Raw genomic sequence first — 288,358 nt, forward strand, 5'->3', positions numbered from 1 at the left:
TAGATATTAATTTTTTTTAAGTTATGTTAAATGGCTTCAAGCAAAATTCACCTCCTCATCTGTTAATTATTGTTTAATTTTATTTAATAAAGACCCTTTATTATTATTATTTTCTAAAAACATTTATTCATTAAGCTGGTACGATAGGGGTTAAAATTCCAATCAAACATGTTTGGAACCTCTGCACTGTTATAGTGGAGCCTTGAGAAGTCAAAACTGCGTGTTTAATGCCACTCGAAAGTGATCCTATAGAAATAATCACATAACCGTTCGTCAACTGCCCTCTATAGTAGATACGTTGATAATAATTTATTGTTAGATTATTTTTATAAGTATGCTAATTTATTTACTGTGGCCAAGTCGCCTATATGTAATTGTTAGTAGGAGGTGTTTCCATTAATAAAATTGGTTATTATGTATCTAACGGTTATTAACAATGTCTGGCTTTAATGGGACGCTAATGTCTCCTCTGTCGATTGAACTCAGTGTTGCAAGATTATAAAGAGTATTGTCTGTTCTTTGGGATGCACGTAGTGGATAAAATCAGGCGTATATGAAAGGCTTCCAGTAGTGCGATATTAAGAATTATGGTTTTATTCATTGAAAGGAGGGTTCTGACAAATTACCCATCAATTGGTACAATTCCATTCTGTGTGATTCATTAATTCCGTCTGTTCAAAAAAAGCATCACATGGTACCTCTTTTTGCTTTTTGGCAAATTTTAGAGAGATTACTTAATATAAATCTAGAAAAAATGTGCTGTAGTAGAAAAAAATCTAAAATTTAGAGGGCTTACAAGTCGATAAGTCGAAAACAAAAGCCGATAGCGAGAACTGTACAGCAGATGACATTAATTTTTACATAATTAAATCAGTACATATGAATTACACAGTTTATGTAGCGTTACATGAAAATGAAATTTTACAGTATTTAACGTGCGATATTAAGAATTATGGTTTTATTTATTGAAAAGAGGGTTCTGACAAATTACCCATCAATTGCTGCAAGAATACACGCCTCGATATTTCTATTTTGTGTGATTAATTAACTCCATCTGTTCGAAAAAAGCATGGCATGGAATAAGGGTCTATCGGTGTCAGATCAAAACATTAAAAACATTCCAAAGGTGTTGGGGTCATCCGCATTTGTGCATTCTATTCTCAGATAACCCCTAATAATTTCTATAGTGTGTTTAATGACAAAAGGATTAGGTGCGTGCTCCGAATATATCAGGTGAGAGCAATACAAAAGCCAAATTTCATGGCCTTTAGTACACTAACCCTTTCCTCTTCATCTCATGTTTTGCCATTCTTCGGGCTTATGGTTACACAGATTAGGTATTTAAACTTATTATTCCAGCTTGGCCGGGATGGAGATAAGCCAGAAGAGCCTGAAACGGATCCCTGGCACACGACATGCCTCTTTTATTTATGTCGAAGTATGTAAAAAAATTAACACCGCAAGCTATTAGTTATTACTAGACTGGCATTATCTTTATCACACTCTTATTGGAACGCATTCTAAACTAAACAATCGACCGACATAGTTTATTATCGCATCTTTTCACAACAAAAATCTTATCGCAAATAGAACAGTTAATTATTATGAGAATCAGCTGAGCACTTTGAAATTTGCTTCCATCCAACTCATTGGCATTCAATAGGATTCTTGGCATTTTGAGCCAAATTAAAGTAACAATTTAAGATTTGAAGCATTTTAATTACTCTTGTTACCTATTTTTACTAATTCAACTGTGTTCAAGCTAATTTAGTGTAACAACATAGGTATGACTAAAGAGACAGTTTGTATACACCTATAATTAACCTTGAAGTATTTTAATGCGAATGAAATTATTTTAAAAGCACGTACGCTTTAATGACCATTAAAACCAATTAATCTTTTTGTTAATCTTTTTGTTAGCGTTCTGGACGTTTTTCTTTATTTATAATGATGGTATAATTACTCGCTAAAATAGAAAACAATTGTGCCCTTTTTTGATTTACAATTGTTAGAAAAGGTAAACCACCCAGTCTATAGGCCAGACAGGAATCCACACCTTATATAAGCAGATAAAATAGATATTAAAAAATTGTATCTGATAATAGTGATAGGTGGATTTATTGGCAAATAAAAATTGTTTGAAGTTAACGCTTTACCCCTAGTTTGTGTTTAAAAGATCCAAAGTTAAGACAATTACTTTTAATGCTTTTTCAACTAAAAAACCAAATAAGTCGTTTCTTCCGTCAATTATTCAGTAAAATACAAATAAATACTTTGTACAATTTTTTTAAAATTCGAATTTAACGGAAGAAGACAAAATGACTGTTTTTTTTAATCACAGAATTGGAGTGTTTTAAATATTTTTGATCCAAAAACGCAGTTATTTTCCAAAATTTTCAAAAAAATTGACCGACATTCACCGGAATGGGTCAAAAGTGTCGGTTTTAAAAAGTTCCTCAAAAAATATCAAAAACTGATTGAAAATGTACCTATGCCTTTGGAAAAACTGCATTTCTAAATCAATTTTGAATGTTGCTGTCTTAGCAAATAACGCATTTTAGCCAAAATTTTGAAATTGTTTTCATGACAAGCATTTTATAAATTTATTTTATAATTAAGTGACGCTATGAAAATATTACTTTTTGCTTAAATCTTAAGCCCATCCGTGTATTACGAGTTATGATTTCGCACATCGCACATTTCGCACATGATGACGTTGCATTTGTTGTTAATATGTCTGTTAAAGTTAAGTTAAAAAGTTAATAAAACAATGTAACAAAATTACTTATATTAGAATTAATTGAACCCAAAATCTGCAGTCCAGATTTGTTATAAAGTACGTAATAATCATTTTTCGAATAGTAGCTTAGAAAAAATATTTTTCGTAGACTCACCTGTTTAATAAAACAATACAACATTGTATTATCCTATTAGGTAAATGATGAGATAAAAAAAATTAGTAATTGTTAATTTTTTTCGTTTTTTCGTTGCAGTTTACTAATTAGGAATTATTCTGTAGCATCAATAATGTTTTTTACCTAAGTGTTCGATTTAATAAATTATTAATTTTAAAAATCAAATTTTGATTACAAAACTCAAAACAAATTTCGTCGAGAATATTCTTAAAGAAATTTCAAGTTACAATGCGATAATGATTTATGATTTATTGCTGGTCAGAGCAAGAACCGGGACTCGTTTTACCTCGGTTGAGTGCAATTTTTTAAAATGTAGGTCATCTCTCGTTGAATTACCCTAAACCGCTGACCTAAACTATCTTTCTTTGAAATCCTTCTGTATTTCCCTTGTTTGTGCATCCACTGAAAATTTGAAAAGTCGCACAAATGACTGTATTCACATATATTTTCGAATCAAACTTGGTAAAAATATCGTCTCTATAGTGCCAAAAACACATTTTTTGTATTTTTTTAAATGTGGGTCATCTCTCGCTTCTCTTCTGCATTTCTCTGATGTTTGTCCACCCATTGAAAATTTAAATACTTAGAGTTTGCCGCACAAATGACCGTAATCACATATTAAGTAATTTCGAATCAAACTTGGTATTAAGTAACATCAAGTAATGTTTTGTACAAGCGTGTGTAAATTGCGTTTGAGCACCACATCCACTGACGATAGTTCCAGTAGATAAATATTGTATGTAATCACTGAAGTGCACTTGGAGGATTTCAACATCACAAGAAGAGGTCGGGTCATGCACTACTGCGAGTCGATGTCTGATGTCTTCGGCAGAAGCAGCAGCAAATACATACGTATAACGTAGTTTCGTTTGTTGGAGCATTGTGGTATAGGCGAGTAAATGTGTGAGCACTATCCCCCCCCTCACCGGCGCCCCCACCACGGCCTCGGAACGCCCCTTGGCCTATCGTGACCCGGCTGTGAACCAAGGACCTCCCCGGACCGCCCAGGCCAAGTCGGTGTCGGGCCCGAGACCGAAAGGTCACTAGTAGAGGCTAGAGTGTGCCGTGGGGTTGACCTATCACCTCCAACGCGAGATACGTGCTCAGCTCGCAGCCGCGAACGTCAAGTGCAAGTCCGTGAACGCACACCCAGGAGTCCGCGATCTGGTGAACTGGTGAACTGTGAACTCGACGGTCATGAGTGCGTGAGTGACGTGGAACCGCCGACGTCGCCATGGCTCTGGTGGCCAGCTCCTGGCGCGAGTCCTCGCTTGTGAACCCCATTCCCACCAGCTTGAACTCGCTGCCCAACGGCCTCAACCCGCTCCCGCCGACCGCCAACCTGACCGCGCTGCCCGCCAACATCAACCCCATCACGCTGGAAAACCCAGATCTTGCGCTTGTTAACCGGCAAACTCCCTCGCAGAACTCCCAGAACAGCGCCACCAGTGCCGACAAGAACCAGAACATCGAGTGCGTTGTTTGCGGGGATAAAAGCTCGGGGAAGCACTACGGACAATTCACGTGTGAAGGTGAGTGGGAACGCGACACCCTCCACAACATTTTACAAAACATCACCAGCCCACACGCATCATCTCATGCATATTCTCTGTGCTATGCTAATTTCGAGAATTCTTAATCTCTTTCTCCACCACAGTCAAAAGCACTAACCACTCGAAAGTGCACGGAAATTAAAAAAAAATATCTTCTAATGTGACTTATCTCGAAAATCACATATTTTGATATGAATACCTAAAAATTAAGTAGATGATGATAATACGTATGTACTTCAAAACAAAATAAATTTTTCAACTAAAATCTACTATTCACTGAAGAACCTACTTTTTACTCAAAATATTTACCAAAGTTGGCAAATATCATGATATTTATATAAATGTAAAAATATCATATGTTTACTTCATAAAAAAGATCGTTAATAATAAGTAAGCAAATGTAAAAATATAAAAAATAAAACATGATTTCTTAAGAAATTTCCACAATGAAATGTGGAATTTCGAATTGGTTGATTGTCAGAGCCAATTCAAATCCGAATCAGAATTCACCCTCATGCGCTCATTTTCTTATATGAAAACTTGAAATGAAATAAGAGTTTATACGAAATGAACATTTCATTTTGATATTACCTTAATCAAGAAAAAAAAATGTGCTTCTATAAAAAAGATCCACACTTTGGAAGACTTACACTACACTGCTAAGGAAAAACAACGTCACTACTTTTAAGTATTTTTGGAGTTATTTCATGTTTCTTAAATTTTCCATCGCACCTTATTTGTATGTTATGGCTACTTATGTAAATTTGAGCTTTAATGAGCGCTGTTTTTCGATATAATTAAAAAATTCTTAAAATTATTTAGCAAAAAAATCGCTACAAAAAAACATTTATTAGTGAAATTTGAATAATTGAGAGCTATGTATTAAGTACACGAAGCAAATGAGACAAATTTTAGATCTGTCTTATCATCATTGTTAGAATCAGTTTTTTTCAACATTTTACTTTTGCCTTTGCTCTTATTTTTACTTATTTTTTCATACTATTCCTATTACACTTTATCGAGTAACATCGTACCCCGAGAAAATTTTGTTAGGTTAAAATTTATTTTTAGAGAATGAGTTGGTGGTATAACAAAAATATTCCATACTCATTGCTTGCAATAGCAAGTGTTGAGGATGTAAATAGTTGAATTGGATTCCTCACCGTTTCGCTAATAAACCAAAATTTGGGATATTGAATATCGAATGAAATACTACAGTTGCACAAGCAATATAACAACGTACCCCACGTAACAACCTGCCCCACCCTCCATAATATCTAATAATAATACTTAATAATGAATTCTTAATTAAATAGACATTTTTAATTTTATTTTTGGGGCAAGAGTTACTGTTTTTTTCGGTTTGTCTTTAAGCGGGTTACTGAAATTTTGAAGTTGAAAAATTTAATTTGATTGTAAATGAGATTGTAAGTGTATTTCAGATAATTTAAATTTCCTTCTAGAGTTTGATATCCTAAGTTCAAAACAATATTTAGAAAAATCCATCACCTCACGTTTCCGAAGTATTTAATTGATACTACCCACCTAATTACTTATTTCTACAATTTTTGTACCTCGACTGAAAGTTAAATATATTTTCTTAAAGTTTCCAGTTTCTTACTTTATTCCAAAAAAACTATCAAATATTTTGCTCTTTAAACTGTTGACTAAAACTAAAAGTAGGTAACTACTCTTTACAGTAATAAATAATGGGCAAAATTACAAAAAAATGTGAACCCAATTTGAGATCAGTGCTTAACGGCAATTTATAATCTTCCTAATTAAATCAGTGTTAACTTCATTGCAAAGTAGTGTTAGTATTACATTTAAGTAATCTTTGTGAAATAACATTTTATTCCTGCCAGTTTTACAATTGCTTAATGCTTACCTACATAGAAATTATTGTAATGTAGTAAGTAGAAATCCATTTCACTAAACTAAAGTATGAAAATAATCATTCCTTAGTGTAACTGAACCTTTTGTACATTGTATGTAATAAACCATTACAAGTCTTCAAAATTCATTTTACACATATTGCGAAATATCGTTTATCAAACCCAGTGATGCATGGGGTTAGTATCTTTTGTAAAGAAAAAGATTATTATTTTAACATCTAAACCCCAATAATGAACTTTTTCAAATCGCTGGGACATTCTGTAGGGGTAGGTAAACATTTTAATTTAATTCTCCGAAACAGCCATTGGGTTCAAAATGCAAAGTAGAAATTTTAATAATTTTTTATCTCCATGTATTTCGCATGAGAATGTGGTTAATAATTATTGCACTGGGTGAGTCATAATCAATTGTAAAAGTGCTTACCAGAGTTTCTTTAATTATCTCTAAAAAAGAAGTGTTTAAGAGTTAACCACGTAATTTGGTAATGTATTATAATAAAGTTTGTCAAAAATCATGCCGAAATTTTTGCTTCTAAAAGCGAAGATTATGGTTAAAACACAAAAAGTGTAAGGGATGAAGTTGTAGAATTACCTCTATCTTTTTAATATAATAATCCAAGTACTAAAAACAGTTAAAGATGCTTTAGTGACAAAAACGTTTCGTTTAGAATGCAATTTTTTTTTTTGGTAAAATGTATGCTACAATTTTTTCTCCAATTTTGTTTTATTTAAATTGATTTATTTTTTCATTTCGTACCTTCTAAAACGCAAATAGGAATTGAAATAGTACTATGTAAACATAATATAAAAAACTCACTGTTTATTTCTACAATATCGAGAATCTCAAATAGAAGGGCAACAATTATGTATGTTGTACTAAATTTAAAAAAAATAAACATATTTAATAAATCATCAATGCGTCCAGTCGCAGTTACGCCAACTTTCACGCCTGAAATCGAAAAACAATTCTTCTCAACATTCGCCACATATTTGACCCGACCTGACCCACATCCGACATACCGATCTGAGAAAAAAATCTAAACTTAACCAGCGACAAAACACATTTTTTATAAATTTACATAGAATATTTTCTACATTGCGGATGTAAATTTTATCATTTTTGCTAGTAGTTTAAAGATGTCGCAGGTGAAAAGTATAATTTGTGTCGCTCTTCCAACTTACGTAATCAAATTGACGCGTTAAAATTAATTCGAATTATATTTAACTTTCACTCTTAATATTCTCGCAACTACGACCGAGGGAATAGGTTAAATTTTGTTCATGTGTGATGATATTTAATATTTAAACCTTCACGTGACACTATACTTAACAATCACACAATCGGTATTTTATTATAAGCTGCTTATGTCATATTATTGAAGTGTAGCTGTACTTATCTTTCGTCAACCAGAACATATTACATCCAAAAGGTTTTTGCAATTTGCAAAAACTGAACGTCGCAGTTTCAAACTTTCTTTTGCAGTACTCCAGAGAAAGTATGGATAAACAATCGGGAAATACCTATCAACTGTCCTCACTTAAAGTCCATAATTAATTTAAACACGTTTTTTCGGAATAAAATTTATATATTTTCTAGATAAAACCATCACATGTAATTCACATGCGTAATTATAGCAGAGGTAATTAACTCAAGTGAAAAAACTCAAAAAAAACATTTAAACATTTTAAAGAAAAAAGAAAAATTGTGATTAAAAGATAAGTAAAAGTGGGAGGTAATAGGAAACAACAGAAAATGAAGTGAAAGTGAAGCATTAATTGCAAGCTTCTCGTTTTTTGATGACGAACTCGAAAGCAGTGAGAAACAAAAATGTTTCAAAAATACAAGGTGCTATTTGAAAATTTAAATTAAAAGTGGTTAACAATTGCAGAATGGAACTTAAAATATAACTAACGTTGCTTTAGAACTTCCCTCTCGCGATCCTAATCGACCTGCTTTTGTTTGAAGATATACAGGATGAGCATGTAAAGTATATTTTTACTATAGGTATCCCAAAAAAAAGATCAGCATTTATTATTGAATTACTTTATGTTTTTCATTCAGAATAGTAAAGGCGTATTAAAATTTAATTAATTTAGTTTATTAAAATTTAAAATTATTCACGATTAATTTGAGTTTTACAACCGAAATTTAACTGAACACAAAAATTAAATTAATTACTAATTAAACTAATATTAATTAAGTTGCAATTTTCTTGGGAAAGATCAAATAAATCGCGAATTAGAGTTTGGTTACAATTAAACTAATAAACGTTTTTTAAACTAGCTACAGTTCCGTAATTCGCGCAGAAAACAAAACTCAAGCATTTCAGAATGTCAATATAGATATTAAAAAATATTTTTTTTTGCAGTCACTCAATATTAATTAATTAATAATAAAAAATGAAAAGTTTTAGTTTCACCTTTATTTGTGTTTTGTTTCGAACTTAGTGTTAATTTTATTGTTCACAGAAAATATAAAGTCGATTGATGTCTTTTGCATTGTTTTTGTGCATTTTTTTTAATCAGTTAAGTTATTGGACATTTAAACTTTTAGGATGTAGTACAATGTGTAGTACCTACTGCTTTTTATTATGACTCTTTGCGGTAAGCAGTATAAAACAATATTTGAGAATACTAAATAATGTAGCTTGTCATCAGAACTATTTGTTATAATTAACATTTAACACACTTCACTTAAAAATTGAGGCATTTGTTATTTATTTCTGTGAATTCCGTAAAATTAAGCCGACGCTCAAGAAAGTTGTTAAGTTGATGATGGTATGTAAATGAATTCAAATAAGCATATACCTATTATTACGCAGTATGGTTACAAGCTCCAACAAAATACCTCAGGTAGAGTGTTTACCATATACGTAGTAGGTATTATATCATCGTGTATTTTTTTAATAAAAGAATTTCATGATTCAGAGAGAAAAGAAGCTAAATAAAAATGGCAAAATGTGAAGTGTAAATTTCCCTTTTACCGATATATTGTTCTGAATATACGCTCAACGTTTCCTGAGTCGAACAGCTTCGCTGAGTATACATACGATCTTATCAGGAGCAATTATAATAGTAATTAAAGTAATTACAAGTCTGTCAGTTCATTCACTTGGGCAAGACGGGCCTCCACAGTCATTTTGAGTCTTGTTATTATTACAAGCAATCTTCAATACGATTAGGTAATTAATTGCAGCAAATGGACAAATGCGTCCGATATTAACTCACATTTAAATCATTCTGAATGCAAAAAAGGGAGAACCACCTGGTCCTAGCCCTCGATAAATTCACACTGGAGTGAAACGGGCATTTTACGCCCCAAAATGCATGTAATTATGCCCTTTCCGGGATTCCGATTCGTTCCGGATAAAGCCACTCAAATAATTTCAACGAAATTTGATTGTATTATTGTAATGAAATACGCTAGAAGTCGTACAATACTTAAGAAACCTTTCTTATTGGGATTAAAATAAAAGTAAATGGTGGCGTTAATCTAAGGGCTTCCATTAATACACTAAAGCGCATGTCTATTATAATAACAATTAAACCGGCGAAAATACTTTGCTTTATTTTTATTATCTGATGTAAAGACAAAACGTGAAAAATCTAGACATCGTTATGGCCCCTCTGTTGAGGATTTGACAGCTCTTTGGGGAATACGAAAGAAAAATGAACCTTTATAAAAACATTTCGGTCATAAAACTATAAAAGACTTTGAAGGAGACACACGTATGACAGGCGAATTATTGCCCCAATTATTTCACTCCATTTTTCAACAATTCATTCAAACTTTCAGTTTTAACTGAACATCACAAATAAACGACCAAACTTCCATACCTAGTAAAGATTATTTTGGTAAAAACATGTAAATAATGTAAAATTACACATAGCATAACGTAAAATTCCATTTTCATGTAATGTTACAAAAATTGTGTAATTCATACGTAACTGATTTAATTATGTAAAAATCAATGACATCTGCTGTGCAACTCACACTATAAATATCGGATTTTTTACATGACTGCCTTGTAGAATAAATATAAAGGTTAAATTGAAAAAGTCCGGACATTCATTTTAACAATTAAATATTTATATCGAATTTGCAAGGGCCATTTTGTAACCGCCCTTTAATTTTAAGTCACTTGAAATAAATAATAACTGTCCGGACTTCTTCAGTTTAACCTTTACATTTAGTTACACTTATTTACTGACAAAAAATTATATTTCGAATTATGTAAAATATTGTTTCACTATTAAAATTTATCAAACATTCTCCTCATACCTAATAGATGTAGAATAATATTACACCAATGCATCACAGATTTATTCTTTTTCTTCTAATAACCTGTTATTTTAATTAAATATCCATTACATTTTATTTATTAATCAAGTAATATTTCCTCAATTTTTTACATTTAGAAATAAATAATCAAACCGACAAAGTTTTCAATTTCAAATTTATTCTGTTAAATTACAAATCAAAATTCTTTTTGTAACGATACATAAAAAAAACTTATTTTCTTACAAAATGTGGAGGAACGCACTAGAAACCATCTTCAACTTTCTTAACTTCAAATTGTTGAAACGTCAGTTACTGAACGATGGCGCGGAATTTCGATTACATTATATACTTCGTAATAATAGTTTTTTAAATGAAAAATGTAATATGTAATTTTACAATACTTATCAAAATGTAGATTTACGTGATAAAAGATACTTTTTAAATGTAGGACACTACTAATTTTTGTAATACAAAGCGTCCTGTAAAAATAAAAAAAAATAGATGTGTACACATGATGTAATTTTGCTGTGCAACACTACATTTTTTGGCCTTCATTCTATAAAATATTGTTCTTCAAACGTCTCTTGCATAAAATGTAATACTGCTTCGTCAGCTCGCATGATAGGTGAGTAACTGTTTTTGATGTTACAGGTTGCAAGTCATTTTTCAAGAGGAGTGTTCGAAGGAATCTAACATATTCGTGTCGAGGAAGCAGGAATTGCCCTATCGACCAACACCACAGGAATCAATGTCAATATTGTCGCTTAAAAAAATGCATGAAGATGGGAATGAGGAGAGAAGGTAAGGAAATAAAATTTTTGCAAAAAATTGGACAAGCGTTTTGGATATTGTTAAAAGCCCTAAACGCTTGCTTGTGTGATAAATCATCGATCCAACCAATTTCATTTTTGCCCAGAAAGTAGTTATATATATATTGGCTTCTACTTTTTGGATTTAGTCGTGTTAAGCCAAAAAATTGACCAACATAATTTCAAGTCTTGTGTCAATACAATATACAGTGGAAACTCTATAAGTCGAACTTCTATAGATATCAAAATTATATAACATTGGCCACCAAATATTGAATTTGTCTTAGCAAGACTTAATCAATCAAACAATTGTTGCTTCAGATCTGTAAAGTTTACCTAATTGTTTACCTAATGTTAAACGAAATTTTGCAAAACTTTTGTTTCAGGTTGAAAAAGTGCTGAAACGCTTTAAAAAGACAACAAACCTGAGTTTCTTGACCCAATTTTGTATTTTTTTTTTTCGAATTTCGCGAAATAAGTAAGATTCTGGCTGAAAAATGCACTGAAACCTTTCAAACGTTCAAAAATAATGCAATGGTGGGCTTAATCTAGTAGATTTCTAGCAAAAAGATTTCTGACCGAAAAATGCAACTAAACTTTGAAAAAGTTAAAAAATTGTATGGTGAAATTAATTTAGTAGTTTTGGTGCAAAAATTTGACGATAGTTTGAATATATTTTATTATTTTGAACAAAAAGTACACAAATTTAGTGATTTTTAGGAAATTTATGATGAAATTCGGTTTTTGAGTCAAAATACCATACAGTATTACAATATTTTACAAAATTTTCAAGAAAAAATACTATATCTCGCATTTTTTGTGGCAACAGGTACTTTGCCTTATGGAGGTTCCACTGTAAATGGTATGATGTTTATTTAACAGTACACTGAAGAAGGAAAGCAAACACTGTTGCAATAAGCATAACAATTTAATTCACATCATTACAAATTTAAAAATGTCTTTATTATAACCTCAAAATAGAATAGTACCTGTTGAATTTTCATAAATCACACTCAGGTGTAGGTATACTGAATCTTCGACACTTTTCGAGATTGCAGTTGTAATTGGCTTGTCTGTTTCAGTAAATGTCCCAGATGTGTAGATGTGTTTTGGGGTTTATTAATAGAAGTGAAGTTAAGGAACAATGTATGAAAAAGAATGTGAGAATTTTGTGTTGCGTGGAGAGTGATTTACATTTCAATAAGGTTTTTCAAATAATGGATAGCGGTTGAAATTACTCGCAAAGTTAATATTTCCACGGGTTTCCATCTCGGTCAAGCAAAGATCGTATGAAAATATTTAGGCTTATGTATGTATAAGCGAGTAGCCGCCTAGCAAACCAACGTTCCCTATTCTTGCAGATGATTGATCGATTTAATATACAAATACTTGACCGTAAGGTCCAACAAAGGGCCTTTCTCGTACCTAAAAGATCGTTTACCGCTTGCATACATTAACGACTGACTTGAGATTAATGGTCGTATTGGTGGTCAGTATATGGGAAAATATTCCGATCCATCGCTCCGTCATTACCTGAGTTTCTGAATTCGCAATCCCTGCAAACTCACCCCATTTAAATACAGTGGAACTTAGATTATCCGTTTCAGGTCGTTTTAATTTTTTTATTTTTGTAATTTGTACAAAAACAAAACAAAAAAAATGGAAATCTGCTTCTACAAAAAACGACAAACAATAAAAATATACATATACAGGATGAGCCAGGAAAGGTGTAATCGGTCTATAACTCTTTTCCTATTTAATATATTGCAATACCGTTTTAATTATCTAATAGATCTACTTAAGTCCACAAACTAAAAATATTTTTATTATGCACAGGGTGTTGTATACTTCGTGGTGAACCAAAGATATATTTTTAATGTAACACCCTATAATTTTTTACAAAATTAGATTCCACGTAAAAAATAATGGAATTTGAATAAACTAGTAGGTATAGGTCTACCTTTTTTCGTTTCGGAATTACATATTCAACTTTTCACCTTTGACCACCTTTTGAAAAATCACTTTGAAGTCGTCTATGAATATTTTCCGACAACTTTTATAAAATAATATTACTTTTTTAGATATTTAAAGCTCAGTAATAGACTTTTTCAAATATTTGGGACACTCTGTATGAAAAATGCGTTATTGGAAATCTTGCCAAAACAATGAAAACGAGCTTTACCAAATTCAAATTTTAATTATCAAAATTGTTACTAGGTATTATTAAAAGGATTAAAATATTTAAATTTCAATTATCCGTGTTTTTCAATTATCCGGCTCGGCTTTGCGTTTGAAGGGGCCGGATAATAGAGGTTCCACTGTATCCGAATAAAATTAATTTCGAGCAAATCCACAGGAAAGATCGATTTCTGGTCGACATCTTCAGGGCAACGTCGTCGGCCGAGAGCGAGTAAGAAACTTTTAATATTTTTGTAATTTAGTTTTGGTTGCTCTGAGGATGTCTATACCTAAGTATAATATGCAAAATTTGCTGCGGCTCGCCAAACCGGAAAAGACGGCTGAGGATTACTGACATATCCTTTTAATAATAGCGTTTGACAAAACCATATATAACGAGTCAGGTAGAAGAACTGGAACCAGTTCTGAAGGGTTCGCAAAGACACCTTGCAATAAGGGTAACGGATAGATGACCAGTGTCCAGTAAACATTATGTAAATTAAGCGAAAGAAGGGAAGGGACTTATTCAAATCACCCTGGGTTATTTCTTTCGTGGGAACCAAAACCTTCAAGGATTACATGAATCACTACCATAAGAAATATGGTTAAAGCGATTGCCAAATCTATTCATTCGAAACGATTTTCGTTACTCTGCATATCATACTGACCCTCAAAACAATATTTCCAATATTTACAAGCAAAAAGTCGTCCCTTTTTTATCTTTTGTTATGTTCGCGTGTGCCCATTGAGATAAACCTTAACCCAGTAACACACCTGCACCTACCTGAAGCTGTGCTGGACCCTAATAAGACTAAAAGGTGTTAAAAAGGTATTAACACTGGCGTTGACACAAAATCACTCAACATAAACAATCTGATTGTTGTATTACGTCGTTTGTTAAGCGAATATTATAAACACACGAGACATGCTTGAAATGAATTTCCTAGAGTTGTGACATTAGTAGAGACCGGATTTTTGAAAGGTTAAAAACTTGTACTTTAACATAATTATTATTGCAATAAATTTTATTACAAAAACAAACAAAACGAAATATGTATTGTAAAAACCTTTTCTAATGTACAAAAGGCTATAAAGCAGTTAATTAATCATTGAACCTAAACATTGTTCTAAATTTGCTGGTGTAAGATTAGTTCGTTTTTCTGGAGCACTCATCACAACCTAGAAAATGAACTGACTATGTGACTGACTAATTTTTCCACAACTACCTACTGGAGTACAACCTTTAAGAAAATACAGTACTTTGTTCACGAGTACATTAGCTTCAACAAGTGACAGACCTACTGTTTCTAATTTTGTTATCTTATTTACTGTCATTTTTCAAAGTGACATAACTAAAAAAATGCAAAAGCTTGTGAATCTCCAGAATTAAAAGAGAGTGCAACATTAAAAAAATGCAATAGATATCCCCAGCAGTCAAATTTATATAAAATAATTACAACCCCACCAACACGGTATAAAAAGCTGAAATGTTGTGAGAAAATTAAAAACTGTGTGATTGAAACATGTAGTAAGAAACTATGAGATTGAAAGACTATTAAATTAAAAATCTGATATATTGTTTTACTACCTAATACCAAGATTGAAAAAATATCTTCTTTAAAACGATGGTATTTAGGATAAAAGTCAGTTTAGGAATTTAGCAAAAATGTAAGTTGTGTCAAATATTCACATTTTTAATAAAAAAGATTTATTTACGGTTTCAGAAAAGCTGTAAAAAATTGCGGGTTGGGAAGTTTCCTAAGATCCGGTCTCTAGACATTAATTTTCTGAAGGAAGACCGTGGGACACAGAAGACAGCAATCTTGTCCACACTACATTAATTTAATTATAGCTACTACTCGGGAAATGTGTTTTCTTGTTATTCTTTGTAATATTTTACTGGAACGAGCTTCATAAACGAGAAATTTGAGCTGTAGGGCGACACCATGATTTTACGTTTTGTAACGAGGGGTCAACTCATATTCCAAGCCGAGCTATAAAATACTCAGACGACCTCGACTTTAAATGACATCGCACCGACGAAGATTGGTCCAGCTCAGGTTCACTCCCAAACATAAATTACTCGACTTTGAAAACTTCCCCACAACCAGGGAGGTGTCTGAATAGAAGGTCTCCAAAACTAAGAGGTTTAGAAAAACGAGTAACGCATTCTTGAGTCCGTTTTTTGAGAAAACAATTTTGGTCAAAACCGCCTCTCGCTATCGTCTTTTGTTTTCGACTTATAAAGAAATGTTAAAATTTTAGGGAAATAAAAAATTCATATCTCCCTCATTATAAAAGATACACATTTGTAACAAAAAGACTTTATAAGACACTTTCTTTACGCAGAATTTATTAATGTTATCAGTGATTTTTTTTAACTATTTGTTTCTCTGCAAAAACATAAAGTTGTATTTTTTAAATAGGAATTATAGTTGGCTACGACTTTTTCGAAAAGCCTATTTTTTTCTGATCTGAAAAATATGTACATATTTTTATATACTTTTGATATAAAGTATACTATCTAAAATATTTGATAGTCGTTGGCCAAGGAAAAAATATGTCACATAAAAGTTGTAAATAATCTACAAAAAATTTCTAATGTAAGCCTTAAAAGGATCAGCCTATATAATTTTGAAGACTATTTCTACTGCAATCATTTATTTAACAAACTACATGTTGCCTCTCAGTAGGTATGTTTTTATTTTATTGATCAAATAGTTATAAATTTATGTAGGTACCTACATACCTACATACATAAAGTATTGTTTTGTGTATTTATTTATTATTTGTATTTGCTTTATTTTTTATTTGCTTGTAAATACGAACAGACAAATTGCTAAATTATCTGATTATAATTTTTTTGTTAGAATAGAATAGAATATCAAAGAATTGAAAACAAATTTATTTTTTGAAAAAACATTCGAGTTTTACTCTAAGCCTTCTCAATAAGAACATTTATTTATTGTTACTGCTGTTAAGTGCAACAAAATATGAAACCGTTTTTTAATATCAATCTAGTCTTAAATATATTTGTTTCATGAAACAAAAAGAGAAACGAAAATGAAAAAAAAATCTAGATAAATAAAAAGTAAGCAAAAGTAAATAAAAAATTCCTAAAGGTCTATGGAAACTTTGTTGACGAATTTAAATCATTATTAAAACCCAGTTTTTCTAGTTTTGATCTTATAAAATCGAAATAGTGACTGGTTTGATAATTGTACTTGCAACAATTAGCCGTTTAATTTTTATTTTGTTGATAAAATTATATATATTTTTTTAATTCCTATTACTACATTTCTGAAGTGAAACTTGTACGACCTTTAAAGTATCATGCAAAAGTCGTCAAGTCCAAGTCCACCAAAGCTCTGCTTGTTTTTAATTTTCATGTTAATTTTACAGGATGTTCGTAAATACCCGCATAAATTATCCAAGATATGAACACAGTGTTAAAATATGAAAGTAAAAATCGAAATAAAAATTTGCATTGATTACACGGAAGTGATCTAATTTTTGTGAAGATTTGAATGAGTTATTCAACAAGATATGAAATTTTCTATTACGAGTAGTTTGTATTGGCGATATAAATCATCATCAAGTAATTTAAAACTCTTTTTGAGTGGAATAATCGTGGATATAGAAGAATTCGATGCACGTGTCGAGTATTCCAGATCCCATTGATGTATCGTGTGCCAGCACGCATTGCTGAAGTTTCATTGTTGATGCCTTTGGCGTTGTTTGTCCGGTTAAGTTATTTGTAGATGCCGGATCTTAGAAAACTTCCCTAACCCGCAATGTTTTAGGGTTTTTCTTGAAAATGGAAATCTGTTTTGTTAAAAATGTGAATATTTGACACAAATTTTATTTTTCCTAAATTCCTAAATAGATATGTTCTAAATATCCTAAAGTAGTGTTTAAACTTTAAACTTTAAAATAGAATATTTTTTTCAATTTTTGTATACATCGAATTATTCAATTTAATAGTCTTTCAGTCTCATAGTTTCTTACTATTTCCTTAGTTTCCTAAATTTTCCAGTTCTTCGTGTTTTTATTTTTATGTAATTTCAGTCTTCCACTTTGTTAATGTTCTTACATTGTATTTCTATAGTTTTTTAATTTCAAATTAGTGTATTGGTTTTTTATTTAGAATGTGAGTTTTAATTATTAGTGTTTCCCTTCTCTAGTTGGATAGTTTGTATAGTTTCTTAGTTTTTCACAGTTTTTTAGTTACTCAGTAGTGAAAATTTTTGCAAAAAGTACGCCAGTAGGTAGTGGTGGAAAAATTAGTGACAAACTAAGACATACAGTTAGTTCATTTTCTAGGTTGGGATGAATTCTTACAGAAAAACGAACAAATTTCACATCAGGAAATTTAGATCGTTATTTTAGGTTCAACGATTAATTAGCTTCTTTGTACAATACAATATTTCAAGTCATTTCGCTTTGTTTGTATTTGTAACAGTGTTTTTATTATTCTTGCCTAATTTTTATTTTATTTTTTTTAAGAAACATTTGAATAGGGTTAGTAAATTAGTTTAAACAAAAGAGGTTTTTCTTTGAAAACTGTATATGGCGCGTAAAAATGTTTTTGCGTGGAAGTTGGATTATAATTCAGATTCTGAAGTCTTAGGTTGCTATGCTGAATGTGGTTATCGTGGGAAATGACCTTACCTGACCCTGACCCTGTAGCCTTACCAGCGAGCAGCGACCAGAGACCAACACCGAACAACGATGGTACTCTACTACGAACCCAGCGTACCATCAAAATTGAAAAATTCAGAAAATTTTTACTCGGAGGTTTTGATGCGAGAAAGTTGCATGATTGTGACTTTGTGACATTTGGGACTATTAATAGCAATACAATAACGTACACGTCGTAAAAAAATTTAAAAAGTTGAACAGCAATCAATGTTAATTCAAACGTCACGGTTTATATAAATGATCTTGGACAGCCGTGGAGCTTGATTAATGGTGTGTTATTCGTTATACGTTATGGTTCTTGAGATGCTGATGGACTTTGATATCGACCAAGAACCACTATCTCGACTTATACCTGCCCATCGCCTCCAATACTTTTCTCAATTGCGTCAATATAACCTTTGTAACGCTCAGACTTTAACTGTACAGTGTCGTGCATTTTGAATGTCGAAAACCTGCAAAACTTTTTTGTGGAACAATTGAGCGACAGATTCTCGATTTCCATTTTGCGTAAATAATTTTGGCCAAAACTGCATCTCCCTATCGTCTTTTATTTTCGGCTTATAAACAAAAATGGACATTTTAGAGAGAATTTAATAACGTTGTTAACGATTTTTTTAACCGTTCGCTTAGCCGACATTTTCGAAAAGTTTATTTTTCTGATCTAAAAAATGTATAAATACAGTTTTGATATTTTTATATACTTTTGATAAAAAATATCTTTAAAAATTATTTAATATGGAAAAATGATTTCACATAAATGGTGTGAATACTAACATTAGATAACACTACCATTAAATAACACTTTTTTATAATTTAGTAAACTGCAATGAAGGTGACTTTGATACTATGTTTTTACCACAGATGGGGTTTGATTTGGGTGTTTGATGGATTGACATTTAATAATTGAAAGGGAGTTGTCAAATGGCACGAACGAAGTGAGTGCCATGAGAAAGCCCTTAGGCAGTTTCCCAGTTTAATAAACACCCACCCACTTAATAATTTTTAGTACCTTAAAAAACAGTGCTCCCTTGATAACATTATAACTAGGTACGTGTTGAGCAGGGTCCAGCAGACCTATTAATTATATTTGATTGATATAAATTACCATTACTAAATTACTTCCAATTTTTTTAAACTATAGAGCTATTTAGTTTGTTTATTCCTAATGATAACCCCTGATTATTTTTACATCATTCGATGCGGAATTAGAAACCAACATTTTTTCTTATTGCAATCCTAACGTAAATCCTAACACATTAATTAATAAGTCTTTTCAACACGTACCTATTGATAATGCACTGTATTAATTTTTAAAACTAAAGGTGTAACACTGATTCTTTTTTGTTTTTAATGTTTATAACAGTAATCCCCGAATCAATTTGAAAAAAAAAATAGAAACATGTAAGAAGCGAAAAAGGTATCCTAATTTGCACAAACACATAAAAAAAATTGCGAGTTTTATTAGACGCATTTTGTCGCACGTACGGATTTAGGACAAGACGAGCGCAGCGAGGAGTGCCATAATGAAGTAAGTGCGACAAAATGCTTTATAAACGAGATATCATGAAGTATTTTTTCTACTTTGCACCAACAAAACAAATAATTTCGAAATTTAGGGAATGTTGCAGTTGACAGCATTTGCGCGCTGGCCGTGAAATTAAATTAATAATTTGGATCATTCGTAAAATGTATTATAAAAGTGTCCAAGGTATTTTTCAATGTGGCAATTACGCGGAATTTTAAAATTGGTTTAAGGAAAATGGGATTTCAAATTATTTACTTGCACCGGCTTTTAAAGTACATTACTCGAAAGGTGTTTGAAGGGTTACATGTCAGGGATGGTAAAAGAGTCTCTTAAGGTTCGTATTTGATTTATTTGATCAAATTATATACTTGTAACAGGTGCCGATTGATACAGTTCTCCCAGATAATTGTCAAAAAACTAGGTATACCCTGGTTTTTAGTGGAAATCTTATCGCACCTTGGATATTACGATACGCAAATCGCGTATTGTATTGACCTCAGTACGAAACCATTATTATCATTAGTCATACTTTTTTGGAACACTCCGTATAATTAAAAATATTTTCCTGAAATGCATCGTAGAGTATAAATAACGTCTACAAAATATCAAGAGTCCATTTTTACTAATAACTGAGCTACAGAAGACGGGAGCTGGGCTGGACCACTTGGACAGTAACTCTCAATATTTGCTTCATTTCATTGCCATTTTCTTTTAACAACTGAAATGAGATATAATATGTTTGATATTAAGAAAAAAACAAAAGGCCATCCAATTGTTTACTTCTAATAAAAGTTTGTCTTGCAAATTCTTATATAACTATAACGTAATTTTTTATCTTATGAAATCATCTTAATAACAAACTAGCCAAACTCTTCACCACTGCTCCATTCAAGCAAAACATTATAAACAGAATTACTCTTCAGGCTCGAGTCTAAACTGACGTCAGTCACCGTTCTATTGTCCTATGAGGTTCTTAAATTAGTTGCGATCGTCAACGGTATAGTATATTATAAAGAAGACAAGGTAAATTTCGCTTGAAAGGATCGACCATATAATACTGCCTTTGGGTCGTATCTGTGCCATCGAGCAAACTTGGCCTTTGTGCATCATAGTCATAGACCATAGATTAAGATCGTTCGTTTTGGGTGCTTTTAAAAGGTGTAAAGTAGAAATTTCCAGCGTAAAAGCATTGATGAATCAAACTAAAGCCATCCTTAATGTGGCTTGAAGTGTGTCAAAACAAAAAAACTGCATTCCAAACAACTAGACATATATAATTTTGCACCGAGAACCTGTTTTTCAATTTGTTTTCATGTCTTCTTTACTGCAAATTAACATTGACAGCGAAACGAAAAAACTTTTATCATTATCAAAGTGTTATTAATTGCTCTTAAGACAACATGCTTGACAAACTTGTTGTTTTAACACTGGATTAGTCACTCCTTGTTAATGTTTTCGATCGGTTATGTGTGTCGATATCACCTCTACTACTTGTATCAATAACCGACTGAACGCTCGATTAATCATCCAACAAAGCGTCACACAAATCGATCAACCGATTAATTAATTGCCCAGTAAATTATTGATTGATCGATTGACAATCATCGCAGCTTTCAAACGTATTTAGCAAATAAAGCATTTTAGACAAAATTTTGAAATTGTTTTCATTGTTCTGACAAGCGTTTTTCAAATTATTATCCACACAGTCAACACAAAATCAGTTTTTGAACTTCGCGCTTATTCAATTTCTTTAAATTTATTACACAAAAACTAAGAACCCTAGAAAAGTAGGACTTTTACCACCTTAAAAGGAAAAGAACAAACTTAAATCTGTACCAACAGATCAACAGATTGCAATAGGAAAGTAAAAAAAATAAAAAGTTTGTTAAAAGTTGAATAACTTGAAAAAGTTAAGTAAAACACCCTATTTTTGTATTTTCTTTTCAAACATTATCAAACTGTGTATCTAAAAACTTAAAGTTTCAAATGCTTAAAGTTATTAACTAAAAAAATATTTACTTTTAAATTTAATTTCAACAGTATAAAGTGCCCAATAAAAAAATCGTACATGCACAATATCTAATTTCAGTTTGCACAGTTTAAATAATAAACGCTCAGTAGCTACGAGTAGGAAACATACCCCTCGAACGAATAAACTCGAAAATGTAGAACTCGAAATGTGGGATTCTAGACTCTCCAGTTTTGGAACACTAGTATTTACTGCACATTTATTATTTCTACTGTGCGTTTATTATTTTACAGTGCATTTATTATTTTTACTGTGCATTTATCATTTTTACTGAACAAAAATACTTGTCGTTTACATAAAATACTGTCCATTTAATTTGTACCCAAAAATAAATACATGAAGTTCCATTCGAAAAAAATGCGTTTCGGCACACCTGTACATTAGATGCGTGTTTCATCTAAATTTGAAAACCACAAAGTATGCTAAGTTTTTCTTATGCAAATTTGTCGGAAAATATTCATAGGCGACTTCGCAGTGATTTTTCAAACGTTGGTCTTTTTTATGTTAACCTTAAATAATTCCAAATCGAAAAAAAGCTAGTCCCCTACTAGTTTATACAAAGTTCCATTATTTTTTTACGTTGAATCTAATTATCCAAAAATATATAGGTTGTTCCATTTAAAAAATATAACTTTGGTTCACCACCCTGTAAAAACATTCTGTGTATAAAACTATTTTTAGTTTGCGAATTTCAAGTAGATATGGCGGTATGGCAATATTCTAAACAGCAGTATAGCTGTATAGTACTCGAAAGTAATTTTAGGTGAGGCAAGGGGTTAGTACTACGACTTTCGTAAAAAAATATGTTTTTTAAAATTTACAGATCACTGTAGGCATTAAATTAAAACAATAACAGAAAAAATAAAAAAGAAAAATTGAAACAGATAATCGAGGTTGTACTGTAATAACTAATAAATCCACCTGTGTAGCTCTGACCCTCCCTTATTACCTCTTTGTTTTTCTCGTTTAAGACTCATTGTCAGAGGCTTAGAATTCCTTCGTTTATAATAAATTCATCCGGTATGAAAACCTAACTGTACTAACTATTCTTGTCGAGTAAACGTTAGTAAAAGCTATTAGGAAATTATTGCCAAATATGGAGTTGGCAAGATTCGATTAGACATGAGAAATCACCTAAAAACCAGTTTTAATATTTTCACAAAACAATCGCAACAACTATGAAATTTATGCGCAGACAAATGCCTAAATTGAATAAAATTGGTTAGGGGCCAGCAAACTAATCTTGGCATCCATCGGGGAAAGTTGGCGGCTTTTCCTTACGATTCATAGTCTTGTTTACTTCCTCCCGTAGGTTAGACAAGGTCAAAGATTATTGTTTAATGTGGAATAAATTAATTTCATGCAACTAGAGTGGAATTCCTTAAAATTCCAGTTGAAAATCTAGTTTTAACGGAATTTTCAGTTGATTTGACCAAACTGAAGTCATAATGTAACTAGAAAATCTAATAAAATTCGCGTCTAGAAGTTGTGCAAATTACCAAAAATTCTAGTTAAGTTAAATGACATTCATTTAAATATAACAATGCTTTTAGTTAATTTACCCTTATTTCCAATTACCATTAAAGTAGAATTTCAGTTCTGATTGTACTGGTTTTGAGATTACATTAAAAAAAATTATTACAAATTAGAATAAAAATATTTTTTATTTATTTACGTTTTTAAATTAAAACACATTATATCGAACAGAAAACTATCAGAGTAAGTTATTAGTGAGTGAATTACAATTTTGCCAAATTTTAGTAGAAACTTGAAACAACTTCTAATGGACAAACATTTTTTATTTTATATAAAAACACTTTCAATTTTAAATTGAACTCATAACAAATTTTTAAAAAAACATTAAACGCTTTGATAAAATTGTTTGTAACCTTAGTTATTGTTTCTTCTAAGTAAACTGAAAATTGATTACACGATCCTCGTCCCTGACGAGGCAATGGCTGGCAAAATTTTCTTCTTGAAAATGTTTGAAATACATCCTCTCATATCCACTAAGTTTTTAACTTACCAAAATCCATAGGACTAAAATGTAAAAAAATCTACTTATTTCTGAAGCATTGTCGGAAGTTGTTACATGTTTTTTAATTTTGGAAGTAATTCATTCGAAGTGTCCTTGACATATTTCTAATTTCTAGAAGTCTGCCTCTATGTGAAAATAGCTCATTAGTAAAAAATACAAACAGTGCTTTTTTGATAACATCATTACATTAATAACAGACTTATTAATTAAGTCTGATTGGTCTGAATTACTGTTCTCAATTTACTTCTAATCTTTTTAAACTTTAGATTTTTTATTTTGCTTATTTTAAATGGAGACCATTGTTTTTTTTACATTATTCCATCCGGAATTAGAAAACGAATATTTTTTTCTTATTACCCTCTAACGTAAGTCCTATCACATTCGAAAAACTTGTTTTATCAAATATTTTAATGACTAGAGACCGGATCTTAAGAAATTGGAAATAAATCTGGTTTGTTAAAAGTGTGAATATTTGACAAAATTTTTATTTTTCCTAAATTCTTATATTGATTTGTTGTATCCTAAATACATATGTTTTTAACATCCTAAAGTTGTGTTTATTCTTTTTAATTTAAACAGATTATTTTTCCAGATTAATAGTCTTTTAATCTCATAGCATATAACTATTTCAATCAGACAGTTTTTAAGTTTCTCAGTATAATTCCTAAATTTTTCAATTCTTCGGTTTCATTATCTTATAATTTCATTTTCCAGTTAATTAAAGTTCTTACTTTACAGTTCTATAATTTTGTAATGTTTCAATCTTTCAATCACTTCGTTCTATAGAATTAGATCCCACTGTTTTTTTGTATAATAGCTATTCAGCTTTTGGGCTTTTTAGCTTTTCAGTCTCTTGGTTTATTGTTTTTTATTTTGAATGTATCTGTTTTAATTACTGATGTCTCTCTTTTCCATTTGTATAGTTTTTTTAGTTTCTTAATCCTTCACAATTTTTTAGTTTATATGTGTTTCAGCTTTTTGGTTTCTCAGCGTTAAAGTTATTTAGTTAGAACGTCAGTTTTTGACTTTTCAATTTTTCTACTTTCTGCTTTCACACGCCGTTACAAAAGCACAGCATTATTTTTGTCAAGCTGCTTTAAAAAATGACTTACTTTCACTTTAAAATTGTAGTAAATAGCATAACAAAATTAGAAACAGTAAGCCTGTCATTGGTTAAAGCTATTGAACTTGTAAATAAAATAGCGTAATTTTTAGTAAAAAAATACTCAAATAAGTAGTTGTAGAAAAATTAGTTAGTAACAAACTAAGACATACAGTGAGTTTATTTACTAGGTTAAGATGATTTCTTACAGAAAAACGAACTAATTTTACACCAGCAAAGGGTTCAACTTCTTTGTTGCTGTTTTTATGCAATTGAAAATTTTAAGTTTTTTACAAAACATATTTCGTTTGGCTTGTTTTGTAATATATTTTTATTAAATAAAGTTTTTAACCTCCTCAAAATCCGGTCTCTACATATAAAATAAATAACAAACAACAGGGGTATTTAGTTAATTTTAACTGTTTAAATTTCTGGTGTGTGCCAAAATGCAAAACCACCTGTCAGGTGGATTACATCCTTTCATAAATTATCATAATAGTGACTTTTTTGAATTTTTGCAGCCGTCCAGCGAGGTCGAGTGCCCCCATCTCAGCCAGCTCTTCCAGGTTTACCAAATCAATTTCTCAACTCCACTGATTCAGTAACCTCCTCTCTAAGTAACCACACTTACCTTAGTAGTTACATTTCGTTATTACTAAGGGCAGAGCCTTACCCCACAAGTCGGTATGGCCAATGCATACAAGCTAATAATATCATGGGTATCGACAATATCTGCGAATTGGCAGCGCGTCTCCTTTTTTCGGCAGTCGAATGGGCCAGAAATATTCCATTTTTTCCCGACTTACAAGTCACAGATCAGGTAATAAATAGTTATTTACGTAATCAGACCGATTTTGTTTAACGAGCAAAATGTTTGCCAAACGTGCAAATTATGCACGTTAGACAATAAGAGGAGTTTCATTTGACCTAATTTCGTCGGGGAAATTTTTATTAAAATAATAAGTGACACTACATCAAATAAAAAATCTGACATTTGGTAACGGAATTAGGAAAAATGTTGCAAGTCAGACAAATTTTGGCTTATGCTAGTTCTGTTTTTTTTACAGGTTGCGTTACTTCGATTAGTATGGTCAGAACTGTTTGTTTTAAATGCTAGTCAGTGTTCTATGCCACTTCATGTGGCACCACTGATAGCAGCAGCCGGTTTACATGCATCACCCATGTGTGCAGACCGAGTTGTTCAATTTATGGATCACATTAGGATATTTCAGGTAATCCAAAGTGAAAAGAAAATTTCTTGTCTGATCTCGATGTTTCTTCCACAGGAACAAGTAGAAAAATTAAAAGCGCTTCATGTCGATTCAGCTGAATATTCATGCCTTAAAGCTATAGTCCTATTTACGACTGGTAAGTTTTTTTTTATTTGGTTATTTTAATATTAGCTACATGAGACTACATGTATTGTTCGGTTTTCGCACTTCATTGAGATATAGTAGTGATAGTTGCAACAGCTCTGATAAGCAATGCATTGTTGAAATAGTCTCTGTCGTGGTCACCATTGTGGACTCTTGCATTATCAGTTCTTCCTGCGTTACCCCTTCAGACAAGCTTGTATTCTCTTGTACTCTCTAATACCGGGTGTTTCTGTGTAGTACCCGCACCCTTGTAACTTTTAAAAAAAAGTGTAATCTTAACAGTTAATTTCAAGACTTAGTTCCCTATGAAAACTATTTTATTCCACTTTAAAGTGTCTAAAATATATCTCGACTTGTCAGCCAAAAATGGCTAGTTATTCAAATCAAGAAAGGTAACACATGATTTTAATCAACGAGGAGTGCCAAAAAATTGTATTTTTGTTTAAACTGGTAAATAAAATAATTGTTTTCGTTGTAATCTAGCTCTGTTTAATCCAAAATAATCTATGTTTTTCTAATTCTTTTGTAATTATTTACAATTATTTTGTCATATTGTGACACATGTATAAATTACAAGTAAATTATCAACAAACTTATACAGAGTACCATAAAAAAAGTTTACAGTCACCGTTTTGACAAATGTCATGATAAAGCTAAATTGTATTACTTTAGTATTACTTTTTTACAAAAACAATGCTCGGTATCGCAATCAATAAAAGACGAAAAAATTACACCAGGCCAGCCTACAGCTGAAAACTTTTTATGATCACCTTAAATGGTTTAAACAATAATAATGAGAGACAAAAAAAAACAAAAAGGAACGCACTTTTGAGCATTCGTTTTTATTTTTTTTTAATAGTGCATTTCTTTATCTTGATATAATAATAATAATGTTATAATATATAATATAATTAAACAAAAAATTGTTGACAAAGCGTTTTTTATATATTTTTTTAAATAATTAGCATGAACAGACAATATGAAACCTAAACATATAAAAATCAACAAAAAACAATATTTTTTTATCATTTTTATTTTATTTTCTACTTTATTTTCATCATTTACTCAAAAACTCAACAAAATTTAAAGGACCTGTTAGGTCAAAATACATGTTTGTCTCAGATGAAAGTCCTATTTTTTCTAAGAATTTTAGCGAAAACCGCACATTTGTACGACGACAAATAAGCTCGAAATTAAATAGAAACGTAAAGGTGATGACGTCACTCAGTCCCAAGCCGAGCGGCGGATTGCATTGTGGCAGAGCATGAACGCTTATTATGACCCAAGTTTGTGGTCGTTTTTAACCGAAAAAAATCCTAGTTATCCACGGTACAGTGTGTAATAAGATTATTCTCAATTATTTAAATATAGTTAATCATTATATTAGTTATTTACTTGTTATTGTAAAAAGAATAAATATTTTCGACAAGCCAGCTCGAAACATAATTTTGTTGTGAATCACTGTAACTTCAAATTATAACTTTGTTATCAATGCTCACTTATCTTCGCCCTACTATATATAGTTAACATCATTGTGATTCGTTCGGATCATTCTGTGTTGTAGTGCGTTTAGCTTACACTACAATGATCTGATTAGGAATTATTTTCGTGACGATCTGTCAGTAACTAAGTAAAATCCAGAACTAACATTATTTGAAACTCATTACGAGTATAAAATATAGCCGATTGCCCCTCCAATTTTTATGTGAAAATACCATAAACAAATTTGCAATTTTCTTAGAGCAGGCATGTTCCGAAGCATTGGAAAAAAGCGAGTCAAATAACCGGGTAATTGTGATAATTCATTAATCATTATCGACCCTTAAAATTAGGATAAAACTTGCAATCTCAAACTAATATTGCTGGCTGAAACCTAAATAATGAGTAATAAGACTAATAAGCGTATAATAACTTAATAAGACATTCGGGACGGATAGACAGACACCGGTGTGACGTCACTATCAGCGCGCAACGCTGATCTAAGACATCGAAAAACGGTTTTTGAGAATTATTTTCAATCACAATGATCTATTAAAATCAGATTTAACCTGATATGGTCCCAACGACCTCACAGGGCCTTTACCCAACGACCTCACAGAGCCTTTAAAATGTTTCACTTTTTGTTTTTCGATAATGAGGTCATCGAAATTTTTCTGACATTTTGGTAGATCTTTTTGTCGAAATGATAATACGAAAATATTACATGTTACGTAACAAAAAACAAACATACTATTTTGTTATTTTGCGAAGTAAGTTCCAAACAAAATCTTTTTGAACTTTTTATGCACAAAGTATTTTTGTGATGGAGCAATCGGAGGTTTGTTCAGTTTAAAATAAAAACCAGTGTTTTCGTTTTTCTCTTAAATGGACAGTCAAATTTAGAGTATTCAAAATACATCAGGGTGATTCTTTTAGAAACTACAAGAAACTAGCCCCAACTTCGCAATTTTAAATGATAACAACCTGTTTTTATTGCAATTTTTAAATTCGCCTTCTCAAACTGGGTAAAACTTATTATCCAAGTGGGTGGTAGGTACCTACTTATATGTTATAGTTTTTGATATGTCCACTTTACGTCTTTTGTTTTCGACTTATAAACAAAAGTTCATAAAAATTCATACCTTTCTTGTTATTGTTATAACAGATACACCACATTTGAAACAAAAACAAGTCATTTTTTACGCAGAATTTAATAATGTTACCAATGATTTTTTTAACTATTTGTTAATTCAATAACATAAAAGGTTTATTTTTTTAAAATATTTCCACCTTTTATATGAAATAATTTTTCCATGGCCAACTACAATCAAATATTTTAAATATGTTTTTATCAGAAGTATATAAAAATATCCAACTGTATTTATATATTTTTCAGATCAGAACAAATAGGCTTTTCGAAAATGTCAAAGCCTATTCAATTTCTATTCAATAAAATACAACTTTATGTTATTACAGTTTAATTAAGTTTGGCGGATAGCACGTGACCCTTTTTTCCTAAATATTTAATTTTTGTTTGTTTTTTATTGATATTAAAATTTACGGTTTCAATTTTTTTTAATATCGTGTAACATTTAGAAACAAATTGACCTATGTGGCCATTTTTGTCACAACAAAAATTTTTCATTTTAATAGAATTATTCCATAATCTAGTCGCATTGTAACGCGGTGAGAAAAACAATAAAGTGTTTACTTTCCCCCAATTTTCCCAATGGACAATGTGTCATAAAAAGAGAACAGCTAAGAATTGCGCTGATGCTATTAGATGAACACCTGCGTCAACTTTGACCTATTCCATCGTGGTCAATGTTCTTATAGTGTTGCTCAGCATTTGTAATAGACCGCTGAGAGGCTTGTATTTGGACGAAAACATTTTTTAAATATTAAATATTGAAATTTGGTAAAGAATTTAGTTTTTGATTGATCAAGCGCGAATCCGTTAATTTTGGCCAAGTTCGAGCGGAGAAAAGCAAAGATTCAAAGAGCAGTGTTGTACTATGTGAGCAGGACTTCTTGTGTGTGAAGTTGGTAAGCAGGTTAGGTTACGAAAGGTCGTGACTCGTTGGTACGCCCGAGGCCTGGGGCCATCAGAGTCCATGAGCCACAAGCCGCGAATGCACTCCCCTCTGCATACTCCAGTCCATAGGCGCCGACTTTTTACAGTTTTTACACCAAGGAGGAAAAGGTTTCCGCAGTAACTCCATCAGTAATCAATTCAATTTTGATCTGTACTTATAAAATGATGAATGATTAGTATTTAATTCATTTTTGCACACTAAACATCTAGAAATAATCTGCATAATAACGGGTGTTTCAGTTTGGTATTCGCACCTTTGTAACTTTTTTATTTTTTGTAACAGCAATACAAACCATATCAGGGTGACCCAGAGGTATGTAATCGGTATATAACTTTTTTGCTATTTGAAATATTGCTATATTTTATTAAACCTACGCAAGGTGTTGTATACATAATGAAAAACTGCATAATTAGATTCTACGTGAAAAAGTAATGGAATTTTGTGTAAACTATTATAAGTTTATCTCTTTTCGTTTCGGAATTATTCAACTTTTCGTTATAAACAAAGACATTTTTTTTAAATCATTGCGAAGTCGCCTGTGAGTATTTTCCGCAAAATTTGCAACAGAAAAACTTAGAATACCTTGTAGTTTTATCAAATAATTGACTTTTGTCAATGCGCAAAAAGTTGAATAACTCGTTTTTTCAAATGGAACACCATGTATTTTTTTACAAGTATGTGTAGCATTTTTGATAAGCTTTCTAATAATGTGGGGTTTCTGTTGAAAAAAAAGTATTTTTTGGCACTCCTCGTAGATTAAAATCATGTCTAACCCTTCTAGATTATGTAACTTGCCATTTTTAATCAAATTTCAACTAACTTACAAGCCGCGATATTTTTTGACATTCTAAAGTGATAGGTAACTAAGTTTTTCTTGTCATTTGAAAAAGGAAAGTTGATAGTCACAGTTTTGACATATGTCAACCTAAAGGTGAATTAGATATCTTTTATTCAATAGATTTCGTCAACTCATTTAAGAAGATATAGGTATGTTTGGTTATACTTTTATAAAAAGTAAAAAAAGTTACAGGAGTGCGAATACCAAACTGAAACATCCGGTATCATACTCTGAACAGTAAAAAAATTAAATAAGTAAGGGTAGCTAGCGGCAAGGAAATCATACCTAAAAATGTAACTAATGTTAGTTTTGAACTTCTCCTTGGCATACTAATAGGCCTGTTTCTATTTAATAATAGTTTTACTTGAAATAAAAACGTATTTAGACTGTCCCTTTTGAAATGCAATACTATACGAAACGATACTTAAATTAAAAATGCACATTACTTGACATTGCTAGAAATACTTCACAATAAATGGATATTCCTCTCTATAAATTATACTAGCCACATGAAAACTTTTAGATAAAGCCAAATATGATGAACACAATGATGTCAGAAAAACAAGTATCTACTTATAAATTTAAAAATTCAAAATTTTTAGAACTTCGATGAAAAAAGGCAATCGTAAGTTCGGATACTTCAGCAGAAGATGATTTAATTGAAGTTTCAATAAATTTTGAGCAGCAAATTGAAGCGTTGCCAACATTTTCAAAAAATAAAAGGTTGTAGATCTGGAGCGTTTAGGAAAATTTGACATTTTTAATATGAAACATTGCGCTTTACAGGAAGGTCAGAAACATTTAAATATTGAAATTTTAGAAACATTAGCTAAAATAACAAAAATAATGATGAGTAGAAATTGAAGATAATGAAGAAACAACAGAAAAGAAATGCAAGTGAAAGCAAAATATTAACTCAAAGCTATTCGTTTTTAATGATGAACATGAAAGAAATGAGAAACAAAAATGTTTAAAAAAATAGAGGGTGCTATTTAAAATTTTAATTTAAAAGTGATAGCAACTTGTGAATTAATTGAACCTAAAGAGTAACTAACTTTGGTTTTGAACTTTCTTCTCGCGATCCTAATCGACCCAATCACTGTTGTTTGAAAATATGCAGGGTGAGACTGTGAAAGTATATTTTAGTACATTTTAGCTTCTCAAAACTAATAATTATACGATAATCAGCATTTATTATTTAATTACTTTATGTTTTTTGTTGTATTTTTTTAGAATTATTCATAAATTCCTTATAATTAAAATTAATAAATTATTATTAAGGCCCGGTTTATAGGAGGTGAATTAAAATTTGTTCCAGAATTACGCTAATTCAAATGAATTTACATAGCATTGCATCAAGTTAGTCACGAATCAAAATTTGACTGCATTTCGTAAAATGTTCTGTAAACCGAGCCTAAATCAATTATACCTGATTATCATTAATTTTTTTATTTTAATACTAGTTACGCTGTTTTATGCAAAAAATACTTTAAAAAAATTGTCACTAGCCCAAAAAATTATTAAAAGTTAAGTTTATTCAATACATTGAATACATTGAATCGTAATAAAATTTTAAAGTATTCGCGATTAATTTGAGTTTTGCTAAGTCAAGTTATTGAAACTAGCTAGTTTTGAAAAGGGGGCACTGTATAAAAAAAATGGAAAATTAAACGTTTTATTTTCAAATTTGTTTTTGTTTGGTCACCTATGTTATAGGCTATAACATAGTTACAGCAATACTTATACAAAAAAAAAACAAATACTTGTGCATTTAATTTGTAGCGATAGTTTCGAACTGGGTAGCCAGTAACGACAGGATCGCCCAGTTCCAACTCTAAGTGCTTTTTAAGTGATTTATTATTCGGCATGTTCTGTGTCAGCATTGAGAATATAGCTTTTTGGAGATTTGTGTTCAGATGCAATAAAGACGAGACGCCTATGGACAACAGAAAACAGAAAATCATCACTGGTCGGCACCCACAAGTCGATAAATTCAGACGCGGAATAAGTTGACAGGGGGCACCTGGACACTATCACCCTAAAAAACTTTGAGAATTTATTTTAAAAAATTTTAAAAAAGAAAGTTGAATATAAATAAAAAAATTTAAAATTGTCGGCTTATTCCATAAAAAAATTTCTACACCGCCTGTCGTTTTTAAAAGTTTTTATTACTTACTTTGCTCTCTGTCTGTTTCAGATAAGCTGCAATTTTGCATACATACATAATCTCTGTGACAATGCAATACTGTTAGTTAATCACTCCTTAAACATTGATGGTTAAAGTTTTAGGTTTAAAAAGGGATTTTCCATTTATACATACCGCATGTTATATAAACATACCTACACGGTATATTGGGCATTACAACGTCACAATATGTGTGTAAAAAGAGCATTGTTTATTCGCTTATAGAAATACATAAATACGAAATCATTTTCATTACGTTTTGTGTTACAAACAAATGTCGCTTTTTTTAATTCACTTAACATGGATGATAAACACAGAACACAGGCTAGGATGTGCTGTCAAATGCTAACAGCTGTTTTATACCACATATACCGCTAAGCAAGTTTGCCAAAATCATAAAAATAATTGCATTACAATGCAGTGAAACTACAACTCAGAGAAAATGATTATTGGAATAAGTAAAGACTAAAAAGCAAAATATTTAAAAAATATAAACGACGTTTTAAAAAAATCTTTTTTCCACTTTGTCATAATATCCAAGGGAGTGCTATAACAATTAAACTAAAAACCAGGGTAATGTTGACATCCTAGTTTGTTGACAATTATCTGAGAGAACCTGACCTGATCTGACCTGACCTATCTCAAGTGCATAATTTAATGAAATGAATCAAATACGAATCTTTAAAGGCTCTTGTACCATCCCTGCTATGTAGTTCCTTCGAACACCTTTCGAGTAATATATATAAAAACATAACTTCAAAAGCCAGTGCAAGTAATCTGAAATCTCATTCCCGTTAGGCCAATTTTCAAATTCCGCGTAATTGCCACAAAAGTCCGTAATTGTTAAAAGGTTCATTTGCAAAACGAATATACTAATGACGATCCAAGTTATTAATTTAATTGCACGGCCAGCGCGCAAATGCTTTCAACTTCTACAAAATTCCCCAAATTTCGAAATCCATTCTTTTGGTAAAAAAGGTGCAAAGCAGAAAAAATTACTGTATGATATCTCGTTTATAAGGCATTTTGTCGCTCTTACACCTCTCGCTGCGCTCGTCGTGCCCTAAATCCGCGCATGCGACAAAATGCCTCTTATAAAACTCGTATCACAATGTACTCTTAAACGAGTGGTATAATTTGGAATATCTTTTACATACCTACCTATAGCTTTTTTAACAGGTTTGCCAGGCGCTTGAATCCGCCTCTGGGTAAATCTGACTGTTCGGTTCCTCTCGCTTCCGAATTGAACCCATTGCTGAAGTAGATTAGTAGCCGCCCGCTGGCCCAAACAACCAAAGGTCAAGCCCTACAGATAAGATTTCAATTTAAATTATATACACGCTGCCGCTGAATAACTAAACACTATTCTTGTTGCGTACCCTCAGCGGAACCCCTCGTGTTCGTCAGATAGGGTGCTGACACGAATAACTCACTTCTATCTCACATCAGGGGTTTTACGATATTTTTACGTTTTAATAAATATTCCCACAATCACCTCTCTTTAAATGCTATTCTCAGTGGCGTATTTACATATGAACTAAATGGGCTTTTAGCCCTTGGCGACAGAATTAAAAAAATAACTAGTAAATTGATTGCATTTTCAGTTTTTGTCGTATTTTTTTTACTTAAGTTCTCAATTGTTTTGTTCTACGGTAATACTATTAAAAAATGAGCATTACTTTAGTGCAAATCTGGACTGCAGGTTTAGGTTCCAATTTTTCTTTTTCTATTTCTTTATATTTCACAATTACATATTCTATTTTAATTTTTTGTTAACTTTTTTAACCTCAATTTTTCTTTCAAACATGATAGAATAAATCAATTATTTCGAGTTTGTGGTAATATTTTGGAACAAAAAGAAACGAAAAATATAGTTTTAACAATTTCAAAAAACTTATTTTGATTTTAAACGATAACTCGCGAAATGTTAAAGGTTGCCTCGAAAATGCACTATTTTCACTGAATTTGTGATGTTTTACCCAACGAAATTGCAAAATTGAATCTAGCAATGCGTTATCTACATCTACTTTTGTGTTTTCCACCAAAAATTTTATAGAATTATTATTTTTCCCAAAATACAGATGAAAATTCCAAAATTTCATCTAAAATGGATTATCTTTTATGAATCTGGAAAAGTTTTGAGCTATGGTTTTGACTAAGAATATTACAAAATTCGGATGTTGACATGTGACATGTTTTTGGAAATGTGTTATATCTACTTATGCCTTTATAGAGGAAGATTTCATGAAAACAAAGTTGAAAATTGTAAAGCCACAACGAAAATGTGTTGTTTTCTCTAAAGTTAAGTGATTTTCGATAAATTCTAGTAATTGTGCCAAACCAACATAATTGCAATTAAATCAGGAAATGCCTTATATTGGTTTAAGATTTAATGCATTTAAATCGTTCCTTATGAAAAAACAGCGTAGCAAAATTTCGCGAATTTTTTCGATAACATTAAATTACCGTGAAGTTAAAAAACTAATTTTTATGACATTTGCTTAAAACTTTAAGACTGTATGGAAAATGCCTCGTTTTTAACAAAAACTTGCAAATTCGAAAAAATGTGCCAAACGAACATAGAAAATTGAAAAACGTTAATTTCGCCTTGTTTAGTTAATTTTTATTACTGTATTATACCCAAGATGTTAAATGGGGTATTAAGATTTGAATAAAAAATGCGTCATTTGTAAAGTTATAAAAAGCTATACCTATCCTCGAAAATTAGTATTTGGGCTTTCAGTTAAAAATAGACTGGTGATCCATGACTTTTTACAAATTCCACCCCCAAGACATTGTAACCAATGTCCATTAAAATTGGTATTTGAGCTTTCGGTTAAAAATGAGAAAGACGTGTTTCTGGATTTTTGGAAGATCCTACCCTTATTGGATATAAATATTAAATATAAAAATTTGGCATTTTCGAAATTATAACCACAACCATAACCATAGCCATGTTGAAGTTATAGGTAGTTATAGTTATAGTTATACTTATAGGGAGATGAAAATCGGAAATAATCAATGCTAAAAATTGTTTTGTTTTGTTAAACTGTGTTTGCTGATTAATTGTAGTCTCATTTGATGACACTGAGAATGACCACTTAGTTGGGATTTATGGGTCGATGGCAGTTGACAGTAGGAAGAAGAATTGGAAGATGGAAGTTGTGTCACGGATTGGGTCGTATAGGGTTGATTGGTTTCGTAAAAATGTAATGAGGAGCTAAATAATTTGGTGGTTGTAGTGAATGTGTGGCCAACGACAGTGAAAAGGCGTAGCGCCGGATTCCCGACGACTAGCGTTGGCATTGTAGTCGAGCTATTAGCAGGGATTTATAGCATTCGTAACATAGTCGTCTATCGTCCAAGATCTAATATGTGACTAAGAGATCGAATCACCTATAATTGCGCTAAGTGGCCTCAGAAGCTTACGCCTGAATGACAATCTGTTCCATCCCCAAAACGCAATATGTTACACATGACTAATATCTCGATTTTTTAGGGAGATTTCCCTTTTGAAATTCGCATAACGGAAGAATCAGGAAGGGGCGTCCGACTTACTAATTCGATTGTTTTGCTCGTTTATGTCGTTCAAAGGGCATTTAAAAAAAGACACGTTTACTCGATGACTTTTTACCTTTGAGGCCCAAAGGTCATTGGGGGTTAATTCATGGAATTTATGGCCCAAAAGGGACAATTTATCTGCTAATATAGTAAAATATAACCTTTCCATAGGTCAAACGCTATTTCCGAACGCGCTTTACGACCTAAACTTTAAAATTAGCGAAAAAATAATGAGATCACTTTGCCAGCCATTGATTTAATAATCCTCGAAATCAGGGATCATCGAATTATTGGGATTATCCATGTCAGCAGTAAGCGATTAGACCCCAAAATCTATAACACTTCATGCGGAAGTTCTAAACAGCATCACCACACCACTGCTTTTTCCAAAATCCACATCTGGTCAGTTTTTCGTAATTGCTCCAGGCCTTTCTGGATTCATTTCATATTCAGATTATTGTTTGCGCTGGCCTAATGCTAAGCAAGCAACTCGTTAAATATGATAAAGGGCAACACTCTCCTAATTAATTCGCGAATATTCACGAATAAATCAACCACCAGGAATAAAAATAGTTTCATTAAACATAACTTTACGTATGGAAACACTTTCGGGCTTCCTGTTTTGCAACCGCTGAATATTGACACGTTATTCGCTCCCTGCAAATTAAATTATACGTTTAAAACGGTCTTTTGGAATTTGTGTGAATACTGCTGGAAATGATCCAGCTGATGGCCATTCCACATTTGTTAACGCTTTTATCATGCACATGAATTAGTTAACGTGTTATAATCTGTTAATTAGTACACACATACAATAAATAAAGTTTAAAATGATAAAATCTCATTAAAATTGGGTGAAACCGAAAAAAAATTCGTTCCTGGTTGTAAAAACAATTCTACAATATTATTTGCTTTGATCAGATGCCGCTTCTTGAGTTACGCCTGTTCCAACTTTGATTTATTTTTTTCCACTTAATAATTATGTAATTATTGATTTAAGAAATACACGTGTGGCTTTGACGTGCTGAAATATTAGTTTAGAAAAGTGAATTGGCAATTAAATAAAAATATGAAGTCTGGAGCTATAAAACTTAGCGGCAATAAAATAAATATGACAGAATTTTTTATTTTTTTATTATTTATAATTTATCCGATGGTTGAAACCCAGAAAATTTATGGTTTAGATATCAGCTATGTTGTTTTGTGTAAAAATTACATTATAATACATTGTCGCTAGCCCCAAAAAATTATTAAGTTTATTCACTTAAAATTTTCATTCATTCGCAATTAATTTTAGTTTTGCAAAATGTAATTGAACTCTAAGTATGAATTTATTACTAATCGAACTAATAAGAATTAAGTTGCTATTTACTTGGGAAAACTCAGATTTATCACTAATTAGAATTTGGTTACATTTGAACTGAGCTACAAAATCAGTAACAAAATTTTCAAAAAATTTACATGCATAGAAGAAAAAATAGGTATTTAATAGCTAACGATCGTTCTGTGAGATTTTTTTTGACACAGTGAAAACATTCTTTTAACGGATTCACTCTGTATTTACTCAATTTTAAAAGTTATTGAGATTGGCCAGGTCAGAACTCTTTACAATGAGTGAATAAATATTTTTAGATTACATAACCAAAGTTTTGAAGGGTCTTCCAAAATATTCAGAACTGTTAACTGTCCCATTATAAGGCCACTACAATTTTTTGAAAATGGTGGTCAAAAAACTAAGTTATAAGCAAAGAAGTGAAAAAATCGTACTATCCTTGAATTTTTATAGTTGACCATTTTGAAAATTTTAACAAAAAAATCGCCACATGACAAAAACTATGACAGATAGGTACCAACAACTTGGTAAATTTTACTCAGTTTGAGAAGGTGAATTACAAAAATGCAATAAAAATATGTAGTTATTATTTAAAATTTCAAAATTGGCGCCAATTTCTCGTAGTTTCGGACTTCCAGACGCACGATTACTATAGAAAGATAATTTTGATTTAGGAAATTGACAATCGGTAAAAATTTTTGCTTATCTCGTTTAATTTATGTTAATTTGTGCTTGTATATATTACACCTGTCGTAAAATTTATGAGTGCCTTTTGTGCAAGTTCCTAACGCAGAATTTTGTATACAAAGTATAGTTTTATGCCTTTCTCCAATCATCGCCAAATGCGCCTATAAAGTCTTATCACTGTAGATTACACTTATGTTCTAACACGCCGCGAGTAATAAATATTTGCGCGCATAATTCGTAGAAATTGAAACTCATTATTGCTACAAAAAAACGCAAACAGTTGGAAATAAAGAAAAAGATTTATGCATTTCACTTGGCGCATTATACGTTGGAATTGTGTCTATAATTGGCACGCATTAATCCCCAATATCTGTAGCCTGGAGCAGTTCCCCTTTTGTACAGGGCAAATGTTTGTACCTCGACTATTTCGCAACATCCCTCCTGCGGTTAACAATAGATTTATGCAGATTGTCCAATTGCAACATGATGCTCCTGTTCTTTACGTTTCATATAAAAAGGTCTCGTATATCACTCGTTGTGATGCTTATCTTTATGATAGTCTGACCATGGAACCGGCGAACCCTTGAGCACGTCCCCTTACTATTGTCAAGCACACTTAACCTCCTTGGAACGCTGCTAATCGATTGTTTAGTCATTTACAGATTACCGATTTCTTGCCCTTACTCGCCAAAACAACAAATTAAGAGTTTTGTACAAGAAAAGCATCATTTAGTTTTAACAGAATTTTTCTTTTTTCTTTCTTCCTTATAGTAATAATTATAAAATTAAATAATGAATATTAAATCGCGAATTTTTTTGGTATTATTCCGAATGACAGTCTAAAATGAACTCGTTTAATGTGCACAATACGTCAAAAAAGTTTATTTGTTGTGTATCTCACATTTTGTGACCTGACCTGACCTGACTGACTGCTTTATATTTTTCTGTAAGTATCAGATGTCTAAATATTTAGTTCCAACACATAGAAAACTAACTATCTAAGGTAAAATTTGATGAATAACGATCGAAGCAAATGCCATCGTCATGTTTTTTCAGAGAAAATTATGTAAAAAATATTGGAATAATTAGATTTGTAAATTGAGGCACTTGCGGCGCTTAGTCCGCCTCTGAGTTTACCATATCAGCATTTGAAAGCGTCATGAACCATGAGCTTAGCTGAAACAATGACATTGGCTTGGACTGCATGCATTGTATTTATTGTTAGTATTTATCGGCTCATTTGACCTGTCACCTTTTGACACGTGCCTTGTGGCGTCAGTTTGATTTGCATACAGCCTTAAGTGTATCACAAGGCATTTTCCGCTGAAATTTCAATTGACCTTAAAACGAACAAAGGGATGGGGTGTGATGTATTCGTATGTGTGATGTGGTGCGAGTGTGTATATTGAATCTTTTCAGAGATGACACATTTGTGGGATGATTATTGATTTTTCAACTTCTTCACCCGCAGATTGTCGCGAAAGTAGGGCTGTGAGGCGTATGAATGGTGTGGGGTAGTTTTGTTATAACAGCATAGTGCAAATCTGTGGCTTTTAATTTTTAGGGATGTCGCCCCAAGCAAGTGCGTTTTAGAAGGGTGAATAATCTGTTGTGTTGGCGGGGGCCTTATTCCCTCAATAGTCCAGTCGAAAAAGCCTTTAAATCAAAATGTTGGGAATAAATTTAGTCTGTTTAGTAAAAAAAAAAATTTGACTCAACCCCAAAGGAGTTGAAAAAACGAAAATAAATTGTTTTTTAAAGATTATTCAAAATCGGTAAGAGCTAAAAAAACTTTAAATAAAAATTGTAAGGCAGAAAATTTTACATAAATTACATAAAATATAACATAATTTTTATGTTCTTTTGTTTTTTTATTACTCAAATTAATAGAGTTTCGAGTGGTTAAATGCTAAGGGATGATGTGTTTAAAAAAATCATAAATTTCAAGGTTTTTATGTTTTTCCTTATCATTACTTTTTCTTTTTATCTTCATATTTATCAGTTTATAAGTTGGTATCACTCACAATATCTAACACATTCTCATGACACTCACTTCGTTCGTGCCATTTTGCAACCTCCCCTCAATTATTGGATCAATTTTTTTTTACGATTAATAAAAATTGTTTGTTTTTAAATTTAAAATGGCAAGCTTGCATTATTCTTTTTAAACAAAATAGTGGTAAAAGAAAAGTTTTAGTAATTGTATGGTTGCCTGTCAATAAAATTTTATTTTACAAACAATGTCATTCCATCAAACACACAAATCAAATCCCATCTGTGGTAAAAATATTAACATTGTCAACGTCCTAAACTATTTTCACAAAAAACGAACTGGAGAATGTCCGTGTCACTCGTTTTCTCTTAGTTTCGGAGATGTTCTATTCGGACACCACCCTCCACACATCAACCCTTTACATTTAAACTCTGTTAATTTGCATAATATGAAAAAAGTCAAGAGACCATTTTTATGCTTTATAATTTTTATTTAAAACTTGCTTTCTAGCTCTTACCGATTTTGAATAATCTTTAAAAAACACTTTATTACAATAGTTATATCAAAAATGCAAGCTTAAGATCCTCAACCTTTTGATTTAAAGGCTTATTTGAGTAGACTACAAGCCGCCTTTTCCATTTAGGTGAAATAGTGAGCCTTCAGCAAGAACTAGCGACTGATATTAGCGAGATGCAGATGGTCGAGCAGAGGTTGTGGCTTGGAATGACACTGACCTCTCTTTGACCTCTCTCCTATATCTTCCGCAGGTCTCCATCTGAAGTAATGGTTGATTGATTCAGATTCGTTTTTTCGATTCTTTTACCGAAGTGCAAATAAATCACAATGAAATAGTGGCGTGCTTAGCTTGGGGTGCATAACAAAGCAGCTCGTGGTTTTTGCGATCTGATTTTTGCCCTGACGGCACAAGTTTTTTACTAAATTCTAAAATTAACGCCACTTAAAAACTGCGCTATTAAAACATGCTTACTTTGAATTGTAAATACTATTTTAATATTTATTAATTTAATGATTCGCTTCAAACTTTCGAATTTGCATCTGCCAAAAAGTTCTTGAATCATTTAACGGTCACATAGCGCGCCGCTATAGATCATCAGGTGGCAATTATAAAATCTCCCAGAATTCAGTGATAAACGACAAACAGCAATTAAATTATCCCTGAATCGATACAGTGGTGACTGTTCCCCGGTGGTTGAAACTGTTAAATGAATTAAAGACAGACGCCCTCATCCAGTTCGGTTTAGTTTTGATATTCAGATAATGAAGAGTTTTCTTTATGTTCAGTTATTTTTAGTCTTAACAAGTTCTTAATGAACGGTTACGCAATTTCGCGGTTATATTTATTATTATTTGTCACGCAGCTGGTGTTTTTCAACAATTAAAGTTTGCTACATTAGTAATTACCGAGGAGTTGTAAGTAACACTTGTCCTTAATTGTCTCTGGTACGACGAACATTTTATTATTTATTCCTAGTCGTGCGTTTCGTCTGCTTCGAGCCGATGGAAGGCTTGCTCTTAATTGACTAATTACAGCTTTTGTCACGATTAATATGTTACAAAAATCAAATTCTTATCCGCCACTGTTTCCCCAATTATATTACCTTTACTACCCTTTCTTCGTGTCAACGAGGGTAATACTGAAAGGCTCCTCAACTTTATTTCATTACTCGAGATTGTTTTTAAATTGAAATGACTTTGGTTCAAAGATAAAGATAATAGCATCCTAGTTGTATTACTTCGTTTTTAAACTGCGGACTTCTTATCACAAATCGATAAACAAGAACATCCTCAGCATCTATACACTAACGCAATTGTTAGTTTTCATATTCAGCAATCAAACTTTTAAAGAAAAACAAATTCTATTTTAAGCGCACAATGACGCACTCACATTTGCGAAAGGTAATTCCTTTATGAAAGAAGAAGTGTTGTAGTTCAGAGGAAATATATTAATATTTGTCTTTATAAAAGGAAATACTAACTGTATTCGTTTTTGTTGTCCAATGAACGTCTTTTGCCTAATAATAATAAGAGGATATTCCTTTCTAAAATATCAAAACTTTTAGATATGATGATGTTAGAATCGAAAAGTTGGATATTTCAACAGAAGATGATTTAGTTGAAAGTTCAAGAAATTTGGAGCAGTAATTTGAAGCTGACATTTAAATATGGAATTTTTAGAAACATTAAATGGAAGCTAAAATTTCTAAGAAAGAAACGTAATAATTAAAAGATAAGTAAACGTTAGAGATAACAGAACAAACAAACAACAAAAAAAGTGAAAGTGAAAGCGAAACATTAACTGAACGCTGAAACTGAAGCAGTGAGAAACAAAATTGTTTAAAAAAATAGCTATTATTATTATTTTAAATTTTAAATTAAAAATGGATAACAACTATAACTAACATTGCTTTTGAACTTCGCTTTCGCGGCCCTAATCGACCTGCTTTTGTTCGAAATATGTAGGGTGAGTCTGTTAAAGTATATTTATACTGTAGCTATTCCATTTGTTATTAAATTATATTATACTACACTAAAACATGATGAAGGGATATTGAAGGAGGCAGCGAAATGTCACGAACGAAGTGAGTGTTATATATATTTAAAAATGTTTTTTCAGTCACTCAATATTAATTAATTACTGTGTGTGCAAGCCCCATAACTTGAAAGATATTTTGTTCAAAATAGTATGAAGGTGTTAAATGTTACTGCCTACTGGATTCTTTTCTTTTTTCCGAAAAAAACATCAATATTTTTTATTTTACAAAATTTATAAAGTAGATCCCACAAACCCTAATCGAGAAAAAGCTCATTAGCTACTTATTACTAATACTAATGAAAGTCTCATTTTCATAACACCCAAGTGTGTTACTACTATTTTAATTTTAGAATTCACAATTTAAAAACAGGGGAGAATGTTATACCATGATGTAAGATAATTTGATTTGTTTGTTTTTTTTTTTGGTTTAGCAGTTGAAAAACGTTATAGCATTAAATGGAAATGCATGGCTGGGGCTGGAAAATCTATTTCGGTGTTAATCCCCTAAAAACTATTTAGAAAATGTGTTCATGACCTAGTTCAGTATGCAAATATAGGCTGACCTTTCTGATTTTAATTTGGGACTCATATTTTTTTCATAATTTAGAAGATAGCTTGTTTGGTACAAACATGAGCAGTAGTTCTACTTTTACTAAATAAAACCAATTGTTCAAAAAAAAATATTAAATTTAGATAGAAATTTCAATTTTTCTTAATTGGTTGTATAAACCGTATTTTCCTTGAAACTAAATGCAAAAAATGCCCGTTAACATAGCATTTGTCGTCTAATTACATTTCACGTTTAAAAATAGGGTTTTAAATTCTTGACCTGTGCTTATGTTTGACATCTGTCTATAAATAAGCGCTTAATTGCAATTGTCTCGTGCTTGAGACTTTTTGATCTAAGCTGACGCATTTGATAGCTTCTCGTGGAATTAATAGCGCACTCACCGTCAACCACAAATGCTAATTCAAATTTGTGCTCATCAATTTTAAATGACAATCCAGACAATTAAAACTTGTTAATATCAAGTATTTCATGTTCAGGACGACTTTATGTTGTCGCGGAAGGATTGCAAAGTTTCTCTAATCCTTTCAATTGTTCATTTAGAAAGTTTCCCTGGAAGAAGGCAGAATATTAAGACGATCTTTCCCAAAACTCCCTCATTATTACTTAGTCTTACACTTTTAAAATCATTCCGCAACAATTATAAAACGTCTTCTATAACATAACATACATCTGTTTATCTCATACATCATTCGGTTTCTATTGTATGCTAGATCGCACGCACCCCTCACAAAATTATTTGCTTTTCATCTTTTTCTTACTTTTTCGTCCGTATTTAGCAAAATGCTTCAAACATCTGGGCCTTTATCCATTCACTCCAAATTTGTTGCGACCATTGTAACCTTATATTCACAACCAAGGAGGCGGAGAAGACATTTATGCAATTCCTAAAATACCCTTAGTTTCTTCCGCCAACGGCAAAACTAACAAGAACAATTTCACACCCTTCAAACCATTATATCTCTATTTATAAAAATATTTAATTGCTTTCACGGATTATTTTAGCTAAAGAGGCGCATTAGCAACACATTTCTTTTCGATTCAACCTTTTGTTTTTATTTTTTTTCAGTTTTTTGAACTGCAATAAAAATAATAAATAAGTAAGCTATAAATAATATCAATCACAAATAAATAAAATTCTGCAAAGGGTAGTAACAAAACGATCAGCAATTATTCGATTTTGATCAGTATAAAATCATGAATCACAGTGTGGTTCAGTTTGGATGTTTTTTTAACTATATGTTTACTTGCAATAACATTGTTGTATTTTTTCTAATGAAAATCATAGGCGGTTGACATTTTTAGAAATCTTACTTTTTTCTGATTTGATATGTCTATTTGTGTACTAAATTATTTTTAAATATTTAAGAAAAACATAATATTTTGCTTTGTATTTATAAATAAATAAAATAAATAAATACCTACTTGCCATGAAAAATTTTCGGATCATCAGTTAAAACTATGATAAATATATTACCTAACAAGTATTTATAATTTGATCATGTTTTAAACACTAATCCAAAACCAGCATAGTCAATTATAAAAACAACTTTTTCGCGACTAATAAAAATTAATTAATTTCAGATTTAAAATTGCAAGCTTGCATTTCCGTTCTATTTTCTAATTAAACATGATCGGAAAAAGAAAATCTTAATAATTGCATGACTGCCTGTCAATAAAATTTTATTTTACAAAAAAATGTCAATCAAACATATAAAAATATGAACATAATCACCTCCAATCCAATTCACTCAATTATAAAAAAGTGTTATTTCATGATAGTGATCCTTGTTTTTTAATGTTAATATGCGACGATCGTATATTTGTTCAAAAATTTCTAGCTTATTCACATATTTTACGTGAAATACTTTTTTCATGGCCAACTACTATAAAAAAATTTAAATAATCAAAAAAATCTAATTGTATTTATAATTTTTTCAGATTAGAAAAAATTTGCTTTTCGAAAATATCATAGCCAACAATAATCCTTATTTAAAAAAATGCAACTGCGTAAAAAGTGTCTTTATTCCAAATGTGTGTCTCCTATAATAAGGTACATATAACATCGCGTGTGGGTTTTTAAATTTACTGCATATTTGTGAAACAGAAAGTTCAAATGAACTTTATTTGTAAATATTTGCAACGAGTTGTTAGCATTGGCATTATTGTATTTAAAACGTTTCAAAAACTATGTCATTTTTGACATTGGTATGCACACATTTTTTCTTTTATAGTTGTGTAGTTTTTTATTAATACGGGTCATAGGTCGGCGGACAGATTCTTTTGTTTCATATATCCACTAGCCTACTTATTCAAATTACAATAATTTTCAGTTTTGTTGAAATTTCTTGACCCATTTGTTGGCTACTTTCTTTTAATAGCAAAGTCTATGAGCTGATTGTGATTAATTAATACTTTTTTTATAAAATTTTTAAAAATAAAATGAGTATTTTCTCTGAAATGGCATGTCTATTGTTTGTACCTATTGTTCGAATTCCGAGACAGTGTGGTGTAATTTTCTTTGCTGGCATGAGGAATGAAGTTTGTTGGTCTCCTGACCTGTGTAGTCGTGTCATAAAAATTGAACAAGACTTCCTAGTACAACCTGCACGTGCTTCATCATACCTACTTCAATACACGAATCAATCATTTATAACGTAATAAACTAATAAACATTGTAGGTATAGGTACATACTTTCAGTTGGATTATTGCCCATGGCTATATCCGGAATCCGGATGGAATGAGAATCTTGATTTTTGTCATGAATTGCGCCTTGTAATATAGCAAGTTTAACAGAGGCGGATTAAGTTGACTGGGACCCAAAAAAAATTGGTTTTTAGAAAACAGTTTGCAGTTTTTGTAACAAACAACGATTTACATATTTATTTATTTAGTAATTTACCTACATAATCAGTTATGAAAAAACTTTGTTTAACGAGCAAAATGTTTGCCAAAACGAGTGAGTGTCAGTACATCACGTCAAAATTAGAAGTAAGATCTGACACTTGGTACATATATCGTCTGCGAAAAATATAAAACAATTGTTGTCATTTATTTTGGGTTTAAAAAACACGATCAAGTGTCAGAAAAAACTAAGCTTTCGTACATCAGTTGTCTGTATTTTTTTCTTTTCTACTTGAAAAGTTGTTTTTTTTTGTTTTTAGTTATTAAGTAATTTACCAATTTATTTCTATTTAATATACCAACCTACTTATACATTTTATTATTATTATATAATAAATTCTATTGTGTAATTTTATTTAATAAAGGCTATTTACGCTTAATCCGCCTCTGTTTTTGCTTGCAAGATCGTTGATCTCGCATTTCTCTAGGTAAATCGAAGGGAGACTTCGAGATAAATTAGTTCATCAGAGGGCCAGTGGGGAGCCCTTGTGTATCGACCAGTGTTGTTAAAGCTACCTATTTAATTAAAATATTACTTAAGTTCAATTGCAACTACTTTTTTGACTCTGTAACTAAATACAACTTAAATTATTCAACTAGATTAGAGAGATGTGGGATATAATAAGAGAAAATAATTTTTATATATGCAAATATTTATTAGGTATACTATACGAGTATATGAAAAATTTGTATTCGTATGAAAAAATTGTTTGTTGATTTAAATTTTTTCGGAAATATGTATCTTTATCCTTTTTATAGCGAAAAACTTTATCAAATGAAAGTTGAAAATTGTAAGGTTACATAGAGAATGTTTATTTTCCCTGCTTTTCGGTAAATTCTAGTAATTGTGTCAAACGAACATAGAAAATTGCAATTAAATCAGAAAAGGCCTTATGTTCGCTTGTTGTACATTTGAAGATGTTTTGCACACGTAAAAATCTTTTGAATTCGAATTTTTTTACTAAACAAAATGAAAAAATCCTTCTAGAATCCGTTATTTTATGAATTTTATATGTTTTATACGTCAGAAAACATCTTGGCAAAATAGGGCAGTGTCCAAGTTGTTTGAAAATGCGGTGATTCTTGTGCTTATTTTATTGGATTTTAATGTTTTTGATTGAAAAACGAAGTAGAAAATCTCCCCGAGGTTTTTCAAAAAAATTCCCAAATATTCACTCCACCCTACTGTCCCTACTCCTTAGTCAGGTCAGGTCAGGCTCTCTTCTACTCTTAATTATATAATCTACTATAACGAATTTAATTTTTTATTGAAATAGATTCTAGTTTCTAATTAATTTTGGATTTTTCATTTGTTCACTCTACCCTACTGTCCCTACCTTTCATTCAGGCCAGATCAAGTCAGGTCAGGTCACTTCTGACAAATAATATTAATGATATAATCTGTCTATTATTACGGATTTGCATTTTTGTATACGAAGACAATTTTTAGTAACAACGCCATGACCAATTTTCGTGTTCTCAAATATTCACCCCGCCCTACTGTCCCTAATACTCCTCAGTCAGGTCAGACTTTCTTCTACACTTAATGATGTAATCTACTATTACGAATTTTCATTTTTGTATATTGTTTCAGATGCCTGTGGTTTGAGTGACGTGGCCCACATCGAGTCCATCCAGGAGAAATCTCAATGCGCTCTGGAGGAGTATTGTCGATCGCAATACCCCAACCAACCAACGAGATTCGGCAAGTTACTCCTGCGACTCCCCAGTTTACGGACAGTCAGTTCTGCGGTTATAGAACAGTTGTTTTTTGTAAGGTTGGTAGGAAAAACTCCTATTGAGACCTTGATAAGAGACATGTTACTCTCTGGAAGCTCGTTTTCGTGGCCGTACATGTGATACTTGAAACTATACTAGGTGTACTAGTCAACAGTCGTACGTAGGTATATTTTTTGGAAGCGGCTCAACACAAAGACTTCCTAGTGATAACCTATGATAAGTGTTTCCGGTGGCAGTGATACTCCACGATATTTCTTTCAAGGGACAATGCTGATCACTGATCACTTGATCAGGCAATAAGCGAATCACATATCAAAGAAGTAATCAACCTGATATCACATTGCCAAAAAACTGAGTTAATGCTCGGATCAATACATGTTCCTTTTTATATAACGAATCAGTTAAAGTGGAAATATAATTACTTTACCACGTATATAAATGTGTATTAGTAATACAGGGTGATTCTTTTAGGGCCTACATTAGAAAATTTTTAACTTCCAATGTAGTTATGGCTTTGAAATTTTGTATACGATCCAAATCGACAATTTTGAGCTCAACTGAATTATTTTCAAATTCAGTTGAACTCAGAATGGCCGATTTGGATCGTAAACAAAATTTCAAAGCTCTAGCTGCATTAGAAGAATCAGCCTGTATATTTTACTGGAATTTGTATCATATGTAAATACGTAGGTTTTCTCATGAGAGCGTTATTATTGTTTTGATTTCCCCAATTTAGTCAGTGTTCACATTTGTTTTTTATGGTTTAAGTAGTTGTTTGTTATTAGTTGTTATCACGATTGTTGTTATGACTTTTCACTTATTTTTTATATTTATCTTCTCTTAATACGATAGATGGCCAGTTTTTGTAAAGTATTTTACTTAATTCAAAAAATTCGTACTTAGACTGTCAATCTTAAACAAATCAAAAGATCAAAAGCCATACGTTGATTTAAGTTAAGTTTCTAAATATAACTGTCTCCTGTTTTAGTTCCCCAAATAGAATAGTTTTTAGTGCAATTTTACTTTTTAAATACAAATGTTTTACTCACTTATTTATTGATATTTCTTATAAAACGTTATGTTTATAGTCCTAGAAATATAAAAAACGTGAATTAGAATATATTTGGCTTTCAACAAAGGCCAGTGCCAATATCGATTATTAGTCGATTTTAATCATAGTACATTTATTCGGGATTTCTTTATGTTTGTAAGAAACCGTGTATATAATGAATAGTAAAATAAATATGACTGTATTTATATCCCTGATTTTTATTTTCCCTACCACCAACCAACAAGATTCTATTTAAAACATTTTTAACTACTAAAAATTATCGAGTTGGTGGTTTATCTGAATTGGGACCACACGACACTCGCAATATCTGACACATTCACATGACACTCACTTCGTTCGTGCGATATTCACATTATACTTATTTCGTTTGTGCCATTTTGCAACACCCATTTGCTGATTTGACAGCACATCTCTAACCTTTGTTCTGTCTGTATCATCCAAGATTAATTAATTTAAAAAATAGCGATATATGGTTGTAACAAAACGTAATGAAAATGATTAGGTTTTAATAGATTTCTATAAGTGAGTGAACAGTGCGCTGTTTACACACATGCCGATTCGAAAATCTCTTTTTAACATAACTTTGAATTTTAACAGCACATCTAACTCCGTTAGTGGGTGATTAATTAAACAGTATTGCATTTCAAAAAGATTACGTATGTATGCAAAATTTCAGCTCATTTGGAACCCTCCCAAATGTGACTCGAAATATATGAAACAGACAGACAGACAACAAAGCAAGTTAAATAAAAAAAAATAAAAATATGAGTTTAAACGATAAAAAACATAAGCATAAACCCTGTGACAATAAAGCTCGTTATACTGAAGAAGCTTTCGGCTTATTTTAGGTTGATTATGCAATCAACTTCGATGGCTCAGGTGGTACTTGGCGCAGTTAACGAGGGCAAAGATAAGAGAAAAGGGAAAAGAATTAGCGCCCAGCTGCATGCAGCCGCAAAGTGCAAAGTTTCAGAATAATAAACACTGCTTAATTACGCTAAAATATCATTACCTGTGACTTGTTGGTGGCCTAAAATTTGAAAAAATCAAGAGCATTGTTGAATAATAAACATGTTTATAAAAGGAAATGAACTTTTTATCTGTTCAACCTTTGACACCGTATACAAAGACCAGTGTGGTTGATTGACACTTTTCATTTGGTCTTGTTTTCAATTGAAAGACATCTCGCGTCAAAATTTTAAATGAAAAAAGCATTGTCAACCGAGATGACAAGTGAGATAGTGGCGCCCTTCGCGTTTTTTCCATAACCAATTAAGCTATCGATTCGGAGTCGATGCGTGACATGAACACCGTAGTGCACCTGTTGACTTGTAATTAGTTCGGCGATCTCTGAACAGTTAGTTACCTGCAAGGGAGGGATCCTGTCACATAGGAACGTGGGCGTATCTATTGACAGTTTTCTAGTAGCCAATCGCAGCAGGTCAACCGTTACCGTGGTTACCATCTTTGTCCTTACTTGCGATAAAGCAATCTGCTCTTTCTACTTAGATCTCCACAAAAACCCGACAAGACTCCCGATTATTACAGATTAATGTCCTTGGACGAGTCGATATGGGTTGCAAGGCAACGGACCGCCATTATTACAAAATTCTCCAACACTTCAAAAAAATCACTTCGTATAACATTACAAGATAACAAGCGATATACACAGCTCCGTAATTAGCAAATTGATAGGAATTTTTAGACACACATCAGCAAAACAACTATGTATTTTTAGACTGATCAACGACAAATTGAAGCCCCATCAAACCGAATAATGTACGCGGTAAAAGTTTTCTTACACTTAGTGAAAATTTCTGTATCTCTAAAAATTAAAAAATATAAGTGTTAAATTTTGAATTGAGAGGAATGATTTAGGTTTTTATGTCAAGAAAAGTAATTTCTTGTATCGTTTCTTTATATTATTTTTTTTTATTTAATGAAACATTTACTATATGTAGGATTTCCAAAGTTAAAGTTGAGGTTACGTATTAACAAAATTTGAATTAAACATGCATTCTTGAAATTAAAGATAAGATTTTTTTTATGAAATTATATTGTTGTTATTTTAAGTTTAAGTAATTTACCCACGACGCCTGCGCAGTGCATCACTTTTGAACCTTAACGGTTTCAAGTTTGGTTTGTGACAGTAGACAATAATGTTAAACTTCGTGAAAAATATCTTAAAGTTTAGAGTCAAAATAGTAGTGATTTTTACTTGTTGTCTTGTCTTTATTTTTGTTTTGTGTGTATATAAACCCATATACGTATTAATAAACGAATAAGTTTACATATTGTATGTGTTTTTTTAGGTCTTTATGTGTAAAGACAGTAGATTAGTGAAAAGAAGGATAAAAGATGAAATGAATGCTATAGTCGGTTAAATTTTAGAATTTTAAAACTTACTAAGGTGTCGTATTCGTATAAACTTATACAAGGTGTATCAGGAATACATGTGCCGTGCATCATTGCTTAGCAACGGTCACTACCTGGCTGTTATTCCTTTTTCATCAGTTAAAAGGTGCATTTCGAGCCGAAATAAAATTAAATGAAGGTGGCAAAATGGCACGAACGAAGTGAGTGTCATAAGAATGTATTAGATATTGAAGAGAGCGGCGTTTAGACAAGTGTCATTATAAAGCTAAATTGATGACTCTACCCAATAGATTTAGTCATTTCATCCAAAAAATTAATGTGGCTTGTTATTACTTTTTCAAAAATAAAAAAGTTACAAGGATGCCCCAATACCAAACTGAAACATACAATATTTCCAATAGGTACAAGTGGGTGTTCAGAAGTACAAGCTTGGTTAAAAAAAGGATAACGAGGGTGCGTATTAGGGGATTAAATCATACGGACACCTATGGCTTGGCCTTTGTTGACCTGAGTGTAGAGTACAAATGCAAGAGTCATCAATCTCTCAAACTAATTACTTTTAATGAAGCACGCCTTATGAAACTACAGCGGAACGGTATGTGAGGATGAGGGCATTCTTTGAACGACCTAATATTTTATATTTCTTGATAACCTACAATCAAGTGCTTACAGAAAAAAAGGATACTTCCGCAAAATTCTTGCTGCACATAAATTATCTCAGATCCCCCTACTGGAACTGGCTAATAGCTCTGGCATATTTTATTCGAAATTCCTTAGAAACTTCGTTTTATATTTCCATGATATCATTTCGTGCTTACCGTACTAGATTTTTTTGCATATTTTCTCAACTAATTCAAAACCGTACACTAATTTTTACTACAGACGGATAATTAATTAAATACAAGTGTATTAATTAAATAGACTAAAAGAGAGTTACTAGAAACAAATTACGTATACCGGGTATTTCAGTTTGAATTTCGCACCCTTGTCACTTTTTGTAAAAAAGTAATGCAAACCATAAATATTTTTAAATAAAATGACAAAATCTATTAGATTTAAATCATTTAAATCATCAACCATCCATTAGCTTTATGATGATATTTGTAAAAACGGTGACTGTCAACTTTTTTTAATGGCACCCTGTATAATTTTTGCAATTTTTTTTGTACTTCTCGTAGATTAAAATCATGTCTAACCTTTTCTGACTTGAATAACTAGCCATTTTTTAATAAAATTTCAAATGTCGTAAAGGTAACTTGATAATTGCATGGATAATCGAGATTCTGTATATTAATAACATTATTGGGGAAAAACTAACAACGAACTAAAATTGTTTTTTAGTGTGGCTATAATTTTCTGGAAACTCTAGCACAGACGATTTTCAAAAGTCATGCCATAATAGTTCAATAGGTGATTTAAGTTGTTTGTTTAAACTTTGTTTTTGCATTATTTTAGACGTATTATAATTTCCATAGATTTTATCACAATTTTTATTATACCGTCTTGCAAAATAGAAAACACATAGTTGTTTTGCTTTAGATAATACTAATTAAAATATATGTTATTCTGATACTTGCCTTGTTGAGCGTCACAATAATAAAAATGATGCTGTAATCACTTATTTTAAGTTGTTTTTGGTTACTAAGCAGTGGAAAAATTAGGATAAAAATAAAACATTTACGAGAAGGTACAGATAGCATAACGGAATTTCTGTAATGATAGTATAAATAATCAGAATGAATTTTAAGCGACTGTTTTATTTATTTGACAAGTATAAGGGTCAGTTCCAGTCATGTGTAAAGTGTTTGTTGTTTAATTAATAGTCCTTAAGAACTCGAAAGTGATTATTATTGAAACAGAAGTTTCGTAACCGTTAAAACTTTTCTGTATGGGGCAAAACAATTTATCTGAATTAAACGGTGTGAACTTTTGGGGTGATTTTGTAAAAGTTGGCCTTTTTATATAACGAAAAATTGAATAATTCCGAAACAGAAAGAGACAGAACTGCAACAGTTTATACAGAGTTTTTATTATTTTTTTACCTAAAATCTAATTATGCAAAAATATATAAAATGTTCCAAGTAAAAAAAATACAACAATACAACAATAAAAATATTTTTAGTTTGTGGACTTTAAGTAGATCTATCGGTATGACAATATTTCAAATAGCAAATAAGTTTTAGACCCATGGGTCACTCTGTATGCTGCTAAATATTGACTTAACGTAGTTTAATAAATTGCCAAATTTGGGGTGTCTTAATCGTTATGTGCTAATGGTTTTTCTTTGAAATTTCACATACCTGAAAGAATTTGTCATTTTGTCCGTTTAAAGACGACAAATGATTCTTGTAATAAATGAATCAGGACAAATGTGTGACATTCGAATGTTTGTTCATCGGAACGAATCATTAATTTTCTGGCAACGTTTTTCGGATAAACCATTGACCTCTTTAATTAAAAGCAATTAATGAATAACGAATTAAAATGTAAGTATGCCGCCCAGTTGAACGTCACTTCAATTTTCTTGTTTGTGTTGTATTAAGATTTGTCTCAATTAAGTTCGAGGGCGCCAGCTCGTTGCTTGCCAGGACCGTATTGTATTTAGCTTGGCTTGTTTCAACAACTCTTTATTGGTGTCAATCAAAGGTCAATTCTTATTAGGGATTGGGGATACGACAACACTGGGTTACGTCATTTCGTTCTAGATATTTTCAGATTTGTTTACATAGATGTACAGGGTGGTGCATTTTGGTTGCCCGAAACTATGAGGGTTAGAAAAAAACGAAAACCATTTTAGAGTCCCGTTTTTTGAAACATTAATTTTGGTCAAACCGCATCCCGCTAGCGTCATTTGTTTTCGACTTATAAACAAAAGCTCATAAAAATTCATAGCATCCATATAATAAAAAATACACATTTAAAACAAAGACGCTATATCGACATTTTATACGCAGAATTTAATAATGATATCAATGATTTTTTAACTATTTGTTTGGCTGCAATAACATAAAGTTGTATTTTTTAAACGAAAACAATAAGCGGCTGTGACATTATTGAAATAGTCTTACAATGTGTTTTATTCGAGCAAAGGTTTGGATAAAACGTATCGTTGTATTGCATCAATGATACATTTTATTTACAGCCAGACAATATAGACCAAAACCGAGACCTAAAAATAGACTGGTTGTGGATAAAACTAATTTTTTGATTTCTGCTGTTTAATACATTATTTTTAAATGTTAAAAAACACAATATTTTGCTTTTTCTTTATAGTATACCAAAAAACAGCATAACAAACAAGTGGACAAGCGCAAATCCTGTAGGATCCGCGGAGCCATAATTTTTTTTAAAAATGTTTTTTAAGACTATTCCACCTATTATGTAATAAATATTATTAAGTTGGTGGTTTTGTTTAAATGGCACTTTGTTAGTGCCGTTTTGCGGCACCCTTCATTATCTAACACATTTTTATAACACTCACTTCGTTCGTGCCTTTTCGCAACCCCCCCTTCAATTAACATATCAACTTTGTTACGATTAATAAAAAATTTCATTGCCATTCTATTTTCTAATAAAGCATGAAATGTGGATAAAAGATAGGGTTATTTATTCTATAAGTATTTTAGAAAGCATTTTATCCCCGCAAGAATATTTAATATTCGTAAGTAGATAAAATGCGACGAAAACACAAATGCAATACAACGTTTTGTCCACAATCGCCACATTACCAAACTGGAATTAATCGAAGTTGAAGAATTGCACACTTCAAGTGGTTAAAATTTTTTATCACAACGAAAATAGTTCGTTACATTTATTTTTGAACACGTTTCAATATTTTATCATTCCCAAATTTTAAGAAAATTATCGAAACTTTTCTTGAAAAATTACAAATACAAAAAAGTAGTATTTGTTGAGCAGTATTACCTGTTAAAATTAACATACGTATTTCTGATACACCCTGTATATAAGAAACACTGGAAACACTAAAAGACATGAACTTTTATTTTTTAGGGAGTACATATTACCAAATTTCTATTTTTTTACAATATTTTAGAACAAAATTTTGGCTAATGGTAGATAATGGTCTAACTCAAACATCTAATATAAAACTGGCCACCAGATATCCAACTTTTGTGTTTGCGTGCATGGTTAACTCAGTCAAAAACGTATATTGCTTCAGAACTGTAAATTCCATACAGAATTTGAGATTTTTCAACGTTTTTTGACAAAATTCAGTAAAATAAATGAGTTTCTACCTTAAAAATAAACGATTCGCTAAGTTTTGGACGAAATTTTGCAAAGCACTTGTGATTTAGGTTGAAACTGTTTGAAAAGAAGAAGAAATTGTCCTTTTCAATCTAATTTGGTATATTTTGAATTTGGCGAAATAGGTAAGTTGCTGATCGAAAAATCCAATAAAATTTTGAATAAATTAAAAAACAGTATAATGATGAACTTAATTTAGTAGTCTTTGTGCAAAAATGCTTGAAAAAACGGTGCAAATTTTATGATAGTTGTATATTTGCTATTACTTTTGAGAAGAAATACAAAAATTTGGTAATTTTTTAGAATTATGACGAAAGTCGGTAAAAATTTTGAGGTTTTAAACTTTTCTTTAGAATGTCTAAAAATTTTGTTGTGGCAACAGGTACTTCGACTTATAGAGGTTCCACTGTAATTTTTAATGATTCATTATTATTGTACTGCTACCCTGAAGTATAAGATGTGATACATATTTGGAATTAGAAATTATCCAATGAAACAAAAAAATATGCAGGATGCCGTTTAAAAAAATATGATAATCGCAATTTTGACATATCACATCGTAAAAATAAATTGATAAGATTATCCAATAGAATTTGTCATTTCATTTAAGAATATATATGGTTTATTATACCTTTTTATAAAATATCAAACTAAAACACTCGGTATACTTAGATTTTAATTTGGTCCATCTATTAATCGTGACCTGTCCAAAGCTAAATTGTTTCATTCCTTTGCGGCTTTTTTGAAAAGAAATCGGCAATTAAAAAGCTCATCTTGAAATAACGGTAAAGCATAGTACCTACAATAACTTTCTCATTGTCAACAAATATAAAGCAGTTTAATTTATCCCATCAAATATTTTATTAAAAAACATGCGGGCTTTTGTAGTACACCTAAATCAATCGTCTGAAGTCACTAACCCGCTTTATTGGGTGTGGGTTATTTAATCATTGTAAAAAATCAAAAGATTTATTTTTACAAAAGGGGAATTTTCATCGGTACCTAAGCCAGAAATTAGAAGTGACAGCCACTTAGTCCGGCTTCAGACGCTCGGCAAATTGTCACATGTCACAGCAACGAATCTTTTCCTTCTACCAATTTATACGAATTGAAGAAGTGTGTATTCTTTAGAACCCCTAAATGCGTCGAAAAAAATGTGACAATCGAAATTACAATATTTTAACCCTCGAGCTTTTTAGAACTTTCGGCTTAGAACAAAGTATAAATGGATGTTGTGGGGTGTATTATAAATGATCTATACTACTTAACCATTCCATAAGATTGCCATAACAGAGGAACTCTAATGACTCTACTTAACAAGTTATTAGCCCAAGTCCTTAAAATCGCATCAATTATTCAGATTTTAAAAGCAATTCCTATTGAGTGTATAATGGTATTAAAAATGGCGCCCACCAAATAATTATTAATAAAACGCTCTTTTGTATCATCTGACTGGGATCAAGTGTGAAAAGTGAATAATGCCCTCAAAAAAATCATCCAAAATTCTAATTTTCAGATATTATTTATCTATTTTCAATTGCAATTTTTGGCGAGTAATATATAGGGTGTATAAGAAATACGTGTCTTAATTTAGCCAGGTAACACTGGCTCAACAAATAAAACATCTTTTCTATATGTAATTTTTCAATAAAAAATCCGTAAATTTACTTAAAATTTGAAAAAAAGATAACATACTGAAACGTGTACCCGCCTACGGGTACAAAAATAAGAGAGCCAAACTATTTTCGTTGGAACAATGAAAATTGTTGCTATGAATACATACTAATTATTAAACACTGACCTGCTCGTTTGCACAAAAGGAAGAAGGAAAACAGTGGAAATTATAAAGAAGAATTTTGCAAAATGTTATATAGAAAAGTCGGTATTTCGCAACACACGAATTTCTGATACACCCTGCATTTTATAAACAGCATAATTAGTTAAAATACTTTCATAAACACTTTCCGATTAACAATGTAAGGCATATCTTTGTTATGAATCATTTTTCAAAAAAATATTTTGCCACCAAAATGACATTTATGGCGTAATTTAATTTTTACATAAATGAGTTTTTTTTATTACGGATCTGGATAGTACACATCGTTCTGGCATGTAAGTATAAAAAAATAAGGATACATAAAATAATAAAAAATTGAAACGAAAAAGTTATTGGAAGTTTTATAAAAACAATTTTATCTTTCTGTTTTCTTTTATAGGAAATGTTTGTTTTTTGTTTATTTTTGTGTATTTAGGTTTCATATTATTGTTCAACTATAGAAATTAAATGATGGGCTTACAAAAAATCATCAAAAATTCCAAATTTCATCCATTTTCAGCAAGCTGTTTGTAATACATACTACAACCTGAAAAAATTAAATTCTGAAGTAACAAATCAGTCATTATTTATGTATTTCCAATGTGTTGCGTTTTTTGACGAGTAATGAATTTCATAAACAGCATAATTAATTAAAACCAATTCGAACAGAATCAGTTCATTTGTTCATTTCACAAACATTTTCCAATTAACATTGTAAAGTATATAATTTTTCAAAAAAAACTTTCTCACTTCAATTTATTGATCAACAAAACTGACCCGATTCGAGTCTATTATACAGGCTGTTTCACATAATTTTACGAGGTCTGCGCCTATTGTACGCACCCAATTATAGTTAATTTCCTATAATTTTTTTCAGGTTGTGTCTAAACTCCCGGCACCGGTATCCAGTGCAATCCCGGCAGTTTCATGAACATTTAAAGAGACGTCAACAACAACCAGAATTTGTCTTTAATTTCGGCTTTCTGCACATCAGGCGCGACAAACAATAACATTAACCGGTGCGCAAAACTATTTTTTTATGTAAATAATTAATTTTCACTAAAAGTTGTGCTGTGAAATCGTATCTTTGCTAAAGTAGCTACTGTAACAAATTTTTGTACTGAATGTAGAAGTAAATAAATCTTGACCTAAACTTATAGGTGAGGCCTAGATTATTGTTCGACCTGTTACATGATGTCGTTGATGACATCAGTTTCAATTAAGACGTGCATTACGTTTCCAGAACTTCGCAAAGGTTTGTTTCTCGTAATAATTCAGGAACTTTTCCATTTCCGAATAACTATGAAACTTTTGTCCAATTTTGAATAGGTATGTCCGACATAATGTAACAGGCCAAGCGATAATCTCGTCCTGAACTTGGATCACGATCCAAGATATATTTACGCCCTAAATTCACTATAAAAAATTTGAAAAAAAAAACAATTCTAGTCATTGCACCGCACCTTCTTTAGCAAAGACACGATTTCACAGCAAAATCTTTAGTGAAAATAAATTATTTACATAAAAAATAGTCTTTGGCACCGGTTGACATTGTTGTTTGTCGCGCCTGATGTGAAGAAAGTCGAGATTGAACAAATCCCGGTCCACGGTTACGTCACTTTCAATGTTCATGACGCTGCCGGGATTGGAGTGGATACCTGTGCCGGGAGTTTAGACACAGCTTTTTTTGATTAAAAATGTTAATTGACTAAAAAATATAGAAATACTTTAACGTATACAACAATCAAAAGCTACCACTGCATACTTACGTAATTATTTCATTATCGTTTTAAAAATGTAAGGACTTATCACCTTTACAGTTCGCTACTTCCAGTGGCGTCTTCTAACGTTCCAGGAGTCAAATTCAAACAAATCAATAACATATTCGAATAATTTATTTACTCAGATAAATAGGCTTACAATAATTAAAACTATGACCAGACTAATCAATTCAACTAAATATATTGCTATTAAGTTTGTTAGATCCCTAGAAGCACCATTTGACTAAATTATATTGTTATAGTTATAATCGTAGATTTTTTAATTCATAGCCGTATTTCGAAAATTAGAAAAACGTAGTATAAGATGATGCTTTTAAAAGTTTTCTAAATGTCACTGTCCCAAAATTTTCTTTTATAATTTAAAACATATTAAATTTTTTGGTACAAAAATGTATATTACTAAAAATTTAATAAAAATCAAAAAAACTAGTTTCAAGGTGACAATAAAAAATAACGACGTTAAAAACATTCTGATTACAAGTTATCGTTCTACAAGTAAACAAATATTTTTTTAATAAACAGAAATATTGCAAGTATCAATATTTGAAAAAATATTGGCAGTATTGTTTTCTAATTAATAAAGCTTATTGACATAATAATAATGGCATTGTCTCACCCGAACAATTGCAGATGTTTGTACAGAAAAATAATACCTCCTAAAATTACAAAAAGAAAAAGAAGCTGGGTTCAAAGAATTTGTTCAGAAGAGAAGAAAGGTTAAAATTTTAGAAGCTATGCTATGCTATATTTTACAGCAATTGAGAATAAGAATGTGTTAAATTTTGAAGAGGAGCAAAATGCCACGAACGAAGTGAGTGTCGTGACACATGACAATGAGTCAAATATTGCGGATGTCGCTAGACACGAGCCTTTCGGCACAGTTTTAGTGAAACAGTGATAAAATAATAAGTTAAAAAAATGCACTTCAGTTTCTGATAGCTGTAATTTGTTTAGAGATGACCAACTCTTACTTTTTAGAGAAAAAAATCAAAAACTGCGACTTAATTTTTTAACATTACATTAAACAAATGTATAACTGGTAAGTTTTTTACTACATAGCCATATAATAAGCTATTTAACTTGTTTATTAACGTTCGCGGAACCGTTAATTTTTCACCTTTTGGTAGCTGAGTGATGATGTCAACAACATTTTTTTAAATGGAAACCCCTATTTTTTTTAGCCATTTCGATATACCTTAATTGTCGAAATAGCAATACCAAAAAATAAAATGTTATATAATATTATTTTCGAAAAAAATCTTCAAAAAATGAAACACGTAAACTTTAATATCAATAAAAACAATTAATATTAATAAATTAATTGTTTTGCCATAAAAAAATTAAAAAAAAATATTAGGATTTTGTTTGAAACTTGCTTCTACGATCTTTAGGCGAAACAAGAAAATGTTAAATGAAATTTACGTCGTTACGTAACATGTAATATTTTGCAATTAACAATCTATCGAAATGGGCAAAAAATTTCAGGATTTCCATTTAAATTACTTCAAAACCAAAAATTGTAAATTTTATTGAAAATGGTGAAGTGTTTAATTTAAAAAAACATTGACCTGTACGAACAATTTCGCTAAAACAAAATACTTTCAGTTTTAATAAAATTATTCCATAATTTTGCCGCTCCCTGTATAACCTGTTCGGCAAAAGTTTAATTTTTTAAGCCATCTTAACATTGTGAGATTGTCGGATAAAATTATTTTTTGGAATAATTTGCTTTTACATAGTAATATTTAAAAACCGGCAGGTGCTGTAGAATTTTTACTTAAGGCCCGATTTCAACAATAAAAAATATAATGAAATGGCTTTTAATATAGTATAAGGTGATGTGTTTAAAACTTTTCCAACTTTCGACTTTCTTATTTAATTTAAACTAGAACATAGACTGTTCTTTTTATAATTTAGAAGTCATTAGTTTTTTGGTACAAACATGTGCAATATGTTCAAATTTGACAAAAAATAATTGTTAATATAATCTACTCGTTTGGTATCAAATATATAGGATAATTGTTATGTCAATAAGCATTAAACATATTTACATATTTTTCAAATATACTTGCAATATATGTTACGTTACATTATTTTTTATTGACACCATCCAACTTTTTTTAACTTTTATTAATTTTTCTAAACAATTTTTAGTTTAAAAACCTGTCACATTTGAAAGCTTCAGCTTGAGATTACATATTGAATGGTTATGTGTGCTGCTAGGAACCAGTAAAAAATTATTACTAACTTGTCACATCACTTTTATACCTAATAACAGTCGGTCGATACTTCTGACCTAAATTAACCGTATTTGTGACAGGTGGGGCATGAAGATATGGCATTATAGAAAATCGAGTGCCCGCAATATCGATTTCATACTTAGCCTCTTTCGACAGTATATATTCGGAAGTAATCGTTTTAACGCTTGACGATTTTGGTCTGCGAATAAAACCCAAACAAATCAACTTATCGGCTGAAAATCCATAACCAGCGGATGTAACAGTTCCAACAAATTCATTGTTTCGGTACAACGGTTCTCCACCCCACGGCCAAATATCTTTATCGGGGTCTATATCATTCAAATGGAAGAAGACAAGTTGTTTAGTTACTCCGTTTTCTTTCTGTTGCTGGAGAGCTGGTTTTCCGATAAAATTTTCCCTTTTGTCCAGTCGTACACTGTAACCGTTTCCTGCCTCAAAAGGTGTCGTAAAACTGCTCAATTCTTCCGCCCAAAAAGGGATAAAACGCTCAATTCGCATAAAACGTTGAGTTAAAGTCCCAACATCTCGCACACCATAGTCGCGACCCACTGTCATTAATTTGTAGTATATGTGTAAAGCGTATTCTGAAGGGACGTACAAACAGTATCCTGGTTCTCCAGTGTGTGTAAATGACATAACCATGACGTCGGAAGCATAGCCCATGTTTACTTTTTTGTAAGAGAAAGGTGTTAGTCGCATATCACTGTTGGACAATTCGTTGAGCAATTCGTGTGCTTTAGGACCCACAACATTGATTACTGTGTACATTGATGTAACATCGTTTAAATCAATTGATGATTTTTTCGGTAAATTACGCGAGATCCATTCGTAGATTCGCGTTTGTTGACTAGTTGGTGATACCATAAAGTACCTAAAAAATACATATTTAATAGTAAGTAAAGGGGGCGTGGTTGCACCAAAAAAATGCGTCGGTAAAACACTAGGCAAAAGTTAGAAGCGCGCACTTTTAGAGCATAAAAATTCTACGATTATTACAGTTAACAAAATTTTTACTAAAATGTATTTAACTTTGTGTAGTAGAGTGGAAAAACTGGTCATTAAAGAGGGACTGCGAAATGGCACGAACGAAGTGAGTGTGACGAGAATGTGTGAAATATTGCGAGTGTTGTTAGACACGAGCCCTTAGACATTTTCCCAATTCAGTTAAAACACCAACTTGATAATTTTTGATTACTCACGTCCATTGCTAAAAGCTGTTTTAATACAGTGGAACCGCGATTATCCGGCCCCTTCATGACCAAAGCCAAGACAAAATAATTAATTAAAATGTATAAAATCGGAAATAATAATTCTAAAAAATTAATACAAATAGAGATGTATTTTATGAAATACTACCAACAGAAAGCAAGTTGCAATTGCAAAAACTTGTTTCCGCTTAGTATTTGCAAAAAATATACAAGACACTATTAAAAATGTCATAAAGATAAATTGATGATTTTGTACATTCAAAAATATACAGAGTGAGTTTAAAGTAACGCATAAAATTCAGTTCTTTTATTTTCCAAAAATAAAAATTGCAAAAACTGGATCAGTCATGGCGGCCACTATGGCAGCATCATAGCGTCATCACAAAATTTTTAAATAAAACAATATAGTTTTTCTTGTATAATTAGAAGCCATACTAACAGACCTTTGCAACTGTAACTAAGTTTTTTTGGAATTAACTATTAAGATCACGACATTTTTAAAAATTTATTATTATTATAACGCTACCCTGAAGTGAAAGTGAAGTGAAAAAATTAAAACATATATTAAAAACGCTAAGTAAAAACTAGTAAAGATTATTTACTCGTATATAAAGAAAATGTGTCAAAACAAATTCCTTTGTTTAATACTGCTGTATCAGAATAAATTCGTTAAAAATAAAATACACATGAATTGTTTTTTTTTTCGGTATTTCGATAGCATGTGGCGACATCTGTGACATGGAAAAATCCTGTTTTATCATGTTAGTTTGCATGGTTGTAATTCTGCGCGCTTACGAGTACAATTAAACAACTTTAAGAAGTGCGCAATATAAGCTTTTAACTTTTGCACTGTTTTACGTTAGGACGTTTTTTGATGCATACTGTAATTAGTTAATTACTTGTTATCCGCTTGTCTCACTAACATGCAGTCATTTTCATAGCCGCCTCTCTCATTTTGCATCCCTGTATGTACTATTCCTCCCACGGCAATATCAATGTCATTGGAACACAACCGTTGGAGATAATTTACGACTTCAAGATGGTCTGACTGTTGAAAACACTAATTAGAATTTGATTTCTTGATTAACATATTACGAGAGGAAAGTCACTCTTAAAAATTTGTACACCTATTTATAAATACAGGGTGAGCCTGGGGTATAAAATCGGTCTATAACTTTTTTTGCTACTTCGAATATTGGGAGGCCGTTTTAATTATCCGATAGATCTACTTAAAGTTCGCAAACTAGACCTCGGGAACTGTAAGAACGTCCACGACAGGCGTAGCTAATACGTACTTCGTTGAGTGGGGAAAATGAGCAGTGGCTATTCTGCGGTTAAAAAGAGGTTTGAGTTTAATTTTAATTATTTATTCTTAATTCTTTAATTTTCAACCCCAAAAATCTCCAAAGACACGAAAATAGGAGACAAAACCGCTTTCATTGACTGCACAAGAACTAAAAACCCTTAGTCGAGTCCGAAAACCGTTTGGACTGAATCTGAACCGATCCGAGACGACAGTAGACTATTACTAAAAGTTCGGGATTTTTTCACTGCCAACGCTCTCAGACGCACTGCGCAAGCGTTTGATGCCTGAACTAGTTCAGAATTGCTACCGCGAACATAGCTAGTGATACCAAATATTTCCATATTTTTCTAAAGTGAAGTTAGAATAGTTATTTACATTATAAGTGCGGTAAGTATAATTTTACAGCGTCAAGTTATTATATTGAAGCTCGAAGCGAAGCTGATGAGACTGAACGCGCATATTATGTACAAAACTTCTTGACTGGAAGCCGTTTTCTATTAATTCAAGTTTTAAAAAATAAATTTTACAATTTAACGACTTTTATAAATACTATTTATAAATAGATTAATATCAATTTGTGACTTTCCCCTCAAGCCATTGTTACCTTAATTTCAATTTTTGAAAATGAAGACATATCAATAATTCCTACGCCTTCCCGACATGCCAAATACTCTTCTTTCATGTAATCGAAAAACTTCGGTTTAAAAAAACTACCCGGAGGCATAATTGGTTTAGAGTCACCATCTGTAATGTTAAGCGCCATCTGTTAATAAATTAGCATATTCAAAAGCGTAAGCCCTACTCATGTATCTTGAATCAAAGTAAAGAGCCCTTTCATATGCCATCTTAATTCCAAACACTGCCCCTTTTGTTTCTAGCACACTGTACAGGGGAGAGCAGCGAAGTTTCCTCGCATATTTATATTCACACTGAAAGGGATATAGAATTGAGTAATGCCTAAAATAAAAAATACAGAATCTTGTAGCCAAAGTAATGGTCAGTACCTGCCCACAATTTCTTTAATTCTTTGTTGTAAGTACTGTCTACTGTTATGAACATCTAAAAATCTTTGTACATTGAAAGGTAAAAGATCTTGAGTGGGCTCTCCCTCGATAATCCATTCAGCTACAGCTTTACCTATCCCTCCCGCACCCTAAATTGGACAGGACAATAGGTTTGGCAATAGGTTTTACTACAGTTACCTGTAAAGAATTACCGTTCATGCCACAGGCAACAAAATAATTAGTCACTTCAGCAGTTTCACCCAGAATCCATCTACCATCCGGAGTGAAATTATCAGGAGAGTTAACGATTTCCGGTTTTTTGCAGTTGGATAGTTCGGGGATCCGACGGATGGCTTGTTCCCATAAAGGAACTAAAACAGCATAAAATAAGCTGCAGAAAACGTTAATGTATCAGGTGTCCATTATTGCCCCTTCAATAATTGAAAACTATTTTTTTTGCAAAAACCGTGAATACTAACCCCCTGTTTGTTTGTTTGTTTTAGAAATAAACTACAATACAAACCATGTTTTATTAAATGGAACACCCTACATTTTATGGCAATTTTGGACGTAGTTTTTAATACTGATCATTTTTATCTAAACTTCCAAACTTGTATTGGTCGATTCAACTTAATTTTTAAAATAATTTGTTTTTTTGACGAAAACTTGCTTTTTTAAATAATTACACATATACTAAAAAGTCTAGAAAAACTATACTAAAAAAAAACTTTCACTTATTTAAAGAGGAAAGATCAAACTTAAATCTGCACCAAATGTTTAGCGCATTGCACTCACTGCAATTAAGAATACAAAAAAAAATAAAAAGTTTGTTAAAACTGAATAACTTAAAAAAGTTAAATAGAACGCCCTATTTTTAGTTTTTGCTTCTGGAATATTCATAAATTGTCTATTTAAAAATATGAAGTTTCAAATCCATAAAGTTAATATAATATCTGGTTGCACTGCATTCTTGCATTGAGCTAAAAAATAATATGCCGACAGTTGAAACTCCCAATTTGGTAAAAAATTATTTTTTTCATAACTTACAAAAGTGATTAAAATCCTTTTTAACGTGTCTCAACCAATCTCTAGGCACTTGGCTATCCTCGAATGCGGGCTTAGCTTCCTCTTCAAACCATCCTATCATAAAACCCCCTTCGTGTTCGCGTGCGTAGGTGAAAGCGTCATAATCTCTTATTATTGGTGTTGATTCGTCAATAACTAAAAAAATATATTATTGTTACTGATCCCCCAAATCTCAAATTTTACGTTTAACTTTGACGGTCACCTATTACTACTAGATACTTTACTATTAATGTAATGGAATTCAATACGCTGCGCTTACTCGTTTTGGCTTGACTCGTTTGACTTGAAACAGGTGCCGATTGAGACTAGCAGTTCTCTCAGATGATTGTCAAAAAACTAGGTTGTCAACATTATCCAACTAAATACCCTGGTTTTTAGTGTAATTATTATAGCACTCCATTAGATATTACGATACGCAAAACGCGTTAATCAACTGAAATACCGGCGTTACGTTAAGAAACTTTAACGCAAATGAAACTTAAAATTTAAACACAAATAAACTAATTTATGAAGAACTAAGAAACTTAAAAAAACTATACAACTAAAAAAGAAAAATACTAATACTTAAAACACATTTTAAATAAAAAAGCGATATCCTAAATGACTGAAAAGTTAAAAAACTTCGAAAATGAAACAGTGAGATTGAATTCTATACAACAAAATAACTATAGAACTGCAAAATAAGAACATTAAGTATTTTAAAAACCGAAATTATAAGATAATGAAACCACGAAAAATTTAAAAATTTAGGAAACCAAAAAACTAAAAAGCTGAAATATTCTGAGAAACTTGATTGAAACAGTACGAAACTATAAGAATGTTAAATTTAAAAATTTAAACTATTGTTTTTTTAACAAAATAGGTACTAATAGCAATAAATTGAAGAAATATTCTATTTTAAATTATAAAGTTTAAAACAACTTTAGAATGTTTAAAACATATTTAGGATACAAGCTAATTTAGAAATTTAAAATAAATAAAAATTGTGTCAATTTTCACATTTTTAACAGAAGAGATATTTATTTTCAATTTCAAGAGAAGTCCTAAAAAAATTTTCAATTTAGGACATAATTTAGAACAATTTTGTACGTTGTGAAAAGCCTATCATTGTTTAACTGCGCCGCGCTGCGCTCACTCGTTTCGGCAAACACTATACTCGTTAAACAAAATAGGTCTTCATAACTGATTACACAATTTCCAAAATTGTGCTCACTTACTTTTGGTGAGACGCCCCGTGGTTGCATAGAAGTGTTGTGCCGGATAAGCAGGGATGCGCACTTGTGGCGAACACTGCAGCCCCAATTCCCGAGCCCACATCCCAGCACAGTTCACAAAATATTCACATTTGATAACCCCTTTCGGAGTCTCCACGCCATAAACAGTTGAGTTTTGGGTAAGTACTTTGTCTACAGGTGTATGTTCGAAGTATTGCGCGCCCCCTTGTTGGGCTAATATTGCCAGGACATCACAGATAGCTCTGGGGTTAGCTACTGCGTCTTCAGGGACCCAAACAGCTCCCTTTAAGTCATCTACTCGTAAGTAAGGGTGCAAGTCTTTAAGTTCATTTGGACTAAGCAATTCACAGTATAACCCTGTGGGAATATTATAAGCCAATCGTCTTTTTAAAGCTATCAGTCTATCATTAGTTTGGGCTAAATTAATGCTCCCGCACTGCCTCATCTGGATGTCATAGCCCATGTCTTGCAATTGTTGGTATAATTTAATACTGTACCAGATCAGATTTCTGTGAGCGATTGGTTTGAACAAACCCAAGGTCCCGGAACCGAAATGAGACGTTCCACTGCCGATTTTGCCCTGTTCTAGGACAATAATATCGCTCCAACCATTCTGAACCAAATGATAGGCCACAGAGTTTGCGACAACTCCAGCCCCTGCGATCACTATTCTTGCTTGAGTTGGTGGTGCATTTGAGTTGTTTCTGATACATTTCCACGGGTTTGTAACACTTAAAATATCAGTGCCAAATTTTGCTCTATACAGGAGTGACATTTTTAATTGGAAGCGTCATGTAAATGTTGGTCTTGTAACAGTGACCATTTTACTTAATATTTACGAAAAAATATACACAAACATAACCTCAAACTGAATCTGACAATCTAGGATACCAGCAACAATACTTCATTTGAATTTATTATTTTTGCTGTTGGGAATCAGTAATGCAAAAAATATTAATTTTTAGTGCTGAGGTGTACGTTACATCTTATATCTGAAATTACTATTTTTCAAATTGTTTTATAAAAATTTGGTGGCTAGGCAAGTCGGCAACCAACAACACACTGCCACACCACAGATTAAGGCAACCTCTAATCTGTGGCCACACGTTAACATCCAAAGAAAATAATGACAAAAAATAGAAAATAATATTTTTTAAAACAATATGCCCGCAATAATCTTGAAGAGAATTAAAAAAAACATACGGTTTACTAGAACAATTGCGAAAGTAGGTATTTTAACTATATTTGTTTTTAATAAATTTACTGGCTTTCATGTCAAATGGTTTGCGATATTATTATTATAAAGGCAGTGCCTCCGCTGCCGGCAACGGTGTCCGGGATAGCTGTCGGCAGAGAATTTTTAGGATCAGCTGTTAATTTCTACCAAAGCTGTATTTTTTAGTATAAAATGTTTTTTTAGCGAATAAAACGCTCTAAAATATTCATATCTTAAAAATTAGGTGAACGTGTACACAAATTTTCGGGCATAAAATTAAGTCGCTAACAGTCAAAAGATAATTTTGTTTTTAAAAAAGAACGTTTCAAGTAGCATGACGGTATTGAGCCAAATAATTTAGATCATAATTCGTATAAACTGAACTAAAGTCGTTTCAATTTCTTTACCACGATTTGTTTCCATTATAAATTTTGTGAACAGTCAATTCCTCCACAATTTTAATTGAATTCTTTATTTAAACGAAGTCTAGGTTACATTTCGTACAGCTTCTATATAGACTATCAAAACACTTTCGCAAATTGCTCTTTGTTAATAAAATTTCACAAAAAATATTTGAAAATATGAGTTACCAATTTGACGGATCTAAAACGGTCCGCCACAAGGGATCTGAAGCAAAATGCGTGGGTAAGTGACGCCAGCAATCATCCCTTTATTTTTTGGGCACCGTTGCCGTCAGCGGAGGCACTATTATAAATGGCAACCGCATTTTTACGGTGCACAAAACTCTGTTTACGACAGACAAAACAGATTGAACCACAACAGCAATCAAATATTGAAAATAATAAGAATCAAGTTTTAGCCAGTTTATTTCTTTTTAATTCTAAAAGAAATATGATCATAATTTCCAAGACTGAAAATAAATCTACATTTATTTTAATTTTTTTGTAAGCAATTTTTTTAACTAGAGCGACAAAGGAAAACAGAGTTATACAATAGTTTATAAAATAGGTAATACAAGTGTTTCAGAGTTTGTTTCTTAATTTGAAATTAATTAAACTATATAATTTTTGAAACGTAATTCTTAATCATAGACAACGCCCAGTAATTTTATACTTTCGACAAGTTTTGGTATAGATTTTTTAAAATGCATGATGAGATCAATGACATTTAATTTAGGTCCGAAAGCACATAAAAAATATGATAAGGGCCCTAAGACAGAGGGGTACCCCTGATATTGCACTCCGACGACAGTGTGACAACAAATTATTAAGTTGAACCATTTGGCTACGCTCATTTGAATAGTGAGAAAAAAATTTACACGGCTTTCCTCAAAACCTACGAATTTTAACTTAATGATTTATTTTAACAAAAGTTTTAAAAAAGTTCGGTATAATATAGGTATATGCCAACAGCACATATTTTAAATTTGATAAAAAAATTAACTGAAAAAAAATGCTTTACAAAAAAACGACGATTTCGAAAGGTTTCTTGCTTAAAAACAAAAATAATTGTTTTAGAAGTGTACACTAGTTTAGTTAAAAAAAAACTCGATAATGAACGATTTCTTTTAATGAAAAATAAAAAAATGGCTTTAAGAACGCTGAAATCGCCTTATTCTGACCGAAAACGACAATTTACGCACTAGTTTAGACTAAAACGATTACACCAGTTTAAACGAAAACACTTGATTTCAAATGGTTTCTTGCTTAAAAACGAAAAAAAAAACTCGTTTTAGAAAAGAGGAAATCGCCTTATTCTTGCCTAAAATGACGATTTCCGTGTTAAAAATTAAAAAAATTGCTTTAGAAAAGCTAAAATCTTATGCTAGCCAAAAATGACGATTTTATGCACTAATTTGGATGAAAATATTTGATTTCAGCCAATTCCTTGCTTAAAACGCAAAAATTGCTTTAGAATGGCTAATATCGACTTGTCCTAGCCAAAAGTGACGATTTTTGCACTAGTTCAGATAAAAATACTTGATTTCGGACGATTTCTTGTTTAAAAACTAAAAATATCACTTTAGAAAGGCTAAATCATCTCATTCTGGTCAAAAACGACAATATATGCAGCAGTTAGATGAAAACACTTGATTTCTGACGAAGGGTCGGTTGGGTGCTGCTTTTAAGCAGTAAATTAATTTAGACACTTTATTTGCAGAAATACAAAGTTGGTGTAATGGTATGAATTGTTCTTTATTACAAGAGCTATCGTTTAATACCAAAAAATCTGAATTTGAGTAGTTATTAGGTTTCCATAAAATAAGAACCTTCTTATTTGTTCAACAGCATTTATATTAAACTTTTATTTCTCTTGAAACAAAAATGTTGGATGCAGATGGTCGGTTTTGGAACTAGATGACTCATTTAACATTACTACATTGTAAGCACTTTGTTATTAAAAATAGTCTTAAACCATGTAGAAGATTCATATTTCATCGAATACAAAAACCACTTTATATCATTGTTATTTTTGAGAGTTTTGTTTTTTTAAATACTACATACTAGTAATGTAATTAACAGTAAACTTATTTTAAGTAAGTACTTGTGTCAAGTACGGAATTTTATTTGTTCTGTTTCTGCTTTAGGAGAGAGGATTGAGTAGGGTAAAAACATTATATAGCATATGTTACAATTTACTGAAAACATATAAAACAAATAATAACAAAAAATATATTAAGATTAAAAAAAGTTAACTTGTGGACGCATACAAAATTGTCCAAAGTAAAATAATCCAATGTAAAAACGTTAAACGATCTAGGATCATGGCAGCATTGACGGAGGACTGGATATCGTAAATAGCTTTGTAGAAAAAAAATATAAGCCATTTATGCTTGTGGTCGGAAAATAGTGATACAGTGTGTTACTAGAGACACTTACAAAATTTAAATTTTACTTTAGACAGTTTTGTTACCATGTTGGTATTGAAAATAACACTAGAAATTTTGGATACTTTTATGGTCCACAAAAATACGGATGCTCATTTTACGTTCGACAAAAATACTTCGGATGCTTTTACGTTGGATAAAATTACATTCTGCTATTTTGGACATTTTTATGGTGGACAAAAGTACGGATGATCATTTTACTTTGGACAAAATTTAGCACTCCCTAACTAGTAACTTGAATAATCAAGATTAAAAGTTTTAGGAAACCTACAGTCTGGTTGATGCCTATAAAAGCTTACAAGGAAATAGCATCAAGCAATTGTTAAATCTCGGAACATTTTTATCGCCACAAAAATTTTGAGGTGAACTTCTTGAGACTCTACAGAAAAACCGTTGTGAAAAGTGGCGATAGCTGTATCCTTTACTACACAAGTACAACATTTTATCCAACAAAAAACCAACACTTGGTGTTAATTTTGACTGTTATGATCTATATCGCGTTGATTTGTTTGATTTTTTGCTGCATGAAACAACGGACTTTCAGTGTGAACTTATAAAACCTATCAAGTTTAAAAAAATACATAAATAGAGAAATTCCCTGTCTTATATAGATATACAAAAATAGCAATATTTATATATTGAAAAATACAATGGGCTAAAATATACAAAACAAACCAAGCCTTACATTAGATCGTATCAGTTGAAAAATAAAATCGCCAAACAAAAATACTAGGGAATTTTCTTGTATTCACAATCTGAAGTCACAGTAGTCTCCCTACCACATTACGCTAGTTTATAAAAAAAATGCGAATTTTATGACGGATCAACTCAATCGATCCAATTTTGTACATTTGTTTCTATCTCTGGCCTAAAATTAGAAATTACTTTTTGTTTTGTATAGCCGGAAAAATAGGTTCTTCTTTAATAATTTGCGGTGTATTAACAGTTGAAGATGTAGCTTCAGTTGTCTGTACATTCCCTTCATTAATGGTATCATCAAATAGTTCAGTAAAATCAAAATTACCACCATATGGGGTTAATTCAGACCCAGAAACCAACGGATCAGCTGGAAAAACACGATTTAATCAGCTACTTAATGAGCTACTTTTTCCCACAAAAACTTACAAGGATCGATCAAGTTTTCATTTTTATTATCATCATTAACATTCAGATCATAAACGGGAGAATCGCCATTAAAGAGCTGAAACAAAACAAATTACAACACAAAAAATTGGAACAATTTTGATCGACATTCTCTCGACTTATTATTGTAAAAAATTCTTACATAGACATCTTTGAAGTTTTGAGGGATCTTGTTTAATTCCTTAAAATAAAAAATACTATATAATTACAACACATTATAACTTAATAATTCCGAACACGACTGATTTAGCTTTTGAACAAAAAAAAAAAAAACATTAAGACAAAAGTAAAATTCAAGACAATCAAAAATAACCATGTCAGTGTTGTTAAACTACTTTTTAACACATAGTTAGCTCAATTGCAACTTGAAAATGTAACTAAATATTTAACTACAATTACAAGGAGAAGGTTCCCACCTTATGTAAATCTAATGACCACTCAAATCCAGATTGTTTGGTATCAATTGATAGCTCTAGAAATGAGGATCAATTCGTATAATTGCGCCAATTTTGTATCTTTTCAAATAAAGTGGCTAAATTAATTTAAATTTCAGGTGACTTCTGTCACAGAGTTTATAAAAGCAGCAAGCAACCGACCCTTCTGCCCGCAGGAAATATTCAAATGGAAAAAAAAATGAAATAAATTCAAATCTTATTGCACTCACTATGATGTTAAGCTTATTACGATTACAACTACCTTTAGAACCGGCTTACAGAACATTTTAACTGCAATTAAATTTTAATCGCCCTTAACTTGACATTTGTCAATGCATTTTAAATGTAATTTTCTGTAAACCAGCCCTTAATGTTTTACGGACTCCTATACTTCCTTACTTCCCAATTTCTCTAGCATCTCACTATAACCAATGCAATGCATTTCCCGTTTTTAAATTTTTCAATCTTTAATTCCGCCTTTATTTTAAAAGATACAAAGTTGGCGCAATGATACGAATTGTTCCTTATTTAAAGAGCTATCAATTGATACTTTTTTTATTTTATTCACTTATTTATTTTGATTAAAGGTGTGTACTATCAAAAACAGCAATGGAAAATATCGCTTGTTATTTAAAAAAAATTAAAAATGACATCACAACTCAAAAACCAATGACGTCATAAATGTAACTAAAATAAAATTGACTTATTCAAGCGGTGTCGGGACACTTGCGCCTTTTTACCTGAAGTGGGTCAGATGCGCCCGATCCGGAATCAAGCCTATTACCTAACTGTGATTGAGTGTCTGGTGGGTTACTTGCGCCCCCATATACTCAGTACTTATGTAAAAGCTGAACAAGAAAGACAGACATTGACAGAATTTTGAATCCTTTTTTTTATCAAATTTTGTAACAATTAATTCAATTCTCTATTATATTATTATTTCTCTATTACATATTAATTTATTTAACAACAAAAAACAATAACAAAAAATATCAAAGTGGCATCCCATAGCTGGTAGACCCTCCCATTTTCCGCTACGACAGACGGTTTGTATTTTATTTCACTCATTCGCATTGTAACAACAAAGACAAAACTAATAAGCAGATGGGAAAGTATTAATTGATACATTTATAAGACATTCGGTCAAAATTATAAAATTTTTACTATATTTATATTAATTTCTTCGAATTAATTGTGAAGGGTCGGTTTACAAAAAGCGAAATTAAGATTTATTTCAGAATTCAACTAATTCAAATTAAGTTGCCGTTTAAAATGCATTGACAAATGTCAAGTTAATCGCTATTAAGATTTAATTGCAATTAAAATGTTCTGTAAACCGGCTCTTAATCATTCAATTTAATTTCAATTAGTCGGCCTCGCTTTGACAATGAAGGGGCCAGATAATGGAGGTTCCACTGTATTATGAGTTTTTAGCAACTGCGTCATGTCATGAGCAATTTAATATGACAAAATTAAATACTGTAGTTAAAACTTTAGTCAAATGTAATTAAATTTGAAAAAGTAGTCAAACAACAATTTTAACTACTTGTAGTTAAAAACTTAACAACACTGCATGTTGTGTTTCACAGCTTACCCCTAGTAAGGCATTAGCATCAACAAATGGATTATATCCATTTAAAATATCTTTGAATTGGTCTAATTCCTGTTGAGTGGCTTCCACGTGGTTATTTAAATCCATGGTATAAGTATCGCTAGGTCCTGGCATACTATAAAAACACTGTAGGTAAAAAAAGTAAAAAATAAATAAAATTGTGTTACCTCTTAATTACATCACACAAATTCGTATCACGAGTGGCAATGGCCATATTGTTACTAGTAACAGGAGCAGATGACAGTGAAGTGGCTGCGTTTATAGGTTTTCCATTCTTAGCCCCATCTTTAGTCGTATTATTTTTTATTAAATTACTTAACAACGTGTCCTGAGTTGACGGATTCAAAAACACTTTTTGATTATCAAAACTGCCGTTATTGTCAACATTAACATCACCAACTGGTGATGCTTCATCTTTTAAACTATTAATCAAAGTTTCTTCGCTTATATCCTGATCCGGAATAATTAATTCTTCTGGTGTACTGACACACTAGAACAAATTGTTGCATTATTTGATTGGTTTTACACAAATATAATAACATGACACAAAAAATTACTCAAAAAACACGAATTGGTCAAAACACGTCCGTGTGATTTATTAGTATTACATTATGCGTGCGGTAGTTTCAGTTTTTTTAACGCTCTTAGCTTCGCTTCGAGCTTCAATATTAGAACTTCATGGTATAAAATATCTAACGCACAAATAATGTACAAAACTTTTTGGCCGAAGAACGTTCTTCGATTAATTCAAATTCCGATTTTTCAGAACATTTTCACCACGAGATAGCGTTGATTAGAATCTTGCCGAAGAAAAGTGTTTATTTTTTAATACTAAATACGTAAATGAGAGCTTAAAATTTTCGTGTTATTTTCAAAAATGTGTAAACATGTTAAGTACAATTGTTGAGGCCAAAAAGTTTATTTAAATTATACCCACCACATATTCAGGTTTGTCCCAAGTACTTTCTTCTCCATTTTCTTCAACTAATAACTGAGATTGTAGTGGTGAGTTAAGATCTGTTTGTTGGGAACCAACAGAAGCAGCAGGGCTGTCGATCTGAATGAAATTTCTATTTTTAACACAAATCTAGATTAAGCCCAAATATGACGAATAAATTACTTTTCTATCAAAAGAAATATAAAAATGTTGTCTTGTCAGCCATGACAATTTTTATAAAGTTCAAAACGATTGCTATTTTTCTATTATTAGCGGGATTTTAAGTCAAAAAAGTAATTTTTAAATAATTAGAATTTGCGTCAACCAAATACTTAAAAAAAAGTTTTCCTTTTTGAGGCACAATATTTGTTGGTAATTTTTAAATGGTCCTTTTCGTTGTTCAAAAACTTTGAAAAACGACAAAATCTACTTTTGAATATAAAAACAATATCTAGGTTTAAATTTAAAATCATTGTCATGAAAATGTCATGAAAAATACCTATCTTTTCTTAAAAAACAATTTAATTATTGTGGGTGATTTTAATATTAAATTTAATTTCGATTCTAAGCATTGTAAAAGTCTTTTTTTATCATATAATATGTATGAAATGGTTCAAGGAAACACAAGAATAACCACACGCAGTAAAACAAGAATAGACAATGTTTTTACAAATATGATCTTTAATAATTTTAAAATAGAAGTTCTTGAAACACACATATCGGATCACATCGGTATACAGCTAACTATGAGCATAAAAAGTAATACTAATAAAACTGATACAGTAAAAAACATTAGAATTTTAAATGAACAAAACAAAATAAAATTTAAAAATGCTGTAGCTAAAACGTGTTGGGAAAAAGTATATGCATATAATCGCAATGATATCGATGCCCAGTGGAGCAATTCTATAAATATTTTCAACGATAAATTTACCGAATGTTTTCCTCTAAAACAAATAAAAGAGAAAAAAACAAGAAAATATTTATAAAAATGATCCTAAAGTAAAATATTATTTTTTCTATGAAGGTACATGTGTGTGAATTTTTTTCAAAATTTTTCTACAATCTTTTTATAATTAGTAAATTATTATTTACTATTAAACCGCTGCAAAAAAAAAACTATAATTTTTTACGTATTTCAAATAAACCAAATATTGCTTAAATTTTTGTGCTAGCCCCAAAAACTGCAATTATTAAATAAAATTGGAAAATTAAATTAAACGTTTTAGGACTATCAACAATTTTTTACGTATTTTTTGCACAAAACATCATTTAAGCATCGTTTCTTCGGTTAATTAATAATTTACATATTTTCAATTTTAATAATACTATTAACATTTTCATTAAATTAATAAATAATTATTATTATAAGAAACTGTAGAAAAAAAAATTGAAAAAATGTACAAACATAAAGGAAATGAAGCATTTTAGCAAACGCAGATTTCTACGTGATTAATTCTCGAGCAAAAAATACATAGCAGAATTTTGCACAAAATCTGAAGAGGTAAAAAACAGCTTTTTAATAGTATATTTATTATGAAAAGTAATGCTACTATTCTCTAACTTCTTTAACTATGTTATTTGTCTATTACTACAAAAATTATAGCTGTTATTTAAATTTAAAAAGATTATACAAAATTCGTGTGTTGATACCTTTCCCGTCATCAAATTTTGAAAACGAAAATACACTTGTGATCAGCAAAAAATGGAGATTCGTCGTCTTACCATGTTTTTTATATTTATTACTATGACATTTTTTTCCCAAAAATAAAAGTGTTATGTTGGTGCAAATTTAGTTAAAAAGTGAAAACTTAATAAAACTTAAACCTTAAAAACAACGGACTCCTAGATTGACAATAAACTTTAACGCCTCTTGTACGGCTCGTCGCATGTGTCAAATATCTGTTTTTAGAAAAGTTCCACATGTCAGCGCTCTCATGCGGATATTTTAAGAAACATACACATGTCACTGCAAAAATGTTGAAATAATTAAACAATTTCAAATTATCAAATCGCAAGTTGACTGTTTACACTTTTTAACTTGTGCTTTAAATTGTTGCTGGTTGTTCGTTACTTGATTATAATTAGTTTCAGTTTGGCATAGGATCAAAAATTATACCTTCAAATTAGAAAGTGTTGTAACGAAAACTATTCATCTCAAGTAAAACTTTAGAAAACGAAATGATTTACATTTAAAATTGAAAATTGATTATTATATAAATAGCCTTTTATTCTTGTCATCACAAATTATATCAAACTGAAAAAAAAGCAAAAATGCCTAGTTGCAAGTGTTGAACATAAAACATGTTTCTATTATTTGCTGATCAGTAGTCCTCAACTCATCATCGACAACGCGACGGGCTGTATAAGAGACGTAAGTCTATTATCATTATCAATCTAGGAGGCCGTGTTAAAAACAGATCATGACTAACAAAACTACATTTTTTATCTGATGATACTTTGCAGATAAAGAAAGTACAAAGTCTAAGTGATTTATACCGACTCACCCTATAAATTACCAATAGCAATAAAATAAGATTTTTTTAGATCAAAGAAACAAGAAATTTTCCAAATCAAGCATACTAATTAGTTGATAGGACAAGTATTAGTATTTTAAGAAAAGAAAAGTAGTCACACAAATTCGATGACATACCAAGTCATTTTCAATTTCGATGTTGCTTCCTTCCACCTTTATTGGAATGAATGAAAAAATATGAAAAGCTTTTTAGTAATTATCCAAAACATAACAAGCGTAAAAATCGATACTTACAACTGGTACTTCCTCTTCGTATAAATTTGGTGTTAAATCCAGTTCGCTGTCCAATTCATGAATTGTGGGTCCCTCTGCATTAATGTTACTTTTTCCGTTATTACTAAGTTTGCTTTTCTTATTTGGACTTTCGTGCAACATCAATTGGTACCCCCTTTTTACACCAACTGTCATTCTAGACGGTTGAACTAACGTAACTAAGAATTGAATGAGCTAAAAAAAAATTGGTAAAAAAAAGTAACCACACATACAGCCCGTTCCAGCGATTTTATAGTCCAATATTGACTTTTAAACAATTGAAATACAAACATTTGTTTACAAAAGCCGTGGATACTACCTCCCTGCATCACCTAAAATTATTTTCAAGTATACAGGCTGTTCCAGAAATTACGTAGAATACAAATTTTGTTTTTTTTTAAACTAAACGTCCTAAATTTTACACTGACCGGCAGAAAAACTGCAACATCTACTTAAAGCGTCAATAAAAAAGAAATAAATTAAATTGGGGCGCACACAAGTTATATAAGTGTCATTTGAACTATTTTTAAAGCAATAGTACAATAAAATATCATTATAGTCAAGCTTTTAAGCTTTACTAGTAAAGCTTATTAGTATGTAATTTGGAAAAAAAAGGACAAATAAGGAACAACTAAAATTGGTTTTGTGTCAGAAGCTCTTATTATAGTCGCAAGCCTGCGTGACATACTTTGATTTAAATTCTGAATCGCTTCTTAAGGTGAGTTTTCCCAGAGCAGAGCAGCTCTCAGGTCCTGAAGTGTTAATAGCAGCTACCACGTCGCCGAATTTGTCTTCCTAGTATATCCCAAAGATATTCTATTGGACGTAGGTCCGGGCTTCGCGCTGGCCACTCCATAGCTTCGACTCCAACTGCTTGAAGGAAATTTCTCACAGTAACTGAAGCGTGTGGGCGTGTATTATCGTGTATCAAAATAAACTGTTCGCCAATAAATCCCGCAAAAACTAACACATGTTCTTCTAATACGTCCTCGATGTACCTTCTAGCTGTTAAAGTAGCTCCTTTGATGAACACAAGCTTTGCGAGCCGTGTAAGATATACAGCCCATACCATCACGGACCCTCCTCCAAAGCTCTCCCTCTTACTAAAGTTACATTGTGTTTCTAGTCCATCAGGAGACCTCCAAGCAAATCGAGATACATCTGAGAATAGAACATTGTCCATTGTTGGATATTCCAATTAAGATGTCCTCGCGCAACCTGATGATTTCTGAGAAGTTCTGGACCGGTTGCAGCCGTCTAGCAGCGAAATTTGCTTCCCTTAGTCGTCTTCTTATTGTTCTTTCGCTTACGTTAACCTTCTTGTAGTTTACTTCTAACCTGAACCGCAATTATATGCCGATGACGCAGAATTGAAACCACTATAAACCGATCGTCGCGTACACTTGTACTGCGCTGTCTGCCTGATTCCAGGTCTTCTTCGATATTCACCACTCTCTAGGAAGCGAGTGATGGCTCTGTGAACACTAGAGCGAGAAAAATCCAATTCTCTTGCAATTTGTCTTATGCTGAATCCAGTATTCGATAAAACTACAGCTCTGACGGAATCTTCTAAGGATAAAGGCATCTTTTGAGGGTTTTTGGCAACGAAGACAAAAGACACAGTATATTAAAAATCAAACACGAAATGACTACGATAAACGACTTTCAAAAGTAACTCAAATTCCTTGAACTGCGATAACTTTTTAATATGACATCTTAGAAAAAAAACGAACAAAAATATAGTACAAAAAACAAAGTCCAGATAAGAGAAAAATCCGTATATACATTTGGGGTGTCTTACCAAATGATTTTTAAAAAATTATAGAGAATTTTTAAAGTTTCCCATTTTTTGTGCCCGCCAGTTTAGCTTAAAAACATCACTGTCAAAAGCCACATCCAAAAAAACCAAGTTCGTATTATAAATGAAAATAATTTTAGGTAAATCAAAGGGTTAGTATCGACAAATTTGTAAAAAAATACTAACATGTAAAAGACAATGTAAAAGACAATAATGGACTTTTTCACATTGCTGTATATAAAACCTTACCTTATTGACGATTTTTTGTTGTTTCAAATGTTTCTGCCTAAGAATAGCCACTTCGCGCCACAAAAGCGCATTTTCTTGTTTCATTGCATTTAGTTGATTATCAACACTGACTTGACGTCCTCTGAGTTGTTTAACATCGCTTAGAACTTTAGTTAACTCGTCATGTTTATTGTTATTTTCGTTAGAAGTTTTAGAAGTGGTTGCCTGTAAATCATTACATTACATGACGAATGATCTTTCTTTGACATACCTACTTTTCTTTTAATATTGCGCAAGAGTTCAGGCTGGTCTTTAAGAAAATACGGATGTGAAAATTGAATTTCATCTTTATCTGAGTCCATTGTACCATTTTCAACCGTCGACATTTTATGGAAACCATCTAAAATTGATGGAGGAAATAATAAATAAAACTAGAATAAACATAAATGGCTCCGATCTGATAATAACAACAATATAATGGTATCCAGGTATGGCCTATAAGAAATCAACTCGCCAGAGCCCAGTTTTTGTCGTTCTGAGCAAAAAACATGACATAAACTTTAGGCCACGATTTCGTACTTTGGATTCCCAAATTTGTAGGTATTATTATTAGATTCAGTAGATTATAAATGTTGATACTTACACATGTTTAACTGCCTCACGAAACTACTCATGTTATTGTGTTTGTAATAGAGAGGAAGAAGTTCATACCAAAATTGAGCTTGATTTGGTATCACAAAGCTAGTGCCGGACTAAAAAAAGTCATTCATGAATATTTCGAATCAAAACAGTTCGGCGTGAAATAATAATAGATCATGTCCCCTTCGGCTCAATTACCCCACTTTACCCTAGACCTACCTTAATTAAACATGGCCGATGTTTTTTATCTGAGTAAAGGTAATTAAAATGCCATTCTAGGTGATAAAGGCAAACGCAATCGGCCCTATTTAACTTATTTAGAGTTAAGGTAGTATATGGGTTGTGTCTCGAGCCCCCCAGACCCCGATTTGACAACGGGTGAACAAAATGGACATTGAGCCTGAATGATGGGAAATTTATACACGGTTCACATTGTCTTGTTTTTGGCAATTTAAAACTAAATCACTCACCGGACTCCAGCAGATCAGGTGGTCGGTCGATGGGTCATTAACCATTTTCCATAATTTACCTAAAAAGGCTGGAGTGTTTGCAGCATTTTCCCCTAACGGTTGCATTGTAGGACCTTTTCTTATTGTACAATACTCCCTAACGTGTGTTTATTGACCTGAACTGATCATTAAATACCATTAAATTATTACTAATTAAAAACGAGTCGCACAAACCATTAAACAAACAGATGGTGAGTGGTGGCACTACTACATAACTTTCGACGTTACCAACCTAACAAAACCACCGACGCGCCAAATTCAAATCTGACCCAGTTCAACCGTCACTGCAAAACATCCAATTCAAATCACGCCGAGTCAAATGTAGAATATTTAATTGTATTCGTGTGCTTGGCAAACCTGCCCTTTTTTCTAAATTTGCAATTTTTCCAAATTTTGCGATGCGATAAGTAAATTTGTGAACACATACAACGTAGTAGGCTTGTGATGGTGACAGTGGATAATTTTACCTCAAAATTGTGCGCTATAATTTTAGGGAAAAATACTGAAGGTAAGTTAATTGTTCATAATCTTCGTTTCAGTAATCGTATCAACGAAAGAGCATCATTATTCTTATTAACAAAGACATAAACTGTTGACTATTTTTATTAATATCGATTTGCTTATCATGACCACAATGCGCATGTGTGGAAATTTTCATTTTATCAATAGTCAGTCTCCTAATAACGAAAATAACTTTTTAAACATACAAGACGATCACGTGGTTTGCTTAGTTTAAATTATATCACTTTGCTGCGTCATAATAATGAATGAGCTACTCGTATATCAGACTTCAGACACTATCATTTACAATAATTGATTGTAAGAAGGTTTGGCGCATGTCTTTTCCACATCTGCTTGAAAATTTAAATGTATATTGAATGCCTATACGCGCTATCAGTGTGACGTAGACATTTGAGGTAGGTCAGCACCTTAAAGCTAAACAATCGCCATTTTCAATGCTTTTCTTATGGGCATTTAAAAGTTTTTCGTATTTCTTTAATGCTAGAAGTGTAGGAACATTACTTTTACAGAGAAATGATAGCTATGAAAAATGCAATGTCGTTTCTTAAAGATTTTAGCAACTGAGCTAATATTTCTGTAAGTTGAACACATAAATCCTTTTCTAACCTAACTTTTTTCAAACTTCAAAATTCAGTTTTTCTTAATTTGGACATCATATTGATGTAAATTATTATGTGGCCTTTTAAAACTGAGGGAAAAATGGTTTGCCACACTAATGACATTGGATTTCTTCTGAATGACGAATTCATGGGGTGCAACCGGCGCAACCCCAATAAACGGGTTGTTTTCTGTCCCCCTCCCCCATCACGAGGGATGAATAGCAGGTATACGAGGGTAGAGGGTTCAGGCACATACATGGTTGAAAGTAGTACGGGTTGTGAGTTCTGTGCTTCTTTCGTGAGTGTCTTTTGTTATCGTGTTTTTTCCGATCGTTCTCCATATCTTCGTGTTCTTGAATTTTTAAAATTCTGTTTTTCCAAGACATTATCTCATTTTTGTGGTACATCATTAGGTATGATTTGTGAATAATATTTTGTTGCGATACTTTGATAGTTCATGTGTAGTAGGTTTTTACATCACAACTATGGGAATGTGTTGGGCTCCAGATTGCAAACACTATAGTACTCGCGATAAATGCCATTTTTTTAGTTTTCCTAAGTCGGGAAAAGAACGAGCACTATGGAAAAAATTGTTGAGGTAATTTTTAATAGATGTTTTGATATTAATTTTTAATTGCTTGTTTCATTGTTAAATGTAGAAGAGATGTAGAACCCGGACCAGGAGCCTACGTTTGCAGCTGCCATTTTCGGGATGGAAGAAAGGAAAATGGTCCTGAATTATTTTTGCACAATATCGCAAAAAGAGCCTATTTTCAAGTGGAATCTCCAGAAAAAAAAAAGATGAAAAAACAAGGACTCCCTTCTTGTTCTAGTTCCGCTGAATCATTAAGGTAAAAAGTGAATCCTAGTTTTAAATTGATTTACAATTTGATCATTTGAATAGTGTTGATATACCGGAAGAAACAGTACCATCGACAATGAATTTAGAGGAAGTGCCATCGACGTCTACAGCCGTAGTTGCAGCACCAGCAGATATAATTCAAGATGCTCCGTTAGAATCTATGGGTGTGCAAGCACCCTTGGTGTCACATGCGGCTCTTGAAGCAGAAATGTATTTTCTCAAAAAGGAAAATGCTGAACTTAAAGCAAAAATACAATATCTGACAGTACGATTTTGCTATGAAAATGTTCAAGGAAATGACAAACTCATTGTTTTATATACCGGTCTTCCCAATAGCCAGATTTTCGAAGCATTGTTTCACTTAATCGAAAAGTTGGACATAAAATATTACCACAAATGGACAGTCCAAAAGTTAACTAGAATTGACCAACTCTTTTTAACCCTAGTAAAATTACGACTCAATTTCCCTCAACTTGATTTGGCGCAACGCTTTGGGGTTGCCCAAAGCACAGTTTCTAATATTATTTTAACATTTGTCCATGTAATATATGAAATTTTATATAAACAGTTTATGACGACAATGCCTTCGCGCGAAAAAAATAAATCTTGCTTGCCAACATGTTTTAGCAATTTTACTAATTGTAGAGCAGTTCTAGATTGTACCGAAATTTTCACTGTGGTATCACGTAAGTCTATGTCAACACAGAAATTAACATATAGTACTTACAAACATCATAATACTTTCAAAGGGCTAATTGGAGTTGCACCCAATGGTGTCATCACATTTGTAAGTGATTTATACGTGGGATCAACTTCTGATCAAAAAGTTGTTTTAAATTGTGGAATAATCGACATGTTAAAAACTGGAGATATGATTTTAGCCGATAAGGGATTTTTGATCCAAAATATTCTGCCACCAGGGGTCACTTTGAATATTCCACCTTTTTTATCAAATGTCCAATTTACACCAGAGCAAGTTAAGTGTACCGAAAATATTGCACGTGCAAGAATACACGTCGAAAGGGCAATACGCCGATTAAAATGTTATCATATTTTAAATTTTTTGCCAGAGTCTTTGTGCCACTATGGAGATATTGTTTTTAAAGCGACTGCCGCTTTAACAAACCTCCAATTTCCATTAATTAAAGAGGTAGCAGAATTGTTTCAGGATTGTGATGATTAAAATAATGTAAAATAAAAACCATCTATTTATATACAGTTTATTATTGTGAAATAAAGGAAATATATTGGTCAAGATAAAATTCTTTTAAAATATTGATATTTTCTGACCACCCCGGATCTTTTTCAATTTGAAATATCTCTGTGCACTTTGGTGTCCACACGACAAAGTAGCAGATACTTCGACCAGTGATGTGCATTTGCCCCTGTACTTGGTGGTAATAATTGTGATTGCTGTTAAGATTAATGTCCTCATTTTCATCCCTCCAATAAAAATATTTTTTATCCTTCAGGGCTTCAGACAAACTGTCAGTGTCCCTATATTTATATGGGCATTTAATTTCGAGAATCCCATCTTCTTCCACTAATCCATCAGGACTTGCTCCCAAAAAGCCTGATTCTTCCAACCTACAAAAAAAAGTAATATTACATTATTCATCTAAGTTATACGTGTTAATTATTTTCGACCTACCAAAATCCCGTCTCTTGGACTTTAAGATTCGTCGCTTCTTCAAATTCTCTGAGCGCTGTCTTCTCGTGGGTCTTACCCCACTGCACAGCAGCAACCCTGTCAAGCGAATAGCCTTCCGCCAAATTTTTAAATAAAGAGGGTGGGAATCTTCGTCTACTGCAAGCAGATAGTACCATGCCAAACCTGCTGGCCGTTAAACGATGTTTCCTTGCTACATGCCAATTTTCGTTAACATGTTGGCCCCGAGTGCACGCCTCAACCAGTTTAATGCGTGCCTCATCTATTCTGCACTTCTCCAAAAGAAACTTTTGTTTGTCTATGGCCTGCACGTATTCTAAGCTTTGTAGAATTTCTTCGATATCTGCAATAATTTTTCTGGCTTCTTCACTTGCTTCTGGTCTTAGGAGCCAAGTGAAGCCCACCACATTCGTGACGCCTATTTCGGCACGGAACTGAATAATTTCGTCCTCAGTAGAGGACCTAGACAGTGCCGTATAGTTTGATAATTTCGGCTTGTAAACATCAGCTAACTTAATGACTTCTGTTTGTGGTGTTGTTTTTGATGGGGCACTCCACTGACACTCAATGTCAGTAGCACTTACATTATAATGAGCATAATATAATGCTGCAGCCATATGATGGCAAGCCACGTTGCCCCTTGGGCAGGTACAATGTGCCGTCTTAACCCCTTCTTCTAGGTCATATGAAATCTAAAACACACTTTGTAGAAGAAATGTCTAACAGTTAAATAAATACAAACCTCCACAGTATAATTTAGCTTTTTCATGCTCGGTAGAACTTCTGCAGAAATTCTCATCGGTTGTACTGTGCCATCAAACCTAAATTTGGTGACGTGACCGCTGGTAAAAGCATTTTCTCCCCGAACTAAAAAGCGATTACCGTCCCCAAAAAATTTCGCAATAAAGTGAAACTTAACAATGTGCTTTTCTGCCACTAAAATGCATAAATATAATAGTTTCTCAAAGTATAATTAAAGCTTACTCACTTTCTCACCGACAACGTGGTTCCCTGTATTCTTTTATAAAGTTCGTATTTTCACAAAAAGTCACTTCTAAATTAAATTAAAGTCTCTAGTGGCACAAATTACACCCGCTGCAGCTATTTGACACGTTATTAACGCACAAACACAACCAAAAAACCGAAAAACGTATTACACCACATGTAAAAGACTGGTTGTTTAGCTTTGAGCAACTGACCTACCGTAATAAGAGTGGGGAGGTGACGTCACGACTGATAGCGCGTATTGTTAAAGTGAGTGCGGCAATAGGTTTTTTTATACTTTGCCTAGTACATTGCCATCATTTTAAAACGGTACAATTTAAATGCACAGTATTTTATTTAAACGACAAGTATTTTTGATCAGTAAAATTAATAAATGCACAGTAAAATAATAAATGCACAGTAAAAATAATAAATATACAGTAAAAATAATAAATGCACAGTAAAAATAATAATTGCACAGTAAAAATGATAGATGCAAAGTAAAAATTAATAATAAATGGACAGTAAATAATAGCATCTCAAAACTAGAGAGCGTAGAATTCCACACTTCGAGTTTTACGTTTCCGAGTTTAATCGTTCGAAGGGTATGTTTCCTTTTAGATCGCTGGGGCGAAGCCCCAGCCTGCAAGCTAGCTACTGAGCGTTTATTATTTAAACTGTGCAAACTGAAACTAGATACTGTGCATATATGTTTTTTTACTGTGCAAATTTTAATAAAATACTGTGCGTGGTTTACTTGTCATTTAAATATTCTGATTGCGCACATAACTGCGCACCTTGTATGTCCCTCTCATGGCCTGTCTCCCTCGACTGTGACATCATGCCGTGCTTTTTAGCACGGCAAATTATTGAAGTTAACACAAAAAAAGCTATTAAGCCTCGTAGTTTTTTGTCCAGTATGATGATTTCTTGTGTTTTCCTAAGTATAGATATCTACTATTAGTTGCTTATTGTAATTAATTAATATTTACGATTAAAACAAGATTTTACTTGCTAAAATTAAAACAGGGATATTCTTTATGTATTGTTTTAGGATAAATAATAAATAAATAACTACTTGTGTACTCTGTTAACCACTTTAACAATAATAATTAATAATGCATCACACAAACGCTTGTTTTACGGACTAAAAGAACGGGTTGTTTGTCTTCAATGTTTATGTGTCGATATTTTCAGTTACGACAATTTGATCATCAAAACTTTTTACCAAAAATTGGTAAAAAATCCCAGTTTGTTGGTGTGTGAGGTTTTCCAGTTAGGTGTAGAGATTTATGATAATTACCATATCAATGGTAGGGTGAGTCGTTCAATCATATTTTAACTGCTGTGATGTTGACAGTTATAATTGTTGATAACGTTCATCATAAACCTGCGTGAGTATTGAGTACAGTATCAAACTGTGGTTGAATAAATGCGCTATTCATCAGTTGATAGTATTTAATTGGTTGATATTAAATTTGATGAATTGCATTGACAGTTAACGAATTATGAATAAGATTGAGTTGAGCCCCGACATGTCGAGCTAAACTTTGTTAGTCTGTCTATCCTTAATTGATCCACGGTTAAGCTTGAGGCGGGGCGGCGCTTGAAAATGCCCATTGCAAGCCGAGATTAACCCAACAGGGGACCTGGAGAACCCTTCAGGTCTGGTTTATGTTTATTTGTGGATGCGGGGGATCATTAGGCAGCTGCGCTCATTGCACCCCCAGGTCTAGGTTGCAGAATAGGTCGTGGGAAGAGCGCTGGAAAGTGCACTTGGTCGTTGGTCCGTGAGATAGCTTCGGCTATGAGGTTAAGGGACTTTTCACCACCTGCGCTATGAAAAGGGCCTCCATTGCACGCTTAGGGCTATGTGTCATTAGCGGCTGACCAGGTTGGCCAAAAAGGTTATCATTGCATTGCCCGGAACCGCCCCCTTTTTATGTTGGTCATAGCGAGTACCATGAACATAATATCCATTGCACGCTTGGTGTTGAATGACCTGCGGGTCTCGAAGTAAACGCTGGACGGATATTACCGGGGTACTCTTTGGTACCCCGAGGTACCTAAGACAAGTGGTGGACATAGAATAAGAGAGAGGGTGGTGGATGACAAGGCAGCGTTGCCTGTTGCACGCAGAACCGCGAACCGCGAGGTGGTCTCTCGATTGCTGGTGATCCAGAGACAAGCGGGCTGGATGGTATCTATGAGCAAAGGGGTAACCCTTTACCTAGACCAGGACTGCGACTGTTAAGCTTTTGAACGCTTTGGACAGAGCTCAACCGGTTCTATGCGAATTACCTGACATTTGATAAGCGTATGTTTGTAATTTACGATAATTACGCGTCTATACAAAAATCGGTTCATCAAAGGGCATTGTAATGGATTTTGCACGTGTTCAAATCAGCTTAAGTTTTGTGTTTCAAAAATGGCCCTACACAAGTGAGTTTGTTTTGTTCAGCCAGAGAAAAACGGGTTTTTTGAATTTCCTAATCTCTATATTTGTAGTGTTGTGAATTTATTTGATAATGTTATTAACAACAACAAATATTTAACTTACATTCTCATCTAAAAATTTAATCAGGACCACATGGAACTTTTTTTCCGCGATGCGATGAAGGCGAGGTAACCGTAAAAATCCTAGCGCCGGCCGCCCAGTTTGAAGGTTTACAAAAGGCTTATACTGCAACAAAGCTTACAATTGAAATTAAATTACCAAATGCCAATTGTCTAAACTTTCTTACACAGGAAAAAAACTATAAATTTTGACAATGTGTAAGAAGAAAATTACGTGGAAATAATCGCACAGCCGGAAATTAATTGCACGGCCGCAAAATAATCGCACAGTTTGATAACTACATATTTACAGTATCAATGGATAGTACAAAAGTAACAATTGGTCACATTGGTGACAATGCTCTTAGCTAAATCATGTATTTAGTAATTATTTAGAATGATCTGTTTATTCTACCATGTGATCATTTAAATTTATAATTAGAGTAGACTATATTTTTTTTTAATTTGGATGAAAAGGCCGATTGTGATATTTAATCAAACTGAAAGACCAAATGATTATCTTTTGAACGGTAATATTTTATTATAATTTTATAATACATTTTTCCCTCAATTTGTACTAGTTTATCAATCACAAAGTCACAAAACCGCCTCCTCTAATTATAAAATCAAATGATCGCATAGTACCAATATCATGATCAAACGGTACTTTTGTTTATAATAATGATAATATATATTACAATTAAAGTAATGTATGATTGTACTTAATGTAAACAAACTAAACTATTGTGGATACCCTGTTGTTTATTAAAACTAATTTTCCCACTGTCTTTCATACAAGTTCCACTGCTTTTTGCCACTAATGCGAATTGGTGGTTGCATAACAATGTTGACTACAATTTTTATACGCGTAGGTATTAAGGTTGAATTATACTGGAAGTATTGTGTTTCTGACTCACACGATGGCGCAGTATTTAGCGCCGTATTAGATAACCCATCATACACTTAATTTTGCCCATTTTTGGCCAAATAGTTTAGCTTCGTTTCTTCGTTCCTTTGTTGTTTAGAAGCCTTCACTATTTCTATTAGTTATTAGAGGGCTCTTTCTCGAGTTTGAAGTTTAGGTAAACAAATCTGGCTGACCTACTGAGTCACCGACCGCTCGCACCAGGCAAAAACATCCAAGGGTTCTTACCAACAATATGACTAAAAATTCTTATACTTAGGGACAATTGTGCAAATGAATACATTATGATTATGCTTTAACACCAATTTGTTTCGAAAATTTTAAACAAGGTGATATATGATATTACCCAACAATTTGTAATGTTCACGATTAAGATATAAGATAAGATATACGAGTACAATTGAAACAACTGTAATCCATTTGGATAAGGGGAAAATCCATTTATTCAATAAGACTATTTTCAGCTTGGCAAAAATCCTCATAAAGGTTTCATTCTAGTTTATGATTTAATCGACATTTTTTTATTATGAGACCTACCATAATTACAATGACGATTTCATTTATTAATATTTCCACCAATAGCATACTCTCATTCAACAGTTACTTCAAATTTCACATAGACTATTTCATTCATTAATATTTCGACCAATAGCACACTCTCATTCAAAAGTTACTCAAAATTTCAAAGCGACAAAATATAATCCAGCATTTTTTTTTCGGCTTTTCAGTCCAATAGAATGCTGTATTTGGTAACCATGAGTTTTTAGAAGTGAAAAAAGATTTACGATAATGTCATACGTTGGATCGTGAGGGGTTAAAATTTGCTGAGTATCCGATTTGAACCTGTTCGCAACAGGGAATTTTGATAATCCCCTGCAAGCTTATAGCGACTAATGTTGGGCATAATCGATATATTTTAATAATCGAATGATTATTCGAATGATCGATTATTGTCCAGTGCGCATACGTGTCGTCACGAGAGAATATTTTCGAAAACAGGCATCATAACTAATAACCGAAGAAATAGTATGTTTCCTTTTAGGTCGCTGGGGCGAAGCTACTGAGCGTTTATATTTAAACTGTGCAAACTGAAACTAAATACTGTGCTGTGCTGGGCAAATTTTAACAAAACACTGTGCATGGTTTACTTGTCATGTAAATTTTTTACTGTGCAAAAATTAATTAAATACTGATTTATTACTAATCGCTTTATTACTACCCATTTAAAATTAATTGCGATTAAAACTTTCTGTAAACCGTCTGTTAATTTTTAAAAACAGTTTATCAAAAAAAAAAGTATTACATTATTTTTGTTTTGTGTCAATTTTTTCTCAGTAATGCATAATTTTCTTTAAGAAATGGTTCTTGTTAAATTACTTTTTAAAAAACTAAACATTTTCACTTAATTTAAAAGTGTTACAATTATCAAAACATTTTTTTGTAGCAGAACTAAAAAATTTCAAATAATGTTGCGGTTTTTTTTTCTGGTTAAATTAAATAAATAATTTTGATTCGTTTTCAGTGATAATTGCAAAACTAATATTAAACAAAATTAGGGCCGGTTAACAAAACGTGTTAATCGCAATTAAATTTTAATTGGAGATTAACATTTGTCAATGCAACATAAATGGAAACTTAATTACATGTTTATAGTTAACTTTTGTTTTAAAATTGAATGTTCTATCACCTGTTTAAATTTGTAACAATAAAAACAGAATATTACGTGTATTCCTTTAAAAAATTATCATTTTCTCTTTTTTCTTATTATCAGTTGATATTTTTCCCTTCGCTTGTATTCTGTGTATTAGTTATTTCAGGTTTATGTTTTATAGTTTGTTTTGTTTGATTATTATTATTATTATTATTATTATTATTATTATTATTATTATTATTATTATGATTTTTGTAAATAATTCAATAATTTTTGTACAAAGATTTTGTTTTTTCAGATGTAGCAAATGAGTGGCGTTTGCTGGGCCAAGAACAAGATGAGACTTTACTCTTCAGTTGGGTACAATCGAGCAAGATTCAAAAAGACGTTACTAAAATCGGATTATACTCATTTTCGACAAATGACTTAACTGTAATACATACCTTTGAAACTGTAGTTAATTGTATTCAAGCTTCCATCGATAGTAGTAAAACTTACCTTGCCTATGTTATTAAAAGAATCGATCCAAATGATAGCAAAATTTTCACATACAATCCCTATTTATTAAAAATTGGCACAAAAAACGAAATCTGTGATTTGGACCTTGAACGGTCCAAACAAATATTGGTACAGTTTCTCTACCAAAAATATTCCGTTCTATCGGAAAATTCTCCAGTGAAATTTCTTATTTTAATCCACCAGGAATGTAAGTGTTTTCTTCGAGTGAGAAGACATTTAATTTGGTTTAATTTTATTTAGGCATTTTGCAATATCAGATAAAAAATGATAACGAGTTGAACGCAGAAAATTTCTTTTACGAATCGCTAGTGCGAAAATTTAGTTGGGCCCAGTGGGACCCAATCCATCAAACCCTTTACTACATACACAACCGGAAACCTACGAGATGTCTAGTCGAAGGCGAAGAAGAAACACCTCCAAGCCTCACAAGCAAAACATCACCGACTTTGTCGGGATTACAATTCCATGATGACCTGCCACATGAAAGTGTGGTAAGTAATTATTAATTAACTCTTAATAATAACAGGCAAAAAATCGCGACTTCCAATTACATCAAATCTATATAATAAAATTGCTTGTCTTGACTGACCACCTATCAACGCACAGCCTAAACGTTTGGGTATAGAAACTCTAAATTTTCACAATACTAAGAAAGGATTTTTGGAAAATCACCCTCTAAATGGTTAAATGGGGTGTTAAAATTTGAATGGAAATCCGTATTGACCGTGTGGTGAAATTACAATGCACCCCCGAGTTTGGTGCTCACTCACTAAGAAACCGCCCTGGTGGGACGATAAGTGCTATGACCTAATTTGTTAGAGATGAGAAAAGCTCCACGCAAATTAAAAGATTGCTGGTCGCTTGAGCACGAGACACCTGGACATTCTAAGGGATTTAGACCAATAGCACATTCATGCCTATCAAAAACTCTGGAATTAGTGACTAAATGGAGACTTGAATCCCTCCAGTGGGGTTTTCGTTTTCGTCGAAGTTATGGTGTCACAGAATGTCAAACATATGTTGTCTCTTCAATCTAAAATGCCCTTGTTCAAAAGAAGAGAATTGTGACGTGTTTTTTAGACATATCACCTATCTTAAGTTACATCTCTTTTACAAAACAACTTAGATTAGTTTTATTTCCATGTTTAAATACTTTGTTAGGCCCTTGTCAAACACAAAAGGGTTTATCACAGGGATCTCCCCTAAGCCTTTTGCTGTTTAACATCTTTTCCATTATCCCCTTAGGCCTTCTGGTACCAAACACCCAGATTGTTCAATATGCAGACAACTTTTGTATCCTTTCTGAGGGTAATAATTTTGAAGACTGCGTCGCTCTTTTTTGTACACTTTGGCTGGTTCATTGGAGTCAAACGACATGGTCATCTCCCCCTCCAACTCTATTGCAATCCACTTTACTTCCAAAGAAAGTCGGGAAAAATAGGTGTCAGTTTCCGTACGAGCGCAACCTATTGGACGTCAACATACCGATATCTTGGCCTTCTCATTGATCAGAACCTCTCGATCGAACCCGTATACTCCAAACCCTGGCGGGGAGCCCACCCCAACACTCCCTGAATGATCTACAAGGCTATGGTTTGCCCGTACCTGGAATTTGTCCTACTTATCGCAAGGCCGAATCGGGAGAATTGAAAAGTAACAACGCGGAGCCCTGCGAGTCATTCTAGGTTGCATGAAATCGACTCTTATCACCGTTCTTCTATCTGAAGCTGGAGAATCTACTTGTGCTGCACGGCTTCGCCTCTTAGGGATTAGATTCTTACTCAAAAACTTAGCCTGTCCTAACCACCCTATAATCTGTTCCACGCTGAAAATGCTTGAGCTTGACTCCCCTGTGATCGTTGCCTTACAGGTTTTCACAATAAAAACCAATCTTCTGCAAACTCAAGTTCTTCTCTGCTTTGTGTACGACGCGGTGCTTTTCTTTCAATCGATTCAATCCCTTGTTGCGCCTGTAACAAAACAGAGTTCTGGGAACAACGCCATTTTTCGCCGTTGGTTGAGAAAAAAATTTCCTTCTGGTGTTTACGTAATTTACATTGATGCCTCCGTCGACCCGATTTAAAGAAAAAGCTGGTATTGGTGTTTTTTGCGAAGACCCCTCAATTTCTTTATCTAAGCCTCTCGCGAAAAATTCTCCAACTGAAAATGGTTGAGGGGCTTGAATGCGATATAGTCATTGCTACCGATTCTAAAGCATCAAACTAGTTCCTTGTTCGTACAGGTTTTCATCGTAATTGTTCGCCGCTTCCATTACTCTTCAAGGAACTTATTCATGACACTAGGGACCTGCGCAAAATTTATTTTGTTTAGACCCCAAGCCACACTGACATAAACGGCAATGAAGATGCTTGCTCATGCTGCATTAAGCATGGAGTCTCCATTCAAACCAAAGCTTCACCATGCCGACACCTATTATTATCTTCTCCATCAGAAATGGTTTAATAGTTGGGCCCGGGACTGGGCTGAAAAATATCGCACAAGCGGTTCTGCATATGCCAGCTTGGTCTCCAACCCCTTGAAGGTTCCTTGGTTTAATAAAGGGCGCAACCTCTCCAGAAGACAAATCACCTATGCTCACCCAGCACTGTTCCACCCCTTAACTTCTTTTGCGCTTTCGTATCACCAATTTGCCCAATTGCTCTTGCGGAGCAAGATTTAGTTGCATAGATTAGTTGATTTCATAGGATCTATGAAGCTAAGCAGCACTGACCCCGGGTATTCCTTGGAATGGATGACCGGATAATGTAATGCCAAAAACATCGCTACTAACTGTGACTCGTCTTTCGGAGGAGACGCCGTCGGCGTCAGTCCCGGTCACTACTAGGTCAGGTCAGAGGCTGTAGATGCGACCTTAAAACTCTGGTACTTGGCTGATGGCATTACCACCATACGCATATTTATTTTTTATTTCTTGCGGAGCTTTGGGCAGCTTGAACCACATTCTGCTTGAATGCACACTTAGTTTTCATTCCCCCGACTAATATTTTTATTTGGCCGCTAAATTTAATGGTAACCCCTAAGACGCTTTCTCTTTGTTGCGGGATCCCCTTAATCAAGCATGACCTAAATTATTAGATCATGTGTCTCAACATGAAATGTCTTTATAACTCTTTGCAGGTATGTGATTTGATTTGCGTATTCGGCGGCTACAGGTTTCTCCAACACCATCCTCATAACCGTGGCGCCCCCTTCTTTTCCCTTTTTCTTAACTCTAACACATGTTTAAAATTATATTATTTATCAAATGGTGCAAAAAATTATGGAAAAAAGTTGACAGTCACTGTTTTGAGAACTGTTGTTATAAAGGAATAATAAATTATAAACATTTAGTAATTGTAATTAGCATTTATCTTGACCAGTAATTTTGATTTCTAATTGAGATACAAAAATAGAACCAATTTTATTTCATAGTGGCTGCGCCACTCGTTTTTAAACTTGAATTTGTCATGTTAACAAAATTTAAAACACTGACATTCATTAATTAAGTTAATTAGAAGACGCGATTTTTTGCCAGAGTTGTCTCACCCCGTACAGGGGGTGCATTTTGGACGTCCAAATTGTTTTTTGCGGAAATACTTTTGGTAAAACTCTCCTTTTATCGTCTTTTGTTTCCGACTTATAAACAAAAGTTGTTAAGCGAAAAAAATGTCTTCCTTATAATAAAAGATACACATTGGAAACAAAGATATTAGCCGCTTTTTACTGCACATTTAATAATGTTGTCAGCGATTTTTTCATACGTTTAGCTGTGATAATGGTAACATAAAGTTGTTTCTAATTTGATATGTCTATTTGTGTAATAGACTATTTTTAAATATCTTTAAAAAACAATAGTATTTTGCTTTTTCTTTTTCGTTGGTCATGAAAAAAATATTGGATCTTCAGTTAAAACTATGTGATACTATATTAAAAAACAAGTTTCATTAAGATTAGTCTTGAAGCACGAATTCAGTTTCAAAAACAAGTGGCGTTGGCCACGAGTTTTTTGAAAGAATGAGTGCTTCAAGGTATTATGAAACGAGATTTTTATACTATTTGTTGTAATTCGCTCTCATTTTGTCGTTTTTAAACAAAATTGTTATTTTAGTCGATTTAGGGATTTTTGTGACTGTTGGTAGTTTCAACTTTGAAAGTGAAAAATTGATTTAAAATTTTTGTTTTATCCATATTTTGTGAATATGGATGATAATGAAAGTAATCTTGCATGAACGCCCCCTGAAATTGTAAAATTAGCAAAAATACGGTCTTGAATTTGCTTATTGCATTGAATAAGGTACCTTATTCTTGGCAACCTTAAAATATTCTAAAATGGTATGATGCGATAACTGATATTTTTGTAAGTTATTTGCCACAACTACACAGTTTTTTTGTTCCAAGTTCTTACATAGAAAAATTGAACCAACTTTTATCGGACATACAGAAAATGTTACATGTTGAAAAAGTCTACTAATAAGTAATGAGCTTAGTAAGCTCAGCTTACACTTGGCTAGTTTGTAAACTATCCAAACCGTTGGTTATTTAACAGACAACGCAGATTCATCTAAAATAGCGGCTAGTTTGTAAACTAGCCAGAGTCTTTGGTTAATTTACTTGAAAGATAGAATAAAAATTTATATTTGCATTTTAATTATTTAAGTCCAAATTGTCAGAAAGTTGGTAAGTTAGTTAATATAAACAAGATAAAACATCATTGTATTTGTTAGTTTATAAATACGACCTGGTAATCAAAAATAAAAAGATCTCATAACCTTAGTTCATTTACTAAGTTAGTCAGCGAGTTGGTTAGTTTGTCAGCTAGTTAAAGATATTTTGTGTTACGAGAAAGTATTATTTTAATATTAGCCGCGGAGAATGCTTTACAAAAGGTATAAACTATCCAGCTGTTTTATCATTCAAGTAAATTAGCCAAGATTCTTGGCTAGTTTGTAAACTAGCCGCTATTTTAGTTGAAACTGCGTTTTCTATTAAAATAGCCTACGGTTTGGCTAATTTACAAACTAGATTTATCTTGTTTATTATAAACCAACCAACTTACCAACCTTCTGACAATTTGGACTTACAATTATTAAAATGCGAATATAACATGTATATTCTTCGTCAACTGGCCAGGAGAGGATCCATCAGTAGCGCGCAATAATTAATAATTTATTTGTCCGTCGGTTGAAGGACACACGTTTTTTTGAACTGATTCATATGCAAAAATTTTTGCTAATTTCGAATCCAAAGTTCGATTTTTTGTTTGGAATTGCCTTCATCATAAAAAAGATGTTTTTGTGGAAATTTCTGAAAAATGTAAAATTGGTCAAATTTTGTCATTTTTTGCAAAAGATTTTTCAATGAATGTGGATTTTAACGAATAGACATAAGTTTTAGTTTTGACAAAAGAAAACTGAGAAAATATCAGTTTTCTTCTAACTGTTTTTTGTGTAGTGAATTATTCGAGATGCGAGAATTTTTTGTTTTTCTCTAATTAAAAGATACATCTATACATAAGCGAGACGAAATGGAGCTAATAGGTTAAATAAGTTTTTGGTGCAAAAAACATTTCGACATCTTTAACACGAATCTACGAAATAAGCCCACACGAAAAATGCACACAAGAAAAAAGTCCACAGATAAAATCCTACAAAAAAAAATGCCCACACGGAAAAAAGCTCGACCAAAAAAAAACTCACACGGAAAAAACTTATTTTAGAAATATATTTAAGCAAAAAGAACAACTTAAATTTTAGGTTTAGGTACTATAAAATATGTAGGTATAATAAAATATGTTCATATAAATCTATCTACATATAATAAAATATAAAAGAACATAAAACAATGTAGTATAAAAATATAAAAAAACAAAATTAAATAATATGCGATATGAAAAAATACTTATTTTATAAAAATGCTACACGTCGAGCTAATTCTGCAATTTTTTTAATTATTTCATGAATATCTAAAGTGTCAAGTATTTCCGATTCTATTGATATGGTTGTAGGATTATGTAATCGCTCCTGTGTTGTTGTTGTTGTTCTTAAATGATTTTTTATTAAAGAAAGTTTCGAAAACGATTTTTCCCCCGACGCTACGGAAACTGGTATTGTTAGGATGATTCTTAAGGCAACTACTAAATTTGGAAAATGATGTTGCAATTCATTTTTTATAATATATCCTAATATTTTAACAGGTCCAGAAGCTTTTTCAATTTTGCAATTTAATAGGACATTTATTTCGTCAAGCATTTCTAAACTGTCGATGTCTTTTTCACCATTATCCGATAACACGATCTGCAAATCGTCGCAATATTTTCGTAAATCATCTTTTGCTACATTTTTCAAAGCCGAAAACGTTCACGTAATGAAGTAAGGGTGGTATCCAATATACTAAAATAAAAATTTATTTTAAAATGAGTTTTGGGATTTATTTCGATCTCATCGACATGTTCATAGTCAAACTGCGTTGTCCTCCTTCTTGATCTAATCGGTTTTGGTACGAAAAAAGTAGTATCTGTTTCCAACAATTCAGCAATATTGGTTGATTCCCCAATAAATTCATCAAAACATTTGTCAGATCTTTTATTTTCAAAATACTTCATAACTTCATGCAATATTTCTAAGCACTTTTTAATGTTATTAGAAATCTTTTAAAACATTTTACTTACGATATTAATTTGTGATAAAATATCGTACCAAATTACTACAGGAGTAATGAATTTAAAAGATTTAAGTTTCGTGCATAGACAAGTTGGCTGTTGTCGTGTTTTAATTTCTTTATTTGTATCCTCAGATATTTCATTAACGCATCCTAAACTTTTTCTAAATCATATCTTAAGGGCCGCATAGATTCTATCCTACTCTCCACGAATGTTTTTAAGTCTAAATTTAAAGATTCTAGATGATCTCGAATAACTGTAAACAAATTTTCTGCTGTTGAATTAAATATTTGGCAAAATCCTAAAAAGTGCTCATGAATTTCAACAGTTTTTGTTCCAAAATTTCAGCTGACTCGTCGTAGCGCTCTCGCGATGTTCATATTTATCCATGAAATGGTCCGTTACAGCGCGTGCATTGGCGTAGTTTACTTGGGGTTTTTACAATTGGTGTTACCGGTCGCTTACAAAAATCTAATTAAAACATAAATATTATTGTTATATTATAATTACGGAGTGTTCAAGAAAAATTGTGACAATGGAATAGTCGCTAATTTATTAAGACCGGGGTATATTTGTTGAGATTATTTTCTGAATCAATTTTAAAAATGTTGTAGTTGATTTTAGTTACTAATTAAATAAGTTAATTTGAAATAGTCGCTAATATCAGCTTCTGATTGGCTAGTTCAAACCCTAACAAGGCACCTAATTTGACAGGTGAAAAAAATAATCGTTAAAAAATAACTTCATCATTTCCTCGATCTTACATGGACACCAATGAAGATGTTTAATACAGGGGAGCGTAAGTCACTATTACATATTAAAAATGTTGCGTTTAATTCAGTGGAAATTAAAATTAACAACTAAATAAAAATATTTTAATCATTTTCTCCTGAGAAATACGCTTGAATAAGTGTGATTCTTTCTAAATTCTCCGTCGAAAAATGATTCCGTTTTGTGGTTAAAATATCTTTGAATTTCGAAAAAGATCTTTCTGCATCACAGCTGGTTACAGGAGTAAATAAAAAGTTTGGTGCTAATGCAAAATATGTGGAAGGTGGTACATTATTCGCTATTTGTTTTAAAACTAGAAAATCGGGATTTCTAGTAACAACTGCGTCAATTTTTGCATTAAATTTATCTTGTAATGATCATTCTACAGATTTTAACTCTATCAACGTAGACTCAAATTTCTCAACTGCCGTGGATAATTTTAAATTTTACGTTTCTAGAAATTTGATCGTAGTTGGAATATTTGAAAAATTGTTTTCAATAAAATTAAGTTAAGAAACTAAATTTGTGGTTGAAACTAAAGTTTTACATTGTTTCATGCTTTGTGCATCGTCGTTTAAAGCAATAAACAAATGATTTTAATTGATTAAAATTTTTAGAAAAGTAAAAAACTGCTTCGAACCAAATACCCCAGCGTGTAACTAAATTGTTGATTCGTCAGGAACGTTACGATTTGTATATTCTTTTAAAAAGGACTTTAAAGAAGGATTATTTAGTTTTTTTTTATGGGAATATTAGCAGATATAAAAGCTTTGCACAAATCTTCATAAAATTTAAATTTTGCGTTTACCTATATCCTTGTATCTTCCTTCTAGATACAGCTAGAAACTTCATATTTTTTGCAAAAGGTTTCTCAATACATGCAGGTTTTTACGTAGTTAACAACGTTGAGTTTTGATAAAGGAAAACTGAAAAAATTAAATTTTCTTGTAACTTTGCAAATTTGTGTAGTGAAATCTTCGAGATGCGACAAAGTTTTTTATTTAAATAAATAGACCTTTACATTATCAAGCCGAAATTAAACAGTCTTCAAGTAAGTTTTTGGTGCAAGAATCATTTCGATATCTGTAATTCACACCAAGTTATCTACAAAATGTGCTCGAGGTGAAATCGCAGCGTATTTCCCTTTGAAACGTGGTGTGGTTGACAACATTTCAAAGGTTAAAAATGTTAAATTTATGTCACACCAAAGAAAACTTTGGAATGAATTACAATTTCTTAATTTAGTTCTACTGGGTTACTACTTATGCTTTTTAAATAAGTACATGAGATAAAAATGTTCTTTTGACTTTTTAGATATTATTAAAATTAACAGAGAGTTAGGGCGGTTAAAAGTAAAAGTATAATATTAATAGATAAGTGACATTAATTATTTTTTAATTATTTACGATTTTTAGCCCTCGAAATGTTATCAAAGGCGGTGAACACTTTTCAGAGGGAAATACGGTGCGGTTTCACCTCAGGCGCATTTTGCAGTAATTTTAAATTGCAATAACTTAGTGAGTCTTACAGATAACGAAATGATTCTTGCACCAAAAATTTATTTCAAGTATTAGCTTTATTTCGTCTCGATTATGTGGGAGTCTACCTTTTAAAATAAAAAACTTTCTCACATCTCGAAAATTTCACTACACAATTATGCAACGTTACAAGAAAATGTAATTTTTTTGGTTTCCCTTTATTAAAACTCAACCTTGTTAAACTACGTGTAAATCTGCATTTATTGAAAATTTGTTTGCAAAAAAAACGGAGTTATTAGCTTTATCCAGAAGGAAGATACGAGTATGTAAACGCAAAATGCAAATTTTTAGCTAAAACGTCTTTTCAGCCCCTTCTCGAGGGTTGAAACAAAAAATTCTTCGACTAAACATTTTTAAATACTCTCTAATAACCTATATCAACAATGCAAGCTTTTCCACAACATTTCGATGTAAAGGTTTATCTGACTGCAAGCGCGCGCCCATGCACTAACCTTCGTCCATAAGATTTCTTGACACTGATGAGATGATAGTAGTGCCTCTCTTTTTACTGTGTTTTTGCGGCCATTCATGTTTTGATTTATCAGAACCTTCACAAGCGTCGCGTTAGGGATGGAATTAAGGAAAATTTGAATTACGCGTTTGCAGTTTTGAACTACAGTATTGGTTTCTACACATATTGAAGACATTCCAGTTTACAGATTATGAAGGAATTTAAACTCAACCTGTATAGAAAAATACCCACCTAGAAAAACAAAGTTTGATGAAAATGTTTTTTATTTAATAATGTATAGTCGTCCAAATCGGGTAAGGTTATATGGTCCCAATAAAATATTTTAACTTTAATAATGAGGGAATACTTACCACTTGAGGTCTTTTTACCAAATACCAACAGAAAGTTCATAAATCCGTTCCAAATACATTGAACAGGCAGCTTTACAGAAACGGATTCAGCCCACTTGTACCTAAGTACGAATTGTTGCAGTGGGTAAAAATTCTCACGTGCAGTAGCATGATATACAGGTACCTATTAAGAAAACAATCATATCTACGCGAATTTAAAATTGACGGATGATTTAGAGCAAATGATGTAAAACCGAACAAGAAGTAGACCTCTAGAGCCAGAACCACATTTTTTGTTTGATGCTTGACACATATCTAAGTTGTCTCAAACTTCTTTCTCGGAGCACATAGAACCCTATCTGTGAAAATTCAGTCTTTAATGTTCAACGTAATCGAGAAAAAGGAAATGCAACGGCAAACGCAAATTAGTAAACTGAGAACGGTCAGAGCAAAATGAGCTTATTTACATAACATTTTACGAAATTACAGAGCTTTGGGCTTAAAAATAACATTCTTGTTTTTTTAAATAACCAGTTAACCACGAATAAATGAAATTTGTTGTTGGATGTCGTGCCAAGAAAATAATTATTTGAACATTTCTACCAGCTTTAAATCTATAATAAAAACATATCCTTTCTATCTACCTGCTCATGTGGGAGCCAATTCGACCCTCACCCAGGAACCAATTTGACCAGGACCCAAAGTACACCACAATAATAAAATACAAATTGGCGATGGGTCTGGTAATAAACCTACTGTGAGGCGGTTAACTTCTGTACAAAGGGACCCCCAATATAACCTTATTGCGTTTGGAAAATATTAAATAGGTAAATAGTACGTAAATAAATATAACTACAGCGTGTTCAAAAACTGGCGCACCATTGGTACGTTGTTGAGAAGCATGTGTAGGTATATTACGGCAAAAATTTTAATTAATCTTAACCTCCAAACTTATTTTGTTAACTTCTTCAGTTTTCATTATTTTTTAATGTTGAATAATTATTTTTAAATTTTATCAGACCTTAGCTGTTTTTTGAATAAAAAAAATCCATAAAAAATCACAATTTGTAGACGTGCCAATACTGGGAATTATTTTCTAGGAAACCGTTTCAGAAATAATTTATATTTATTGTTAATCAAATTCTATTGCTATCACGATTGTTAGACAACGTTGCCACATATTATTTATTTAAAATTCGTTATTTTCAATAACTTTAATACAAAGAATTATTTTACCATTTTTACCTTTACATGTTGGCATTTCTCTATTACATACCATTGAGTGCGCCGGTTTTTGAGCACCCGGTATATCCCAGTTTTATAATGTTAAATACTTAAATCTCAGAAAGTAAACAAGATCTACCAAAAATAAAAATGAAGTAGTTGAAAGACTAAACTTCTGTATTTTTTTTAAATTCTTATCACTTGTCACCTCCGAGTCGCCACCCCGATCTGTTATATATTCAGAAAATTTTTGATTTGGTGCAAAAATGTTAACGTAATTTTATTTATAACATGGGAATTAATAATTACGACCATTCAACCGGGGTAAAAATTTACAATGTAGACTAGTTTCGGTTTAATGATTTAAACCATACCCAGCAATAGAGGATAAAATGGTTAAAAGTTACCTACATCATAAATTAAAAATTATTTACATTTTAAAATTTAAAAACTGGGTTTAAAAACTGGTTAACTATAGCTGATTGTTATGCTACTCTGATGTTGATTTTGGTAAATTGTAAATTGACAGGAAATCTTACTTTTAAAGTAGAGGAAGACAAAAAAAGTTAACTGTTGAATAGAAACTAGAGGGGAAACGTCATACTACCCATTTACATCAACACATCTTATACTGAGTTTCTTTATCTGTGTTTGGTAAGTGGGTATTTTTCTGTGTGAGCTTTTTTTATCGGTGTGGGTTTCTTTCGATGTGGATTTTTCTTACTGTGCGCTTTTTTCCTTGGGAACTTTTTTCCATGTGAGTTTTTTTCGACATTTTTCTTTGTGAGCAATATTCCGTGTGGACTTTAGTCTGTATGGGCATTTATGTTTGTGGGCTTTTTTGTGTGGGCTTATTTCTGGTCACCCGTTAACACTCAGCAAGTTGTTGCAGTTTAAAGTTACAACTTGACAAACAGGCTATACAGGTGCTCAAAAACTGGCGCACCAACTCAGTGGTACGTTATTGAGAAGCAAGTGCAGATTAGGGGAAAAATGTTGAAAAAATTCCTAAAGTCATATTTTAAAAAATCTGGAGCTACAAACTTATTGTGTTAACTTCTTTAGTTTTCATTATTTTTTTATGGTTTTATGTTTCATACCAGGTAATCGTTCCGTAACAAAACGATGAATAATTATTTTTAAATTTACTCTCAGACTTTAACAGTTTTTTTTAATTTAAAAAAATTAAAATTTATTCAAAAAATCACAATGTGTAGATTTGACAACACTGGGAATTATTTCCTAGGAAACCGTTTTAAAAATAATTTATTTTTATTGTTGCTCAAATTCTATTGCGATCATGACTGTTAGACAATCTAGCTATTTTGTTTCAAGTCAATTACTCAAGATTCTTGGCTAGTTTAATAACTAGCCCCTATTTTAGTTGAAACTGCGTTTTCTACTAAAATAGCCGACGGTTTGGCTAGTTTTCAAACTAGCCATGTTTACCCAACCTCGCCTTTTTGTGGGCAATTGCCACAATAAAATACTATTATTATTATTATTATTATTATCATCATTATAATTTTTATTATTAATATTATTATTTAAAGGTCAATAATGGGCATTTTCAACTCGCTGGGACGCCCTGTTTAAAAGTATCGAACTGCATTTATATCTTTTTAAAATCAGATAAAAATAAGCTTTTCGAAAATGTCATAGCCAACTATGATTTCTATTTATAAATACAACTATTACAACTACATAAGAATGGGTAATCGTAAAAAGTGTTTGTATAATGTCTTTGTTTCGGACATCCAAAATGTACCACCTTATACACTGTTCAAAAACTTGCTTTTTAGCTCAACATCCCGCTGAATTTACCCCACCTATCGACTGTCTCGGGCAATTGTGGCATTTACGAAGACGATTCTGTCCCTTTACGCATTCACGATTGTTCCCTTGATTTAATTGTTTTGACCAATTCAAACGGTTACGTTTGCGTGTGCCACCACTACTTATATCAAGTAGGAAAAAAATGTATTTACCCCAAAATTTCTATAACCTGGTTTATAGCCAATACAGCCCACAACTGAACTCAAAGATGACGATACGAGTTTAGTCCATTTTGCTTATTCTGTTACTGTGTTACACCAAAGCTGTGTCATACATTGTGTAGTTCCTGGACTTCCCTGGAGTAAAGCGAAAACAATACGCCCTCTATTTAAATACCACGGTACTAAAAAGTCGGTGCTTCTCCCAAGACGTGATTATTCATCATTTGCTTTGTTTTATAGGTGATCATATGCTGGTTTTTATACCAGAAGTGTGTACACATTTATTGGATATTGGAGCAATGCATGAGCCCTGTTGTCATGTGATAACAAAACCATTATTAACCAACTTAGAAACGCACAGACTTTGTCTTACATCACTTGTGACCGTAGGGAGCGATTATGTGATTAATTTAGCGACTTTAGATTTAATTGACATGACAATGCCAACAAATTTGCTTGTGCAAACGTTTAAAAATAATCCTCACCTCGGAAATAAATTGTCAATAATACATTATCTTATTTTGCATCGAAGTGAAATGGAGATCGTTTCGGAGGTATTTAATAATTTTACTCAATTGAGTTTGAGGAGAACGTTTTTCAGTTAATTGCATGGCAGGCTGAGAAGCCTTTGAGTTTGGGTTTGCCACAATTCTTGAGGGAATTTTTGATAGGAAGTTCGTACGCTTCAGTACAGAGGAACTTGCCGTCTGATGCCAGCCACTTAGTGAATTTATTACCAATAACTACCCAACATATGGGTAATGAATTCGAAGTAAGGATTAATGATAAGATGATATGTTTATCACAAGACGTCCTTTGGAATGCTTCTATGATGTTGCTTTCGCCACAGCAACGCATAGTTCCGTACAGAAGTGACATTTGGGTAAAACTTTGGGAACAACTCGCAAAAATTTCAAAAGGTAGGTGTAAATTAAATGCACACTATGGTGGTAAGGAAATTTTACTGATCGAAGACAATTGTCTGAAATCAGTACTTAATCCTTAACGTTCATGGCGTTTTTTGCACGATCCTTACCTACATTTTTTTAAGATGTATTAAATAATGTCAAAATAATTGTCAAGACAACAGGTTATGTTTACCGGTTGCTATGTCCAAGGCGTCGACAAAATTACTTACCGACGCCTTGGACGTAGCAATTATAGTAAACACTACGTATGTATACTGTGTTGGAAACATGTTCGCATATTTTGAGCTGCATATTTCAGGAAACAGTTGCATATTTAGCATATTTTTTGATAAAACAACTGTTTTATTAAGATTTTATGTAAATAATGGGCATTTTATTAATGGGAATTGGAAAAATGAATTTTAAAAACTTGTCTTTTATTTTAATATGATGTGTCGTGGACAGTGATTTAAAGCAAGAGACAGTGCGCGGTGGTGCCAAGAGTTCTTAAGATTTTGTATACATAGGTTAAGGCACTACCGTATAACATTGTAAAATATTTGTTTGGAAATGTCTTTTGCATATATTAGTAAAATTTGGTGTACATACAGGCTGACCCAGGGGTGCGTAATCGGTCTATAACTTTTTTGCTATTGAAAACATTGCGATTTTATTATCCGATAGATTAACTTAAAGTCCATAAACTAAAAATATTTATATTTTACACAGGATGTTGTTTCACAGGGTGATCAACCAAAGTTATGTTTTTTTTTAATGGAACACCCTATATATTTTTGCATAATTAGATTCTACGTAAAAAAATAATGGTACTTTACCATTAACTATTACAGGCCTATCTTTTTTTTGTTTCTTTTTGTGCTAAAAACAAACCACTTTTAAAAAATCACTGTGAAGCCGCCAATGAGTATTTTCCGACAAATTTTCGACAGAAAAACTTAGAATATCTTGTAGTTTTAGCAAATAGATTTTTCGTTATAACGCACAGATAATGTACAGGATGTGCGAAAACGCAAAAAGTTGAATAACTCATTTTTTTCAAATTGAACACTCTGTATTTGCTTATACCTATCAATAGAAATTTTGATACGCTTTCTAATGATGTGCGGTTTGTAAAACAAATTTAAAAGATTTTTCAAGATTTTCAAAAAAAAAGTATTTTATTACAAAAAAAATCAGTTAAATTTTTGTTTTACAAGAATTACTTTTCTTGGTACAATTGAGAATTAAAATAACACAATGTTTATAACAATATTAATATTCATCATAATTCCTATAGAAGAACAATTAACAATAACAAAAATGAACATTATTATTAAAAAATACTAAATAATAATAAAATAATAAGTAATAAAAATATTAATATTAAAAAATTTAAAGTAGATGTTCAAATAAACCACCGTTTTCCTGGATACAAAACTACAATCGCCTTTCAAAAGACAATTTGACTCTTGCTAGGGCGTCTTGGCGGATGGACTGAAATGCTTCAGAAATTCTATTCCTTATATCTTCAGCCGTCGTTGGTTTAACGCTATAAACTTTGTCCTTTACATTTCCCCATAAAAAAAAAGTCCATTGGTGTTAAATCGGGCGAGCGAGGTGGCCAAGCAATAGGCCATCCTCTTCCTATACATCTATTTGGAAAAGCTTCATTCAAATACTGCCGAACAATTCTATGATAATGCACCGGAGCACCGTCTTGTTGCAGCCATAACTCCCTTCTTGTATTCAGAGCTACATTTTCTAATAGGACAGGGAGATTTTCCTGCAGAAATTGTAGGTACTGGGCACCAGTGAGAACACCATCAAAGAAAATGGACCTATTACATGTGTGCCAATAATTCCCCCCCAAACATTTAGCGACCATCGGTTCTGATGATCGATTGTCGTAACCCAGTGTGGGTTTTCAACTGAGTAGTAGTGCATATTATATGTATCTGTTCACACTTCCATTACTTTTAAATGTCGTTTCATCGGTAAACAGAATTTTGTTTATAAAATTTCTATTTTCGCCAATCAAATTAAGCATAATTTCAGAAAAATTTATCCTTTTTCGAAAATCTTCCCCATGTAGTTCTTGATGTAATTCTAAATGATATGGATGAAATTTATGTTTTAATATAATCCTGTTGATGCTGCTTTGTGAAATGTCAGTTTGCCTAGAAATTTCCCGCGTGCTTAAATTCGAGTTTTCTTCTAACATGAGCAGAACATTTAATTGAGTGTCCTGATCAATCCTCCCTCCAAGTATTTCTTTTCGTTTCGTACTTGGTGCTACCAGAGTTCTCAAATCGTTCCTTTAGCTTTTGAAAAGAAAGAACGGGTGGTGTTCTTGCATCAGGATATTTTTGACGATAGATTCTGCTAGCTAACAAAACATTTCGATCGGCTTCACCAATACAGTAAACCATGTTGATTAATTCTTGCTGAGTAAAATCCATTGTTGCATCAAGCAATTAATAACACTAGCGAGATAAATAACTGTCTCACTTTAAAAACATTGTGGCAGCAGCCTACTTGAAAAATTGATTTTTTTGTAATAAAATACATTTTTTTTGAAAATCTCGAGAAATCTTTTAAATTTGGTTTACAAACCGCACATCGTTAGAAAGCTTATCAAAATTGCTATTGATAGGTGTAAGCAAATACAGGCTGTTCCATTTGAAAAAAAAAGAGTTATTGGCACACCCTGTACATTATCTGTGCGTTATAACGAAAAGTTGACTATATGCTAAAACTACAAGATATTCTAAGTTTTTCTGTCGAAAATTTGTCGGAAAATAGTCATTGGCGGCTTCACAGTGACTTTTTAAATGTGGGTTGTTTTTAGCACAAAAAGTTGAATAATTCCGAAACAAAAAAAGATAGGCCTATAATAGTTTATACAAAGTACAAAATATAAATATTTTTAGTTTGTGGACTTTAAGTTGATCTGTCGGATAATAAAAACGGCATCGCAATATTTTCAATAGCAAAAAAAGTTATAGACCGATTACGCACCCCTGGGTCAGCCGTATATGCGCATATTTTGACCAAACTGACGTCCATATTTTCCGCCCTCTACTATTAACATAAACATTTTCGGAAAGCTTTTTTTTGTATTCTGAAAAATATATTGTTAGTTGTGTTTCACACAACCTTACGAGGCTTGTGTCTTTTGCCTAATGTACGCACGCACCCAATTATACAAAAGTACCAAAACACTAGATACAAAAAAATCACATTTCATTATTTAATTTTTGGAAATCCATGGCAGTAGTTGTCAAACTAGTCACTGTCGCATTACTAGTCATGAATTTCTATTTTTCACAAACAGTTATCATGTGTTTTATCAAGAGACCGAATGAATGTAACTCTAATCTATCTATTTTCATCACTAACTATCCAAAAACGTTAATTTTTTGAAGGAGTGAACAAACTAGAGAAGACTATAATTTTTTTAAATTTGTTATCGAATTGGTATAGGAATATGTATTCTTGGTGGCATTTGACAGGGGCAGGCCTCGTAAAATTATGTGAAACACCATATATTAATACAGTTTGATATTTGTATGCACTTTTGATAAAAAATATACAGCGGGGTCCACAACTTACTCTCCAGCGGATAGTGATAATAGCAATGGAGGCAAAAAAGTAAGTCTTTTATTTTTCGTTTCGTAAATACATGAAAAATAATTCAAGTCCACACTTTTATAGTCCGTTCTACCTATTTTTTTGTTCCTGTAGTCCTCTGGTACAAGGCTTTTCGTGATTGGCTACTTTTATTAAACGTTCTTATCTCCCAAACGCAGAAAGTTAGAACTTCTTTATAAAGGAACTTTTGCTTCAGAATTGCCTAAACTATATGCCCTTTTCCGCTGGGGAATGAGTTGTGGACCACGCTGTATGCGTAGAATTAACTGTCGTTCATTTAAAAATAAATGTTATGACAAAAACTGATGTTTGTTGGGTCATTGGGGTCGTGGGAAATATAGTGAACTTAGGGCCCTGCAAAAAATAGTGTATAAAACTCGCTGAAAAGTGTCTATCGTTTGCTTGTGAGCTTTCCGGCTGGCGCCTCGTGCGTCAAGATTCTCACTTGCACTCATTTTCCATTCCACTATCTCTATGTAAGATACTATTATTATGTCAGGAAAGTCGCGCACCTCATTGAAGGGGAGTAATTAGGTAGACCCACAGGGTGCCGAAAAAATGTTTAAAAAAATCCACATGCTCTGTTTTTACATCAGAACCTAAACAAATTATGAAAAAAGGTAACAAATTAAAAATTATGATTAAAGTCTTGGATACCATTAAAAGATTAGTCTTTTTCTAATTCTCACTCTATTCCATCAGGCGTCCCTCAGGGTTCATTGTTAGGCCCTTTTCTATTTTCACTATACATTAATGACGTTCATGACTATCTCAGTTGTAGTTATAGACTTTTTACGGATGATTTTAGTGATATCGATTTTTTTAATTGTGCTTCATCTAACTCATCCAAAAGAGAAATTAGAAAACTATTGAAAATGTAAATCGAGTTTTTTATTGAAACAGCCTTCTGATTTTTTTTTTATGGCGTTAATAAATCAAAACCAAAATCAAGGTGTTAAACACATTTAATTTCTGGTGTTTAAATTTTTATTGTTTGTAGTTAGCCCATTATCGTAATTTTGATTTATACATATTATTGAATGCAACGGAGCGGAGAACAGCTTTATTTATTGTAATGATATTTTAAACAATTTAAAGTACGGAACTAAAAAATTATAACAAATGCTCAAAGTTTGGACACACACCATTTGTAATGTTTCTGGAGTGATCGTAGCACTAGCGGCATGAATTCGGTTTATCAACTCCCCACGAGTTTTTCTAAAATTGCTTCTTCTGCAGCAGTGGTTTTCGTACTTCTGAGCAGACCAAGTTCCCTTGGTTAAAGATCCAAACGACCAGTTGATTGCATTCTTTGGTCCAGTGTATGAAAAGAGTTTTCGTCTGGATGCCTTCGATTGGGGTATCGTACCGCAGACTGACGAGCGGCTTCACTTGCATTTCCAGCGTATTCACAGTAAATACAAGTCACAATATTCATCGTAGGAAAACATTTTAATCCTTCACTGACACTTTTTGAAATTTTAATGACATTATAACCAATCACCATAACCATGGTTTCATATAAACAACAATGGTTTGTGCCAAGTGTTGCCAGATTTATCATTGTTGACTCAAAAATTTTGTTAACATTTCTAAAAGAATTTGGAAAGGTTTCTTCAGTTTTTATGTTACTAAGTCCTTTTATGCAATATCATTATGACCACAAATGAATTTGGATCCGAAATAGTAGTGCAAACACCTTCATTTTTGGCAAATCATTTTTACTCTTTGCTTCATCATATCTTCAACAATAAAACACTTAGATTTTTTTGACATTTTTTTTGTCAGTGTCACGGAGGTGCGCGACTTTCCGGACATCATGTATATCAAAATTGTGACTATCAACTTTTTTTTATTGACACCCTGTATATTTTTGGCACCATTTAATTAAACTTCTATTTCCAAATATATGTATCACACCCCATACTTCAGAGTAGCGTTATATTAATAATAATAATATTTAATCATTAAAAATGGCGTCATCTAAATAGTTATGTTCAAGAAAAACTTAGTTACCTATGAAAACAATTTCATTTCACTTTAAATAAGTGCCAAAAAATATTGCGACTTGTCAGTCAGTTAATATTTTATTAAAAAATGGCAAGTTATTCGAGTCAAGAAAAGTTAGACATGATTTTAATTTACGAGGAGTACCAAAAAACTAGCATGTTTGCTTAAATTAGTAAATAAAAGTTTATAATAATTGTTTTCGTTGTCGCAGGCTGTTTGTGGATTGCGCTCACAAATTTTAACCACTAATAGACCTTGTCAAAAGGAACAACTTTTCTCTCTCCAATTTTTGCCGAAAACATGTAATTTCTGAGTTAAAATTAAAAATAAGTTGAGACTGAAAACCCGTCTTCGCCTATGTCTAGATACGATATTTCCATTCATTCAAGCAAAAAAAACACTATGGGACGTAAACAGCGTAAAAACAAAAACTTATCAGTGTCAATGTTAGTGGGTCAGTAGTACCATTTTAAAAATTGCTCAAAATGTTGCCCTTCGGTCGCAATGCATGCTTGAACCTTTTAGGGTAGGAAAGCTTGCGGTCTTGCACACATCCCCTCGTGATTTCTAAATGATATGTTTGATGCTTGCATAACACAAACGATCAGCTCCTTGGCGGTAGTACTTGGAACACAATTTGAACACTAGATGTTTCACGTGTTGTTTCCATAAAACAATCACACAGATTTAAATCAGGAGAGCCTGCACCTGCTGGAGATGGCAAGAGTGTAACAGGCTTATTTCCACTACCCCGTACACTAGGACCAGATCACTCAATTTGGCGTTTGAATAATTGACCATAATGATTCAATTTCAAACTGACACGTGAATTAACTCGAAAGCGTAGTCGCAACTGACTAACCGAACGTGTAAACACCTGATAATTTTTTTTGGTGCAAAAAGTTATTTCTTTTTTGTGCATAAAAACGTTCACGGTCAACGTTTAGTGCAATTTATTTTCATAGATATTTTCCTGGCACCTAACAAGAGAGACACATTGAACGGCTCGTGAAAATCATGGGAGGAAAAATGGGGAATTTTTTTTTGGATACGGAATTTGTTTTGTCTTCAAATTGACTTCATAACGCATTCTTTTAGTGGTTAAAATTTGTGAGCGCAATCTACAAACACGCTGTATAACTTTTTTATCCAAAATTATCTATATTTTTTTTTCTAATTGTGTACTTGTTATTTTATTATGACATGTACATATATTATCTGTCAAATGGTGCAAAAAATTATACAGTGTACCAAAAAACAATCACCGTTTTAACAAATGTCACAATAAAACTAAAGGGATTATTCTATCCTATTAATTGTATCGTTTCATTTCTTTCAAAAATATTTGGTTTATATTATTTTTTACAAAAATAAAATAGTTCAACGGTGCAAATATCAAACCGAAACACCCGATGTAAACTAAAATTTGACAAAGCAAGAAAAGGAAATCCGAAATATGATAAGAAGAAGAAAGAAACAACAGGAACAATCTAAGAAATTTAACAAGGAAGGATAACTTGACAATGGAATAAGAGAACTTATTGGTGAGGATGGATGTACAATTAAAACTGAGAAAACTTGCTCGAAAATTGGAAATCTGGAATATAACGAAAGCGTGGTCGCAACTGACTAACCAAACGCGTAAACACTTGATAATTTTTATGGTGCACAAAGTTATCCCTTTTTGTGCATAAAAACGTTCAAGGTCAATGATCAATGCAATAAGGTTTCTATTGCTTTTTTACAAAAATAAAAAAGTTACAAGGATGCAAATACCAAACTGAATCACGCGATATGTGGATAAGTTATGAGGAGATGCCAAACAAGTCTGAAGAAACTACATGTCGGATGCAGAAACTTAAAACCCCTGTTTATGTCATAATGCGCATATGGAAGTTTTTGAAGTGTAAACAGAATTTGGCATCAAAATAAATACAGAAAAGACAAAAGGTCCATGATATTAGCAAATGGAAAACTTCAAACATTGAGATAAATGGAAAAGTGGTAGAACAAGTAAAAAAGTTCAATACAGGAAAACAAGAAAAAATTTGAAGAGAGAAGGTGTCCTAGACAATGTTAGGTTCTTAATGATTTACAAACATCTTTTATAGCCTATTCTGAATTTTCCCCTTAAGTGTGCAATGAGTGCGCAGATCTGAAGTTGTTTCTGCAAATCATGTGATACCATAAGCGTTTCATGGACTTTATGCTCTCAGATTATTTTGGTTATTTTTGGTTTAAACAGTTTAAGGTTAATTGATAGTATTAGCCGTTAGAAGTGTATTGTGACAAAGGTGAGCTGAAAATTTTGCAAGTGTCCTAAAATTAAAATACTATATTGACTATACACCACTGCTAGTTATTTCTAGCGGGGAAGAAAGCGCGCGCAGTTTCAAAAGGATCATAAAACTCATAAAAGGTCGTGCTTTCTCCACAAGTTTCTCCCTTCACGAACTAAACGTTACGCAAAAGGATAGAAAAATACTAGTTAGTCAGTTACTCATCAACTTATTATACAAGACAATAAAAAGTTTTACCAACTCCCACGTTGGTAAATTAACCTTACATTGTCAAAAAGGCAACAATAATGGAAAGTAAAACATACGAACAGATTGTATCTAAGGACAAAAAAGACGATTTTCCGCGCTAGCTTCCATGCTTGACAGTACACCCCTCTTTAAAACTACTATAAGTTCGCTAATACCGAATCCTCGATTTTTATGATGGTAGGGATGCTCAAGCTGCATTAGCACGGACTTAATTTCAGAAACATCAATTTTGCGAACCTCAGCTCTGCTTCGGATTACAAACTACCACTGAATAAAAAAAAGCACTTACCGCCACTTGGAGCTCAAATAACTACTATCTGTTATAGAAAAAAGTAATCATAAAATTACTGTTTAGTGAACAACTTTTAATAACATTTAAATTTTTTTCCTGTGCAAAATATTATAATCATCCCGATCATGTTTTTACTGTGCAAAAATTATGTTTATATAACTATAATATATCTAATTGTAATATAAAATTATGTAATACAGGGCTGACCTAGAGGTGCGTAATCGGTCTATAACTTTTTGTTATTTGGAATATTGCCATGCCGTTTTCATTATCCGATTAAAGTACACAAACTAAAAATATTTTTGTTGTATACAGGGTGTGTGTATACAGGATGGTGAACCAAAGTTATATTTTTTCGAATGGAATATCCTATATTTTTTGCAAAATTAGATTGCACACAAAAAATAATGTAGCTTTAAATAAACTATTATGGATCTATCTCTTTTCGTTTCGGAATTTTTCAACTTTTCGTCATAAAAAAGACCAATTTTTGAAAAATCACTGCGAAGTCGACCAAAAATATATTCCGATAAATTTGCAACAGAAAAACTCATAATATCCTGTAGTTTTATCAATGGTCGAGTTTTATTTGAATCACGCGGGTAATGTATATACCCTATACCATTAGAAAGCTTATGCAAAATGCTATTGATGCGTATACAAAATACATGCTCTTCTATTTGAAAACAATGAGTTATTCAACTTTTTGTGTTTTGACACACCCTGTACATTACCTGTGTGTTTCAAGTAAAAGTCGACTATTTGCTAAAACTGCAAGGTATTACGAGTTTTTCTGTTGCAAATTTCTCGGAAAATATTAATAGACGAGTTCGGAGTGAATTTTCAAAAACTGTTTTTTTTTACAACGAAAAGAGATAGACCTATAATAGTTTATTTAAAGTTACATTATTTTTTGGCGTAGGTTCTAATTATGCAAAACTATGTAGGGTAAAATATTTTTAGTTTTTGTCCTGTAAGTCGTATAATCGGATTATGAAAACGGCATGGCAATATTTTAAATAGCAAAAAAGTTATAAACCGATTACATACCCTGAATCATTCTGTTTAATTATAAATAAATACTAACCATTTATCATTTTCTACTGATTAAAATTGGAATGCTTAACTGACCGCTTCATTACTAAAGGAAAGCAACGATTTCGGCCTACTCAAGTCGTCGAAAAATTATTAGTGTCCCTCGTGTGCTACCAGCCAGAAGCGCTGTCAAGATCTAGCACTCCAATGTCTCCGACTGGCTCATCCGCAGTCCTAAACGACTTTCTTTCAATTGGAAATCAATGCGGCCGAAAATTGCTCGATGCGTTACCGTTTTATGAAATCGAAAGCTGTACAGCGAGTAAACAAGAACACATCATCTCAGTTGTAAGTATTGTGTATTTTCTTTTCGGCTTTCTTTTAGGGTTTTGTTTTGTAGAATTTGCGTGAACTCAGTATGCATTTATTGAAACAAAGCGCTGAAAACAAAATCAGCAAATTTCAGTGGCAATCACAAACTCCAATGCACGTGCATGCCGTTGCCACAAGATACATCACAGCTCAACTCGAACAGTCGCGATATTTGTGCCAAATTTTGTGCAAAGCCGCTACTTTTGACCCGCGACAGGAGCTGGAAAAAGGATTTGTTTACATGTAAGTCCGTTTTTCCCCATACAGTGTGATTCTTCTAAAGCCTACATTAGAAACATTTCAACCGCTAATGCAGGGACAGTTTTGAAATGCTGTAGAGTGTAGACAATTTTTGGGTGTCAAAAAAGCAGAAATTAGGTGCTGAAATCTGGTAATGTTTTGAAAAAAACTTAAAATTTTCTGTTGCACAAAAAAAACTATAAAGAAGTTAATCAATCGTTGAAACTAAATATTGTTCTGAATTTGTTGGTGTAAAATTAGTTCGTTTTTCTGTAAGAATTCATTTCCACCTAGAAAATGAAGGCAATGTATGTCTTAGTTTTTCACTAACAAATTTTTTACAACTACCTACTGGAGTACTTTTTACAAAAAAATTACATTATTTGATTCACAAGTTCAATATCTTCAACAAGTGACAGGCCTACTGTGTCTCACTTATTATTTTCAACAGGTTGTTCCGGAAATGAGCTACAATACAAACTTTTGTTTTAATGTAACAACGTAGACTTCCAACCGAAATAGTGAAGACTGACTAAAGTAATATATTATATGCAACAATGCAGCTTAGGATGGGAGTCAATCAATCTACAGTAAAATACAAATTAGGATTCATTCTGTACCGGCGTATTATATTAGTATTTTCCAAACCGAATAAAGTTCTATTGGGGGTCCCTTACAATTGCTTTATTACTAGACCCGTCCACCACCGCAAATTTACATTTTATTAATGTGGTTTTAACGAGTTTAACCATAATCTAAGTTTAAGCCGGCACCGAGAGTTGCTCAGTTACGAAATATCGAAAAAGCTAATATAACGCTAACGATGTTGGCCCTTTAAGCATTGGCTTATCGCTAAACATTTCTAATAGTAAGGTTATTAATATACATAACTTTATTTCATAGAAATCGTTAACAGATGAATAAAAGAAACCGAAGTAGCAATTTAAAGCAGAAAGAAAAAAATTTGGTCAATTTTGTTCAAAATTATAAACTAACACTGGATTGTTAAAAAGTTTTGCGTTATGCTGACCAGATCCATCGCAACTTCACCCTCAATAATAGTGTATTTTTTATTTATTTACTTTTGTTATTGGGTTCAATTTTGTGAAGTCCTCTTTCAAGGTGAAGGTTGTTTACGAAATGATTAGAATCCTGACTTTTTTCTAAAATTTTTAATGTTTCATTCGACTAGTTCCGCCTGTTACAGCATTATCGAGAAATTATCATTATCATTATTTTGGATGTCTTGATATTAGATACATACCCGACCAAAATAATTTCTTGATAATGCCGTAACAGACGAAACTAGTCGAACGAAACATTAAAAAATTGGAGAAAGTCAGGATTCTAATCATTTCGTAAGCTAACCTTCATCTTGAATAGTTTATTGTTTATAATATTTCATTTAGCATTAGTGGAATGCATGATAATCATTTGATGATTTCATGATGAAAACGAGTACATTTTTTTCCAATACAACTAATTTACACTTATGAACACCCTAAGTGACACCAATTAAAGGGTACAAAATAAAACCGTAAATATGATACAGATAGTATATACTTATCCTTGGAAAGCTGTGATAAAATTTTGTCGGTCTATTTAAGAATCATCCTTTACAGTAATACAATTATAATAATGTCTGCTAAAAGTATATTTTTAATCAAAAAACACTGGTAATAATACACAGAATACAGTGTTTGCTATTAAATTTTCTAATTACTAACATTTTAAAATTTATCTAAAATATTTTGTAAGGCATTGTGATCTAAGTGATTTTTGGAATTATTACAAGTAGGTTAAAAGTATGGAGGTAGTCCTAGTGACTGAAGTTATAAATCCAAGATACCTCAATAATAAAAAGACTGTTTTATAAACAGCATTAATTACTGCAAAACTTTATAAGAGCACAAAGAAAACGTTGCTACAATGTGAATACTTTTTTTACATTCATTAGTTCTTCTAGGGTGCTTCTAGAAATTTCAAAGTTGGCGACAATTTCTCCGAAAGTACAGCCATTTTAAAAATAATTTAGTTTAATCTAGAATGTTCGATTTGGATTATGTATAAAATTTCGAATCTCTAGCGGCGTTAATATATGGTATAAAAAGTTCTAATGTAGGCCTTAAAAGAATCACGCTGTATACATATGTCCCAAATATCCCAAATCATTTTTTTTAGTGAGCAATTACAAGAAGAAAGGCGATATATTTTGTTCACAATACTCGAACGATATTACCTATCTGTAGAATCAATTGCATTTCCCCTACCTCAAGGTTTTACTTCGTTTTTTGCATATTTGGGCTACAAAACCCTAAGCTTTGATATGTTTCTGCAGTACATTCAACGAAATGTTCTTGAGTTACAGGTGGATGTTATGAAAATTATTATGGCAGGTGAGTTTGACTTAAGATTAAAAGAGAACACGTTTTAGTGTGTTCCTAAGCCAGCGGATAGTGCGGAATTTATTTTTCTATTATCTTATTATTACATATAATTTTTGGAATTTTTTTTTATTAAAATTGTTGGCTACCCGATCTCTTTTAAACACAATTGTACTTAAATATACAATGTGATTTAGATGTTCAGATACGATAATGAGCCTGACGTTCTGGCGATGCAACTCAAAAAACCAATTTCGCTTATGTTTTGATCTAATTTTAATTACGATTTGCATTTGCAATCCAAGTTATCTTATGTTGCTGACAGTGCTTGACAAGCTTTGACATCGGTGCTAGTCATTATTGTCACATTGTACCCTGCATTGCTGTTGCTGCAATGAATTTGTTTGCCCAATGTTTCCCGAACTGACATCTTAGTGGCATGATTTTTAAACGTCCTAAGAGGGAACTTAAAAGAAATTGCCCTCTTTGCAAAAGAAAAAACACACTGCTAGGACTTTGGAAAGTGAAGTTCGCGTAACAGCTTACATAATACATAACTAACAGGCCAGACTTTAGTTTGTCCTATTCTGAGGGAAAATAAATTTCATCCCTATCATAAGCTTAGAACTTAGGAAAACAAAATTTGCACACAGATTAGAGTTTTGTCTCTTTATCAGAACCCAACTTTATGCAGTCACATGAAGCCCAATTTCCAAACCATGATGGTGCACAACTGCCTTTACTGTGCTCAGTAGAATCCACTGTGGATAAGTGAAACACATTTCCAATGAATTGTTTTGGTGAACGTTTGGTGTGGCATCTCGTATCTTTGTGAACCATATAACTGGGCCTTTTTTCTACTACGAAAAAGAAGCAGAAGCCTTTTTTCCTTTTTTTTCCTAAAATAATTTTTTTGCCTCCCTGTTTATTGTTGCAATTTATGATTTTGAAAAAACTGTGTGCCTACCTTTAATGTTTTATTTTTTCATTCATTTTGGATTGGAGTTTCACCGAAAAGACTTCTCTACTTTCTCTATCATTTCGCGAGAACTGAATAAGACTAATGACCGTATTCTGCGCTGATGTCAGAGTGACATAAAATTATAGATAACGTGGATGCAACTTGCAAATCCTAATTTGAACTGGATCAAAGGCGTAAATGAAATATGTTTTCTTACTTAGAAAATAAAAATCGACATCATAATAAGTAATTAATTAATTCTATTAATTATTCTATGCAAAATTTTCAAAATTAATTAATGAACATATACGAGGTAAGTACCTTAAGAACGAATAAAAGTCATGCAGAAGTTTGCGTTTGCTTTATTATTTTGATATTTTCTCTTTGCATAAGAATTGTTTTTTTTTCACAATTTGTTATAATAAATAATAAAAATTAAGGAGTTAAATATATTGATATTGTAACAGTATTGGTGGGAGCGGGAAATATACTCCAAACGAGTTTGGTTTTTGTTAAAACGTTTATTTGTATAACATTAAGCGAACAAGGCCAAAGAAAATCCTAGATAGGCGCAAGTTGTTTTCAGTTGGACCCCGAAGGATGCTCGACTGAATCTGTTGGGTCCAGGGTAGAGGTCGTCCTTTTATTGGGTTTGCGGAAGGCGGTGCCTGCGCAAAGGGCTAGTTGGGGTAGTGGGGCTGCGGCCGCTGGTGCAAGTGGCGCTACCAAAAGGGTATTGGTGGAGCGCTTATGAACTACCCGTACTAATTATTGCTACAGTTCTCCCCCTCAGAACCATGTGAAGCGTCCCGATCACTGGTTCTGGACGTTATGTTTTCGGGGTCGTCCCCGCCGGCGAATAGGCACAACAGGGGGTGGCACTTCCTTTTCCAGGCCGTGGTATGGTGTGAGTTGAGAGCTGTGGTATGTCCCTAGTGCTTGACTTGGTTGATCCTGGGCTGCAATTTCATAACTAGTGGGGCCATGCCGTCGTAGGATTACGTAGGGACCATCCCGTTTTGGGGCCAGTTTCGAACTAAATTCTTTGGCGCTACTGCTGAGAGTATGGAGTTGGACCAAAACCAAATCTCCGGGTTGAAACTCGGGGGCTGTTCTTCGGGTGCGATCAGCGGCTTCCTTCCGATGATCTTGTTTGTCTTCATGTGTTTCTCTAGCCTTTTTCCACGTATCGCTCAACAGTAAAAGTTTCGGTGTGGCTTCGGCCACAAAGGTCTCACTTTCAACTATGTGTCGTAAATCATTAGTGACGTCGTCGATGGTTCGTAATTCTCGTCCAAACATCAGGAATGCAGGAGTGACACTAGTGCTGGAACAGGGCGTTGTATTCATAGCAAAGCGTATGGTCGGAAGCTTTTCTGGCCAAGTGGAGTGTGGATTGTCGCCTATTTGGATAGCGAGTTGCGTTTTAAGGTCCCGATTTTTCCGTTCTACTGGGTTAGCCTCCGGATGATAAACTGGAGTGAAGGATTGGCTTATTCCTAAGCAGAAGGTGAGTTTCTGCATTATGGCGCTCACAAATTGTGATCCGTTGTCACTGATTATGCGTCGAGGTAGGCCATATCGAAAGCACACGTCATTAAGAAGAGTCCAAGCGCACATCTCGGCAGTTGCATCAACAAGAGGGAATAGTTCCACCCACCTAGTGCATGTATCTTCCACTATGAAAATCCATTTTTCTCCGCAATTGGAAGGGGGTAGAGGTCCAAACAAGTCTATCGAAATAACTTCCAGGCGTTGCTGAAGTACCGGGGTTTGCAAGAGTCCTGGGGGTTTCAGGTTAGAGGCCTTGTATCGCTGGCAAGCAATACAAGTGCGCAGGTAGTCGGAAACATCTCTTCTCATACCAGGCCAGTAATAGCGGCAGGCAATCTTACTGTAGGTTTTGTCAACGCCGTAATGGCCGCCGGTAGGGGAGTCATGGTGTTGTTTCATAATATGGAGACGTTCATGATGTGGTACTACGAGTTGGGCCTCTTCATAATCATCGGCTTGGGAGTAGCGGTACAACACACCTCGATTCGTGACGTATCCACGAGAAGACCAGGGCTGAGCGATTTCAGGATTTGAGGACATTAATTCGTCGAGAATCTTCTTTACTTCTGGGTCCTTTAATTGTTCGTTGCGAATGTCGGCGTCCGAGCGAGCCGGTAAATCAATTTGGACTGTGCAGATCATACTAGATTCTTCAGTTGCTGGTCGTGACAAAAAGTCGGCAATAGTATTTGCTTTTCCCGGTGTATATTCGATTACCAGATTGTATGGCTGGAGCTGAAGAGCCCATCGAGCAAGCCGTCCCGTAGGAGTTTTTAGCGACATGAGCCATCGCAGAGGTTGATGATCGGTGATTACGGTTGTTGAGTTTTCCCCCACATATCCTCTGAATTTGCTAATGGCCCATACGATGGCGAGGGCTTCCCGTTCCGTGGTTGAATAGTTGCGTTCCGATGAAGTTAACAAGCGGCTAGCGTATTCAACGGGTCTCTCGTCGGGGCCCTCCCCCTGGAGAAGAGCCGCACCGAGTGCATAAGCACTGCTATCGGTTCGTAAGATAAACGGTTGGGTTGGATCGGCTGCTCGTAATATAGGAGCTGTTGTCAACTTTTCCTTTAAAGTGGTGAATGCCTCGTCTTGTGCGTTTCCCCATTTCCAAGAAGCGTTCTTTTTGGTTAGTTCACTTAGTGGACGTGCCACGGATGCGAACTGATCAATAAATCGGCGAAACCAAGAGCAGGTTTGTAAGAAGGACTGCAGCTGCTTCAGGTTTCGTGGAGGTGGTATTTGTTTAATAGCTTCCACCTTCTTTTCATCTGGGGCGATGCCAGAGGGAGAGATACGATGTCCAAGATATCGTACCTCCGAACATCCGATCAAGCACTTGTTCCTGTTTATGCGTAGTTGAAAGCGTCGTAACTGGTCAAAAGTACTTCTCAAGTGGCGAATATGTGTATGACCATCGGGGGAGATTATAATGAGATCATCCAGGTATGCCAGTATGGGAACGTCGGGAATGCCGGTTTTAAATTTGTCCATTAAACGTTGGAACGAAGCCGGTGCATTGCGTAGACCGAATGGCATCCGTGTGAAGCGATATAGTCCAAAAGGGCAGATAAAAGATGTTTTATCCCTATCTCCCGGTTCCACCTGGATCTGCCAATAGCCGGCCTGTAGGTCCAACGTTGTAATACAACCAATCTTTCCAGTTGCGTGTAACAGATCGTCCAGTCTAGGAAGTGGATAGACATCTGGTTTTGTTACAGCATTTAGTTTATGGTAATCCACACATAGCCTAATGGTCCCATTGGCTTTGGGTACCATTACCACGGGAGACGCCCACGCACTATCACATTCTTCGATGATACCCTGTTGAAGGAGTCGCTCTATTTCCATTTGGAGGACCTTTCGTTTCTCACATGTCAGGCGATATGGAGGTACTGCTACAGGGAGGCTGTCACCGGTATTAATTCGATGGGTGGCGTATGGGGTTGGTGGACCAAATTCCGCAAATAAGTCTCTGTATTCCTTCACTAACCGGTTGATTTCATGCTTCTCCGTGGTGGTTAAAAACTGACCTTCTGTAGGGCGAAGCTCCAATGAACAAATTTCCGTTTTGTAAGGGATCGTCGCAAATAGATCGGTCTGGTATTCATCGTGATACTGGTCGTAATGCATCAGCATCTCGTTTGCATCTTGTAGCATGTAGTCGGCGCCACCGGGAGCTTGATAAATGTTCCACGTACCTCCGGGAGTAATTACGGACGGTATGATACTTGAATTATCGGGTGGTGGAGGGCCGTATCCATTAGCAATATATTCGGGGTCCAAGGGTGACAGAAATTCTATCTTTGTTGCTTGGAACACGGTACGAATGTCTTCATCGGTGGGAGTGGCGCAATCGTTAGCGAAGGCAACCTTTTCATTTGGATTTTGTTCGAAGTAAAACTGCTGATGCTTTAGGTCGATGATCACTCCACTGTCTTCAATAAAGTCGGCTCCCAACAAAGTTTTTGTATCCTCTGAGGTTGAGAGCACGATAAAAGTGGTTTTTGTGATTTTGCCTGCCAGCTTTACATTAGTTGTTACAGTGGGGACTTCCATCAGGCGGGTTCCACCATCCGCAAGAGTTGCTTCCACTTTTTCTTTACGTGGAGTACAACCTTGTCGGAGGAGGTGTTGATACAGGCTTATGCTTGCCACACTATTGCCGGCGGCGGTGTCCAACAATGCGGTTCCCGTGATGCCCAAGATTTCTATATTAACCGTTGGCCGACGCCGAGGTTGAATGCTTGTGTTTATTGCACAGAATCCAGTTGGATCCGTGGTTGGAGCACTTACTGGAGCAGTAGGTGGATTGCAATCCGGACAATTGCGTCGGAACACCCCCGGCCTTTGGCATCCGTAACACCGAATGTCCGTACTCACTCGCGGCACTATTGCATTTGGTGCAGAAGGTGGTCCGGAAGTGGTGTTGGTCTTTAGTTTTCTACATTCACCAACATCATGTCCAAATGCTCTACAGAAACTACACCGTGCGCGATTTTTCCCGCCGTTTGCTTTAACGGTCGTGGTCCCATTCGTTTTTTGGGATTTTACCGGGCCCGCGGCCGATTCTTTTTCGTTTTCTTCGATTGCTCGCGCGCGATTCAAAAGTTCGTTAAATGATCCAATATCACTGCGCGGAATTTTGTCGCGAATTTTATGTCTTAGTAGGCCGTACACAACGTCAATTTGCCATTCTTCGTCAAGATGGCGTGTCATCTGTGCGAGGCGGTCCCGTTGGATCGTCACATATCTGTCCGTGGGCATTCCTTCTGGTTGGGGTTCACCGAAGATTTCCAGAAATAGTCGATAGTTTGGGCGACGAGGGGCGAAGGCGTTCCGGATTAGCTGCATGGCGGCATCCCAAGTGTCGACGTTATTCTTTACACCACTCCACCATTGATTGGCTTCTTTCATCAGAGGAAGACCTGCAAGTGCTTCGGCATCTTCTATGCCTTCCACTTCTTTGAATATGGTGGCCGCTGTGATGAATTCCTCAACTGCTGCGTGCGACCTGGTGCCATCGAATCTTGCCACACATTGTGTGAAATGCCTGGGGTTAGCGCGAGGTGCCCCAGGTGCTGGTGCAGGTGCTGGTGCTTGTGCCGCCATTCCTTGGATTTGCAGCAGCAATTGTTGAAATTGCTCCTGCGTCATCTGGATCGCCATCTCGTTCAAACGTGGACTTCGCCGTGGAGGTGCTTCTACTCTTTGACGTCGTCGTGGAATGTTGAAACTTCGGGCCCAGACGTTGGGCGTCAATTTGTAACAGTATTGGTGGGAGCGGGAAATATACTCCAAACGAGTTTGGTTTTTGTTAAAACGTTTATTTGTATAACATTAAGCGAACAAGGCCAAAGAAAATCCTAGATAGGCGCAAGTTGTTTTCAGTTGGACCCCGAAGGATGCTCGACTGAATCTGTTGGGTCCAGGGTAGAGGTCGTCCTTTTATTGGGTTTGCGGAAGGCGGTGCCTGCGCAAAGGGCTAGTTGGGGTAGTGGGGCTGCGGCCGCTGGTGCAAGTGGCGCTACCAAAAGGGTATTGGTGGAGCGCTTATGAACTACCCGTACTAATTATTGCTACAATATTAATTAAATCATAAACGTGATTTCTTAATTAACCGAAAATTTTACATTTCTTAAACATTGCTTTAATGGTAGGACTAAAGTTATGTTTGATTCTATTTTTTATTATTATTTTGGCACAAAAAATTAAGGAATGATTGTTTTATTGGAAAAACATAATAGTTGTTTTGCAGCAATTTAATAATAATTATTATTAAAAAATTTAGAAAAGTCATTCACACACAAAAAAAAATAAACATTTAATAGCTAACGCTGAATTCTGTGTAATTATTACGAATATTTTTTAATATACAATAGAAATATATATGTCGCAGCCACTTGCCGAAATCAAACATGAAACGCTTTATACATTTCATGAAATGTCTGTGGCTGCGAGATTTACAAAGCTTTTTTGGAAAGGGAAGCAGGTCCTTGAACTTTCCTTACAGTTTCAATATATTCTGCGAATGACTTTCTAGTTTAAACTCTTAATTCGCTTTCTGCTGAGGTTTCTCAATCTACCATTAGATATCTTCATTTTTTTACTGAAAATATCATATTACATTTAACCTATTGTTTTTGAAATTAAAAAAAATGGATTTTATTGTATTCCAAAGTTTATGATAAATGATTTTTGGTTTGTAATGGTTAGATTTGAAAATCACTAACAAATAGACTTTACCTACTACAAAAGGAAAGAAAAGCAACTGATGCTTCACTAAATTAAGTTCAAAGAATTAATAGGATTGTCGTTTTGGGGAACGCACGAAAATAATGCCTTTTAAACTCCTCGCTGATATTAACTAACGCTAACGCCACTTGTTTTTGAAACTGAATTTGTGCTTTAAGACTAGTCTTATGAAACTTGTTTTTTAATATACTATTAGTGCACTTGTTTTTATCGCACACTTGGTAACACTATCGTCCCCTTTAGTCTAACAAGGACATTTCCTTAGTTAATCATTTGTTTTAGATATCGATAATTGCAAAAGTGGCTTACACCAGAAACTAAAACTTTTAACTTTACTACCGAGATCAAGGGCCAAAAGGCTTCTAAACCAATGGAATCATCCTGTAAGTCTCATGTTGCGGGCTAGAGAACACGCTTTGAACGTGTTATCGGGAGTTGAAACTGGTACAACACGTTTACACGGAATTCAGAAAAACAAAGCTTTCAGAGGTGCTTATTGCAATAATGTTTCCTATTAAAATTCTTCTATGGGTATTTTAGGTCTAACTGCGTTTCCGTCAGGTGACAGGCTGTCACCATTAGACACATTCCTTGATTTACTTACAGCTAAAGCAAGTTTAACAGAGCTGGACTTTGGGTTGTTAATTGAAGCAACAGAAACATCTACAGAAGAATTTCTATAACTTTATTCCCAATTAATACAAATAACATTTAAATGTGATTTTCTTTGTATATTAATTGTAAAATGGATTATACGTGACCCAGTGAGCCCTATTTTGTTGTTTTTCTGATTCATGTGAGGTAAATATAGACTTGTACACATCTGACACCTTAGGATCCTTTGCAACACTGTAGGATGGTTTAATTTTTTTGACATCATGGGTATTTTCTTTAATCGAACCAGGACGTTTGGCGCCGTTAAGTGGAGGTATATATTTTTTTATTTTCTTCGAATCCGACTCAACCTGAAAAGAATTATATATTATATAAATCAACTATCAAATTGCAGCGCAGAAAAGTAACAAAATATAGGAACGCATAATTTCATCATAACGTTAAAACCGTGACCCAATGTGAACCTCAGCTAATTTTGCCTATCTTTATGATTACAAACAAGATTTCATCCCCTATTTAAGTCCCTTGGGGGTGGAAACTCTAAGAATATAACTTCAAAAAATAACGGATTTTTATATTTGATCCCCTTTGGGCGTGAAAATTTTAAATATCATAAAACAAACTGCATTTTTCCTAGAATGGCTATAAAATTTCTTCAGTAAAAGTAAACATCCAGTAAAAAAATTGTATATGCACGTAAATACCCATTTGTATCAACACAACTTATACAATACTGAGTTTCCTTCTCTGTGGGTTTTTTGTAGTATTTTTTTACTGTAACACAAAAAAAGCAAAGTTGTAGGTTTTATAAATTGTTAGATATTTGTTGTTAAATCTGACCATAAACAGCACCTTTTGTGCTTTTGCTATTTTTGTTTTTCATTCTGCAGTTTTTCCTTTTCTTCAACTTAATCACTACTATTACATACTTAAAAAATATATTATTTTCGATTTATTCTTACTATTACTTAGTATTTTTCTTTAGCATATATTTTATTTTTAGGTTTATTATTATTATTATTGATAAAGTATGAAAAACAAAAGATACCTTTTTAGAAGTTGCACTTGTTGATGGCTTTGTTGTATCAACACTCTGTAAGAAAAGTATTAATTATAAAATTACATAAAACATAACAAAAATACTTCTGCTAGTGTTGTAACCTCTTCCACCTTGACCACCTTCTTATTTTTCTCCCTATTTTTCTTAAATTTTTGTTGGCGTATTTCCATTCTTTGCTTCATAACAACAAGATCGTCGTCATTTCCGTTTAAAACAACAACATCGTCATCTGTGAACGGTTTTTGGCACTAAAAAAAAAAACAAAGTAGTAAAAATAGTTTCTGATTTAAGACTCACTTTATGGCAATTTTTCGTATCAATTTCTTTCAGCGCTCGCTCTGAGAACACACAACCACACGACCACAAAGCCACAAATCGGAATTTGCCAGACATTTCAAGCCCAATTACTGGACAAATGTAAGGAGCTGTTTTGTCACTTTCACCATGATTTTTGTCCACATTTTCATGAGCTGGATTTGGAGTCAAATTCAAATCTTTGATATCCTGAAACCCGTAATTAAATGAGGCAGATAGAGACCGCAACACTTACTTTAAGACCCTTGATATGCAGTGCACTTTGTGGCATTGTTTCGCGGTTAAGGAGTAATTCAATTAGGGACACTTTGTTGTACAGTTTGCCCAAACCGCACATAACAATCGGGGGTTGAAGCACCTGCTGTGTAACTGCACAGTATCTCCACTGGAAAACTAACTCGGAATCTTTGTCTTTCTGAAATGAGGTTAGGTAAGTTTATTGTGAAAACTGAAATATGTATATGGGAATGCTTACCGCTTCAGGCTTCTTTTTCACTCGAACTAATTCGTCTCGACGAGGAATTGTACCCCCATCACAACCCATTTTTGCAATACACTTACAAACAATTACTGCAAAATGTGACAGTTGACACTAGAATGACGATTGGATGCGTGCTGCCATCTACGATTTAGTGCAAAAATTCAAATTAATAATTTATACATGCTGCGGTTGTACATACATACCTATGAAATAAGCCCACACGAAAAATGCGCACAAAATAAATACTCACACGGAGAAAAGCTCACACCAAAAAAACTCACACGGAAAAAACCCACACAGAAAAAAGCTTACTTAGAAAAAAACGCACTGAGAAAAAATCTCACAGTGAAACCACCCCACATAGTAAAAAACCCACTCAGAAAAAAAGGTCACATGAATAAAAACTCACGGAAAAAAGCTCACAAAAAATTAACTCACAGAGAAAAAACAATCTCTGCTGTCGTGGATAAATTTATATACGATAAGTTGATAACAATGATAACTAAACAAAGTTTAGTAAAACATTTTTTTATTTAATAACATAATAACGTAAATAAATAGCAAATACTGATCAAGTGATCATATATTAGCTGTTTCAAAACTATAAAAACACCAACGTCTCATTTTTTCTCAAAATTAACTGTTATTAGCTGTTCATGCACCTCAAAAAAATAATAGCTAATATAATTTTCACTTTCAATCAGAGATCTAATTATTAATAACTATTTCACAATTTTATACGTACTATTTGAAAAAATAATTCAATAAAATGCGAAGTTGGCGTTTTTATAGTTTTGAAACAGCTAATAAACTATATCTGACGATTTATTTATCGTTGATGAAACCGAAAGTAAGTAAGATTTTGTGTTTCTCCGAGCCGGCGTCCTCAGCTTTATAATATAAAATAACAATACTTTTTCGAAAAAATTTGATTACCTAAATATCTCAGAAACTATACAATATATCTACTAAAAATAAAAGCGATTTGAAGTCGTTGAGAGACTGAACTTCTGTTTTCTTTTTTGAATTTCTTATTACTTCTCACCTCCGAGTTGCTATTTTGATTTGTTATGAATAAAAAGAAAATATTTGATTTGGTGCAAAAATTTTGTGGGTAATGTTAACTCAATTTTGTTATTGTAACATAGGAATTAATAACTACGGCGATTCAACCGGGGAAAAAAATAAAATGTGGACTAGTTTCGGTTTAATTAACAGCAACAAATTGAAAATTAATTACATTTTAAAACATAAAACCGGCTTAAAGGATAGCAGACTGAGGGTAATGCTACCCTTGTATTGTAAATACAAGACAGAAAATGTTATTTTTTTTTCTTGTGGACATTAATGTTTGTGAGCTTTTTTTCTGTGCAGATTTTTCTTGTTGGCTATTCGAATCTTTTAACACTTTTATTAAACTTTTAATTCTAAAGTAATTTTTTACTTTCGGATTTGGCCTTTGGAGTAAATAGAGTCTTATTTTATTACTCTCGGGTTCTTGGAAAAATATGTTTTCCGACAACAACAATAATATTACCTGGAATACACAGGGGATCAAATTTACTTTCGGATATTACAAAGTTCGGATGTTACAAAGTAAACTACCGTGAAACATTTTACTGTAATTTTTAGGCAAAATAATAATTAAATATATCAGAAAATGCACTCATAGATGTGAAAATATTGCACATTATAAATAAAAAACCTGATAATAGGAAACTTTTCTAACCCGCAAATATTTAGAGCTTTTTTGAATATTTCAGTCTTTCAGTAATACATATATCGTTTTTTTTATTTAGAATGTAGGTACAATATGTGTTTCAATTATTAGTGTTTTTCTGTTTCAGTTTTTGTAAGCAGCATAACAAAATTAGAAATAGTCGACCTGTTACAAGGAGGTTAGAAGGGATGATTAAATGATGATTAAAGGTCCTTGGCCTGTCACTTGTTGAAGGTATTGAACTCGTAAATAAAGTAATGTAAATTTTTATAAAAAGTATTCTAGTGGATAGTTGTGTAAGAATGAGTTAATGAGAATCTATGATACACCTACAATGAGTTTATTTTCTAGGATGAGATGAATTCTTACAGAAGAACGAACTAATTTCACACCAGCAAATTTAGAACAATATTTAGGTTCAATTCTTAACTTCTTAAGCTAACTTCTTTATACATTTTTTGTGCAATAGAAAGTTTTTTGCAAAACATATTCCGTTTTGTTTGTTTTAGTAATAGAATTTATTGCAATAAAAATTATGTTTTTATTATTCCTGCTGTAGAAATTAATAAAAAATATAGGGTGTCCCAGCGATTTGAAAAATCATTGATCTTTAAACGTAGAAAAATTAATATTTTTTTTATAGAAGTCGTAATTACTAACCCCGTAACTTACCTAAAATTATTTTCAAGTATACAGGATGTTTCCGAAATTACCTACAATGCAAACTTTTGTTTTATTAAATAGAACAGCCTATATTTTTTGTTTGCATTTTTAGATGTAGCCGTTAAGACTGATATTTTTAAGAGTGACGCTCCCGTTTGTGAGCATAGGGAAAATCTCTGTAAAATTTCAAAGCTTAACTTAAACACGCTTTATCAAAAAAGTTATTAAATAAAAACTAAGAATCCACTCCACCATGACGAGTATTTAGCAGATTTTTTTCAACAATCACCTAATGAATCTCAACTTTTTACCCCGTGTCAAAAATTTTATTTACACAATTTTTGAAAGTTTAGCTGGGTATCTAATTTTCAGTCTAACTCGATCACTTTAGAAGATAATCATACTCGTATGAGAGACCGCTTAATTATAATTTTATGTTTGAGGATTATGATAAGTATATCCGGCTCAACTCCGATGTGCTCAAAATTTGTATCGAGAACAAATAAAGTAATGATCAAAATTACAGTTTCTCAAAAAATATTTAATCTACTGTTACGTAGATGGCACTTTTATCGTGCAATGGCGTTTGCAAAATTTTCCACCTCAAGGATTTGTCGCCAGCTGCTAGTGTACGCTGAAAAAGAGGCTGTCGGGCGAATCTTCAAATGGGCAAGATTGAAAATAAAATGGTCAAAAATAGTTTTTTTTCATTTTATTTTTAAACGACACTATCAATTGTTTCAAAATTTATATATGTTGTTGCTAAGGCCATCATAATATTATGGTATTTTTTTCATAATTTTTGAACTACGAATATTTTTTTCATTCAGTACAGTTCAGCCTTAAAGAAGAAAGTTCAAACTTAAAGGATATAACTTTTTTAGCTCACTGCAATCAAGAAGATAAAAAACTGTAGAGGTTTGTTGCTAGTTGAACAATTTAAATTTTTTAAATGGAACATCCTGTTTTTTATTTTTGCATCTAAAAGACTTTAAAATTATCTCTCTAACAACATTAACATGTTTACTCAAAAGGTATTTAACTTTATACGTTAAAAAATTATTAACTAGTGTACCAGTGATCGAAAAGTGAAATGTTTAGCTACTAATAACAATAATGTTACTCTAGTTAGGCTATTAGGGTGTTCTATTTAACTTTTTTAAGTTCTTCAACACAAAATTACACATTTTAACACCTAATTTTTTTTTTTTACAAATTTTTTGACACCAACCTTCCAAAAATCGGGTCTCTCCTTACAAACTTTACCTAGGTTTGTTTTGTAATTTTTAATTAGATTTGTGTCACCTCTCTCATCAGTCATCACATCACACATTATTATTATCGTATTTATTATTCCATTTCTACAATAATATTTTCGCTCTTTTTGTATATGTCAGTAACCCACATCTTTGACAAATAAATTAGTGGCTTTACGTTTAGTAGTCTTCGCTGCAAGACAATGATTATCACATTATTTTATTAATAATTGACGGGTTACAACATAAAACAATTGTCATGTGGTGTAAACAGTGTTTGAATTTGGCGCGCTTTGTTAGCACACACGGTAAAAATTTCTGAAGCCACGATTTAAAGAAATTAATAATCACAACTACTTCTAAATTAACGCTATTGTTTTTAGTGGTAGTGGCATTGTATTTGGTTTAGTTATAATTTTGAATATGAACTCAAAGTCGTGAAACTGTTAGGTTTTCCGTTTCCGTTATCTTCCCCCTCTAGTAGTGAAATATTTGTGCTGAAGTTCGATGTCGGCCTCGGCCTCATCTTTTGTGATTTTATAATAAAACGTGTACTTTGGAAGCATTTTATTATAGAATTGTTGTTTAAATTAAACACGACATGAAAATGGAGTGGACTCCTCAACAGGAAGGACTAAGGGAAATTTTAACCTTACTCAAGGAGTCACAATCACCAGACACAGCAACTCAAAGGACTGTTCAGCAAGTATCCTTTCTATTTACCGTGTCACATGTGCCAAATAAAAATGGATTTATCAACCAAAGCCTAAACAAGCCTCTTGTACTGTAACCGCTTTTCATTTTCGCTTTCAGTTTGTTTACATAATTTACGTTTTTATTAGCGAGTTTGGAGTTTCCCTGACATGTTTTCATGTATTTTCGATTTGTGATAATTTCCTTAACGTGCCTAGAAACTGGAGGAGTTGAACAAGTACCCCGACTTCAATAATTATTTAATGTTTGTTTTGACGAAATTAACCTCAGAAGATGAACCAACCCGGTCGCTGAGTGGTTTAATATTGAAAAATAACGTCAAAACACATTACAACAGCCTCCAACCAAGTGTGACAAATTTCGTCAAAAATGAATGTTTACAAGCTGTGGGTGACCCATCCCCCTTAATCCGGGCCACTGTTGGTATTTTAATAACAACAATCGCGAGCAAAGGCGATTTATCGTCATGGCCTGAACTATTACCAGCTTTATGCACAATGTTGGACTCACAAGACTACAATGTTTGTGAAGGGGCATTTGGGGCTTTGCAGAAAATTTGCGAAGACTCTGCTGAGGCGTTGGACGCTGACACGACAAACAATCCTCTTGAGATTTTAATACCGAAGTTTTTGCAATTTTTCAACCACTCGAGTCCCAAAATTCGGTCGTATGCCATCGGATGTGTCAACCAGTTTATCACGCATCGAGCTAAGGCTCTTATGTCACACATTGATTCATTTTTAACGGTATGTACAACACTCTCTTGGGGAAAGTCACTTGAATAGGTGTACAAATAAATATCAAACTAGTAAAAAGTTATTTAGTTATTTTAATTGTAAGTATAAACGAATAAATACCGAAAAACATTAATAAAAACAGTTAAATTTGTAGTATACATTTTTTTGTGAACACTTGTTTCTTACATAAAAATATAAACGTAAGCTATAAAATGTTTTTCAAATGCAATTATTGGTTTATTTTAATGTTATACAATTTTGTTATAACACCGAAAATTTGTAAGTAGTGAGTTAACTCTATCAATCTTTTTTTCTATAAGTCTAGAAATTATTATTAAATATAAAGTGATATTAAAAAATGTAAAATAAATCTGACATTTCATTTTAAGTTTGAAGACAATATTTTTAAATGAGTGGTTTTTATTAAACGAAAAGGTTGAAATAGTGGTTCGTTCTGGCTCGTGGGTTTAAAGGTGTTTCCATTTAAAAATAACAATTAAAAAAATTATATGTTAAATGCTACTGTAAAAAAATTATTAATTTATGTTCACCTCCCGGTGGAGGAAGTATAAAACTAAAAAACTTTTAGCACTAAATTCAGGGTGTTAGGGAATGACTTAGCAATATTTTGTATGTAAATTTGTCATGATCAGACGAGTTAAAAATTCTTATATCATTTTTTCAAAAAATGCATACTTTTTTCAAAAAAATTTATTAACCTATCTGTTGAGAACCACAGTGTGGTTTATGGTAGTTTATTAGTAGTTTAAACAAAATGCACATAGTGGCGCATGGACGTCTTGAGCATTTTTGACTATTCAATAATTGATAGCATGTTCATTTGTGCGGGAGGTTCGAATCTGGGTTCTGACATATATTTCTTTTTTTTTGTAAAATGTAATAACAAAACAACTTGTAATAGAAAAATTACGGTAATTTTTATCATTCTAGTTTAGCGGTTCTCAAAATTTGGGACTTTAATTTCAGAGCGATTTTTATAAATTCATTTGTGCCATTCTCTATCTTAAAATTTTTGCTAAACCATTCCCTAACACGCTCTATAATCTATTTACAAGTTTAGAGCTTAGAGAAAACTTTTACACTTTTTTAAACCCGTACTCACGGACTACCACTACCACTTAGTGGTAGTAATGTTTTTGGAAAAAAATAAAAAACAATTTCTGAACTTTTTTGTACTTTCTTATGTTTATTTATTTTTTAAATAAAATACTACATTGTTCTAACTATGTTTTTTATAGTTCATGTTGTCTTTTAGACCTATAATGGACTAAATGGACATTAAAAAGTAAAAACTAAACATAGTGTCGTTTAAAATATTTCCAAATTATTTTTTAGGTTTGTCTGTATTTTTTAGGTTAATTTTTTCTGATTTTTTATTAAAGCCATTTCTGGATTTGAAATCTGGATTATTTTTTTTTTATAAACACTTTCCTTGAATTATCTTATAGATTCTACTTTGTCTTTTTTCAAAATTCTATCTTATACGTGGGGAAGAATGAATTTTAAGAAATTTATATAAATACAAGTATATTTATGAAATACCTACTAAAAAAAGTTGGTAACACATAACTTGAAACAAATTACATATGTACTATATAAGTAATAATTAAAATTTGGTTTTAGCAAAGTTTGATTTTATTGCCTGTCTAATCGAAATTCAATCCTTATTTATGAGTAATTGATAACATAACTTGTTTGGTGCATCGGAAGATGTAACTTTAATTTTTCAGTATAAAACTTTTTAAATGCTTGGAGAAAAGCCAAAATACAGCATTTCTGAATTATTTTTGCAAGTTTCTATGCCTCTATGAACATATTGTAAATTTACTAATACATGGAAATTATTCATTTGGTATATTCTTTTGAATTTGTATTTTTTTGTTGTTGTAAATAACGCATTTTCTATAAAGTCCTAAAGTTTTAATTGTGTTATAAAAATCAATTTTTGAATGGGAGATTTATAATAGGTGTCCAAATTTTTAAGAGTGACTTTCTTTTCTCGCTTTCCACATGTAACATGTACCGCATTTTCCGGTTTTAGAATTTGTTCCACGTTGCAACTGATGATGATCCAGAAGTTCGGAAGAACGTTTGCAGGGCATTGGTTATGCTGCTAGAAGTGCGTCTGGATCGGCTCATACCTCAAATTGAAAATATAATTGAATACATGTTGGTCAGAACACAAGATGCTGACGAGGGCGTTGCATTAGAAGCTTGTGAATTTTGGCTATCTTTGGCCGAACAACCTGTCTGTAGAAACGTCCTTGGACCCTACCTCAGTAGACTGATTCCTGTTTTAGTTAGAAGCATGAAGTATTCAGAGATTGACATTATTTTGCTCAAAGTAAGTATTACAAACATTAACACGTCTTTCTCTTGCTTGTATGTAAAAATGGTAAAAATTTACCATTAGATTCTTATTTTTGATTAAAACAATCACATTTACGATTCGTTATGCACCATTAATTTTAATGATAATTTTATTGAAAACTGATTGAGAAACCGAGAAACTGTTTTTGAATGAAGAAACGTTATCACTGGTTATTTTATTGACCGTTACGGACTATTTTGTTTCAATAACGTAGTGATTAATTCAATTCGTAATTAAATCTGTCACAATAATTCACCAAGGAAATTATTTTTACATTTTTATTTATCTAGGCCAAGTTACGAACAAAATCTATCCCTGTAATTATTTGTTAGGTTAAGGGGTGCACGTTTTAGTGTGAAATAACAGCTCTAATTTTTACAGTTACAAAGCTTCTTCTACATAATAAAGTGTTTGCTTTCATGTTATTGAGAAAGTCACTTAGATCACAGTGCTTTAGAACATATTTTAGATAAATTTTAACATATTAATAATTAGAAAATTTAATAGTAAACACTGAATTCTGTGTATTATTACGAGTGGTTTTTGATTAAAAATATACTTTTAGCAAACATGTATTATAATTGTATTACTATACAGCATGATTCTTAAATAGACCGACAAAATTTTATCACAGCTTTCCACGGATAAGTAGATACGATCTGTATCGTATTTACGGTTTTATTTTGTAGAGGTAGTAACCCCTTAATTCATGTCACTTACGGTGTTCATGAGTTGTAATGGAAAAAGATACTCATTTTCATCATGAATATCGATAATACACAATGATCACTGTTGCATTGATCAAGTACATTGCCATCAAATGATTCTCATGCTTTCCACTAACTGTGCTAAAATTACGTATCAACAGATCAGTGGCGTACGCTATATCTCCAACATAACTTAAAAAAATTATTTAAAAAATAGTTATACAAAGAATTTTTTTTACTATATTGCCTAACACGTACCCATTTGATACTACCATGGATAGAATTTTGTCTTTTTAAGTATCACGTTGTGTCCTATATTACAACTACTAATACCATTCTAAGTATTTGTTTACTAAACTTTATTTTTTGTTCAATCATTTTCAGGTTTTTTGTTAATTTTATGTAATTCAGGGAATTTAATTGCACAAAAATTCTAATTCAATGTAGTTTGACATTATTTGCTTTCTACTGAGCTACCATTAGAAATCTTGTTGGAACAAATGATTTTTTACGTCATTGTGATTAAATTAAATTATAACCAAGTTTTGTTTTTCAAATTAAAAAGTTGACTTTCTCATATTCCAAAGTTTTGATCAGTTATCTGTTTTTGCGCAATGAAAAAGGAATATTTAAAAATTACTTCTAACAAATAAACAACACTTCAAAGATTTAATGCGATGATGTGTTGAAAAATTTAAAACATTTATAATTTTAAAGTGCCCCAAATGTCGCAGAAAGACAGTGCCTCTATAGGCAGTCACAGACAACTCCAGGTGCATCATTGCTTAGCAACGGTCACTACCTAGCCACTATTCCTTCTTTAACACTTAAAAGAGAATGTGTTAGACATAGAAATGGCACGAACGAAGTGAGTGTATCAGATATTGCCAGCGTTTTTTAAAAATGTGTTACGTTGACGGTTTAAAATTGGATTACATTACAAATACCGGGGAAAATAGAAAATTCTTTTGTCGCCTTAACACAAGGTATTTTTTGTGTCGTCAGTGTTGAAACCGATGTTTTAGGGTGACGTGGAGGAGGACGAGACAGTTCCTGATCGTGACGAGGACATCCGTCCTCGTTTCCACAAATCAAAAACCACAATTAAAGCAACCTCAGCAACACAGAATGGCACAAATTCTGAAAATGGTAGTGTAGAAACCGACGAAGATTTTGACGACGGAGACGACGGTGATGACGGTTCTTTGTCCGATTGGAATCTGCGAAAATGCAGTGCTGCAGCTTTGGACGTGTTGGCAAACGTTTTCCGGGAAGATTTATTACCAATCCTTACGCCTATCTTAAAAGAGACGCTTTTCCACCAGGACTGGAACATCAAAGAATCTGGAATTTTGGCTTTAGGTTTGAGGTGAAATAAGGGGAGAAAAGTGGGTACAAGTTCAATTGTTTTAGGTGCGATAGCAGAGGGCTGTATGTCCGGAATGGTGAATTATCTTCCTGAATTGATTCCGTATCTATTCAGTTGTTTAAATGACAAAAAAGCCCTAGTTCGAGCGATAACGTGTTGGACACTTAGTAGATATTCGCATTGGGTTGTCGCTCAACCGCACGATTTATATTTGAAGCCTCTTATGACTGAATTACTTAAAAAAATTCTTGACGGTAATAAACGCGTTCAAGAAGCGGCTTGTTCAGCGTTTGCGACATTGGAAGAAGAAGCTTGCACCGAACTCGTGCCATATTTAGGTTTTATATTAGAAACTTTAGTATTCGCCTTTTCTAAGTACCAGCACAAGAATTTGTTAATTTTGTACGACGCTATTGGAACATTGGCTGATTCAGTGGGACACCATTTAAACAAACCGGATTATATTAGCATGCTTATGCCACCTTTGATCCAGAAATGGAATATCCTCAAAGATGAGGACAAGGATCTCTTTCCTTTATTGGAGGTATGTAATTGAATTGATTAAAACAAGGGGTAATCGCTTGAAAATATCTGCCCCATGTATGCAATTTCTAGTTCACTTACTATTTTTATGAAAAAATCTATTTTTGTTTAATAATGATAATATGATATATTCTGAATAATCCATTAAGCAAAAAAAAAACACAAATTTAAACGGTTACATAATAAAAAAGACTGTAATAAAAAGCTTATTAATGAATATAAGATATCAGTTTTTACTAGTTAATACAATATTTGTAGTTGGAAATTCTGACATTTTTCACACAAATATTTTTTTAATTTAAAATCAAATAAAGATCAAATAAAGTTTCTGCTATTATTTTCTCAAATATATATTGTTTACTATTTAGAATTGATATTGGTCGTTAAATGCTTATAAGATGTTTTCTACTCTTTTTTAATGGAATTACAATGGTTTAAATTTTTCAGGAAAAAACCCTTGTATTAAATTTTGGAATGTTTGCTAGAATTTTATCAGTTTCAACAGACTTAATATTTTTTATTTTTTTTATTATGGAATGGTATAATACTACAATTATTTCTTTGATTTGTGTTACTGTAACTAGTAGATTTTAGATTATGTATGTAATAGGAATTTATTTATTTATATTCTTTCTTTTTGACATAAAATCTTTATTCCTAACGTTATCCAGATGTTGTTGAAACAATTATTATATGATTCGTCAATACTACTATTTGTAATAAGCTAATAAGTTAATTACTTTTTCTTAAACATACGATTTGATTTCATTTACACATTATTCCAATGATAATGATAAAATATATAATATACAGGGTAAAGTGTTAAGGAAACTATAATAAAAAATGAAAAATGGGGACAACTTACTGTCTTCCAACCGAAATAGTGAAGATTGACTAAAATCATATATCATATCACAACAATGAAGCTTAGGATAGTCTGCAGTAAAATGCAAATTAGGGTTTCATTCAGTACCTACGTATTACAACATCTGTTTATAGAAGTGTAAGAAGTGAGCAATAAACATCTGTACCCGAGAAAACCCTAATTTACATTTTAGTGCAGACTAAAAATCTTCTTGTCCTCAGCTGTATTGTTGTATGATGTATTATTTTAGCCAATCTTCACTATTTCAGTTAGAAGAGAGTACCTCTTACTAATTGCACCCTTTAACAAGTTCAAAAATTATTTTTGTTTTGTTTTAATAACTTTTTAATGGCCCATACAAAAATTGTTTAAAATAAATGTGTAAAGTTGTTACTTTACCGTAACAAAAAAAAAAACAAAAGATAGCACCAAAACATGTGGTTTTAATAACAAATTACTTGTATCAAATTTCATAAAAATCGAGTATTCTCTATTAAGGAGTTATAAAAGAAAATCTAAAATGATTTTGAACTTTGGTGTAAAGAGTAGTGGAAAATGCTGCACAGTTGAGTTGAAGTTGAAGTGATAATGATAACACAAATAGTAAAACAAAATGTGTACCAAAGAAGCAAAAGTTCTGTAAATTTACATCGTTCTTCTAGTTTTCGATTACCTACTAAATTTACTGAAAAAATAGTTACAAATTAATAATTTAAATGAGTTGCAGAATGTAATAATTGTTATAAATCTTTGATTTTGATATGTTAGCAGTTCGGTAATGTTATTTTTTATCTGTTTTAAGTTTACATTTTTTCTTTGTAAATAATTGACTTTTCACCAAAGTAATACTAAACAAAAAATTACACTTATAGCTCCAAATAATTTTTAAGGTATAAAACACTTGTTTTAAAACACCCAGAAAGTAGTTATTTTATAAATGAAAAATTAAATCTCGAAAAAATAAATAAAATTGAACATATTTAAAATCACCAACAAAATTGGAATTTTCATCCACTTCGACAGAAAACATACAAATTATTTTTTTAGCTTTTATTCTTTTTCATCTTTTTAGATTTTTTTGTTTATATTGCACAAACTCTTGGCCCACTTATTGCCCAAGTGATTACCCTCCTATTAATACTAATTAAAAAATATTTCACTTTTAGTGTTTATCAAGTATTGCAACTGCTCTTCAATCCGGATTTTTGCCCTACTGTGAACCAGTCTATTGCAGATGTGTTTCCTTAGTCCAACACACACTTTATTTGCAGATGGTAATTTTTTTTGGGTTTTATTCAAATAATTGTTACTTTATGGTTCCGTTTTTAGGCAAATATGCAAAATCCTGACCAGTTTGATGCGCCTGATAAGGATTTTATGATTGTAGCTTTAGATCTGTTGTCAGGATTAGCTGAAGGCTTAGATGGACATATAGAAAAACTAGTGCAAAATAGTAATATCATGGACTTGCTTCATCACTGTATGCAGGATTCAATGCCTGAAGTTAGACAGTCATCTTTTGCATTGCTTGGTGATCTGACTAAAGCTTGTTTTCAACATGTTCGCCCTCGTATACCAGATTTTTTGCCAATACTCGGGCAGAATTTAAATCCCGAATATATTTCAGTCTGCAATAATGCCACTTGGGCCATTGGAGAAATTAGTATTAAATTCGGTATAGTCACGTTTTTTTATTTCAGTTTAGTTCATATAAAATTTTTAGGTGCCGATACACGACCTTATATACCTTTAGTTTTAAACCAACTTATTGAAATTATAAACAGGCCAAATACTCCCAAAACATTATCAGAAAATACTGGTAAGTTGATTGCGTTTGTTTACGTTTAATTTAACCTGCATGTTAATCATAAATGCAAGTCGTCTGCAAGTGTCTTTATTTTTATAAAGTTTTTAGGGTGGTGTAAGGTACGATATTGTTTTTGTAGTTGTTCAATTATCTTCAGAGGGCTCTAGAAACAATACATTTGTTATTTGTTTTCAATCAACTATTGACACATGTTTTCGTATTGTTTCTAGGGGACCGCATAAAAAGTGTACAACACATGTGGCGCTATTTGTGTTGATTTTTGCCGGGCACACCAAAATCCATGTTCCGAACAGTTTAGAACTGCTTCAAGTACAAGAACTTTTCGATATAACATTTTGCAAGATTCTTATTTATTATTTTCATTGTTTTTCTCTTTTCTTTTGTGTAAACGAGCCAGTCAGTATTTAATAATTAGTTTGTATTCATGACAACAATTTTCATCGTTGTTTTAAATTGTTCAAATTGTCTGTTTCGATCACAACGAAATTAGTTCGGGCCTTTTATTTTTGTGCACATAGGTGGTACACGTACACGTTTCAGTATGTTATCTTTTCTAAATTTTGTTTTATTTCTTGACTTCTGTTAAAACGAACACGTATTTCTGGAACAGCCTGTATCTAGGTATAAATACAGATTGATATTTTTATATAATTTCATAATGAACACACTTTACTTTTAGTTTAGTAGTTATCGATAATTTTTTTGACGTATTATGTACACAAGACAAGTATGGTTCATTTAATAATTTAATAACTATTCATTCATTGTCAACTGCTAATTTCTGCCAGGTAATGAAAAAATAGATTTATTTTTAGCCGATTCACCTTGTGTTAACAACGCATCTCGCTATCTTCTTTTGTTTCCGACTTATAATCGAGAGTTTAGCGAAGTTTAATAAAAATATCTTTCGTATTATCAAAATCCAAATGCAGTTTGATATTTTTATACAGCGTGAGTTTAAAGTAACGCATAAAATTTGTAATCGTTTTAATTTTTGAAAAATTAAAAAAATGCAAAAAACAGGTAACTTGACATTTTTATTGTGCTTAAATTTGACGTAACTGCATCAGTCATGGCGGCTAATATTCATAAGAATTAAGATCCAGTTAGGTCAGAATTGAGCTCCTTTAAAATACTAGGTTACCTGTTTGTGCATTTTTATTTTATTTTTGAAAAATAACAAATATAAATTTTATTATAAAAATTAAAAAATAATCCGCTTTCGGTTCACCTACATTCATAATAAGTAGCACAGTTGTGAAGGCCTATTATACAAAAAAAATTGTGTCGTTTCATTTAAAAAATTTGATGATGATATTATGGCGCCGCTATATTGGCCGCCGTGGCTAATACGCTCAATTGAAATCTTAAGTTACCAGTTTTTATTTTATGCGTTACTTTAAACACTCTGAACATACATACAGGGTGAGTTGGAAGTATATTTTTTCTGTATGTCCAAAACTAGAAATCATGCAAAAATTATGTTTGCTTTGTACATGTATTTTTTTTTGAAATTTTCTTCAGTTTCTTATAAAATTAAACAATTATCAATTAATTAATATTTAGTTGCTGAACAAAGGTATCTTTTTGAAGTATTTTTCAGGAATTCTGAGACAAAGAGTGCTTAGTTGTTGTTCCACTATGCTAAAAACACCTGAAAAAATTGTCGTTAGTCCTTAAAAAATTTTGTTTATTATGAAATACATTTTAATTCGCGATTAATTTAACCTTCGCCAACTAAATGACAACTTAATGCAGATTAGTTTAACAGTACTGAAATGAAAAATAAGTGTTTAAGTAAATTTAATTGTCATTTGCTTTGTACAAGGTATTTTATTGATACTAATAATAAATAGAATAATTTAAAAAAATCCTCTCAATTATTCTTTGCGGTATTAGGAAGTAAAGTGGAGAAATCATTTTTTTAATTTCTTAAAATATTTTTATTCGGTAATATAACCATGGGTATTGTTACATTTCCAAATTAACGAAATTGAAAATTATTGATAGTAAACGTGAAAATTGAATCTTAAAAGTTGTGATTTTTTAATCATGAAAGCAGCAGAGTAAAAAAATTACGATAGTTTCAACTGTACCTATTCAAAGTTAATTCCACAACAATTAAAATAGAGCTTCGGTAAAAACACCTAAATACTGACGATGTTGTCAATTTTACCAAACTGGTGATAAATTTGTAAAAAACTTTTTTTTGTCCAATTCTGTTTAGGGGTTAGTACTACCCTATCAAACCAATTGTTTACTTCTAAAAAAAGTGATCGTTTTGGTGTGTATCTGGCATAGCGCATTATGTACATTTTTTATGGTTTGTTTGAGGCATTGTTGCTATTAATAAGTAAGTAAGTGAAGCAAATCAATGAATTGGGATTTCACGCTAGTGTGTTGTCGAATACGCTTGTTTATAGCATTGATTTGTGGATCTTACCAAAGTTTATGTTAATGTTTAGCAACATAATTACGATGCGTTTTTGAGCATCGGAAAAATGTGCAACAGTGTTGATAAAATTGGAACTTTGTTTACAGTGAATCCTGAATTTTATAAATTGTTTTTGTTGATTGATTTGCAGTGAATCGACTTGATTTGTTTTTCAATTCTTGTGCAAAATGAGAATTGGTGTTTTTTGTTTGGTGTTTTAAAATTCCTGTTCCCAAACTGCATTTTTTAGTTAACATTGTGTGAAGTTTGTTTTATCTCCATTAGACCAGTGATTACTTATTGAAGTGAAAACGTCAATATTACGAAATGGGATCCACTGTATAAGACCGACCAAACACTGTCATTTATTTAGTATTTACGTATAATTTTTCCATTTATTTATTTACAGACAGTTCTGTTTTATCAAGCACTGATTTTGTTCATAATTTATATGTACTATCATTTCACACTTTATTATCTATAATTGATACTTATTTATAGTTATATGACTTGTAATAATTTATTTGTAAATTAAGTTGAGTTTTTTGTTGTTTTTGTTCTCGGTATAGCCATAACAATTGGTCGACTAGGTTTTGTCTGCCCCCATGATGTCGCGCCCATGTTACAACAGTTTGTACGACAGTGGTCTGTAAACCCTCTTTTTATTATTTATTTTTACCTATTAATCCAATTAGTTTTTGGTTTATTTTATTTTTATTATGAGGAAGCAAGCTTTTTTAATAGCAATTATCCTTTTGATGCTTCCTCCTTTCACTATAAGTTACATTTAAACAACTCTTTCCAATTCAATAAAATTAAACCAAAAATTGAAAAGGGTTGCTCCATTCAAAGCAAGTGTGACACAGCTGATAAACCGTTGCACCAGCTTTAATGTCGCAGGGGATTTGCGCATAATTTTTTCCACTAATGCTAATGACAAAGTGGTAGAATTATAGCAACTACCCCACTTAACAATTGGCTGTAAATGTGTCAAACACTTGCACTACATATCGAAATAAGTAAAAAAGGCTATTTACTGACTGATGATATTGCAGGTGCATATCATTGCGAAATATCAGGGATAATGAAGAGAAAGATAATGCTTTCCGTGGCATGTGTCACATGATACAGTTAAATCCGGGAGGAGTTGTGAACGATTTCATTTTCTTCTGTGATGCTGTAGCATCGTGGATCACACCAAAGGATGATTTGAAGGAAGCTTTTATTAAGGTAGCATTTGTGTTCTTTTGAAGTCTTACGAGAATACAGACCTTTTTTTTATTGATGAATGCTTTCAAATAATTGTTAAGCAAAATATTAACAAATATACACATTAAAGTGCTAATGCTATTACCACAGTCACTACTCGTTTCCAAAGTCTCGTGAAAGAAATTCGTCACTTTTGAACTTAACTTTTTACTTGTAAAACTCTCCTTATCGTCTTGTATTATAAATAACTATTATTATTCTTTGCAGTATATAATTTTTTAAACTGCATTTTTTGAAAATTCATAAAAAATTAGGTTAGCCTTATTTTTTTTATTTCAATAGATGTTAAGTATTAAGGTCAAAAAAAGCAATTTTTGATGTCATGACCGTGACGTAGTAAGCCGAGCAACTCCCCATTTCAAAGCGCGCATGCGCACTCACTGTTGACGCATTCGATTATATTAAGTATTTCGACGAATTTCGCCCTTCTTAACGATTGAATGGTTAAGAATGCCTGGGCGCTGGTTTTCATGATTTGTATAAACTGATTTTGGTTAATTTTTGTATTTCTTATGTTGTTTTTGCTGTGTTTGCTTATTGTCATCACGTAATTGCTTACACACACCACTAAATACACGCTAAACGTTATATGAACATGAACATAACCTAACTTTTGATTTGCGCTTGTGTTTTAGCTTGTATCTAGGATACGCGTCAGGTTTGTGAACCAATCAAAAAGCTAGTGGGCGGTTCTCGGCTTGTGGCGTCATGATGACTTAAAATTCAGTTTTAAGACATTCTTGAGAATTTTTGGGCATAGATCTTGTGGAAATTATGTTGTTTTTCTCTGAGGTTTCATTAGGTATAAAATTAACAAAATCTACGGTTTGCGGGACGAGCCCATTTAATCCAATGGGTTTCGATAAATTGACACTGTTTATTGAACTTTTTTTATTAATACGTGAAGGAGGATGCAGTAAAAGGAAAGGAAAGTATTGCGAGCTATTTATAATTTGTCTTTGACAATTAGTCCGAAGAAACATTAAAGAACTATTAAAGTTCCAAAAAAGCGTTTGATATTCTTTTTAAAATTTATTGTTTTCAATTTAATCACTTAAATTCAGGCATAAATAACACATTTTCTATGTAATTTTACAATTTTCAACTTTTATTTGATAAAATCTTTCGGTATAAAAAGTTTAATAAATTTTTCTATAATTAAAAAATTATAATAAAATTTAATAAATTATTATTATGGACCGGTTTACAGGAGGCGAATGTAAGTTTAATTCTAGATTAAACTAATTCAAAATTAAGTTGCCATTTAGATAGTTAATAGCGAATCAAAATTTAACTGCATTCCTAAAATGATCTGTAAACCGAGCTTAACTCTGTTATACCAAACTACGAGTATTATTAAAATTTATTATTTTGATATTAGGTATACTGTTTTGTGCAAAAATTACATTAAACAAATTCACTGTGTCACCCACATTTAATCATAAAAAGATTTAAAATTATTCACGATTAGTTTGAGTTTTGCAAAGTCAATGGCAATTAAATTTAACCACTAGGAATTAATTAATTACTAATTAAACAATTATGAATTATGTTTCAATTTACCTGGGAAAAGTCAATTAAATGCGAGGGGTAGATGCACCCACTACTACATGAGTTCAGTTCATTACTAATTTGCATTATTTTGTAATAAAAGCAGCGTTACTTTTGATTGGATTGTATGTATTCTGTGTTGTTTTTTTCTTGAAATTAATAATGAACTTAGTGTGATTCATTTAGTGAACACTGTAGTGTCTGGAAGACAAGCGAGTAGATGCACCCACGTAGTTAGGTGCACTTTTAATAATTTTAATGCCTTTATTCGGAATTTGTGATAAACCTATCGAATGGAACTAATTAATCGAGTAACGACTCATGACTTTTGTTGTGAATTTTTGGTGAAATGCTACTAAATTAGTCTTAATTTATTGCAAGTTATGTGAAGAGGCTAAAGTAAACTCTTTTATTGGATATTTTCAATTCAGAACCCTAAATTGTCCAAAGTTAAGTTGACAAGTGCCTGACAGGACTTGGCAGGAGTTTGAGTGCAGATGCACTTGCGAAGGATATTGTCTTCTCAAAATTCATGCTTTTTTATTTTGGTCAACTGCAAGTCTCTGTTTAAATCAAAATAGCTTTTAAATTGTGCATTTCAGTGGTGTAGAAGGTTTTCCTTTTTTTAATTCGTAATTGATTCCTCTATCGATTTAAGCAATAAAAAAATAGTGTTAAGAGGACAAAAAATTAGAAAAACACAGAAATGCGAAGATCCAACAATTGCTATAAAGAAAAAAGAAAAAATGTTTTTTTTATTATTTAAAAATAAGCTTTTCCTAAAATGTTAAAGCCGTCTATGATTTTCATTTAAAAAAGTGCACTTTATATTATTGCAGCTAAACAAATGTTTCAAAAAATGAAAATCAACATTAGTAAATTCTGTGAAAAAAATGTGTAACATCTTCGTTTCAAATATGTATCAAATATATATATATTAAAAGAGATATGAATTTTTAGTATGTCGCTGAAATGTTAACTGTTAAAATGTCAAAATGTTGACCACAATTATTTTTCTGAAATTCCAGAGTGTGTCAGCACCCTGTACAAAAATTCTGTACAATTTAATTTTTTACAATTTCTTTAGTAATTTACATTTTTTCGGTTCTATTCCCGTTTTTATTTCGTTTTTCGTTTTTTTTTTTAGATTCTTCACAGTTTTAAATCGCAAGTAGGACCAGAAAATTGGCGCCGATTTAGCGATCAATTTCCACCACAACTTAACGAAAGACTTTCACAACTTTATGGAATATGAAGTGTCACAGGTTAGTTTTGTCATTGTTTAACTTATCTTCTTCCTAATCGTATTTATTTTTTAGGGTAAAAGGGGCTATAGACAAACTGTAGAATCGGGGTGGGGCAACTTGGATAACTCGCGATAACTCAGCCAGGTTTTACCAGGATCAAGAGGGTGGGTTCTTTAGAAACGTTACTTAAATATCAACAAGGAGAACCTATACTCGCAAGTTGTTATTTGTTAACTATCACCTAATTTAAGAAGTATTGATTTGTTTTCGTTTTTTACATGGTAACAAAAGACTGAGTATAGGTTTAACTAATTCAAATTATTAATGTTAAAAAATTGGGATTTTCAATGAAAACAAGTGCTTAAGTGTGTAGTGTTTAACTGTTATAAGTCTAAGTAATTCTACAGTGCACTTATTTAATTAAGCATCAGTTTAATTGTTAGATAATTCAAGTTAAAAGTTATACACTTAAGTTGGATAAAATTAGACAAAGTAGTTATGCATGTGGTTTGGTATTTTAGGTTGTATTTGTTAACAAAATGTGTGAGTGCTTAAATAACTAGTTTCGCCTTCAATTTTGGAGGGGAATTAAAATCGGTATTTGTAACCTTGATCCTTAGAGGACTTCTGGCTCCTAAAACCTAGTCCTTCCCTGCTCCTAATCCACTGTGATTTGACCGCGTGTGAATGAGTTTTGTAATATATAAAGTGATGTGATAATAAGTTAGTGAACCTGAAATCCTTAAAGTTTATTTGTGATACTTTTTAGATATAACTATATTAAGACTCGCAAGTATTAGTCGATGGATTTTTTTTATAGATGTTGATCAGGTTTGTACAGTACTTGCCAAAAATATTGGTATCAAATTTGATTTAACGACGGTAAGTGAGATCTTTCAACCTTTTGTGTTTTTTTTTTGTAGATGCAATATTTACTCATCGTTGTTTTGTTCTAAGTATGTGTGAATGAGTTGTCCTTTTGGCTACAGAAGTCTTCGTTCCTTCAACACTCCGTGATCCATTCCTTTTGTATTCCTTTCTCATTTAAGTTAGATTTATTTAGGTGTGAATATTTGTTTAGCCACCACTTAGCGCAAAGGCATATGTTTTCTGTTCATTTTTTTTTAGTTTTGTATTTCATGCACAGGCTAAATGGGTATTTATCCTCGTTTTCAGTTAACAAATGTGATTGGTGTAAAATGTTAATAATTGAAATTGTCACTTTAATAAAGAATATATTTCAATTCTTTGCAGTGATCTCTGTCATAACTTCATCGAAAAAAACAATTCAAACTTATGTTCTTTGTTAAAGTTTTCACAACAATTATTTTCTGTAAGTACATGTGAAATGTATTATTTTTTATAAGTTAATATTGTTTCTGAACAAATAATTTCAATTAAAAGTTCACCAAAGTTACACTCGTTTTATTCCCTGTGTCTAATAACTAAGTACAAATAAATTGAATTGACAATTGAAAATGTCGTTAAAATTATTAAACTATATTACGTATATTTATGCAGGATACGAGAAATATGTATAAGTTACGGTTAATGTGTAAACTAGCCAGACTGTTGGCCATTTTAGTAGAAAAAGCAGTTTCAACTAAGATAGTAGCTACTTTACAAAATAGCCAAGAATGAAAAACCGTTATGAAAGAGCCAAACGTCAAAACTCGATATTTTTATTTATTGTGCGTCGAGTCATTTCCTGCCGAAAAATGAATAATTTGTCTAAAACAATAAATTATCATGTTTGTTCTATTGCGAAACGCATCACTTTAAGGTGGTTCTGAGTGAACAGGGTTATGGATTAAAATTTTTAAACCGCTACTTAGATACTCAGTTTTAGTTTTAAAACGCCTTGTAACGCGTACCGATTATATTAACGAATACACTTGTTACAAAAGAAAAGTCTTTATTTACACAAAATACTCAAATACAAAAAGAGAATATTGCATCAAAGAACTCTAGGTTTGTACACTCAGTTCTGGTTTTACTCCAGACCGGCAGCCAGTGCTTGGAGAAAGGGAGGGTTGAGTAAAAACCAACTAACTCCTGAAGGGTCCAGGGAGTGGTCTTATAGCGAGGTTGAAGGGCTTCGGCCTTCGACCATATATCGTATAATTCGTATAGAGTGGCCAAATTGAGATTTGTTGTGAAGCCAACATGTGCAAGTGGGGCAAGGGAAAATGACGGATGGTACGCGAATTTGACCCCTAGGTAAGGGGTACCTGATTGGTTCATTCAAAATATTTCGTTAATATTCGTCAAACTTCGTGCTTCACGATTGTGATTAAAGAGAAAAATTGTGAATTTTGGGCTTAAATTTACCTGTGAATGGGTAAAATTTGGTTCTTGCATCGAAATATACAGGGCTTATTCATCGGTAATGTCATCCGTAAGTAAGAAAATACACGTGTTAACCTAAATCTGGAAACACACCAGTGGCGTCGTAACGTATTCTGATTTTCCGCTTTGATACTGAATATTTTTGAATATTATAACTCTGACGACATGTCATAAGATAGAATTAGAAGTTCTTCTACTAAGGCAATTTTTTTAAACTCGAATACATAAATTGTTTCTGAAACTTGTAATGTTTTTTTAATTGTTTGCCTCTTGACTACGAGCTGCCATTGAACAAGGAGTAAGCTTCCTCTTGTCTCTCACTCCTTTCGCCCTAGGTGTTGGCTTCAAACAACCTGCCTACAAACTCGCTGTATGGCGAGTCTATACGATGTATGGTCGAAGGCTTCGGCCAATAGTGGGCAGGTCGTTACTGCAGGTCCCAGCATTATTCAATGATTTAATATTTTAGTCAGTATTCACTAATTTGGTTGCAAGACTATACGTAAAAGCTGAACAAGGATAATAAACACTGACAGAATTTTGAATACTTTATTTTTATTCAAAACTGCGTTAAGCTTTGTAAAAATTAATTCTCCAATTCCTTTTAAACTGATAATTTTCTATGGCATTTGTTTACCAAATTTATCAATTCATTCAAAAGCAGCTCTTTCACGGAAGAATTACTTCCAGCAAACACTAATTGATTTGGTATTAGTACTTTATTTTTTATTTTTCGGATTCTTTAACAGAATAGCAGTAGATTCGTCAAACAATTTTTAGTTTTTTGATACTTTTTTTTTAAATTGCGGCATTTACCCGCAGCCCACCTAGTAATTAAGTACTTGTTTCTGATATAAAAAAAACAACACCCTGCCTCGGCATTTTTGGACGTAACTTTTAATACTGATATTTTTAATTTCGACTTGTATTGGTCGATTCTGCTTAGTTTTTGAAATGATTTAATTTTTTTTCCCATAAACACGTTTTATTTAAAAATTTATTATACAAAAACGGAAAATCGTAGAAAAATAGGACTTTCACCACTTTAAAGGTAAAAGTGCAAACTTAAATCTGTTCCAGTTGTTTAGCCCATTGCAATAAGAAACATAAAAAATACGAAGTTTGTTAAAAATTAAATAATTTGAAAAACTTAAATAGAACATGACCCTATTTTTTGTTTTTGCTTCTCAAAGACTATTAAATTGTCTTTCTAAAAACATAAAGTTTCAAATGTCTAAAGTTAATAACTAAAAATATATTTCACTTTAAAAGTTATTTCAACAACAATGCAGTAATGCACACTATTCATGAGCATTGTTGTTACCATAGTAAACCATATCATAACCATAGCAACACCATTTGTTGCAGTTTATACTGGAATTTAAAAATTCGGCATTAATTAAAAGTTTAATTAATTAATGACAAATAATGGTCTAAGGGTAACATTAAAGTTATTATTAGCTGAAAATTTCACTTTTTGACTACTGAATAATCAGTATTCAATCTTTTGAATAATCAGCAAAAGACACTAAACTGTTAATGTTTTTAGAGAGACAGTTTAAGGTCTTTTAAATGCAAAAATAAAAAATGGGTGTTCCATTTAAAATTTTTAAATTCAACTTGAAACAAACCTCTATTTTTTTATCATCTTGATTGCAGTAAGGTAATAAAAATAACACATCCTTGAAGTTTGAACTTTCTTCTTTAAAGTGGTGATTCTACTTTTCTGAGATTATTAGTTTTATGTAAAGATCTTTTATGAAACATTTCAAAAACAAAGCAAAATCGACCAATAACAAATAATACAAAAACATCTGTGTTAAAAACTACATCAAACAATGCAAAAAATATTGGTTGTTGCACTTAAAAAAACATAAGTTTGTGTTGTAGGTAATTTTAGAAACAGCCTGTATACTTGAAAATAATTAATAAATAATGAGTTAGGGGGTTAGTATATGTGACTTCCGTAAAAAAAGATTAATTTTCTAACATTTAAAGGTCAATAATGGACTTTTTCACATCGCCGGAATACCCGGTTTATATGTTACGACTAATGTGTAAACTTGGCTAGTTTGTAAAATAGCCAAAGCAATTGGCAGTTTCAAAACGCAGTTTCAACTAAAATAGCGGCTAGTTTACAAACTTGTCAAGAATCATGGCTAATTTACTTAAAAAACAAAATAGGTAAACTAGCCAAGGCAGTTTGGCTACTATGAAAACCAAATTCGTAACACAAAATAACCCAACAAACATTTATTTTCCCGAAATCAATTTGTTTTATGCAAAAAATATTTTGTTATCCCCAAATTATGTCAAAAGACAGAAATATCTTTGGGAATGCAATTAGAAAACTTTAAATCTCATATGGAATTCTAGTTTTTCATTTTTTTATATTTTAGTAGCTGTTTAAAACCATAGAAATGCCAACGTCGCATTTTCTCTAAAAGTTAGTTATGAATTATTTATGCATTTCAAAAAGTTAATAGCTAAAGTAATTTAATTATAATAAGTAGATAATAATAACTATTTTACATTTTTATCATCCTAATTAAAAAAATTATTGGGTAAAATGCGTCGTTAGCATTTCTATAGTTACAATTATCTAAAAAAAAATGTTGTCATTTTTAGTTTTTGAATTATTAAGAAAAATAAAAAATTGATTTTAGTTTTAATTTTTTAAGCGAAAACCAATAGAACAAATCGTTTTTAAGTAGGACATTTTTCAGGCACTTTTTGCAAGAAATCGAAATTTCTCATCTTCTTTTCCAAGGCATTCTTGATGGCAGATTTACAACACTCAACTTTGGTTATTACAATGGTCTATCACATGATATGATCTAAACTTACATGCTAATCAAAATTAAGAAAAAAGCGTTTTTGCAAAAAGTCCTTCGGAAAAAAAACGCCAAAAATATTGTTTAACAAACTAGATTGTGACAGTTATTAAATATGCGAGCAGAATTTTCATAACTTTAAGTTTTGTTTTGCAAAGTATAAACTTCCAGCTTATCATATCATTGAGTTTTTAAAAAAGTAAGCTTGGCAAAACAGTAAACGTTCCAGATCCAAATTCAGTTAAATCTTCAAAATCTAGTTTGTTTAAAAACAAAATTGTTGCCGTTTTTTCCAAAGCACTCTTCGCAAAAATGCGTTCTTCACCATTTTGATCAGCATGTACGATTCAATCATATCATGTGATACATCGTTGTAATCAGGAATAAAAACACATTGAAAAATACAAAAAGCGAATATGGCTTCCATAAGAAAAAACAAAATTGAGTGTTGTAACTCTGACCTCTAACATCAAGATTGCCTTGGAAAATACGATGACAGATTTAGATTTCTTGTAAAAAACTGCCTTAAGAACGTCCTAGTTAAAAATTTCTAGTTCTTTTGGTTTTCGCTTGAAAAAATAAAAACGAAAATTACAAATTTCAGTTTTTTTCCAATAATTTAAAAATTAAAAATGATGCAACAAATTTTCTTTCCGATAATAAAATTGTTCAGCATAAAAATGCGCAATTTTTCCCTAATTTAACCAACCTCGTATGAAATCCCCATGATGAAGCTCGAAAAACGGACATCTGTATATACCCGAATTGATCATTCTGTTATTTGTTCTATTATTAGTTATTACTATATTATTATCCTATAGCGAGAAGGACCAATGTAGCTGATAAGTCTCCTATCGTATTAATGACTACCCTATTTAATAATGTATGTAAAGACGGTGATATCAACTATGATTCGTGGCCGAAGATTGTTTCGTCTTTATCATTAGTATAGTATTAGTGTAGTTCTAAGTTTTTGTATATATTTACTGTAAATGGGTCTCCTGTAGTAAATAAAGGCTTATTATTATTATTATTATTATTATTATTATTATTATTATTATTATTATTATTATTATTATTACGAATATATTATATTATTCGTATGGCAAAAAAGGGCAATAATATTCATACAAAGAAGAAATTACAAAATTTTGATAGTGGACAACCAAGTTTTAGCTTCTGGCGACAACAATTTCGGTGAAGCCCCCTTGAAAACTTGTAAAATGACACTCTTCAACAAGATGATGGGCAGTTTGTTCCACTTGACCACATTAGCAATATGGATTTTCTGTAGCATTCCATTTAAATAACATTGAATTACATCTGCCATGGCTAGTTCTTATGGTCTGTTCAATTTCACCCAGACCCACCTTGGTTGACGTACCCTTTTTGATGGATCTTCTATTAAATCTTTATTGAAAAGTTGGATATTGGACCACATATTGCACCATTCATTAATAACGAAAAAGTTATTTATTTATTTACCAAAATGATCTTTACATAATACTTTAAATTTGTTGATATTAACACCTAACCCACCTATATCACTAGCCGAAGTCACAACCGAGTTATACATGGAGAATTTTGATAATGCCTAGTTTAAGGCAACTCACAATAAAATGTTACATTACATCTCCCCTTTCATTCTGGGTATATAAAAATTTAATGAAGGTAGTATCTCTGAGCTGTCTATAGTATGGTTTACAATTTTATAGAAAAATAAAATTACATTAAGTTTTCTTCGATTCTCTAGCTCAACTTAGTTAAATTCGCCTAGTAAAATGAGAACCCTTGTTCCGGATAACTACTAAATTTGATGTTTATAAATTTTTTTTGTACATATTCTAGACTTTTAGAGCATTAATATGATTATATGTAAGTATAATACAATGGACACCACACGACACAACAATATTCCAAACGAAATCGTACAAACATGGCGTACGATATCTCTAAACACTTAACATTTCAGAAATCATTGGTATTTCGTATAATGAATCCTAACATCTTAGCCTCTTGAGCACAAATCGTTTTTATATGAGGAAAAAAAGAGAACGAGGTATCCATAGTGACACCGAGATCGAATTTTATCACATCTATCCAAAAACAATTCTTAATTTTATATTCAAACGTGATGTTGTAAATTTTACGAGAGAACAACATAACATGATTTTCAATATTTAATTGTAATTTATTTTTAATGCACCACTCAGTTACTGCTGTTATATGTCTTCCGGAAGTAAATCACAGTCTTCGATCGAACTTACAACTTTTACTAATTTGAGATCATCAGCGTATAATAAAGCTTTAGAATCATTTGAACAGTGTGGTAAATCGTTTATGTACCAGATGGGCCAACCTTATCGCGCACCTAAGAAAACCGCGATTTCTAATGAAATAAAAAAATATTGCATTTTACACACCTAACTGTACGTTCGAAAGGTATCTTCCTTAATTTTTTGATAATTTTTCACTTACAGATAAAGATAATAATTAAAACAAAGTAATTTTCGACCGAAAAGTCAAATTCTGAATTTTAAACTAAACCACGCGTATTTACTTCAGATAATTGTTTACGAAATTAGCGGAGAAAAATACCAATCATATTTTGACATTTTAACATCAAAAATTATTTTTATTTAGTTGCTACTTGTGGCGTCGTAAATTTAGGTGATAAAGTCAACTGTAATTGGGGTAAGACTGTAAAAGATTGCGTTGGGATATTTAAATGCAGGCATCAGTTTTATTGCAAAACTGTAAATAAGGGGCTTCAAAAAGGTCGGCTATTGGTAATTGATCCCTTTGTTGGCAATTTATACCACCTTTTAATAAATCACGCGTCTGGTTTGCGTCTAAATAAAAAAGACCGAATATTTAACCAAACAAGTAAAAATTTATAATTCTGAAACCAGCCTTTGATGGGTTAGCAGGTTATTTATTCATTTAGTTTAAAAACTTTGTAGTCAAATTAACAGTTAGTGCCAAAAACTCACAAAACTGCTACGACTTTATTTATTAACAAAAAAATTAATAAGAATTGAAAATGGCCCTTATCAACGTACAGGCTGGTGTGTAAAATTTCAGGTTTTTTATTTCATTAGAAGTTGCGATTTTCTTGGGTGCGCGATAAGGTTGCCTCACCCAGTATAAAAGGCACATAAGTTCATTTCGGTTAATAACTAACAGAACGAACATTTTTATATTCCACATATACTGCTCCCTGTCACACATCAACGATTTAAACAACAGTAGCAAGTCTATTCAGACCAAACTTGTCTAATTTATTTAACATGTTTTTTATGATCTACTTTATCAAAAGCTTTAGTTCAGGCGGTATATACGACATCTATCTAGTTTCTATTATCTAATGCTTTCAATATAAACTGAACATTTTCACATAAGTTGGTAGCAGTAAACTTGCCTTTAACAAAACCATGTTGAGCTGGATTAATTAGTCTATTTACATGAATATACAAAACGGTACATAAAATAATCTCAAAAATGTTCGAAAAAATTGAATTTAAAGATACCGTTCTATAATTACTTATATCACATTGTGACCCGGACAAATAGGACAAAATTTTCCAGTAATCAGGAATTGTACATTTTTCTATAATTAAATTGAACAAATAACAAAGAGATTGACACAATTAATTGAAGCAGTCTTTTGGGCTGATTTCAAGTTGAGTTATAACCGACGCAAATCGGTATTGCTATGGCAGCGACGGAAGTCTAGCAATGTTATTGGTTGCTGCTATGCAATTGCGACCCACGCAACTTTGCGACCAAACTTGAAATCAGGCCCTTTGACTAGTCGGGCTCCATGGTGAGATTGATTTTTTTAAGTTTTTAATCACTTTCTTCAATGCGAAATTTATGAAGTAAATGTGCTTCATTTACATTAACAGGCCATAGACACAGATTATCACAATTGGAATCACTTGTTTTATTTAGTTGTTGATTATCATAGATTGTCGACTTATTACAACCAATTGTATAAACAGAACTAAAAAATTCTGCAAATGCATTCCCAATCTTTATAATGATTTTAGTAATTGAAGTCACCGCTATTTTTAATTCCAATTTCAATTGCCATTTAATTCGCATTGCGAAACAAAATTAATTTTGAATTTTAAATTTGATTGCCTCTAAAGGCATATTTGACAATAGTGCAAATAAATGATAAATTAATTAATTACAATCAAACATCTGATTAACTGATCACGTTATCAAATTGAAGCCATCTGATTCATTTTTTAGTCGCGAATTAACTTAACAATGAATTAAAATTTAATTCAGGATAAAGCTAATTCGAATTAAGTTGCCATTTTTTGTATTGACAAAAGTCAAGTTAACCTCGAATTAAACCTGCCCATATCAGGTCTTTTAAACGTTCAGTAAACCGGCCCTTAAAGTCACCACTAATTATTTTTGTTCCACTTAATAATTGTCATTTAATTCGCTTTGTGAAACAAAATTAATCTTATTGAAAATAGTGCATAAAAAAGGATTATTCCTTTTGACGTTTCATTCAATGAATATTAATAACAAAAATTTTATTTGGTTGTTCTGTCAAAAAACAATTTAAAAAAATTCCAGAGCTAAATTTTTATAGAAAAAATATCTAAACAAATCAAGAATAAATATTTATTTATACAAAGTTTAATATTTGGTATAATAGCCATTATTATCTATGCATTCCTGCATTCTTCTTTTCATACTGCCAACCAAGTTCTGACAAATATCTGTTCTTCTCAATCGATTCCATACATTCAGAAAGTTTTCCCTCAATAATTCCACTGTCCTTACGTACGCTTCTTCCTGGGCAATCGTGTGCCATTCCCTCACCATGCCCCTCCATAAATTTTCAATCGGATTTAAATCCGGTGACCGTGCAGGCCAACGTAATAATTGGAATTGAGGGTGGTCGGCAAACCAGTCTTCTATTATGTTTGCCCTATGTAAAGGGCAATTGTCTTGGACAAAGACAATTGGTCCATCTATTTCTTCAATTGGATATAACGCAGTTACCGAGGGCAACATTACGTCTTCTAACAAATTCAAGTATTCCCTTGAATTAAAATTTGGCGGGGTAATTTGAACTATCTCGCCGGGTACCGCGTTGGACATCCACCCCCAGAGATCAATTTTATCTTACAACAAGAATGAAATAAGACCTTCATGAGATCACCTTCTTAGAGCCGGTTTACAGAAAATTTTATTTCAATCAAATTTTAATTCAGAATAAAATCTTAATTTCACTTTTTGTAAACCGGCCCTTGGTTTTAAATGCTTGCTGTTATTTGTTTAAATTTTTTATTCTATATGGGTATGGGAAGGTTTACAGAACGGTTTAATCGTAATTAAATTTTACTTCGCAGTTAACTTGACGTTTGTCAGTACAAAAAAGGCAACTTAATTCGAATTAGCTTTATTCTGAATTAAATTTTAATTTCGTTTTCTTTAAACCGACCCTACGGGCCGGTATACGTAGAGAAGGCAGAATCAGAAAATCAGACTACGTGATCAGTTAATCAGATGTTTGATTGTAATTAATTAATTTATCATTTATTTGCACTATTCTCAAATATGCCTTTAGAGGCAATCAAATTTAAAATTCAAAATTAATTTTGTTTCGCAATGCGAATTAAATGGCAATTGAAATTGGAATTAAAAATAGCGGTGACTTCAATTACTAAAATCATTATAAAGTCAAATCAAACTTTAAGCAGTTGAAAAGTAAAATTATTTCGTGTTTCAAAGTTCACGACAAAATGATTTATTGCCACAGATGGTTGCGGTCTGAGTACCTACCGATCCCTCAGCCGGGGTTTTTTGGCAAGACATTTTCAAATCACTCTGCTGTACATTATATGTACATACTTCCAAAAATCATTGGGACAGTTTGTTATGTTGTTTTAAGCTTTTGACAAAAAGTCCCTGTAAGTCGCCCTCACGTCATAATTTGTAGCGCGTCTTAAGTCCTTATATTTTGCGTTATGTAACGGATTGTTGGTAATATTTTCCAAACGGAATAAGGTTATATTAAGTTCAAAAGTTAACTGCCTCACAATGGGTTTATTACCAGACCCGTGCCACCATCGTAAATTTGCATTTTATTTATTCATACACTTAAAATGCCATTTCTGTTATCATAATACTTTATCAGGTGCTGTTACCAAACCGGCTGGTTGTTCTTGCCGGTACTTCGGCTTCTACGGGTGTTTTAAATCCCTTGGATAATAGATGGCGCTACAAACGATTTCTTTTGTTGGGTTTAGATATACTTATTTACCTAAAATATATATTTTAAGTCTTGTGTAAAATGAGTTGTTACAAACTTATGTGAGATAATGCTAAAATTATCAAAAACTGACAGTTTTTCTGTAAAAGAAAGTGAAAAAAGTTTAATTTGTTATTTTGGCAACCAGTCCAACTAAACTTGAGCTTAGAGCAGAGGACAGACCTAGCTACAAGAAATAAAGAATCTGGTAAAGTAATTTATTATTGTATTTTATAAAATGATATTTTTTTAAATTATTAGTTTTATTTTTGCGGTTCACTAAAAATCCATGTCAAATTCTAAAACGTTTATTCCTTAGTTAATAATAAAAGTTAATAATATTGTTAAAATAGCATTTTTATAGAATATAAGTAAGATGGGTGAATAAAAAGGTAAATTATGAATGGAGGCCCGCGATTGACTTTGGAATCCAGGCCCGAGCTGGTATCCTTACGCCACTGCACCGAAACATCATTGTTTGGCACTTTTGGCAGTAAAGGTGTATGCATGTTCTCAGCTGAATTATAAACACCATTATCGCCTGCCTATATCACAAAATTTGCCTGTCTTAAAAACCAGTACTGATAGAAAAAATCTGTTGGTAGTATTGAAATCAGCATCCAAAAATCATTCAACAATAGCAAAAAATCTGAAGCAACAGAGAAGTAAATCACAAAAGAAGCTGTTAACTTTTTCTAAATAAACGCTAACAAGAGTTACGTATATCTCAAAAACTGGAGCTGATTAAAAAAATCTTTTGGCAGTTTTGGAATTAGCATCGAACAATTGAGGGACCAGAGAAGTAAATGACTCAAAAAGCTGATAGATTTAAAAAATATCTGTTGGTAATTTTGCAAATCCATGTCCAACAATTACTCAAAAAAAAACTGAGATAATAGAGAAGTAAATGGGTAAAAAGGCTGTTAGCTTTTTTTAAAGAAATGCTAACACGAGATACTTATACATCTCAAAAACTAGAGCTGATTGAAAAAATCTTTTGACAGGTTTGCAACCAGCGTCTAGTTAGTGAAAAACAAAAAACAGTCTGAGGCAACACAGAAGTACGAGAATAAAAAAGCTGTTACTTTTTCTAAATAAATGCTAATATGAGTCACCTATATCTCACAAACTAGAGCTGTCTGAAAGAACATGTTGGTAATTTTGAAATCAGCGTTTAATAACAACTACTCAAGAACAACAAAACAAAAAAGTCTGAGGCAACAGATTTGTACCTACTTATATGTATACTTAAAACTAGAGAAAAACATGAGAAAATATTTGAGGCTACACAGAAGTAAATGACTGAAAGTTGTATACTTTTTCTAAAGACATACATGCAAACTTGAGTTACCATATATTGCAAAAACTAGAGTTGATAGAAAAAAACCTGTTGGCAGAAATCAGCGTCCAACAATGGATGCATACGAAATTGTCCAAAGTAAAGTTATCCAAAGTATTTTAAAAAATAATCCAACGTAAAAATTGCATCCGTAAAATTGTCCAACGTAGAAACGTCCAACGATCTAGAAACATTTGGTGTTTTGGTTTTGGTATTGGCAACATTGATGGAGGAGATGATCTCGTAAATACTTTTTAGAAAAAATATACTGAGTTTTACACTCAGACACTTTACACCTCTTAGAAGAGAGAAAAAAAATATGAGATAAATATATTCCACTGCACTGATATCCAATCTCGCTAGGAAAAAAAATATTTTTTTCTATTGATTCATTTATCCAATAAAAATGAAAAAAAAAACATTTGACCAAAAAATCACATTAGCTGTTTTTTACATCAATGGATCGGAAATACGAAATAAAATTATTCTGCAAAAATTTAACTTGAAAAAAATCGTTAGAATTGGATTAAAAGCCATTTTGATATTATTCATCGGGAATTTCAGTCTAATTTATGAGGGACAAGATTGAGTAGTTATAAATTTCCCTTACAAAAGGACCCACTACCTACCCTAATAACAGTAATGACTGCAGAAATTTTACAATTAGCGGCACGGTCCCATCGGGCGGTTTTAAAGCCAGGACCGGAATAAGCACACGAACGTGTTAAAAATGTTTTTATTAAAAAATTACATCAGATGTTCAAATTGATGACTATTTTGGTCTAAGCACAAACGAATTCTTCGTTTACAATTCGCATGAACCCTGGCCGTAAGATTTAAAGATTAACATTCCATTTACAGTACACAGATAAAATAAATGGTAATCCGGGCCTAAAAAAGTCTTACCAGCTGCCTCAATCTTCAGACCCAACAATGATCGCGTGCCAATTTTACGACAAATGCAATAAATTTTTGAAAACCACCACCCTGATGGAGACCTTTTGTGGAAGTGATTTACAATTTTACCAAAATTCATGAGAAAAAGCTGCCCCAATATCAAAACAGAAATTAAAAATCAACGACACATTTTCTCAAAAATTTAATTAGGCACTTCGATGCACTACCTCAAAATACACCTATGGACCAAAGATCGTTGACATTAGACTATAGTTAACTAAGCGAAAGTGAAAAAACACACCATACAAGTAATCATTTTTAAAAATTGGTCAAATCGTTCTTCTATACAATAAATCACATACGATTTTTTTTAGAATTTTGGATAGATTACAAAGAGGTGAAAAGTGCCTGAGTGTAGAACTTGACGAACCCGATATAGTCCATTTATACTTATGGTTGGAAAATACTGACTTACAAAATTCAAATATCATTTAGACACTTTACTTACTTGTTGCAACATAGAAAAACATTATAGTTGGTTATTTTGTTACTATGTTGGTATTGAAAAGAACACTAGAAATTTTGGATACTTTTACGGTGTACAAAAATACGGAAGCTCATTTTACGTTGTACAAAATTACTTTGGATGTTTTTACATTGGATAAAATTGTTTTGGACCTTTTTATTTTGGACAAAATTGAGCACTCCCCCAACAATCACTCAACAGTAGCAAAACAAATTGAGGCAAGAGAGAAGTAAATGCCTAAAAACGCTGTACTTTTGCTAAACAAAAACTAAAGTTTATTAAAAAAATCTGTTGTCAGCTTTGTAATCAACTTCTAATTAGGTACATACTTTAGAACTAGGCACACTTTTTATGGGAATTTAAGGACCATTTAAACCGAGTAATTTTTATACCAATCGATGCGTCTTAAAATGCTGAACAAATCATATCTTTGCGCTAAACGTGTAGCTTAATTAGGAACGCCGGAAATTGCAATCAAAGTGAAGATTTGTCCCATAAGAAAAGCATTGGGGCGGTTTTTCGGTGAGTACAAAGAGCTTGTATATCTTGGAGATTTACAACACTGTGGTGATACTACAATTACTGGACTGAGGGTCAGGTATAGGGAACAGACACTTTTATGGAAATAGGGATTTAAGCTGACAGAAGTTAATATCTCCAACAATAGGAATAATTTAAATTTAGTCGCGATTTCTATCGTTCCTAATTAAGCTACACGTTTGGCGCAATGATATGATTTGATCAGCTTTTTGAGGTGCAATGGTTGATATAAAATGTATCGAATTTGAGTGGTCCTTAAATTCCCATAAGAAGTGTGCCTAGTCCTTTGAGGCAACAGTCAACAGATATACTGTATAAACGATATCAAATGGACTTTGAATTTGAATTGATTTCCATTTAATGCAAAATGCATACTTTAGCACTATATCTCAAAAAATAATGAAAATACGGAAACTTGTGGTCTAGCCTAAAATTGGTAGTTGCATACATTGAAAATAAAATCTAGCCATTAGCCGAGCTAGAAAACTGTAATAATAATAATCGTAATGTCGTTTTTCCGGAAATAATTTTTAAACATCTGCAATTCAGCGTAAATTGTTACGTTTTTTAATTAAGTAGAATCTAAATGATGTCTAAGACTATTATTTTGTTCGTCGAATTTCCCTTTGAGAAGGGTTAATTGCTTGGCAACTAATTTGATGGCATTAAAATCCCCAAGTTTCCAACTCTCTTGCGGTAACATCTTAGACTTGCATCTCGCGCTAATTAGACAATTAATAAAGTCGCTTCTTATTTGGAACGAAATTTTTCTAATTAATTTAAGAGACAAAGACACTGTTAAGTGTTCAACTAGAAGTAGTTAAAATTATTATTTTTTATGTACTTTAAATACGTATTTAACTACATTTTCAGTTTGAGAAATCAAAAATTGGTCTTAATATACAAAGTAAAAATCCCAAAAAAACATTTTTTTGTACAGTGGCCCTATAGGTTTTCCAACTATTTTAGTTATTTATTACCTACTGATTTGTAATTAATTTCAAATAACGTAAAGTTTGTCACAAAAATAAAGCCAAAAACATTGTTTAAGATTATATATGAGTCGTCTAGTTCCAAAACCGGCCATTTCCAGGTAAAACACAAACGTTTAATACTAATGATGTTGAACAGATAAGTTTTAAATTACAATAGATACCTATAAAACTACTTAGAGAGAAGAATTCCATGACCCTATACTTTGATTACAATGAAATGAAATAAAAAACTCAAACTGAGTTTTCGGTAAAAAGAATGTGACTAAAGTTATACTTCACTTTTAAAGCTTCAGCACCTTTTTGATCTTATGGTAGATCATTAGCCATATCACCGGCCTTCAAACACATAGACTACGCGGAAATAGTTGATTTTGAAACGCATATCTAAGGCGATGGAACGAATTGGAACGAATAGAATGTTCTGAGACTCTAAATATCAGGAGAGCTCAATGTTATCCAAAGTAAAAAAGACCAAAGTATTTTTGTCCAACGTAAAATGCGCATCCGTATTTTTGCCCACCATAAAAGTATCCAAAATTTCTAGTGTTCTTTTCAATACCAACATGATAACAAAATAACCGAGTATACCTACTGTTTTTCTATGTTGCAACATGTAAATAAACTGTCTAAAGTAAAATTTAAATTTTAAAAAATATTCTTAGCAATAAACTGTACCAGTATTTTCTGATCACAAGCATAAATGAACTATTTTTTTTCTAAAAAGTTATTTACGATATTCACACCTTTGTCAATGTAGCCAACACCCAAACATGTTCCTAGATCATTAAACGTTTTTACGTTGGACCATTTTACTTTGAATTAAAATACTTTGGACAATTTTGTATGCATCCAACCGATATCATGGGTTTTAGCCAGAAGAGAGTTCAATTTTGTCCACCCTAAAAATGTGCAAAACTGCAAAACGTAATTTTATCCAACGTAAAAACACCCAATGTATTTTTGTCAAACGTAAAAGTATCCAAAGTTTCTGGGGTTCTTTTCAATACTTGAACTTTTTTACTTGGGACAAAATTGTGATCTCCCCATATGGATATATATATATATATATATATATATATATATATATATATATATATATATTTATTTTATTTATTTTATTTTTATTTTTGATTATCGGGTCAGGTTAGCGGTCAAGCTAACTATAAACTAACTAAGTGATTGGATCTTTTAGCTAGTTTATGAACCAACTAACGAACCTTCAGACTACTTGGACTTGATTGGACAATGATTAAAATGCGAATACAAGATTTTTCTTTTATTTTAATTTTTATTCGATTTTGCCATTTAAACTAACGTTTATTTGTGTCTCAGAACAACCTATTAAAGCATGACTTATTATCGAATATTATAACACTGATGGCATGGCACAAGGTAGGATTAGAAGTGTTTTTTAACTGAGGCAACACCAAAGCAATGCATTAGTATTGATGTAAATGGGTAGTATTACGTTTACTCTCTAGTCTCTGTTCAACAATAAACTCTTTTTTGTCCTCCTCTACTTTAAAGATAAAATTTCCTGTCAATTTACAATTTGCCAAAATCACGATTAGGGTAGAATAACCCTCAGTCAGCTATTCTTTTAACTTAAGTTAGTTTTCAAATTTTATAATGTAATTAATTTTCACTTTATGATGTAGAAAACTTATTAAACATTTTGTCACCTATTGCTGGATACGGTTATGGAAACTAGTCTACATTTTAATTTTTTACCCCGGTTGAATCGCCGTAGTTATTAATTCCCATGTTATAAATAAAATTACGTACACATTTTTGCAGCAAATCAAAAATTTTTTAAATATGTAACATGTCGGGGTTGATGACTCGGAGGTGACAAGTGATAAGAATTAAAAAAATACAGAAGTTCAGTCTTTCAACTATTTCATTTTAATTTTTTCGTGTGGGCTTATTTAATGGATTCTTAATGTTCGAAGGTCTAAACTTCCGGCACCGGTATCCAGTCCAAACCCGGCAGCGTTATGAACATTGATAGTGACGTTATCAACGACCGGGATTTGTCTTTCTTCAATCCCGGTGCGATAAACAACAATATCAACCGGTGCGAAAAACTATTTTTTATGTAAATAATTTATCTTCACTAAAAATTGTGCTGTGTCTTTGTTTAACTAGGTACTGTAGCTAGTGTTGTTTCATTTAAAAATAATTTGTTAAATTAAGATTCATGATTTCATGTTATAAATTTATTAACCAATGATGTTTTTGTGTTTGTGAATCACATTAGTATGTGTGTAACTATATAAAAATATAATAAACAAGTAATGACTTCAGTCTTTCAACGATATCGAGAACAAAGCCGTAATTTGGTGAGTGTGGTTTCTCACAGAGTATTTATAGTAGTTATTAGTTAATGTAGCAAAACTAGAACTTGTAATATATCATGCATCATGAACTCCGATCATGTACTGAACAATCTGGTATAGTTATTATTACACCAGGATCAGTTTGGTGGATTCCAATCTATTGCACGATCTGGTTGTAATGAGGTATGTTCCGGATGGAGTCATTTAGAGTAGTTAAGCTATAACCAACGTTACGTTATACCGTTACGGTATATACCAACGTTACGGTACGACTGCCATTCGAAGACCAGGATTAGGAAGACTGTATAGTTGACCTATTGCACAATCCGATGGAGATTATCCAATACTAATCAAGGGATGGTGGATTCCACCCTATTACACTATTGAGAATTGAAGGAGCTGCAAGATTAGGTCGGCGTGGAGGCTAACCAAGTGGGGTTTAGCGGGCTGACCATTGCACGATTTGTACATTTCAGTAAGAGAGATCTGGCTATATATGGTTCTTAAGTTAATGTTAATTTATCTTTAATGTTAAGGCTTGTAGTTGTTAACATAAATTCTTAACAACTTTTTTTACTTCATTACAGAATGTCTGAGCTATCCGCTGGAACGGCCTGACGAAAGAACTTCCTGATTTGTGATTTGAATTATTGTTGAAAATGTAATTAACGCCTCAAATAAAAATATCTATATTACAATACTGAATTTAGGGCGTGAATCAATTTTGACCTAAACTTAGGTCGAGATTGTTGTTTGACCTGGCCTGTTATATGATGTCGAAAGTATTCAAAATCGGGCAAAATTTTCGGATGTGGAAAAGCCTGAAGGACGTTAATGACATCACTTTCAAAGGTTTGTTTCTTGAAATAATTCAGGGATTTTCCCACTTCCGAATAACTATGAAACTTTTGCCTAATTTTGAATATGTGGGATATAATGTAACAGGCCAAACCATGGAGGAATAAAGACTCTGGAGGGAAGGTTAGCTATGTTCGCCATGCAGAGTAAAATTTTTAACACAAATACTTTTATGGCTCTTTTAGAGTGATGAGCAGTTCCATGCGCAACGGACTTTGCCGATTTTTTATGAATATCCTCGCTTGACCAGTGGCGTCCTTAATTGGAACCACATCGTCTAGCGTTCTCTTGGAATTTTTACTGGTTTTTGTTTAGTTGTTTTTTTGTATTAGTGTTTAGTTTAATTTTGTTGGTGTTAGTTTCAACTAATCTTCAACCAACCAGATAAATAAAATCAAATTTAATTTTATTTATGTTGCCCCCCAGAAAAATGTTAATGCTACGGCAATGGAATATGCAAGCACCTGTTACAATGCGCGAAATAACAGCTGAACTATCATCCTTACCTCCAGACTTTTTATTCCTCCATGCTTCAATGGTATTTCCATCTATAGGAGTAAATAACCATGAATGAAGGAAGGTAGTGCACGGTCAGTATTTAGCAAAATCTCAGGTAAGAACGGGGATAGGATTACGATCCCCACAGCGAATAACAGAATTTCTGACACATCTTTGGACAGAAATGTCATCAAGTCTCTCACAGACCACGAATGTTAGTGAATATTTTCACTTTTGTCAATAATTTGTTCGATTTTCAAACGACGACATACTCTTTTTCAAGTGAAAAAGTGAAGATTGACTAAAGTAATATTCCATAACAATCCAGTTGGGGACAGAAAATGATTAGTCTGCAGTAAAATGCAAATTAGGGTTTCTTCGGGCTTGCTTTGGCTTAGGCCCCATATCTATTCATGGCAACATCTGTTTTGAAAAGTGTGACGAAGTGAGCAATAAACATCTTTACCCGAAAAAACCCTAATTTGCATTTTAGTGCAGACTAATCATTTTTTGTCCCCAACTTTATTGTTATCATGAAATATTACTTAAGTCAATCTTCACTATTTCGCTTGGAAGTGTATACTCGTATGTAAAAATTCACTCAACACGTAGTTAGGTACAGAGTGTTTGTGGATTGCGCTCAGAAATTTTAACCACTAAAAGAATGCGTTATGGAAAGTCAATTTGAAGACAAAAAAATTCCGTATTAAAAAAAATTTTTACCATTCTTCCCCCCACGATTTTCACGAGCCGTTCAGTGTGTCTCTCTTTGTTAGGTGCAAATAAAATATCAATGAAAATAAATTGCATTGAACGTTGACCGTGAACGTTTTTATGTCCAAAAAGGGGTAACTTTATGCCCCCAAACAAATATCAGGTGTTTGTTTAGACGTTCGGCAATTCCGCTTTCGAGTGAATTCACGTGTCAGTTTGAAATTAAATCATTATGGCTAATTAATATATATTCAAACGCCGAATTGAGTGATCTGGTCCTAGTGCACGGGGTAGTAGAAATAATTCCGTTACACTCTTACCATTTTCAGCGGGTGCAGATTTAAATCCGGATTTACGTGAAACAATTAGTGTTCAAATTGTCTTCCAAGGAATACCGCCAAAAAGTTGACCGTTTGTGTTAGCAAGCATCAACCGTATTATTTAGAAATCACGAGGGGATGTGTACAAGACCACAAGCTTTCCTACCCTGAAGGGTTCAAGCGTGCATTGTGACCGAAGGGCAACATTTTGGGCAATTTTTATAATGGTACTACTGACTCACTAACATTGACAATGATTAGTTTTTTTTGTCTTTACGCTGTTTACATTCCATAGTTTTTTTGTCTTTACCCTGTTTACGTTCCATAGTTTTTTTTTTGTTTGAACAAATGGAAATATCGTATCTAGACATAGGCGGAGACGGGTTTTCAGCCTCAACTTATTTTTAATTTTAACTTAGAAATGACATGTTTTCGGCAAACATTGAAGAGAGAAAAGTTGTTTCTTTTAACGAGGTCTATTAGTGGTTAAAATTTGTGAGCGAACTCCACAAACAGCCTGTATATTAAAGTCACGTATTTATAACAATGACAACAAAAATGTCAACAACGTTTTTTATTACTATATTTTAAAACAAATTTTATCAATTAATGTCTTACCTATCAAAAAAATATCTTATGCTTATGCTTCGTCATTGTTTAAGTTATATTCATGAACTGGTATTTGGGCTTTTAATTAAAAATGAAGAAACATTTGTTTTCAGGCCTTTTGGTTAAATGAAGTGTCAAAATTTGTATTGGTATATTGGGGCTTTCGGTTCAAAAGAATGAAACACGTGTTTTAGGATTTTTGGAAATTCTATCCTAAAGAGTGATAAATAAATTTTTTTATAGTATATTTGTATAAATTGATATTTCTAAAGTTTTTGGAAACTTGATCTCAATGGGGCTAAGCAGGAGATAAAAGTATGTATGGCAATTTCTAAAGTTTTAAGTTTTACCGGGTGTTCGCCAGGTTGACATGTGATGCTAAGCACTGTTTTTAGAACTTTTAATCTTAAACACCTTAATAAAATGTCGATGATAAAGATACGACGACGATAATTACTTTTGTTTTAATTATTGAAGCCGACCTTAATTAAATTTGCAAATTGACAAAAAAAATCATAGGTGTTAATCAAAAAACCTGCCACAATTGCCATTTAATTAGTCACATGGATTTAGTCTTGCAGTAATAACAAGCTTACAGATATGTTTTTATATTCTGTAAAAGAATAAAAGTAACATGATTGAAAATCTGATGTCGTTTGTAATATGAGAATAGTTTTTTTAAAACGCCCATCCTAAAGGGGCACATAAACAGAAGTGGATTCCGTAATTTTTTGGTAACAATCTATTTCAACACTTACAAAACATTCAAAATATTCAATTTTTGTTAATAAGCATTTCTGAATTTGGTGGGAATGTGCCTTTTTGAGAAAAAGTGAATTATTTATTTACATAAAAAAAAAAGATTCCGAATTGGTTTGAGTTATCGAAATCATAAAAGTCATAGACAAAGAGCATAAATTCATCATCTCCAATTAAAATCAAAGTTTGTACACTGTTCAGATATATTTCTCTGTAAACATGGTTGGTGAATTCTATTAGGTAAGTATAAGAGACAATTCCATCCAAATAACGCTAAAAAGCTTTAAATTTAAAAACAACAACAAAGAAATGATTAAAAATAATAACAAAATTGATTTGTCGAAATGAAAAATTGTATGGTAATTCCAAGTATTTTCTGTGCTCAAAAATATTTACATGTTCGCGAACTCTATAATTCTAATGCGCTGAGCCGCTTTGCCCAAACGACTAGGTTGTTTGGTGTTCCTGTACTTTAAGAAAAACAACTTTACCCATTCATACAAAAAAGAAAAAAAGGTTTAATTATTAATTACAACATTCAGAAATTACACTAAGCTTTGGAACAAGGAATTCCATCATCAACTAGATGAAAAAAAACATTTATAATCAGTCTGAACTAAAATTTACGCGAACGAAGTCGCGGGTAACTGCTAGTTTTTGATATGAGGATAATGTAAAATACATTATGACGCATTAGAACAACGTTTGACTGCAGCGACATCTGTACGACAGGGGATTTACTGCGTGATCTATGCATCAATGAATGACAGCACTAGCGGAAAAATATTTTTGTCCTCCACATGAGTGTCGCCATCTACGAATCGACAGCGTTTGGCCGTCCCGCGTATTTCCTATTGATAGGATTATCTAAATATAATTAATCATTGCTGCAATTCAGATGGCAAAATGCAAAAAAGTAGGTCTTTTGTTCTTCGTTTAGAAGATACAGATGTTTTAAAGTGACCAATCCCAGAAGCTCTTTCCCAGATGTAGTGCACAGTGCATAGTGCAGATTCGTTACTAAGGAATGAAAAATAATTAAAGTGCACAGTTTTAATGTCCGTTCCACATATTTTTATTTTCCTAGCAACGTGTTTTGTTCTCGTAGTAGCCTGGAGCAAAGTCTTTAATGACTGGCTAATTGTAAACAACTTATCTCCCAAACGCAGATAGTTAGAAATTTTTTGTAAAGGAACTTTTGCTCCAGAATTGCTTAAAATATATGCACTTTTCCAGTGAGGCGCAAGTTCTGGGACAGGCTATATTAAAAGTTTCATTGTACTGTAATTAACTAATTAGTAATTATAATTTTCTCCAGATCACACAAACATGCATATATAAATACGTATAAAAATCAAAAGTGCCATTTCGGTTTTTGCGTGCTGTCTGCTGATTGGCTATAAAAGGTACGGCGTTGGATTGTTGGAATACCTCCTCTCGCTTATGCAAACCTGTTGCTGTTACTTACATACTTGTTGTTTTTGAACATTTTAGGATTTTAATTTTTAGGTTAAATTATTTTGTTATTTTATTTTGATTAAACAGTTTTTAGGAATAAACAAACAGTTTACACAAAATTATCTTTATCAAATCGACAATTCTGAGTTCAGCTAAACTTTTGGAACAATGAGAAATTGGCGCCAAGTTTGAAATTTTAAATAGTAAATCCCATTTCAGTTCATCGTAGAATTGCATCATCAATTAAATTTTTCGGAAAGAAAGATAAAGCACAATTTGAGAGTTTCTGTAAAAGAAAAGAATTATGTGTTAACCTAATCCAACGACACGTTTTGAGTTCAGAATACCCACCGGAAACCCCAATCTGTGCTTCATTTCACTCCAAAAAATTCAAATGCGCTGTTGCAAAATTCTACTATAAACTGAAGTGGGATATAACCATCTATTTTTATTTCATTCGTGAAATCGTCTTTTAAAACTGACTAAAGTGTTAAAGTGTACTCTAGTTGATAGTACTTATCTGTTATAGTTTTTGAAGTGTGGCAGTTTTTTATGAAAATTTTCATTTGAAGGGGTTCATTCAAAATATCACAGCTCTTGAACCCTTTACAATAAGTGAATAATTCTTTTTGAATTTGATAACCAAAGGTTTGAGGAGTCATCTAAAACCTTCAGGATTGTCAATTGTCAAATTTCAATATTAAAAATGATAATAAAAAACGATTATAACACAGTTTTTCCAAATGGAATAATCCTGTTTTTTCGTTGGCAATAAAAAGACCCGAATTATTGAATCGCATTGACATAAACTTCAAAATGATACTTTTTTATCTATTTTTAAATGAAAAATGTAATTTTACATTTAGTTTGTAATAAATTACTTATCAAAATGTAGATTTTCATAAAAAACAAACTTTTTAAATGTAACAAATTAACAAATTTAACTTCAGGTTTAGAGTCTAAATATTTCTTTTCTGTTTCAATGCATAGGTATTGTATTTTTTTAATCATACAGGTGTCCGTTTTTTGAGCTCCACTATCGGGATCTTCAGTTATTATAGGAGATACGAGGTCGCTTAAATTGGGGCGAAATTGCGCATTTTTATGCTAGACAATTATCTGGAGAAAATCTGTTGTGTCATTTTTAGTTTGTATTTATTGAGAAAAATCGAAAAATCAAAAATTTTTAATATTTGATCTTATTTTTTTAAGCGAAAACCAAAAGAACTAGACGTCTTTAAGTAGGACATTGTTCAGGCACTTTTTTTACAACAAATCTAAATCTGTCATCGTCTTATCCAAGGCGTTCTTGATATCGGAGTAACACGACTCAACCTTAGTTTTCTTATGGACGCCATGTTTTTGTAAAAAGTATTATATTTGTGTATTGACATTGAATTTTTTCTGACAAATGCAACACTTAAATATATTGCTAAAATATAGACAGGTTATCTTATTTTGCAAAAACTTACCCATTCTATCTTTACCAAAATTTGTAGTCTTGTGTTACAAACACATCAACTTTAAGTATTGAATTTTCTAACATTACCTAAATTATCTGGAAGCACGTTGCGAGTTGACTTATAATCAACAAAAAAATACAAACCCACGTGACCTTTGCAAAACTTTTCATTGATTTTCATTCAGAAGTATAATGTAAATTTTCATAATGCTTGCGATTTTACCAAATCTTCTAATAAATTTACATTGTAAAGTACAAATTTATTTATAATCAGTGTGTGATTTTACTACAATTACGTTGTGAATTTTTAAGTGTTTCTACATTAGTTTTGTGACATTAAGAAAATTATGTAAATTTTCATATCAATTACTGCGAAAGTTTAAATACAGGTATTAGTCCGTCAATTCTTGAGAGTTTCTAAAAGTTGTAAAATTGTGTAAATTTACTGCCACTTTTTTCATGACAGATTTAGATTCCTTGTAAAAAAGTGCCTAGAATGTCCTCATTAATTCAACAAATTTTCGTTTTTTTCCAATAATTCAAAAACTAAAAATGATGCATCAAATTTTTTCAGGTAATTGTTCAGCTTACAAATGCGCAATTTGGCCCTAATTTAACCAACCTCGTATCTCTTATAATAACTGAGATCCTCAAGGTGGAGCTCTAAAAAACGTAGAATGAATCAATAAATTTAGGTTTATGGTAATACTTTGATGCAAAAGGAAACAAAAAATATAGTTTTAACAATCTCAAAAACCAAACCAAAAATTCGACATTTTTTGTGTTATATTTCCTGATACTTTTATAGCGAAAGATTTTTTTCAATAAGTGAAGTTGAAAATTGTACGTTATATAAAAAATGTGTTGTTTTCTCTGAAAACTCTCTGAATTTCAGTGTTTTTCGGTAAATTCTAGTAACTGTAGCAAACGAACATTGAAATTGCAAAAATAGGCATGAAACAACGGCGCAAAAAGCCTTACAGACAATTGAAACAGACTTACATTGTAAGTTCAAAAATTATTCTTTCGTTGATAAAGAATAACACAGTGAATGCTTTAGCTACAGCTTTGACTGTGAAATTACTTTCTGTCAGTGTTTATTACCATCCCTAAAGGTCAGTTTGAACTACTTTCCCCTAAATATATAAACTTGATGTTGGAAATATTTCTATTTAATTTAAAAAAAGAGAAAACGAAACTATAAATAAATGCGTTCGCAGCGGAGTTGTTTTGCAAACAACAAAGTTGTTAGAATGTGTGAAGATGATTGGAATCAGGTTGAGGCATTATCATAAATATGTAATACATATTCGTTATAAAGTTGTATAAATTCGAAGTTAGTATTAAATTTTATGCGCCCGAAAATCATTATCATAAATCTGCATAATTATGGCTGTAGGAAAAACAAGTGGTAAAAAATGTCAGCCACTTAGAGAGTAAGCTATTGACTTATCTCATAGCCATAAATAAAGGGACCAACTCGTGGAGAAAATCGTAGCCCCTCCCCTCAGCAACGCCCTCCAATCCGAAACCTGACTTGTGTAATCAAGGCGGAGCTAACCCGAACCGCAACTTTATTTCCGACTCCGGGTTTCTATAGTAACCCAACTCCCAGATTTGAAATGGTGATTTCAGTTTTCATATGATCACCCAAAATATAACACAGATTATCGACCATTATCATGGAGAAATTAACACAATTCGTGTCTAAGTCTTTCGAAAATAACAACACAACGGTGAGTGAGCAGTGTCTCAACCTAACTTCAAACATCAAAACTTCACCAACTATTAAAATGGAAGAAGAGGTAATTTCGCAAGATGACGCAAAACGACCCAAAAATTGGCTCATCTCAGATTTGCAAAAAAATACTCAGTCTTTTGGCATCGATCTGAGACTCAACAATACACCGATTTTCTACAATCAAGACAAAACTGAAACACAGAGCGAACAAACAGCCGTCGTTAAGTGGTTTGAAAACAATTCTGGTGTTAAAACTCCCTCACCAAAAAACAGTTACTGTTCTTCATCATCACCCATTGATCTCGAGGACTCGAAATCGTGCCCCGAAACTGTCGCGAGTGAAAAAAATGACGACGAAAAACAGGAAGTGAATAAAAGTGTTCACACTGACGATAGGAAATTATGTGAGTGAGAAAATAATGTTTTTCTTATTGTCAATATTGATCGTGTTTGGCAAATTTTAATCCAATTACGATTTGCTCAAAGCAATGCTATAGAACAGCTACCACTTTAATCAGGTTATCTACATTTAATTAAAACGAAATACAGTTGAATTTAATTACTGTTTAAATCAAGTGGTTTTCACTAATTCAATTTTTAAACTTGATAAAATGTAACGGCCAAGTTTAAAAATATATTCAAAGTGGTTTATTGAAAGCTATAAAAATTGCCCTATCATAATCTAAATTGAATTCACTAGCTTTACGGACGACCCTTAGTCTATTTTATGGATTTTTACATTGGGGCATTTTACGAGCTCTTATTGTACAATTTTTTCTTTAGATTCTTCCTTGCGCAATTCTCTTTTTTTTATTCATTTATAAATTTTTCTCCAGATTTTTCTTTAGAATTATTTTGTAGAGTGTAGTTAAAATTATTTTATAAACACTTCTACATTTTTCAAATTCTTTCTCAGCGTCGTTTCAATATTTTCCAGCATTATTTCTCTTCAACTTTTTCTGATTATTTAAGGGATCTGTAATCGTATTAGATTACTTTATTGATCTATAAATAGATTTTTTTTTGTAAATTCTTATTTTCTAGACGTCTATAGTCAAAATTATTTTACGAACACTTTTTCTATAAATTTTCTACAGTCTCCAAATCCTCCTTTAGATATTGCTTACGTTTTTAATAGTTTTATCTTTAGACTTTAGAATCTAGAGAAGAATTACTTTCTGGACTGCACTAAATAATTATTTTAGAACCACGTCTTTTATATATTTTCCGAAATCTTGTAGATTTCACTCTTTTGTTTTTCAAAATTCTAGTAGGTACTTAGAGATTTGTTTAAAATTTTTGTTATTTATTATTGTGTAGGCTCTGTGTTCAAAATTCTTTTATATTCTCCAAATATTCTCTATTTTGAAAGTCCACTCTACATTTTTTCTAAATTCTTTGTTTTGTTGAAATTTTTTTCTAAAGCGATTTGAGGATAAATCTAAAAGCTGACTTTTTTTAGATTATAGACTCATTTAAAAATTCTTCTCCAGATTCTTTTTTAGAATTATTTTATATTCAAAATTATGTTAATTTTTCTATCATTTTTCTACAATCTCAAAATCCTTTTTTAGATTTCACTAAACCATTCGTACATAAATAACGTGGAGAGGAACCATTTTGTTAAACTGCTTGTCTGCTTTTCCAACATTTAATTACATCAAACTCAAATTAAATTAACAGACGATGAACAGTGAATCTAAAATATAATTTTGTTTATTTTTTTTAACTTTTGTTTAGTATTATTGTTTCCGTTCCCCTCTGATTGTTTCCTAAATCCGTTTTAAGATCTGACATCGGGACTCGTTTTTAGATTCTTTTAGAAATTTATCTTTAGTTTTTTTTTGTAAATTCTTTCCTGGATTTTTTTTCGATTACTTCCGACTAATTTAATCATTATAAAAACACTTCTTTTATATTTTTTTAAACTTTCAGATTCTACCCTGTTCTTTTTCAAAATTCTAGTTTAGATTTCGTTTAGAATATTTCTAGATTATTCTTTAGCACTGTTTCTGTACAAAACATAACATCCTAAAATTATTTGAAATAAAATATTTGTAAGTATTGTTAAGAGTAAATAACACCCAAAACAAGTTAGAGATAAAAACCATTCTTGTTTACGTAATGAGTTTCGAAAAGACCAATTTTATTTAACGATCATAATCTGTGCCAAACGATGAGCGCAGCCAGATCCCAAAATATAATTAACACCATCAGCTTATATTACATTAAAAGCCATTTAATTAACGAATTATTTTTTTTAATCGAGCGCTTGTCGTTTTTTAAAAATAACCCTGTAAAGGCGTATTCTCTTTTAAGCGGCATATTGAAGATTGAGTAAACTAATATTTCATGATAACAGTTGGGGGCAGAAAAAGATAAGTCTGCAGCAAAATGCAAATTAGGGTTTCTTCGAGTAAAGATGTTTATTGTTCATTTTGTCACACTTTTTAAAACATATGTTGCCATGAGCAGATATGGAACCTAAGCCGAAGCAAGCCCGAAGAAACCCTAATTTGCATTTTACTGCAGACTAATCATTTTTTATTTCCAACTGCTTTGTTGTCATGAAATATCACTTTAGTCAATCTTCACTATTTCGCTTGGAAGAGAATACTATGCATCAAATAACACTTTTGTCCAAAAATATGTACTGTTTATTAAATCTACCAGTTATTCAGTTATTTTTGATAACACGAGATTTCGACAATTTGAACTATTTTGTAAAATACATTCCATAAATCTTTTTTTTTTCAGAACAGTATTTTATGTAAATATAGAAAATTATAAAAATAAGATTTTTAATCTTAACACGATGTTTTCTCCATATTAGTTTTTCATTTCATTTCATTTTTCATTTAATTTCTGAGGTAGCAATCAATTTTTTGATTTTTTTGTGACTTTTTGATTAATACAGTAATATTTTGAAATGTCTAACAGAAGAGAATCATTTATGACAGAATAAAACAATGCACTACAATAAAATATTTATAGGTAACAAAACAAAATTAATAAAATAAGACCCAATGGATCAATTTGAAATAGCGAGTATACAGGGTGACCATTTGCTAAATAATATCAAATGGTTAAAAAAATGTTTAGTAGAAATTTTTTAGTTTCCGGGAAATAAAAAATAAAACATTTTCAATCTAACGTGGCGATTTTTGATCTACTTTTATTGAAATTTCGCAAAATACTAATTTCAAATTTTGTTGAACAACTGCGCTTTGGGATAAAAAACATACTAGTATGACAAAAATTGTAAAATCATATTATTTTCTATCTAATTTATTGACTTTTGTGCACAGGTTACAAAAATTTCGAAAAGTGCAAAAATCGCTTCGTTTTTTAAATAATTTTGAGATTTTTCAATTTCTTAATTTTTGGCAAAATTTCACTAACCACCTTCGTTTCCAAAAGACAACCCAAGAGGCAAAACAATTATTTCGCAAAATTTTTGAAAAGATTTGTGAAATAATTGCGTTTCTAAAAAACCTAATGAGTTTTTGATTTTTCCGACATATTTTGGACGAAATTCCTTAACATTAACATTTCAATTTCCTCAAAATTTTTTTTTCTTTGCGTTACAAATATGCCTTAATTGCCCTATTAGTTGTTTAGTGTCGCAGAATCGATTTCCACGATGATCTTTATCTTAAATTAGTGCATAATCTGTAGTCACTGGTCAGATACGGACTATAAGATGGGTAGTTAATTTTTCCAAATTACAATTTCGCACAACAGCCTTCGAAATACGCATCCCCTTTTTTGGGCGCGGTGAGCATTCGCGGATCCAACTTCCACTGACCTTTGTAAGATTAAGGGGGTCTTCAAAAATATCAAATCCAGTATTAACTCACAGATTATTCATTTGTGGTAAAATTTTTATTCTTATACGCCATCTTCCAATAGGTACAAAATATTTTTAACTTTTTACATACTTTCATCTGTGGTGCAAGTAAGCGGCATGGATCGTCTTCAGGGCCTTGTCTGACTTCTTAAATTCATTTTACTACTTTTGAATAGCATACACCGTGTTAGGGAATGATTTAGCAAAAATTTAAAGGTAGGTAGAGAATGGCAAGACAAATTGATTAAACAAAATTTATGTAAATAAAAAATGTATAGTTTTTCCAAAAAATCGTTTTGAAATTAAAGTCCCAAATTTTGACAAGCGCCGAAATAGAATTATAAAAAATTTGCGTAAATTTTAATATTATTGACAAAACCGCAGAGGTAAATTAACTTCTTGGTCCACTACGTTATGCTTCTATTTCAATTTGTGTTTTGTTATTAAATTGTACAAAAAAAACAATTTTTTTTGCCAGAACATGTTAACACGATTTTGTAAAATCCTCAAAACGCCCATGCACCACCTTCTCCATTTTGTTTAATAAAAAAATTAGCTACTAATAAACTACCGTATGCCACAGAGTGGCTCTCAACAGGTGGGTTAATAAAAATTTCTGAAGGAAGTAAGCACTTTTTGGAAAAATGATACAAGGGTTTTTAACTCGTCTGATCATGACAAATTCACATACGAATTATTGCTAAGCCATTCCCTAACACCCCGTATGTGCGGATGAAGAATCTTGGTAACTTGCCACCATCATTTGGTAAATCGTTTTTTGACTTTTTTCTTGTTTTCTAAAATATTCGGATTTTTGCTAATACTGGCGGGTGAGTTGTAATGCTGACCATAGAAGTTTGTAATTTTGTGTGATACCTATAATCAGTTTTTAAATTTTCAATTTTCTCACTTTGGAATTGTAGTAAATAGCATAACAAAATTAGAAACAGTAGTATCTCTGTCACTTGTAGAAGCTATTGAACTCGAAAATGAAGTAGTGCACATTTTTGTAAAAAGCACTCTAGTAGATAGTTAATTTCTTACAGATTATCGAACTAATTTTACACCAACAAATTTAATTTAAAACAATATTTAGGTTTAATTTCTTTATAGCTTTTTTGTGCAATAGAAAATTTTAAGTCTTCTACAAAAGATATTTTGTTTTGTTTGTTTTTGTAATATATATTGCATATGTTTTTTTATTATTGCTGCTGTAGGAATTAATAAATAATATATCCTTAATTACCACCTAAATAAAGTTTGTAACCTCCCAAAAACCCGGTCTCTTATCAATCTTATCATAACTTCTAAAATCAATGACGATTTCTAATATTTTTTTTGTTATAGAAGCGTTTTTATTTTGGATCGTTTGAATTTGAATTCGCACACTTGTGTTCCATATATCGATTTAAGTTGAATTGGTTGTGTGTGTAGATTTGTAGCTTTTGTAAAATTGGTCCGTTAGATGAATAATATTGTGACATTCTGTTGTGTGTGAAAGACAAAAGTCGCATTATCATTGGTGATTAAGATAGATGAGTCTTTCTCCACTGTTGCAGTCATAACAAGATTGGGAGTTTGTATTTGTTTTATTTCCAGTTCGTTTGACACGACAGAATCCCCGTATTTGCCGTTCGATGTGCAGTGTGCTATCGACGAAGAGTGGGGTCAACAAAGATAGAAAAAGGAGGTGGAGTTTATGAGCATGATTTAAATTGCTAAAATGGGCGTTTTATGTTTTTATTCAATCAAATCTAACTCAACAGAAGACAATCCAATTTAGATTTTGTTTCCAATTTTGTTAGAAAAACCTTTATTCTATTACAAGACAAATCAATGGGGGAGCAATTTAACTTGTCGGAACAACGAGCAGTCATTGCCATCGCTTTATTCAATTATCATTGATTTCTGTAACATCGATTTCTTCATAAGACGGGAACAAATATTGCACTCCACCCGCTTCATGAATTTTAATGCAACTTTCCTCAACAAATTAAACGCTATCGTTTCATCAACAAGCGCAACCTATTTTTTCTATTTTCTATTTTTTTTCTTAACTTCAGTTACTTCAATTACTGATCACATAAACCAGGTACCGTACTTATTTTTAAATCCTTCATTTGCAGACACAAAAATTTCCTTGTATGTGTAAACCAGCCAAACCATTAATAGAAAACGTAGTTTCAATTAAAATAGTGGCTAGTTTACAAACTAGTCAATAATTTTGGCTAATTTGCCTACTTGAAACACAAAATAGCTGGGTAATTTGTAAACTATACAAGGCACTTTGGCTAATATGAAAACCAAACGTTCTTGTAACAGATAACAAAACTTTTTTGATTAATTTCGCCAAGGGTAGTAGAAAAATTACTTGTACGAAATTTGATCCAGAACTTATTTTGCGCAATATCCTGTATCCTGTATCCTGAGTTCATTCTCCGTTGACTGCAGTCAAGTAGTAATTAAATCTAGTCTATCAGATCACTATTCTCAAGTTTTTATTTTTCCAATTCAATTTATGCCAGAAAAACCACTAAAAACAAAAAACGTATTTTTAACAACAACAATATTAAAAAGTTTGTGTCGTTTCTTGGCACCGGTCGGTGGTCGAATTAGTTCCCGATAATCTCTATAAGTATAATTCTGTAAAAGGTGATGGTCGAATTGGTTCCCGGGTGATGGTCGAATTAGCTCCCGCATTAGCACCACCCTGTATACAACACCTTGTGCATAATAAAAATATTTTTAGTTTGTTGTCTAAAAACGGCGTGACAATATTTCAAAAATTAAAAAAGTTATAGACCGATTACGCACCCGTGGGTCACCTGTATGTATTTGTTTTAAATAAAAAATATCGCCTCTGTAGTGTTAAAAATATTTTTTATATAAAAAACGTGGGTCGTTTCTCCCTGAATTACCCAAATGTTATTTCTGTCTTTCTTGAGCAATGAAGCGAGTTTTAGAGCTGAAATCTCATTTTATTATATTATTTTTGCCTTTTTTGAACAGGTTAGCGCTTTCGTCAAAGTAAGCCAAAAAATAACATTTGTTCAAATGTCATGTTCTTGAATTAAAATTTTAAGTTTAGAGATGTCACTAAAACAAATTAAAAAATCACAAAATTAAGTCGAAAATTATACTTACATGCACAGAGTGTCCGTTTTTCGAGCTCCACCATAGAGACCTCAGTTATTATAAGAGATACGAGAATTATTATCCTAATATCCTTTAAAATTACGTTTTGTTAAGGAGAGGCTTTAATTTAGGTATATGTTAAAAACGTTGTCAAGTTAATTAGCGTTGGATTTTGTGTAAAAGGGTGCAAACAATGTGCTAATTCGTTTGGTGTGGGGTATTATATCAGATGCGCGAGTTAGCACTCAGTACTGTCGATATTGGTAATTCCAATCAGTGCAATGCGCCCAAATCGATTGAAGCAATTACTTGAGCGTGTCGTTAAAGCCCTATCTTTTGCACACTAGCTTTCAGTTTTATTCCGACGCAAGCGTTGGTATATTTTGTATCCTCATTAAAGTAATGGAATTAAATTAATCTAGGCCCTATTTCGCTATAGCTTTATTACCCCTGGGAGGTAGCGCATTAAATTCGAGTGTTGTCTACGCTAATTCCTCTCAGGGGAAGCTTTACCGACTCGTTTCGTTTCGCTCCACCCTTCCTGCTACGCGCTTGAATTCGCACCTTAGCAGATAACCAAACAGTTCTGATCAACGTTTCAACATTGTCTCACGAACTGATTTATAGAGACCGAATCTTAGGAAACTTCCCTAACCTGCACTTTTTAGGGCTCTTCTTAAAACTGGAAATAAATTGTTTTGTTAAAAATGTGAAAATTTGACACAATTTTTATTTTTCCTAAATTCCTAAATTGACTTGTTGAATATGTTTTAAACAACCTAAAGTTGTGATTAAACTTCCTAATTTAAAATAGGATACCTTTTCAATTTTTGTATTAGTATTTTCATTTTTCAATCAAATAATTTCCTATTGTTTCAATAACACGGCTCTTTAGTTACTTTGTTTCCAAAATTTTTCAGTTATTAGTGGTTCTATTACATGTTCCATTATCTTTTCCAATTTCTTAATGTCCTTACTTTATAGTTGTATAGTTCTTTAATTTCTCACTTTTTTAGTTACTTAGCTTTATAAAATATAAAATTCATTTTAGTTTTTTTGTATTTCAGCTTTTCAGTTTCTAAGTTATATAGTTTTTTTTATTTAGAATGTATGTGTTTCAATTATTAGTGTTTGTTTTTTCCAGTTGTATATTTTTTCAGTTACTTAGTTCTTCACAATTTTTTAGTTTGTGTTTCATCTTTTTAGTTTTTCAGAGTTAAAGTTACTTACAGAGAATGTCAGGTTTTGAATTTTCAATTTTTCTGCTTTCTAGAGGGAAGTACTAGTTGCATATTAAATTATTTTTTAGTATTACACTTTTAATTCTGAAGATTCACAAGCTCATACAAAACCATTTTTTCTCACTTTGAAATTGAAATAAATAGCATAACAAAATGAGAAATAGTAGGCGTGTCACTTGTTGAAGTTATTGAATTCGTGTAAATTTTTGTAAAAGTACTCCAGTAGGTGGTTATGGAAAAATACGTTAGTGACAAGCTAAGACATGCAGTGAGTTCATTTGCTAGGATAAGATGAATTCTTACAGAAAAATGAACTAGTTTTATACTAGCAAATTTAGAACAATATTTAGGTTGAACACTTAATTCACTTCTTTTGTGCGATAGAAAATTTTAAGTTTTTTTACAAAACATACTATACATTTTGTTTTATTTGTTTTTGTAATAGAATTTACTGCAATAATAACAATTATGTTTTTATTATTGCTACTGCAGGAATTCATAAAAAATATATCCTAAATTACCAGATTTTAACAACCTTTTTTGACACTTAAATCATGTTTTAACCCTCCAAAAATCCGATCTCTACTGATTTATTAACTGCTACGAGGAGACTAGTGTAAAAAAATAAACAAAATAATTATTTAAGCATCACAGAACAAGGAAAAACCATCCCCGCTGCCGGCAATTAACTAATTATTTCTTCATTTACATTACCTTAAAGAGGGTAATAGGGAACTTCTTAATGTTAGATGCTTTAATTAAGAAAATGTAATTAATTAACGCTGGAGACAAAAAATGAGTAAGGCGGTGAAAATGTTGAAGGGTGGCGCGTTAAGTTGATTGTCCTTTTTGGTCGCACAATCTCAATAAGAACCAAGCGGATGTATTTGATTTGTTTTGTGGTTACTGAAAAACATGTTTAATGCCAACACGTATTCGCACTTTAGTTATTGCAGTTGGGAGGGGTATTAACAAAATCCCTGAATAGTATTTTAATAATTGAGCACACTTACAGTAATTATTTTAGCTCTAGTTTAGTTTACCAAACTCAACTAGAGTGGAAGGCTTGAATATTCCAGTTAAAAATCTAGTTTCATTTAAGCAACTAGATTATCAGTTTACCTTTTAACGGAATTTTTAGTTGATTTAATGAATTGAAGTCAAAATTCTCAAAATATCACTGGAGAATCTAGTAACATTCGCGTCTAGAATTTGTGTATAAACACACAACATTTTTTTAGTTGATTCATTAGTTAATAATAATAATCTTTATCCAGAATTGCCTTGAATTAGCGTTATTACACCACTCATTCGCCACTGTTTGAGTTGAATAATAAAGGTCATTACACCACTAGTGGAATAATTAAAGGCACACTTTAATCAAATAAAATTTCATTAAAATGACTATTAACAATTAAATTGACAATTAACCGATTATAAAATTTCTCGTACTTTGATTTCGTCTTATCTGGTAAAAGTGAAGACACAGCCTTTGCAGCAGCTTCTTCAATATCTGAGGCCAGATTTTACTCTTCTGAATTGCTTAACTTTAACTTGCACAGTTTGTTACAAATAATAAAATTAGTAAACCGTCGTTTATACGTTTTTAACTAAATGTCAGTTTCCTTGATTTTTAATTTTGACAAAATTTTGATTCCTTTCAAACAAATTTATAAGGCGTAAATGTGATAGTTTATGTGATGAAGATGAATGTTTATTTTGCCGACTGCAATGAGGCAAATAATTCAGCTGAGCCACATAGGCTCACATTTACTCCGAAAAGAATATTTTAATTGCAAACGTACTGGTGAAGAGTAAAAAGCAATTTTGAGCAGCACTAAATAAAATGTAAATGAATATAATAATCAGGAAGCTTTGCACGTAGTTCATTACCATAACAATGCTTATAAGCAAACGTCAGTCTAGGATTTTTGTGTTGAGATTTTCGAATGTGTAGAGTATTTTTTAATTTAATTAGTGCAGTATCTCCCGTTTCACAATGAGAGAACCTCTCCAGCAAAGCATCGAAAGACACAAGAAAGTGACAACACTGGAAAAAGTCATGATGACAGGCATAGGTAAAAAAACGCTTATCGACTTTATTTCATAAAAATCTTTAACCCCATTTTCAAAAATTAAATCTTATAACAATACATGAAGACTATTCCTGTATTAATTTTAGCAAGTAAAATCTTGTTTTAATCATAAATATTAATTAATTACAATAAGCAACTTATAGTAGATATCTATACTTAGGAAAACACAAGAAATCATTCTGGGCAAAAAACTACGAGGTTTAATAGCTTTTTTTGTGTTAACTGCAATAATTTGCCGTGCTAAAAAGCACGGCATGACGTCACAGTCGAGCGAGACAGGCGATGAGATGGAGATACAAAGTGCGCAACATCATATCTCTAGTAGTTCATAGTGTACAATATTTTTTTGATACAAATTAAATGCACAGTATTTTATTTAAACGACAAGTATTTTTTATCAGTAAAAATAATAAATGCACAGTAAAAACAGTAAATGCACAGTAAAAATAGTAACTGCACAGTAAAAATAATAAATACACAGTAAAAATAATATTTGCACAGTAAAAATAATAAATACACAGTAAAAATAATATTTGCACAATAAAAATAATAAATGCACAGTAAATAATAGCATCTCAAAACTAGAGAGTGCAGAATTCCACATTTCGAGTTTTACGTTTATGAATTTAATCGTTCGAGGGGTATTTTTCATTTTAGGTTGCTGGGGCGAAGCCCCAACCTGCAGGCTACCAATTCTACGTCGCTGTAGCTCCATAAAAACCATTAATCCACGTTTCGAGTTTTACATTTTCGAGGTGTATGTTTCCTTTTACTTTTAGTTCGCTGGGGCGAAGTCCCAGTCTGCAAGCTAGCTACTGAGCGTTTACTATTTAAACTGTGCAAACTGAAACTAGATACTGTGCATATATGATTTTTTACTGGGCAAATTTTAATAAAATACTGTGCGTGGTTTACTTGTCATTTAATTTTTTTACTGTGCAAAAATTAATTAAATACTGATCATTTATTATTTTTTACTGATTAAAATCGAATTTATTACTGATCGCTTTATAATTACCCGTATTTTTTGAAACAAACTTTAATTATTTTTCTTATTTTCTCTTATATTTACGCTTATAGGCTTGCCAAAGTGACAACTGTCAATCGAGTTATAAAAAATTTAAATAGTAATTTATTTATTTTTACGATATTTACGACATCCAAAGTGGAACGCGGGAAGTTTACGTTCGCGAAATGTCATTTTGACGGTAGTTAGTTCAAAAAGTTCAAAAAAAATTTTTTTTACTAAAGCCATAAACACTAACCCTCTGCCTTACCTAGAATTATGTATTTTCAAGTATACAGGCTGTTTCCGAAATAAGTTACAATACAAACTTATGTTTCTTTAAATAGAACACTTTGTAATTTTTACATTTTTAGATGTAGCTTTTAAAACTGATGGTTTTAAGATAAATCGTTATTTGTCAATTTTGCTAAGTTTTTGAAATAATTTGGTTTATTTGACGAAAACACGCATTTAAAAAAATATTATATACAACCTAAAAATTCTCGCTTTATAGAAAGTTCGAACTTAAATCATATATTTTTTTAGTTCAGATAAAAAAATTAAAAAGTTTGTTGCAAGTTAAATGTTCTTACTTTTATTTTTTTAAATTTTTCCAAAATTATATTGAAATCTATTTGTTCGCACATGTTGCTCTCTGTATTTAAAATTGCTAAAAAACTTAATCCCTGTGTAATTTGTGGTACCATTTTATAGATAATACTTCTAATTTTAATCATGTGTCACAATATGATAAAATAATAGAAGCTAATAATTAGAAAAAAATGTAAAAAATATGTTAGATTATTTTGGATAAAAAAGAGCTAAATGAGAACAAAAATACTTATTTTAAACTTTTATTTTCCCCATTGTTAAAGCACGAAATAAAATTTCTATTGATGTAACGATAATACTGATAATAAGAAATTACCTACCAAACGGTCCGTCATAAAAAGGAGGAAGAAGGAAGGAACATAAGAAAAATAGGGAAAAAGTAGAACCTAGAAGTAAGTGACTGCACGCCACAATTAAGTTAAAAATTAATTTTCTGCGAAATGCCACGAATGAAGTTAGTGTCATATGTATTAGATATTGAAGCAGTAAGCACTTTCCAACTTTTGCAAATTGATGTTTTTTAGTATCTACAAAAACTCTTGAAAGATATTGTTAAAAAAATGTGGCCTTCACAAATCCGATTTGGAGATTTGCGCAAGTCTACTAGTTTATTTCTAATTTTAAACATGTGTCACAATTTGACAAAATAATATATCCCATTTCAGTTCATAGTAGAATTGCAACAGCGCATTTGATTTTTTTGAAGTGAAAAATGAAGCACAAATTGAGAGTTTCTGTATAGGAAAAGAATTCGGTGTTAATCTAAATACCAGCGACATACTTTGAGCTAATAAAACCCACCAGAAACTCTCAATTTGTGCTCCATTTTATTCAAAAAAATGCAAATGCGTTGTTGCAAAATTCAACTATGATCTGAAATGGAATATAGTAAATAATTAGATTTTAATATAGATAATTAGATTTTAATAAAATTTTCGACAACCAAACTGAAACACCCGATATATAAACACTTAAAAAATTTAAAAACTCTAAAAGAGAACAATTAAACCTTAAAATTAATATAAGTACTGTAAATTTTAAAACGCTTTAATAAAACTGTTTGGAACCTTAATAGTAATTGACAATTGTCTGTTTTAAATAGGTAAATTGGTACCGACACAAATTATAAATGGCTGGCAATATTTTCTTTATGAAATTATTTGAAAAACATCCTCCCCAAACTACTAATTAAAAATAGTTATTTATTCTACGAGTACAAAATGACAAAGAAATTGTTTATCTACGATTGAAAAATTAAGTTCAAGAGTGACAAAATCATGAGTGGACTTATTTCATAAATAGATCAACAATCTTTATTGTCGTGTATCATATAACATATTTTTCTATAGCAGGAATTGTTAACCTTCCAAATTAATATGTGGAAATTTGAAATTTTTATTGAATACAATAAATTGAAAACATTTTATCTACAAGCAATTAAAATGCTATTTTATTTACTCAAAGACTTGATAAAGAAATATACTTTGAGAAAAATAGTTACATATTATACGAGACGATAAAGAGATACTGTGGTGAAAGTATTTCAAGTAAAAATAGAAAAATTGAAGATATTGAAGAGGCTGCAAGTTTTGCATGGGATTCATTGTTACCTGAAAAGTCAAAAAAAGGAAGTTATGTATGACCTGTCTCGAAAGTGGAGCGAAGGAAAAAATGTGAATAACCATACCGAAGAGTCAGTTTGTGGCGTATTTCCTAGAAAAGTCTAAAAAGTACTCATTCCCATCGAGTTTGTGGTGTGGATAAGCAATGCTGCGTTCTACGATTTCTCTTAACGATAACGTCGATATTTAAAAATATTTAAAGTTGAAAGCATTTCTCAAGAATAAAAATATTGGTTATCGTCAAAAAAAAGTGAAATATTTGGTATATGTATTTGTCAGAGAATGATGAGTTGATAACTCATTTGCAATATTATAACCAATTTTTTTTGAACCCATAGTTAAAAAACTATTATTTTTTAAAGTAAATAACAAATAGGTAAGAATACAGGGCTTACATTTCAAAAGGAGCCAGTCTATACAACTTTTGATTTTGAGCAAATAAATTTTCAAACAAAAACTGATCGATTAGTTCAAATCCAGCAATAGTTACATTTTAGGTTTCATCCCTTAGACGCTAGCCAACCTTAATTAAAAATTTTAAATTGTACCCCTTACATTTTGAAACACTTTTCAGAAAACCTAAACTAACCATAAAAAAGAGACAAAATGAAACTTTATTTTAATGGGTTGGGTTCAGTTAACTCCAATAGGAATTTGTAATAGTTTACCAAAAAACACATTTTTTATATATGTATTTTATATTTTTGAAAAGATATCAATTTTGAGGTTAAGTTTTTGGAATAAGTGGAATCTTATGATTTTCTACAATATTTATTATACATTTAAACTACTTTCGCCTGTTTTTACATGGCATATTTGAAGAAAATAATCTGTTATACCTCCCACTCTTATTTATACTTTAAAAGTATATACAAAATTTAAAAAATCGCGCTACAGAAAACATTCACGTTACCACCTTATTAGCTGTTTCAAAACTATAGAAGTGCCTGTCTCGCATTTTACAGCATTATTATTTTAAATGAGGTTGATAAAAATGTAAAATAGTTATTAAGAGATTTTTAATTGAAACTATGAATTACATTATCGATTAATTTTTTGAATTGCTTCAATAATTTATAACAACTAACTTTTACAGAAAATGCGACGTTGGCATTTTTTCTATAGTTTTGAATCAGCTAATACATTGATGTAAAACATACAAAGATATAAACAAAACTATACAAAAAAGAAAAGGTATAAACATTAAGATGTAAAACTATATATATATAAATATGATATAGCACTATAATAAATAAAATAAAATATAAACAAAAAGTACTATGCGTAATTATTTAAATCAGCCAGTTGGGTCTAAATACGCTTTGTTGTTTATATTAAAAGACTTCGATATTATTATTAGCTAAAATATAACAGAGAGTTTTTGAGTTAGGTGTAGTTTTATTTTTGGTACGTAGTACCTAGTAGCCTTTGATTTTAAGCCAATTTAATTTAAATAAAGAACATATAGATTCGTCTTGGAAGGTGAGAGTCTAAAACTAACATAATCTTCGTTTCAGGTTACATCATCCCTTAATTACAACTTTAAATTGTACCCCCCACTTTTTAAAACCACCCCTAAATCAAAAACAAATCTACAATTATGTGTTTTCTCTACAATTAGATTAGTTTATCGCAACTTTCTAATAATGTATTTTTTTCTAATAATGTTTCAAAATGTAGGAGGCGCTATTTAAAATATTAAAGGAGTGGCTAGCGACTAGGTGATGAAGCCTAAAAATAAACATATGTTAGTTTTGACTTCTATCTTCGCAAGTCAAACTGAAGTATTTTTTGTTTAAATCAAATAGGCTTAAAATCAAAGGCTTCCAATGACTAAAAATTTCAAAATCGGACCACCCCCAACCCAAAAACACATCGACAATTTATTTTACGGTTAGACAAGTTTTCTTCTTGTGTCGGGATGACTTTAAGTTTGGTCCCAAAGTTGCGCGGGTCGCAGTTGCTTAGCAGCAACAAATGGCATTACTAGATTTGCGTCGTTGCTATAACAATACCGATTTGCGTCGGTTGTAACTCAACTTGAAATCAGCCCCTCAGATCCTAATTTCAAGTTTAGTTACAACCGGCGCAAGTCACATTTGTTGTAGCAACGGCGCACAAATCTAGCTATGCAATTCCGATCCGCGTAACTTTACAACCAAACTTGAAATTAGTCCCTAATTTCTTTTTTTTTTAATTTATCTGCTATCTTATTTGAAAATATATTTTTTCTTGCTACTGGTTTAATAATAATTAATTCTGTGTTAAAATTTTTTACTGAATTATTAACGTTGATCTATCTGCGAATATAACTATTAACCATAAACTTGTTAGTTTATATGATTATTACAATGATAAGAATCTTTCGGTTAATGAGTAATAATGTGTGAGTAGATTTATGAAAAATTTGGAATTCTATGTTATTTCCTATTTTTGTAATGTAAGTAAAAGGTTAATATTATTATCTTTTCGTATTTGTATTGTAGATTATTGTAGATTATTTTAGTTTATTATCAAGAATTTTAAAATCTTCTAATTCATTTATTTTCCTTTCCCAAAATTAATAAAATATCATTAACGTAGCTATTCCGAAATTTCATTTTTGAAATAAATGAGCAATTGGTGTTATTGAATAAGTTATTTTTTTGTTGACCGTTTATTAATAACGATATTAATGATTTATTTTATTTTAAAAAAGATGTGTTAAGGCGGCCCCCGAGAACTGTCAAAATCAAATTGTCAAATAAAAAAATATGGGTTTTCACACTTTTTTTACTTTTATACATATCTCAGAATCGACAACAATTTTCAACCGGAAACCATTGTGGCGCCTCCAACCGGCAAATAAAATTTGAAGGCGGTAAATTAAAAAAAAATCTCGTTCTCAAAGAAATGTTTCTAAAGGTTGTTTTTTCCTTGATATTGCTAGTATCGGGTTCAATTTTTGCATGCATATTTACAATGATGTTGTGTATGAATGGTGTATTTTTTTCCGATCTGTGCAGTATCTTGCGTTTGGCTCCCCCAAGTCTCAGATCAGCAGACCAAGAAAACAGATTCAATACTAACTAAAAACTGTGTAGTTTAGTGGGAAATTGATTTCTAAGCATTTAGCTTTTTGTTTGGTATGGTTCCGTAGTCTATTTTTCAAGATATGTAAAAAAATATAAACACATCATTTTGACAGTTCTCTGGGGTCGCCTTAATAGATGTCATTAATACACTCTTGTGTATTGTGAATGGAAAGTGTTAAAGAATTTTAAAATGGTCTACCTTGAGGGCAAACAAAGGGTGAAGATATTTTATTAGGTTTCATCTTTATCAATGTGATGAAAAAGATGAAAGTGGTTTTGATTTGTAATTAATTTCTAATTACAAAAAAATGAGTTTACGGTCAACGAAAAAATATTGTAATAAAATCGTTTGTTAATAAGCGACTAATAAGTAATAACTCAACTATTAAACAGTTTCGTTTATTAATAGCCTAGTTTATTAACAAACTAGTTTATTAAATAACTATTAAAAGTGATCCATAAATATTTCTCTTTCTTTGTAATAGTAGTAATAACATGAGATCGAAAATAAACTGAACTAGGGCAGACCATGTCTGCGGAATTATAGCCACATGTCAAAAAATGACAGATCAGGATTTTTCGAAATGATGTTTATACCGCCCAACAAAAAGCCTAGATTGTAGAATGCTATTCTAACAAGTGAAAAAATGGGGAATGTAAATATTTAGTTGGTGAATGATGCCTAGCAGAATTTCGGGAGAAATTTCTCTAAGAATTTTTTAAACGGTTATTCGCTCTAACATAGAAATAGTTAAATGTCTGGATATCTCTTTAATCTCCCCTACTATCTTTTGCAACTCGATGTTTTGAAAAGAAATGTAGCTGAAGTTACACTTTCCTTTCAAGGCTTGCTTTAATGCAGTACATTTTCGATGTCATTGTAGTATTTCTAGTAAATTCATATTTGACTAGGTTATATGATCTGCTAAATCTGCAATTTATAAACGTTCAATAATTGTATAACTCGGCTCCTAATTGAAATGAAAAGTTGAAATCAACGAAGTTCGATAAAGCAGAAAAAATCCTAGACGCTGTTAGAAATCGTAAGGGGAAAATCAATCTCCTATCTCCCACAGGAACAAAGAAATTAACTTGTCAAAGTTTCAATCTGAAATTTTGCATGTACGCGTATAAAAACATATTTTGTGGGCACAGTCAAAAAACGTCATTTTTTTTTGTTTGATTTTGAGTCGTGAAATACCACATGTGTTTATAGTAAAATAAAGCCTTGACAACGTAAAAAAAAGACTTTTTTTACCGACCGCCAAAGGTTTTTTTAACGGGACATGATCTTGAATGAAATAAGCTTTTATTAGATAATTCGAACTCCTTTGCGGCGATTTGTAACTCCGGTGGAGTATTAAGAAAGCAATCGTCTTCACTTTCACTGCTCATTTTGCTTAAAAAGCACAAAAAACAGCACCACTTGCATTTTCAATTAAATAGGAATGACAATAATAAACAGCAACTACGCAAGCTCTAGTTACCAAACCAAAGCACACTGCTAAATTTAATTTTATGTAAAGATTCCGAAACTTTAATTTTAACAACTGACACAAAATTGCCTTGATGGCAATTTTTTTTATTAAATTAAGAAAAAAGGGGATGCAATGTATAAAAAATAGCGTAAAATACTCGTTTTATAAGGGTTTTGGCGCACTCAACCCATAGAATAGTAACTTGGGATTCGAGCGCCAAATCAACCTTTATAAAACCTGTTTTTTAATATACTATTTAAACATTTTTGCCTACAGGTTGACTTATTTACATTATGTTTAATATTTTTCTACCTTAATTTTCTTTATATCAGCTCTGACTTTAAATTATTTGCCTGAGTTTAAAATGACAAAACATTATACGAGTAAAAGAGTAAATTCAATAATATATTAATGAGGCAAACTTTTGCAGTTATCCTTGGTGAGGATCAAGAAAAGGTCAGTGAGGACAACTTGAGCAAAAGCCGGCATTCAGTTCTGGGCAGTTCTGGTAAAGCTACAACAAAACAAAGAAGATCTCGTACAAATTTTACTTTAGAACAACTCAATGAGCTGGAACGATTATTTGACGAAACACATTATCCTGATGCATTCATGAGGGAAGAGCTCAGTCAAAGGCTAGGCCTGAGTGAAGCTCGCGTCCAGGTAATTTTTTTTCGTTTGTTTAAAATTATAGTTTAATAACTTTTTTAACGTGGTAACTTAATTACAGTTAAGTAATCTTTTCTAAATAAAGATAAAATATAATTAAAAAATAAAATATAATAAATAAAAAAATAAAGTTCACGACTGTAACGTCACCTAAAATGAAAATGACGCCTTCATAAACAATATGCCTAAGTCATAAACAATAAGATTCATAAGTGACTGTAACTAGTTTTGAGAGGTTTGACATTTTTGTTTATCGTTTGAAACGATTGAAAATTTTTAATTGATTAGAACAAATGACAAATAAAACAATTTTCAAATTCGTCGCGACGTTTCGACTAAAATCAACAAATGTGTTTTAAAGTTTATAAAAAGTATAGAAATAACGTTTTTTCGGCTAAATTTTGTCATTTTTAGCTTGGGTTCAAAAACGAACTAAAATCACTAAAATAATATAAAATTCTTTTATAGAACATTGTTATAGAACATAACTTTCGACCAACTGTTAATTTTTGACTTATTTTGACGAAATTTCACCCAAAAAGAAGCTAAATCGAAAAAAGCTAACTTGCTCAAAACAGGAAAAGTACTTTTGGATTTTTCGGTCTTCTTTTGGCAAAATGTCGGGAAAAAATTAGTCTTTAACTCCAAAACTTGCTTAAGTAAATGCTCAAAAAAGCAGAAATAACAATTTAATTTTGTAAAATGAATAAATAATTGAATGGATCTCTAGTGAAAAGCTGGTTAAAATAATCTAATTTTCACTTACATTTAGCGAAATGTTTGTAAAAAAAACGCAGAACTCATACTTGGTGAAATAATGTTTTATAGTAAGACATTCTGTATTTTTCTAAACTTAAATTTTGTAATTATTAAGTTTTGTTATTTTGTATTTTAAAAAATGGACGAATCTTTTCACTGTTTTTGTAATTAATTAAGGTAAGTATTTTTAAAGGCGGTTTCGAAAAACAAAAAACACTTTTGACAAGAACGGTTAAGAAAATTATTCTACTACATGAATTTATTGTTCAAAAATGAGCTTAAATCAAGCAAAACAAGCTCAATTAAGGACCAGTTTCTGAAAACATATTTATCGGAGAAATAAATTTAAACTTAAAACATAGCAACGCCAATCAATTATGTACGCACTAACGTTAGTTAGCAACTCACGGAGAGATAAAATTTAACAGAAGTTTAATCGTACAAACACCGGGCTTAAATCAACTTCGATCTAATTTCGTGATTTTTCATCTAGGTGGCTTGAAAAGGTAAAAAAAAGGTAAAGAGTATAGTATATTAAAATATAAGTGGATATAGCCTTAGTGCTTGAAAAATCGCGCGTATTTTAAGAACCAGTTATGCACGAATACTTTGTTATTTTTTATTGGTACACTTTGAAATCATAAATATTGATATTAATATTACAAAAATTGGAAACAATGTAATGTGAGATCAGCATACCTTTCGCTGTTGTGGAACTGATTGTCATTATAATAAAAAATCATTAAAAATTTGCCATTTATCTTCACGTTTCTTGGGTTGTCGATGTTGCCATGGACACTTTAAAAAACGCGCGTTTTTTTAAAGTTGGATTTATACACGCTACTGCGTGCTTTAAACGGGCAAAATAAATTACCAATAAAAAATACGTCACAAATTTTATGTTTTGTACTTTATTTTTGATGCAGTTTTGCAAAAATGCTATTATTTTGACTTCAATAAGGAATTTACTTTTTGACCTTTTGTTTTTGGTATTTTGTTCTCATAAAAGATAAAAAATATTTTTTTATATGCTGGTCCAACACAGCTCCCGTCTTCTGTTGCTCAATTATTATTAAATTTGGACTTTAGATGTTTTGTAGATGTTATTTGTATTCTAGGATGCATTTCAGGAAAATATTTTTGATTATATAGAGTCCCAAAAAAAAGTGTGACGTTATAATAATAATACATTTTTCAAGGCATGCTATTATTTTTTGTGCTCATTGGAATTTCCTTTTACTTACTCACATTTCACTAAAACAAAAATTTAAATCGGTTTGGGGATTACTTAAAAAAAATTAAAACAAAAAATTGGTTCTACGACTCCTTTAGTTTTAAGAATTACTAAAAAATACAAACAGTTTTCCTTAGTTGATAACATTATTACTAGGTACATGTTGAAGAAGGTCTAACAGCATTATTTCATTTTAGATTTTGAATTTTAAAGCTTTTTATTTAGTTTATTTTAAATAGGAACCCCTCTATATTTTTATGTCATGTGATACGTAATTAGAAAACGATTTTTTTTTTTATTAAAACCCTAACATAAATCCTAACACATTCGGAGTTATTCGTTAAAAATTTGGTTTGTTAACTGTTTTATTTTGATTATTTTGAAGAATAAAAGTCTAAAATAGCTCCAAGCCTGTTTATTTTTATATCATTCGATGCGGAAATAAAAAAGGAACATAACCCTATTGCAAATTCTAACACATTTGTATTTAGCCAAAAACTTTAACCATCAAACTTTTAATTATTAGTCTTTTGTCGTTAACAAAACGAGTTTTTAGCAAATTAATCCGAATGTGTTAGAACTTGTTGGATTTAGACTCAGTATTGATATATGAAAAAGGTTATAAATAAAAAGAGTGTATCTTGAGATATCCATTTTATGACGTTTCAAGGGTGTAATTTCACTTTTCTTCAGATTAAACAAGACTTTGACACGCTTGCGTGGTGGAAGGAAGACTACCTCACGGGACACCTGTATATCTAAAAAAGTGAAAATATTTCTGAACAATAATAATAATTAAAGGGTTTCACATAACAAAATTTTTTGTTTAATTCTAAATTTTATAGCACAATTATTGAACAATTTATATTTAAATCTGTAGTTAAAAGCATTTAAAAAATGTATTTAAGTTGTATTTAATTACATTTTCAAAAACGTAGTTGCTCTGTTTTGTGTATAATAAGTAATAATTAATAATAATCAGTGTTGATTCGTTCTTAAAGAGTGTGGCGTTAGGGAAATGGTCAATTTATTAAGTGGTTTGTCTGATCGGAGGGACCGACAATCGGTTAGTCGGGAAACATCTCTTTCTTCTTCGTGTTATCAATCAGTCTTAATCCTCCCCTAAAGTCGTTAATCCCACACTTAATTGATGCGATTTCCATTCCCTACACATCATACGTATTCATTAGGAAATTATCTGCTAATAGTGGCATTAGTCTGAGTAAATCGTGTGGAACCAATGTCACATTAGAAAAATACTCACTCGAATGGTCAAACGAGGGCTAATGGAATATCCCTATACTGACCGGTTTACTACGTTTTTATTTATGAGGCTATTTCAGTCTACACTTTTAGCAGATTTTGTCGGATTTAGTAGGGATACAATGAAAATTACATAATTTGATTTGTTTTAGGTATGGTTCCAGAATAGAAGAGCTAAATGCAGGAAGCACGAAAGCCAAATTCAGAAAGGTAAACAACAATAGTTTCACTTACATTTTTTCATTTATTTTTATTTAAGCTTTAAATGTAAGTTTATTTAAGCGTTAATAACTTTTTTTTCACTTTATAAAGGGTGGTACATTTTCGATGTATCGGATCATTTTTTTTTTATTTTTGATGATGGCCTAGATAGCAAAAGCTGCGAAATGGTCGGTGAGAATTGTTAGAAAATTTTTTTTAACTTCTCTTTTAGGTGTCTCACTCGCCCCAAAATTTTAAAAATTAAAAAAAGCTTACAGAAGAATGCCCACACAGAAAAAAGCTCACACCGCATTGAGAAAAATCCTCATAGAAAAAATCTCACATAGAAATAAACCCACAAAGAAAAAAACAATCTCTGCCTTTGTGAATGAATTTATAATCTATAACTTGATAACTAAACAAAGTTTGGTCAAACACTTTTTTATTTATTAACGTAAATGAATAGGAGTAAACCGAAAGTAAATAATGAATAAGATTTTGTGTACCTCCAAGCCGCCGTCCTCAGCTTTATAATGCTAAATAGCACTACTTTTTCGAAAAAATTGATTATCTAAGTATCTCAGAAACTATACAACATATCTACCAAAAATAAAAAGCGATTTGAAGTAGTTGAAAGACTGAACTGTATTTTTTTATTCTTATCTTATTTTGATTTGGTGCAAAACTTTGATATTGTTTGTCGCGCCATGGTCGTGCCGGATGTGTAGAAAGCCGAGATTGAAGACAAATCCCGGTCGTTGATGACGTCACTATCAATGTTCATGGCGCTGCCGGGATTGGATTGCATACCGGTGCCGGGACTTTAGACACAACCTTTTATTTATAGCATGGGAATAATTAACTACCAGGTGTCTCAACCTGGGTGAAAAATTAAAATATGGACTACTTTCGGTTTAATTAATTAAACCATACTCAGCAACAGGTGATGATAAAAAGTTACCTACATAATAAATTGAACATTAATTACATTTTAAAATTTAAAAACTGGCTTAAAAGTAAAAAGGATAGCAGACTGAGGGTAATGCTACCCTGGTGTTGGTGTTTGGACCAACCACATTAGGTTTATTTGGGGAAGAGCAAATATGGAGATCACATTGGGTTCAACAGAAGAAATCTGGATTAGAGTTTCCAGATTCTGTATTTAAACTTTATCATAATATGATAAAGATCTATCTTTATCTTTCTTCTGTTGAATGTATTAGGTATGTACATTACCAGTTAGTGTAGTAAGCGGAGAGAAAAGTTTTTCTCCACTAAAGAAAATTGAAACATGGTTTTAAGGTCTAACATGGGTCAAGAACGATTGACGGGGTTGGCACTTTTATGCATAAATCGCCACGAAAAACTTAATATTGAAAATGTTATAAATAAATTAGCGTCATTGCCGCGAAGGATTGATTTTATTTTATAATTTACATAAATGGATGTATTTCGGTATTTTATTTTATACCTATAGGTAGGTATACCTAGGTATTTCTGATATTGATTATTTTGTTATATACAGGGTGAATTTGAATTCACTACGCATATTAAAAGACGTAACTCCCTGACATAAAAGGGTTATAAAGCTGGATTGGGAAATTTCCATTTCAATGTTATTAATGAATTAAACGTGTTTGAAATTTAGTCAAAATTCTACGGAACGCTACTGACATAAAATTGTAGAAATAAACAAGGTGACTTTCGACAAAAAAATCTTCGCAAAAAAGACGATTTACCCCTGCTTACTAATTGATAAGGTCAGCGTGTCAGTGTGTCTTTGCGGCGTTGTGTCTGAACTTGGTACCGTGCCTTGTGTCGTAAAAATGTTCCAATATCTACCAGATAAAAATAATGCAAGTGTTGTTACTGCAAGGTTTATTCCGACGTGTCACTTAGTGCAGTGCTTGGTGCAAAAATGGGGTCAATTACCAAATTTCCCGAATTGCGCAATAATCACGACACGACACAGGTAAGTCAGGAGTTATTCCAATCTGAAGTTTATTTTTTTTATGATATTTTTTTATGATATTTCTTCGTACCTCTGGGCTGATACTTGCCCACGTACCATAGGCGTCGTAATTGGGATACCTGAAAGGTATTTTGCCCCACTTGCAAAGACAACTAACATGCGGAAAATTAGGAAACACATGCTGTCAGTGTGATCACGATTAAATATGTGTAGTGAATTCAATTTCACTCTGTATATTATATTTTTGTATTAAACTTCAAAAATGTATCCTTTGAGTTTTTAATGTTTATCAATTTTTGGCATTTTTGACAGTAGTGACAATTTTTATAAATAATATATCGCTTCATAAAAATAAGTTAAAAAAGTAAAATCTCGGACGAATAGCAAAAAAAAACACTTTTAGATTTGGCTCCGGTTTCCGGCAAAGTATGAAAATAATGCACAAGATGCACTCACTAAACAGAATGAGTTGAATGACTGAAGAAAACTGGTTGGAAAGATTTAAGGATTCATAATTCCCTCTTATAGCTCTCCCAAGGGAATTATTACCACCTTTATGGTTTATTATTGTTATCTTTAAGACAATATTTCACTACAATAGCTTAGTAAGAAATAAAAGTTATTAGCTGAAAATATCACTTTCCGACTGCTAATACTAATTAATAATTAGTTTATTTATTATTACTTAATAATTTTTTTAATGTTTATTTTTTGAGTAATCAGTAAGACACTTAACTGTTATTATTAGGCAATGCCTTTGCTGCCAGCAACGGTGCCTAAAAAAATAGAGGTATAAGGATGGCTGTCGGCGTCTGTTGACCGCGCATCTTGCTTCAGATTCCTTGTTATTTTGATCTGAGCAGTGGCGGGACTTTAGGTCCGTCATTTGCATAACCTTACAATGGAAAAATGCTAAGTGGAATTTCCAAATATTGTTCAAAAATTTGATTTTTTTATAAGCTACGATTTAGTTGTTTTTATTTTGAAATACAGCGTGTTCCAAGTTTTATGGCCAAGGCAAAATTAAATATTTCCAATCGAGTAAAAAGATAAATTAACAGTCATAACGATAGGGAATTAATTACGCTACCATTTGATACTTTGATATTGTTCAAAACTTTTAAGGTATTGCTGTGAGTCATTGTTTATTAAATTTGTTTTTGTTTATTAAAAACCAATTTTGTGATTTTTTAAGTTATGGCCGTATTTTCTGTGTGGTAAAATTCCTTTAATTTTTAAAGCCGTAACTGCTAAAATAAAATTATGCAAAAGTTGATAGCTTTTGAATAATTAACGTTTTAATATTGCGGATCCAAATGCTCCAATAGTTTATGGCAGGCTTTCTGGTAATTGGTGATCAGATCAGAATTTCTTAACAATAGAAAAAGATTCGGTATGATGTTTATAATCTTTTTGGGATAAAGCGGTCTATTGTCAAGAAATTCTGATCTAATTACCACGGTTGTGGTCGAATTGGTTCCCGAGTGAGGGTCGAATTTGCTCCCGCATGAGCAGGTAGATAGAAAGGATTAAGTCAAAGATATGTTTATATTTTAGATTTAAAGCTGGTAGAAATGTTGAAATAATTATTTTCTTGGCACGATATCCAACAACAAATTTCATTTATTCGTTGTTAACTGGTTATTTAAAAAAAGGAGAATGTTATTTTTTAAGCCCAAAGCTTTCTGTAAATTTCGTAAAATGTTCTGCAAATAAGCTTATTTTGCTCTGATCGTTCTCAGTTTACTAATTTGCGTTTGCCATTGCATTAAAAATTGAACTCTCACAGAAAGGGTTTTATGTGCTCCGAGAAAAAAGTTTGAGACAACTTAGATATGTGTCAAGTATGTGGTTCTAGCTCTAGAGTTCTAGTTCTTGTTCGGTATTACATCATTTGCTTTAAATTATCCGTCAATTTTAAATTCTGTGCACCCTTATACTATTAAAGCATCAAAATGGAAACAAATTACAAAAACAATTTTAACATTTTTCAACTTAGCGAGAAGATCCAGCTATGGATTTTACATCAATATTCCATTTTTAAACTTGTGAATTTATTCATATACTTAAAATGCCATTCCTGTTATCATAATACTTTAATCCGTTTATCTGACCTACCTCACCGACGGGAACCAATTCGACCATCCCCGGGAACCAATTCGACTATAATTAAAGAGGATTACCGAATTTAGGAACCAACTCGACTCGTCCCATTACCACAATACCACAAAATCCGTTATAAATTATTCCAGCTTTTAGATCTCCAATATTAAAATGTTAATTACTCAAAATCTACCAATTCTCGCATAATTCTATTTTACCAATTGCGCCTCTAAAAATTAGAGGAATTTTGCCATATAGAAAATACGCCAACAGCTTAAAAAATACACAAAATTGATTTTTAATGTCTCACAGCAATACCTTAAAAATCAAATGATAGCGTAATTAATTCACTACCGTTTAGACTATTAATTTATTTTTTTACTCGACTAGAAAAAGTTATCTAAAAAAACTGTTCTTATAATTTTGTTTCTACGAATCACTTATTTCTGAGACATCAGGACATCACTGTTTGAAACATCGAAAATACAAAAATATATTCATAGACTACGTCGTCTATACAACCTGTATCAGAACTCGCTCCCCACTGGAAAGGTGCCTTATAGCTTAGGAAATTCTGAAGCTTAAGTTCCTTTACGAAAAAATTCTAACTTTTAGCGTTTGGGAGATAAGAACGTTTAAAAGTAGCCAATTATGAACGACCTCGCTCCGGAGGACTACTTGAACAAAATACATTGCTAGGAAAACAAAAAATAGGACAATAAAAGTGGGCACTTGAATTATTTTTCATTCCTTAGTAACGCATCTACTGTATACAATACTCCTGGGAGAGAGCTTCTGGGTTTGGTCACTTTGAAACCTCTGTATCTCGCAAACGAAGAATAAAAGACCTACTTTTTTGTATTTTTGCCATCTCCATTGCTGTTACCACTAGCACCTTTCCGATGGGGAGTGAGTTCTGATCTGATACACCCTGTATACATCATCGGAATATACGCAAAAATATTGGTTTAAGTAATTTATACAACAAATTATACGGTTCTGAGAATATCGGTTGCCACCTAAAAAAATTAAAAATGGCATCTTTACTCAGAAACCGATGACGTCACAAATGTTGGCATGATCTCAAAATGTAGTATTTACAAAAACAAAATCACCTGTTTGAGGATTTTTTTAAAGTGCCCCACGAATTTGATGCGTTACTGTAAAATCACCCTAAATAAGTAAATAAGTAGTAAATTTTTATAGTTTAAAAAAACATTTTATGTTAAGAATTTTTACTTATTTAATTTGCAACAAACCTATTCATTTTTATCTTCTTGATTGCAATGAGCTAAAAAAAATTATATTCTTTTATGTGGTGGTGGTCTTTAAAGTGGTGAAAGTCCTACTTTTTTAGAGTTCATAGTTTGTTTATGTGGTTCAGCTACGTTCAAACATGCAATAAATGTCCGAGTGTTTTATTAAAAAAAATATAAGTTTGTATTGTAGCTAATTTCGGAAACACGCTGTACCTACTACTTCAGAATAATTTTAGGTAAGTCATGGGGTTAGTATCTACGGCTTTCGTAAAAAAGATTAATTTTCCAACATTTCAAGGTCAATAATGGATTTTTTCAAATCAAAACACCCTTTTGTTTCTGAGATCTATAGAAACATCTGAAAGGCACCATCCTGTACATTATTAAAGATCAAATCTTTGATTTCTAACCAACTCTGGATTGATTTTTTCTAGTATAAAATCAATATGTATGTATGTCGTGTTTTTATTATTTTGAGTATTCAAGCAATGTTATAGTGGTGCATAAATGGGCAATATTGCCGGAGTTAGCGCCCGCTTAACCCCTGTTTGCCAGTGAAATAAATGTAATTTTATGAAATGCGGCTGGACCGACAGTAGGTTCTAGGTCGTGTCTGCGTCTGATCCGTGCGGGTGTGAGGGGTGTTGATGTGAGCGCGAGGCAGTAAGTGTAATTTACTGGCCCCAGGGGTGCATCCTCCTCGCTGGACCAGTCATCTTACGCCCGGCATTTGAATGACTGAACGTTGGAAAATTGCTCTCCCGGGGAATTATTTCATTTGATTGAAAACTTTCTCTTAGTAGTATTTTTTTAGCGCACTCTTGTATATAAATTCGATTATGTACCGCAGATTTGTTAGGGGACATAAGCCCATGATATATTCATGGCTAGCTAGAATTATGAGGGTCGAGTCTTGGTTTAAAGATGATTTCAGTAACAAATTGCTGCCTCTTCTAAATTATTTAATGCTCTAACTTGAATTTATCGTTATATAATTTCGACGAAGTTTAGGTACACGCTGCTTCAAATTAACGTCTACCCATTATTATTAATACAGCGCGTCTCGTCTAAACGCTATAAAATATCACAACTAGTTAACCAGTGAATGAGTTAGTATTCATTGTATAAGAGCAATAATGTATGTCATGGTTTGAGTAGCTGAAAATGTGTTTTCTTTTTTCATTTTTCTGAAAAGTGATCTAATAATCAAATAGATGTTTTTCGGTTTTGTACTAAAGTCATTTCATTACGATACGCGATTTACGTATCGTAATATCCAACGAGTGCTATAACAATTACACTGAAATCCCGGATAATTTAGTTGGATAATGTTATAACAACCTAATTTTTTGACATTTATCTGAGAGAACTGTCAGTGCAAATACGAACCTTTAGAGACTTTTGTACCATCTCTGATATGTAGCCCCTTCGAACAACTTTCGAATAATGTACAAACATAACATTAAAAGCCAATGCGAGTAAGTAATTAAGTAAGATCTCATTATTCTTCTTAGGCCAGATTTCAAATTCCACGTATTTGCCACAAAAGCCCGTATTTGTTGCAAAACGTCTTGGACACTTTCAGAATACATTTGTACGAAAAAACTAATGACGTAATGACGGTCCAAATTATTAATTTCATTTCACGGCCTGCGCGCAAATGTTGTCAACTGCCACAAAATTCCCTAAATTTCGAAATTATTTTTTTTTTGGTACAAAAAGTGCGAAGAAAAAAAATACTGTATGATATCTCGTTTATAAAGCATTTTGTCGCACTTACTCTATTATGGCATTCCATGTCTTATAAAACTCCTACCATAATAAATACTATAACAGTACTGTTTCAGACTTACTGGTTTCATGTGCTCTGACCTGACCTAACCCACTGTTTTCACTTTTTTTTCAATTTTATCTTCGCTACAACTATTACAGTACGCTCTTGATTATCGGTAATTAGTACAGGAAATTTTTATCGATATAGTATATATAAAAATATAAATATATCAAATGTAGATATATCAGTAATTATCGAGTAATGGGCTCGTCCAGAAAATCGTAAATTTTGTTAATTTTAAATCTAATGCAACTTCAAAAAAAAACAACACAGTTTCCACGAGATCTAGGGCCAAATATTTGCAAGAATGCCTTAAAAATGAATTTTAAATCATGACGTCACAAGCCGAGAACCGCTCACTAGCTTTTTGATTAGTGACGTAACAAAATAACGCGTATTCTAGATGCAAGCGCAAAGACAAGCGTTTTTCATGTTACAACGTTTAGCGTGTTTTTAGTAGTGTGTTTAAGCAATTAGTTATTGATCTGATGACAATAAGCAAACACAGCATAAGCAACATAAGAAATACAGAAATTAACATAAATCAGTTTTTACAAGTTATAAAAACCAGCTCCCAGGCGTTCTATTCAATCGTTGAGGAAGCTCGAAATTCGTCGAAATACTCAAAATAGTTGAATGCTTTACAGTGTGCGCATGCGAGCTTTGAAATTGGAGTAGTTATTAAAATAAACGTCTATTAAAATAAAAAAATGAGGGTAACCAAATTTTTTATAAATTTTCAAAAAATGCAGTTAAAAAATAAATATCGATTATAATTATCAATATTCCAAAAAAAAAATCGATAATACCGTTTCAGCACAAGTTACTTTGCAAACTCTGTAAATACAAATAACGTAATTTCGATTCATGATACCAAAAGCATTTGTGAGTTTAGTTACTTCATTGGAAATTAGTGTAAAGACCGGATTTTTGGGAGGTTAAAAACTTTATTTAAGTATCAAAAACGGTTGTATAAAAACAGAAATTATTTGTTAATTTCTGGTAATTTAGGATATATTTCTTATTAATTCTTACAGCAGCAGTAATAAAAACAAAATTTTTAATACAATACATTCCATTACAAGAACAATCAAGACAAAATATGTATTGTGAAAAACTTTGTTCTTTTGTCCTAAATTTGCTGGTGCAAAATCTGTTCGTTAAGAATTCATCTCAACCTAGAAATTTTTCCACACCTACCTCCTGGAGTACATTTTACAAAAAATCACCAATTCAATAGCTTCAACAAGTTTCTAATTTTGTTATGCTATTTACCAAAATTTTAAAGTGAGAATGTAAGTAATTTTTTAAAGTGGTTTGACTAAAATAATGCTGTGCTTTTTTAAGGGCTTGTAAACCTTCAGAATTAAAAGACAGTGCAACATAAAAAAATAATCTAATATACAACTAGAATCTTCCCCTTCAAGGTAGAAAAATTTAAAATTCAAAAATTCGTAGTATACTTAGACATGGAAAGAAACCCACACCGAAAACAGCCCACACCGACAAAAATTCACATGGAAAAAGCTCACAGGAGCTTCACTTACCAAAAAACACACATACAAAAAACCCACAGATAAAGAAACTCAGTACAAGCTGTGTTGATGTAAATGGTATTACTAGAGGTTTCCGTTCAACAGTAAACTCTTTTTTTTCTTCCTCTACTTTAAAGATAAGATTTCCTGTTAATTTACAATTTACAAAAATCAACATCAGGGTAGCATAACCTTCAGTCAGCTATTCTTTTAACGTTTAAGTCAGTTTTTAAATTTTATAATGTAATTAATTTTCAATCTATGATGTAGGAAACTTTTTAACTATTTTATCACCTATTGCTGGGTATGGTTTAATTGATTAAACCGAAACTAGTCTACATTTTAATTTTTTACCCCGGTTGAATCGCCGTAGTTATTAATTCCCATGTTATAAATAAAATTACGTACACCAAATTTTGCACCAAATCAAAAATTTTCTAAATATTTAACAGATCGGGGTTGACGACTCGGGACGAGTCGAATTGGTTCCTAAATTCTGTAATCCTCTCTAATTATAGTCGAATTGGTTCCCGGGGATGGTCGAATTGGTTCCCGTCGGTCAGGTAGGTCAGATGAACAGATTAAAGTATTATGATAACAGAAATGGCATTTGTAAGTGTATGAACAAGTTCCAAAACGTTAAAAAACAAATCGTATTTAACAATTTAAAGGCTATGGATAAATATTTCTTTGTGTATTCAAGTACTTCCAAAACAATGAAGAAGGTGCATAGAACTTAATGATAGTACCCATTAAATGTTAAAATTATATTTGTAATTTGTCTCCATTTTGATGCTTTTATAGTATTAATAGACACATTAACGAACGCAATGTGAGATGTCTTAATAGTCATTACTTGACGAAACATTTTACGAAATTTACAGGAGAGCATTGGGCTTAAAAAGTTACATTCTCCTTTTTTGTACATAACCAGTTAGCCATGAATAAATGAAATTTGTTGTTGGATTTTGTGCCAAGAAAATAATTATTTGAACATTTCTATCAGCTTTAAATCTAAAATATTAACATATATTTGGCTTAATCCTTTTTACCTACCTGCTCATGCGGGAGCCAATTCGACCATCACCCGGGAACCAATTCGACCACGACCGACGACTCGAAGGTGACAAGTGATAAGAATTTAAAAAATACAGAAGTTTAGTCTTACAACTACTTCGTTTTTATTTTTGGTAGATCTTGTTTAGTTTCTGAGATATTTAAGTATTTGATTTTACAATTATCTGGGGATGTCGTAGGCTAATTGTAAAATTAGGCGTATTATAAAAAACCTAGTCATATTGTAAACGACTGGGCAAATTGTAAATGAATGAATAAATGTCGGTTTTTTATAATGCGACTGAAAATTTTAGGCGTATTATAAAACGCCTTATTTATTTATTTCTGAAACGGTGTCCTAGGAAATAATTCCCAGTGTTGGCACATCTACAAATTGTGATTTTTTGATGGATTTAATTTTTTTTAATTCACAGAACTGCTAAGGTCTGATAGTAAATTTAAAAATAATTATTCAATATTCAAAAATAATAAAAACTGAAGATATTAACAAAATAAGTTTGGAGATTCAGATTTTTTAAAATACGACATTAAGAATTTTTCAAGATTTTTTCCCGTAATATGCTTCTCAACAACGTATCAATGGTGCGCCAGTTTTTGAGGACCCTGTAATTATATTTATTTACGTATTTTTACCTATTTACATTATTAAATAAAAAACATTTTTACCAAACTTTGTTTAGTTATCAAGTTATCGATTATAAATTCATCCACAACAACAGACATTGTTTTTTCTCTGTGAGGTTTTTTCCGTGGGCTTTTTGACGGTTGGGCTTTTATTCATGTGAGATTTTTTCATTGTGGCATTTTTCTTTGTGGGTTTATTTCTGTGTGGGTATTTTTCTATATTGTGTGGTTTCGATGTGAGATTTTTTTAGTGCGTTTTTTCTTTGTGGAGTGTTTTCCGTGAGAGTTTTTTTCGGTGTGAGCTTTTTTCCGTGTGGTGCATTTTTCTTGTGGGCTCTTGTCTTCATGGATTCGGTATATATCAATCGAAAATCCCTTCAAAACTTTAACACCAATGAGTCAATGAGCGACATTTGTTTATAACAAATCGTAATGAAAATGATTAGGTATTAATAATTTCTATATTAAGTGAGAGAACAGTGCGATTTTTATCACACTGTGCTCCTACTGTGACATCCTAATGACCAAGATACCGTGTATGTCACGATATGTACCATCGAAAACCCCTTTGTGAACATAACCTAAAACTTTAAAACTCCATTTAACTCCTTTAAGGGGTAATTAACTAAACAGAATTGCATTGTCACGCAGATTACGTAAGTATGTCAACTCTCTCAAATTTGGCTCGGGTGACTTGTAGTGGACTGTAGTATTAAAACTCAATTTACTTCTAAACAACTATGAACACAGACAGACAGACAGACAAAAAAGACAACAGACACCCTCACAGACCTCTGTGAGATCGTTGGGACCATATCAGGTTAAGACTGATTTTATTGGTCAATGTAATAGAAAACAATTGGCGAAAACCGTATTTCGATAGCTGTCTTAATATTAGTGGTTGAGATAAACACCGTTTTAGTGGCGTTGCGCGCTGATCGCGACGTCACTCCAGCCCCTTAACTTTGAAGCTGTGAAGCGAGCGCGTATTCGTTCCGAATGTCTTTTTAGTCTTATTAGCAATAAGACTGATAATGAGTAATATGTAATAAGTTATTACTTATTATGTTATTATATTAGTATTACGCCTATTTTATTACTCATTACTTAGGTTCCACCCAGCAATATTAGTTTAGGATTGCAAATTTTATAAATGGTTGTGGCCGAATTTTAAGGGTCGACAATGATTTTTTACAAATATCCGATTATTTGACCAGCTTTGTTACAAAGTTTCGGAACATGCCTGCTCTAGAAAAATTGCAAATTTGTTTATGGTAAGTATCTTCACATGAAGATGTGAGGGCCAATCGGCTATACAAATACTCGTAAGGAGTTTTAAATAATGTTAGTTCTGGTTTTTGCTTAGTTACTGACAGACCGTCACGTAAAGAATTCCTAATTGTTCCTGTTGTGTTTGTGTCTGTATCTCAGCTAAACGCACTACAGCACAGAATGAACCGAACAACTCACGGAATGGATTGACAACGCATACAAAATCAAGAATAATAATAAATACTCTGATGTTAACTATTATACAAAGTGAAATTGAATTCACTACATATACTTAATCGTGAGCACAGTGACAGCGAAAACAAACTTGTGCTTGAGATTGGAGTAACTCCTGACGTACCTACCTCACAATGAAAAAAGGTGGCGTGACTATTGCACGGGAAACTCGGTATTTGACCACATTTTTGCACCAAGCACTCGCACTAAGTTAGTTACACGTCGGAATAAATCTTGCAGTAACAACGCTCGCATTATTTTTATCTAGTAGATATGCCCTTTTTCTCGTTTGTTGCATTTCAGGGCCAAAGGAACCGTGACGCGTAAAGGCATTATTTACTACGGTACAACGCAACATCAAGTTGTATCGTCGTAAACATTGGCAAAATGTACGCGGGCTTTTGCTTTGGCATTTTTTACTACGGTACAGCGTATCCTCAAGCTATAGCGTAGTAAGCATTGGCTGCGAACAAGCAACTTTTTCATGAGACATTGTTTACTGCGCTGCAACCAAAGCGTTTTTATTTCACATAGCTACGAGTGATAAATGAAGAAATAGTAGTTTATTCTACAAGTAAAGAAAAGTTGTTTATTATCTGTAAATGATGTGTTTCTGATTGCGCATACATAGAAAAAATACATGGTGTTCCATTTGAAAAAAATGAGTTATTCAACTATTTGCGCTTTGGCACACCCTGTATATTATCTGCATGCTTTAACTAAAAGTTGTTAAAACTACAAGGTATTCTGAGTTTTTATGTTGCAAATTTATCAAAAAATTTAGCAAGTTTTTAAAAAATTGGTCATTTTTATAACGAAAAGTGGAATAATTCCGAAACGAAAAAAGATAGATCCATAATAGTTGATATAAAGTTACATTATTTTTTTGCGTAGAATCCAATTGTGGAAAAATATATAAGGTGTTTCATTTAAAAAAATAGAACTTTGGTTCACCATCTTTAAGTCGATTTGTCGGATAATAAAAACGGCATAACAATACTTCAAATAACAAAAAAGTTATTGACCGATTACGCACCCCTGGGTCAGCCTGTACCGGGTTCGTCAAGTTTTACACTCAGGCACTTTACACCCCTTAGAAGAGAGAAAAAAAATATAAAATAAATATATTCCACTGCACTGATATCCAATCTCAATAGGAAAAAAAATATTTTTTTCTATTGATTCATTTGTCCAATAAAAACGAAAAAACCATTTGACCAAAAAATCACATTAGCTGTTTTTTATATCAATGGATCAGAAATACGAAATAAAATTATTCTGCAAAAATTTGACTTGAAAATATTATTTTCATTATTCGATTCATTATTTTCAATCTCGCCTCTTATACAGGCTGCTCAAAAACTGGCGCACCAACTCACTGGTACGTTATTGAGAAGCAAGTGCAGATTACGGGAAAAATCTTGAAAAAATTCCTAAAGTCATATTTTAAAAAATCTGAAGCTACAAACTTATTGTATTAACTTTTTTAGTTTTCATTATTTTTTAATGTTTTTATGCTTCACACTAGGTAATCGTTCCATAACAAAACAATGAATAATTATTTTTAAATTTTCTATCAGACTTTAGCAGTTTCTTTAATTTAAAAAATTAAAATTCATCAAAAAAATCACAATATGTAGATGTGCCAACACTGGGAATTATTTCCTAGGAAACCGTTTCAAAAATAATTTATTTTTATTATTGATCAAATTCTATTGCGATCATGACTGTTAGACAACGTTGCCACATATCATTTATCTAAAATCCGTTATTTATCAATAACTTTAATACAAAGAATTTTTTTACTATTTTAACCTTTATATGTGACCAGTTCTCTACCACACACCATTGAGTTGGTGCGTCAGTTTTTGAGCACGCTGTAGCTACCAGTGCTGTCAGTAGATTTTCACGACTTACCGCCACGACCAACCATTCATTTTGGTTGCACTGCAGTAAACAATGTCTTATGAAAAAGTTGCTAATTCGAAGCCAATGTTTAGTCAAAATAGACATTTTAATTTACAAAAATTTGCACAGAGCAGCTGAAAATAAGTACAGATCTTTAGGACACGATTACAAATAAAATATCAAAAGTCCCAATCGATCCTATGTGTGCAAAAAAATATTCAAGGTTAAAGGTCAAATGTATCGGTTACTGCAATTTTTCTCGTAAACGGTAAATGTTATCATTAAAATAGGTCAGATAAAAGTTGTAGACCATGTAATTGTCTACAAAAAAATGTTTTTATACTTTTTTCTCTACGACTCATTGTTACTGAGATATCGCTTACCATTATTTTGATGTCCATTTTGACTGGACTATAAGCTACAGCTTGAGACTGCACTGTATGGTAGTAAAGAATGCCAAAGCAATGCAATGCCGGTGTAAATTTCGCCAATGCTTACTTACTACGGTACAACTTGATGTTGCGTTGGATCGTAGTAAACAATGCCTTTACGCTATTGGGACACAGCGAATTAAGGACAGAGTGATTAGAACAACGTCTGAATCTATCGATTCTACGGGTGCCGAACACGGCGGTGTTAACAGCATTTTTAAAATTGGACCATTTTTTCGACACAAAACACGGTACCAAGTTCAAGCACAACCCCGCAAAGACACACTGACCTTATCAATTATTATGGTAAGCGGCGATAAAAAAAGGATAAATATGTATTTCAATGACAAATCGTGTTTTTTTGCAAAGATTTTTTTTCGACACTCGCCTTGTTTATTTACACAATAAAATTTCAGTGGCGTGCAGCAGAATTTTGACAAAATTTCAAACACGTTTAATTCATTAATAATAATAATAACATTGAAATTTTTTCTATTCCTCCTTTCTAACCCTTTTGTATCAATGAGTTACGCCTTTTAATATGTGTAGTGAATTTAATTTCATACTGTATATGGTAGGGGTAAGATAAGTAAGCATTGATAACAAAGCCATAATTTGAAGTTACAGTGATTCACAATAAAATTATGTTTTAAGCTGGCTTATTGAAAATATTAATTCTTTCCACAATAACAAGTAAATACCTAATACAATGATTAACTTGGCATGTTGATTAATCATATAATAACTGGTCTCAGTATGTGGTCGTGGTCGAATTGGTTTCCGGGTGAGGATCGAATTGGCTGCCGGATGGATGAGCAGGTAGACAGAAAGGATTAAGTCATACGTTTATATTTTATATTTAAAGCTGGTAGAAATGTTCAAATAATTACATTCTTGGCACGATATCTAACAACAAATTTCATTTATTCCTGGTTATTTAAAAAAAGGAGAATGTTATTTTTTTAACGCTAAGCTCTCTGTAAATTTCGTAAAATGTTCTGCAAATAAGCTCATTTTGTTCTGACCGTTCTCAGTTTACTAATTTGCGTTTGCCATTGCATTTCCTTTTTCTCGATTACGTTGGGCATTAAAGATTGAATTCTTACAGATAGGATTTTATGTGTTCCGAGAAAAATGTTTGAGAGAACTTAGATAAGTGTCAAGTAGCAAACAAAAAATGTGGTTCTGGCTCTAGAGTTCTAGTTCTTGTTCGGTTTTACATAATTTGCTCTAAATTATCCGTCAATTTTAAATTACATGCACCCTTATACTATTAAAGCATGAAAATGGAGATAAATTACAAAAACAATTTTAACATTTTTCAACTTGGCGAGGAGATTCGACTATGGAGTTTACCTCAATATTCCGTTTTTGAACTTGTGAATTTATTCATACACTTAAAATGCCATTCCTGTTATCGTAATACTTTAATCTGTTTATCTGACCTACCTGACCGACGGGAACCAATTCGACCATCCCCGGGAACCAGTTCGACTATAATTAGAGAGGATTACAGAATTTGGGAACCAATTCGACTTGTCCCCACAAGTTTTGGTGGTGGTCGAATTGGTTCCCGTTAATCTTTATGAGTATAATTCTGTAAAAGGTGTCGAATTAATTCCCGGGTGAGGGTCGAATTGGCTCCCACATGAGCAGGTAGATAGAAAGGATTAAGTCAAAGATATGTTTATATTTTAGATTTAAAGCTGGTAGAAATGTTCAAATAATTATTTTCTTGACACGATATCCAACAACAAATTTCATTTATTCCTGGCTAACTGGTTATTTAAAAAAAGGAGAATGTTATTTTTTAAGCCCAAAGTTTTCTGTAAATGTCGTAAAATGTTCTGCAAATAAGCTTATTTTGCTCTGACCGTTCTCAGTTTACTAATTTGCGTTTGCCATTGCATTAAAAATTGAACTCTCACAGAAAGGGTTTTATGTGCTCCGAGAAAAAAGTTTGAGAGAACTTATTTATGTGTCAAGTATCAAACAAAAAATGTGGTTCTAGCTCTAGAGCTCTAGTTCTTGTTCGGTTTTACATCATTTGCTCTAAATTAGCCGTCAATTTTAAATCCTGTGCACTCTTATACTATTAAAACATCATAATGGGGACAAATTACAAAAACACTTTTAACATTTTTCAACCTACCGAGGAGATTCGGCTATGGATTTTACCTCAATATTCCGTTTTTGAACTTGTGAATTTATTCATACACTTAAAGTGCCATTCCTATTCGACTATAATTAGAGAGGATTACCGAATTTGGGAACCAATACGACTCGTCCCCAATTTTTTCGTATCTAATTTTTGGTGCAAAATAAACTACACGCTTTTGTCAGATATCCCTTTGATCTTAGCTATCTCATACACTTTCGTTCGGCGATCATCCAGTACCTAATTGTGCATGTTTTTGAGGTTTTCATTCGTGGTTACTGTTTTTGGTTGTACTTCACAAAACTCATCATTGAGAGATGCGCGACCACGTTCGAATTCAGCTGGCCATTTTTTACAGTAGAATATGAAGAGGTTGACTCTTTATTAACTCTGACCAACTTTGTATAAATTTCTGTTTGATGCTATTATGACACATGATGACTTGCTCCCGCATAAAAATTTTATTGATAACAATGTTAATTCTGTGGTAGGCCGAGAATTTCTCACCTTGCCCTCACAGGTAATTTATTGTAAAATAAAGTTAGTTTAGCCCAAAACATTATTTGACTCAGTTCGCACCCTCCTTAATCGTGACGTCAGCAGTTTAAGCTATAATTCCACCGAGTGTGAGGCTGCACTCGGCTGACGTCACAAAAATACAGATTACAGTTCAAAACCAAATCTTTCCAAAGTCTTACATCAATGCTTATAAAGTTCAAAATTAACAGCTTTAAAAATCTTCGACATCCATTTTAAATACAAATAAACTTTTTCAATCAGCCAATATAAACAATACAATAGAATATTCCATTTTATACAATTTATTGTAACAATTATGTTTTATGATAATTTAATGTTACTTCATTTTTTCATCATAATTATTCATTATTTAATAAATTAAATAATTCCACATTGTACTCTTTATTTGTGTTACCAAATTTATTAATTCATACAAAAGCACTTTTTTACGGAAAAATTACTTGCTTTAAACGCTAATGGATGTGGTATTACAATGTGTTTTAAACAATTTTCGGCTTTTTTAATAGAATATTAGTAGATTCGCGTCAGAGAATCGTAAAATTATTTTTTTTTTAATTTTTGAATAGTGTTTTTAATAAAAAATTGCGACATTCAGCCGTAGCCTACCTAGTAAGTAGGTACTTGTTAGATACGGATAAACTCGGAAATGCTTGAACAACTAAGTCTATAATGGCGCTTTTAAAGAAATTTTGTTATTACTGGTTAATTCATTTGCAGTAGGAAACTGGTTTCTATTATCTTCGGCAACTTTGTTTGGAAGTTGTTTTTTTTTCTATTCACCACCTTTATCATAGAAAATTATTAGCTCTTCAAGCAACTGGAGAAATATGTAATTTTTACAAAGTTTTGGATAAAAAAAATGATTAAAAATTTTGTAAATGTATATCTTTCTTGTTCAGCTTTTACATAAGTACCGAGTATATAAGCAAGCGTACATAAGTGACCCACCAGATCCTGAATCACAGGTAGGCAACAGGCCTAATACCGGATCGGTCGCATGTGACCCACTTCAGGTGAAAAGGTGATTTGTCGATCAGGTGAAACGTATTTTATCTGGTCCTTTTTAATAACGCTTTTCTAAATTCTATCAGTGAGATAAGAATATATCCAATTAGATGCAACACGTCTAATATCGCAGTTTTCGATTTTACTTAGCACATATCATGATTTACACAATCAAACGCTTTTGACAAGTCAAAAAACATACCTAAAGAAATGTTCCCTTTGACAATGTTATCAATTATCATATATTTCAAAAACATATTTAAAAACAGTAGTATATATATAGTAGTGACTTGCTCTGAAACCGTGCTGTTGTTTTGAGACAATCTTATTTGCTTCCAGAAAAGAAAATACTTTTCTATAGAAACCCATTTCAAAAACTTTTGTAAAACTTGATAATATTCTAAATAGTCAATAGTTATTTGACTATTATTATTACATTATTAGGGAATCACTTTTTTTTAAATCATCCAATTATCGTCCTATTTCTCTCACATCAATATTGTCAAAAATCTTTGAAAAACTATTAAAACAACAAATCACAGTCTTTCTCGATACGAATAATCTTTTTAGCAAGAGTCAATTTGGTTTCAGAAATAACATGAGCACAACTGATGGGCTGCTGAACCTGACTGAGACGGTAATTGATGGTTTTCAGCGTAAAAAGCATACTTTTGCTTCAGTTTACGACCTGACGAAAGCATTTCTTACACTCGATTTTGCTCAAAAAACTATATGCCTCCAATTTTCATGAGAATAGTATAAAACTAATTAGTAGTTACTTGAATGATCGATATCAGTAGGTTAGTCAAAACGGATCAGATTCGTCTAGACTGGTTATTAGACAAGAAGTACTTCATATATAGGTCCGGTGATTCTAAATTGCAGCGATGGTCGTGATGACTCAAAATCTAACATGAAAGTTGCAGTGAAGGCCAAATCTGGGGTCCAGGTAACCTGAGTAAATTGAAGACTTATTTAAAGGACATTTGACGAAACAATATTTTCTTGTGCGGATATAAGTTTATCAACTTATATACGTTCTGTATTCATAATTTATCGTGTATGACTGCACACTTTTTGGTTCGCTGTTTGTCGAGTAAGCGTAATTCTAAGGCTTATTATTAAGCGATTCCCTGAATTGTCGAATGTGGCTTCGACATTGTTTTTATCCGCAACATGTGATCATTTGAATTTATAATTAGAGTAGGCTTTATAGTTTTTGAACTATAAAACGCTGATTATTATAATTAATCAAGCTGAAGAGTCAAATAATAAAGTTTCGAACGATAATGTTCATTAGAATACATTTTTTCTTCAGTCTGCACTAATTATACCAGGCGTTACGGTTAATTTCACTATAAAGAAAAATATTGAAACACTTTTAAAGGCGAAAAACGTAAGTTTTTGATATAAAAAAGAGAAAAGCTGAACTTAAATAAAAATGAAGCTTCTTGATGCTAATTTATGTTAAAACATATTTGATTAATAATCTTTACCAACTGAAGTGATCGAATTTGTTTAATGTTAAAATGATTACAATTATACTTTCTTAACTTTTTTTGGGCAAGGTATTTGCACAACTATCAACAGTATCAACTATGATTGTCATGAACAATTTTAAAATTATTTTCACTTGTATTGTTAATTCATTTTGTGAGCAGAGTGATTTATCAACATTATGAAAGAATTTGCTCTCTTATTGAAAATCCAAGGGCAATTTTAGTTTTGGGAATTTACTGTAAAATCCGTTTATTGCTTTTATACAGTGTTATCCTAAATTCCTGGAGAATCCACTTAAATAAAATTTCTGTTTCCTTTCATTCATTCATTTACGGAAATACCTTAAATCTTTGGGACGAGTCGAATTGGTTCCCAAATTCGGTAATTCTCTTTAATTATAGTCAAATTGGTTCCTGGAGATGGTCGAATTAGTTCCCGTCGGTGCCGGGTAGATCAAGATCAGATAAACGGATTAAAGTATTATGATAACAGAAGTGGCAATAAATTCACAAGTTCCGAAACGGAATATTGAGGTAAAATCCGTAGCCATATCTCCTCGCCAAGTTGAAAAATGTTAAAATTGTTTTTGTAATTTGTTTCCATTTTGATGCTTTAATAGTATAAGGGTGCATAGAATTCAAAATTGAGGAATAATTTAGAGCAAATGATGTAAAACCGAAAAGAACTAGAACTCTAGAGCCAGAACCATATTTTTTGTTTGACACTTGACACAAATCTAAGTTCTCTCAAACTTCTTTCTCGGAGTACATATAACCCTATTTGTGAGAATTCAATCTTTAATGCCCAACGTAATCGAGAAAAAGGAAATGCAATAGCAAACGCAAATTAGTAAATTGAGAACGATCAGAACAAAATCAGCTTATTTGCAGAACATTTTACGAAATATTACACACAGCTTTGGGTTTAAAGAATGACATTCTCCTTTTTGTAAATAACCAGTTAGCCACGAATAAATGAAAAGTCCTTTCTATCTACCTGCTATGCGGGAGCCAATTCGACCCTTATCCGGGAACCAATTCGACCATTACTTTTTACAAAATTATACTTATAAAAATTAACGGGAACCAATTCGACCACGACCAAATAATTAAGGGGATTATAGACAGCCTACGGTCTTTCTTACGGGGTTCTTATTGAAAATTGGAATATCGAATTAAACCTTTCAATATCTCTTAGAAATTCCAAACAACTCCCAACATTTTTGTATAAAACTGGAAGGAAGAAATTGTAAAATGGGCAGTACAGACTAAAATTTTTTTGATGGCATTAAGGAGAAAAATTTCTCCTTAATGATCTTCGTTTATTGTCATAATCTCCAGGTACCTTGGCGGAAATGAGCGCTGTATCATATGTATCATAATTTTGATCAGGTAAAATTATGCCTTTGCTGCAGCTTTAATAAAAGAGGTACCAATCGCTGCAACTTTTATGCGTTCCATGAGTCAGTGTTAGGCCCCACACTTTTTCTAATCTACATAAATGATCTGCCTGCAAGATAAATTCAAAAACTTCTTTATTTGTCGATGATACCACTGTGACAGATAGTCATTTTTAAACCATAATGATGACAACCATCATGGATATAGTGGACTTACACATTTCTGAATGGTTTGGGGCGAATCAACTGAGCATAAATAACAATAAGTAACATGTGCCTGAAGTTGCGATCTACTATACGAGGTTAGAAACTAAATTATATTTTAAAAGTTTATATGTTTTATACTATGTTCATTTTGCCAGTGTTCAGTTAGAAAACCAATTTCGGGATAATTTAACACATCTAAGCAAATGTCTAAGTTATTTTTACAATTTGAAATACACTGCACGTTCTGGTGAAAACATCTCACAGTAGCTTCTTGATTATTTACCTTAGGTTTCATGTGTTCCTTGACGGTTTTTTTGTTTTCAGTCGAAATAAATTAAAACATCGTGTTGCTTACCTTTAGGCCAATTTCCTCCATCCTCAAGATCAGTTTTCAGGTCGAAGTCTCCACCAACTTTGAAAGAAACTCTTGCATTTTCCCGTATTGGAAGTTCCTCAACTGTAAATGATTTTCTTGAAAATTCTGTTCCTACATGATTTTCAACGTCATCCTGGCTTGTCCCTCATTTAACTCGTCTAACATGGATCCAAACTTTTCTTTCGATGACACTAAAAATTTGTGAATCATTATTCTCTTCGCTGTCTCTAAAAATGACATTTCTCTTGTTATTATTGCGCTTTTTATTTTTGACCACGCTCCAGTCCGTTACTGCGGGTGCTTCATAGTTTAGTTGGATTTGTTTCTGCGAAACCCTCGTATCCGGCGCCAGCTGTTCATCCATAAGTGGACAAATAGCTTCCTTCCTCAAAGAGCCGACCACGGTGCTCACATTATCTCTTGCATTGTTTTCCTCCTCCGACTTTGCAACTTCGGCACTACTAATCTTCCAGCTCAGCGTTAGTTTCCCTGGGAATGGTTACTTCATTACGCTATTGAGCTATTTCAGCTTGTAGGGCAGCAGTTTCGGACTTTATAAACCCGCTTACAATATTTGCAAAAGAAAGGGATTCGTAAAAAAGCGATGGTTGCTGCCTAGTCGCCGCCAATATCAGAGACAAGGTCAGTTTCAGACATTCAGACGAAGCCGAAGGGACACCACAGCATGAAAAACGCGGCCACAATATTGCAAGTTACGCAAATCGCGTATCGTAATCACCTCAGTACGAAATCGAAGTAGAAAATACATATGATATGTTACGGCTAATGTGTAAACTTGGCTAGTTTGTCCATTAGCTGGTTAGTTTTTAAACTAGGTAAACCGTTGGCTATTTTAATAGAAAATACAGTTTCAACTAAAATAGTGGCTAGTTTACAAACTAGCCAAGAATCTTGGCTAATTTACTTGAAAGATAAAATAGCTGAATAGTTTCAAGGCTTTGTGGCGTGGCTAATATGAAAACCATACTTCATTGTAACACAAAATCCAGTTTTCTATTTTTATATAGCTGCCTATTTTTTTTTTAACTAAGCAACTCGCTGGTACTTTAAGTAGTTTATAAACCAACAAACTTACCAACCTTCTGACAAGTTGAAGTTACGACGAGATGCGAATATAAATTTCCATTCGATCTTTCAAGTAAATTAGCCAAGAATTTTGGCTATTTTCCAAACTAGCTGCTGTTGTAGTTGAAACTGTGTTTTCTGTTTAAATAGCCAACGGTTTGGCTAGTTTGTAACTAACCAGCTAGATCAAAAACTAGCCAAGGAACACATTAGCCGTAACATAGGTATATATAAAATATGAACTTATATGAAATTTTAAATGCGTAATTTTAGATTAAAATACTCTCAAGTAAAACACCACATATCCTGCCCAAATGCTGTTTTTACCTGAACCGATGTGGAATTTTACTACGTAGCTTCCAAAAAATGTACAAGATGTCGCTAACATCTCGATTTTGTCAATTTTAGACATATGTTGTTTTTGAATTCAACGCCTCATTTATTTCAAATCTTTTTCACTTCTAAACCAAAGTCCAAGAAATGGAAACTTTTTTTGAAATTTCCAATTTTGTTTAGGAATGATGATGAACAATCACAGCCCATCTTCGAGTACCCCGCTAGAGCCTTGTCGTGTTGTCCCCTACATGAACGTGCCTGCTCTGCGACGTTTAACTTTAACTCCCGGATCAGTGGCTTTATCGAATTATGACCGCTTGTCCTCTACCACATTTTCGCAACCCGGAACAGCATTTTCAGCTTTTGATCCTGCATTTATCACGGCCGCCCATCAGGTAATTTAATTGCAAAAAACAATAACGTTTTACTTCGATGTTGGTATAATTTGAGTTACGACAGTTGGGTGCTTATTTTTTTTTTCAGTATGCTGCTGCTGCTGTGGCCGTGGGAGGCAGTCCTGCGAGCATCCTTTGCCACCCTCAATATCCTTTGGGGTTTGCTGCGTTGGCGGCAGCACACAAGAATTCAAGTATCGCTGATTTACGATTAAAAGCAAGGAAACACGCCGAAGCTTTGGGATTAACAACAGAGAAGTCGACATAATTTCGGAGGGAAAACGGACACAATCATGTAGATATGATTTAATTTAGATTACAAATTGATGTATTCGTTTTGACCGCTTGTTTAGGAATTCAAAAATTCTAAAATGTTTCGAAAATTAATTACGCTGGAATTTTCTATAAGAAACTATATTTGTAACTCTAAGTCTAAGATTTATAAAATCTGTACATAAATGATCTGTAAATTTATTTGTACAAGTAAACAGTGTTAAGTATATTAAATATAAAATTACTTATACACGTTGTCTTTGCTCTTATTATGACACTTGACATAACAAACGTAGACGTTTGTAGATATATCCAATATTTCTTGATAGATGATAATACGAAACGACAGTAGTGTTGTGTTATTGGTTTACGATATATTGGATTAATGTGGGTCCGCTTGTCACGAGCAATTACAAGCTTTCTGCTCGTTGATTGGTCATAATGGGGTTAGTGGCTGTACAGTGGTACTGCAAACAAGGGTCAGTTTGAAGGGTGCGCAAAAAGACGGATGAGATATGTGACTGAAACTTTCATATCGATTGTAAACTGTATCAAACGAAACAGGACACACTACTGATTGTTATATAACTATCAGTTAGTAGTCACCTTACATACACAAAAATAGTCTGGTAGCTATCACATAACCATCTAAACCGTTGAAACTGATTACAATATTGTAATGGCAATTTTACATATAGTTTAGTCAATTTAAATTCTCAGAATCCGATAAAATCTTGAACAAACTGCTGATATAGGCATGTCATCAATGTCATCATCATCACAGCCTTAGATGTGTTAAAATCCTCGCTGGCAAGCTCGCTCGGAATTCAAGCTGACATCTGCGGCTGTAATAACTTTCGTTACATCTTTGGTATGTTAACAGCTGTTCACGAACATCTTTCCTGTAAGCTCAGGGTGACAGGTACCAGTGCACCCTAAACATTTCCTGTACTTCCATACACTCATTAGCTTAAAATTCAAAACTTGAGTCTTTGTATTTTTATTGCATCTTTGTTGTTGAAATCGTGTTATCTCATCTGAAAGTTTTACCTCGCTATCTCCCTCTTACTCCCACACCATACAATGATAAAGAAAGCTAGACATATTGGGTAGGTATCTAAAACCCTCTATTTACACAACAAAAGGAACAGGCAAGTGCATTCGGTTTGACGGTGATTGTGAAAATTTACAAGGGGTACGGTTTATAACTTCCTGGAAAGCGGTTCGCGAATGGAGTATATTATCGAATTCTCTCAGTTAGGAGTTAGCTACTTACCTGGTCAGCACTAGCAGGTACTTTTTATATTCTATATGTGGAGCCATTTCTTGGTATAGATACACTAGCAAAGTCGCGACTGTTTTTTTAAGGTAAAAGCAACTACTTTTTTTTTATTTCAAGAAGCTCTTTCATGCGCGTAATTTTTAATTATGCTTCCTTATGAAAAAATGCAAAATGTATCGTTTTCGTTCAGAGCACAGCAATAAACTGATTTGCACAGTTTATTTGTTGCTTTTGTGCATTTGAAGACTTCAGCATCCTCAGTTTTCAAGCATACTAATTTTATATAAATAATGTTTAAAAATTTGTGCTGTTATTATTAAAATTACTTAATATTTACATATCAATAGTTCTAATATCATTCTTTCCTTGACTGTTGGATTCTGTTGCAGCAATTAAAAAATATGTATAATGCTTTTCTTAATTATGAATGTATTATTATTATTAATGTATTAATTATGTAATAATGTATTAATATAATGTTGTTGCTTATTCCATAGATACGAGTAGAGGTAGTACACCATTATTCTACAAGTGGTTACTATACATTATTTGATTCAGTTATTTTTTTATCTTATTGATAGAATAAGGTAACCATTTGATGATTTTTTTATTCTATTTGGTGATTTATTATTCTATCGCTGAAAAAATTTAACAAAAATTTCTCAATGTACCTATAAGAGAAAACGTTATAAGGTATTATACACGTAAAGAAAAGTTGGCATTATCTGCTCGTGATTCCTTTCTGAAATTCGTGCTCTGCATTTGTTTCAGAAACACATCACTCACAAGATAATGAACAACTTTTCTTTACTTGTACGTATAATAAACTATTTTCTACTACTAGCTATGAAGTTGACTATTATTGTGTCTCCTAGCCAGCTGAGAAGTTGAATTTATCTATTAGTGGTTAATAATTTTTTCCATTATTAACTTAGGTTAATAAGGAACAAATTTAATTGTTTTGAGAATCCTGGACTAATTGTTTAACAAAAACGAGTGCAACATAATTTTGTATACCCAGGAGATTGTCTTTAACGTATTTGGTGCTTGAAATTACATAACACGATAAAATTATTTGAATAAAAAATGCCATTAGTTTAAAATTCGCCCTCAACCAGTGACAGTGATGACTGATGAACTGATTACATTCCGTAACTACAACATGTCGGAATGCGGGAGCCGTAGCTTAATTATATTAGAAGACTATCGAAAAACCAGAACTTGATTTAAACAAGTATTTTTGAATAAGGTAACACAATAGAAATACTATGCTTATGGGCGAATGCGTGCGCCAAAATCTCTGTTATTCTCCAAGTAGTGTCGCCCCCTGTTGTAAAGTAGCAAAATTATATTTCTTCTAAGCAGAGTTCAGAATCATTTGAGTAGAGGATCATTTCTGCGCTTTGATGACTGTTACATGGGGCAATCCTTCGACTATACATATATATATATATATTACTGGAGGAGAGAGACAAAGGGGGGGGGGGGGGGAAACGGCTAAAATAGTTCCATTGCTACGCACTCGAGGTCGCGTCAAGCGTAATGAAATCTGTAAATTTAAAGGAGTCTGTAAAACCACTTTGCTAATAAACAAGAAAAAGACGTCCGGCGCACGTACTTCTCTTTTTAATGTTTGGAATTTAAAACAGTGGAGTATTTTGATGTCATTGCGGTTTTTGGCGACCTTTTGTTTAAAAGTGTTTTAAAGTCATCAGGAAACAATTTCACGGGTGTTTTTATGATCAAACATCTTTTTTTATTTCGGTCCTTTATTTTGATCTAGTATATAGTGGAAGTTGACAGTTTTCAATTAAAAGTAAGATGAATGAGGGTAAATGTTATTGAAACTTGTGTACAACAATTAAATGCGAATTCCAGTTGTTGATATAATAATATTACATTGAGGAGGATCACACAAACCTCTCTACTGAAAATTTCCAGAGATGTTGGAGACACAGATTGAAGATGACGATCGTGCTTGGAGATGATACCGATTCTTCGGATGAAAGTGAAAAATCCATGAAGAGGAGTTAAATGTAATGTGTAGTAATTAATATACAATAATAATAAACAAATTTACTGTAGGTGCGAAGCTAGTATTTTGTGAAAGCAGGGAATTTAAGACTTGCTGTGGATTAAAGTTTTTAAATTCACCATGTCCGTCTACGTCTATATCTTTTATGCAGACTAATACACGATGTTTCACATAGTTTTATGAGGCCATTGATTAACTTATTAACTATACTTATTCTTGAAATACGTATACGTATTATACGTATTATACGTTTTGGCTGCAAAAAATGACTTGAAATGATTAATGCTCTGTGGGTTTTATGTTATAGTATTGTAAGAAAAATACTGTTGTAAATTAGCAATTTTGAGAGACTATAATTAGAGTAGGAGGAGGTTTTTTGTGACTGCTAAACTATTAGAAACTGAGCGAAAAAATGTATTAATTAAATATTACTGTTTCAAATTTCCAATAATCAAACTTTACATACAAGGCAAACAATATTAAAGCCTACTCTAATTATAAATTCAATTGATTACATGGTAGTTGTGATCAGTTAACTTTTGGTTATACAATGTGTTCAAAAATGGTTGTTCATCAAATAACTATTACTTTTATTAGCCGTTTCAACACTATAAAAACGCCAACGTCGCATTTTACCAAATTATTTATTTAAATAAGATTAACAAAATTTTAAAATAGTTATTAATGATTAGATCTTCCACTGAAACTAGAAATTATATAATCTGTCTATAAATGAACGTAGGATCGTAGTTGGTATTAAAAGTTTGCCGCAGTGTTACTATATGAACAATTTGCTTTACTGGCTGCCTGAGTTGATAAAAATTGGTACTTTTCAGAAATTTTATAAAAATAAAATAATTTAATGCGGCAAATTCAAATTCCAGAACCACCTGGGACCCTACACTCTTTTATAAACAGTCCGTATTAGCTAGACCATTAGACCGCTCAACTCTCAATTTTCGGAGTGTAATGTGGTTTCAACGTTTATTTCGTAACGTGACTTCAAAATTCTGATAATGGTTTTGCTTTTCTGAACAGTGTGAAGAAAAGTAATGAAACCTGTGAATGAATGGTGGATTTATATTTGGTCATTCTATTTACATTGCTACATATAAGTATGTTCATGAAGAACAATACGAGTTGAATTAACTTTGCCTATACAATTAGCCGTTATTTTTGTTTTAATAAATATTTGAAGGGAAGGACTTTGTTTCATTTTGTTAAGTGATGTTAAATGTTTTTGTGCTATTGCAACTGTTGCAGATGTTTTTTTATTAAAATATCTCGTAACAGTGCATAGATACAAAAACATTTAACATTAATAATCTCTTAAAATAATATGGAAAATAAATAAAATGTCATGTTTGAAATTCTCGCTATTGTTGAGTTCGTTCGTTTGCTACCCGATAGGTAACGCTTTCGGTAAGAACGAGGGGTAGACAGAGAGATTCGCTTCTCCCTCTTTCTTATTCTATGCTTTTAAACAAAATGTCACCAAAAACCGCAACGACAGCAAAATAATCCACTGTTTTAAATTCAAAACATTAAAAAGAGAAGTTCGTGCACGCGCCGTTTTTTCCTTGTTTATTAGCAAAGTGGCTTTACAGACTCCTTTAAATTTACAGGTTTCTTTACGGCTGACGCGACCTCGAGCGCGTAGCAATTGAACTATTTTAGCCGTTTCTCCCCTTTGTTCCACCCCTGCCAGTAAACTCCTAATTTGAATATACCTTCAGGGGCCTGGTTACCACTAACATCCCTACTCCCGGCTATTTTTAACGAGTTAACACCCCCTGATTCTAGCCTATACCGTTGAATAAATTAAAGGGCTAGTCCCAAGATTCGAAGGTAGCAAAAGCAATGTATAAAAGCTTATAAAAGTATAAAAGTTTTTAAGAGATAACTCAGAAACGCTTTAAAATTTTTGAATGGGGTTTTCACGACATGAATGCATCTACGTTTCTAAAGTCACCTATAGGCGCATAAATAAAAAAAAATTGTTAATTAAGTTTTTTAATTTTTCTGTTTAAAAAAAATATTTTTTTTATTTTTTAAAACTATAGATTACAACAGTTTGTTTTGGGAAATCCAATAAAATTATTAATTTAATTTTAGTCCAATAGTTTGAAAGTTATCTCTAATAAACTTATGAAATTTTAACGCAAGCAGTGTATTATCTGTCCTTCACAGTAGCTATCCTTTACTACCCAGCTATATAGCAGGTAGCGGCCTGCACCGTTGGGAAAATATGCAAAAAACTAATATCAAGTGTCAGCAAGATTCTAGTAAAAATAAATGTCTATTCCAAAAAAAGAAACGTTTGCTGCAATGCTAAATAATAGTTGCAGTTAATCACAATATTAACGATAAAATCGACAGTAATTTTTTTATAACGTTACATGCTGCAAAATTATTTGATAATAGAGGAGGTTGTTCATTAATAAGTTGATTATTTAATTTAAATTCAATAATGTCTTTCTTAGACAAGACAACTGTAGTTTTCAGTCACATCCTTTAATTGTTATTTTCTCAAATTTGTGTATTTTTCGGAAAAGTTGCTTTAAGTGTAGTCTGTTTTAATTTTTGTTTTTTATTTTCTTGTTTTCCTAAATTATAATTATGTCGTTTTTAAGTTTACAAAATTTTTGCATTATTTTGGCAAATTCATCACTTAAAACCACATTCACCATTTTAGTCATAGGTGACTTTTATAATAGTTTGTTATAATAATCTACTGAACCTTGTAGTAGTTGACGTAGATAAAAATATTCAAAGCTAAAAAAACACACAGCCGAATTTCCTGTCAAAATAACTTTAATTTGAGATATAACAAAAGGAATAATACCATTGTGAAGAGATAGTTTGTATTACAAAATAATTGGTGCTACAATTTTACTCAATAAAGTGTCTTTTTGTAAAATAAATAACCTTGTCGGAAGTTCTAATTTTTTGATTATTTTCTAAGAAATCTAGAGTGGCTTGTTTAAAAAAACACTCTCTAACGGATGGCACTTAGTGCGCTATATAGCCAAACCTGGTCAAAATAATTTTCATTTGAAGCATTACAAAGGGGGTAATGTCACTCAAGATCGTGAAGAGGTTGTTTGTATTACAAAAAAGGTTTATGCTAAAATTTTCAAAAGTATACTAAAAAGTGCTCCCTTGTAAATAAACATTGACCTGTTTCAAAATTTTCAATTTTTTTATTAGTTTTAAATGTATACATGAAAAAAGTTTTTAAATGATTACATATGAAATTTGTTTTAAAAATTTGATTTAAATTGAAGTTATGTTAATATAAAATTAAAATATTGTCAAATTTGTTTAAGTTTAAAGTTTTTTATTAGGCTCATTAGCACACTGTCCATCTGATATTTTATTCCATTACATGAATATGATTACTATATTAGTTGTTTTGTATGATGTATTTTTTTTGTCTCATTATTTAATTGTTAAAAACAATCGTAACAATGTTGTCTATAAGAAAACGTTTACGTTTTTTTTAACGGTATGTTTACAATTTGTAATAATTTCGTGTGTCTAGAATTGGGAAAAATATCTTTAGTGCTCATTACAAACCATGAGATGTCGATTACAATTTTTTAAAATTTTTGCATTTTTTCTAAGATGATGTAATACTCGTAGATACGTTTATACAAAAATAATGTTTCTATGTTCCTAAATAAAGCCCAACTGTAATTAAAATTAAAATATTTACGAAGTACTGCGTTTAAAATTCAGGCTGTTGTTTTGGTTGAAACCAGTAACTTTTTGAGTTATTTATAATTTCTTTATCTAACTTTAAAGTACAATTTACCCATAACAGATTAATTGCCAGTATTGCTTTAGGTGCTCAGAAAATTTGAGAATCTAAATTTCATCTGTTTAGTCTTAATTCATGTTTATTTGTTGAAGACAAGGAAAATTAAATAATTTCGTATAAAAAAGGATAATATAGTTTTGTACCTAGAAAATTTGAATTGATATTCCTATGATATCTTTATGATTCGGCTTCACTTTGTTTGCTAAAGTGAGGTGTCGATAATTTTTTTTGTTTTATTCGTTTTTTTAATTGCATTTTTTAAAATTAATTTCATTATAATAAATTTGTTTATTGATGTAATTCTGTTTCTATGTAGGCATTATTTAAGTAAAGTTAAAGTTAACGGCCATTTTATATTTTGTAGAAACTTGCTATTTTTTAACTTTATTATTTAACGTTTGTAAGACGGGCTTTGCAAAAATTGACTTTACTACATTGATTTACTTAATTAATTAACCAATCAGCGGTTGATAGACCATCACTGCTCCGCTTTACCTGTAACAAATTAGAAAAATGGGGTCTGAGTATTTATGTTAACGTCAAGGATGCGACAACAGATAAACAAACAGTACGCTTGGCCCCAAACGATTTTACAATCTCTAATTTCGAGTACTACTCAGTTTACTTGAATATTGAAACTCCGCACTTTGGAGGGCCAAAAGTGCTAATCTGAAGCGCTTTCAATGCTCAATCCCCAGCACTCTGGAGAGCCACGAGGTGCTGCGCCAAGCCATATGATTACTCCCGGAGTACCACGGAGAAATCGGCTGGAAGGCCAATTATCACTAAGACCTGGTGGAGAGCCAACCAGTCACATCAATTCTATTTACAGAGTCGAGGTTTGTGCAATAGGAAGGGCGGAGGGCCAGCCCAGCCTAACCTCACTCTCATCACAACCACGTGGCAAGACCAAGACATTGAAAAGCGTTATAACCTATATTATCACGTAATTAGGAAGTCTAGCATTGATCAATTGTACTTAAGATTAATTATTAACGATAAATACTCTGTGAGATCAACTCACCTAATTTTTTCTGCGTCCTCACGCTACCAAACTCGATTCCTTTGTTCTCCAGTTTCGACAATTGACAGAACACAAGTGAGAGTTGCGCACCCCCGTCGGTACGACCGAAAGTTCATTTTATCGAAAGAATAAGTTCGAAATAAATAACGCAAATTACTTATAGAAAATATTTAATTGTTAAAATAGGCAATTATGCTACATTCGGCCAACCTGATAATCGGCTCGACCCGAGACGACTTCGGTTTAAGGTTCACCTTGATCGTCTTCGTTAGGACCATCGGACTCGTCTGAAACTCCTCCAGGTTTAGTCGACGGTTTCATCCTGTCCACGGCGATGACACGCTGATAGATTGCCTTCCTACGGGTCCTATGTGAATTGGGCATGTCCGTGACTAGGTACCGATCGTTTGGCAATACCGCTTTTACAGTCATAGGCTGGCTAAATGGAGCCATCAGTTTCCGGCTCTCACCCGTTGCAGCTTCCCCTTTCCGGACGACTACCACATCTCCCACTTTATACTCTCTGGGTGGTTTCCTTTTTCTGTCAAAGAGTTCCTTCTGACGTTTCTGTACCTGAGCCACCTTTTCAGAGGCTTCTAACCGCAGTTTAATAAGATCGTCCACAATCGTTGGAATCTTCTGCACCTCATCTCTCAAATACGAGTCAGTACCGTGTCGTGGTTTATACCCCATCATCAATTCGCTTGGGGTTCTTCCGGTCGAAGCATTTGCCGCGTTATTGATAGAAAATTGAGCCATTGGAACATTTTGATCCCATAGGTTGTCTTCCAAGGTCCCCGTCATCAGCACCGACAGGATGCTTCGGTTAAGTCGTTCTACTTGGCCATTAGCTCTGGGAGTTGCTACCGCGACCTTTACATGTGTGACTTGATTTTGATCACAGTGTTCCCTAAACTTGGCTGCAGTGAAACAGCTTCCCTGGTCGGTAATTACCACCCTTGGCTTCCCGTAGGTCACATACAGCTCGTTCAGGAAGTTGACGACAAAAACTGTCTTCGTTGACTTCACGGGACGCATAAAAAGAAATTTTGTGCATGCATCAATGCACGCAATGATGTGCACGTTTCCTCTTTTGCTTCTTGGAAATGGCCCCAGATGGTCCAAATGTATCGTATCGAAAGGCTTGGTTGGTTTTGGGATAGGGTGAAGAAAACCCTCTTGTTTCCCTGACGGCTTCTTTTTCATTATGCACGGGATGCAGCATGCAATATAATCGGAGACGTAGTCCCGCATTCTGGGAAACCAGTAACAATCGGAGAGTCGGCTTAACGTTTTTTCTGCGGCAAAGTGTCCCCGTTCGTCATGAGCGGCCCTAACCACTTGCTGTCTCATACCTTTTGGTACCACCCACTGTAATCCTTTCGTCGTGTTTCGATATACCCTTTCTTCACGGAGTGCATAGTTCTTATGAACATTTTGCTTGTATTCGGTAGATGGCGGTTTAGACAAAATATTGTGTAGTTCCTTGATTTTAGGATCGGTCAACTGTCCTGCAAGCACCCAATCCGCTTTATCTAAAGCCAAGACGTCTTTAGATGTTTTGGAATCATTGGGATTGCGACTTAAGGCGTCAACATGACTCATTTGAGTGCCTGCTCTGTATTTTACTTTAAATCTAAACTCTAGGAGTTGCAGCCACCACCTGGCGATTCTTGGAATAAGTTGGGACTTGTTCGACGTTGCTTTCAGCTCATTACAGTCAGTAACGATCGTAAACTCAAGGTCGAGCAAGTAAATCCTAAACTTTTTGACACTTTCAACGACTGCCAAAGTTTCAAGCTCGAACGAATGGTAGTGTCGCTCATGCTCGTTTGTTTGCCTGCTGTAATAGGCTATTGGGTGTAGTCTGCCGTCAGTCTGATATTGTAGCAAAATACCAGCGACACCCAACGAACTTGCGTCTGTGTGTAACTCTGTGACAGCTGTGGGGTCATAAATAGATAACACTGGTCTCGACGTCAAAATTTCTTTAAGCCTCTCAAACGCAAGTTCCTCTTCCGTGTCCCATTTCCAATTCACACCTTTCCGTGTTAAGTTTGTTAATGGTCTAGCAATGAGTGCATAATTCTTGACGAAATGTCGAAAGTACCCAGTTAGTCCAATAAACTGTCTAATCTGCTTGACATTTTTCGGTGGGGAGAAATTTTTTACTGCCTGAATCTTATCAAGCCCGGGGCGTATTATTCCGTCGCTTACTTCAAATCCGAGAAAGTGAACGGTTTCTTTGAGAAAGGCACACTTTTGGAAGTTTAAAGTCAAGCCTTCAGCTCTTAAAACATCCAACACTTCTCTCAAATCACATAAGGCTTGTCCTTCGGTATTTGAATGCAATAACACGTCATCTAGATACACAGCAGCAATTTTGGAAACAGGGCGAAGCAGATTGTTCATAAAACGTTGGAAAACTCGAGGTGCATTTGTCAATCCAAATGGCATACGCAAGTACTCGTACTGTCCGCTTGGTGTCACAAAAGAGGTATAATGGCGGGAATTCTCGCTGATAGGTATTTGATAATACCCAGATTTCAAATCCAGACTAGAAAAGTACTTAGCACCTTGCAACCGATCGATTTGTTCACTGATTCTAGGAAGAGGATGACTATCTTTGACCGTCATCGAATTCAACTTACGGTAGTCGATACAAAGTCGTTTCTCTCCATTTTTCTTTTAGACAAGCACAATGGGTGAAGCGTAATTCGATTCCGATTCCTGAATAATCTCAGCTTGTATTAGTTCAGTAATCATTTCATTAACTTTTTCAACCTCGCTAGGTGCTAGCCGGTAGGGTCTAAATGTAAAAGGTTTTTCTTCTTCTAGACGAATTTCCATCTCAACGTTTTTGGCGCATCCCAACTCATTTACAGTAAGTGCGAAACAATCCCGGTATTCGGACAGCATATCTATCAAATGTTGTTTGGTTTGCGGTCTGACATTGCCCACATCTAACTGGTCCAACGGCAACTCTGGCTGAGGAGTTTTGGAAATTCTCAAAATGGTTGGCACATATTTTTCCTCACGACAAATTCGTCCTCTGGCTATCGTCGTATTCTTCTTAAAACGAATTTCGTTTTTGGAGAAATTTATAACAGGGAGCTTTACACAAGCGTTTTCTCGTAGTTGTAAAACTACGCTTGGTATTTCATACTCGTGTTCAGGTTCCAGTCGGAGGCTATAGTCAACAAAAATCTCTCCGTTTTGAATGTCGCTACGAACTGGCATGTGCCCGTAATGCATGGGAGGAATTATAGTTTCCTTAGCCACAAATAATTTCACCTTCGCAGCTTGTACTGAACGCGTTTCCATCGGAGGGAGAGTAAAGAAACGCAGACTCACATCGTCTTTCAATATGCCCACATTAGTCAGCTCAGTAAAGTTGCGCCCAACCAGAACAGGAACGTTCTGAACACCTTCTGAGACAACATCAACGATTATTTCGGATTGCACGGCATCTATTTTTAAAGTAATTTTCACGGTACCCATTGTAGTGACGGTCCCGTTGCCATACCCCCGCAAAGTGGAAATCTGCGTAGTATCCACTTTGGTAATTTTTAATCGTTGGATTTCCTTATTGGTAATGGTGGTACACGAGCTTCCCAAGTCGATGTACGCACGAGTAAGTTGTCCATTAAAACATCCTTATGGAACTTTCGGTTGCCTGGGTCGCCCAATACCGGATTACCGATCAATGCTACGGTTTTCTGATCACTCGGTTTATTCGTAGTCTTATTCCGACAATCCTTTGCTACATGCCCATGAGAACGACAAAGTGTACAGCGCATTTCTCGGTTCCGTGCCGAACAGACGTTAGCTGTATGGCCGGGTTTCTGGCATTTGAAACAAATCAGCTCTCTTGAAGACTTAGCATTATTTTTGCCAAATGATGCTTTTGGTCTGAACCTTGGATTTGAGAAATGTCGGCCCTTACCAGCTTGGGTTGTAGACGTTTGATTCTCCGTTACACTGCATAGGTATTGCAGCAGAGATTCGGGCGTTTGATATTGGCCTGCTTTTGCACCAGTTTTTACGATTGCGTCAGTTATACCGCCAATAATGCATGAAACGCTGTTCTTCCCCGTTATCTCTAGCTCGTTTAAAAGTGCCAGTTTGCTGTAGTAATAAGTCGTGTAGTCTTCATCAATCTTCTTTTTCCTGGCCATCATTCGCTTCAACATCGAATAATAATCTGTCTGTGCAGGAAAAGCTGTTTGCAATTGAATTTTCCACTCATCCCAGGTCCTCATCATTGTCGGTAGGCTTCGATACCAAACTTCAGCCATGCCCTTAAGCTTGGTGATAGCGAAATAAACTGTAGTTTCTTCGGTCCAGTGGAATACAGCTCTACACTCATCGACTTTGTTACACCATCTTTCGCTGTTAAATTCGGTATTGCTGGGGTCAAAATAAGGGATTGCATCACCCCCAGTTACTGTTACATAACGTCAGTTAACCGTCGGAGTACTTCCACACCCACACTACCGGTGGTGTCTGGGCTTTGAACAGGGGTCACGAGTGCCACCAAATTCTCATCGGGTTGTCCAGCACGAACTGGGACTGGGCTCTCTGCACGAGATTCAGCCTGTCTTTTCCGTCCTCTGGTGGGTGCCATTATAAAATCGCTGTTAGCCGAAAGAACACATACGCCAATAAATTGTTTTAATCATTTCGCAAATGGGTAAAGCCGCTAGTTAGATAAGTCATGCGTTGCTACAAACACACAACCCCTCACATTTGAACAAAATTTAATTAATTAAATTTATATATTTTATCGTTCATTTATTATTGAATGAAAAATTTATACGCAATTTAAATTGAGCTGTGTAGGTCTATCCCACTTCTGAAAAATTGTAAGACGGGCTTTGCAAAAATTGACTTTACTACATTGATTTACTTAATTAATTAACCAATCAGCGGTTGATAGACCATCATTGCTCCGCTTTACCTGTAACAAATTAGAAAAATGGGGTCTGAGTATTTATGTTAACGTCAAGGATGCGACAACAGATAAACAAACAGTACGTTTGGCCCCAAACGATTTTACAATCTCTAATTTCGAGTACTACTCAGTTTACTTGAATATTGAAACTCCGCACTTTGGAGGGCCAAAAGTGCTAATCTGAAGCGCTTTCAATGCTCAATCCCCAGCACTCTGGAGAGCCAAGAGGTGCTGCGCCAAGCCATATGATTACTCCCGGAGTACCACGGAGAAATCGGCTGGAAGGCCAAATATCACTAAGACCTGGTGGAGAGCCAACCAGTCACATCAATTCTATTTACAGAGTCGAGGTTTGTGCAATAGGAAGGGCGGAGAGCCAGCCCAGCCTAACCTCACTCTCATCACAACCACGTGGCAAGACCAAGACATTGAAAAGCGTTATAACCTATATTATCACGTAATTAGGAAGTCTAGATTGATCAATTGTACTTAAGATTAATTATTAACGATAAATACTCTGTGAGATCAACTCACCTAATTTTTTCTGCGTCCTCACGCTACCAAACTCGATTCCTTTGTTCTCCAGTATCGACAATTGACAGAACACAAGTGAGAGTTGCGCACCCCCGTCGGTACGCCCGAAAGTTCATTTTATCGAAAGAATAAGTTCGAAATAAATAACGCAAATTACTTATAGAAAATATTTAATTGTTAAAATAGGCAATTATGCTACACGTTAAAGCTCAATTTTCTAACAATAAGTTGGTTACTATAAAACATTGTTTTCTTACAAGAAATTTTGTTAGGCAAAATAATTCATAATATAAGATTTTCAAATTTTTTGTTTGTTTTCTGAGATATTCCAAACGCCTCATTTAAGTTGCAATTTTTTTTAGGTAAGAAATGCATTATTAATAAATAGAAAACAATATGGCATAGCACAAAGACAATTTTTTTTGTGTGTAGTTATCATTATTAATAAGTGTTTCAATTATTATTATATATTTTTTGTATTATTGTACTTTTTAATCTTTTTATACTTATCGGAAAGGTAATGGAGAGTACTTTAAAAAACTGTAAACAAAAATGTCGGTTGCTATTTAATAATAATAATAATGATGTCATAAATAAATAAATGAAATTGATCCTTTAGTATAAAATTCATATTTCTTTTATTTTTCAAAAGTAAAAAAAATGCAAGAACAAGTAATTTAGCATTTTAATTGATCTTAAACTTGACCTAATTGGATTAGTCGTGGCAGTCAATATGGCGGCGCCATGACGTCATTCAAATTTTTTTTAATGAAACGATACGATTTTTCTTTTAAAATTAAAAGCCTTATTAATGGCCTTTACAACTGTGCTACTTATTTTGAATGTAGATGAAGCAAATACGGAAAAATAACTTTTTTGACAAAATGCAAAATCTAAATTTTCACGTTGGCCATGGAAAAACAATTTCACATAAAAGGTGTGAATAATCTAGAAATTTTGTAAACGGTTGTTAAAGGAAAAAATGTAAAATTATCAAAATAAGCTGTTAAATTTATTTTCAATTGAACAAATATACAATTCTAATTACCTAAAAAATGTGCAGAAAATTGAAAACGATGCGTCACTAATTGTTTGATGACAATTTTTTATGATTTAGTAAAGTGCAATGGAGGTGACGTTGATAATGTTAAGTATTTTTTTTTTTGCAGATTGGATTTGATTTTAGTGTTTGGATTTATATTTTTTTGTAAAATAAAATTTTATTTACAAGTAGTCATACAATTAATAAATTTTTGCTTTTCATGTTTAATTAGAAAATTGAATGATAATGTAAGCTTGCCATTTTAAATATAAAAACCAATATTTTTTTTAATCGCAAAAATTTGATCTAAGAATTATTTATTATGCTGTTTTTGGATTAATTAGTGTTTAAAAAACCATTAAATTATCAATACTTGTTGAGTAATACATTTTTCATAGTTTGAATTAAATATTCAAAGTTTTTTCATGGCCTACTATAAAAAAGCAAAAAATTTTTTTTTTGATAATTTAAAAATAATGTATTACACAAATAAAAAAAAATAAACTTTTCAAAAATGTCAGCCAACTATGATTTCTATTTAAAAAAATACAAATTTATGTTATTACAGCTAAACAAATGATTAGAAAAAATCGGTGATAACATTACCAAATTCTCCGTAGAAAAGTGCCTTTATATTGTTTGTGTATCTTTTATAATAAGGACAATATAATTTGTTTAAGATTTCGCAAAAATGTCAACTTTTGATTATAAGTCGAAAACAAAAGACGATAGCGGGATGCGGTTTTGACCAAAATTATTTTCTCTAAAAACGAACCCGAGAATGTATCACTCGTCATTTTCTAAACCTTTTAGTTTTGGAGATCTCTTATTCAGACATCTAAAATGCAGCACCTTGTATATTTGGCTCATTTTGTAATAAATTTTTATAATTTATCAAAATTAAGAATTAAAATAATAGGCATCGTATACCAAAAAATTGTATTTTTTATAACGAGTCGCAAACTTACAAAGTCGTAATACTGATTGCATTCAAAACTTTATTATTCTCATGAAACTTATAAAATTTTGCAATTCTATTTTTATTACATTATGTTCGAGGTTAAAAAACTCCAAGCGGTAATTTAACTTAGTGAGTAAATATGGGCAACACGGTCGGGCTTCGTATAATACGCAAAACCTCCTCAATATATACAAACGGGACTCTCATATAATAAATCAATTGATTTATTGCACTGTACCTGTTACTGTATTTCATTTTTTTTAAATTTTTGTCTCAACTGTTTTCACAAATGTTTTTGTGGTTTAGAGGTGTTACCCAAAGTTACCATTCTGTTTGTGCTTTCCGATAATTTTATTTTTGTTTGAGTCTAATTGCTATGACAACTACGAATACTTATTTAAAATTCTTAATTTGTTGTCAATTTTTAAAATTACTAATTTGACATACTGTCTTTTTGGGAGTTTTTGTAATCGATAAACAAGTTCAAACTGAGAAAAAAATTGTTTTATTAAATTGTTATTGTTCGAAATTTTACTAATTGGCTCTTTAGCTTGATTAATGATGATACATTTATTACAAAAACAATATAGCCTATTTCAATTATACCTTAAATAATACATATTATTAAACATTGAACTTCTATCAAAACTGTTTTGACAAATGTATAAATGGTGTGTCGGTGTTACTCAAAAGTACTATTCTGTATCTAAGTTATATTTTGTGCTTTCTACTAATCGCTTTTTTGTATTAGTTTAATTTCTTTACTGAGAATTACCAGCATTTATTAAGAATTTTTAATTTGTACTCTATTATTAAAATCACAAATTTTGCATTCAAACACATTTGATTAACTACTAAACTAAAAAATTTAAAACTATTAATAAAATTAAATTTTTCTAGAATAGTTGTTTTTAGTTTAATTTTTATGAGAGCAACCGGTTCCTATTTGCAATTATTAATTTATTGTCAATTTTTGCAGCGTTTTTGAAATCACTTATTTAGTCTTCAGATATATTTTTCTAATTTTTAAACTAAAAATTTTTAAAATGTCTAAAAATTTTACTTAAAAAAAAGATATGTCTTTTTTGATTTTAACAAATAGGTATTTATCAATCCTTTGACGTGAACGCAATAAATATTATTTTTTTTTATCTATTTGCAATATTTATTCACCAAGAATTGGTTTCAAATGTACATGGAACAAGTTTAAAATAATTAAATTTAAAATGTTATTGAAATTGAAAGAATATTTACATCTGATTTAATTGTTATTAAATTTGTTTATAGTTTTTTATTAGGCTCACTGAAACGCTAGTAGTACAATTTATATTTCATTCTATTAGTTGAATATGATTACTCTTTGTTAGTTCATTTTTATATGGCATTTGTTGTGTTATATTTATTTAAAGTATAATTATTAAAAATAGGTGTAGAATAAACAATTTAGTCTATAAGAGGATGTTTACAGTTATTTCAGTGCCATGTTTACAATCTTTGATGATTTCGTGTGTCCAGAATTGGGAAATATATCTCTGGTGCATCTTATGAACCTTACTTTAGATTATTCGTTAAAATAGGACGTCGATTACAATTTTTTAAAATTTTTCTTAATTTGTGTGCAGTTTCTTTAAATATTATTTTTTTATAATGAAGGAGATTACAACGAATATATATAAATAACAATAATGTTTCTACGTGCCCAAATAAGGCCAAAAGATAATTAACACTAAAACTGTCTACGAAGTACTGCGTCCCACATTTAGCCTGTTATATTGGTTGAAACAAATAACTTTTCGAGTTATTGTTTACAATTTACTTATCTAAAACTAAAATACAATTTACCCATAACAAATTACTAATACATTTAAATATCAAATTGTCATTTACGTAGTGAGCATTTACGTGTTAAAAACAAGTAAACAAGTGAAAATCAAATAATTTCGTAGAAAAAATATACTTTTTTTAAGACAAGATGTGTCTACTTAAATTTGAATGAATAGGTATTTATCAATTCTTGAGGTGGATGCAATAAATTATCACAAAAATAGTTTATTAAAAGCAAAATAGAAATAATTTAAATTTAACACTAACGTTAAATTATTGTTAGTTTTATTTAATTAAGTCAGTTAATTTAATTTATTTAGTCAGATCGCGCACTTTAAATCCTCGAAGCAAAGATTGTTTCCAATTCAAATACGGATCCAGCTTGAAATAAAGCAGATTGTGTGATAAAAACATCGGCAACGTCTCCGGAGTCAAACCCTACACTAAAACCAATATATTTTATACAAACGGAGGAAAAAAAGTGCTATGGGTGTAAGGAGTCCAAATAGTAGCAAATTTATATACGTTTTTTTGTATAATTTTAAACTAAGATATCTTTTCCCCTCTAAGTGTGCGACTGGTAAATAAGTTGCAACTAAGCTATATTTTAAATTTTAAATTTTCTGACTGACTGAAGCGATATGGATTAGTAGTTTGTTATGGGTAAATTGTATTTTAGCCTTCGATAATTTAATTGTAAACAATAACTCGAAACGACGACTACAACAGCCTGAATTTTGGACGCCGTACTTCGTAAATATTTTTAGTTTTAATTATCTTTTGGTTTTATTTGAGCACGTAGAAGCATTATTTTTAGATACACATATTCGTTGAAATCTCCTTAATCATAAAAACTAAATATTTAAAGAAGTTGTAATCGACGTCCTATTTTAGCGAATAATCTGTAGTAATATTCATAAGACGCACCAGAAATGTATTATCTAATTCTGGACACACGAAATCATTAAAGATGGTAAACATGCCATTGATATAACTGTAAACATTATCTTTTTGACTAAATTTTTAATAATTACACTTTAAATAAGTATTGACACAACAAATGCCATATAAAAATGAACTAACAAAGAGTAATCATATTCAACTAATAGAATGAAATATCAATTATATTACTAGCGTTTCAGTGATCCTAATAAAAAACCATAAACAAATTTAACAACAATTAAATCGGATATTATTATTCTTTCAATTTCAATCAAATTTTAAATTTAATCATTTTAAACTTGTTCCATGTACATTTAAGACCAATTCTTGGTGGATAAATATTACAAATATTTATATTCACGTCAAAGGATTGATAAATACCTATTTGTTAAAATCAAAGAAGCCATATCTTTTCTTTAGAAAAATTAAAATTTTTAGACATTTTATTAAAAATTTTTAGTTTAAAAATTGGAAAAATATATCTGAATACCAAATAAGTGATTCCAAAAACGCTGTAAAAATTGACAACAAATTAAAAATTGCAAATAGAAACTAGTTGCTCTCATAAAAATTAAACTAAAAAGAGCAACTATTCTATAAAAATTAAGTAAAAACTATTCTAGAAAAATTTAGTAGTTAAACAAATATGTCTGCATGCAAAATTTGTGATTTTAATAATAAAGTACAAATTAAAAATTCTTAATAAATGCTGGTAGTTCTCATAGAAATTAAAATCATACAAAAAATGCAATTAGTAGAAAACACAAACTATAATTTAGATACAGAACAATACTTTTGAGTAACACCGACAAACCATTTAAACATTTGTCAAAACAGTTTTGATAGAAGTTCAAAATTTAAACAAGTATTATGTATCATTTAAATTTAGGTATAATTGAAATAGGCTATAATGTATTGTAATAAATGTATTATCATTAATCAAGCTGAAGAGCCAATTATTAAAATTTTGAACGATAACATTTTAATAAAACAAATTGTTTCCTCAGTTTGAACTTGTTTATCGATTACAAACTCCCAAAAAGACAGTATGTCAAAGTAGTAACTTTCAAAATTGACAATAAATTAAGAATTTTAAATAAGTATTCGTAGTTTTCATAGCAATTAAAATCAAACAAAAATGAAATTATTGGAAAAATACAGAATGGAAAACAGAATGGTACCTTTGGGTAACACCTCTAAACCACAAAAACATTTGTGAAAACAGTTGTGATAAAAATAAAAAAAATGCAATATAGAAACAGGTACAGTACAATAAATCAATTGATTTATTATATTATCATTATATTATATTATATTATATTGTATTATATTATATTATATTATATTATATTATATTATATTATATTATATTATATTATATTATATTATATTATATTATATTATATTATTTATCAATGTTTAGTTGCCAACATGACATTTTCATAAGGCAAAAGTAACTCCAATTTTTTAAAACTAAAAGTGATATGATCAAAGAAAAATTTAATAACACAATATTTTTCAGAAGTTCTATTTTTGAATACATTTATTTCTGTACCCTAAAATTAAATATCTTTTAGAAGCCAGCTACAAAGAAAAAGTATTTTTTCTTGTCTTGGCATTGTCAAATCTCAATACAAGAGTAAGTTAATTAAAAATTTCAAGTCAAGACAATAAACTAAATTTAATAATTGTAATTACAATTGTCTTTTATTTTGCGAATAAAATTTAATTTTTTACATATTAATACTATTAATTAATACTTAATATATATTAAGTGTTTATCTTTGTTTTCCCCGGCACATTTACTCTCATAGTACCACCACTATATCTACGCGTCAACTGTTTTTTTATTCATCATGAGCTCTATTTTCCTTAAACAAAGCATTTATATTATATTCATCTTCTTAGTCATCATAATTGTTTTTTTTTTAATTTTTTTATTTCTCTATAGTTTTACAGTTTAGTACCGACGATTAAGGCGACACTGTTGGATTTTTCATAATGTTTCAAAATTTTATCTTTTCTTTATATGTCTTGTCTTGTGTGTTACATTAGCGTTTGTGTTAACTAAAAAAACACTTAAAACTAAATGTAAGTTTTAGACGACAAGATAATACAGAAAAAAATTTTTTTCTACATCCGTTATAAACCTTAGAATTTTTTTTATTCATATCTGTTCATAAAGTATATCATTCTTGAATGATTGAAAAAAAGTGCCGTAGCGGTTCATTTTTTCACTCTAAATGCGTGAAAAAAAGTGCCGTAACGTGTCATTTTTTAACGCGTAAATATTAATATAGTAGGGTGCTTTGGACGCGGCGCTGTCAGTAGACGCTGTCTTAGAGCTGTCACACAGAAAACATTTTCAAAGTTATTTGCTTGGTTTTTGTAAGAATTGTGTTGTTGAACAAAAAAAATTTTGAGGCTAGTTGTGATGGAGTGTGAAAGCGACGAAAGCTTCAGTTGCACCCCGAGGACGTCATTGATTCGGCAAATGCCGCTACAATGAATATTCTCCCGGAAAAATAAAAAAATCAATATTTGAAAGAATACATATAATGGTTTCATGGAGTGGCACAGGAAAAAAGGAATCCAAAGTTTCACAGAGAGAGAGTTTTGCTTGCTTATTTTGATTCAAAATCAAAAACGTGGAGAGCTTCAACTTTGTGGTCTGCCTATTCCAAATTGAAGGCCACTTTGATTATAAATCATGACGTTGACATCAGCAAATAACCAAAACTTATTGGGTATTTAAAAAATAAGTCAATAGGATATCAGCCCAAAAAGTCTAAAACATTCCTCCGAGAAGACATTTACAAATTTTTGATGCAAGCTCCGGACCATAATTATCTTATGCAAAAGGTTATTATTAATATTATTTTTAAAGAAAATTAATCGCTTACTCATTCAGGTTGCTTTAATATTTGGAATTGCCGGCGCTCTGCGGAGGGAAGAATGATATAAAATGAAGTGTGAAGATGTGAACGACACTGGTAACGTTTTAATTATCACGGCACCCGACACTAAAATACATATTGAACGAAGATTCACAGTTATTGGAGAAACACCCAAACATAATTTAAACTTGATAGACATTTATAAAAAATACAAAAATCAACGACCGACAAATGTTAAAACCGATCACTTCTTTTTGCAATATAGACAGGGAAAGTGCAAAACACAAGTCGTAGGAATAAACACCTTTTCAAAAATTTCTTCACAAATCGCAACTTATTTAAATTTACCGGATCCATCAAGCTACACTGGACATGCATTTCGTCGCTCTTCGGCGTCTCTTTTGGTAGATTCTGGTGGCGATTTAATGCAGTTGAAGAAACACGGTGGATGGAAATCCAGCACAGTTGCCGAAGGTTACGTGGACGAATCAATCCAAACTAAAATGGATTCGGCAACAAAAATTTTGGCAGGAACTAGTTCCACACCGACTGCAAGCGACTTGTCCACAAGTGTCTACAATCCTACAGTTAATTCTACTACGCACAAGTAGGAAATAAGACTACAAATGTAGACGAAGTAAATTCTTTGAGCAAATCAATCGTTTGCTCTTCTCTACAAATCAATAACGCTCAAAGTTGCACTTTCCATATTTCAATTAATAAAGACATTTGAATTAATACTATTACTTTTTTATATTTTCATATTATGACGGACGTAGAAAAAAATGTTGTATGCAATTTGTGAGTAAAGTATCTTTTTTTAACTCGTAGGAATGGTCAACTGTTCCTATTCGTTAAAAAAAGTGTTACTTTACTCACTTGTTGCTTAAATAACTATTTTCATCTTTTAGACCAAACGTGATAGAAAAAAGAGCACCAGAAATTTGCAACTCTCAGATAACATCTTGATATTCTGTTAAGGATATAGTCAAGTTGAAATTTTAACAAAATTAAGAGATTTTTGTTTATTATTTTTATTTTTATTTAGATCTCATTATGCACTTACTCAGTAATTTTTTAATTTTTTTTCCACTAGTTCCATAAAATTCTACTTTTAGATAGATGTACGTCGTTGTGGCATTGTTAAAATGCTTGTTATTGTACTTATGTGAAAAATATCTACTTTTTTTAATTAGAAATATACTTATTCAAAATTTTAAATAGTTTTTGGTCGTGGAATAACTTTTATGTTTTAATGGACTGCAATGAAGGTGACGTTATAATTTTGCTAATATATTTACCATAGATGGGAGTTGTGTGTTTGATTACGCTTTTTTATTAAATAAAAATTTATAGACTGGGAACATAAAATAAATTTATTCTTTTCAACACTTCGTGTTCTGTCTAGTACCTACTATTGAAAATTTTGTATTATATAGGTACTCGTATTGAGTGGTTAACAGGTTTATGATTGGTTTTACCACCGATAAATAAATTGTTTGTTATTTGACAATAATTTTTATTTATTTGTAAGAAATGGGTAATTGTTTTACCAAATTTTTAGTATAATTAAATTATTTATTTGAATAAGACTTAAAGACTTAAATAAGAGTTAAATTTGAGATTTAAAAAGGACAGGTGGCGCTCTATTGTTTGCAGAAAAAGCAAACATATTTTTGTAATTTGTTAAACCATTTCACAACAGGCATTAATAGGGAATTTTCAACTGTCCGTTGTGAACAGGTGTCCACTAATGGGAGGTGGGATATTTTGATATAGGTTTTGTTACGATCCAATAAAAATGTTCGTTGTGAAAAGGTGTGTCCATTATTAAGGAAGGTTTAACGTATCAAACAAAAACGTAAAGAATGAAATTTGAATAAAATGTAACATTTCAATTTAATAATGTAATTGATAAAATTAAGTTTAAGAACGACTAATTAAGTCAACAAATTGAGGCGAGGATAACTAATTAATAATACTCATGGCTAAATATTAAAAAAAATTTTTAGTGTAATACAGCTATTATTAATGTTCGTACTAATTTTAGCCAAACCAAATATAGATTTTTCAAGAAACAGTCATATGAGTGGTATTCAATTTAAAGAACGGTTTGGTTTGGCAGTGTTCAAATTGCGCGCTGGGTGTATACTTGTTTAAAAGTAGAAGTTTGTACCGTTTGCGACTTCTTGCTATGTTGCCAAGTTTCGGAGCTAAAAACTACTATAGGTGCATTGGAGGTGATTACGACCTATATACACATTTTGTTTAAGACCGCAGCGCCATCTCTATGAACCAACCACGAACTTTGGTGTATATGTATATTTGTGTATATGTATATGGGTCGTTTTCGACTTCGGGCAAAAATTTGCGAGAGAACTGCTCCCACCCGACGGAGTCGGAGACGATTCATCGACTTAGCGATCGGAGGTGTATAAGTACCAAACGCATATAACCCAAAAAGACATATTCTCCGGTCCATATCAAGCCCGACACCTAGTTACTTCGTAATTTTTACGTGTATAAATCGTTCCTCCAGAGTAGTTAAATAGTGCTGGTTCTGGCTCACCCAGTATATTCAACGTTTTGATTCATGTGTTTTGTGTGAGCTAAAATGGTATTCAAGTTTATTTCAATAAACATTAATTTTTATTTTGTTTTCCTAGATTCATCAAAAATATAATTTATTTATTAAAATGCACTGTTTTATGTAAGTTGTTGTTTTTGATTCAAATAAATAATTAACAAATTAAAATTTTAACTTTGTGTGTGTTTTAATTAAATAATGTTTTTAAAAAATGTTCAGTTTATAAACAAAAAAATTAATCATGAAAATAAATTTTATGTAGTTGTTTAAATTAAGTAGTATATAAAAATCTTGCATTCTTTGCAAAATAGTAAAATTTCTTACATCTGAAATTCATTAATTAATCATAGAGTTGTTTTGTTTTTTGGTTGGATATTACTTATGCAATAGTGGGCGTGTTTTGATAAAACAAGTGGGGATAGAGGGTATTAATTATAGTGGTTTAAATGTTTTAAAATAAGTTCTTTTTTGCAATCAATTAATGAAGAAACCTTTTTCGTGCCGTTTGTAAAACCAAACCAACTGGAAGTAAATAAAAAATATTCAATAATTCGGTTTAGTAAAGAAGATTCACAATTTGGCAAGCAAGTTGTGGTTGATTGTGGCGAATTCAAGACATCGTTACCACAACGATTTACAACAAAATTTACTGAAGAGGCTATTGCAACACTCAACAAAGAATTTAACGAAGGCAAAGTAATTTTTATGGTTAGTCGAGGATTGGTTGGAAAAACAACAGCTATCGCTTTTGTGGAAGAATAAAAGTGAAACAATGAAGAATCAACAGAAATGTGTTGAAAATCTTAAAGTAGTTAACAAGAAGAAAAAATTGTTGTTGTCACATATACAGTCAATAAAAAATTTAAAACATTTAATTGCAATGTATGAAATAAATAAAAATATTCAAAGTGTTAAAATATGAATATTAAATAAATAAATTTTTATTTAAATTAATATGTCGTTTTCTTTTATTACAAAAACACAAGTGTTTTGTTTGTGAATGAGTGGGAGTGTGGATTAACTGGAGGTTCAGGAAGTATTAATTATGCATGATCTGAATGTTTTATCTCATGTAAATTTCAAGAAAAATCAACAATATTGTTTGCAAAATTAATTGCAGTTGTTTAATTAACAATTTTCCAAATCAATTAACAATAAAAAGTGTTTGCTTTAGTAAGCCAACCATTATTTAAAATTATTTAGATGAATATAACGAATTTCGAAAATCAGACTGAGAAATCTATGTTAAAGGCAGATTAAAATTTTATAAATAAATTAGTGACCTTTAAGACAAAAAGTAAGTAAACATTAACTTTGTATAGTTTTGAAACGTAATCAAAATAAAGCAGGATGCCAACAAGAGCCTATGATGAATAGGAGACACAGCATCTGGATGTATTAGACAAACTGAGTAAGTATTGTCATGCCAGCAATAACATACCTACTTTGTGAAATAGAAAATCTATCATCCGGTTGTTAAATCTATTCTTATTTACCTTTTATTAAATCAAATAATTTTTCTGTTTTAAATTTTTTTGTTTAAATAAACAGTATTTTTAAAATAAAAAAAACAAATAATTTTTAATAAATTAATTTTTTTTATTTTTTTACAACACTATTTATTCTAACTTAAAATCTAACTTATTAGCTATGCTTAATTATTTTTCTATTTCAACAAATTTTATAGGCAATATACTTTTCAATCTTTCTAATTTTTATTTCAATCAGCATATTGTGCTTTATAACAGTTTTATACTTTTCACTAATTTATGACTGAAATTCACATTCGTCATCCTATCCACCTCCGTAGTCATCTCCATCGTTTCATCCTCATCAATAAGGGAAAATGTTGATGAGGGCGATGGCGACACGGCACGACACATCGAAGGGGACTTTTTGTACAGTTGTTTGCCTTTTCCTTTTCCCATTCCCCGACCTTTTCCCCTGTTTGACTGCGGCTGGTTGGTAAAGGCATCGGATGAGTCTTCGTCCACATGCACCTTAAATTGCTTCTCAATTTCACTAAAGTCAATCTGAAAGTAATTAAATTTATTATTAGTAAAATGACAACAACAATAATAATAATTGGTATTTTAAAATAAAAATAAATAAATACATACATCACTAATCAATTGTGGATCGATGGTGATAGAACTCGCCAGACTTCCTTCATCATGTATTTCCAAGATCGGATCAGTAGGCTGTTATTATATTTTATGAATATTTTTACTAGAAACAATTCAATTATATACCTTGATCACTTTGTTCGAGAGAATGTTAATTTTTCTTGATGAACGCATTTTTAAAAATTTTTATATTGTTTAGTGGTTATTCACTAAGTAAATCTAATGAATAAATTAAAACATAAAAAGCTGGATTTATATAATAAAAAATAATGCAAGTTTTACAAAAAACCCCAACAAAATTTTTAAGCAAATGTTTCTTCCCAGTTCTCCTCCTTCTAGTAGGTGGAGCTAAGAGCGTAACGAGTGAGACGTCTTGAGAAACATGAGTGCGGGTGGGAGGCCATTGAAATCGTGAATTAATATCATATATGTAGTAACCAACCAAATGAATACAATCGCTCCCCACGTTGTGTTTTTTTCAGCCATAAGTTTATGAAATGGTGATGATTGGTAGTTATTTTCCAAAAATTATAACCAAACAAATTATGAAGTTACCCACATGTGAAAAGGTTCTGAGAGAGAAAAATATTTCATGTGTTTTTGGTACACAATTGCATCAAGGTATGGCATTTTGTCAGGATTCGGATTATCTATAGCAAAGTGGACATTTTATATTATATATGCAACAGACTTGTCAAAAGGCGACAACTGGTTGTGTTGGCTTTTAATAATTTTTGGAATAACCATTTCTGTACGTGCAATTCAATGGTATTTAAAAATAAAAAAGGTCTGGTGCATGTTGTCCGTTACTCAGCAGAAAAAACTTTTATTTTTCATTAAGCTCTAATAGTGTATTATTTATAAATGTTATTAATAAAAATTATTGAAAGAAATTATTGTATTATTTTACACACCAAAAAATAGTACTTAATATATTTAAAACGTTAGCTCAAAAACAAAATTAATAGAAAAAAAGTTGCGTATAATAGATTGAAATCAAGTGAAAAAACAAGAAATTGATATGATCATAAATATGAGTTCAAATTACATTAATAAGAAAAATTTTGAAAAATTAAATATTGAAACGGTACACAATAGCTTAAAATGATAAAGGAAAAAAGTGGCAAAAAACACTTATAAATCGAACGGCAAAAACTAAAAGTTGACAAAATCATATATACAAGCTCAAATTACAATTAAATGATAAAATTGTAAAATTTAGATACCGTTTATCTCAAAAACTATTAGTTTAATCAAAAAATGTTTTATGTAAAAAAATATGCACAAAAAAAAAATAAAAAAAATTTTGGAATTACTCATTTTGGATTTTGTATACCGTTTAATTTTTTTGAATTTGAGTTAATAATTAAATTTGTGAGTTAATGCGATGAAGTTTGATATGTAACTCGATAGGGTTCTGATTACATTCAAAAAACTACCCCTAATCTAAATTTTGAGATAAAATTTTGAAATTTTAATTAAACATTGCATTTTTTATTGTGAATAAGAGACTGTTATTAAAATTTTTTTTTGTGTTTTAAAATGCTTTTTTAAAATACTAAAGATGTACTGTTAAGAAAAAAAATTTAAAAATTGCAATTTTAAAGCACTTAGTTTTTCTAAACGCAGCCTATATAAACCAAATATGAAATAAAAATATTAAGGGTAGTTTTAACCCCAATGTAATTTTGCTCACTAATTAAAGATATTTAAAAAAAGTCAAAATATTAATAAACATTTTTATTTTTTAAAACTATTATTAATATAACTATATTTTGTCGTGTGACGATAATCTTCATCATCCCAGTTTTCGTCGTCATCTCGTTTTTTAACTTCTGCGAACACAAGTTTTGGTTTGTTAAGAATTTTTTTTCCCGTTTTTCTTCTTCCCGTTCTACAGCCCTTTCTTCCCATCGGCGATCTAAATCCTTCATCCATTCTGCATGATGGGCCTTGAATAGATGGTTTGAAAGCCGATGGGCCAAGCATTTATGGAAAGGATTGTTCAATGTCTAAAAAAGAAGAAGAAAAAATATAACAAAGTACATTTTACACAAAAATTATTACGTACCATCTTCCTCACCATAATAACTAACAGTTAGAATTGAAGCTCATAATGGTATTTGTAATGATTATATTCGCCCTTCGCCCTTCATGATCAAATAGTGTAGTAGTCTATTCTCTGCCAAAGTGCCACAAAATTTTAAAGTACAGAAAGAAAACTGACTTATCGACGGTGCCCCACAATTGTTTTTTCTTTGTGCAAAAGTGCTACACGCTTCGTTCCTTTTGAGGGAAAAACAACCCCAAAATTGATTCGTGATGCGGTATTCATCGCTCAAACGGCCCCATAGGAGCCCCTCTTTGTTACAGATGGAAATTGGAGAGGAAATGGAGAAAACGACACACGCACGCGAAACGTAACCACAGAATAACAGGTTTTACAGAAACGCATCTGTCCTTGTCCCGATAGAGCGAAAGTGTCACTAGCACATCTATTGTGGCCAGCGCGTACTAAGTGTTATCGCGGGCGATTTGAATTGCCCGTAGTTACTTTTCTTTTAAAGTTTGATTGCATTTTTCGTATTGTTTGTAAATATTCACAACAATAGTTGCTAATAACACTTTCTGATGTTAGACAACTATTGTTGCTGAATATTTACAAAGAATACGAAAAATAAAATATGAGAACAAATAAAGACAATAAACTTGTAATAAAAATTTATTATCACTAGTCAATATACCCGACACGATAACTATAAACTAATGTGATTGATCCATTAAATTATTTATATTCCCACAATAAAAAAGTTCAAAAAAGCACACACACGAAAAAAACCACAAAACAGTACTAATTTCACATAAAACAAAGCCGAAGGCGAACACCAAACAAACCAAGCACAAAATGGCGATTGGCACAATGGCAACTGTCACAGGTCCACCGTTAATTTCTGCCGATATTATAGGTAGCTTCGCTAAAATTGACTATACGTGTGTGCGACATCTGCGATGGCAAGCCGAACTACAGTCGATTTTGAATTTGGCGCCTATACTTGGCTTGGTGCATTTAGGTTTCACCACCCTGAACGTAACCTCAAAACATCATGTCCCGTGTTTTATTTGGCAAACCTGACGAACGTGGGTCCTATGCGGCCCGACCAATTGTAAAATTCATATTTGGCGAGTAAGATCCCCAACTTGAACATACAGCCTGTCCTATGTGACTTTTCTGGCAGATATCGGTCCTATGCGGCCAGCCCAGGGGTTAAACGGTACTATGTGACCGAAACGGGCAGATATCTGGTCTTATGCGGCCACGTCAATACTGTCGACATCGACATGGATCAACACACGTCTTGTCCTGTCCAAATCCTGCGGGATATTGGCCCTATGCGGCCAGCCCAACCGTTAAACGGTACTATGTGACCGGAACGGGCAGATATCGGGTCCTATGCGGCCACACCAATGCTATCGACATCGACATGGATCAACACACGTCTTGTCCGGTCGATATCCTGTCGGATATCGGCCCTATGCGGCTAGCCCAATCTTTAAACAGTACTCTGTGACCACAACCGGGCAACCAGTGTTCAACATCAACATGCCTCTTATTCTATGTGACAATCGTGGCGAATATCGGCCAATGCGGCCAAGCCAATGGGAAAACGGCCCTATGTGGCCAACATAACCTCCACATTAACACGTCTCTTGTGCCGTGTTACAATCCTAACGGATATTTTGTGAAACAGGGGTTTTCCGTTAAAATAATAAAATATCGAGGTTGTAAGGCCCAACCTATGGGAAAACTGTATTTTGTGACCCTCCTAACCTAAAACTCAACACGCCTCTTGTCCTATATGACAAATTGAGCGGCTATTGATTTTATGCGGCCAAACAAGGGGAAAACGGTTCTATGCGAAAAACATAACCTCAAATCGTGGCCTGACCTGACCTGTCCAACTTCAAAACCATCACGATAATTGCCCTTGTCACAACTTGTCGGAAACCTAGCGGAAAGGGTGTACTATGTGACAAATTCCAGATATTATGTCCTATGTGACCCTACCGGATAATGTGATTGCTCTGTAGATCACATCCCAAACCTGCCGTCCACTCTGTGGACTTTTGAGCTCTAGTTGATGTCCTGTATGACCTACTTCTGTTTTAAACTAGCTTATCTCTAAACCTAAAGGTTATTCTCCTTACATGGACGCACAGCTTTCATTGTTGGAAGAGGGCGACCCTTTATCCATTGCCCCGTTCAGTGGAGCGGCCCTTGATTCTAAAAGGTTATCCTTTCGAAACTCCACAACACCAGGAACAATCTTGGCTGGCAGTGTTGCGGGGAGGTGGACTGGAAGGGTTTAAACCTGGAGGTAGTTCAACACCTACTCAAAGAGTACCCTCTAGGGTCTAATTATAAGTTTGGACATACCTAATCACTTTCAGAAACTATGACTTTTCTGACCTATTCTGTTCAACAGATGAAAGCGTCATATCCCATTTCAGTTGTTAATAGAATTTGACAGCAGCATATTTGCGCCTTGGAAGACAAGAGTTTGTGTATACTGTGTTATACTGAATCTCAGTGGCAAATTTTAGGCCGAGAAAATTCACTAACTCAAGAGAAAATTAATTTTGAAAATTGACATTTGTTTCAAAGTTACAAACGGACCAAACGCTAACGCATTCAATAGTTTGTTTGCAAGCGATTGATTAATTAATTAATTGATTGATTAATTAATTGAGTTACTGCATTTATTAGTTAATAACTGAGTTAATTGAGATTAACATTAAATTATAAACTTCCTTCAGCGAAGCTTCTAGCGATCCCGGGAGGCTTCTTCATGACACCGCTTTTCCGGTTTACTGATTAAAGTTTGAAAGTCTTGAAGGAATCTCTTGGTTCAGACTTAAGCGAGCGACTCCAACAGACAACATCTTCGAAAAACTCAGACTCACATTCACTGTGGTGAAAACTCAGTCAATAGTACCTCAAAAGAATCGTCACATTTCAAACACCCAGTTAAGAAGCTCCAATGCAGCGGGCGGGCGGCGCACAACTTTGTCGACATCTTTTACATCACCAGCTTCATTATACCAACCAACGGCCCTCTTTGCACAGCTATAAGGGGTTTCAAACCCTAAGGTTAGATTCTCTGAGACCCAACACATCAAAATTGTTCTTCGGCATGCGCGAAGGCTTCTCATTTTGAGAAGATATAGAAGGAAATCACTTACGTTTCCACTATTTCATCTTACCTACTCGGGTAAAGCCCCAGATACCCAACCGGTATCTCACAAATCTTTCGATCGCCTCATGGCATCATGGAACTCGGAGCGGAGCTATTGAAGAATGGTCTTTCACCCCAAACGACTCCTTCTCACTTATGTTCGAACCTCAAAAATTGTGATTGCACTTTAAGGTTTATATTAAACCTAAGGGGCCTTAATAAATATATCGCTCTAGAACATTTTAAGTCGCAAAACCGATTCACAGTTCTAACCTTACGTCAACACATTGGCACCTAACTACCTTAGACGTGAAAGAAGCGTCTTCGATAGTTTAATAGTCGAACGAATATACGTGCTCCTACCTTTGGTGTGAGTTTGGCATCTTACCCGATGGAAACGGTAGTCTCATTTTAAGAGCCCAAGGTCACCTCTCGGTTATTTACCTTGACGAATTTTTTCAATAGGTGATTCTTACTTACACACCTTGCCCCGCAAATATGTTATCTCTCAAATTTGGCATTGTCATAATTATGGAGAAGAGTTTGCTCTTAGTCTGCAGTGCAGATACTAGGATTTAGGGCTTCGCTTGCTCTTCTTTCTGATAAAATCAAACTTATCAGTAGACGTACCTCAGATATACAATGTCACTGTTTTGCAATTATTGCAAGCGGATCACATTTTGTGCACGTTAATGTCTACGTCTGTAGCCATTTCATGCCTTGGCTCTACATCCACATCTATACAGACAAAGTCTTAGCCTTACAAAAGAAATGGAGTCATTACGATTTTCAAATGACGCTTTTTCCTGATGCGTCAAACTGGAGGGGGGAAGACGTTTTTCGGAGACGAGTGTTCATGGTAATGGATTTTAGTCAAGCTCAGAACTCCTTTGGGCTTAAATGCTTCGCAATCAACGCAGTTGTAATCAATACGCAGTTTAAAACTCTTACGAAGTGATATCACCACTGTTTTCGCATGTGAACATACTCGTAATGTACGCTACAAGTAGAGTTGCCAGGTGTCCCGATTTGCGCGGGACGTCCCGATTTTCAGGGTCTGAGGACGCGTCCCGATTTGCACCTGATCGGGACGCTAAATTATTAATTTATTAAAAACCCGTTATTACTAGAATAATGAAAATTACGCATCACATCACTATATCGAGTGCGACAATGCGTTTAAAATAGCACGCATCCCATTAGTCATTACTAGCGCTATAAGTATAGCTTAGTTTTGTTTTCTCTCTTGCTCAGAGACGCTACCACAAAGTAAAATACCGCTTCACAATGTGTAGGAGGTAGGTACATACTTCACTTTGGCTTCACTCAATCAATCGGTCTTCGTTCGTTCGTATGTGTTTTGCAATTTTATCAGCACATTTAGGAGATTCTTTGCAGGTAAGCATTCAAATTGTTTAATTAAACATTATTTAAATGTTTACGCAAATACTTTTAACAATTTTCTCATATTTAGTTCTTTCTAAGATTCTAATTCGTGTTGGCGAATTTTAGGTTATGTTAGGCAGTTGGTTTTTATTGGTTTCATGATAAATATGATAGAAAATTTTTGACATGAGGGTTTGTGCAAAGTGCCGGGAGAGGTAAATAAATGCTTTTGATGTTTTTTAACGAAATTTTATGTATTGATTTCATGATTTATTAACATAATCCAGCGTATATCTGTTTGTATGTATGTATTTATTCACGTATGTGGTGTTGGTTGCTGCCATTGGATTTCTTTTATTTTCAGATTTCTTTTGAAATGAGTGATCCAGAAACTGTTTCCGAATCCGAGGTAAAAACCGATGCTTCGACTTCGACTCCGAAAAAGAAGAAACAAAAAAGAATGTGTTATTTTCTCGATGTTTGGATGAAAAGTTACTCGTTCATCAAATCCGTTCCAAATAATAAGTTAAGAGCACTTTGCACATTGTGCCAAAAACAGTTTAGCATATCTCATGGTGGCAAGAATGATATAGAAAAACATCAAAAATGTAATGAACACCAAAAAAGAGAAAGAAGTGCTAGTCTATCTACATCGCTGAAAATATTTTTAAAAACTGAACAAATGAGCACTCAAGAAGAAAAAGTGATAGCTGCTGAAGTCACAAAGACGTACCATTCGGTCAAGCATAGCTTATCATTCAATTCACTTGAATGTGATACAAAACTCGATCATACTTTGTATGGTGATTCAAAAATTGCTGAAAAACTGACACTTGGACGAACTAAGGCCAGTGCCATTGCACATAACGTTTTAGGTCCAGCATCGACTCAAGAGGCTGTCGAAACTTTGCAAAATGATACATTTTATAGTGTTGCTACTGACGCCTCCAATCACGGTGCCACAAAAATGTTTCCGCTGATGGTGAGGTTTTACAGCCCAAATACAAATTTAAAAACGTGTGTGCTTGACTTTTATGAAGACGCAAATGAAACTGCATCAGCCATTCATAAGAATTTAGTAACACGACTGAGAGAGCACAATATTGACACTAAACATCTTACCAGTTACTGTGCAGATAATGCAAATGTGAACTTTGGGTGTCGTAATTCAGTTTTTCAGTTATTGCATCACGATAATGACAACATTTTATCAGTCGGTTGTCCTGCACACATCTTGCACAACAGTGTAAAGTATAGCCTGGGTAAGAGTAAGTTTGATTTAGAAAATTTCATCCTGAAGCTGCATAACCATTTTTCATACTATGCAAAACGAGTTGCCGCGTTAAAAGACTTCTATGAGATGCGCGAAGCTGAATTTGCTCCTGTCTTGCGGCATGTTAAAACAAGATGGTTGTCACTTCTTCCTGCTGTGGAACGTGCTACCAAATCTTTCCATATACTGAAAGATTATTTTATATCATTGGAAGAAGACGAATGTCCAACTGCGCTGTGGCAATTCTTTAATTCTGACAAAACAGAACCTTATCTGGCATTTTACCAAAATGCACTGAAAGTCTTACAGGATGCAGTATTACGTCTTGAAAACGAAACATTGCTGTGCTTCGAAGGTCACGAAATAATGGTTGAACTGAGTAAAAAATTGAGGCAGCGGATCGAAGATGAATTTGTAGGATTCACGTGCAGCAACTTATTTAAAAAGTTGCCTGCTGATGAAGTTTCCAAAATAAAAAACGAGTGTTGTACGTGGTACAAAAATGTTCTAGATTACATAGAAACTAAATACGAACTCAAGGATAGCAGATTGGACTTATTTAAACCATTTTCTCTCCAGGACGACTCATTCTCTTACGCGTCAATGGTCAAAATTATTGAAAACTTCAAAATTGATTCGTTCTTCGACATGGATCAACTTTACGAAGAAGTGTGTAAAGTCAAAGAAGTAGTGAAAGCAGCAGTGCAAAACAAAGACTTGACGGCGTTACAAAAGTGGCACAACATTTTTAAAGACAATCAAGACTTTGCAAATCTTCAAAAGTTATTTTCTTTTATGGCTTCAATACCGGTATCAAACGCGGCAACGGAAAGGGTATTTTCCCAGGCTAATATAATTTGGTCTGAGACGCGAAACCGTTTAACACTCGAGCATGTCAAAGCCGAGATTCAAATTAAAACCAACTTTAATATGGCTTGTAGTGAATTCTATAACTACGTTATAAAAAACAAGGCGATGTTAAAGGCAGCAAAATCTAACGAAAAATATAATTTTAATAAAAAATAAATTATTTAAATTTCTATTAAAGTCAATAATTAACTAATACTTAGACTAAGATTTTATTGCAATACTTACCTAGTTTTAAATTTCTACTAGTCCAACAAGTCTGACTATTATTATGCAGGATTAAATTCTGACATAGGCCTACTTAATGTTAGTTGCGAAACTCAATAAATAAAACTTTTATTTAAAAAACGTTTTTTTGTTTATCCCGATCTACAACCCTAAATCCCGATTTGTTTTACCTTCTGCCCCGATTTAAAACAAATCGGACCTGGCAACACTAGCTACAAGTATCCTCACCTTGATGGAAGGCTTGTATGACACCGCTGCGAAGCTAGAATAAGGGATACTTGCGTCTGACGTAGACAGGTCAAGTAAGAATAAGGCCGATGCTGAATCTAATCGAAAAAAGCGGAGACTAAATGGCAGTTAGCAGATTTTGCGTATTTAGATACTGTATATTTCCGTCACCAATAGAAATAACACGAAATGCTTGAGTTTCGTTGGCTTGTTCAGAGAACCAGATGCGTTAGCTGGCGCTGTATTTAAGGTGCCTTTGGAATTTTACATTTCCATTTTGGTAGTTCTGCGAACTCTTTAAAAACTTATCTCAGACAAGACCAGTGTTAATTTAGCTGTTTCAAATTGGTCAACTCAACCTTGGTTTTTTCCTTATTTCAACCCAAGCGAGAAATTACTATTTTAAACCATCTGATTGTTACTAATCTTCTCAGACAGGTGGAAACACCCGCTTGGAGCCATCTTATGGGAAGTTGAGATGATAGGGAAATGATCTGGGAAGTCTCTACTTCTAACAATATGCTGATGGTCGTTTTGACACCAGAATCAAGACAGTGTTTACACATTTAACGCTCAAAATCATAGTTTTGTTTCGAAACTACTCTTCAGTAGTTCTAATTACGGCAATACGACACGACTAATAGTACCCAGGTCTTAAGTAGTACCAGCTCTGGTAATCTCAACCAAGGTGGGAAGTTATCTTTGCTTGAGACCAAGGATGTCAAGATATTTTAAAACATCCGGCTGTTCTAGAATATTTCTCTTAACTTGTCTACGATACCGGACTTTTAGATAAAAAAAAATAATTGCTACGGTATCGGATGTAGGCGTTATCACTCATTGACAATAAGATTTCTAAAGGAAAAAATTGAGAACCAAGTGGTACGTTTATAAGTCTTAATAAACGTGGTTTGCACTGCAAACAGCAGTCCGGTCATCTTACTACAACCTTTTACGATTGTTACATAAGACCGCTTCGAATACTTGCTTATGATAATATTCAGGAGTCACTTTATTCTTTAGAATCTAGTTTATCATATTTGAAGTATTATCGTTTAAAACTGAAAAAACTTAAACAGAATTTAATCCTGAAAGAAGGTGGAAAACTTTTAACTACTAATTTAAAACGCCATTATTCTAATGTAAAATGGGAGGATGTTGAATCAGCTTTTAGTGGAAGAATTCGTACTGATTTTATTTCAACATTAAATATAAAAGATCCTTTAATTTTTTTCAATAAAGCTTTTGAATATTTTATAATTAAAATTAATCAAATCTTAAAAAAGTCGATGATAATAGTAAATCTCATTTTCTGTGCTTATTTTATAAAACCTCAAATTGGTGAAATTGATATAAAAAGCTTTTCCACTAAAAACCTTCCAATCGACTCTTCAACCAACGTAAAACGGTGGTACAAAGAAAATGTTACCGATAAATTAATGAATAAATTAGAAGAGTTTGCAGAAAAGGATTCTGGATGGGCTCTTCATGAAATTATTGGACTTAAAGTAAACATTACAGGTACGATCCATTGAAAGTAGGTGTTTCAACATTTGTTACTGTACCAAATTTTATTAAACATAAACATGCAGTAATTAATGTTGAAAATAATAATAATTTTTGTTTTTTGTGGTCAGTTGTGTCTGCTTTGTATCCTGCAAAAAAAAACTCTAATAGAATTTCTTCCTATCTTCATTTTAAAGATGTATTAAAATATGAAAATATACAATTTCCAATTACAATTAAAGATGTTAAAAAGTTTGAAAAACTTAACAATCTTGCAATTAACTTATATTGTTTTGAAGGTTCTAAGATTTTGCCTCGTTCATTAAGTTCACAAAATTATAAAAATAATGATACTAAAGTTATTAATTTATTAATGTTGCCAATTATTACTAAACAGATTTGTCATTTTCTTCTTCTGTAGAGTCTCTACTTTATCATTTTGTGTGGATTAAAAATTTATCGCGTTTGTTGTCTAAACAACTATCAAATCATAATAAGAAATGTTTTGTTTGTGAAAGATGTTTAAATTCTTTCACCAATAACAATCTACTTCAAAACCATTTACGTTATTGTCTAAAGTCAAACCAATGTTGTGTCAAAGTACCTGATGAATCAAAAAAAATTTTACAGTTCGAAAATCATTCTTACAAAGAAAAAGTTCCATTTGTTATATATGCAGATTTAGAAAGTATTTTAGAAAAACCATGTGCATCGGACAGTAATAACTGTTCTACAAAATCTAATTCGGTGATATATCAAAATCATGTTGCATTTAGCGTGGCATATTATCTAAAGTGCTCTTTCAACAATTTATTCTCTAAATTTAATATTTATCGTGGTAAAGATTGCATACAGCGGCTTGTTAAAGAGTTGCATGAAATTTCACTATTTTGTAATGAACATCTTGAAATAATTTTACCTATGACAACAACAACAACAACAACAACAAATGATAAGTGTCACATCTGCAAGCAAACGTTTCACTCATATCAAATTAAAGTACGAGATCATCTACATGGAGTTATTTCCGATTTTACTAGAATAACACAAAACTCCCAAACTTGTATAGACAATGTAATTACAAACATTAGCTGTAACACATTCAGTGAAAGGGTTGTCAAAACTTCTCTCTCAGATCATTTTGGTCAGGAAATAATACTTAATGATAAATTAAACAACAAAGCAACTAAAGCTATGCTGCACCTTCGTAATATGTGCTCATATAATCAATCGAGATTCTTGGATTTTTTAAACAACTGTAATTGGAACGTAGTTTGTGCTGATAATCAGAAAGTGAACGGTGCAGCCGAATTTTTTGGAAAATACTTATACTTCACTTATTGAACAAAATTTTCTTCTCAAAAAAATTGCTGTTGACAAAGCTAACAAAATTAAATGGTTTAACAATCAATTACGTGAAATGAGATCTATCTTAGAGGCATTGCGAATTATTCGATTTAACACTATTGATCCAAATGATATCAAAGCACATAATGTATTTTTAAAAGAATATAGAAAGTGCCTAATTAATGCAAAAAGAAAGGCATATGATCTAACACTTCTAAAAACAAATAATAAAAGCAAAACCGCCTGAAACCAAAAAACTGTTACCTTTATTAAGCGCTTGCATCTAAGCAAATTTAGTACTATTAGTATTATTATTATTAATGTTATTGTTATTAATATGACGACTAAAAACGACTCTAAAGACTTTGGTGACTTTTATGTCTTCTCCTTTTTCCTATACTAAAGTGTTAGACTCAATTAATTTAGTTTAATTTCAGTTTTTCAAACATTTTATTTTAAAGCAAATTTTTGTTAAATATTATTTATATCCAACTCTATAACTCGCTTATGGTTGGTCCTACAAGAAAAATGTAAATAACGATTTTGTAGGAAATTTTATCAGCTTTAATTTTGAAAGAAAGATAAAAATTGATAGGAGTAACAGTTTTCGAGATATAAGCAAAAAACCAATAAGAAAACTGTAACTGTTACTGAACAAAAATGTAATTCAGTTTTCAATGTTTGAGACGAAGACGAAAATGCAGCATTTAAAATCGACTCTGAAGACTTCAGTGACTTTTATGTCACCTCCTTTTTCTTCTAATAAAGTATTGGACCCAATAAATTAAGTGTATTTTAAATCACAAGACATTTTCTGTTAAAGCACTTTTTTTTTAAATATTAATTATTTTCAAACTTATATCTCGCTTATGGTTAGTTCTACATGAAAAATGCAAATTACTATTTTGTAGGAAATTTTATCAGCTTTAATTTTAGTAAAAAGATAAAAATTGATAGGAGTAACTGTTTTCGAGATATAAGCAAGAAACCAAAAAACTGTTACCTTAATAAAGCGCTTGCATATAAGCAAATTTAGTACTATTAGTATTATTATTATTAATGTTATTGTTACTAATATGACGACTAAGAACGACTCTCAAGACTTTGGTGACTTTTATGTCTTCTCCTTTTTCCTCCACTAAAGTGTTAGTCTTAATTAATTTAGTTTAATTTCGGTTTTTCAAACATTTTATTTTAAAGCAAATTTTTGTTAAAGATTATTTATATCCGACTCTATAACTCGCTTATGGTTGGTCCTACAAGAAAAATGCAAATAACTATTTTGTAGGAAATTTTATCAGCTTTAATCTTGAAAGAATGATAAAAATAGATAGAAGTAACTGTTTTCGAGATATAAGCAAAAAACCAAAACACTGTTACCTTAATTAAGCGTTTGCATATAAGCAAATTTAGTACTATTAGTATTATTATTATTAATGTTATTGTTATTAATATGACGACTAAAGACGACTCTAAAACCTTTAGTGACTTTTATGTCTTTTTCTTTTTCCTCTACTAAAGTGTTAGACACAATTAAATTAGTTTAATTTCAGTTTTTCAAACATTGTATTTAAAGCAAATTTTTGTTAAATATTATTTATATCCAACTCTATAACTCGCTTATGGTTGGTCTTACAAGAAAAATGCAGATAACGATTTTGTAGGAAATTTTATCAGCTTTAATTGTGAAGGAAAGATAAAAATTGATAAGAGTAACAGTTTTCGAGATATAAGCAAAAAACCAATAAGAAAACTGTAACTGTTACTGAACAAGAATGTAATTCAGTTTTCAATGTTTGAGACGAAGACGAAAATGCGGCATTTAAAATCGACTCTGAAGACTTCAGTGACTTTTATGTCACCTTCTTTTTCTTCTAATAAAGTATTGGACCCATTAAATTAAGTGTATTTTAAGTCACAAGACATTTTATGTTAAAGCACTTTTTTTTAAATATTAATTATTTTCAAACTTATATCTCGCTTATGGTTAGTCCTACATGAAAAATGCAAATAACTCTTTTGTAGGAAATTTTATCAGCTTGAATTTTAGTAAAAAGATAAAAATTGATAGGAGTAACTGTTTTCGAGATATAAGCAAGAAACCAAAACACTGTTACCTTAATTAAGCGTTTGCATATAAGCAAATTTAGTACTATTAGTATTATTATTATTAATGTTATTGTTATTAATATGACGACTAAAGACGACTCTAAAACCTTTAGTGACTTTTATGTCTTTTTCTTTTTCCTCTACTAAAGTGTTAGACACAATTAAATTAGTTTAATTTCAGTTTTTCAAACATTTTATTTTAAAGCAAATTTTTGTTAAATATTATTTATATCCAACTCTATAACTCGCTTATGGTTGGTCTTACAAGAAAAATGCAGATAACGATTTTGTAGGAAATTTTATCAGTTTTAATTTTGAAAGAAAGATTAAAAATGATAGGAGTAACAGTTTTCGAGATATAAGCAAAAAACCAATAAGAAAACTGTAACTGTTACTGAACAAAAATGTAATTCAGTTTTCAATGTTTGAGACGAAGACGAAAATGCAGCATTTAAAATCGACTCTGAAGACTTCAGTGACTTTTATGTCACCTCCTTTTTCTTCTAATAAAGTATTGGACCCAATAAATTAAGTGTATTTTAAATCACAAGGCATTTTCTGTTAAAGCACTTTTGTTTTTAATATTAATTATTTTCAAACTTATATCTTATATCTCGCTTATGGTTAGCCCTACATGAAAAATACAAATAACTACTTTGTAGGAAATTTTATCAGCTTTAATTTTAGTAAAAAGATAAAGATTGATAGGAGTAACTGTTTTCGAGATATAAGCAAGAAACCAAAAAACTGTTACCTTTATTAAGCGCTTGCATATAAGCAAATTTAGTACTATTAGTATTATTATTATTAATGTTATTGTTATTAATATGACGACTAAAGACGACTCTGAAACCTTTAGTGACTTTTATGTCTTCTCCTTTTTCCTCTACTAAAGTGTTAGACACAATTAATTTAGTTTAATTTTAGTTTTTCAAACATTTTATTTTAAAGCAAGTTTTTGTTAAATATTATTTATATCCAACTCTATAACTCGCTTATGGTTGGTCCTACAAGAAAAATGCAAATAACGATTTTGTAGGAAATTTTATCAGTTTTAATTTTGAAAGAAAGATAAAAAATGATAGGAGTAACAGTTTTCGAGATATAAGCAAAAAACCAATAAGAAAACTGTAACTGTTACTGAACAAAAATGTAATTCAGTTTTCAATGTTTGAGACGAAGACGAAAATGCAGCACTTAAAATCGACTCTGAAGACTTCAGTGACTTTTATGTCACCTCCTTTTTCTTCTAATAAAGTATTGGACCCAATAAATTAAGTGTATTTTAAATCACAAGACATTTTCTGTTAAAGCAATTTTTTTTTAAATATTAATTATTTTCAAACTTATATCTCGCTTATGGTTAGTTCTACATGAAAAATGCAAATTACTATTTTGTAGGAAATTTTATCAGCTTTAATTTTAGTAAAAAGATAAAAATTGATAGGAGTAACTGTTTTCGAGATATAAGCAAGAAACCAAAAAACTGTTACCTTAATAAAGCGCTTGCATATAAGCAAATTTAGTACTATTAGTATTATTATTATTAATGTTATTGTTATTAATATGACGACTAAGAACGACTCTCAAGACTTTGGTGACTTTTATGTCTTCTCCTTTTTCCTCCACTAAAGTGTTAGTCTTAATTAATTTAGTTTAATTTCGGTTTTTCAAACATTTTATTTTAAAGCAAATTTTTGTTAAAGATTATTTATATCCGACTCTATAACTCGCTTATGGTTGGTCCTACAAGAAAAATGCAAATAACTATTTTGTAGGAAATTTTATCAGCTTTAATCTTGAAAGAATGATAAAAATAGATAGAAGTAACTGTTTTCGAGAAATAAGCAAAAAACCAAAACGCTGTTACTTTAATTAAGCGTTTGCATATAAGCAAATTTAGTACTATTAGTATTATTATTATTAATGTTATTGTTATTAATATGACGACTAAAGACGACTCTAAAACCTTTAGTGACTTTTATGTCTTTTTCTTTTTCCTCTACTAAAGTGTTAGACACAATTAAATTAGTTTAATTTCAGTTTTTCAAACATTTTATTTAAAGCAAATTTTTGTTAAATATTATTTATATCCAACTCTATAACTCGCTTATGGTTGGTCTTACAAGAAAAATGCAGATAACGATTTTGTAGGAAATTTTATCAGCTTTAATTTTGAAAGAAAGATAAAAATTGATAGGAGTAACAGTTTTCGAGATATAAGCAAAAAACCAATAAGAAAACTGTAACTGTTACTGAACAAGAATGTAATTCAGTTTTCAATGTTTGAGACGAAGACGAAAATGCAGCATTTAAAATCGACTCTGAAGACTTCAGTGACTTTTATGTCACCTCCTTTTTCTTCTAATAAAGTATTGGACCCATTAAATTAAGTGTATTTTAAATCACAAGACATTTTATGTTAAAGCACTGTTTTTTAAATATTAATTATTTTCAAACTTATATCTCGCTTATGGTTAGTCCTACATGAAAAATGCAAATAACTATTTTGTAGGAAATTTTATCAGCATTAATTTTAGTAAAAAGATAAAAATTGATAGGAGTAACTGTTTTCGAGATATAAGCAAGAAACTAAAAAACTGTTACCTTAATTAAGCGCTTGCATATAAGCAAATTTAGTACTAAAAACAACTCTGAAGACTTTGGTGACTTTTATGTGTTCTTCTTTTTCCTCTACTAAAGTGTTAGACCCAATTAATTTAGTTTAATATCGGTTTTTCAAACATTTTATTTTAAAGCAAATTTTTGTTAAAGATTATTTATTTCCAACTCTATAACTCGCTTATGGTTGGTCCTACAAAAAAATACAAATAAATATTTTGTAGGAAATTTTATCAGCTTTAATTTTGAAAAAAGATAAAAATTGATAGGAGTAACTGTTTTCGAGATATAAGCAAGAAACCAAAAAACTGTTACCTTAATTAAGCGTTTGCATGTAAGCAAATTTAGTACTATTAGTATTATTATTATTAATGTTATTGTTATTAATATGACGACTAGAGACGACTCTGAAACCTTTAGTGACTTTTATGTCTTCTCCTTTTTCCTCTACTAAAGTGTTAGACACAATTAATTTAGTTTAATTTCAGTTTTTCAAACATTTTATTTTAAAGCAAATTTTTGTTAGATATTATTTATATCCACCTCTGTAACTCGCTTATGCTTGGTCCTACAAGAAAAATGCAAATAACTACTTTGTTGGAAATTTTATCAGCTTTAATTTTGAAAGAAAGATAAAATTTGATAGGCGTAATTGTTTTCGAGATATAAGCAAAAAACCAATAAGAAAACTGTAACTGTTACTGAACAAAAATGTAATTCAGTTTTCAATGTTTGAGACGATGACAAAATTGCAGCATTTAAAAACGACTCTGAAGACTTCAGTGACTTTTATGTCACCTCCTCTTTCTTCTAATAAAGTATTGGATCCAATAAATTAAGTGTATTTTAAATCACAAGGCATTTTCTGTTAAAGCACTTTTGTTTTTAATATTAATTATTTTCAAACTTATATCTTATATCTCGCTTATGGTTAGCCCTACATGAAAAATACAAATAACTACTTTGTAGGAAATTTTATCAGCTTTAATTTTAGTAAAAAGATAAAGATTGATAGGAGTAACTGTTTTCGAGATATAAGCAAGAAACCAAAAAACTGTTACCTTTATTAAGCGCTTGCATATAAGCAAATTTAGTACTATTAGTATTATTATTATTAATGTTATTGTTATTAATATGACGACTAAAAACGACTCTAAAGATTTTGGTGACTTTTATGTCTTCTCCTTTTTCCTCTACTAAAGTGTTAGACACAATTAATTTAGTTTGATTTTAGTTTTTCAAACATTTTATTTTAAAGCAAGTTTTTGTTAAATATTATTTATATCCAACTCTATAACTCGCTTATGGTTGGTCCTACAAGAAAAATGCAAATAACTATTTTGTAGGAAATTTTATCAGCTTTAATTTTGAAAAAAAGATAAAAATTGATAGGAGTAACTGTTTTCGAGATATATAAGCAAGAAACCAAAGTGAAAATTGTTACAGTTACAGTAGATAGAGATAGCCGGTTCAAAAACCACCTCCACCTCCCTCTACTGCGCATGTGTGAAAATTGTGTCAGTCAGCCGCAGACGCAAGCGCGTAATCGCAGCTCGCTGGCCTGCGACCAGCTGGTCAGCCGGCCTGCGGCCGACGCCATTTGTGATGATGCAAATATATTTATGTAGTATAATAATAATAATAATAATAATAATCGTCGCCATCTTGGAAGTTTGAAAGTCGGCGGCGGTCATTTTTGTTTAATGGTAAATTGGCGCCAAATTTAAATTATTTCAAAATTAATATTTGAAATTAGTCGGCCATGTTTGTTTGTTAAAAAAAATGGCGCCAAAATTTTAATTTATTTAAAAATTAATATTGGGTGTAATGTTGGTAGCGCCGATGTCGTCACAAATTCCGCCTAAATTCTCACGTTAGATGGCGCCACGGTCTGCAAACTTTTCGCTAGATGGCGCTGCCGTCAGCGCAGCCGTCAATCAAAGATGGCGCTGGCCTCCATTTTTTTTTTAAACACACCCCCCGCCCGTTTGCGAATATGCAACCAAGAAAACAAGTAGTAGTAGTAGTAGTAGCTTTTTGGGGTTGTGAAATTTTTGGTTTTTGGGGTTGTGAAATTTTGAATATATGATTTTTGAAATGTGCAATTGTGAATACATGAAGTATATATACAATACATGCTGTATTGAGTTAAGCAAAATATCAGAAAATCATCGCGCTTGTCACTAATAACTAATAAAGGAAAGTCATTATTTTATCGATAAGGAAAAAAAACCTAGTATATGTAGTTTTTTATTTTTGTAATGTTGTTTGCCTAACTTGTCTGTTGCGCACCAAGTTTATTTTGTTATTTGTTTAAAATATAATGCAAAAAAAGTTGTTGTTGTTGTTGTTCCTTCCATGGGGAGTCGAACCTCAGGTAGGTAGAGTGGATAGTGCTGTCTATTTTGGAAACCTGAAAAAAATCATAAATTAGTTTTTTAAATAGAGGTGAACATGACACTTACCAAAAAATTTTACATTAATCTTCGTGAACAATACGTTCGAAATTAAAAATGTGGGCATCATGTTCCTGATTTCCATTAGCTTGCTTACGTCCCATATAAATCAAATAAGATCCGAGTCCTTCCATTAGTGTCGTAATTATGGTATCATTCATAACTGCTGTTAGTCGTTTAGGTAAAAAAACTTTACCGACGTTGTCCAGATATGCTACCATCATAACCCCATGTTGTGTGTTTGCCTTGGTTAAATTGATGATTTTATATTTCTTGTTCACTTCCAAATCGTTGGCACTGACATATGTATCAGTATATTCACAGGCAGCAATTTTATTCAGATTTAATAGTTGATCAGCCATTACAGAATCCTTTGAAATTTAAATGCAAAAATACACAGCGGAGCACATACAACTTCTCACAAAGATAGTTTTAATAAAACTGGTGAAATGTGTAAAAAACGGAACTTTTATAATCAATTTTTGCGGTTAACAGATAACACGCTTTCCTAAAAAATAAAAATGAAATAAAATATGATTTAATACTAATTTTGTGGTTTACCTTATCGTAGGAATTTTGTGACGCACTTTTTGTTTGATAAAAATTTGATAAAAATTTTCCTAAAAAATTAAACACATTTTTAGCAATCAAATGTGGTAAACAAATTTAAAAAATTAAAGAATTTACCAAAAAAAGATTATTTATGTTGGTTTTAGAGAAGAATTCAGTAGTCTGAATCGGAAGAATTTGTGGATGAAGAACTTGTGCCGAAGTCAATATTTTCGATAAACTTACGATGCGTCTTTTTGGCACAACTTTTGTAGGTCTGAAGCTGAAATTAGATGTTTAAATTAGATGTTTAGAAAGAACGTTTTATTAAGTTGTAATATAAACTTACTGTAAACAAACACTGATGAATACACCAACTACACCAACTATCTTCTTCACGAGTATAATCTGTTAAATTTTCAACCAGGACTGCATTGTGTGTAATAATCTTTTTAAAAGATAATTTTTTCAATTGAATTAAGATGGGTTCTCGCGGACAATTAATGTTAAATATAGATAAAGTTTTAGGTCCCGCTTGTATGACACTCTTAGTAAACTCATCATATTCAAAGTAATTATTTTCATTAAAAAAGTACAGCTTTCCGTTTAAATATCTAAATGTCCTTGTTATTTTATTAGGAACACCTTCAAATAATTCGTTTGTTAAACCAGGAACATTATATCCAGAGATGCAACTAGATAATGTAATATATGTATTATCTCTGAGAAAAAGATAAATACCACCTGAGTAAGTTGTTATCGCTGCCGAAATTGGACTTGATATTTTAAATTCTTCGCTTATAGATTTCGGATAATTAGTTTTAAATCTAAAAGTAGATAATGAAAAAAATATAAACTTCAGCTTTTACAATAATTACTATATCATCTGTTGAGGGTTTATGATAAATTGTTGTAAATTCTTCAAAATCTTTTGGTAAAAAATGTTAACCGCCCAGTAATTAATTAAGGTTTTGGATATGAATTTTTACCTATTTCAATTAAACAAATCCACTTTTTTTATAAAAGATGTATAAATGTGTTTTAACTATTAGAAATGTATATATTGTTTGTAAACTATTGGATATAAATTTTTTGGGGAAAATGATTGTAACGATAAATTAATAATCAAATACAACTGGATATTTATAAAATTTTTGATTCATAAATTTACAAGAAAAAAACGTTAGACAGGAAATAAGATCACAAAAATAATCAGAATGAATATTATTTTTTATTATACATAAAACAAACTACATACTTAAACTAAAAAAGTCATACACCTAAATAAATTTTTAATTGCAGTTTTTAAGCCAAACCTAACGCTATGAACATCATAAAAAACGCTATGAACATCATAAAACGATCCAACATGTATGAGGTTTAATGTACCCATACCCAAATGTCAATTATACCCCGCTCCTCATCGGTGTCTATCGCGGCGGTCAAGCGCCCCACGGTAAAAATATCAAAATAACCTCCAAGGGATGGGGGCGGTTCCAGTCGCAGATAGATGTTAATAAGGGAAACCCACTCGAAGGTGCCCGCGGGAATTTGGGTGAGGAGGTGGTCCACCTCCTCTTCGGTTAACCCAGCGTGGTTAACAACCAAATCTGGGTTATAGTCCCCATAGTAACCTGCGGGATGTTCTGTAACAAAAGAAAGAGAAATTTAATAAATAGATTACATTAATTTATTAAGACTGATGATGAAGTGTTGTAATTAAATTTCAAACAATTGATTCGGAAAAAATTTAAAATAAAATAATGTAAAAATTATTTCTACTTACTAGACATGATGGTTGTGTTGACTGTTGATATTTCAATAAAAATTATTTCACACACTAAAAGTTGATCCCTTTATACTTTTTGTAATCTTAACTAGAGTGGAGAGGGCAGGTTAATGAAGTAGGAGAAGGAAACGAGATTAAAACTTTAAACGTTTATTTCGGTAAATTCTGAATTACATAATTATAAATAAACCGTACATTATTAAGACTACAGATACATATTTTAGTTTTTAAGTAATGATGCATACATAACGGAAGTTGTGGTTGCAATTTTGGACAAGAGTTTGCTTCCTCCAAATTGATGATCCTAGGGTAAAAGTCCTTTGAATCGAAAAATTGTCTTAAAAAATCCTCTTTAACGCTTCCTTTTACGTAAATAATATCGATAACATCATCGATAATATTTTCTTCTAGTATGTTATAAATATTTTCATAGTCGATATTTCCACTGTTGTAACGTAATAGATGATGATTTAATTCTAAATATTTCACTTGTTTTTTTACATCTGCACTTAGTTGACGAAACGGCACCGGTGATTTAAACAAATAGTGACCAGTTCGATGTCCATCAAATATTGTTAATTCTTTAACGATGAATTCAGGTATATAAAATCCTTGAACATCAATCACTACTACCTTCATGTTGAACACTTAAATCTAGACTGAAAAATTTGTTCACGATGAGCAGAATTTAAGATCTCCTTTAAAATATTTTTCATTTGATTAATTCTAAACTTAAACCTTTCTCTGTCTGCAGCGCATTGTATCCAATAGTTTCCTTTTCTAGCATCTTGATAAGCATATGACCAAACTATTAGATTATGTACTTCCGGAGCACTATCACTTATAGTAACACTTTTTTTCATCCTTATATCAGTTGTCTAATTATTCCTGTTAACGGATAGTACTGCATTATTCTATCATGAATGATAATACAATAAGCTCTTGTATCGGCTGGGAAATTATTATCGCTTTCAAATTCTAAGCTGATATCAATGGTGGAACTTCGAATTGCTTCGTTTTGCTTGGAACAGTCTAATACAAATATCGGTCTTTTTGTATAATCTGTATAGCTTAATATAGGTTCAGCACGATCTTTTCCATTAAATTCCTTATAAAAATCAACGTAAGCTTGATATGCTTCTAAATATTTATTTTTAGCAAATTGTAGTTTCCATGTTTCATATGGATAAACATTTGAATTCAACCATAAACGTACGCTTCTTACATCACAATGATCAAATAGAGTAACATCAGACTTTGGATTATTTTTTCGGTTTGTTTGAAAGCAAACGATAATAAATCTTGGTCTTTCTAATTGAGTAGATGTTTTAACTCTCCAGATGTCGTTATTAGTTTGTCGAACTGATGGAAGTTCATGAATTTCCCATTTTCTGAACGGTAACGATATAACACGATCTTTGTTGATCCCTTCTAATATAGTTAATTTAATTTCATCATTTGGGTAAACATGTTTTGCTTTTAATTCAATATTGTTAATCTTAAGTGTCGCTTTTCTCGTTCCGGTAGAAATGAAACAATTAGCATCGTTACGACTTCGTATTAATCGAAGTTTTTGATGACCGCTAACTATCCGATGATAATCAAATGGTAAATTTAACAGATAAGATAAAGGGATTCTAAATGAAAACGTATTATCAGTTTCATTAAATGTCTTCAGTTGTTGACTTTCTTGATCATTCCATCCAGCGAGAGTTAATGCTCTTACTTCATCTTTGCCATAACATAGAAAAGTTTTGATTGTAGATACTGTTCCGACTTCACGTACACTATCTAACTCAACATTATTCAATTCATAGCTTACATTCTCAAATAAATATGCTGCTGCATTATTAGTCAAGGTTACATTTCCACCGCCAGTTTCCGGTACCGGATCTGGTATGAACTCACCGTCCACTTGTATAAATGATTCAAAGAGAGAAATCCAAATATCTCTCTGATTAATTATAATTTCGATTTCATCATTGTTATCGTCATCCTTATATCAGTTGTCTAATTATTCCTGTTAACGGATAGTACTGCATTATTCTATCATGAATGATAATACAATAAGCTCTTGTATCGGCTGGGAAATTATTATCGCTTTCAAATTCTAAGCTGATATCAATGGTGGAACTTCGAATTGCTTCGTTTTGCTTGGAACAATCTAATACAAATATCGGTCTTTTTTTATAATCTGTATAGCTTAATATAGGTTCAGCACGATCTTTTCCATTAAATTCCTTATAAAAATCAACGTAAGCTTGATATGCTTCTAAATATTTATTTTTAGCAAATTGTAGTTTCCATGTTTCATATGGATAAACATTTGAATTCAACCATAAACGTACGCTTCTTACATCACAATGATCAAATAGAGTAACATCAGACTTTGGATTATTTTTTCGGTTTGTTTGAAAGCAAACGATAATAAATCTTGGTTTTTCTAATTGAGTCGATGTTTTAACTCTCCAGATGTCGTTATTAGTTTGTCGAACTGATGGAAGTTCATGAATTTCCCATTTTCTGAACGGTAACGATATAACACGATCTTTGTTGATCCCTTCTAATATAGTTAATTTAATTTCATCATTTGGATAAACATGTTTTGCTTTTAATTCAATATTGTTAATCTTAAGTGTCGCTTTTCTCGTTCCGGTAGAAATGAAACAATTAGCATCGTTACGACTTCGTATTAATCGAAGTTTTTGATGACCGCTAACTATCCGATGATAATCAAATGGTAAATTTAACAGATAAGATAAAGGGATTCTAAATGAAAACGTATTATCAGTTTCATTAAATGTCTTCAGTTGTTGACTTTCTTGATCATTCCATCCAGCGAGAGTTAATGCTCTTACTTCATCTTTACCATAACATAGAAAAGTTTTGATTGTAGATACTGTTCCGACTTCACGTACACTATCTAACTCAACATTATTCAATTCATAGCTTACATTCTCAAATAAATATGCCGCTGCATTATTAGTCAAGGTTACATTTCCACCGCCAGTTTCCGGTACCGGATCTGGTATGAACTCACCGTCCACTTGTATAAATGATTCAAAGAGAGAAATCCAAATATCTCTCTGATTAATTATAATTTCGATTTCATCATTGTTATCGAAAGATCTTACTTGCGGACTATATGTATGTTCTTCCTCTTTACTTATGCTGTCGTCTATTTCCGGTGAACTGTAAACCTGAAGTTTGCTGGCGGACATTATATCCTAACGATTTAAGAATCTGCACGCTCTGATGTGATAATGTCGACTGATGACAAGATACTGACTGATAATTTGATGGATTGTATGATTTTTTATATTGATTTTGAAACACTAAACCCATGTTTATGCTTCTTTTTTCAGAGCAAGACGAATATTGATTGTTTGACCGTTAAAATCTATAGGACGATGGTCTTGATCAACAATATCAATAGTTAGGTTAGGTATATTGGATCTATTAATGATAGGTAAATAAATAGGATTTAATGGTTCCACAAAAATCTGTTCGGCTGGACTAACACTTAAAGCAGTTTCATAAAGAGTATGAGATTCTTTGTTTTTGTAGAAAGAACCTCTTACAATATTACACTCGATACGTATTGTATTAACCTTAATTATGTTAACAGGTAAATCACTTTCATGTAATTGTCTTGCTTTAAGTTTCCTTTTAGAAAAACCTAACAATTTACCAATACTATCTTCGTGAGCGAAATTAATGTCGTAAATACTAAATATCTCACACTTTAATGTGTTTTCGTTAGCCTTCAATGAAAATGTATTCTGTTTTTGAGCATCAGTTGCAGATCGTCCACTAAGAATTATTTGTATATATTTTTCTATAGCAGCTATTTCATAAGCACCTTTCGGAAATGTTATCACTTTTTCTTCAGTAGTGTTCGGAGCAAAATAATAAAATTTATTTGTACCCTCTTCTATATTTGGTATATTATTGTTAGTATAAAAACCGATTAAAGCTATAGAATAATTCGAATTTTCTTCAAGGTCAATGGGTGGCTCATAGTGTTCAGACAGCGTACTTTCAACACCTGTTAGGGAGAATGTCTTATACATGACTGAATAAAATACATGATTATCTCATCTTTTATTATGTAAAAACATCAAACATAAATGTCCGCAATTATATGATAAAAATTGATAACGATCATGATTAAAGTAAATATTACAATTTCCTAAGTATCGTACTAATTCTAGAGGTGGCTTTAGATTTCCATAACTATCAAAATAATCAACCTGTTTATTTGTTTTTCTATAACAAACCCAATGAGTTCCGGATCCTTTTTTAGAGTCCAAATTAATGATACCACATTCTGTCTTATCAGGTTTCATATGAATTAATTCATCTCTCATAAAAACGCCTTTAAATTTGGATAGTTTTAATAATTTAGCATATCTTCTTAAATCATTATCAGTTAGTGCCCTATTAGGCAGTTTTATTGGTAGTTTTTTGGAAATTTACGTAAATACAATCCATAACCTCGTGGTTGCTTTCGAAGATATAAACCACTTCCCGCCTTCCCGATAGCGATATCTTCCAGTACTTTATTATGACGTTTATTCTCATCTAATTTCTGTTTCGCTGCTTTAGCATCATTTACAGCTTTAGTTATAGCAGCAGCACCTCCGCCCATAGCCCCTAAGGCACTAAGTCCTCCAAAAATTAATGGTAACAATGGTAAAAATCCTCCTGTTTTTATAGGTATAATACGAGGAATTTTTATACGCTTACGACCTCCAGATTTTCTAACTGCTATACGAGCAGCTGATAATGCAGATTTTATATTATCATATCCCTTATTTTCTAAATTTGATAAAAGAGCTTTATGAAAAGGTTGTTGTTTTTTCTGTGTCCTCTTTCTAGATTTCTTTGTCTTCCTTTTCGATTTTTTCCCTTGGATTCCCATACCTAATTTCCTTTTGACTTTCATTGCGTTAGTTACAAACCAGGCACTTGCTTTTTCACCAAATGAAGCGTCTTTAGACTTAACACGTGACCATGCACTATCTTCTAAAATTCGATCCGCTTGATGTCTATCTTTTAAATCGTTGGAATTAGCGTAAGCTATATCGTGCGTTTTACAAAAGCTGTCAAGCTTGTTTATTCCAGGATCACCTCGTTCTAACCGTTTCTTAAGTTTTGTACCAGGTCCGCAATATTGATATCCTGGTAAATGTAATTCAAAAGGTAATTTATTGATTGCAGTATTTAATAGTCCTTCCCCTTTGAAAGACAACATTTAACTGAACTTTTTTCCCTATATAAACCTTCTTATAAATGTTTTTAATTTAGTATGAAAATGAAAGTGTTAAAGCAAAAATTACAATTACCTATCATAAATCATGATTATAATAATGTTGATAATAAACATAAAATGTCTCATCGACATGGTACACTTTTACCCGAATCAATACGTTGTATAATTTGTGGACCTTCTGGTGGAGGAAAAACTAACATATTATTGTCTTTATTGTTTGATCCCAACGGATTGAAATTTGAAAACATATATATTTATTGTAAATCATTATATCAACCGAAATATAAACTGCTTAGTGATGTGCTACAAAAAATTAAAGGAATGGAATATAACCAGTATGAACATAATGAAGACGTGCTAGATCCAAAAGATGCAAAAAATAACTCCATTTTTATATTTGATGATGTCATAATGTGTAATCAAGCTAAGATAAGGGATTACTTTTGCATGGGCCGGCATAAAAATATTGATAGTTTCTATCTCTGTCAAACATATACAAAAATACCGAAACATTTAATTCGAGATAATGCAAATTTATTGGTAATATTAAAACAAGATCTGTTAAATTTAAAACATGTATATGAAGATCATGTTGGTGCTGATATGAAATTCGAACAATTCTGTGAAATATGTCAGGAATGTTGGAAAAACCAATATGGTTTTTTGGTTATATGTAAAGATAATGAATTAAATAAGGGTCGATATAGAAAAGGGTTTGATCATTTTATTCAAGTGTAGATTGATATCTATTTGACAACGTTTCCAGACCGGTTAATATCGGTCTCTATCCGATAATAACCGCTCTGGAACCGGTATTAACCGATATCACACCGATACTAACCGGTCTGAGACCGATATTAACCGGTCTGGAAACGTTGTCAAATAGATATCAATCTACACTTGAATAAAATGATCAAACCCTTTTCTATATCGACCCTTATTTAATTCATTATCTTTACATATAACCAAAAAACCATATTGGTTTTTCCAACATTCCTGACATATTTCACAGAATTGTTCGAATTTCATATCAGCACCAACATGATCTTCATATACATGTTTTAAATTTAACAGATCTTGTTTTAATATTACCAATAAATTTGCATTATCTCGAATTAAATGTTTCGGTATTTTTGTATATGTTTGACAGAGATAGAAACTATCAATATTTTTATGCCGGCCCATGCAAAAGTAATCCCTTATCTTAGCTTGATTACACATTATGACATCATCAAATATAAAAATGGAGTTATTTTTTGCATCTTTTGGATCTAGCACGTCTTCATTATGTTCATACTGGTTATATTCCATTCCTTTAATTTTTTGTAGCACATCACTAAGCAGTTTATATTTCGGTTGATATAATGATTTACAATAAATATATATGTTTTCAAATTTCAATCCGTTGGGATCAAACAATAAAGACAATAATATGTTAGTTTTTCCTCCACCAGAAGGTCCACAAATTATACAACGTATTGATTCGGGTAAAAGTGTACCATGTCGATGAGACATTTTATGTTTATTATCAACATTATTATAATCATGATTTATGATAGGTAATTGTAATTTTTGCTTTAACACTTTCATTTTCATACTAAATTAAAAACATTTATAAGAAGGTTTATATAGGGAAAAAAGTTCAGTTAAATGTTGTCTTTCAAAGGGGAAGGACTATTAAATACTGCAATCAATAAATTACCTTTTGAATTACATTTACCAGGATATCAATATTGCGGACCTGGTACAAAACTTAAGAAACGGTTAGAACGAGGTGATCCTGGAATAAACAAGCTTGACAGCTTTTGTAAAACGCACGATATAGCTTACGCTAATTCCAACGATTTAAAAGATAGACATCAAGCGGATCGAATTTTAGAAGATAGTGCATGGTCACGTGTTAAGTCTAAAGACGCTTCATTTGGTGAAAAAGCAAGTGCCTGGTTTGTAACTAACGCAATGAAAGTCAAAAGGAAATTAGGTATGGGAATCCAAGGGAAAAAATCGAAAAGGAAGACAAAGAAATCTAGAAAGAGGACACAGAAAAAACAACAACCTTTTCATAAAGCTCTTTTATCAAATTTAGAAAATAAGGGATATGATAATATAAAATCTGCATTATCAGCTGCTCGTATAGCAGTTAGAAAATCTGGAGGTCGTAAGCGTATAAAAATTCCTCGTATTATACCTATAAAAACAGGAGGATTTTTACCATTGTTACCATTAATTTTTGGAGGACTTAGTGCCTTAGGGGCTATGGGCGGAGGTGCTGCTGCTATAACTAAAGCTGTAAATGATGCTAAAGCAGCGAAACAGAAATTAGATGAGAATAAACGTCATAATAAAGTACTGGAAGATATCGCTATCGGGAAGGCGGGAAGTGGTTTATATCTTCGAAAGCAACCACGAGGTTATGGATTGTATTTACGTAAATTTCCAAAAAACTACCAATAAAACTGCCTAATAGGGCACTAACTGATAATGATTTAAGAAGATATGCTAAATTATTAAAACTATCCAAATTTAAAGGCGTTTTTATGAGAGATGAATTAATTCATATGAAACCTGATAAGACAGAATGTGGTATCATTAATTTGGACTCTAAAAAAGGATCCGGAACTCATTGGGTTTGTTATAGAAAAACAAATAAACAGGTTGATTATTTTGATAGTTATGGAAATCTAAAGCCACCTCTAGAATTAGTACGATACTTAGGAAATTGTAATATTTACTTTAATCATGATCGTTATCAATTTTTATCATATAATTGCGGACATTTATGTTTGATGTTTTTACATAATAAAAGATGAGATAATCATGTATTTTATTCAGTCATGTATAAGACATTCTCCCTAACAGGTGTTGAAAGTACGCTGTCTGAACACTATGAGCCACCCATTGACCTTGAAGAAAATTCGAATTATTCTATAGCTTTAATCGGTTTTTATACTAACAATAATATACCAAATATAGAAGAGGGTACAAATAAATTTTATTATTTTGCTCCGAACACTACTGAAGAAAAAGTGATAACATTTCCGAAAGGTGCTTATGAAATAGCTGCTATAGAAAAATATATACAAATAATTCTTAGTGGACGATCTGCAACTGATGCTCAAAAACAGAATACATTTTCATTGAAGGCTAACGAAAACACATTAAAGTGTGAGATATTTAGTATTTACGACATTAATTTCGCTCACGAAGATAGTATTGGTAAATTGTTAGGTTTTTCTAAAAGGAAACTTAAAGCAAGACAATTACATGAAAGTGATTTACCTGTTAACATAATTAAGGTTAATACAATACGTATCGAGTGTAATATTGTAAGAGGTTCTTTCTACAAAAACAAAGAATCTCATACTCTTTATGAAACTGCTTTAAGTGTTAGTCCAGCCGAACAGATTTTTGTGGAACCATTAAATCCTATTTATTTACCTATCATTAATAGATCCAATATACCTAACCTAACTATTGATATTGTTGATCAAGACCATCGTCCTATAGATTTTAACGGTCAAACAATCAATATTCGTCTTGCTCTGAAAAAAGAAGCATAAACATGGGTTTAGTGTTTCAAAATCAATATAAAAAATCATACAATCCATCAAATTATCAGTCAGTATCTTGTCATCAGTCGACATTATCACATCAGAGCGTGCAGATTCTTAAATCGTTAGGATATAATGTCCGCCAGCAAACTTCAGGTTTACAGTTCACCGGAAATAGACGACAGCATAAGTAAAGAGGAAGAACATACATATAGTCCGCAAGTAAGATCTTTCGATAACAATGATGAAATCGAAATTATAATTAATCAGAGAGATATTTGGATTTCTCTCTTTGAATCATTTATACAAGTGGACGGTGAGTTCATACCAGATCCGGTACCGGAAACTGGCGGTGGAAATGTAACCTTGACTAATAATGCAGCGGCATATTTATTTGAGAATGTAAGCTATGAATTGAATAATGTTGAGTTAGATAGTGTACGTGAAGTCGGAACAGTATCTACAATCAAAACTTTTCTATGTTATGGTAAAGATGAAGTAAGAGCATTAACTCTCGCTGGATGGAATGATCAAGAAAGTCAACAACTGAAGACATTTAATGAAACTGATAATACGTTTTCATTTAGAATCCCTTTATCTTATCTGTTAAATTTACCATTTGATTATCATCGGATAGTTAGCGGTCATCAAAAACTTCGATTAATACGAAGTCGTAACGATGCTAATTGTTTCATTTCTACCGGAACGAGAAAAGCGACACTTAAGATTAACAATATTGAATTAAAAGCAAAACATGTTTATCCAAATGATGAAATTAAATTAACTATATTAGAAGGGATCAACAAAGATCGTGTTATATCGTTACCGTTCAGAAAATGGGAAATTCATGAACTTCCATCAGTTCGACAAACTAATAACGACATCTGGAGAGTTAAAACATCGACTCAATTAGAAAAACCAAGATTTATTATCGTTTGCTTTCAAACAAACCGAAAAAATAATCCAAAGTCTGATGTTACTCTATTTGATCATTGTGATGTAAGAAGCGTACGTTTATGGTTGAATTCAAATGTTTATCCATATGAAACATGGAAACTACAATTTGCTAAAAATAAATATTTAGAAGCATATCAAGCTTACGTTGATTTTTATAAGGAATTTAATGGAAAAGATCGTGCTGAACCTATATTAAGCTATACAGATTATAAAAAAAGACCGATATTTGTATTAGATTGTTCCAAGCAAAACGAAGCAATTCGAAGTTCCACCATTGATATCAGCTTAGAATTTGAAAGCGATAATAATTTCCCAGCCGATACAAGAGCTTATTGTATTATCATTCATGATAGAATAATGCAGTACTATCCGTTAACAGGAATAATTAGACAACTGATATAAGGATGACGATAACAATGATGAAATCGAAATTATAATTAATCAGAGAGATATTTGGATTTCTCTCTTTGAATCATTTATACAAGTGGACGGTGAGTTCATACCAGATCCGGTACCGGAAACTGGCGGTGGAAATGTAACCTTGACTAATAATGCAGCAGCATATTTATTTGAGAATGTAAGCTATGAATTGAATAATGTTGAGTTAGATAGTGTACGTGAAGTCGGAACAGTATCTACAATCAAAACTTTTCTATGTTATGGCAAAGATGAAGTAAGAGCATTAACTCTCGCTGGATGGAATGATCAAGAAAGTCAACAACTGAAGACATTTAATGAAACTGATAATACGTTTTCATTTAGAATCCCTTTATCTTATCTGTTAAATTTACCATTTGATTATCATCGGATAGTTAGCGGTCATCAAAAACTTCGATTAATACGAAGTCGTAACGATGCTAATTGTTTCATTTCTACCGGAACGAGAAAAGCGACACTTAAGATTAACAATATTGAATTAAAAGCAAAACATGTTTACCCAAATGATGAAATTAAATTAACTATATTAGAAGGGATCAACAAAGATCGTGTTATATCGTTACCGTTCAGAAAATGGGAAATTCATGAACTTCCATCAGTTCGACAAACTAATAACGACATCTGGAGAGTTAAAACATCTACTCAATTAGAAAGACCAAGATTTATTATCGTTTGCTTTCAAACAAACCGAAAAAATAATCCAAAGTCTGATGTTACTCTATTTGATCATTGTGATGTAAGAAGCGTACGTTTATGGTTGAATTCAAATGTTTATCCATATGAAACATGGAAACTACAATTTGCTAAAAATAAATATTTAGAAGCATATCAAGCTTACGTTGATTTTTATAAGGAATTTAATGGAAAAGATCGTGCTGAACCTATATTAAGCTATACAGATTATACAAAAAGACCGATATTTGTATTAGACTGTTCCAAGCAAAACGAAGCAATTCGAAGTTCCACCATTGATATCAGCTTAGAATTTGAAAGCGATAATAATTTCCCAGCCGATACAAGAGCTTATTGTATTATCATTCATGATAGAATAATGCAGTACTATCCGTTAACAGGAATAATTAGACAACTGATATAAGGATGAAAAAAAGTGTTACTATAAGTGATAGTGCTCCGGAAGTACATAATCTAATAGTTTGGTCATATGCTTATCAAGATGCTAGAAAAGGAAACTATTGGATACAATGCGCTGCAGACAGAGAAAGGTTTAAGTTTAGAATTAATCAAATGAAAAATATTTTAAAGGAGATCTTAAATTCTGCTCATCGTGAACAAATTTTTCAGTCTAGATTTAAGTGTTCAACATGAAGGTAGTAGTGATTGATGTTCAAGGATTTTATATACCTGAATTCATCGTTAAAGAATTAACAATATTTGATGGACATCGAACTGGTCACTATTTGTTTAAATCACCGGTGCCGTTTCGTCAACTAAGTGCAGATGTAAAAAAACAAGTGAAATATTTAGAATTAAATCATCATCTATTACGTTACAACAGTGGAAATATCGACTATGAAAATATTTATAACATACTAGAAGAAAATATTATCGATGATGTTATCGATATTATTTACGTAAAAGGAAGCGTTAAAGAGGATTTTTTAAGACAATTTTTCGATTCAAAGGACTTTTACCCTAGGATCATCAATTTGGAGGAAGCAAACTCTTGTCCAAAATTGCAACCACAACTTCCGTTATGTATGCATCATTACTTAAAAACTAAAATATGTATCTGTAGTCTTAATAATGTACGGTTTATTTATAATTATGTAATTCAGAATTTACCGAAATAAACGTTTAAAGTTTTAATCTCGTTTCCTTCTCCTACTTCATTAACCTGCCCTCTCCACTCTAGTTAAGATTACAAAAAGTATAAAGGGATCAACTTTTAGTGTGTGAAATAATTTTTATTGAAATATCAACAGTCAACACAACCATCATGTCTAGTAAGTAGAAATAATTTTTACATTATTTTATTTTAAATTTTTTCCGAATCAATTGTTTGAAATTTAATTACAACACTTCATCATCAGTCTTAATAAATTAATGTAATCTATTTATTAAATTTCTCTTTCTTTTGTTACAGAACATCCCGCAGGTTACTATGGGGACTATAACCCAGATTTGGTTGTTAACCACGCTGGGTTAACCGAAGAGGAGGTGGACCACCTCCTCACCCAAATTCCCGCGGGCACCTTCGAGTGGGTTTCCCTTATTAACATCTATCTGCGACTGGAACCGCCCCCATCCCTTGGAGGTTATTTTGATATTTTTACCGTGGGGCGCTTGACCGCCGCGATAGACACCGATGAGGAGCGGGGTATAATTGACATTTGGGTATGGGTACATTAAACCTCATACATGTTGGATCGTTTTATGATGTTCATAGCGTTTTTTATGATGTTCATAGCGTTAGGTTTGGCTTAAAAACTGCAATTAAAAATTTATTTAGGTGTATGACTTTTTTAGTTTAAGTATGTAGTTTGTTTTATGTATAATAAAAAATAATATTCATTCTGATTATTTTTGTGATCTTATTTCCTGTCTAACGTTTTTTTCTTGTAAATTTATGAATCAAAAATTTTATAAATATCCAGTTGTATTTGATTATTAATTTATCGTTACAATCATTTTCCCCAAAAAATTTATATCCAATAGTTTACAAACAATATATACATTTCTAATAGTTAAAACACATTTATACATCTTTTATAAAAAAAGTGGATTTGTTTAATTGAAATAGGTAAAAATTCATATCCAAAACCTTAATTAATTACTGGGCGGTTAACATTTTTTACCAAAAGATTTTGAAGAATTTACAACAATTTATCATAAACCCTCAACAGATGATATAGTAATTATTGTAAAAGCTGAAGTTTATATTTTTTTCATTATCTACTTTTAGATTTAAAACTAATTATCCGAAATCTATAAGCGAAGAATTTAAAATATCAAGTCCAATTTCGGCAGCGATAACAACTTACTCAGGTGGTATTTATCTTTTTCTCAGAGATAATACATATATTACATTATCTAGTTGCATCTCTGGATATAATGTTCCTGGTTTAACAAACGAATTATTTGAAGGTGTTCCTAATAAAATAACAAGGACATTTAGATATTTAAACGGAAAGCTGTACTTTTTTAATGAAAATAATTACTTTGAATATGATGAGTTTACTAAGAGTGTCATACAAGCGGGACCTAAAACTTTATCTATATTTAACATTAATTGTCCGCGAGAACCCATCTTAATTCAATTGAAAAAATTATCTTTTAAAAAGATTATTACACACAATGCAGTCCTGGTTGAAAATTTAACAGATTATACTCGTGAAGAAGATAGTTGGTGTAGTTGGTGTATTCATCAGTGTTTGTTTACAGTAAGTTTATATTACAACTTAATAAAACGTTCTTTCTAAACATCTAATTTAAACATCTAATTTCAGCTTCAGACCTACAAAAGTTGTGCCAAAAAGACGCATCGTAAGTTTATCGAAAATATTGACTTCGGCACAAGTTCTTCATCCACAAATTCTTCCGATTCAGACTACTGAATTCTTCTCTAAAACCAACATAAATAATCTTTTTTTGGTAAATTCTTTAATTTTTTAAATTTGTTTACCACATTTGATTGCTAAAAATGTGTTTAATTTTTTAGGAAAATTTTTATCAAATTTTTATCAAACAAAAAGTGCGTCACAAAATTCCTACGATAAGGTAAACCACAAAATTAGTATTAAATCATATTTTATTTCATTTTTATTTTTTAGGAAAGCGTGTTATCTGTTAACCGCAAAAATTGATTATAAAAGTTCCGTTTTTTACACATTTCACCAGTTTTATTAAAACTATCTTTGTGAGAAGTTGTATGTGCTCCGCTGTGTATTTTTGCATTTAAATTTCAAAGGATTCTGTAATGGCTGATCAACTATTAAATCTGAATAAAATTGCTGCCTGTGAATATACTGATACATATGTCAGTGCCAACGATTTGGAAGTGAACAAGAAATATAAAATCATCAATTTAACCAAGGCAAACACACAACATGGGGTTATGATGGTAGCATATCTGGACAACGTCGGTAAAGTTTTTTTACCTAAACGACTAACAGCAGTTATGAATGATACCATAATTACGACACTAATGGAAGGACTCGGATCTTATTTGATTTATATGGGACGTAAGCAAGCTAATGGAAATCAGGAACATGATGCCCACATTTTTAATTTCGAACGTATTGTTCACGAAGATTAATGTAAAATTTTTTGGTAAGTGTCATGTTCACCTCTATTTAAAAAACTAATTTATGATTTTTTTCAGGTTTCCAAAATAGACAGCACTATCCACTCTACCTACCTGAGGTTCGACTCCCCATGGAAGGAACAACAACAACAACAACTTTTTTTGCATTATATTTTAAACAAATAACAAAATAAACTTGGTGCGCAACAGACAAGTTAGGCAAACAACATTACAAAAATAAAAAACTACATATACTAGGTTTTTTTTCCTTATCGATAAAATAATGACTTTCCTTTATTAGTTATTAGTGACAAGCGCGATGATTTTCTGATATTTTGCTTAACTCAATACAGCATGTATTGTATATATACTTCATGTATTCACAATTGCACATTTCAAAAATCATATATTCAAAATTTCACAACCCCAAAAACCAAAAATTTCACAACCCCAAAAAGCTACTACTACTACTACTACTTGTTTTCTTGGTTGCATATTCGCAAACGGGCGGGGGGTGTGTTTAAAAAAAAAATGGAGGCCAGCGCCATCTTTGATTGACGGCTGCGCTGACGGCAGCGCCATCTAGCGAAAAGTTTGCAGACCGTGGCGCCATCTAACGTGAGAATTTAGGCGGAATTTGTGACGACATCGGCGCTACCAACATTACACCCAATATTAATTTTTAAATAAATTAAAATTTTGGCGCCATTTTTTTTAACAAACAAACATGGCCGACTAATTTCAAATATTAATTTTGAAATAATTTAAATTTGGCGCCAATTTACCATTAAACAAAAATGACCGCCGCCGACTTTCAAACTTCCAAGATGGCGACGATTATTATTATTATTATTATTATTATACTACATAAATATATTTGCATCATCACAAATGGCGTCAGTCGGCCGCAGGCCGGCTGACCAGCTGGTCGCAGGCCAGCGAGCTGCGATTACGCGCTTGCGTCTGCGGCTGACTGACACAATTTTCACACATGCGCAGTAGAGGGAGGTGGAGGTGGTTTTTGAACCGGCTATCTCTATCTACTAGTTACTGAACAAAAATGTAATTTAGTTTTCAATGTTTGAGACGAAGACGAAAATGCAGCATTTAAAAACGACTCTGAAGACTTCAGTGACTTTTATGTCACCTCCTTTTTCTTCTAATAAAGTATTGGACCCAATAAATTAAGTGTATTTTAAATCACAAGACATTTTCTGTTAAAGCACTTTTTTTTTAAATATTAATTATGTTCAAACTTATATCTCGCTTATGGTTAGTCCTACATAAGAAATGCAAATAACTATTTTGTAGGAAATTTTATCAGCTTTAATTTTAGTAAAAAGATAAAAATTGATAGGAGTAACTGTTTTCGACATATAAGCAAGAAACTGTTACCTTAATTAAGCGCTTGCATATAAGCAAATTTAGTAATATTAGTATTATTATTATTAATGTTATTGTTATTAATATGACGACTAAAGACGACTCTGAAACCTTTAGTGACTTTAATGTCTTTTTCTTTTTCCTCTACTAAAGTGTTAGACACAATTAAATTAGTTTAATTTCAGTTTTTCGAACATTTTATTTTAAAGCAAATTTTTGTTAAATATTATTTATATCTAACTCTATAACTCGCTTATGGTTGGTCCTACAAGAAAAATGCATATAAAGATTTTGTAGCAAATTTTATCAGCTTTAATTTTGAAAGAAAGATAAAAATTGATAAGAGTAACAGTTTTCGAGATATAAGCAAAAAACCAATAAGAAAACTGTAACTGTTACTGAACAAAAATGTAATTCAGTTTTCAATGTTTGAGACGAAGACAAAAATGCAGCATTTAAATCGACTCTGAAGACTTCAGTGACTTTTATGTCACCTCCTTTTTCTTCTAATAAAGTATTGGACCCAATAAATTAAGTGTATTTTAAATCACAAGACATTTTCTGTTAGAGCACTTTTTTTTTAAATATTAATTATTTTCAAACTTATATCTCGCTTATGGTTAGTCCTACATGAAAAATGCAAATAACTATTTTGTAGGAAATTTTATCAGCTTTAATTTTAGTAAAAAGATAAAAATTGATGGGAGTAACTGTTTTCGAGATATAAGCAAGAAACCAAAAAACTGGTACCTTAATTAAGCGCTTGCATATAAGCAAATTTAGTACTAAAAACAACTCTGAAGACTTTGGTGACTTTTATGTCTTCTCCTTTTTCCTCTACTAAAGTGTTAGACCCAATTAATTTAGTTTAATATCGGTTTTTCAAACATTTTATTTTAAAGCAAATTTTTGTTAAAGATTATTTATTTCCAACTCTATAACTCGCTTATGGTTGGTCCTACAAAAAAATACAAATAAATATTTTGTAGGAAATTTTATCAGCTTTAATTTTGAAAAAAAGATAAAAATTGATAGGAGTAACTGTTTTCGAGATATAAGCAAGAAACCAAAAAACTGTTACCTTAATTAAGCGTTTGCATGTAAGCAAATTTAGTACTATTAGTATTATTATTATTAATGTTATTGTTATTAATATGACGACTAGAGACGACTCTGAAACCTTTAGTGACTTTTATGTCTTCTCCTTTTTCCTCTACTAAAGTGTTAGACACAATTAATTTAGTTTAATTTTAGTTTTTCAAACATTTTATTTTAAAGCAAATTTTTGTTAGATATTATTTATATCCATCTCTGTAACTCGCTTATGCTTGGTCCTACAAGAAAAATGCAAATAACTACTTTGTTGGAAATTTTATCAGCTTTAATTTTGAAAGAAAGATAAAATTTGATAGGTGTAATTGTTTTTGAGATATAAGCAAAAAACCAATAAGAAAACTGTAACTGTTACTGAACAAAAATGTAATTCAGTTTTCAATGTTTGAGACGATGACAAAATTGCAGCATTTAAAAACGACTCTGAAGACTTCAGTGACTTTTATGTCACCTCCTTTTTCTTCTAATAAAGTATTGGACCCAATAAATTAAGTGTATTTTAAATCACAAGGCATTTTCTGTTAAAGCACTTTTGTTTTTAATATTAATTATTTTCAAACTTATATCTCGCTTATGGTTAGCCCTACATGAAAAATACAAATAACTACTTTGTAGGAAATTTTATCAGCTTTAATTTTAGTAAAAAGATAAAAATTGATAGGAGTAACTGTTTTCGAGATATAAGCAAGAAACTGTTACCTTAATTAAGCGCTTGCATATAAGCAAATTTAGTACTATTAGTATTATTATTATTAATGTTATTGTTATTAATATGACGACTAAAAACGACTCTAAAAACTTTGGTGACTTTTATGTCTTCTCCTTTTTCCTCTACTAAAGTGTTAGACACAATTAATTTAGTTTAATTTTAGTTTTTCAAACATTTTATTTTAAAGCAAGTTTTTGTTAAATATTATTTATATCCAACTCTATAACTCGCTTATGGTTGGTCCCACAAGGAAAATGCAAATAACTATTTTGTAGGAAATTTTATCAGCTTTAATTTTGAAAGAAAGATAAAAATTGATAGGAGTAACTGTTTTCGAGATATAAGCAAAAAACCAATAAGAAAACTGTAACTGTTACTGAACAAAAATGTAATTCAGTTTTCAATGTTTGAGACGAAGACGAAAATGCAGCATTTAAAATCGACTCTGAAGACTTCAGTGACTTATATGTCACCTTCTTTTTTTTCTAATAAAGTATTGGACCCAATAAATTAAGTGTATTTTAAATCACAAGACATTTTCTGTTAAAGCACTTTTTTTTTAAATATTAATTATTTTCAAACTTATATCTCGCTTATGGTTAGTCCTACATAAAAAATGCAAATAACTATTTTGTAGGAAATTTTATAAGCTTTAATTTTAGTAAAAAGATAAAAATTGATAGGAGTAACTGTTTTCGAGATATAAGCAAGAAACTGTTACCTTAATTAAGCGCTTGCATATAAGCAAATTTAGTAATATTAGTATTATTATTATTAATGTTATTGTTATTAATATGACGACTAAAGACGACTCTGAAACTTTTAGAGACTTTTATGTCTTCTCCTTTTTCCTCCACTAAAGTGATAGACACAATTAATTTAGTTTAATTTCAGTTTTTCAAACATTTTATTTTAAAGCAAATTTTTGTTAGATATTATTTATATCCATCTCTATAACTCGCTTATGCTTGGTTCTACAAGAAAAATGCAAATAACTACTTTGTTGGAAATTTTATCAGCTTTAATTTTGAAAGAAAGATAAAATTTGATAGGTGTAACTGTTTTCGAGATATAAGCAAAAAACCAATAAGAAAACTGTAACTGTTACTGAACAAAAATGTAATTCAGTTTTCAATGTTTGAGACGATGACAAAATTGCAGCATTTAAAAATGACTCTGAAGACTTCAGTGACTTTTATGTCACCTCCTTTTTCTTCTAATAAAGTATTGGACCCAATAGTTTAAGTGTATTTTAAATCATAAGGCATTTTCTGTTAAAGCACTTTTGTTTTTAATATTAATTATTTTCAAACTTATATATCGCTTATGGTAAGCCCTACATGAAAAATACAAATAACTACTTTGTAGGAAATTTTATCAGCTTTAATTTTAGTAAAAAGATAAAAATTGATAGGAGTAACTGTTTTCGAGATATAAGCAAGAAACCAAAAAACTGTTACCTTTATTAAGCGCTTGCATATAAGCAAATTTAGTACTATTAGTATTATTATTATTAATGTTATTGTTATTAATATGACGACTAAAAACGACTCTAAAGACTTTGGTGACTTTTATGTCTTCTCCTTTTTCCTATACTAAAGTGTTAGACTCAATTAATTTAGTCTAATTTCGGTTTTTCAAACATTTTTTTAAAGCTAATTTTTGTTAAAGATTATTTATATCCAACTCTATAACTCGCTTATGGTTGGTCTTACAAAAGAAATGCAAATATGGGTCCAATACTTAATTAGAAGAAAAAGGAGGTGACAGTAAATGCTGCATTTTCGTCTTCGTCTCAAACATTAAATACTGAATTACATTTTTGTTTAGTAACTGTTACAATTTTCACTTTGGTTTTTTGCTTATATCTCGAAAACTGTTACTCCTATCAATTTTTATCTTTTCTTCAAAATTAACGCTGATAAAATTTTTTACAAAATAGTTTTTTGCATTTTTTTTGTAGGACCAACCATAAGCGAGTTATAGAGTTGGATTTAAATAATCTTTAACAAAAATTTGATATAAAATAAAATGTTTGAAAAACCGAAATTAAACTAAATTAATATTAAAATAATTATTAATATTATTATTATTAAAAACCGACTATAACTTTTGTATAGTAAATGTTTTTATACCAGTTTTAAAATGAGTTTTTAATTTTAGACAATTTTTTGCCTAAAAACACAGATCACAGATGGTCTCTTGCATAGAAATGAGAAAACGCTCAGATAACACAAAATAAGCTTCATTTTTCCTTAGAAAAACTAAGCTTTAATTTAGAAAGAAATTCATTATTATAAGTATTATTATTATTATTATTATTATTATTATTATTATTATTATTATTATTATTATTATTATTATTATTATTATTATTATTATTATTACTTTTATTACTATTATTTTTATTATTATTATTATTATTATTATTAAAATCCGATTATAACTTTTGTATAGTAAATGTTTTTATTGTATTTTAAATCACAAGGCATTAAATATTAATTATTATCAAACTTATATCTCGCTTATGGTTAGTCCTACATGAAAAATGCAAATAACTATTTTGTAGGAAATTTTATCAGCTTTAATTTTAGTAAAAAGATAAAAATTGATAGGAGTAACTGTTTTCGAGATATAAGCAAGAAACCAAAAAACTGTTACCTTAATTAAGCGCTTGCATATAAGCAAATATAGTACTATTAGTATTATTATTATTAATGTTATTGTTATTAATATGACGACTAAAGACGACTCTGAAACCTTTAGTGACTTTTATGTTTTTTCCTTTTTCCTCTACTAAAGTGTTAGACACAATTAATTTAGTTTAATTTCAGTTTTTCAAACATTTAATTTTAAAGCAAATTTTTGTTAAATATTAAAAACTATAAAATGGCTTAGATTGCCTAAAAACACAGATCACACATGATCTTTTGCATAGAAATGAGAAAACGCTCATGTAACACACAAAATAAGCTCCATTTTTCCTTATTAAATGTATTATTATTATTATTATTATTATTAATATAATTATTATTATTATTATTATTATTATTATTACTATTATTTTTATTATTATTATTACTATTATTATTATTAT

At 31.9% G+C, this 288,358-nt stretch overlaps 9 protein-coding genes, 5 long non-coding RNA genes and 1 other non-coding gene across 43 annotated transcripts; 8 read left to right on the forward strand and 7 right to left on the reverse strand.

Annotated features, from left to right (window-relative positions):
- The first annotated feature begins 3,798 nt into the window (after nucleotides 1–3,798).
- On the forward strand, nucleotides 3,799–49,601 carry svp (seven up). Of its 4 annotated transcripts, XM_015980867.2 has the most exons (8): nucleotides 3,897–4,447; nucleotides 11,297–11,446; nucleotides 13,811–13,864; nucleotides 25,549–25,847; nucleotides 26,095–26,259; nucleotides 26,314–26,395; nucleotides 36,074–36,189; nucleotides 36,244–36,261. In XM_015980867.2, the coding sequence occupies exons 1-8, from the start codon at nucleotides 4,150–4,152 to the stop codon at nucleotides 36,244–36,246; spliced, it is 1,167 nt and encodes a 388-aa protein (XP_015836353.1). In that variant the 5' UTR covers nucleotides 3,897–4,149; the 3' UTR covers nucleotides 36,247–36,261. The 4 variants fall into 4 exon arrangements, with proteins under 4 accessions (XP_015836352.1, XP_015836353.1, XP_015836348.1 ...); XM_015980866.2 differs by lacking the exon at nucleotides 36,244–36,261 and having other exon boundaries at nucleotides 3,799–4,447; nucleotides 36,074–36,240; XM_015980862.2 differs by lacking the exons at nucleotides 36,074–36,189; nucleotides 36,244–36,261 and adding an exon at nucleotides 48,197–49,601 and having other exon boundaries at nucleotides 3,917–4,447.
- A 10,148-nt stretch (nucleotides 49,602–59,749) lies between these two features.
- On the reverse strand, nucleotides 59,750–68,813 carry LOC655799 (pyruvate dehydrogenase phosphatase regulatory subunit, mitochondrial). The gene is made up of 8 exons (XM_008200798.3): nucleotides 67,736–68,813; nucleotides 66,480–66,653; nucleotides 65,631–65,803; nucleotides 65,433–65,581; nucleotides 65,231–65,385; nucleotides 65,033–65,172; nucleotides 64,022–64,170; nucleotides 59,750–62,785 (listed from the first exon to the last, which is right to left on the reverse strand). The coding sequence occupies exons 1-8, from the start codon at nucleotides 68,526–68,528 to the stop codon at nucleotides 61,897–61,899; spliced, it is 2,622 nt and encodes an 873-aa protein (XP_008199020.1). The 5' UTR covers nucleotides 68,529–68,813; the 3' UTR covers nucleotides 59,750–61,896.
- A 2,731-nt stretch (nucleotides 68,814–71,544) lies between these two features.
- Nucleotides 71,545–82,189, reverse strand: Hsf (Heat shock factor). Of its 6 annotated transcripts, none has more exons than XM_064359379.1 (13): nucleotides 82,080–82,189; nucleotides 81,867–82,026; nucleotides 81,401–81,509; nucleotides 81,033–81,157; nucleotides 80,779–80,982; nucleotides 78,714–78,926; nucleotides 78,597–78,632; nucleotides 75,944–76,063; nucleotides 75,174–75,496; nucleotides 74,989–75,121; nucleotides 73,103–73,141; nucleotides 72,943–73,018; nucleotides 71,545–72,883 (listed from the first exon to the last, which is right to left on the reverse strand). In XM_064359379.1, exons 2-13 carry the CDS (start codon nucleotides 81,969–81,971, stop codon nucleotides 72,699–72,701), a joined length of 1,668 nt encoding a protein of 555 aa, XP_064215449.1. In that variant the 5' UTR covers nucleotides 81,972–82,026; nucleotides 82,080–82,189; the 3' UTR covers nucleotides 71,545–72,698. The 6 variants fall into 6 exon arrangements, with proteins under 6 accessions (XP_064215449.1, XP_064215450.1, XP_064215451.1 ...); XM_064359380.1 differs by having other exon boundaries at nucleotides 81,867–82,021; nucleotides 82,080–82,183; XM_064359381.1 differs by lacking the exon at nucleotides 78,597–78,632.
- On the forward strand, nucleotides 82,189–126,669 carry pigeon. Of its 6 annotated transcripts, none has more exons than XR_010335634.1 (13): nucleotides 82,189–82,413; nucleotides 91,972–92,379; nucleotides 92,433–92,683; nucleotides 104,987–105,151; nucleotides 105,201–105,360; nucleotides 105,422–105,735; nucleotides 105,783–106,101; nucleotides 115,739–115,974; nucleotides 116,027–116,241; nucleotides 118,420–118,634; nucleotides 120,170–120,316; nucleotides 120,364–121,093; nucleotides 121,159–124,963. XR_010335634.1 is itself a non-coding variant. In XM_008200794.3 (12 exons), the coding sequence occupies exons 1-12, from the start codon at nucleotides 82,350–82,352 to the stop codon at nucleotides 126,576–126,578; spliced, it is 2,697 nt and encodes an 898-aa protein (XP_008199016.1). In that variant the 5' UTR covers nucleotides 82,189–82,349; the 3' UTR covers nucleotides 126,579–126,669. The 6 variants fall into 6 exon arrangements, 3 of the variants coding, with proteins under 3 accessions (XP_008199016.1, XP_064215446.1, XP_064215445.1); XR_010335633.1 differs by having other exon boundaries at nucleotides 120,364–120,507; nucleotides 120,561–124,963; XR_001574764.2 differs by having other exon boundaries at nucleotides 120,364–124,963.
- Nucleotides 82,785–85,150, forward strand: LOC135267246 (uncharacterized). Of its 3 annotated transcripts, XM_064359378.1 has the most exons (7): nucleotides 82,785–83,003; nucleotides 83,062–83,439; nucleotides 83,492–83,624; nucleotides 83,686–83,877; nucleotides 83,931–84,574; nucleotides 84,638–84,714; nucleotides 84,770–85,150. In XM_064359378.1, the coding sequence occupies exons 2-7, from the start codon at nucleotides 83,100–83,102 to the stop codon at nucleotides 84,785–84,787; spliced, it is 1,404 nt and encodes a 467-aa protein (XP_064215448.1). In that variant the 5' UTR covers nucleotides 82,785–83,003; nucleotides 83,062–83,099; the 3' UTR covers nucleotides 84,788–85,150. The 3 variants fall into 3 exon arrangements, 2 of the variants coding, with proteins under 2 accessions (XP_064215448.1, XP_064215447.1); XM_064359377.1 differs by having other exon boundaries at nucleotides 84,638–85,150; XR_010335635.1 differs by having other exon boundaries at nucleotides 83,495–83,624; nucleotides 83,931–85,150.
- On the reverse strand, nucleotides 85,095–86,810 carry LOC135267247 (uncharacterized). Of its 3 annotated transcripts, none has more exons than XR_010335636.1 (5): nucleotides 86,546–86,810; nucleotides 86,300–86,493; nucleotides 85,962–86,249; nucleotides 85,540–85,900; nucleotides 85,095–85,475 (listed from the first exon to the last, which is right to left on the reverse strand). XR_010335636.1 is itself a non-coding variant. In XM_064359384.1 (5 exons), the coding sequence occupies exons 3-5, from the start codon at nucleotides 86,354–86,356 to the stop codon at nucleotides 85,112–85,114; spliced, it is 1,131 nt and encodes a 376-aa protein (XP_064215454.1). In that variant the 5' UTR covers nucleotides 86,357–86,424; nucleotides 86,477–86,493; nucleotides 86,546–86,810; the 3' UTR covers nucleotides 85,095–85,111. The 3 variants fall into 3 exon arrangements, 2 of the variants coding, with proteins under 2 accessions (XP_064215454.1, XP_064215453.1); XM_064359384.1 differs by having other exon boundaries at nucleotides 85,540–86,249; nucleotides 86,300–86,424; nucleotides 86,477–86,493; XM_064359383.1 differs by having other exon boundaries at nucleotides 85,540–86,249.
- On the reverse strand, nucleotides 126,567–128,819 carry LOC655552 (uncharacterized protein). Of its 2 annotated transcripts, none has more exons than XM_064359385.1 (7): nucleotides 128,805–128,819; nucleotides 128,361–128,507; nucleotides 128,121–128,300; nucleotides 127,868–128,074; nucleotides 127,654–127,818; nucleotides 127,559–127,603; nucleotides 126,567–126,860 (listed from the first exon to the last, which is right to left on the reverse strand). In XM_064359385.1, the coding sequence occupies exons 2-7, from the start codon at nucleotides 128,427–128,429 to the stop codon at nucleotides 126,630–126,632; spliced, it is 897 nt and encodes a 298-aa protein (XP_064215455.1). In that variant the 5' UTR covers nucleotides 128,430–128,507; nucleotides 128,805–128,819; the 3' UTR covers nucleotides 126,567–126,629. The 2 variants fall into 2 exon arrangements, with proteins under 2 accessions (XP_064215455.1, XP_967198.1); XM_962105.5 differs by lacking the exon at nucleotides 128,805–128,819 and adding an exon at nucleotides 128,570–128,714.
- Nucleotides 128,820–132,465: 3,646 nt separating this feature from the next.
- On the forward strand, nucleotides 132,466–149,076 carry Tnpo (Transportin). 2 transcript variants are annotated; one of them, XM_970651.4, is made up of 12 exons: nucleotides 132,466–132,711; nucleotides 132,917–133,465; nucleotides 135,519–135,821; nucleotides 137,581–137,917; nucleotides 137,969–138,468; nucleotides 140,499–140,606; nucleotides 140,662–141,007; nucleotides 141,056–141,151; nucleotides 144,164–144,239; nucleotides 144,650–144,824; nucleotides 147,562–147,679; nucleotides 147,734–149,076. In XM_970651.4, the coding sequence occupies exons 1-11, from the start codon at nucleotides 132,607–132,609 to the stop codon at nucleotides 147,667–147,669; spliced, it is 2,703 nt and encodes a 900-aa protein (XP_975744.1). In that variant the 5' UTR covers nucleotides 132,466–132,606; the 3' UTR covers nucleotides 147,670–147,679; nucleotides 147,734–149,076. The 2 variants fall into 2 exon arrangements, 1 of the variants encoding a protein (XP_975744.1); XR_010335632.1 differs by lacking the exon at nucleotides 144,164–144,239.
- Nucleotides 149,077–174,062: 24,986 nt separating this feature from the next.
- LOC655465 (short stature homeobox protein) lies at nucleotides 174,063–220,196 on the forward strand. The gene is made up of 5 exons (XM_008200788.3): nucleotides 174,063–174,586; nucleotides 192,727–192,959; nucleotides 196,374–196,431; nucleotides 219,459–219,673; nucleotides 219,762–220,196. The coding sequence occupies exons 1-5, from the start codon at nucleotides 174,124–174,126 to the stop codon at nucleotides 219,939–219,941; spliced, it is 1,149 nt and encodes a 382-aa protein (XP_008199010.1). The 5' UTR covers nucleotides 174,063–174,123; the 3' UTR covers nucleotides 219,942–220,196.
- Nucleotides 192,454–192,532, reverse strand: Mir11637 (microRNA mir-11637). The gene has a single exon (NR_161883.1). It is a non-coding gene; the product is annotated as a microRNA mir-11637 (primary transcript).
- Nucleotides 220,197–241,118: 20,922 nt separating the features above from the next.
- Nucleotides 241,119–242,002, forward strand: LOC135267236 (uncharacterized). The gene is made up of 2 exons (XR_010335610.1): nucleotides 241,119–241,229; nucleotides 241,279–242,002. It is a non-coding gene; the product is annotated as an uncharacterized LOC135267236 (long non-coding RNA).
- A 5,700-nt stretch (nucleotides 242,003–247,702) lies between these two features.
- On the reverse strand, nucleotides 247,703–255,070 carry LOC103314510 (uncharacterized). Of its 6 annotated transcripts, XR_010335628.1 has the most exons (7): nucleotides 254,966–255,070; nucleotides 250,972–254,056; nucleotides 250,413–250,918; nucleotides 250,184–250,365; nucleotides 250,044–250,130; nucleotides 248,049–249,984; nucleotides 247,703–247,989 (listed from the first exon to the last, which is right to left on the reverse strand). It is a non-coding gene; the product is annotated as an uncharacterized LOC103314510 (long non-coding RNA). The 6 variants fall into 6 exon arrangements; XR_010335627.1 differs by lacking the exon at nucleotides 254,966–255,070 and having other exon boundaries at nucleotides 250,413–251,377; nucleotides 251,600–251,846; XR_010335626.1 differs by lacking the exon at nucleotides 254,966–255,070 and having other exon boundaries at nucleotides 250,413–251,102; nucleotides 251,240–251,846.
- On the forward strand, nucleotides 252,474–254,972 carry LOC135267244 (uncharacterized). The gene is made up of 3 exons (XR_010335629.1): nucleotides 252,474–252,609; nucleotides 252,962–254,357; nucleotides 254,450–254,972. It is a non-coding gene; the product is annotated as an uncharacterized LOC135267244 (long non-coding RNA).
- A 9,941-nt stretch (nucleotides 255,071–265,011) lies between the features above and the next one.
- LOC135267241 (uncharacterized) lies at nucleotides 265,012–267,583 on the reverse strand. 3 transcript variants are annotated; one of them, XR_010335620.1, is made up of 5 exons: nucleotides 267,569–267,583; nucleotides 266,132–267,428; nucleotides 265,795–266,065; nucleotides 265,243–265,741; nucleotides 265,012–265,190 (listed from the first exon to the last, which is right to left on the reverse strand). It is a non-coding gene; the product is annotated as an uncharacterized LOC135267241 (long non-coding RNA). The 3 variants fall into 3 exon arrangements; XR_010335619.1 differs by having other exon boundaries at nucleotides 265,795–265,853; nucleotides 265,921–267,428; XR_010335618.1 differs by having other exon boundaries at nucleotides 265,795–267,428.
- Nucleotides 267,584–279,612: 12,029 nt separating this feature from the next.
- LOC135267240 (uncharacterized) lies at nucleotides 279,613–282,313 on the forward strand. 3 transcript variants are annotated; one of them, XR_010335616.1, is made up of 5 exons: nucleotides 279,614–279,756; nucleotides 279,897–281,404; nucleotides 281,472–281,530; nucleotides 281,584–282,082; nucleotides 282,135–282,313. It is a non-coding gene; the product is annotated as an uncharacterized LOC135267240 (long non-coding RNA). The 3 variants fall into 3 exon arrangements; XR_010335617.1 differs by having other exon boundaries at nucleotides 279,897–281,193; nucleotides 281,260–281,530; XR_010335615.1 differs by having other exon boundaries at nucleotides 279,613–279,756; nucleotides 279,897–281,530.
- The last annotated feature ends 6,045 nt before the right edge of the window (nucleotides 282,314–288,358 follow it).

Source organism: Tribolium castaneum, chromosome 10 (genome assembly GCF_031307605.1).
Source record: "Tribolium castaneum strain GA2 chromosome 10, icTriCast1.1, whole genome shotgun sequence".
Classification (NCBI taxonomy): domain Eukaryota; kingdom Metazoa; phylum Arthropoda; class Insecta; order Coleoptera; family Tenebrionidae; genus Tribolium; species Tribolium castaneum.

Coding starts and splice junctions, on each gene's coding strand:
- svp (XM_015980862.2), top strand. CDS start 4,150: ATGGCTCTGGTGGCCAGCTCCTGGCGCGAGTCCTCGCTTGTGAACCCC. Junction 4,448..11,296: donor CGGACAATTCACGTGTGAAG/GTGAGTGGGAAC, acceptor TTGATGTTACAG/GTTGCAAGTCATTTTTCAAG. Junction 11,447..13,810: donor GATGGGAATGAGGAGAGAAG/GTAAGGAAATAA, acceptor GCAAATCCACAG/GAAAGATCGATTTCTGGTCG.
- LOC655799 (XM_008200798.3), bottom strand. CDS start 68,528: ATGTCACTCCTGTATAGAGCAAAATTTGGCACTGATATTTTAAGTGTT. Junction 66,654..67,735: donor CACGGGGCGTCTCACCAAAA/GTAAGTGAGCAC, acceptor ATATTTTTTTAG/TTATTGACGAATCAACACCA. Junction 65,173..65,230: donor CTTTGATTCAAGATACATGA/GTAGGGCTTACG, acceptor TTAACATTACAG/ATGGTGACTCTAAACCAATT.
- Hsf (XM_064359379.1), bottom strand. CDS start 81,971: ATGCAACCGTTAGGGGAAAATGCTGCAAACACTCCAGCCTTTTTAGGT. Junction 78,927..80,778: donor AACAAAAAATCGTCAATAAG/GTAAGGTTTTAT, acceptor ATTTTTTTTTAG/CTCATTCAATTCTTAGTTAC. Junction 76,064..78,596: donor TCGAAATTGAAAATGACTTG/GTATGTCATCGA, acceptor AATTTCATTCAG/ATCGACAGCCCTGCTGCTTC.
- pigeon (XM_008200794.3), top strand. CDS start 82,350: ATGGTGACAGTGGATAATTTTACCTCAAAATTGTGCGCTATAATTTTA. Junction 105,152..105,200: donor GCCACCACTACTTATATCAA/GTAGGAAAAAAA, acceptor CCTGGTTTATAG/CCAATACAGCCCACAACTGA. Junction 105,361..105,421: donor CCCTCTATTTAAATACCACG/GTACTAAAAAGT, acceptor TTTGTTTTATAG/GTGATCATATGCTGGTTTTT.
- LOC135267246 (XM_064359377.1), top strand. CDS start 83,100: ATGTGGCCTTTTAAAACTGAGGGAAAAATGGTTTGCCACACTAATGAC. Junction 83,878..83,930: donor AGTTCCGCTGAATCATTAAG/GTAAAAAGTGAA, acceptor TCATTTGAATAG/TGTTGATATACCGGAAGAAA. Junction 84,575..84,637: donor AATTTTCACTGTGGTATCAC/GTAAGTCTATGT, acceptor ATACTTTCAAAG/GGCTAATTGGAGTTGCACCC.
- LOC135267247 (XM_064359383.1), bottom strand. Junction 86,250..86,299: donor AGCTAAATTATACTGTGGAG/GTTTGTATTTAT, acceptor AGTGTGTTTTAG/ATTTCATATGACCTAGAAGA. Junction 85,476..85,539: donor GTCCAAGAGACGGGATTTTG/GTAGGTCGAAAA, acceptor TTTTTTTTGTAG/GTTGGAAGAATCAGGCTTTT.
- LOC655552 (XM_064359385.1), bottom strand. CDS start 128,429: ATGGGTTGTGATGGGGGTACAATTCCTCGTCGAGACGAATTAGTTCGA. Junction 127,604..127,653: donor AGGTTACAACACTAGCAGAA/GTATTTTTGTTA, acceptor CTTTTCTTACAG/AGTGTTGATACAACAAAGCC. Junction 126,861..127,558: donor CAAGTGCAACTTCTAAAAAG/GTATCTTTTGTT, acceptor AATTCTTTTCAG/GTTGAGTCGGATTCGAAGAA.
- Tnpo (XM_970651.4), top strand. CDS start 132,607: ATGAAAATGGAGTGGACTCCTCAACAGGAAGGACTAAGGGAAATTTTA. Junction 138,469..140,498: donor ATCTCTTTCCTTTATTGGAG/GTATGTAATTGA, acceptor TTTCACTTTTAG/TGTTTATCAAGTATTGCAAC. Junction 141,152..144,163: donor AACATTATCAGAAAATACTG/GTAAGTTGATTG, acceptor TTCTCGGTATAG/CCATAACAATTGGTCGACTA.
- LOC655465 (XM_008200788.3), top strand. CDS start 174,124: ATGGAGAAATTAACACAATTCGTGTCTAAGTCTTTCGAAAATAACAAC. Junction 196,432..219,458: donor CGAAAGCCAAATTCAGAAAG/GTAAACAACAAT, acceptor AATTTTGTTTAG/GAATGATGATGAACAATCAC. Junction 219,674..219,761: donor TTATCACGGCCGCCCATCAG/GTAATTTAATTG, acceptor TTTTTTTTTCAG/TATGCTGCTGCTGCTGTGGC.